Below are 219,357 nucleotides of genomic sequence, written 5' to 3' on the forward strand. Positions count from 1 at the left end.
GGTAAGGTTATATCCTGAGCCCTATGGAATCTCTATACCACTTTGGGGAGATTTGCCGGATCTAATTTTAATACAACTCTATCGTCCATAATTTGTGTGTAGGGAGGATCTGCCGATAATGCGTGTAAATCCCCAACCCTACGGGCCGATGTAAGTGCCACTAACAAAGATGTCTTTAATGTTAGTACTTTATCTGATGTTGTATTTAAAGGGAACCTGTCACCACGTTTTTGGAAGATGGGATAAAAATAGCGTTAAATAGTGGCAGAGGTGGGCGTTACATTAGTGTGTGTGTTATGCGTTTATTACCCACCTAAGTTGCCGAAATAACTTTGCAAAGTCTCCGTTTTCGCCTGTCAATCAGGCTGGTCAGGTCGCATGGGCGTTGTCTTCCCCCAGATTTGGCGTAGTTTTCCGTTGGTGGCGTAGTGGTGTGCGCATGCCCAAAGTCCGGAATCCTCTTCCAGGGGATTTAAAATAGCGCGGTGTTCGTTATTGCATTGGTGATCGGTGGGCGCGGCCATCTTCCTTTGGCCGCGCGTGCGCAGAAGCGGCGCTCTGCTGGCCGCGGCTTCAGGAAAATGGCCGCCGCGATATCCATCTGCGCACGCGCGGCATCCCGCGGCCATTTTCCTGAAGCCGCGGCCAGCAGAGCGCCGCTTCTGCGCACGCGCGGCCAAAGGAAGATGGCCGCGCCCACCGATCACCAATGCAATAACGAACACCGCGCTATTTTAAATCCCCTGGAAGAGGATTCCGGACTTTGGGCATGCGCACACCACTACGCCACCAACGGAAAACTACGCCAAATCTGGGTGAAGACACCACGCCCATGTGACCTGACCAGCCTGATTGACAGGCGAAAACGGAGACTTTGCAAAGTTATTTCGGCAACTTAGGTGGGTAATAAACGCATAACAAACACACTAATGTAATGCCCACCTCTGCCCCTATTTAACGCTATTTTTATCCCATCTTCCAAAAACGTGGTGACAGGTTCCCTTTAAGGGCCCAAGGGGGCTTTCTGTCAAAGCTGTCAATACTAAATTTAGATCCCATGGTGGAGGAGTAGGGGATGGAACAGAGTCAGCTCTACTACAGGTTCGGATAAACCTCATCACCCACCTATTGCTTGCCAAGTCACAATTGAATAAGGCTGCTAAAGCTGAAATGTGTACTTTGAGGGTACTAACAGCTAACCCCAGATCTAAGCCCTTTTGCAGGAACTCCAGTATTGCCACTATCGGGACCTCACCTTCCCGTATTGGCCCTGAGCTGGACAGGAATTTCTTCCATATTCTCTCATAGATCTTGGTCGTTACTGGTTTTCTGCTACAATTAAACCAGCTGAGAACCCTTCTTTTTCTAACAACAACCGTTCAAATACCAGGCTGTCAAATGTAGCCCGGAATTCTGAGGGTGGTTGAAGGGACCTTGTGTTAGAAGGTCCTGGTCTTCCGGGAGTACCCACGGGTCCGTCACTGACATCACTCTCAGCCAGTAAAACCATGGACTTTTCGGCCACAAGGGAGCTATTACAATTACCCTGGCCTTGTCCTCCCTGATCTTCTTCAGAACTGCTGGGATTAGACATATTGATGGGAAGGCATACAAGAGTCCTGACGTCCATTCTATGTTGAAGGCATCTACTGCCAACGGCCTGTCTGCTGGGTTCAGGGAGCAGAACTTTTGAACTTTCTTGTTGGCTTTTGAGGCAAAGAGGTCTACACTGGGTCTTCCCCACAGTTGTATTATCCGATGAAAAACTGACTTTTTTTTTTAGGGACCACTCCCCTCGCCTTAAGTGGTTCCTGCTTAAAAAGTCTGCCTTTATATTGTCCACACCTCGAATATGCAGGGCCGATAATGAGAGGAAATGCCTTTCGGCTAGAGTCATGAGTCTTTTGGTTATGTGCATCAATGACCAAGAACGGGGGCCCCCCTGGTGGTTTATGTATGCGACCGCTGTTCGGTTGTCCAATAGGACTCTCACATGAGGCCCTGTCAAGTGTGGAAGTAACTTCCTCAGCGCTTTCTCGATTGCTAGGAGTTCCCACTCGTTTGAGGATAGATTTTTTTCCTCTTGAGCCCAGGGGTCTTGGACCTATAGTGTGTCTGAGTGACCTCCCCACCCCCATGGACTGGCGTCCGTTGTGATTACTTTGGAGGCTGTGTATGTCCAGGGAACTCCTCTCGGAGATGACTATCTGTAACCACCATCTGAGTGATTGGAGTACAGAGAGCGGGAGAATGAGCTTCTGCTCTAGCTGCCCCTGAAGTTCCAGGTCATTCTGCAGCACACACCATTGCAGTTCTCTTGCATGGAACTGGGCCCATTTTACTGCCAGTATGCAGGAGGTTAGGGACCCTAACACTGACATGGCTCTTCTTAAAGTCATCTCTGTTTTTTTTTAATGTTGTCATAATCATTTGTTTGATTTTTCCCTCTTTTTCCTCTGGGAGGCGACACTCCTGCGCCACCGAGTCTACCGTTATCCCTAGGAAATTCTGGACTATCGCTGGCTCCAGTTTGGATTTCTTGAGGTTCAGTTGCCATCCTAGTGTCCATAGAGTGTCCATCACTATTCTGACCTGCTCCTGACAGTGAGAAAAGTTTTCCCCACTATCAGAAAGTCGTCTAAGTAAGTCTAAGTAAGGTATTATCAGAGTATCTTTCTCTCTGAGATGTGCTGTGACCTCTGCAATCAGTTTTGTAAATACCCGTGGGGCTGTTGCTATCCCAAAGGGCAGAGCCCTGTACTGAAAGTGACGTAGCTGGGACCCCATCTGAACTGCCACTCTGAGGAACTTGCGATCTTGTTGTCTGATTGGGACGTGATAATAAGCGTCCTTTAGGTCTAGGACGGACATGTAACACTGAGGATATAGAAGTTTCACTGCTGATTTTATTGTTTCCATCTTGAAAGATGGAATTATTAGATATTTGTTGAGGCCTTTTAAATGTATTATTGTCCTCCAAGAATTGTCCGTTTTTTTAATGAGAAAAAGGGGGGAATAAAAACCTTCCATCCTTTCCTCTATTGGGACTTCTTCCAAGACGTGTTTGTCTAGGAGTGATATTACTTCCCCTTCCAGACTGTCTTGCTTCTCTTGGGAGGACTGTACTGGGAGTCTGCCTGTATTTTCTTGGAGGCCAGTGGTGGAATTTTAATTTTAGGCCCGATCCTATAATTTGTCTGATCCATGCGCTGGAGGAGATCCTCTCCCAGGCTGGAAGGAAGTGAGAGAGCCTCCCTCCCACCTGAGAAGGACCATCACTGGGAGGGTTTCTTGGTGTCCCTGGCGGACTTGCCAAAATAGAAGCCTTTTCCTCCCCTGGATCACTTGTCAAAGTTGCTCCTGTCTCGGTCTCTGTACTGCTGCCTTCGGAATTTTCGGCCTCTCTGAAAGGAGTGCCGAAAGGGCTGAAATGGCTGTTTCGGAAAATTTTTCTTTTTGTCACCGGCTTTTTTCCAACACCTCATCTAATGCTGGTCCAAACAGGAAGTTCCCTTCACATGGCAAAGAGCAAAGTTTCATCTTTGCCTGTGTATCTCCTGGCCAGCATTTAAGCCATACCGCACGGCGTTCTGTGTTGGCTAAAGCTGCTGACTTTGCTGCCAGCATAGCCGAGTCTGCTGATGCTTCAGCGAGAAATACTGCCGCTGCTCTCATGGCCGGTATTGCCTCTAGGATAGTCTCTCTGGGAACTTTTTGTTCAACCTGATCCTCCAGGTTATCTATCCAGATTTTAAGGGATCTGGCTACACAAGTGGCTGCGATAGCTGGCCTTAGTGCCCCTGTCGAGACCTCCCATGCTGTTTTTAGGCAACTGTCCGTTTTTCTGTCTAGAGGTTCTTTTAGAGAACCTAAATCCTCGAATGGCAAGGAGGATTTTCTGGCAACTTTTGAAATCGCCACATCAATTTTTGGAGCTCTATCCCACAATGAGGACGCCTCCTCCTCAAAAGGATATCTTCTCTTTAGGGAGTTGTCTATCTGGGACTTTTTCTCCGGTTTTTGCCATTCCCTCTTAACCAGTTCCTGTAGCTGTTCATTAATAGGGAATGACCTCCGTTTTTTCTTTTGCAGACCGCTGAACATAAGTTCTTGGGCTGTCTTTTTTGCTTTCTCGTCTACCAGCACCATGATAGAGCGAACAGCTTTTATAAGCTTATCCGTAGCCTCCGCTGGAAATGTATCTTCCTCCTCTGAGCTACTATCTGAGAAATGAGCTGTATCTGAGTCTTCTTCTGACTCCGAAGAATCCCTTTGGGATGCTACTGAGGGTCTGGATCTGTCCCTAGATCTGGTATCTGTGTCGGCTGTCTGTAATGTTTTTACAGACCTACAGACCTCTGATTGGATCAGTGATCTTAGGCTCTCCGTAAAGGAGGGCGTTTCCTCCGCTACAATCCTGACACAGATTTTTATTCCAGGATGGTTTTAACGCTTTTTTGCATAAGGGACATTCCTTGTTTTTAGCCTTTGATTTACACTTCTTGGGGACCTCCTATACTCCACCCCCCCCCCCCACAAATGTATGTAAGAAAGGAGGGGAGATACAGAGATGAGAGAAAAGAGCAGACATTAGAGTGCTGGACTTTCTCGAAGTTCACTCACCATTTAGACGCTTTCAAAGTACGGGTACCGGATCCGGAGGTTGATTAGTTTTCTCCGTGTCTCCCAATGAGACCAGGGACCCCTCCTTGGTATGGCGATCCGTCCGCACGCTGTCCGAGCGGCTTCTGTTGCTGCCATGGCGTATCTGGCTCTTCTCACTTGAGCGAGACCGCCTCTCCTGCACCTCTTGCTGTGGCATTAAATGTTCTGGCGAAAAATTCTCCATCGTACACACTACCACGTAACAAGAGCAGTCACTTTCAACCTGGCCTGGTTAGTTACATAGTTACATAGTTATTAAGGTTGAAGGAAGACTAAGTCCATCTAGTTCAACCCATAGCCTAACCTAACATGCCCTAACTTGTTGATCCAGAGGAAGGCAAAAAAAAACCATGTGGCAAAGAGTAAGCTCCACATTGGGGAAAAAAATTCCTTCCCAACTCCACATTCGGCAATCAGACTAGTTCCCTGTATCAACGCCCTATCAAGGAATCTAGTGTATATACCCTGTAACATTATACTTTTCCAGAAAGGTATCCAGTCCCCTCTTAAATTTAAGTAATGAATCACTCATTACAACATCATACGGCAGAGAGTTCCATAGTCTCACTGCTCTTACAGTAAAGAATCCGCGTCTGTTATTATGCTTAAACCTTCTTTCCTCCAGACGTAGAGGATGTCCCCTTGTCCCTGTCTCAGGTCTATGATTAAAAAGATCATCAGAAAGGTCTTTGTACTGTCCCCTCATATATTTATACATTAAAATAAGATCACCCCTTAGTCTTCGTTTTTCCAAACTAAATAGCCCCAAGTGTAATAACCTATCTTGGTATTGCAGACCCCCCAGTCCCCTAATAACCTTGGTCGCTCTTTTCTGCATCCGATCTAGTTCAGCTATGTCTTTCTTATACACCGGAGACCAGAACTGTACACAGTATTCTAAGTGTGTTCGAACTAGTGACTTGTATAGAGGTAAAATTATGCTCTCCTCATGAGCATCTATGCCTCTTTTAATGCATCCCATTATTTTATTTGCCTTTGTAGCAGCTGCCTGACACTGGCCACTGAATATGAGATTGTCATCCACCCATACACCCAGGTCTTTTTCATTGATGGTTTTGCCCAGAGTTTTAGAATTAAGCACATAGTTATTCATCTTATTACTTCTACCCGTGCATGACCTTACATTTATCCCCATTAAAGCTCATTTGCCATTTATCAGCCCAAGCTTCTAGTTTACATAAATCATCCTGTAATATAAAATTGTCCTCCCCTGTATTGATTACCCTTCAGAGTTTAGTATCATCTGCAAATATTGAAATTCTACTCTGAATGCCCCCTACAAGGTCATTAATAAATATGTTAAAAAGAAGAGGGCCCAGTACTGACCCCTGTGGTACCCCACTGCTAATCGCGACCCAGTCCGAGTGTGCTCCATTAATAACCACCCTTTGTTTCCTATCCCTGATCCAGCTCTCAACCCACATACACATATTTTCCCCTATCCCCATTATTCTCATTTTATGTATCAACCTATTGTGTGGCACCGTATCAAAAGCTTTTGAAAAGTCCATATACACTACATCTACTGGGTTCCCTTGGTCCAGTCCGGAACTTACCTCTTCATAGAAGCTGATCAAATTAGTCTGACATGAACGGTCCCTAGTAAACCCGTGCTGATACTGGGTCATGAGGTTATTCCTCTTCAGATACTCCAGTATAGCATCTCTTAGAAAACCCTCCAGGATTTTACCCACAGTAGAGGTTAAGCTTACTGGCCTATAATTACCGAGTTCAGTTTTTGTCCCCTTTTTGAATATTGGCACCACATTTGCTATACGCCAGTCCTGTGGTACAGACCCTGTTATTATGGAGTCTTTAAATATTATAAATAATGGTCTATCAATGACTGTACTTAATTCCTGCAGTACTCGGGGGTGTATCCCATCCAGGCCCGGAGATTTGTCAATTTTAGGCTACGTTCACATTTGCGTTGTGGGGCGCAGCGTCGGCGACGCAACGCAAAACGCATGCACAACGCAGTGTTTTGTGACGCACGCGTCCAACGTTACAAAAATTGACACTTCACTATTTTTTTTCTTTCAAAAGACGCATGCGTCGAACAACGCAGGACGACACAGGCACTTGCGCCCTATGCGTTTTCTATAGACACTAATGGTTTTTTTGGCGCATTTGCGACGCAAGGGCGACGCATGCGTTTTTTAAAAAAAAATTAGGACGCAGGAAAACTGCAACATGTAGCGTCCCCTGCGCCCTGTCTTGTGCGTCTATATGACGCATGCATCGTAAAACGCTAGAAAACGCATACCGACGCATGTCCATGCGCCCCCCATGTTAAAGATAGGGGCGCATGACGCATGCGTCGGTATGCGTCGACGACGCTGCGCCCAACAACGCAAATGTGAACGTAGCCTTAGTGATTTTTAGACGCCGCTGTACTTCCTGCTGGGTTAAGTAGGTGACATTTAATGGGGAATTTTTGTTATCACTGATCATATTGTCTGCCATGGGATTTTCTTTTGTAAATACTGATGAAAAAAAGTCATTTAGCATATTGGCTTTTTCCTCATCCACCATTTCACCCAGACTATATTTTAGGGGGCCAACGCTTTCATTTTTTAGCTTCTTACTATTTATGTACTTAAAGATTATTTTGGGATTATTTTTACTCTCTCTGGCAATGAGTCTCTCTCTGTCTCAATTTTTACTGCCTTAATTTGCTTTTTACAGAATTGATTTAATTTTCTGTATTTATTTAATGCCTCATCACTACCTACTTCCTTTAATTCTCTAAATGCTTTCTTTTTGTCCTATCCAGGGTGCTAATAAACGTCTCCCATTTTCTTTGCGTATTTTTATGTCTCAGGATATCGTCCCAGTTAATTGCACCAAGATCCTCTCTCATCCGTTGGAAATTTGCCCTCCTGAAGTTTAGTGTCCTTGTAACCCCCCTACTACACATCTTATTAAAGGATACATGAAAACTTATTATTTTGTGATCACTATTCCCCAAGTGACCCCCAACCCTTATATTTGATATGCGGTCTGGCCTGTTGGTTAATATTAGGTCTAGCAGTGCCCCCCTCCTTGTTGGGTCCTGAACCAGTTGTGAAAGGTAATTGTCTCTCATAGTTGTCAAAAACCGATTACCTTTGCTGGAACTGCAGGTTTCTGTTCCCCAATCTATTTCGGGGTAGTTGAAGTCCCCCATAATAATGACTTCTCCTTGAGTCGCAGCTTCATCTATTTGCTTTACGAGGATATTCTCCATTGATTCCATTATTTTTGGAGATTTATAACAAACTCCTATCAGTAATTTATTATTTTTTCCCCTCTTCCTTTATCTCCACCCACAGGGACTCTACATTTTCATTAAATTCAACTATATTACTACGCCGGATGGGTTTTAACCCCTTAGTGACAGAGCCAATTTTTACAATTCTGACCACTGTCACTTTATGAGGTTATAACTCTGGAACGCTTTAACGGATCCAGCGGATTCTGAGACTGTTTTTTCGTGACATATTGTACTTCATGTTAGTGGTAACATTTCTTCAATATTACTTGCGATTATTTATGAAAAAAAACGGAAATATGGCGAAAATTTTTAAAATTTTGCAATTTTCAAAATTTGTATTTTTATGCCCTTAAATATGTCACGAAAAATAGTTAATAAATAACATTTCCCACATGTCTACTTTACATCAGCACAATTTTGGAAACAAAATTTTTTTTTGTTAGGGAGTTATAAGGGTTAAAAGTTGACCAGCAATTTCTCATTTTTACAACACCATTTTTTTTTAGGGACCACATAACATTTTAAGTCATTTTGAGGGGTCTATATGATAGAAAAAAACCGAGTGTGACACCATTCTAAAAACTGCACCCCTCAAGGTGCTCAAAACCACATTCAAGAAGTTAATTAACCCTTTACGTGCTTCACAGGAACTGAACCAATGTGGAAGGAAAAAATTAACATTTAACTTTTTTTTGCAAACATTTTACTTCAGAACCATTTTTTTTTATTTTCACAAGTGTAAAAACAGAAATTTAACCATAAATTTTGTTGTGCAATTTCTCCTGAATACGCCGATACCCCATATGTGGGGGTAAACCACTGTTTGGGCGCACTGCAGAGCTTGGAAGAGAAGGAGTGCCGTTTTACTTTTTCAATGTAGAATTGGCTGGAATTGAGATCGGACGTCATGTCGCGTTTGGAGAGACCCTGATGTGCCTAAACAGTGGAAACCCCCCACAAGTGACACCATTTTGGAAACTAGACCCCTTAAGGAACTTATCTAGATGTGTGGTGAGCACTTTGAACCCCCAAGTGCTTCACGGATGTTTATAACGTAGAGCCGTGAAAATAAAAAATCGCATTTTTTCTACAAAAATGATCTTTTTGTCCTCAAATTTTTATTTTCACAAGGGTAACAGGAGAAATTAGACCACAAACGTTGTTGGGCAATTTCTCCTGAGTACGTCGATACCCCATATGTTGGGGTAAACCACTGTTTGGGCGCACCGCAGAGCTTGGAAGAGAAGGAGTGCCGTTTTACTTTTTCAATGTAGAATTGGCTGGAATTGAGATCGGACACCATGTCGCGTTTGGAGAGCTCCTGATGTGCCTAAACAGTAGAAACCCCCCACAAGTGACCCCATTTTGGAAACTAGACCCCCCAAGGAACTTATCTAGATATGTGGTGGGAACTTTGCATTATAAACTTCTGTGAAGCACTTGTGCATTCAGAGTCGTGAAAATAAAAAATATTTTTTTTTTCCACAAAAAACATTTTTTAGCCCCCAAGTTTTTATTTTCACAAGGGTAACAGGAAAAATTGGACCCCAAAAGTTGTTGTCCAATTTATCCCGAGTACGCTGATGCCCCATATGTGGGGGTAAACCACTGTTTTGGCGCACAGCAGAGCTCAGAAGGGATGGAGCACCATTTGACTTTTTGAGCGCAAAATTGGCTGTCGTTTTTGGAGACCCTCTGATGTACCTAAACAGTGGAAACCCCCCAATTCTAACTCCAACCCTATCCCCAACACACCTCTAACCCTAATCCCAACCCGATCCATAATCCTAATCACAACCCTAATGATAATCACAACCCTAACCCCAAAACAACCCTAATCTCAACCCTAACCTGATCTGGCTGTACATCACTACAATGACACTCTTAGAAGCACCCTAGACCAAGTAGCTCCCTTCACCCTCAGAACCTCCAAACGCAGAGTGAAACAGCCCTGGCTCACATCGCAAACCCGATTTCTCCAGCGATGCTCCAGGTGTGCTGAACGCTTATGGAGGAAAACTCGCACCCCAGAAGACTTCATACACTTCAAATTTATGTTAAGGACCTGGGGTCTAAGGGGTATCGTTTCTCCTTATGGAGAGTGACATACCATCTCTGGCTTGTCAAGGTAAGGAGGCTTATTTGCCGTACAATGCTCCTCTGGGAATTTAAATATGCAAATTGCCTCTTCTGAGAAAAAGAGGACTTAAACTCTACAGCGCCACCTATTGGAAGTAGCGATCCTACAAGTCACAATCAACGAGGGCCAACAGCCCGAAACACCGTGTCTGCGAATTGAGATACTGATTTGGCTTTTATCCTAAGTCATAGTGCACGACTCGTTAAAGGGTTGATTGTGACTTGTAGGATCGCTACTTCCAATAGGTGGCGCTGTAGAGTTTAAGTCCTCTTTTTCTCAGAAGAGGCAATTTGCATGTTAAGGACCTATAACTCTGCCCTTCACCTTGCCAAACAGACCTACTTCACCACTCTGATCTCATCACTATCCAACAACCCCAAGAAACTTTTTGACACCTTTCACTCCCTCCTCAGGCCAAATGCACAAGACCCTATCACAGACATTTGTGCTGATGACCTGGCCTCCCACTTTATAGAGAAAATAGACAATATCCGTCAGGAAATCCGCTCCCAGACTCCAAGTGCAATGACTCCCATTCCTCCCTGCATCTTCCCTGGCTCACTCTCCACATTCGATCCCATCACAGAAGAAGTCTCCAAGCTCCTCTCCTCTTCTCGTCCGACTACATGCACCACCGACCCCATTCCCTCACACCTCCTCTAGTCTCTCTCTCCAGTCGTCACAACTCACCTAACTACAATCTTTAATCTCTCCCTCTCCTCTGGCATTTTCCCCTCCTCCTTCAAACACTATCATTACTCCATTACTAAAAAAACCCACCCTTGACCCATCATGCGCAAACAACTACAGACCGGTCTCCAATCTCCCCTTCATCTCAAAACTCCTGGAGCGCCTAGTCTACTCCCGCCTTACCCGTTACCTCTCCACTCATTCCCTCCTAGACCCTTCACAGTCCGGGTTCCGCCCCCTACATTCAACAGAAACTGCACTCATCAAGGTGACCAATGACCTTCTGACAGCAAAATGTAACGGTGACCACTCTCTGCTCATTCTCCTCGATCTTTCTGCAGCTTTCGACACGGTTGACCACCCTCTCCTACTCTCTAGGCTCCAGTCACTAGGCATTAAGGACACTACTCTCTCCTGGTTCTCTTCCTATCTTTCTGAACGCTCCTTCAGTGTTCTGTTCTCCGGCTCCACTTCATCTCCTCTTCCTTTCACTGTCGGGGTACCTCAGGGCTCAGTCCTTGGCCTGTTGTGAATTCTGTTGTGGGTTCTGCTCTTAGGCTCCCTCCGGTGGTTATAAGTGGTAGTGCTGCTGTTTGTCCTTCACAACAGTCATCAGCTGCTTCCACTTTGGACGGGGCTATTTAGTCTGGCTCTTTCCTTTAGTGAGTGCCAGTTGTCCATTGTTTTCTAGGGATCCTCATCTCTGCTTGGTTTCTCCTTCTGGATTGTCCAAATCATCAAAGATAAGTCCTGGCTCTGTTTTTGCAGTCCACATGCGGTGGACTTAATAGTTCTGTGAATTGCTATGTTTTTTCTTGTCCAGCTTTGTCTGTGTTAAGATTTACTCAGCCAAGTTGGAAGCTCTGGAGTCACAGAGTTACCCTCCATGCCTTTAGTTAGGTGTGGAGATTTTTGTATTCTCTGTGGTGGATTTTGTAGTATTTTTTATACTGACCGCACAGTACTCTTTCCTGTCTTTTCTTTCTAGGTAGCGTGGCCTCCTTTGCTAAATTCTGTTTTCAGTCTGCGTTTGTAATTTCCCTCTCCTCTCACAGTCAATATTTGTGGTGGGCTGCCTTTCCTTTGGAATTTTCTCTGAGGCAAGATAGTATTCCTGTTTCTTTCTTTAGGTGTAATTAGTCCTCCGGCCGTGACGAGGTATCTAGGGAGTGACAGGAACATCCCACGGCTACTTCTAGTTGATGTGTTAAGTTCAGGGTCTGCGGTCAGTATAGAGGCCACCTACTCCAGAGCTCGTCCATGCTGCTCCTAGGCCACCAGTTCATAACAGTACAACTGGCCAACAATGAGTTAACCGCATCTCAAAAGAAGGGAAAGAAAGTGCTGAGCCATTTTTTTTTTCTGTACTCTGTTGTGTTTTTTTTTTCCCTCTTCACTTCTGGGTGTCTCAGGAGTTAGGCGTTGACATGGATGTTCAGGGACTTGCTTCTCGGGTGGATCAACTTGCTGCTAGAGTACAGGGTATTTCTGATTATATCGTGCAGACTCCTGTTTTAGAGCCTAGAATTCCTACCCCCGATCTGTTCTTCGGGGGACAGGTCCAAATTTTTGAGCTTTAAAAATAACTGTAAACTGTTTTTTGCACTTAAGCCCAGTTCCTCTGGTGATCCCATCCAGCAGGTAAAAATTGTCATTTCTCTGTTGCGCGGTGACCCGCAGGATTGGGCATTTTCCCTGGAATCTGGGAATCCGGCCTTGCTTAATGTAGACACCTTTTTTCAGGCGCTTGGGTTATTGTATGATGAACCTAACTCTGTAGAGCATGCTGAGACAACACTTTTGGCCCTGTGTCAAGGTCAAGAAGCGGCAGAGTCATATTGCCAGGAATTCAGAAAATGGTCTGTGCTTACTAAGTGGAATGAGGATGCTTTGGCGGCAATTTTCAGAAAGGGTCTTTCTGAATCTGTTAAAGATGTTATGGTGGGGTTCCCCACGCCTGCAGGTCTGAGTGATTCTATGTCTCTGGCCATTCAAATTGATCGGCGCTTGCGTGAGCGCAGAGTTGTGCACACTATGGCGTTGTCTTCCGAGCGGAGTCCTGAGCCTATGCAGTGTGATAGGATTGTGTCTAGAGCGGAACGCCAAGGATTCAGATGTCAGAATGGGTTGTGCTTTTACTGCGGCGATTCTGCTCATGTTATTTCTGATTGCCCTAAGCGTGCCAAGAGAATCGCTAATTCCGTTACTATCAGTACTGTACAACCTAAATTTCTGTTATCGGTGACCCTGATCTGCTCATTATCGTCATTCTCTGTCATGGCATTTGTGGATTCAGGCGCCGCTTTAAATTTAATGGACTTAGAATTTGCCAGACGTTGTGGTTTTTCCTTACAGCCTTTGCGGAGTCCTATCCCTTTGAGGGGGATTGATGCTACACCATTGGCTAAAAATAAACCTCAGTTTTGGACACAGTTAACCATGTGCATGGCGCCAGCCCATCAGGAAGATTGTCGCTTCCTGGTGTTACATAATTTGCATGATGCTGTTGTGCTGGGGTTTCCATGGTTACAGGTACATAATCCGGTGTTGGATTGGAAATCTATGTCTGTGACTAGTTGGGGTTGTCAGGGGGTTCACGATGACGTTCCTCTGATGTCAGTTTCCTCCTCCCCCTCTTCTGAAATTCCTGAGTTTCTGTCAGATTTCCAGGATGTTTTCGATGAGCCCAAGTCCAGTTCCCTTCCACCGCATAGGGACTGTGATTGTGCTATTGCTTTGATTCCAGGCTGTAAGTTTCCTAAGGGCCGACTTTTCAACCTGTCTGTGCCTGAGCATGCCGCCATGCGGAGCTATGTAAGGGAGTCTTTGGAGAAGGGGCATATTTGGCCATCTTCTTCTCCATTAGGAGCAGGTTTTTTTTTTGTTGCCAAGAAGGATGGCTCCTTGAGACCCTGTATTGATTATCGCCTCTTGAATAAGATCACGGTCAAATTCCAATACCCTTTGCCTTTGCTTTCTGATTTGTTTGCCAGAATTAAGGGGGCTAGTTGGTTTACTAAGATTGACCTTCGAGGGGCATATAATCTGGTTCATATTAAGCAGGGTGACGAATGGAAAACTGCGTTTAATACGCCCGAGGGCCATTTTGAGTATCTTGTGATGCCATTCGGACTCTCTAATGCCCCATCTGTGTTTCAGTCTTTCATGCATGATATTTTTTGGAATTATCTTGATAAATTCATGATTGTATATTTGGATGATATTTTGATTTTTTCAGATGATTGGGAGTCTCATGTGAAACAAGTTAGGATGGTATTTCAGGTCCTTCGTGACAATGCCTTGTTTGTGAAGGGGTTTAAGTGCCTCTTTGGAGTACAGAAGGTTTCTTTTTTGGGCTTCATTTTTTCTCCATCATCTATAGAAATGGATCCGGCTAAGGTTCAGGCCATTCATGATTGGATCCAGCCCACATCCGTGAAGAGCCTTCAGAAATTTTTGGGCTTTGCTAATTTTTATCGCCGTTTCATTGCCAACTTCTCCAGTGTGGTTAAACCCCTGACCGATTTGACGAGGAAGGGCGCTGATGTAGCTAATTGGTCCTCTGAGGCCGTTTCTGCCTTTCAGGAGCTTAAGCGCCGATTTACTTTTGCCCCTGTGTTGCGTCAGCCGGATGTTTCTCTTCCTTTTCAGGTTGAGGTTGACGCTTCTGAGATTGGGGCAGGGGCCGTTTTGTCTCAGAGGAATTCTGATGGTTCCTTGATGAAACCGTGTGCCTTCTTTTCTCGAAAGTTTTCGCCTGCGGAACGCAATTATGATGTTGGCAATCGTGAGTTGTTGGCTATGAAGTGGGCATTTGAGGAGTGGCGACATTGGCTTGAGGGGGCCAAGCACCGTATTGTGGTCTTGACCGATCATAAGAATCTGATTTACCTTGAGTCTGCCAAACGGCTGAATCCTAGACAGGCCCGATGGTCCCTGTTTTTCTCCCGTTTTGATTTTGTTGTCTCGTATCTTCCAGGTTCTAAGAATGTTAAGGCTGATGCCCTCTCTAGGAGTTTCTTGCCTGATTCCCCTGGGATTCTTGAGCCGGTTGGTATTCTTAAGGAGGGGGTGATTCTTTCTGCCATCTCCCCTGATTTGCGACGGGCTCTTCAGGAGTTTCAGGCTGATAAACCTGATCGCTGTCCAGCGGGGAAACTGTTTGTTCCTGACAGATGGACTAGTAAAGTGATTTCTGAGGTTCACTGTTCTGTGTTGGCTGGCCATCCTGGAATTTTTGGTACCAGAGATTTGGTTAGTAGGTCCTTTTGGTGGCCTTCTTTGTCACGGGATGTGCGTTCTTTTGTGCAGTCCTGTGGGACTTGTGCGCGGGCCAAACCTTGCTGCTCCCACGCCAGTGGGTTGCTTTTGCCTTTGCCGGTCCCTGAGAGGCCTTGGACGCATATTTCTATGGATTTTATTTCGGATCTTCCTGTTTCCCAGAGGATGTCTGTTATCTGGGTGGTCTGTGACCGGTTTTCTAAGATGGTTCATTTGGTACCTTTGCCTAAGTTGCCTTCCTCTTCGGAGTTGGTTCCGTTGTTTTTTCAGCATGTGGTTCGTTTGCATGGCATTCCGGAGAATATTGTGTCCGAAAGAGGTTCCCAGTTTGTTTCTAGGTTTTGGCGGTCCTTTTGTGCTAAGCTGGGCATTGATTTGTCTTTTCTTCCGCATTTCATCCTCAGACAAACGGCCAAACCGAGCGAACTAACCAGACTTTGGAAACTTATTTGAGATGCTTTGTGTCTGCCGATCAGGATGATTGGGTGGCTTTCTTGCCATTGGCCGAGTTTGCCCTTAATAATCAGGCTAGTTCTGCTACCTTGGTGTCACCATTCTTTTGTAATTCTGGGTTTCATCCTCGTTTTTCTTCAGGGCAGGTTGAGTCTTCTGATTGTCCTGGGGTGGACTCTGTGGTTGACAGGTTGCAGCAGATTTGGGCTCATGTTGTGGACAATTTGGTGTTGTCTCAGGAGGAGGCTCAGCGTTTTGCCAACCGTCGTCGGCGTGTGGGTTCCCGGCTTCGGGTTGGGGATTTGGTCTGGTTGTCTTCTCGTCATGTTCCTATGAAGGTTTCTTCCCCAAAGTTCAAGCCTCGGTTTATTGGTCCTTATAGGATTTCTGAGATTATCAATCCAGTGTCTTTTCGTTTGGCCCTTCCAGCCTCTTTTTCCATCCATAATGTTTTTCATAGATCTTTGTTGCGGAAATATGTGGTGCCAGTGGTTCCCTCTGTTGATCCTCCTGCCCCGGTGTTGATTGATGGGGAGTTGGAGTATGTTGTGGAGAAGATCTTGGATTCTCGTTTTTCTAGACGGAGGCTTCAGTATCTTGTCAAGTGGAAGGGTTATGGCCAGGAGGATAATTCTTGGGTTGTTGCCTCCGATGTTCATGCTGACGATTTGGTTCGTGCCTTCCATTTGGCTCATCCGGATCGGCCTGGGGGCTCTGGTGAGGGTTCGGTGACCCCTCCTCAAGGGGGGGTACTGTTGTGAATTCTGTTGTGGGTTCTGCTCTTAGGCTCCCTCCGGTGGTTATAAGTGGTAGTGCTGCTGTTTGTCCTTCACAACAGTCATCAGCTGCTTCCACTTTGGACGGGGCTATTTAGTCTGGCTCTTTCCTTTAGTGAGTGCCAGTTGTCCATTGTTTTCTAGGGATCCTCATCTCTGCTTGGTTTCTCCTTCTGGATTGTCCAAATCATCAAAGATAAGTCCTGGCTCTGTTTTTGCAGTCCACATGCGGTGGACTTAATAGTTCTGTGAATTGCTATGTTTTTTCTTGTCCAGCTTTGTCTGTGTTAAGATTTACTCAGCCAAGTTGGAAGCTCTGGAGTCACAGAGTTACCCTCCATGCCTTTAGTTAGGTGTGGAGATTTTTGTATTCTCTGTGGTGGATTTTGTAGTATTTTTTATACTGACCGCACAGTACTCTTTCCTGTCTTTTCTTTCTAGGTAGCGTGGCCTCCTTTGCTAAATTCTGTTTTCAGTCTGCGTTTGTAATTTCCCTCTCCTCTCACAGTCAATATTTGTGGGGGGCTGCCTTTCCTTTGGAATTTTCTCTGAGACAAGATAGTATTCCTGTTTCTTTCTTTAGGTGTAATTAGTCCTCCGGCCGTGACCAGGTGTCTAGGGAGTGACAGGAACATCCCACGGCTACTTCTAGTTGATGTGTTAAGTTCAGGGTCTGCGGTCAGTATAGAGGCCACCTACTCCAGAGCTCGTCCATGCTGCTCCTAGGCCACCAGTTCATAACATTGGCCCCCTTCTCTTCTCCCTCTACACGGCCCCAATTGGACAGACCATCAGCAGATTTGGCTTTCAGTACCATCTTTATGCTGATGACACACAACTATACACGTCAGCCCCTGACCTTACCCCCGCTGTACTACAGAACGCCACTGACTGTCTGTCTGCAGTCTCTAACATCATGTCCGCTCTCTATCTGAAACTCAACCTCTCCAAAACTGAACTTCTTCTGTTCCCGCCTTCTACTAGCCTCCCTAAATCTGACATTTCCCTCTCTGTGGGTGGCACCATAATAACGCCTAGGCAGCAGGCACGCTGTCTGGGTGTTATGTTTGAATCCGATCTCTCCTTCACCTCCCACATACAATCTCTTGCCCGCTCATGCCGCTTACACCTAAAGAACATCTCTAGAATCCGCCCTTTTCTCACGATGGAGACAACAAAAACTCTCACTGTCGCCCTAATCCACTCCCGTCTGGACTACTGCAACTCTCTATTAATTGGCCTCCCCCTCATGCGACTTTCCCCTCTCCAGTCTATCCTTAATGCAGCAGCCAGGGTCGTCCATCTGGCTAATCGTTACTCGGACGTGTCTGCTCTTCGCCAGTCGTTACACTGGCTGCCCATTCATTACAGGATACAATTCAAAGTACTTGTTCTCACCCACAAAGCTCTCCACAGTGCGGCACCCCCTTACATCTCCTCCCTCATTTCTGTCTATCGGCCTAGCCGACCGCTGCGCTCTGCAAACGACTTTCGACTAACCTCTGCACTAATCCGTACCTCCCCCTCCCGACTCCAAAGACTTCTCCCGTGCTGCGCCAATCCTCTGGAATGCTCTATCCCAAGATATTAGGACCATCCACAACTTGCATAGTTTTAGGCGCTTGCTCAAAACTCATTTGTTCAGAGCGGCCTATCACGTTCCCTAATCAGTCATTTTATGTTTGTGTGTGTGTGTAGCCCATTCACTATCTCCATCTACCCCCCGCCCCCTGAAGATTGCTGGACCATCATTGTAAATACATCATTGTAAATACACACCTGTACTTTGTATCCCCCCACCTCATTGTAGATTGTAAGCTCTCACGAGCAGGGTCGTCTTATTTTGTCTTATTTTGCTTTATTACTGTATTGTTAACATTGTTACCTATGACTGTTGTGTTTGAAACTGTTAAACTGTAAAGCGCTGTGGAATATGTTGGCGCTATATAAATAAAGATTATTATTATTATAACCATAACCCTAATCAAAACCCTAAATCCAACACACCCCTAATCCTAATCTCAAACCTAACCTCAAACCTAACCCTAATCACAATACACCCCTAACCCTAATCCCAACCCTAACCTTAACCCTAATCCCAAACGTAACCCTAATGCCAACCCTAACCCTAATACCAACCCTAATCCCAACTCTAACCCTAACTTTAGCCTCAACCCTAGCCCCAACCCTAGTCCTAACTTTAGCCCCAACCCTAACTTTAGCCCCAACCCTAACCCTACTTTTAGCCCCAACCCTAGCCCTAACCCTAACTTTAGCCTTAACCCTAAATTTAGCCCCAACCCTAAATTTAACCCTAACCCTAGCCCTAACTTTAGCCCCAACCCTAACCCTAGCTCTAAGGCTACTTTCACACTTGCGTCATGTGGCATCCGTCGCAATCCGTCGTTTTGGACAAAAAACGGATCCTGCAAATGTGCCCGCAGGATGCCTTTTTTGCCCATAGACTTGTATTGCCGACGGATGGCCACACGTCGCATCCGTCGTGCACTGGATACGTTGTGTTTTGGTGGACCGTCGTCACAAAAAAAACCGTTCAATGTAACCGTTTTTTTTTGTACGTCGCGTCCGCCATTTCCGCTCATGCGTGGCTATAACTCTGCCCCCTCCTCCCCAGGACATAGACTGGGCAGCGGATGCATTGAAAAACTGCATCCGCTGCCCACATTGTGGACAATTTTCACAATGTGCGTCGGTACGTCGGGCCGACGCATTGCAACGGCCCCGTACCGACGCAAGTGTGAAAGAACCCTAACCCTAGCCCTAAATTTAGCTCCAACCCTAACCCTAAATTAGCCCTAACCCTAACTTTAGCCCCAACTCCTCTCTCCTGCCGGCCAGCAGATGGCAGCAGAGAGCGGGCGCACTGCGCATGCGCCCGCCATTTTCTTTCCATAGGAAGAAGCCGGCGGGCAGGAGGGGATGCAGGAGGAGCCAGGGACACCGGTAAGTATAGCAGGGTCCCCGAATCCCCCTATTTCTCTGTCCTCTGATGTGCGATCACATCAGAGGACAGAGAATTACCGATCGCTTTTTCTTTTTTTTGCGACCGCCGGTAAACAGTTTATTACCGGCGATCGCAAAACAGGGGTCGGTAAGAACCGACCTCGATCATGTTCTTTGGGGGTCTCGGCTACCCCCGGCAGCCGAGACCCCAAAGATCCTCCGGGTACAGGCCGGCGGGCGCACTGCGCCCGCCATTTTTTTGCCGGAAGAAGATGGCAGCGCCCATCGGGAGCCACGAGGAGCACCGGGGGAGACAGGTGAGTATCGGGGGGCTATCGGGGACCCCATTTCTCTGTCCTCTGATGTGCAATCACATCGGAGGACAGAGAAATTAAAAGGGAGATCGCGGTTTTTGTTTTTTTTTGCGATCGCCGGTAAACGGTTAATTACCGGCGATCGCAACTCGGGGGTCGGTAAAAAACCCCCGAATCATGTTCTCTGGGGTCTCGGTTGCCGGTTGACCCCAGAGAAAATCCGACTCTGGGGGGCACTATTCACTTTTTCCACAGCGCCGTTAATTAACGGCGCTGTGGTTTAAGTACCCTTAGCGGCCGCCGTTAAAAGGCGTATCGGCAGTCGTTAAGGGGTTAAGGATGATTTTACATACAGACACACCCCACCCCCTCGCTTATCTGTACGGTCATTTCTGAACAGACTATAGCCCTGCAAGTTAACAGCCCAGTCATGGCTCTCATCCAGCCATGTTTCAGATATCTCCACCATGTCATATTTATGCTCCAACAACATTAATTCTAATTCGTCCATTTTGTTGGTGAGGCTTCTGGCATTAGTATACATGCACTTGATGTTCCTCTCTGTACCTCTATTCTTTCTAAAATTATTAACTGTTCTAACCCCACCCCCCATGCCACCGCCACCCCCAACTTCCTTATTTGTGCCCAGGTCTCTATCTGCCCTATCTTCCCCTCCTATAAATTGAATACCCTCCCCCCCAATCCCTAGTTTAAACACTCCTCCAACCTTCTAGCCATTTTCTCCCCCAGCACAGCTGCACCTTCCCCATTGAGGTGCAGCCCATCCCTAGCGTGGAGCCTGTAGCCCACTGAGAAGTCGGCCCAGTTCTGCAGGAACCCAAACCCCTCCTTCCTACACCAATTCTTGAGCCACTTATTAACCTCCCTAATCTCCCATTGCCTCTATGGCGTGGCACGTGGTACAGGCACGATTTCGGAAAATACCACGTTGGAGGTCCTTGCTTTCAGCTTGCAGCCTAATTCCCTGAAATCACCTTTATGGACCTTCCACCTACCTCTAACTTTGTCATTTGTGCCAATGTGCACCATGACCGCTGGGTCCTCACCAGCCCCTCCCAGTAATCTGTCAACCCGATCAGCGATGTGTCGGACTCGAGCGCCAGGTAGGCAGCACACCTTTCGACGATCCCTGTCTTTGTGACAGATTGCCCTATCTGCTCCCCTAATAGAGTCCCCCACTACCAGCACCTGTCTGGCCTGTACTGCTCTCCTATTTCCCTCCTTACTGTAGCAGTCATTCCTCCGGCTTTCAGAGGACATGCCTGGCTGCAGCAGTGCTACCTCTGTACTGGCACCCCCCTCATCTGCCAACTTAGCAAACTTATTGGGGTGTGCCAGATCAGGACTAGCCTCCCTGGCACTCTTCCCTCTACCCCGTTTTCTGAATGTCACCCAGCTAGCTACTTCACTGTCCTGCGGCTCCATCCTACCATCCTCCCCCTCATCTATCCCATTGAGCGTCTGCTCTGTGAGCAGAAGACTCCTCTCCATATTGTCTATGGATTTCAGTGTTGCCAGCTGCACATTTAGATCCAGAATCTGGGTTTCCAAATGCACAACGTGCTCACATCTCGCACAGCAGTATGCACTCTCGACCGGCTGATCAAGGACTGCATACATGTGGCAAGATGTGCACTGGATGGCATTAACAATAGTGCAGCACATTTCCTAATGGGGATTGCACCAGACAGAAGTGTTAAATAAAAATAAATACAAAGTATTAATAAAATACAGACAGCAATTCCTCCCTTGGAAACTCCCTGAATCCAATGTCACTGAATCACAAGTCACACACTTACCTACCGCCGTTCACACTTACGCTCAGGTCACACTCAGCTCGTTCACACTCGCTAAGCTGAAGATTTAAAGATTTATTTTATTCCCCTCAGCAACAATCCACCTTGCTGTTCAATGCTCTACCAAAAAGGACTTGAGTCCCAAACAGCTGCCCCTTATAACCCCTTAATTATGAGCCCCCACCCTAAGTTAACCCCTTGTGAATATAGCTACTCCCAATTCAGCAACTCACACCAATTCACACAGGTATTAAAGGTTTTCCAAATACCTCTTCACTGAATCACAAGTCACACTTACCGCCGTTCACACTTACACTCAGGTCACACTCAGCCTCAGCTCGTTCACACTCGCTAAGCTGAAGATTTTAAGATTTTTTTTTTCTTATTCCCCTCAGCAGTGTCGTAGCTGAAAACAGCTACGACAGCAGCAATCCACCTTGCTGTTCAATGCACTTCCAAAAAGGAAGTGACACAGGGCAGCACTTCTGGTTCATTTAAATAGACTCACTTCCTTCTCTTTTTTTTTTTTTCTTCCTTTTAACCCTCCGTCAGGGGCAACTGATCTGACAGGCGCAGCTCACTTAGTTTCACTTCTCTACTTTCAGTGGTTTGTCTGGGAAACACCCTCCTCCCAGTACCTTCCTAACTTTAAGGGTATGTGCACACGTTGCGGATTTCTTGCAGAAATTTCCTGAAGAAAACCGGAAATTTTCTGCAAGAAATCCGCATTTTTTTTTTTGCGTTTTTTTCGCGTTTTTTTCGCATTCTGCAAGCGTAATTAGCTTGCAGAATGCTAAAGTTTTCCAAGCGATCTGTAGCATCGCTTGGAAAACTGACTGACAAGTTGGTCACACTTGTCAAACATACTGTTTGACAAGTGTGACCAACTTTTTACTATAGATGCAGCTTATGCAGCATCTATAGTAAAAGATAGAATGTTTAAAAATAATAAAAAAATGCTTATACTCACCCAGACATCTCCTCACCGGCGTCCGTTCGTCTTCCTATAGCTGGTCTGTGCGCACAGGACCTAGCGTGACGTCACGGTAGCGGTCACATGACCGCTCACGACCAATCACAGGACAGTGACGTCATCGGCAGGTCCTTCGCCGCACATCAGCTACAGGAACCGAAGCGACAGCATGCAGTGGAGGCGGGAAGACATCGAGGGTGAGTATATCGCTATTTTTTATTTTAATTCTTATTTTTTGACCACTTATATGGTGCCCAGTGCGTGGAGGAGAGTCTCCTCTCCTCCACCCTGGGTACCAACCGCACATAATCTGCTTACTTCCCGCATGGTGTGCACAGCCCCGTGCGGGAAGTAAGCAGATCAATGGACCCCTAGGTGTGCGGAATCCCCTGCAATTCCGCATTTTAATGAACATGTTGCTTTTTTTTTCCGCGATGCGATTTTTTCGCGGAAAAAAAGGCTACATTTGCACAAAAAATGCGGAATACACTCAAAGGGAACCTGTCACCTGAATTTGGCGGGACCAGTTTTGGGTCATATGGGCGGGGTTTTCGTGTGTTTGATTCACTCTTTCCTTACCCGCTGGCTGCATGCTGGCCGCAATATTGGATTGAAGTTCATTCTCTGTCCTCCGGAGTACACGCCTGCGCAAGGCAAACCCCGCCCATATGACCCAAAACTGGTCCCGCCAAATTCAGGTGACAGGTTCCCTTTAAAATAATGGGAGGCATATGTAAGCGTTTTTTTCGCGTTTTTATCACGTTTTTATAGCGAAAAAACGCGAAAAAAACGCGAAAAATACTTAACGTGTGCACATGGCCTAAAGGCTGTGTGAAACCTGAGAAGCCTCTTGTGCTGCAGAGCTGCAGGAGATCAGATATCAGTGTTTTGGCTTCTCCGGCTCATTGCCCCTGAATGCGTCACACCTTTGACGGTTAGAATTTGCTGTTTTTATTCATCCCAATTGTTTTTTTAGCTTGTTTTATGAATAGCTAGTGCTAAATTTGTGGCTTTGTCATAGAAGGTTTTGTTAGAAATAAGATTGTGCTTCTCAGGCACATTGCGCCCGAACACATATTCTCCCTCTTGCTTCAGCTTTTCTTCTGAAATGGCAAGGAGAATATTTGACTTGTCCAATGCCTTTCATGTTGAGCGAGTGCAAAATATTCTTCTTGATGATGAGACAGACCCCTTACAGCTAGAAGATTTAGGGGAAGAAAGTGACATTGATACAGAAGATGATGTGGAAGAATGTCCAGATGTGTCTGATACAGGTCAAGATGGAGAGAGTGAGGAGGATGCTCAAGACATAGAAACATATTACTTTTCTGGTTATTAAACATTTTTTTTCCACCTGATATGTGTATTCTCATTTATTACATTCCTATTAAAGGTAACTGATCACTTTTAGAGCATTGAAATTAAAAAAAAAAGGAAAATATAGCCAATTTTCTAGCCTGTGCCGGACAGGCGCAATGCCCCTCAACTCGTTATGAAACATATTGCCCCTGACGGAGGGTTAATGGATCACCTGGTCGATCCTGCCTTTTACTGGCCGCTCAGCACTTTGTGCTACAATCAGGTGTATGTGCGCACCTGCATGTTATATGCAATCAATCACCTGGCTGATCCTGCCTTTGTAGTGGTCCAGCCTCAGCTGGTTAATAAATGCATTTGCGCTTTCATTCTATGCGCGCCGCTGTTAGCCACGTCCGGTGCGCGCTACTTAATCAACTATTCACCTGGTTGATCCTGCATCTGCCGTCCTGACGCAACACCTGCGCCGCATAACTATGCCAGAGCACGCACCCGGCAACCACTTCCGGTGCGCGCTGCTTTACTGTCCTCCAGGCGCGCATCCGGTCATCACTTCCGGTACGCGCCGCCTTTTTCGGTCCCCCTGCCCCTTAGTCCTGCACAAATGTTCCGAGTGCTGCCGCCAGGTATTGTGCGCATGCGCGTACCCACCATTTCCGGGTACCCGGCTGGGAAGGAGCTTGTAGCGCCGGGAATGTCCACGCCACGGACTCCAGGAGGCAGCGCAGCACTCACCCCCAACGTCCTGATGCTCCCCAATGCTCCTAACACCGCTCCATACCTTTCCTTTGTGCAGCCTCAGGTACCGCCAGGGAGGAGGGAGGGGGAGAACCTGCTTTCTATACTCGACAGGGAGGGCCCCAAACCTCCAAAGAGACTTACCCAGCCTGGGCACCGATGTGCCTTACGGGCTGCATGGCCACCTTTGGTCAACAGGGGGGCACCATAAAAGTGACCCCCGTGGACAGCAGGATTTTAATGTCAACAGGGGGGAAACGCTACCTGCGGCCCCTGAGGATAATCTTTACCCGGGCATTGCCTCACGGGTTATGGCCATGCTTCGCTCAGGGGGGCATGGATATACATGGTCCCCGAGGCGACTACCGGTACCTGGTGACGGAAGCAGCAGACCAGTGTCTGCCCAAATCCTTCCGACCCAGGCGTCCTCTTCTGTCATCAGAAGTCTTCTATTTTGAGGGTTCCCCGTCAAGGACAGGAAACTACCTTATGTGGAGAGAGGAGCCGCCCCTTTTATCTTGAAGGTTTCCTGTCCTTGAAGGGCGGATCCCCTCTCTCGTGGTGCTGTCATGTATGATGGAAAAAAAGTGTTATGGTCAGACAAATCCAAGTTTGAGGAGTTTGGATCACACACAAGAACATTCGTGAGTCGCAGAACAACTGAAAAGATGCTGGAAGAGTGCCTGACGCCAACTGTCGAGCATGGTTGAGGTAATGTGATGGTTTGGGTTTGCATTGGTGCTGGTAAAGTGGGAGATTTGTACAAGGGTAAAAGCGATTTTGATTAAGGCTATCACTCCATTTTGCAACGCCATGCCATACCCTGTGGACAGGGCCTGGCTGGAGCCAATTTCATCCTACAACAGGACAATGACCCAAAGCACACCACCAAATTATGCAAGAACTATTTAGGGAAGAAGCAGGCAACTGGTATTCTATCTGTAATGGAGTGGCCAACGCAGTCACCAGATCTCAACCCCATTGAGCTGTTGTGGGAGCAGCTTGACCGTATGGTACACAAAAAGTGCCCATCAAGCCAAACCAACTTGTGGGAGGGGCTTCTGGAAGCATGGGGTGAAATTTCTCCAGATTACCTCAGCAAATTGACTGCTAGAATGCCAAAGGTCTGCAATGCTGTAATGGCTGCAAAGGGAGCATTCTTTGACGAAAACAAAGGTTGAAGGAGAAAATTATTATTTCAAATAAAAATCTTTTTTTCGAACCTTGTCAATGTCTGGACTAGATTTTCAATTCATTTGGCAACTCATTTGATTAATAAAAGTATGAGTTTTCATGGAAAACACAAAATTGTCAGGGTGACCCTAAACATTTGAACGGTAGTGTACTGAAAAAAACAAAAAAAAAAACGTTCTGCAGACAGGTGCCAACTGCGGCTCCTGGGCTGCAGCATAATCACATGTTTAATGTGCAGTTAATAAATGTGGTTGAGGTTATTCTAAGGAGTATAAAATAAAAAACCTTTTTTAAAATGGTGCCCGTCGCGCCTGCGCAGTAGCAGCTATCGGTGTATATAGAGGTGATCTGATAGCTGCTACTGCGCCGACCTGACGCTGTGTGTAGGCTACTGTTCACAATCCTGCTGACAAGTTCCCTTTAAACCTAGAAGTGCCAAAAATACAGAGCACTAACAACACCTATGGAGAAGCTAATCAAGCGAATGATTCTGGGCAAGAGCCTATACTACAAGATTTTTTTTCTGCTGTAAAATCCTGCAACTCTCATTAGAAACTCTCAACAAACACATGGAAGGGCTTAGAGAGGACATTAGTTTCATCACACAAGACATGCAGGAAATAAACTGCAGAGTCAAGAAGTTAGAGGAAAGAGTGAGTTCTGTTGAAGACCAAATGCCGACTATACATAAAGATCTCAGGAGAGTTCTTCAGAATATCAATGCTCTTCTCATCAAGGCTGATGACCTAGAGAATAGGCTTTGGCAAAACAACATACGTTTAATTGGGGTTCCTGAAAAAGCTTAAGGTCATAATTCAGTAGATATTTTTGACTCTTGGCTGACTACAATGTTCGTCAAGGACACCATCTCAATTTTTTTTAAATTGAAAGAGCTCACAGAGTTCCTACACGTCCTTTGCCACCGAGGGCTTCACCGGGGCCTCATCAAATGACAATTTTAAAGATGGAGACCTTATCCTACGAAAGGCCAGGGACCACTCTTTAACTTACCATTGATTGAAGAAAAATATCCATTTACTCTGACTTATCAACAGAAGTTTAGAAGAGGACCAAGTTCTGGGATATACAAAGGAGGCTCCGTGAGAAGCAAATTTCCTATTCTATTATCTTCCCTGCTCGGCTCATGCACCCCTTCTGAGGAAGAGATTCTCGAAACGCACGTCTAGGGGGACACTGGAGCTACCTGGATCCTGGGTAATCACTCGCACCCTCTAGGTTGTATAAATGCATGTTTGTTTACGTTTCCATGCACTTGCTATTACTTTAATTACCTTGAGCTATGGTGTGCAAAGAAATCCTTTTTGTTTTTAAGATCCTCCTATGAATTGAAAAACTTTTTTCATTTTTTTTTCTTTTAATACTTTTTGTGTGGTTCATTCACTCATGTCCTTTCTTACCTCTAGTTATCTGCACCCTGCACTTTAACCTCCTCATTTAAGCATATTTGCTTTCATATATTTAGGGTTTATCAGTGCAGGCTGTTGTATTTTCTATACACAATTTTGGACATAATTTATCTGCTCAGTGTTGGCTTGTTGCCATTTTCTGTTGTTTGTTTGTATCTTCCTTTTTTAACCCCTTAGTGACAGAGCCAATTTGCAGCTTAATGACCAAGCTAATTTTTACAATTCTGACCACTGTCACTTTATGTGGTTATAACTCTGGATCGCTTTAATGGATCCCGCTGATTATGTCCTTAAATCAGACATATAGGTCACACAAAATACTTAATAAATAACATTTCCCACATGTCTACTTTACATCAGCACTATTTTGGAAACAAATTTGTTTTTTTTTGTGAGGAAGTTATAAGGGTTAAAAATTGAACAGCGATTTCTCATTTTTGCAACAAAATTTTTTTTTTTTAGGGACCACCTCACATTTACAGTCACTTTGAGGGGTGTACAAGACGGAAAATACTCAAAAGTGACACCATTCTAAAACCTGCACCCCTCAAGGTGCTCAAAACCACATTCAAGAAGTTTATTAACCCTGTACGTGCTTCACAGGAACTGAAGCAATGTGAAAGGTAAAAATTAACTTTTTTTTTTTTTTTTTAACAAACATTTTACTTCACAACCATTTTTTTTTTTATTTTCACAAGTGTAAAAAGAGAAAATGAACCACAAAAATTGTTGTGCAATTTTTCCTAAATATGCCGATACCCCATATGTGGGGGGAAACCACTGTTTGGGTGCACAGCAGAGCTCGGAAGAGAAGGAGTGCCGTTTGACTTTTTCAATGCAGAATTGGCTGGAATTGAGATCGGACGCCATGTTGCATTTGGAGAGCCCCTGATGTGCCTAAACACTGGAAACGCTCCACAAGTGACACCATTTTGGAAAGTAGGCCCCTTAAGGAACTTATCTAGATGTGTAGTGAGCACTTTGAACCCCCAAGTGCTTCACAGAAGTTTATAACGTAGAGCCGTGAATATAAAGTCCTATTTTTTCCCCAAAAATGATATTTTCGCCCCCAAATTTTTACTTTCACAAGGGTAACAGGAAAAATTAGACCCCCGTTGTTGTGCAATTTGTCCTGAGTACGCCGATACCCCATATTTGGGGGTAAACCACTGTTTGGGCGCATGGCAGAGCTCGGAAGGGAAAGAGCGCCGTTTGACTTTTTCAATGCAGAATTGGCTGGAATTGTGATCAGACGCCATGTCGCAGGTGGCCCTTATTTAACCCCTTAAGGACCAGGGGTATTTCTGTTTTTGCGTTTCCATTTTTTGCTTCCCTTTTCCCACGGCCATAACTTTTGTATTTTTCCTTCAATATGGCCATGTGAGGGCTTGTTTTTTGCGGGATGAATTGTACTTTTGATTGGCACCATTGATTTTACCAATCGTGTACTGGAAAATGGGAAAAAAATTCCAAATGCGGTGAAATTGCAAAGAAAGTGCTATTCCCCAATTGTGTTTTGGATTTTTTTTTACCATGTTCACTAAATGCTAAAACTGACCTGCCAGTATGATTCTCCAGGTCATTACGAGTTCACAGACACCAAACATGTCTAGGTTCTTTTTTAAGTGGTGAAAAAAAAAAATCTAAACTTTGTAAAAAAAAACAAACAAAAAAAAAAACGTTGCCATTTTCAGAGACCCATAGCGTCTCCTTTTTTCGGGTTTGGTGCCAGGTTATTTTTTGCGGGCCAATCTGATGTTTTTATTGATACCATTTTGGTGTGTTTACGATTTTTTGATCACCCGATATTGCAATGTTGCAGCGACAAAAAAAACGTAATTCTGGAGTTTCAATTTATTTTCTCGCTACACCATTTACCAATTGGATTAATACAGTACAGACCAAAAGTTTGGACACACCTTCTCATTTAAAGAATGTTCTGTATTTTCATGACTATGAAAATTGTACATTCACACTGAAGGCATCAAAACTATGAATTAACACATGTGGACATATATACTTAACAAAAAAGTGTGAAACAACTGAAATTATGTCTTATATTCTAGGTTCTTCAAAGTAGCCACCTTTTGCTTTGATAAGGTTCAAGAGGTAGTCAAAGAGAATGGTCTTCCAACAATCTCGAAGGAGTTCCCAGAGATGCTTAGCACTTGTTGGCCCTTTTGCCTTCACTCTGCGGTCCAGCTCACCAAAAACCATCTCGATTGGGTTCAGGTCTGGCATAGCACCCCATCACTCTCCTTCTTGGTCAAATAGCACTTACACAGCCTGGAGGTGTGTTTGGGGTCATTGTCCTGTTGAAAAATAAATGATGGTCCAACTAAACGCAAACTGGATGGAATAGCATGCCGCTGCAAGATGCTGTGGTAGCCATGCTGGTTCAGTATGCCTTCAATTTTGAATAAATCCCCAACAGTGTCACCAGCAAAGCACCCGCACACCATCACACCTCCTCCTCCATGCTTCACGTTGGGAACCAGGCATGTAGAGTCCATCTGTTCACCTTTTCTGCGTCGCACATAAACACGGTGGTTGGAACCAAAGATCTCAAGTTTGGACCCATCAGATCAAAGCACAGATTTCCACTGGTTTAATGTCCATTCCTTGTGTTCTTTAGCCCAAACAAGTCTCTTCTGCTTGTTGCCTGTCCTTAGCAGTAGTTTCCTAGCAGCTATTTTACCATGAAGGCCTGCTGCACAAAGTCTCCTCTTAACAGTTGTTGTAGAGATGTGTCTGCTGCTAGAACTCTTTGTGGCATTGACCTGGTCTCTAATCTGAGCTGCTGTTAACCTGCGATTTCTGAGGCTGGTGACTCGGATAAACTTATCCTCAGAAGCAGAGGTGACTCTTGGTCTTCCTTTCCTGGTGCGGTCCTCATGTGAGCCAGTTTCTTTGTAGCGCTTGATGGTTTTTGCCACTGCACTTGGGGACACTTTCAAAGTTTTCCCAATTTTTTCGGACTGACTGACCTTCATTTCTTAAAGTAATGATGGCCGCTCATTTTTCTTTACTTAGCTGCTTTTTTCTTGCCATAATACAAATTCTAACAGTCTATTCAGTAGGACTATCAGCTGTGTATCCACCAGACTTCTGCACAACACAGCTGATGGTCCCAACCCCATTTATAAGGCAAGAAATCCCACTTATTAAACCTGACAGGGCACACCTGTGAAGTGAACACCATTCCTGGTGACTACCTCTTGAAGCTCATCAAGAGAATGCCAAGAGTGTGCAAAGCAGTCATCAAAGCAAAAGGTGGCTACTTTGAAGAACCTAGAATATAAGACATATATTCAGTTGTTTCACACTTTTTTGTTAAGTATATAATTCCACGTGTTAATTCATAGTTTTGATGCCTTCAGTGTGAATGTATAATTTTCATAGTCCTGAAAATACAGAAAAATCTTTAAATGAGAAGGTGTGTCCAAACTTTTGGTCTGTACTGTATATTGATAGACCGGGCTATTCTGAACGCCGCAGTACCAAATATGTGTAGGCTTGATTTTTTTAATTGTTTTATTTTGAATGGGGCGAAAGTGGGGTGATTTGAACTTTTATATCTTTTATTGGTCCAAATAACTAAAGCAATTGTTACCATCCACCTCTCGTGTCTCCCCTTTTCCTCAGTTTGTAAGCTTGCGAGCAGGGCCCTCATTCCTACTGGTATCTGTTTTGAACTGTGATTTCTGTTATGATGTAATGTCTATTGTCTGTACAAGTCCCCTCTATAAGTTGTAAAGCGCTGCGGAATATGTTGGCGCTATATAAATAAAAATTATTATTATTATTTTTTAAAATTTTTAAAAACTTTTTTATTTTTTTACTCCATGGGAGACTAGAAGTTGCCATAACCCGATCACCTCTGCTACATATATGCAAACTGATCATTGCCTGTATGTAGCAGAATTACTCCCCTGCCACCACTGTGCAATAGCAATCCGGCAGTGACAACCATAGAGATCTGCAGACCTCTGGTTGTCATGCCAACCCTTTCGTGACCTGTGCTCACATGACGTGGGTCATCGATGGGCAGATTTCTGCCGCTCTTGCTGGAAGAGTGTGTTATATGCCGCTAAGTTTGAGAGCGGCATTTAATGGGTTAACATCCGCGGGAGGATCGCGATTCCTCCCGCAGCTGTTAGGGGCACATGACAACTGATCAGATCAACTGACATGTGCCAGAAAAGGTACAGGCTCATCGCCGAAGCCAGCACCAAACAGGGGGAGGCGTCCAATGACGGATAGATTCGTCATTGGACGTTAAGGGTGAGGCCAGGACATGTTGTACATGCATTTCTCCTTGAAAGCCTGAGAAATATGGTTCGTTCGAGACATTGTTCAGAACAGCGTACTGGAGAGGGTAAAACTTATAAAGAAGTTCAGACAATGATAGGCTGTTCCACTAAAGAGCACTTTTTTATGCATTTGATTAATGTGCCACTAATTTATGATTACATGCCATGATGTTTCGTCTAATATACCATGATAGCATATGTTGAAGCACTTATCTACTAGGACCTAAAGTAGTCCTTGGTTTATACTGTATTTTTTCAATTTCTATACATACGGTATTTTTTTTTTTAAAGTACGAGATATCCTTTTGTTAGGTTTTTCATCTTTCTAGCAGTATATAAAAAAAACTATGTTATAACATCATAGGAATACCTTTTCAGCATCAGGACCCGGCTACTCATGTCTCCCCTCCTTTTCTTCTCTTGCCTTCTGCTGTCTAGTTTATCTGATGAGCAGGTTTTGCCCTTTAGTGATGAGCGAGTGTACTCGTTACTCGGGTTTTCCCGAGCACGCTCGGGTGACCTCCGAATATTTATGACTGCTCGGAGATTTAGTTTTCATCGCGGCAGCTGAATGATTTACAGCTACTAGCCAGGCTGAGTACATGTGGGGATTCCCTAGCAACCAGGCAGCCCCCACATGTACTCAGCCTGGCTAATAGCTGTAAATCATTCAGCTGCCGCGATGAAAACTAAATCACCGAGCAGTCATAAATACTCGGGAGGTCACCCGAGCAAAGAGTACACTCGCTCATCACTAGTGCTGTTCCCTAAACATCTTTAGGTTTATCACAAGGACTTTTTAGGGCTACTTAGGTACAGCCACTGTGGAGCGGGGGCGCCACTTCTCGTTAACAAGTAGTGTGCCAACCTCTGCTGTTAGGCAGGATTAAGGATAGGGGAGACCTAGGACCTAAATAGGGTTTAGATTTGTATTTGTGAGTTGCAGAGAAGAAAGCAACGTACAACACAGAATCCGGGAAGTTGTAGTATTCAGAAGGGCGCATGCAACTTCCGGACTGCACCATGAATGGAAATTGAGCTGGTTTGCTCAATTGCTGGACGTGCGTGTTATATGCCGCTGTTTGAGTTTGCGTATATGTCAACCATATAGAGTCAACCAGTACAATAGGATAAAAAAAATCAGAAATGTTCAACATGCCATGCACACATTTTTCTTTTGGCCGCTAGAAACCACCTTGTAAATAATACATATTAAAAAAGGCATATACATGAGTTTACGGCTTTTTATAAAGTACACAGATCAGTCATTGCAGAAAATATTTCAAGTAACTGGTCTTAACCTGCCTAGAAGACAGAAAATAATGTTTATTATTAAAGGCTTTAAGCACCAACATTAGTCAAGTCTGCCTCGGTGGGTTATGCAAGGATGGCGACTAGTTTGCTAAACATAAAAGCAAAATCAATGAAGTATGCGCCTGCAATGTGCTACAAAGAAAAGCCATGTGCTTAAAACTTAAAAAAAGGACAAAAAAATAAACAAAAAAAATCTCTAAATCATCTCTATATAAATCAATAGTCTAGATGCGTAGGATCAACGTGTAACATGATGTGTCTAAGTGCAGATATATTTTACTATCTTAGACTCTGAGGAACAGAACAGTGATTTAAATCGCATCTCCAGGAAACATTTGGCATTATGTTGTACTTTGTGCAAAAGCATTCTTAACCAAAAGCTGGGAAAATAAGATTATATGGCAGGAAAGTACTGGGAACAGAATGAGTGAACACACTACTCCATGCAGGGGACAATCAGAGGACATATTTGTGGGAAGATGGCACTGTACAGGTTAGGCGAAAAAGAGATAAGCAAATATTTTGCTTATCTCTTTGGGCAGTAATGCAAAGAGAATAAAAACTGTGGAGTCAAGGATAAAAAAAGAAAATCGTCAAACTATAAGGGAGAGGGTGACCATTTCAGAAAAACTCAAAGGCAAACAATGCTGTTTTGACATGCTCAGAACAGAGTCAATCGTCTCCAGAAGTATCCAAGTCATCCCAGTCGGAAACACTGATCCCATCAGATATATGGTCACCTGAGTGCTGCTCTCTCTCCATGTAATTCACGTACAACTCTTGTGTCCAGGCATCTGCATCAATGAGTATAGATCTGGGGAGAGTCAGAGCACAGGCTGCCATGCCCGAAACATCGTCCTCCAAGTGAGGTCCTTCGTTCCATAAGTCTTTTTCTGCATCATAAGTATGGACGTAATCCATGCGATTTCCACGGTTGTGCGACCTTCCTCCTAGAACATAAATTTTATTCTCAAGAACAGCGATTCCAGGCTCCCCATGACCTGCTGGAAGGGGGGTCACCAATGACCAATCGTCAGTCTTTGGACAGTAACAGGCCACCTAAAAACAATGGAAAAGAAACATTCATGTAGAAAAAGTCAAAACATTTTGGCACAAGGCTACGCTAAAATTTTGCAACTTTTACACTATTTTCACCCAGCTAAGAAAACGTGGGGGGACCTAGGCCAGACAAGGCATGGCATGCCCCACTCACTTTATTCATGATGAGCGGGATCAATCGTTGCGACCATTAAAGTACCTGGGGGAGGGGCAGAGGAGGCGGTTGCTATGGGCCCCTAGCTCAGAGGGGCCCATCCGGAGCTACAACTACGCTTGACTGTATGCAGCACGCTGACATAGATGAGCTCTGCAGTAGTGCTGGGAGACATGATCTCCCTGCACTACTACTCTCCAACCTGTAGACCGCAGGTTACTTTATGCCTGCAGTCTATACAATGGCAGGATGATGCACTGGTGTCGGCACTATGATGTCAGCGGGTTGGTCTGCAAGGCCCTTGTCAGGATCCTGGATTAGGCGAGTATTATATTTAGGGCGGTATCACAATAAATATGCATATTGTAGAGGTTTGTACTCACTCCGCTGCGGTTGAGGTAGCAGGAAGCAGTATTGCTGAAATGTCCAGGCAAGTTTATTCAAAGTTCATAAACCGCTCAGGATGGCAAAACAAAACAAAGCCTTTACCGGCACAAAGTGAAAACAAAGTAAAAAGTCCATACAACATACAGCGGGTCCGCCAGCTCAGGATAGTATCTGTGTTAGTCTATGCTAAGGCCTAAAGAACCACAGGAGATTCACACATCTCTCCAGCTCCAGACACTGAATCAAGACACTCGGCCTCCATTTTATATGCCAAAACACGCCCCTGGGGTTGGGATATGTGAGCAGTCATTCCCACCCATCTCTTATGACTGCTCGTAAAACCCGGCCCTGGAATGGCCTGACAACTCTCTCAGCACTATATGTGCTGGAGCATGCTTCCAAGCGCTCATCACCGCAGCCAATAGCTGCGATGACACATATCTCCCCTCAAGGACTCGTCCGGCAGTCATCTTACATAATGCTTTTTTTTACGCATTGAATCGAATCACTGCATGTCAGTTTACGCAGGGTAATCAAACAAATCTGAAAGCTCAGTGGCCATGTGATTTCTATAACTGCCATCCACTTTGATGGAAATTTAAGACGCTGCATTTTTTGCCCCGTGACAATATGCAGCGTCAAATGCTCATCATGGGAACTTAAAGGGGTTTTCCTACAAACAAAAGTTAATTTTAAATCAATAGATCTTGGAATAATAATAATAATTTCCACAATTGGATGTGTTTAAATAAAATGTCCCTGTGCTGAGATAATCTTATACATGTGCCCCTGCTGTGTAATGGCCATGTCTGACCGTACAGGGACATGGTCTGATCACACCACAGCTCCTGGGCAGGGGGAGCAGCAAAAGTATACAGATAGCACAGCACAAGATTGTAGATTATTCTTTCTTTGAGGTAAAACATTGCTTAAAACAGGCATTAAAATGTTTTACCTCACAGAAAGAATCAGCAGTGATCCCATCTTGTAATGTCTGTATATTATTTTGCTTCCTCCCCTGCCCAGGAGCTGTGGTATGATCCATGTCCCTGTACGGTGAGACACGGCCATTACACAGTACACAGCAGGGACACACGTATTAAGATTATCTCAGCACAGGAACATTTTATTTAAACACATCCAATTGTGGAAATTATTATTCCAAGATCTATTGATTAAAATGTACTTTTGTTTGTTGTCCACTATTGTATTGATGGCCTATCATCAGTATGGTCATTAATTTCTGATTAATAAATTAAGGACTGGCATTTTTATTTGCTTGTGTGTTTCAGAGCAGGACACTTACACACCGCAAATACAGAAGATCCATGTCATATAACACTCCGGTCTCATTTCTCTGGGGTCGGTATCTGACCCCATCTCCTATGCTTGTGGCTACCTCAGTTGTGAAAAGTGCACACCCCTTGTCATGCACAATGCACAGCTGTGGGGTCTGGGAAGGGGTGGGGGAAATCGTCTGACACCATTTTATTGCAACCCAATATCCCTACGGTGTTCAGCAATGACAAAAGGTCAAGGCACCGGAGCAGTGGCAACAGTACCAAGGCAGCAGCAGTGACAGTAGGTATGGGCACCAGGGAAGAGCAAGTCTGGCAACCTGACATTGTATTACTAATACCTGGCTACTGACATGTTCTCACCTTTGGTAGACATCACCGCCACAGCTCTGCTGTCACCATTCTACAACGCAATGGTGGCGACATCTTCCGCTGGTGAGAAAATGGCAGCAGCTGGGCATAAATAGTACAAAAGGAGGATGCCCAACGTATTGTCACCGACATTGCTTTCATATCATCAGGCTGCTCTGCTCTGAATACCGACTGAGCTCTGCTATGTTAGCTGCCTCTATGAAGCGCAGGAGACAAGATGACCTTGTCACCAGCTAATGTGCTATGCAAGTTCAATTGGGTTTACAGTGCTCTGAAGCCAGTGACAAAGACCTCACTTCTACAGCACTTTGTAAAGGCGGTTGGCATAGCAGAGCTCAGTCAGTGTTCAGGGCGCACCAGCCAGATGATTTGATGCCTGGGTCCTAGCAGATTCACATCAACTCTGCTGTTCAAGCAGGTGGATGAATGTGCCTGTAATTGGGGTTAATATACCAGCCCTGGTAACGGTATGTGTTCACGGGCCAGTTTACATCCGGATTAGCTGCGGATTGAACGCTGCATACAACTGCAGCGTGCAACCCGCAGTGTCCAGATGTTACAGCATAGTGGAGGAGATTTTATGAAATCCCGTGTCCACTATGCGTGCGAACACACATCCGGCGACCCTGCGTTTACGGACATGCGGCACGTCTTTTTAGAACGCAGCATGTCTGTTTACCCTGCAGCAACGCTCCGTCACCGCAAGTTAAATCACAGGGCCCTATGCATAGGGTGCGGATCAATGAACACATCCGGAATCACACGTTCAGAAGGGGGTTTTCCGCTCCGCCCAAAGCGCCATAAATCCGGACAGTGGACACGCACCCTTACAGAGAAAAATCAGAAATATAAAAACCTATTTAAATGTTGTAATCCCCCATCCCCCAAGGTCTTTTATGATTCTTTGTAAGGCAAAATCTGTAAAATAAGTGGAATAAAAAGCAGGATAAAAGAGAAACTGCCAGTCCAAATAGTTGTTTCTAGCCCCACCTTTCACCCCGCTGCCCTCCCCCTCCAAAATAAAGTTCTTAAATATAGTTTCTACAGAAAGAGGAACACAGTTTAAAATGTATTAGTGGTTCTTTGCCATCCCCCCCCCCCCCAAAAAAAAAGTAAGACATACATTTCCTTTTATGTTCAATACATTTTCCCTTTATATCAGCAGACAAATACGGTGAATAAAAACTACAAAGATTTAGGTCCCACGTATCACAAAAAAGAAGAACAACAGAGACAAGTTATTTCAGTGTCAGATTGAGAAATCATTTTACAGCCCTTAAAGGTGCATGTACAAAAAAATCCCAGATCATGAAAGGGAAAAAAATGGTCCAGTCTCTCACCGGTTAAAGTTTGCCATATTCCGCAACAGTATTTGCAGAGTGTCAGGGCTCATTACTCTGCTAAAACAGATTGTTAGGAAATACTATAGCCAAAAAGTGTTCTTGGCCTGCAACTCTATTTAGGAATGCAGAACATGACAAAGTAACAAACTTGAAGAGCAGGCCTCAGGAAAACACTGCCCACGGCATCATTGCGGCTCTGCCAGCTTGTCCTGACACCCTTCTATTACAGCCAGCATTCACTTTTCAGCTACCTTTGCCACAGATGCTCTTTTGTCAGATCAGACCAGACAGGTTCGCCTTCGCTCCCCCTGAACATCAATAAGCCTTTGCCCCCTGTGAGCCTGTATCTGGTTCATCGGATGGACTTCTTTACTTTGGACCACATTTGGTAAATACTAAGCACTATGTACTTAGAACAGCCCACCAGACCTATCTTTGTAGAGATGCTCTGACCCAGAGTTTTGTCAATCACAAGTTAACCTTTCTTAAAACCGAAATCCTTACACTTGCCCAGTTTTCCTGCTTCTAAAGGTACCTTCACACTAAACGATATCGCTAGCGATCCGTGACGTTGCAGCGTCCTGGCTAGCGATATCGTTTAGTTTGACACGCAGCAGCGATCAGGATCCTGCTGTGATGTCGCTGGTCGTTGAACAAAGTTCAGAACTTTATTTGGTCGTCAGACCGGCGTTTATCGTCGTGTTTGACACCAAAAGCAACGATACCAGCGATGTTTTACACTGGTAACCAGGGTAAACATCGGGTTACTAAGCGCAGGGCCGCGCTTAGTAACCCGATGTTTACCCTGGTTACCAGCGTAAAATGTAAAAAAAACAAACAGCACATACTTACATTCGCGTCCCCCGGCGTCCGCTTCCCACACTGACGTCACCGCTCTGCTGTTAGGGCCGGCGCTCAGTCAGTGCCGGAAGCGGACGCCGGGGGACGCGAATGTAAGTATGTGCTGTTTGTTTTTTTTTACATTTTACGCTGGTAACCAGGGTAAACATCGGGTTACTAAGCGCGGCCCTGCGCTTAGTGACCCGATGTTTACCCTGGTTACCCAGGGACCTCGGCATCATTGGTTGCTGGAGAGCTGTCTGTGTGACAGCTCTCCAGCGACCAAACAGCGATGCTGCAGCGATCGGCATCGTTGTCGCTATCGCTGCAGCGTCGCTTAATGTGAAGGTACCTTAAGGCTACTTTCACACATCAGGTTTTTTGCATCAGGCACAATCCGGCGAATGTTGGAAATAACGGATTCGGCGTAGATTATGAAAAACTGATGCGACGGATCCGTTTTTTCGATGGATCCGACTAACATATCCAGATAATTGGATAAAAAAAAATTTGAAGCATGCTCCGTTTAAAAAAAAACGGAATCTGGCACCGGAATCAGTCATTTTCTTTATCCGGCACCTTCCGGCTCCCATAGGCTTCCATTTAAGCAAACAGCCGGAAGCGCCGGCATTTCCGGCTTTTTCGCCGGAGACAAAAAACTTATGGACGTTTTTTCCAGAAACAGGAAACGGCAGATTTGCGAAAACCGAACGAAAAGCAAAGTCATCCGGCGCAATCCGGCACTAATACAAGTCCAAGGGGAAAAAAACGGATCCAGCGGCAACATTCTCCGGATCCGTTTTTTTTTTTTTTTATTTAGCCGGATTGAGCCTGACAGCGAAAACCTGATGTGTGAAAGTAGCCTAAGAGATCAACTTTTGGAGCTGATTATTCACATCACCCTTTGATACTTTTAAAATGAACCTGTCAGCAAGATTTTGCTATGTAAACTACAGACACTGTCAGGTTGCTGCTGTTAAACTGATTAAAATGATACCTGGGGTGAAGAAATCAGTCTTGTGCTTCCTGTGTAATAAGTGTTAGAAGTTTTCAGTTAAAGATATGCCCGTGCTCCATGGTGGAACTGTAGGCAGAGTCTTATCTTCCTGCTCTAAGCCAGAGAAACCAAACGAAAGAGCTGCCCATAGCCCGACCATCGTCAGAGTGCTGCGGGGTCAAGCTGTCAGATGTCAGCGTGACCCCGATGCTGTGACTGTGACCCGCGGTAAAAAGCTTACCACAGGTCACAGACTTCAGGCTGACGAGAGACTACTACTCCCATTAGCCGACGTTTGCCGTAGTTGAACAGTGATAGCAGGTGCCGTTGATGAGAGTAAACTTTAATAATAATGATAAAAAAAAAATAAAAAATTTAAAATTACATATTCATATAAAAAACACATTATACTCACTTAACACCAAATCCCCGATGCCCATGTCTTCTGTAAACAATCAAAAATAATAAACAACTGTACACTCTTCTGTCCGCTGTAGTCCATGTAATCCAGAGTATCACACAGCGATCTCACTTACATAACAGTCACATCGGGAGACTGCTCTATCCGGCTACACACTGACAGGAGCGTCATTGCTCCTGCAGTGTACAGCACTGAGCTGCCGTGAGAGAGGTCACACAAGTTCATCAGCTGATGAGCTCTGGTTCTCTCACTTACGGCACCAACACTGCCTGAGAACTTTCTCACGCAGCAGTGGTCACATGAATGAACTCCGGGGAACTTTCTCACCACAGCTCAGCATTACACGCTGCAGAAGCGATTACATACTCCTGTCAGTGTGTAGCCGGCTTTCCTGGAGAGCAGTCCTTTAGCAAAGACACACAACCCTGGAGGATCTGCACACCTCCACACACAGACGATGTGTGAGACAAACAGGCCTCATTTTACAATGTGAACCACACAAGTGGTTAGATTGTAAGTGTCACTGAAGACAGAGGCCAAGGTTAGTGATTCTCTGCACGCTGTTATAAAATACATTGGCTTTATACTAAATATCATTAATAAAGCATTAATAAATCATTTAACTATGAATGTTGTAAGGAGGGAGGGGACGCTCAAATTTACCTCCAAGATATCTTGCCGAAAGCCCTCATTGTCATTACTTCCTCCAATGACATACAGTTTATCCAGAAGTGCCACCATGCCATGCCATGCCCGTCGTACTGGCCCATGAGCAACACGTGTCCATTGATCTCTTTCTGGGACATAACAGCAGGTTTCTTTTAAATATGCGTTTTCCCTTCTTCCACAAGCAATGTACATCTTCTCATCCAAGGCACAGCCGGCATGTGCGTGCACCTGCAGTCAGAAGAAGCAAATGTGTGTGTAAAAACCCCATAGAATTGTGTTGTAATAAAAGATATGAGTCTTATCGATCACTTTCTCACCGATGATGAATAGACAATTCTACTGCGGTAAAAATAATCCAAATAACAAACTAACAACAAAATCAATAAATATTTGAAGGAGCGGTGGAGTTTCATTTAACAATGTTCTTTCTTTCTTTAAGTGACCCTATCGCTGCCGTTTTTTTTTTTAACATTTTACATCTCTGGGAGTGAGGAGAATTTTCACATTTTTGACGTGCACATATAAAACCTAATACTCAATAAGAAATGGAGTAAAAACGTCCAAAGCAACATATTTAAAAATACAAAACTTATTAATTTACTCGTACAAAAAAAATCACAAGTCTACATATACGTGCTGTATACACTATATACAAATCAGAAGGTAAAAAGGAGGAGACATGACTGTAGCCGAGTCAGGAAGGGGATAGCAGAATACATCCCCAAAATATAAGCATTGAACAAATATATGGATTACCATGGGTCACAGCCCCTCAAGGACACAAGTCACAATGAGTCAGTGTAATATAACCAGACAAATAACACCCCAAAATCACAATAATCCATGCTTACCCATTTCAATAATCAGGGGAGTATCCCCACCTCACCTGCCGGCCCCGGACACGCGTTTTAGCTTTTTCAACAGGGGTTAATCCTTATGCCAGTCTCTTGTGCTTATATACATATACAACCGGAAGTAGCGCCGACAAACGGCGCATGCGTGCCAGCACCCGGAGCACGTCACCACCAGAGCCGTCATAGCAGAGCGCGCATGTGGGCGGACTGCGCACTCTGCCCATAATGATAGCTATGATGGAAAAGAAGAGCCCTCAGGGTGACAAGCACGCATGCGCTGTCGGCGGCCATTTTAAAGAAGACCAAGAACACGGCCATATCTGCAGAGATGATGGGATTGAATCACTATTAAACCCACAACCCCCCACTAAAAGGGGAAGTGCAACATATATAAGGTGATCAGCATCGTGTTTACAATGGATGACAAGTGACGTATATCATATATTTAGATAAAATTGATGTGACATATATAACAATAAAGTGACAAGTGCAAAAGTGACAATTGATAATTATCCATATATTATATATAGAAAAAAAAAAATAAGTAAAAAAGAAAAAGTAATAATACACATGATTATGAAAATCTTCATATTCATTAAAGCTTCCATGTGTAGGGAGGGTGAGTCCATCATACCCCATATGGCATCTGTGATTGTAGTCATTTAGAGAATAACTAAAAAACGCGCAAAAGGAGACAATTAATATATAATTAAAATAAAAGAATGGAGGATAGACTCAAATAGAGAGAGAAAAGAGACGGAGATATCATATATCAAATTCTAAACCGCATGCATCAGACGAAAGAATGGTGGAAATATATTATAAAAAGGGGGTAATTCACAGGAAAGGGGCAAAGCTCAGCTTTTCGTTGAGTGCCTTGAGAGCAAGGGTATCAAGGATGACAATCCATTTACATTCACATTGTGCCAATGTTTTGGCCATATTGCCACCCCTGATCCCTCCATGAACCCTGTCTATACCTCTCACCTTCAAGCCACAGGGGTCGGATCCATGATGCATCCGAAAGGGTCTTAGTAAAGTCTTCAGACTCCACTACTTCTTTAGCAGCCAAGATATCTCGTACATGTTCGCGTGTCCGAACCTTCAATTCTCTAGTCGTGAGACCAATATAAATCAGGGATCAAGGACATGTGGCATAATATACCACAAATGTTGTACTACATGAGATAAATTCCCGTATGTTAAATTCCCTGCTCCCATCAGATGTCCTAAAGGTCCCACTCCTCAGAATGTTCGGGCACACGACACACGAGCCACAAGGAAAGCATCCCTGTCTAGGGCTGACCACATCAAAAAAATCTTTATTTTTAGCTATGTAGTGGCTTCTCACTAAATTATCTCTTAGATTCTTTCCCCTGCGTTGTACCATCAAGGGGAACTCTGTCAAGTGTGAAGCCAAGACACCATCAGTCTGCAAAATGAGTCTGGTTATATTACACTGACTCATTGTGAGGGCTGTGACCCATGGTAATCCATATATTTGTTCAATGCTTATATTTTGGGGATGTATTCTGTTATCCCCTTCCTGACTCGGCTACAGTCATGTCTCCTCCTTTTTACCTTCTGATTTGTATGTAGTGTATACAGCACGTACAGTATATGTAGACTTATGATTTTTTGTAAGAGTAAATTAATACATTTTGTATTTTTAAATATGTTGCTTTGGACGTTTTTACTCCATTTGTTAGTGAGTATATCTATTCGGAGTTGTCTTGGTGATTTTGCATCCGTGGGGTGCTTCGGGAGGGCTATTTCCATTTTCTCTCAGCCACAGTGTATGTTGGTGCTTGATGATTATGTGAATACGGTACATATAAAACCTAAGTTGCAAAAAAAAAAAAAAAAAAGTTATGTTCAACCTCCGTAATTATAGATCGTCTAAAAGTAGACACCGTGCGCATTGTCATAATGCCATTCAGCATTTAATACATGCAGGCAAAATGTACATTATTGGCTAAAATAGTGACTCAAACAGAATATTCAGATACACCACTCCTCCTGAAAATCTTTATACAATCATCAGAACTGAGGGGGTAGAAAAACAGATGCTAAGTCTGTATTTTCGTGACACGTAGTTTGAAATTCACAGACAAATTTAGCCGAATTTTCTGTTTTTAAACTTTTACTGGCTCCCCCTTAAAACAGATATTCGTTCTACACAAAGGATTTAATAACTACCATTTGAGCGATAGAGACTGCTTCTTTCAATATATTACACACCTGACACCTGTAGGAAAATAAGTGCCAGTCCACGCGAATTGTTTTAGATGTAAAGCAAAAGTCGCACACATCTCCATACTGAATGATCATGCTCAAAAAATACACACATTTTGGTCAGAGGATTACTGTTCTTGCATGAACACCGATGTGTTTCCCAGGATGTTATTTCCTACAGTACATTTACTAGATGTTGTGTATGAGGCGATACTTGGACCATAGTAAAAACATTTTTTTTTTAAAGATTTATACTTTCTGCATAAAACTGAAAACTGATCATCATTAGTGATGAGCGAATATACTCGTTACTCGAGATTTCCCGAGCACGCTCAGGGGTCCTCCGAGTATTTTTTAGTGCTCGGAGATTTAGTTTTTATTACCGCAGCTGAATGATTTACATCTGTTAGCCAGCATAAGTACATGTGGGGGTTGCCTGGTTGCTAGGGAATCCCCACATGTAATCAAGCTGGCTAACAGATGTAAATCATTCAGCTGCGGCAAGAAAAACTAAATCTCCGAGCACTAAAAATACTCGGAGGACCCCTGAGCGTGCTGGGGAAATCTCGAGTAACGAGTATATTCGCTCATCACTAATTATCATGGCTTGGAAGTCAATTGACTCACGAAGTAATAAAGGGAACCTGACAGCAGATACATGCTACACGATCAACATGTACAAGGCACTGAATGTGAGATCGCAGCCATGTATGTTTGCCTTTGAAATGCATGGGGGGGGGAGGGGAGGGGCATTTCAGAGAAAAACATACTTCTATAGCTACCTTGGACAGGCTAGTCCCTTGCGACTTCTTCCCGTCTGCTACCAGTGACGGACAGGTCTCTCCCTATGTACGCATGCAGGGAGAGACTTGTAACTTAAGGGCAGCGAGTGGGGAGAAGCCTCTGGGACCCACTTTTCCGACTAGTGTGACTTGGTCCACGGTGGCCATTATAAAGGGACTTGCATAAAAGATTTTATCCTTTTAATATATTGCAGCCATCATATTATATAGCACTGTGTACTTACTATTGCTCATTTTGCCTTTCTATCCAGTTAATTCTTCTCTTTTCTCTGTTCGATGTAGAAACAGGAAGTCTCTTGTCCCTGCATCTATCATTCCCCTCTTCAACTCCTGACCCAGCTGCTCCCTCCTCCCCCTGCCAGGGACTTTTGCAGTGACTCATGACTTGTGCAGAGAAAATTGACCTCCTGCTTCTACATAGAGCTTAGAAGGATTCATCTAGTCAGTTTTTAATAATTGAATGTATAGACCTAATGGAAAAGAAGAATTACCGTAGCTGGGGAGGAAGGCAAAATAAGCAATTGTAAGTACACAGTGCTATATAATATGTTAATTGCAATATATTAAGAGGATAAAAGTTTTGATGGGAACGCTGTTTTAAGGAATGTTTTTCTCTGAAATGCAACAATGTTACAGTCACACATATGTGGCTGAAATGATGCAGCCAGTGTCTGATCCATGCTGCTCGTGGATCAGGCAGCATGTATCCACAATCAGGTTCCCATTAAAGGAGTTGTTAACTACATGGGCATTGATTGATGAATGTAATTTTTTCACAAAATAAAAAGATATGCAGTATGTAAAACAGGGGGCAGGTCACTGAGGGATTAGTTACCTGTAGTGATGAGTGAATACACTCGTTACTCGAAATTTCCCGAGCATGCTCAGGTGTCCTCCGGAGTATTTTTTAGTGCTCGGAAATTTAGTTTTCAGCGCCGCAGCTGAATGATTTACATCTGTTAGCCAGCATAAGTACATGTGGGGATTCCCTAGCAACCAGGCAACCCCCACATGTACTTCTGCTGGCTAACAGATGTAAATCATTCAGCTGCAGCAATAAAAACTAAATTTCTGAGCACTAAAAAATACTCGGAGGACACCCAAGCAAATCCCGAGTAACGAGTATATTCGCTAATCACTAGTTACCTGCCACAAGCCCATATAGATAAATATGTAAGCAGAGCACCACAAACAGCCCCCCCCACAGTCCGCCCTGAAGCACGAGCATATCACTAACTGAAAATAAAGGGTAAACAACAACAACCACAAGACAGGTTTCATCACCCAGGTATCATTTTAAGGGCTCCTTCTCACTTGTGAAAGACTCGGATGAGTATTGCACGGCAATACCCCGGTGCTGCTGCCGGCACAGAGGAGCGGAGTGTGCGGCTGCATGTATTCCTATACGGCCGCATGCTCCGATCTGAGTGCTGGGTGCAGAGCCGGGTTTTAAACATACGAGACGCATCCGAGTTGCTCGCAAGTGAGAAGGAGCCCTAATCAGTACAACGGCGCCGACCTGACACTGTCTGTAGGTTCCCATTAGGCCACGTTCACACGATCAGTATTTGGTCAGTATTTTACCAAAACCAGGAGTGGGTGATAAATACAGAAGTGGTGACTGTCTGTTCCTCTCCTGGTTTTGGCTTACAAATACTGATGTAAAATATTGGCCAAATGCTGAACGTGGTCTTAGAAAAGGTTTTCCACTACTAATTCCACCCCATTTCATATGTCCTAACTTCACAATTCTCTAATACACCATTACCTGACCTGCTCCTGGAAGCTCATCTCTATGTGGACCATCTAGTTTTCTGTTAGGATTCTGGCTCTACGACCTCCGGTCTGAAGCTGCAATCGAACAGACAGAGTAGCGCGTCATTGGTGGGGGCTGAGCTACCTCTGTGAGTGACAGCAGTCTGAGCATGCATGCTAAGATCAGACTTCACTCTCCTCTTCTGCCTGTATACTGCCGATGTTTCGGAGGCAGCCCAGCCCCCATCAACGACATGCGCCATACAATTCATCTGATTCTGGTATCCAGACGGTAAGTAGCAGAGCCAGAATCACAACGGAAAGCTACATCACCCACATAGAGATGAGCTAACAGGAGCAAGGCAGGCAATAGAAGTATATTAGAAAACCGACAGGAAGCGTTAAGACAAGTAAAATGGGGTCAACTTTAAGGCCTCTTTTATATGTATGTCCCACATACGGTGAGGTCTGATGGGCGTCTCTGGTCTTGATCCAGCACCTCCTCTCTTTTTACAGTCACCGTAGTCCTTCCCTGCTTTATATGAATCAAGCATTCTACGTCATCCACACAGTGTCCCCCAATCGCGCTCCTGCACAGGCGCACCTCTGTCTGTACTGTAGTGTGCATGCGCTGGCATAATTTCAGGATCATCGGCGCTCTTTGGCCTTTCCTGGCGCATGCACATTACAGTACTTTACTCTGCCCTAAGCAACGCAGATAGACGTCTGCGCAGGAGTGGGATAGGGGATTAATATAATGTACTTATCAGAATAGTGCTGATGTCCTCATTTCAGAAGTGCTGTCCCGCTGAATTACGGCAGTATGGTCTTTAAGATTGCCACTGATTGAGGGACATGTGACCAGACCTGTTCATCAGTGGCCTGAAATAACACTGCTGAAGATCAATACTGGGTGCAATATGGAGGCTCTGTATGTTATGCTTAATGTGAACAGGCAGCACATTAAGGTTTACAAGTAAGCTGAAAAAAAATAAATAAAAAAAATAAGATTTCCTTGCCTGTTTCTGAAGCGATGCCACGTATTTCCACGTGTTGGTGCATGGATCATACCTTTCCACCTCCTTAAGCTCTTCGTGGTAATCTCTCCCTGCAATTGCATATATAAATTTCCCCAAAACACAGACTGATAGGTCAGCCCGAGGCTGCTGCATGGACTGGATTTGGAACCAGCGATTGTGCCGCGGATCGTATCTTTGAAAAAAAGATATTTCAGGTTTGCAGAAAAAAAAAAAAAAAAACTCAACATAATATTAGACATTAGAAAAAAGTAGACATGCTACAAATAAAAGTAGAACATTAAAAGAAAAACGTGGCCACTACATGGAGAGGAACGCCTTACAATGAACAACTGAAGCAGAGTACACGCTTCGCTGTGACTGCATTGCTTACATGTACACAGCCAGCCAAAAGAGGTCTGACATTTCATAAAAGAGCAATACAATAAACTCTAGAGTTAAAGGGAACCTGTCATCCCAAAATTTGCCTATAAGCTTCGGCCACCGGCATCAGGGGCTTACCCCACCCGATGTAACCTAAAAGATAAGAAAAACAAGTTAGATTATACTCACCCAGGGGCGGTCCGGTCCGATGGGCGTCACAGGTCCCGCGCCTCCCATCTTCATACGATGACGTCCTCATCTTTGCTTCCTGCGGCGGCTCCGGCATATTTTATCTGCCCTGTTGAGGCCAGAGCAAAGTACTGATGCGCAGGCACCGGGAAAAATCAGAGAGGCCCAGCGCCTGCGCACTGCAGTACTGTGCTGTGCCCTCAACAGGGCAGATAAAATATGCCTGTGCCGGAGCCGCGGCAAGAAGCAAAGGAGAGGACGTCATCATATGAAGATGCGACGCCCATCGGACCGGACCGCAGCGGGTCCGCCCCTGGGTGAGTATAATATAACTTGTTTTTCTTCTCTTTCAGGTTAGGCTACTTTCACACTTCCGTTTTTTTGAATCCGTCACAATGCGTCGGCGCGACGTATCGACGGATGCGTCAAAAATAGTGACGCTAGTGACCGCTAGACGGTTCCGTCGAAAAACTGGATCCCCTGCATCCGTTTTTACCATCCGTTTTTTTTTACGGATCCGTTTTCCATGCCTACAAATGGGAGTCTCCCAAATGTGATTGGCTACTGGAAATTAGGGAAACCAATATATTGACTGGCCGGCTGTCTTTAAGCTGGCAGGAGTCTTGCTGGCACATTTGGAGGTGACGCCCAGGCCAGGTTTATATAGATTTGGGGCCTGTCTGGCCAATTGGCTACAAATTCCTGATTCTGACCATGCTCAGTGTAAAAAAACGGATTCCAGCGCTGGATTCCGTCATACGACGTGTCACGACGGATCCTGCGTCCATAGGCTTCCATTCTAGTCAACGACGTATGCCGCAGGATCATCGCGACACGTTTTCCCGACGCAGACAAAAACTGTTACATTGAACGTTTTTTCCAGAAGACGGTCCGCCAAAACACGACGGATCCGTCGCACGACGGATGCGACGTGTGGCCATCCATCGCAATCCGTCGCTAATACAAGTCTATGGGAAAAAAACGGATCCTGAGGGCACATTTGCAGGGTCCGTTTTTTTCCCAAAACGAAGCATTGCAACGGATCTGAAAAGACGGAAGTGTGAAAGAGGCCTTAGGCTACTTTCACACTAGCGTCGTTTTGCATAAGTCGCAATGCGTCGTTTAGGAGAAAAAAACGCATCCTGCAAAGTTGTCTGCAAGATGCGTTTTTCCCCCATAGACTTATATTAGCGACGCATTGCGACGTATGGCCACACGTCGCATCCGTCATGCGACGGATGCGTCATGTTTTGGCGGACCGCCGGCACAAAAAAAGTTACATGTAACATTTTTTTGTGCGTCGTGTCCGCCATTTCCGACCGCGCATGCGCGGCCGGAATTCCGCCCCCTCCTCCCCGGACATTACAATGGGGCAGCGGATGCGTTGAAAAACTGCATCCGCTGCCCCCGTTGTGCTTTCATTTCACAGCATGCGTTGGTACGTCGGCCCGACGCACTGTGACGGGCCCGTACCGACGCTAGTGTGAAAGTAGCCTTAGGGTACCGTCACACAGTGGCATTTTTATCGCTACGACGGCACGATTCGTGACGTTGTAGCGATATCGTTACGATCTCGCAGTGTCTGACACGCTACTGCGATCAGGCACCCAGCTGAGAATCGTACGTCGTAGCACATCGTTTGAAACTTTCTTTCATCGTTGGATCTCCCGCTGTCATCGCTGGATCGTTGTGTGTGACAGCGATCCAGCGATGCGTTCGCTGGTAACCAGGGTAAACATCGGGTTACTAAGCGCAGGGCCGCGCTTAGTAACCCGATGTTTACCGTGGTTACCAGCGTAAAAGTAAAAAAAACCAAACCGTACATACTCACCATCTGATGCCCGTCAGGTCCCTTGCCGTCTGCTCTCCGCTCTTACTGTCTGCCGGCCGGAAAGTGAGAGCAGATCACAGCGGTGACGTCGCCGCTGCGCTCTGCTCTCACTGTACGGCCGGATCTCAGTGAGAGCAGGAAGCAGACGGCAAGGGACCTGACGGGCATCAGATGGTGAGTATGTACGGTTTGTTTTTTTTTACTTTTACGCTGGTAACCACAGTAAACATCGGGTTACTAAGCGCGGCCCTGCGCTTAGTAACCCGATGTTTACCCTAGTTACCCGGGGACTTCAGCATCGCTCCAGCGCCGTGATTGCAACGTGTGACCGCAGTCTACGACGCTGGAGCGATACTCATACGACGCTGCGACGTCACGAATCGTGCCGTCGTAGCGATGTAAATGGTACTGTGTGACGGTACCCTTACATAGAGGGGTTATCTACAGCATTACAGAATGCTGTAGATAAGCCCCTGATGCTGGTGGCCGAAGCTTATAGGCGAATTTTGGGGTGACAGATTCCCTCTAAAGATTTTAATAAAGAAATGTAATTAAAAGAAGTAGACTCAACACATGTCTTCAGGAGTGCACAGTTCTCCAGTCAACTCACTTCTTTGCTGCTGGAGCTCAGGCACTCCTCAAGTGACAGTTCTGGTGTCAGCAGCATTGCCCTTCTGCAGAGCTGAAGTGCTATTATGACACTTTCAGGTCTGATTGTATGTTTGCTCAAAAGTTTACACAGTTGCCTCTACATGGAAATTTATAGATAAGAGAGTCTTTAAACAAAGGCAGGGCTCAGCACACAGCCTGTGATTTTGGAGGACTGATAACAGTGTTATATCAGGAGCTGACAGGGAGGGGGAGGGAGCTGTACTAACTATCCTATAGAAATTAATAGGCTGAAAAGAGGTGGCTGGGATCTCATGAGTTAACGCATCAGCCTGGAATGCACATACTGGGCCATGCTCTAGTGATCAGTCTCCTTGCCAACAACATGTACACTAATGCAAGTTAAATCATAGTAGGAGAATGACAGCAAACAGAAAAAAAGGAATTTGCAAATTTTCATGCTAACTACACAAATCTCACAACATGAGAACAACTCTTTAAGTATACAGCTAAAGACCATTAACTTAACAACTCTCTTGCTCAATCCTTTTTTACCCTGAGTAGACTGCATAAATTCGGTAGAAGAGTAAATGATAAATGTCATAGATGTGGGGAGGAGGGAGCGGATTTTTGGCATCTCATTTGGGATTGTAGAATTATAAGAAGATATTGGAAGGATGTAATTTTTACACTAGGATACTTGGGATACCTGTTGAATGTAGTGCAGAGCTGTGTGTGTTTGGTGTTGTGGATGAAGAAATGTGGACTCATTATGATAGAATATTTCTCAGAGAGGCTCTGTTTGTGGCTAGGAAAGCGATAGCACTGAGGTGGATAGGGGGGGAAGGTTTTCTTCGACCAATCAGTGGAAAAAATTAGTTAACGATATAATTCCATATGAGAACATATTATACAGGAACAAAGGTTGTCCCCTGAAATTTCAAAGAATTTTGGAAAGGTAGTGCGACTCACCCTAGACACACCTAGCCCCTGGTGCCATGATTTCCTCAACCGCGAGATATAATCCCGGAGGTTTCTCTTTTTCAGTGAGTGAACGTGATGCTTTATGTGGACTCAGGAATATTTGTTTATTATAACCTGAACTGTAACATACTCAGAACTTTGATAAAGAACTTTTTGGTTGATGGTGCAATGCTGCTGAGAATACATTATGTTTAAAGTTCTATTTTACTTATTTTGTTTGTTTATTTTGTCATTGAAAGTATGATTTTAATCACTGATATTGTGGATGATGATTTGATGGATTACTCTGATTTTACACTGCAATGTCACATGCTTGTTATATTTTTTTGTGGAATCTTTCAATAAAGAGAGTTTAAAAAACAAACTCTTGCTACCAATTAGTATCAACAGGTATTGGCAAACTGGCAATGTCAAAGGGAAATTCTCCTTTTACTGTTCTGCTATAAATTGCAGCTATGTCATAAATCGATCAATAAACACATACACATATATTATTAAGCTAGGTCCTGGTAAGGGTATAATAATATGGTTATCTTGTTAATTCTACACACAGTTAATAATATAAGGAGTAACAAAAAATGATTAAAGTTAATGTATATACAGAAAAATACTGATCAAATAAGAGGCCGAACTGAAAAATTGAATATACCCTCACCTCCAGCATCTCGCTTCGGCACGGTACCCTCTCACGTTGTTGTCTCCCCCAATCAAATAGACAAAGTTATTGAATACAGCAATGCCTTGGTTAGACATTCGAGGTGCCTGAGCAGCAGTTAGCGGCTTCCATTCCCCAGTCATCAAAGGATTCCAATATTTGGCTTGATCGCTGAGTACAGTATAGGGGGTAGAATACATGCCTCCGAAGCCCACTACACAGTTGATCTCTGAACGCAGTTGTGTGTGGGGCCCCTGTAGGACTGGTTGCATGATTTCATTCTTGTGATATTCCAATGCATTGGATACCGTCACTTTGAGGGGACATGGTCCCAACTTGTCATGTAACCTTTGTAGGACTGGCAACTCCATCAAGGGAAAACGAACAGTTTCTAATAACTTTGGAGACTCAGACAGGCTCACCTGGTCTGTTTCCACTTGCTCTGCCGTGTAATGATAAAGCAAAGCCCCCTCATACACCTCATTTTCAGAGCCTACCTGAAAACAAATGTAATGCAGTGCATGGGATCAATATGTCAGTACCAGTTGTTCAAGCTATCAATATTGGTTGAATGGGAACCATCATTACTTATACAGCCACCAGTGTTATGCCGGATAGTCACAGGATTTTATAGGTGTCACTTTATGAAAGGTACCCTGAAATAGGAGATGCTCGCACTGATGAGTCTTGTGGGTGGTCCCAGGCTCCTCCAGGGGCATGTAGTTTTGGCTAGGACATGCACAGATAGAGCCGAGGCCAGTGCACCTTTCGATGTCACGGTGGCTGGCTTCTATTCAGATAGCCAAGCTTGGAAAAGCTCAAAGCAAACTCGAGCAATAGACAGGATCCGTCCAGGTCTTCACCAGTAGCACACGCTACTTTAGTATTTTTTGGGTGTTTTATGCTTAAAGTGACTTTGGAAACCTACTATCATCCTGTATAAAACTATGGGGACAATTTATGGGCTGTAGATGTAATGGCAAATTCCCTTTAAATCCTTCATTGGAGGATTCTCCTCTTCTCACTGCTTATAATACGCTTATGCATCAATACCATTAGTGAGGTTATTACTTTGCTCAAACCCAGACATAACTGAAGCCATAGTTACTACTATATGTGCTGCCTACAACTACGTGTAAGTAACTAGCAATAAGATTTGTGCTGGTTCTCATACCTTCTATCACTTCTCGGACAGGAAAAGCAGCAGGAGCCATGTCTGACAGCTTACCTCCAGCCGGTTACTGCTAAGCAGAGAGAACACTTTTTCCAGGGGAAGCTGTCTGTATATTTGAGTACGGGAAAAAGTAATAAAATTTTTCAGCACAAAGGTATCCAGCTCTTCACTAAGTTGGTGTAGGTGGAATAGCTCCGCTAGCATGTACATCTCCACAACATTTTCCTCATCCACCCAGGAGACAAGAAAATCACAGCAAAAGCTGATGACTTCAGGTATCTGAGAAAACAAAAAGCCCAATAATAAATGTATCAGAAAATCTGATAGGCAGGAATCACAAACCTGAGAAGAACATAAACAGCGGCATAATGGTGGATGGAGAGTATTCACAGTCTACATACAGAATGGATCTACATCATGAGGAGGAGACAAGACTGATTTTTTATGAAAAAAATCAAAAACAAATGCAATGTAAATGTGTACAGTTCTTCACTGAATTTTTCATCCAGTGAAACGACAATTGGATTAAGAAAAAAAAACAAACAAAAAACCATGTGCATGTGTCCTTTCCATCTCTTGGTTGAACTTGATGAACATTTTGTCTTCTGGCCTCACAGCTAATGTCAATGTAGACAGCAAAAGACTGCTGATCCCAGTGATTGGCTGCAGTGGTCATGTGCTAAAGATGGGACATAGCCCTGCAAATACATGGGACAAGAGGCGCTAGAGAAGCATGGGATTCAAAAGTAATTGTTATTTTACAGCATTTCCTGCCTTCAAGTCAATTTTACAAAAATAGAAGCCCCCCTAAAATAGTCTTTATTAATTATTAAAATAGTAGAGGTCACAGGAAAACATATATAAATGTAAAATAACCCAGGTAATCGGGTTTAGGGAATGGGCTCTATAGTCCCTAGTTCAACCCTAAAGTATCCCTACCTGTCCGCTGAGGTTGGCACCCTAATGTGAACGATGTGGCGCCCCTGCATAACGTGGATTAACCCTATTGATCTTCATAAGACCCTGTTTCTGAATTGAGCACCTCTTATGAGGACCAATAGGGTCAGCCCAAGTTGAGCGAAGGTGCCACATCGTTCTCATTGGGGTGCCAACCTCAGCAGACAGGAAGAGGTACTTTAGGGTTGAACTAGGGACTATATAGAGCCCATTCCCTAAACCAGATTACCTGGGTTATTTTACATTTATTTATGTTGTTTCGCGACGTCTACTATTTCCTAGAATGTCAATAAAGACTATTTTATAGCGTTTTTTCCAGTTTTGCTTACTTGATAAGAGCCATGCTACTTATCCTCTTGTTTTTCTTTCGACAATTTTTCCTGATCTTGGACAACTCCTTTGATTACCGTATGTGCAGAACTTTAGATATTTACTTTTTTGTGCATCTAAAATGCCCACAGAAGCACTCCTACTTAAGAGTGACGGTTCCTAGACATGCTAGTACATTGGTGTCTCCTGACTTTCTAAACCAGAAGAGGTTGGAGGATACAGGAGAAGTGGATGTGCTTGGTTTCAGGAACTCCTATAGAAGTCACTTGATCTTTTCCAATTTGTGGCTGCATGGCTAATTGCATGGGGGTCAAAGGATACTTTCTCCCAATAGGTGGGTGTCTTATAAAAGGGAACCATTTATGGATGGAATTATTACTCATATTACTTCCTATTTCATGGGAATATCCTTATCTCTTTAAACATTATTTGCTTTTAGCATTTATTTTCTCCAAGACTTCATTCTGGCTTTGTCGACCCCACAATGCTTATTATATACGTTTGATCCCATTTTCCCCCCCAAGTCATAAGGAGGTAAAGAAGCTTATATGTAATATATGGTCCATCATCTATCAGTAAAAACATTTTAAAAATTATTTTCTTATTATTAATTCACAGTAAAGAAAACCTGTTTTTATCTTTGTTACAATTGGTAACAATAATTCCATTTTGCTTTGTGCCCACCTGAAGCTGGCAAGCGGCGGCAAGTATCTCCTGCACATTGTGAATGCCAAGTTCCAGTTCAGAGGTGTATATGAAATCCAGAATCTTGCACATAGCATCATAAGTAATACCATGGATCTGCACCTCATGTTGATCTTTTTCTCTCAAGCCTCCTGCAAACATCCCCCTGTTAAAACACATTACTTCTATATATCAGTATTTGAAACCATCACATCTTACTTTCAAACTACTGTATTTTTGGACTATTAGAAGAGAAAAAGAAAAAACAGCCCAATTTTGAATAGTATTTTATTCATATTTTGGTACATGTGCCTTTTTACCTGCATAATGGAATCACTTTTTCTTTAATGAAAAAAAAAAGTTTCTAAGGTTCTGCTATTTATATTAGACACTAAAAACTGACTTTAGATACACCACAAATGGCATCAATGTGCGATTCATTTTTTTCATGGATCCATTCAATTGAATGAAGATACTGATCTACAAATCAGTCCAAGGTAGGACATCTCTCAGTTTCGTTTTTTTTTTGTCAGTTGATCAGCAAAAAAAAAAACAAAACAAAACAAAAAAACAGATATGGGAGCATATACATAGATGCCAATGGGCACATGTTCTATCCGTGAAAAACACAGATGAGTAAAACAGCAATAGATTGCGGGCCCACGTCAGATGGTTCCTGCAATGTACAGGCAGTTGCCTCTGGCAGAAAAAAAAAAAAACTACATTAGAAACATCACAGAAGACTGTAACTGAGCAATAATTCACAGTACTGCTGTTCTAGACTAAAGCTGGCCATATAATTAGAGATCTGTTGGGTGAATGACCGTTTAGATGACAGCTATCTTCCCTTCCCTGACCTCACCTTCCCTTCCCTGACCTCACCTTCCAGCTATCTTCCCTGACCTCACCTTCCAGCTATCTTCCCTGACCTCACCTTCCAGCTATCTTCCCTGACCTCACCTTCCAGCTATCTTCCCTGACCTCACCTTCCCACACCATCAGCCGAGTGCTCCTGTGTCCTATTTTAGGCTAAGTTCCCAGGATGAGCTTTAGGTGAGTTTTTGATGATGCAAATTTTTTGTATACCGTACATTAAGTAAAATAGGCTACTTGCATTTTTTTCAAAAGTACGCAGCTTAAAAAAACTCACCAAAAGCTCATCATGGGAACACAGCCTTAAGGTACCTTCACACTAAACGACGCTGCAGCGATACAGACAACGATCCCGATCGCTGCAGCGTCGCTGTTTGGTCGCTGGACAGCTGTCACACAGACCGCTCTCCAGCGACCAACGATGCCGAAGTCCCCGGGTAACCAGGGTAAACATCGGGTTGCTAAGCGCAGGGCCGCGCTTAGTAACCCGATGTTTACCCTGGTTACCAGTGTAAAATGTAAAAAAACAAACAGTACATACTCACCTTCGCGTCCCCTTCCCTGCACTGACTGAGCGCCGGCCCTAACAGCAGAGCGGTGACGTCACCGCTGTGCTGTGCTTTCACTTTACGGCCGGCGCTCAGTCAGTGCAGGAAGCGGACGGCGAGGGACGTGACGGACATCAGAGGGTGAGTATGTACTGTTTGTTTTTTTTACTTTTACGATGGTAACCAGGGTAAACATCGGGTTACTAAGCGCGGCCCTGCGCTTAGTAACCCGTTATTTACCCTGGTTACCATTGTAAAACATCGCTGGCATCGTTGCTTTTGCTGTCAAACACGACGATACACGGCGATCTGACGACCAAATAAAGTTCTGAACTTTCCTAAACGACCAGCGATATCACTGCAGGATCCTGATCGCTGCTGCCTGTCAAACTCAACGATATCGCTAGCCAGGACGCTGCAACGTCACGGATCGCTAGCGATATCGTTTAGTGTGAAGGTACCTTTAGAGAGCCTGCTGCTAGAATCGTCTGTCATCGGCTAATCTACTCACCAAACAAAAGGATCAGGCGATTGAATCCCAACCGCCAATGCCTGTAACACCCGACATAATGGGTCAGGGGACAGAGGCCCCCATACATATTACGTGCCAAATATGGAGAGCTCGTTCCAGCTTTATCTAATGTGTATGGGGGCACTGGTAGAAAGACGAGGGGAGGTACACATTAAACTAAACATACCTTAGCTTTTAGATTTGGTGAGAGGGATCATTTTCCTCACATCACAAAGACTTCAGAAATGGTTGTCACCAGCCTAAAACTTTCAGCACTTCTTGCCTGTGGGTTCCAGTTATGGCACTCTCCACAAGCATACTTTTATTTTCCAATTTTGAAGCACTTCTGAAAATATTACAGTATTCAAAAATATTGTGCTTCCAATCATAAAAACAGTGGATTTTAACATCCATCAACCTACAAGGAAAAGTCATTCTATGGAATGAGAAAAACAGCACCTGGCTATCTCCGGCAGTCCCATAGTCAATGTATAGAGCGTTGACATAAATTGCTAGCTGGAACAACCCCTTTAACGCAAGACAAACGCAAAAAACAGACATTGTAGAATAAACTTTACCTAAAATAATCACAAGACGCAGCCAAGAGGATGCGATGAGCCTCCACACATCTTCCTTCCAGCTTGAGGACCACGTCAAATAAGATTCCTCCATTTCGGAGCCCAACAAGACCGTCCAGAAGAGTTTGTGAGTGCTGCGTACTCCTATATATAGTGTTTTGTGGAAGCGGCTGCTCCTTGGACACATGATTAGGTTTCACAACTTCATGATCCTCTGCCATTGTTGCAGTTTGAACTCAAACCTGGAATTTGTGTCAGTATCTCATCCATATGAAACATATAAAACCAGTTCTGTGACCTTAGATTCTGGATATATCTGTATCAGTTTTACTGTAAGAATAAATAAAAGTCATTGTATGCCATGCAGATAATAACCGCCATAAAAGGTTAAAGGGGTTTTCCAGGCTGAAATGAAAAGTCTGCCGTCAGTCTATGTGATTACACAATTGTGACAGTAGGCAATGCGCTCACTGTCATGACTCCCCTGCATTCGCTGTCAAATGACTGCATACTTGCCGACATGTCCCAACTAGAGTCAATGAGCGAAGGGCAGGAGTCTAGTTGGCAAGTGACCGCAAGAATTCAAATTGCATAAAGGCAAATGACCACGCAGCGAATACAGGGGGAATAATGACAGAGTGTGCTTTACAGATGATCATGACATGCCTTGCACTACGTTAACTATGTGTTTTGAAGACAAACATTTTGGTCTGCTACAAATGATGTAGTCTTGTGGTAAGGCAGAAGCCAAATGAGAGTACGATACAATCAGAATTTAATCCAGAAAACGTTTTCATCTATGTTAGATACTTCACAGCACAGCACGCTGTAACAGTTACACTCTGTGGCAGAGCAGGGAGGCTCGATCTCCGTGCTCTGCCACACAGCCGCTATGGGGCCCCTGAGCAGGCGGGAGGGCCCGGTGCCAGCAAAGGGTCCCCAGCACGCCATCGCTAGGTCAACTGTAGCGGATAGATGTCGATACAGCTGACCGCATTGATGAGAGACGGAGCGTTACGCTCTCTCCCATCATCCCCTTCTCAGCGTCTGACGTCACCAATGCTGACACGGGGTCGCGATGACATCACTGCTCGGCGCCTGCGGTCCGGAGACGTGTGGGCGCTCAGGGCATCGAAGGAACGAGGAGCAGAGGTGAGTATTGGATTTATTGTTTTTATGGGGCATTATACTATAGAGTCTGACTGTGAGGGTGAGTGCAGTATACTATAGAGTCTGCCCATGGGACGTGCAGTATACCATAGTCTGCCTGTGCGTGTGTGCATTATACTATAAAGTCTGCTTATGGGAAGTGCAGTATACTATAGAGTCTGCCTGTGCGTGTGTGTGGTGCATTATACTATAAAGTCTGCTTATGGGAAGTGCAGTATACTATAGAGTCTGCCTGTGCGTGTGTGTGGTGCATTATACTATAAAGTCTGCTTAAGGGAAGTGCAGTATACTATAGAGTCTGCCTGTGCGTGTGTGTATGGGTGAATTATACTATATAGTCTGCCCATGGGAAGTGCAACATACTATAGAGCCTTCCTGTGCATGTGTGTATTCATTATACTATACAGTCTGCAAATGGAAAGTGCAGTGTACTATTGAGTCTGCCTGTGCGTGTGCATTATACTATAGAGGCTGCCTATGGGGGGTGCATTATACTATAGAGTCTGCCCATGGGAAGAGCAGTATACTATAGAGTCTGTCCGTGCGTGTGGGGGTGTATTATACTATAAAGTCTGCCTATGGGAAGTGCAGTATACTATACTATAGAGTATGTGTGTGTGCGTGGGGCGGGTCATTATACTATAGAGTCTCCAAATGGGGAGTGCAGTATACTATAGAGTCTGCCTGTGTGTGTGTGTGTTGGGGGGAGGGGGCATTATTCTATAGAGTCTGCCTATGGGGAATGCATTATACTATATATTTTGCCTACGGGGGGGTGCAATATACTATAGAGTCTGCCTATGGGGGGTGCATTATACAATATAGAGTCTGCCTATGGGTTCAAATCCACACAGGGCAATATTACTTTTAGGGGAAAAATGTGTGCACTGCTGTCAAGAGCACTTGCGCACAGCATTACTATATTCTAGAGGGTTGCTTTAGAATTTAGAAGGCACAGAGAACTACACAGCAGGTGCAGTAATAGGGTCACATACGGCAGCAGCGGCTCAGTAGTGGGGTATCAGGGGCAGTAATAAGGACACATACGGCAGCAGCGGCTCAGTATTGGGGTATCAGGTGCAGTAATAAGGACACATACTGCAGCAGCGGCTCAGTATTTGAGTATTAGGTGCAGTAATAGGGACACATACGGCAGCTGCGGCTCAGTATTGGGGTATCAGGTGCAGTAATAGGGACACATACGGCAGCAGCGGCTCAGTATTGGGGTATCAGGTGCAGTAATAGAGACACATATGGCAGCAGCGGCTCAGTATTGGGGTATCAGGTGCAGTAATAGAGACACATACGGCAGCAGCGGCTCAGCATTGGGGTATCAGGTGCAGTAATAGGGACACATACGGCAGCAGAGGCTCAGTATTGGGGTATCAGGGGCAGTAATAGGGACACATACGGCAGCAGCGGCTCAGTATTGGGGTATTAGGTGCAGTAATAGGAACACACACGGCAGCAGCGGCTCAGTATTGGGGTATCAGGGGCAGTAATAGGGACACATATGGAAGCAGCGACTCATTATTGGAGTATCAGGAGCAGTAATAGGGACACATACGGCAGCAGCGGCTCAGTATTGTGGTATCAGGGGCAGTAATAGGGACATATACGGCAGCAGCGGCTCAGCATTGGGGTATCAGGTGCAGTAATAGGGACACATACGGCAGCAGCGGCTCAGTATTGGGGTATCAGGGGCAGTAATAGGGACACATACGGCAGCAGCGGCTCAGTATCGGGGTATCAGGGGCAGTAATAGGGACACATATGGAAGCAGCGACTCATTATTGGAGTATCAGGAGCAGTAATAGGGACACATACGGCAGCAGCGGCTCAGTATCGGGGTATCAGGGGCAGTAATAGGGACACATACGGCAGCAGCGGCTCAGTATCGGGGTATCAGGGGCAGTAATAGGGACACATACGGCAGCAGCGACTCATTATTGGAGTATCAGGAGCAGTAATAGGGTCACATACGGCAGCAGTGGCTTAGTATTGTGGTATCAGGGGCAGTAATAGGGACATATACGGCAGCAGTGGCTCAGTATTGGGGTATCAGGTGCAGTAATAGGGACACATACGGCAGCAGCGGCTCAGTATTGTGGTATCAGGGGCAGTAATAGGGACACATACGGCAGCAGCGGCTCAGTATTGGGGTATCAGGGGCAGTAATAGGGACACATACGGCAGCAGTGGCTCAGTATTGGGGTATCAGGTGCAGTAGTAGGGACACATACGGTAGCAGCGGCTCTGTATTGGGGTATCAGCAGGATGAGGAGTTTGTGCAGGTTGGGAATAGATGGTGATGGGGCTGGAATATGAGAAGTGAAACGTGTCTTTGTTGTATTCTCTGCAGATGAGTCGTTGCTGGAAGAAGTTGTCATGTCGGTCTGGGCCAGATGGAAAAGATGGGAAAAGTGAACGATTCCATCAGAAAGAACGTCAGCAGTAATTTCCATCTGTAACTGTGCTGTGATCTCTTATATGGTCTGTAGGGCTGGTATCTACCACTGACCATATGGCGGTAATATCCATGTTGGTCGTTATATAGAGATTATCTTCAGTAACAGGGCGGTCATCTGCTGAGGTTCTCCTCCAGTATTAGGGGGCATCACCGAGTTGTAATCGTGGTTACCTGGTTAGGGGCCCACTCAGAAGTTCCCCCCCGAACCAGAACCCTAGCTACCTCTGCAGTGCAGACAGAAAGCTCGTCACTGAAGAGGCTGCGGAAGGTGCGGGAGTGAAAGTGAAAGGGCGGAAAGTAAAAGTCTCACTATCTCACCAGTAAATCCATCCCTGGGGACGTGGAGCTTACAGGACACCGTACAGGACCCCATGACACTACTGAGCCCGCAGCACTCACTGGAGTCCTAGCTATAAGGGGCAGTGATGGGGGCTCCAGTGCGGCAGCCATGGTTGTCTCTACCTGCGTCCATATGACCGGCGCTTCCTCCCCCGGCGCCCTCCGCAGCTCCTCTCACCTGGCACCGTGGTGCCGATACCTCAGCGTCACTTCCGCAAACATGGCGTCACCCGGGATACAGACTGCGCAGAGACACACTCACGTAACACTACAGGAATAGCCCGGTGTGTGACCGCCGGTCCGAGCGCTGCCACTCACAAGCCGAGCACAGGAAAGCTGACCAATCGGCGTGCGGGGGCGTGGTCAGCCACTCTCTGGGTGTGGGCGTGTACTAGCCGCTCTTCCCTTTTTACTGAACAAAGTCCCACGCTGCCTTGCGACACTTCCGCTTTGCTTGGAGCTGCGATTCTTACTCAGAAGAGAGCGCCAGAAACCAGAATGGAGGTGACGGCCCCTGACAGTGACTGGCGGAGCGCGGGCTTCAGGCAGAAGCTGGTCAGCCAGATGTAAGTGCACAGCCGGGACACCCTGCACCGGAGCTAGGCCGCAGCCCTCTCCCTGTCTTATTAGCCGGCAACGTGCTGCCCAGCAGTACCGGGAGAGTTCACATTGCTGGTGATTCAGGGAACTATAGCGGTCAGATACGGTCTATGGATATCTGCCCGTCTCTGTGTATGCTGCCATCGTCTACTATCTACCCACCTGGGGGTATGGCTGCACTCTGCGGCGCCCATCTGAGGAGGGGGGTGGTATGGCTGCGCTCTGCGGCGCCCGTCTGAGGAGGGGGGTGGTATGGCTGCGCTCTGCGGCGCCCATCTGAGGAGGGGGAGACTGGTATGGCTGCGCTCTGTGGGGCCCATCTGAGGAGGGGGAGAGTGGTATGGCTGCACTCTGCGGCGCCCATCTGAGGAGGGGGAGAGTGGTATGGCTGCACTCTGCGGCGCCCATCTGAGGAGGGGGAGAGTGGTATGGCTGCACTCTGCGGCGCCCATCTGAGGAGGGGGGTGGTATGGCTGCGCTCTGCGGCGCCCGTCTGAGGAGGGGGGTGGTATGGCTGCGCTCTGCGGCGCCCGTCTGAGGAGGGGGGTGGTATGGCTGCGCTCTGCGGCGCCCGTCTGAGGAGGGGGGTGGTATGGCTGCGCTCTGCGGCGCCCATCTGAGGAGGGGGGTATGGCTGCGCTCTGCGGCGCCCGTCTGAGGAGGGGGTGGTATGGCTGCGCTCTGCGGCGCCCATCTGAGGAGGGGGGTATGGCTGCGCTCTGCGGCGCCCGTCTGAGGAGGGGGGTGGTATGGCTGCGCTCTGCGGCGCCCATCTGAGGAGGGGGGTATGGCTGCGCTCTGCGGCGCCCGTCTGAGGAGGGGGGTATGGCTGCACTCTGCGGCGCCCATCTGAGGAGGGGGGCTGGTATGGCTGCGCTCTGCGGCGCCCGTCTGAGGAGGGGGTATGGCTGCGCAGTGTCTGGTCGGTGACAGTTTTTACCAAGGCAGCTCACCGTAACGTGACCAACAATACCGTCTGACAGCGCACTCAAAAATGGCTCCTTGGACAAAAAAATGTTTTTTTTTTTTTTGTCGCTATACTTTGCTGCGTAATTTTTTTGATTGAGCGTAGAAATTTTAAAGCAAACAAGAAACACATTCCTCCTTCTGCTTCTTCTTGGTGTGCTACTACCTTATACAATATTAATTTTCTGACCCAGTGAGTAGGTATGTGGCTGGCTCCATTGGAATAAGCACTCATTCTCTTCCTTGCAGCGTAAGTTGGAGCTTGATAACCCATCTTTTGTCTCATTTTTAGAAACGTCCCTAGCATTGGTTCCACTACCAAATCGCTATAATGCCAAACATGTAGACTAGAGGGGTCTGGCTAATGTACATTATGCCGCCACACATCATAATTGTCAGAGGAGGACCAATGTGACACTCCCTCATGTAGGTCTCTTCATGGTGTTGCCCATGTTGTCTGTAGACCAGTCTCCATTGTTGCGTCCAATATGAAAGAGAGACTCATCGCTGAGGAGGATAGACCTTGGTTCCAGCCTCCATTGTCATCTTGCTCTGTACTATAATAACGTTTGAGAGTCGAGGCGTGGGGTCAGTGAAGCGCCCATAGCTGGACGTCTGACTCGCAGCCAAATGTTGTGCAAATGCCCTCTGATGGTTTGTGTAGACACTGTTAAATGACTTGGGCCACGTGCACACGTTGAGTATTTGGTCAGTATTTGTAAGCCAAAACCAGGAGTGGAACAATTAGAGGAAAAGTATAATAGAAACATATGCACCACTTCTGGATTTATCACCCACTCCTGGTTTTGGCTTACAGATACTGAGGTAAAAAAATCACCAAATACTCAGCGTGTGCATGTGGCCTTAGGGCTCATTCTCACTTGCGAGAAATACGTCAGTCTCGCAGGTTAAAACCCGGCACTCCAGAGCGGAGTGTGCAGCTCCATGTATTGCTGTGCGGCCGCACGCTCCGCTCTGGAGTGCCGGCGCCAGAGGAAGGTTTTAACCTGCGGGACTTGGACGTATTTCTCCCAAGTGGGAAGGAGCCCTTAGGCTTGGTATCAATGTGATGTCTAATTTCATTGGACCATTTGTACGGCCATTTTTCCCAAGTGTACCAGGATCCGTTTTCAACATGACAACGCCATTCTGAATATTGCTTCTGCTATGAGCTGCCTGTATGGCCTAAACATTCCACCATGGCCTGCGGCGTCTCCAGGCTTGCGTCCAATCGAGCACATCTTGACGTCATTGGTCAGCAATTGTACAGGGAGCTGCCAGCACTGGATTTGGATAATTTGTGTTCCTAACTGCATTCAGTGTGGCAGAACATTCCTCAGAGAACCATTAACCCCTTTCCGACACTGGGCGTAATAGTATGCCGATGCCGGACTCCCCCCTGTTTGGTGCCGGCTCCGGTGCTGAGCCTGCACATTTCTGGGCACATGACAGCTGATCTATACAGCTGACATGTGCCCGCAACAGCCACGGATGGAATCACGATCCACCCACGGCTGTTAACTAGTTATATGTCAATCTCTGAATGTGGCATTTAACTCGAGCTTACCGGAAACTCTCTGCTAATCCTGCCCATCGTTAACCCCGTCACATGATCGCGGGTCAGCAATGGGTCGACATGACAACCAGAAGTCTCCAGCAGACCTCTATGGTTGTCATAGCCAGATTGCCATTAGATCCACCGTGGTCGGCTCTCATAGCAAGTGAGCATTTTTGCTACACACAAGCGATCTGATCATCACCTCTTTGTAGTAGAGGAAATCAATGTACTGCAGCTTCCAGTTTCCCATGGAGACTATTGACGCATGCAAAAAGTAAAAATCAAAAAAATATAAATGTTCAAAATCTCCCCATTCAAAATAAAAGTAAAATATACACATTTGGTTACGTTCAGAATCGAACGTTGCGTTTCCCATAGGTTTACATTGTACTGTAAACGCATGGGAAACTGCTGCGAATCCGCAGCTGCAGAAACGCTGCGGATCCGCAGCAAAATCCGCCTTAAGGTTTTTTCTCTAGTAGCCTTCCACGACAGCCACCAGGAGGTTGTCTCCATACCCTAATGGGGGACAGGAAGCACGAGAGGTTAAAAGCCCCTCCCATTAACCAGTGTCTTTCCTGTCCCCCATGGGGCATGGAGAGGTTTCTGGTGCGCTGCAGCGGCGGCTCTGAGCAGTGTACCTGGTTTTTTTCTTATGATGCCGGGCACTAATGGTCGGGTCCCTCGGGGCTTCCTCCTGCGCTGTGCCTCCCGTCTCCTCCGGATTCTGGGACCGCGTTCCCGGTCCTCCTGCGTCCTCTTGCGGGGACAAAGCTGGCCGGTGTGTGCCCATCCCGGAGGCCTCCCTGAGCTCTCCGGCGTCTCCCCCTCCTGATGCACGCTGTTCGGCGACCCGGAAGTCAGGTGATCCTCCACTTCCGGGTCGGCGCTCCTGCACAGGAGCGATACAGGCCAGATCTGTGGATTACCGAACGGCGTGCGAGGCACGCTGCATCCTCGCACGCCTGCCTGGGACTACGGAGGGGGAGGGGCGGCGAAGTGCCTCGCGCTGGTGCAGGCTTATTTTCTATATAAGCTGCGAAGACGTCTCAGGTAAGCTGCTGTAAGCATGGATTCGTCTTGCCCTGCAGCTGCAGAGCCCAACGCTCCTCAAGCCCTAGTAAGTGTGGCAGAGATGGGTCCCATTCACAGGTAGTTCCTTATACACCTTCTTACACTGCTCTCTCTCTCTTTGCAGGCAGTGAAGTCTGGCCCTAAAAACATTTCCAAGCGCAAATGTGCTACCTGTAATGTAAAAATGCCGCTAGATTGGGAGAAAAAGCTGTGCCAGCCGTGTACAGATAAAATTGTCCGGGCGGAACACCCTTCATTAATTGAGGAGATCCGCTCCCTGGTTAGGCAGGAGGTTCAGTCCTCTCTGGCCACGCACGCCCCTCCTGCACCACCGCCACCATCCTCCCCTGGTCCATCACTCCCCAAAAAGAGGAAAATCCAGGAGTATTCTGAGTCAGTCTGAGGGATCTTATACGTCCTCTTCTGTCAAATGGGAGGATGTGTTACCCCATAAATCTGCGGAAATTAGAAAATATCTTTCTCTATCCCCATGATGGCACCACGGAGAGAGGGGTCCGCCCCCAGGGACAGGAAACCTACAGGTGAAAAAGGGCGTACCTCTCTCCCACATCAGTTGGTTTCCTGTCCCTGACGGGGAACCTACAGCACGTACCTGAAGGATTCTTCGTGGAGTTCCAGGGGCTGATGCAGTCGACTTTCTAACAGGGGGCGCCCTGTTACGGCTGGATCAAGCGGTTTTTTCCTCTCTTTTTTCTCCCTTTCCTGAAGCACCACCACAGGGGTCGGCGGGCCTCATGGGTGAGTGGAGGAAGGCAGTGAAAGGATCCAGTCTGCCTTCCATGAAAAAAAAAAAAAAAAAGAGAGGGGGGGTAAGGAGCAGGTGACGGCGGTCACCGGAGGACTCTTAATGATAATATGGAGGTAGCGGCGGCTATCTTTCCATAAAAGGCCAAGTAAGACGGGCCAGAGGACACCGGCGTAATTACCGGTAAATCGGTGTGGGCGTCGGTAATGGAGCGCTGGTGCGTTCACTGGCGCCATCATCGCGAAAACGCAGCGCTACTGCGCGCGCGCCGGCGTCCCAGTACATTCATTCCCTCATGTGAAGCTGGCAGAGAACCGGAAGTTGGGCAAGGGGGTCCCCTGGTCACTACCAACAGAGAAAATCCTAACGACCGATGCAAGCCCCTGGGGGTGGGGTGCTCACATAGACGGTCAGGTGACACAAGGGAACTGGAACAAAAATCAGGAGCTAACCTCATCAAATATGAAAGAACTGCTAGCGGTAAAACTCGCCCTAATACACTTCCAAAACATCATCCGCTCCCACCACGTAAAAGTCTTTTCGGACAATCAGGTAGTGGTAGCATACCTAAACCACCAAGGGGGCACCAGGTCACAAACACTGATGGAAGAAACCCGGTCTATCTTCTACATTGCAGAACACAATCTGAAGTCCCTAACAGCCCTTTACATAAAGGGTTCAGAAAACCAGACCGCAGACTTCCTCAGCAGAACACGCTTGAGACAGGGGGAGTGGGAGCTGAAACAGTCGGTATTCAACCAAATAGTGAAACGTTGGGGAGAGCCAGAAATAGACCTATTTGCGGACTTTCAGAATCGGAAAGTGAGGAAGTTCTGCTCAATCGACCCCCGGGGAGGGCCAGTAGCTCTGGACGCTCTCACAGTCCCCTGGAACTATCGCCTCTCCTACGCGTTCCCTCCAATATCCCTCATTCCCCTAGTCTTGAGGAAAATTCGGGAGGAGGGAGCAACAGTGATAATCATAGCTCCATTCTGGCCTCGCAGGATATGGTTTTCTTGGCTGAGAAAGATGTCCTTAGACAGTCCGTGGGTTCTACCAGACACGCAAAATCTGTTATCCCAGGGCCCAGTGTGTCACCCCAATGTGAAAAGCCTACATATGACAGCCTGGCTTTTGAAAGGAAGCTATTAAGCAGCAAAGGGTTTTCATCCAACCTGGTGTCCACATTACTACAGAGTAGGAAACCCGTAACCACCAAAATATACGGCAAAGTGTGGAAAAAATTCATGTCTGTATCAGGGGTTGACCCAGGGGGGGAAATCCCAATAGATAAGATTCTCGAATTCCTGCAAAAGGGTTTGGAAAAAGGGCTAGCTACGAGTACTCTAAAAGTTCAGGTAGCAGCCTTGGGAGCACTATATAATTATGATCTAGCCAGAAACCGATGGATCGTGAGATTCATCAAAGCCTCGGGTAGATTAAAACCGGTTCCTTTGCATAATGCCCCTCCATGGGATCTAAACCTTGTTCTAAATGCACTAACCAAATCTCCTTTTGAGCCCTTGGCAGACGCACCCCTAAAGATTCTATCTTTAAAAACAACACTCTTAGTGGCCCTAACCTCAGCCCGTCGCGTTAGTGACATACAAGCATTGTCCGCGGGCCCTCCCTTCACTCAAATTCTTGAGGACAGAGTCATTCTAAAAACGGACCCGGCTTACCTCCCAAAAGTCGCTTCTCAATTTCACAGGACACAAGAGGTCTCCCTGCCCTCATTCTGTCCCAACCCCAAGAATGAGGGAGAAAAAACACTACATACCCTTGATGTTAGGAGGTGCCTACTCCAATACTTGTCAGCCACTAGAGAGTGCAGGAAGGATAGGGCTCTGTTTGTCTGCTTCCAGGGTCCACGGAAGGGACAGAAAGCGTCAAAAGCTACGCTAGCGAGGTGGATAAGAGATGCCATCGCCCTATCCTACTCTTCCAGCGGGACGGCCATCCCGGAGAATATAAAAGCGCACTCGACCAGAGCAGTGGCATCATCCTGGGCGGAAAGAGCGGGCGCTTCAATACAACAGATATGTAGAGCGGCCACTTGGTCTTCCCAGTCTACATTTTTCAGACACTACCGCTTAGACTTGACCTCCTCTGATCTTACCTTTGGTCGAAGGGTTCTAGAGGCAGTGGTCCCTCCCTAAAAAATTACAATCTATGTAAATCTCTCCGTGGTGCCATCATGGGGATAGAGAAAATCGTAGTTACTTACCGATAACGGTATTTCTCTGATCCCATGATGGCACCCGTATATTCCCTCCCTTTTCACACACAGGTGTGCACACTATAATGTATAGTTAGTTACCTTTAGTCACGGTGCATCTGTTAAGTAAAAAATTGTTAAGTTTAATTTGTGTAAATATCAAATTGCAGCTGAAGTTCTGTATAAGGCTCTGTTAACCAACTGATGTGGGAGAGAGGTACGCCCTTTTTCACCTGTAGGTTTCCTGTCCCTGGGGGCGGACCCCTCTCTCCGTGGTGCCATCATGGGATCAGAGAAATACCGTTATCGGTAAGTAACTACGATTTTTTTCCTCTGAATACATTGAGGAATTGGTATCTGCAGTGAGGAACACTATGGGGCTAAAAGAGGAATCAGTTCCTCAGTCTATACAGGACGAACTTTTTGGTATACCTACTGAAAAACATCCTGGGTTTCCCGTCCATAAAAGCATAATAGACATGATCAATAGTGAATGGGAATTGCCGGAGAAACGTCTAACAACTCCTCCAGACTTCAAACATCGGTTTCCTCTTGATGAGGACACAATAAAATGGAACATTCCAAAAATTGATGTTCAGGTGGCTAGAGTGGCTAAAAAAACGGCTTTGCCGTTCGAAGATTCCTCCCAGTTGAAGGACCCCTTAGATAGAAAGATTGAGAGTCTTCTCAAAAAATCCTGGGAGACGTCTACCTCAGCCCTCAGATTCAACATCGCATCCACCTGTGTGGCCCGCTCCCTCTTCCGCTGGATAGAAGAGCTAGAAAACCACATCTCTCAGGGTACCCCGAGAGAAGAGGTTCTGGACTCCCTGCCTATTTTGCACAGAGCGACTGGTTTCCTCGCGGACGCCTCACTAGAATCTATCCGGGTGGCGGCCAGGTCCTTGGTCCAGACAAATTCAGCCAGAAGAGCTCTCTGGTTAAAAATGTGGAGCGGAGATGTCACTTCCAAAATAAAACTATGTTCTATTCCCTTTAAAGGTGACTATGTGTTTGGGCCCTCATTAGATGACATCTTAGAGAAAGCCACAGACAGAAAAAAAACTCTTCCTGAACAGAGGCCTCCCAGGAAGCGTTTTTTTCGAGCCTCCCAGTCCCAGCCCTCCCAAGGTAGAGGAAAAGGGAAAACCGGGAGGTGGAGTTATGCTAAGGGGAAGCCTAAAAACATCCTTATTCCCCAGCAAGCTCAACAAGAAAAGCAATGACTCCGATCCGGTGGGGGGGAGGCTTTCGAACTTCGCTCACAGTTGGCAGAATATCTCCAACAGCCCCTGGGTGGTCAGTGTTATACAACAGGGGCTTCTGATAGAGTTCGATGCACCTCCCCCCAGGATCGTAAGAGTCACCTCCCCGTCATCTCGGGAGACTCAGAAACTGATGATGGCTGGAATTCAGGACTTGCTAGACTCGAGAGCTATCTCCCCGGTCCCGGTGAACGAGCAAGGGAAAGGGCACTATTCCCGTATCTTCATAATAAAAAAGCCTTCCGGGCAATCTCGGATTATAATAAATCTGAAAGCTCTCAGCAAAGTTATAACTTACCGCAAGTTCAACATGGAGTCAGTAAAAACAGCCATCCCTCTAATAGCTCCTCAATCATATATGGCAACAATAGACCTCAAGGATGCCTATTTCCATATTCCAATGCATCCTCATCACAGAAAATATTTAAGATTTGCGGTCCAATTCAATCAAAAAATCTTACATTTCCAATACAATGTTCTCCCCTTCGGGATCTCCTCAGCCCCAAGGGTGTTTTCCAGAGTCATGGCGGAAGCAGTAGCCCATATCAGGAGCCAAGACATCGCTATAGTGCCATACTTGGACGACCTTCTAATAATTGGTCCTTCCGCCGAAATTCTCAATCAGAGAATTTCCAAAACTCTAAACATTTTACAAAATTTGGGTTGGATACCAAATCTAAAAAAGTCTCAGCTGTCGCCATCAAAGGTGAGGAAATTCCTCGGGGTCCTCTTGGATTCAGAGAATCAGAAATCTTTCCTACCAGAGGAACACCGAATAAACCTGATTTCCAAAGTCTCAGACTTCAGAAAACAACGTTCTCTGACTCTACGGACCGCAATGTCTCTCCTGGGGTCGATGACGGCCTGTATACAATCAGTCCGGTGGGCTCAGAGCCACTCAAGAGTACTGCAGGCACACATCTTAGGGAACTGGAACGGGAATCCAAATTCCCTGAACAGGAGAGTGTACACTCCTGGGAAGGTAAAGGTCTCGTTAACCTGGTGGGCGACACAATTAAACCTGCTAAAAGGAGTAGACTGGGTACAAGATCCTCTAATCACGGTGACAACGGATGCCAGTCAGAAAGGTTGGGGAGCAGTTGTGTCGCAGATCCCATTCCAGGGTCACTGGAACCAAAGAGAAAGTTCCAGTTCCTCCAACTCCAGAGAATTGATGGCAGTGGAGAGGGCCCTCCTGGCGGCCAGCAGTCTCATTATAGGTCAACATGTCAGAATTTATTCGGACAATATGACGATTGTTGCGCATCTAAAACACCAGGGAAGTCCAAAGTTCAACCAGCTGAGAGCAATATCAAACAGAATATTTTGCTGGGCAGAGAAACATCTCCTCTCACTATCGGCAATACACCTCAGAGGGTCAGTGAACATTCATGCAGATCTCCTAAGTCGTCACGACTTACATCCAGGAGAGTGGAGCCTGAAGGCGGACATTTTCAGAATGTTGACAGACAGATGGGGACTTCCCGATATAGACCTTCTAGCATCAAGTCACAATGCACAGGTCGAGAACTACTTCTCCCTGAACCCCAAAGACAGGTCTCAAGGAGTAGACGCCTTCGCTCACACATGGAGGTTTCATCTAGCGTACGCATTCCCTCCAATACCGTTACTGGCGAAGACCCTCCGGAAGATCCGGGACGATCAAGTCCAAACTATCTTAGTAGCGCTGACATGGCCGAAAAGAAGCTGGTACCACCTCATAAAGGAACTGAAGGTGGATGGTCCAGTTTTTCTTCAAGCAGAAGATCTTCTCCGCCAGGGCCCCTTTTATCATCCGGAACCACAAAGGTTCAATCTGGCAGCTTGGCTATTGAAGCCCAGGTACTAAGGGCTAAAGGCCTTTCGCAGTCGGTAATTTCTACCCTACAGAAGTCTAGAAAACCTATCACCAACGCCATATATGGAAGAATCTGGAATAAATTCTCATCGTGGTGTAACCCTCATAATCCTGACCCTTTCCATCCTAATATCTCCCAGATATTAGATTTTTTACAAAAAGGTTTGGAGTTAGGGCTGAAGCCAAGTACCTTGAAAGTCCCAAGTGTCAGCCTTGAGCTCTGTCTTCGATCAAGACCTTGCAAATCATCGGTGGATAAAAAGGTTTATGGTCGCAGCATCAAGGCATTGTCCAAGAAAACAAATTTTTGTACCATCATGGGACTTGAACATAGTTCTAAAGGGCCTTATGGCTCCTCCGTTTGAGCCATTGTCATCTTGTTCCTCGCAACTTCTGTCCTGCAAAGCGGCCTTCTTGGTTGCAATTTCTACTGCAAGACGAGTGGGAGAAATACAAGCCCTTTCAGTTAGATAGCCTTATCTTACCATAAGAGATGACTCCATCGTGTTCCGGCCTGATCCATGCTTTCTCCCGAAGGTAGTGTCAGAATTTCATCGATCACAGGATATAGTCCTCCCATCGTTCTGTCACAATCCTTCAAATCCGGAGGAACACAGATTTCATACTTTGGATGTACGACGTATAGTGTTGTACTATTTGGAACATACTAATACGTTCAGGATTGACAAAAATCTCTTCGTTCATCTTTCTGGCAAAAACAAGGGCAAGAAGGTAGCGAAGAGTACCATCGCCAACTGGATAAAGAAAGCCATTACTGAAGCATACCTAACTCAGAATATTGCTATTCCTGCGGGCCTAAAAGCTCATTCCACCAGATCTACGTCTGTCTCTTGGGCTGAAAGGGCTGGTGCTTCAACAGAGCAGATTTGCAGGGCAGCAACATGGTCTTCCTTGCACACTTTTACTAAGCATTACAGATTGGACTTCTGGTCCAACCGGGATCTTGCCTTTGGCCGAAAGGTTCTTCAGGCTGTAGTTCTCCCCCCCCCCCCCCCCCCCAGATACAGAATTGGTTGGCATTCCTCCTGGTGGCTGTCGTGGAAGGCTACTAGAGAAAATAGAATTATTCTTACCGTTAATTCGGTTTCTAGGAGCCTTCCACGACAGCATTAATTCCCTCCCGATGTTCTTAGGATACATTTTTTTCTGAGAACCTAAAAGGTAACCGGTGCTATGGGTTCAGTTGTAAGTCACTGGTTAATGGGAGGTGGGAGGGGCTTTTAACCTCTCGTGCTTCCTGTCCCCCATTAGGGTATGGAGACAACCTCCTGGTGGCTGTCGTGGAAGGCTCCTAGAAACCGAATTAACGGTAAGAATAATTCTATTTTTTTGGTCGCTGCTACATTACAGTAAAATGCAATAACTGGCGATCAAAAGATCGTATATGCACCAAAATGGTATCAATAAAATGTCAGCTCAGCATGCAAAAATACGCTCACCCAGCTCAAGATCTCGTAAAATGGCGCCTTTTTTTTTTTTTAACCAAATTTTGGATTCTTTTTCACCACGTACGGTATTTTTCCGACCATAAGACGCACCTTTTTTCCTCCAAATTTGGGAGGAAAGTGTGGGTGCGTCTTATAGTCAGAATGTAGTGTGGGGGGGGGGGGGCAGTAGTGGGATCGCACTGTGATCCCACTTGCAGGAGGCAGAAAAATGTCCCGGCTGCCTAGAATCCAGTGCTAGGGAAACCACATGGTCCCGATGATTAAAGTGCAGTGAATATTCATTAGCCGCTTCCCCGCCCACTTGTCAGCTGAGCAGTGAGCAGCCATTGAATAGTCCTTCACTGAAGCACACATGGTTTCCTCAGCGCCAGATTCCTGCAGCAGCTGTAGAGATCTGTGTCCGGTGGAGGAGGGGGCAGCAGCAGGGGCCAGGGGAGACAAGATTGCTGCATACCTGCCTGGCTGTGCTGGATTCTGAGGCATAAGGACCTGTGTGATGTCATGAAGAGGGCTTGCTGGAGCATCACATGACGGCACAGTGCCCTCCCTCTTCTGATGTCATCACAGGTCCTTCAGATTCCCCACTAGAATCTGCAAGCTTCCTCTTATGACCTGTGCTGTGAAGAGGCAACAATAGGGAGGGCTCTGTGTGTAGTCATGGGATGCTCCAGCTTTTTACCTCACCACAGTGTGGCTGGCTGCCACAATTAAGAGGTTAGTCTTTACAACACACAATACAGCACTCTGCCACTCCTGTGGTGAACTACAACTCCCAGCATGCCATTGGATCTGCAGTGAGTTATAGTTCTCCCAAAGGGATCTTAAAACAGCACTCCTGTGTTATTTTTCAGTGCTGGAGTGGTGCTTTCAATATAAGCCCTGTGCCCCCATTCTTATACTCACCCTCCAGCGTCTTCATATAGTAATTTACAGACACTACACTGGTCCCGTAGCTCCATCTTCTACCCGCAGCTTCCAACATAATAACATACTATTATATATAATAACACCACATATAATAGTATGTTATTAAATTTTACCAAATTTTTATTTTTTTTTGCTCCAAATATTTTTTTCCCTATTTTCCACCTCTAAAACCTGGGTGCGTCTTGTAGTCCGGTGCATCTTACGGTCCGAAAAATATGGTAAATAAAAGAGAACCTAGACATGTTTGGTGTCTACGAACTCGTAAAGACCAGGAGAATCATAATGGCTGGGCAATTTAAGCATTTAGTGAATATGGTTAAAAAAAAAAAAGCCAAACTGTGGAATTGCACTTTTTTTTTTGCAATTTCACCGCACTTGGAATTTTTTTTCCCATTTTTCAGTACACGATATGTACACAAAGTCGTGAGTTGGTGTGGATATTTCTGCACTTGGCACTTATTCTGGACAATAAATCCAGTTGCTTTGAAAATGTTCTAATTTTTTTTTTTCGTTCCTGTGATTTCCATCATTACACAACTTTTTCTTCTTGGCGTTGCAATTCAGTGCTGAGTAGTGTAGTTTTTCTTTTTGTAGCTACTTCTAATTTTGCCTTACAATTTGTAATGAATCGCGAAAAAACGGACTGAATTGAAAGTCTTCTATGGAAGCCCGTTGGCAAATGCCATACATAGAAGATTAAGGAAGTTAAACACTTTGCATGGGTAGTTTTTTTTTATTTTAATAAATTGACTCTTACAGGGTGTGGAGAAACGTGGTCAGTGGGTGCTCTCGTCCGCTGGCCCGGCTGTCTTTAGCAAGACTGCATGGACCACGGCTCATACCATTGAATGCCCGCTCTATCTCCCCGTGGGCAATACACTACACAGACAACACAGGGTTAAGGTAAAACAGTGTGGCAATACTTTATTGAACCACAACACACAATAGCAAACCGAACAATCCCACCAATTACCCCAAGATGGTTCACATTACAGGGCCTCACCCTTCCGCTGACTCGCCGAGATAATGGTAGATGTTACGTCCGAGCTCCCAGGGTCGCTACTCCATCTGTGGATGCACGCAGAGAGGAGGTAATGACAAGCATAGGGAGATATCCGAGAGCAGTCCTGTGTCCGACAGACCCTTGGCTAAGATCCTGAAGAGTCTTTACAAGGTCCAAAGCCAGTTGACATGATTTCAGAGCTCCCAGGGTCGCTACTTCATCTGTGGATGCACACAAAGAAGAGGTAACGACAAGCATAGGGAGATGACCAAGAACTGTCCATAGAGTCCATACAAGGTCCAAAGCCAGTTGACACGAGAGTCACCACCTGGCTTATCTGACCATGTCCATGGAACCAGGCGACCAGCGGGTCCCAAACCTGGCTTTCTCCAAACATATCCATGGTTCAGAGATGGTTACTGGATCAGATCTGTGTCCTTCCAACCGGAGCCGAAAACCGCTAGGTTGTTTCCTATAGAATCATAGATCAGTGTCCCTTGTGATGGTGCCATGATGAATTGGCTGCAGTCCTTTCTCTTGTCTGTTGGGTGGTTTGCAGAATGTCTGGCTGGTAGCTCTGTGTTACTTCAGTCTCCCAGGATGTGATCTGAGTCTTTTTATACCCAAGGCATGTAAGCTATTAGAATTACCCAGGGTCCTTCAGTCCAACATCAAGTTAAGGTAAACAATGGTGATGGGATCAAGGTAGCACTATTAGCATATCAGCACACATCAATAAACAAAGCTTAACACACTCTATGTACAGTCACTATTACAGACTAAGGCCATGTGCACACGTTAAGTATTTTTTGCTTTTTTTCGCGTTTTTTCGCTATAAAAACGTGATAAAAACGCGGAAAAAACGCTTACATATGCCTCCCATTATTTTAAGTGTATTCCGCATTTTTTGTGCAAATGTAGCCTTTTTTTCCGCGAAAAAAATCGCATCGCGGAAAAAAAAGCAACATGTTCATTAAAATGCGGAATTGCAGGGGATTCCACACACCTAGGAGTCCATTGATCTGCTTACTTCCCGCACGGGGCTGTGCCCACGATGCGGGAAGTAAGCAGATTATGTGCGGTTGGTACCCAGGGTGGAGGAGAGGAGACTCTCCTCCACGCACTGGGCACCATATAATTGGTAAAAAAATAAGAATTAAAATAAAAAACAGTCCTATACTCACCCTCGATGTCTTCCCGCCTCCACTGCATGCTGTCGCTTCGGTTCCTGTAGCTGATGTGCGGCGAAGGACCTTGCCGATGACGTCACTGTCCTGTGATTGGTCGTGAGCGGTCATGTGACCGCTCACGTGACCGTGACATCACGGAAGGTCCTGTGCGCACAGACCAGCTATAGGAAGAGGAACGGACGCCGGTGAGGAGATGTCTGGGTGAGTATAAGCATTTTTTTATTTTTTTTATTATTTTTAAACATTCTATCTTTTACTATAGATGCTGCATAAGCTGCATCTATAGTAAAAAGTTGGTCACACTTGTCAAACGCTATGTTTGACAAGTGTGACCAACCTGTCAGTCAGTTTTCCAAGCGATGCTACAGATCGCTTGGAAAACTTTAGCATTCTGCAAGCTAATTACGCTTGCAGAATGCTAAAAAAACGCGAAAAAAACGGAAAAAAAACGCAAAAAAAAAAAAAATGCGGATTTCTTGCAGAAAATTTCCGGTTTTCTTCAGGAAATTTCTGCAAGAAATCCGCAACATGTGCACATACCCTTACACAGTATGTTAGATAGTATATCAGTTGGCAAGTCTGTCTTCTTGACCCACCAGACATAAACACTTAAATTCACAAGCCAATATACAGATAAAAAGCCAGTTCTTTTGGTTTGCAAAAACATGGTTGTCTGGGAAATTAAGATACAATCTGTTTTCTTCACACATGGTATTCCAGCACCCCCTCACATGTACAGCTACCGGGTGGAATGCATGAACGATTAGCCGGTATCGGGGCTCCTGTCTTGCTCATTAGAGTAAGACCAGTGGCATGATGCTTGTCAATTACGCGCGCATCCTGAGAGATTACCTGTAGTCATGTCATCGGTGTCACTCACCTTCTGATCCGGAAATGAGTTTCACTGGGACACCCATTTAAATCTTTAAGGGACACTAAGTTGATTCAATCAAATTGGCTTCAGCTTAAAACTATGGGACAAATCTCTTCCTTGGTCCTCAAAGGATTTTTAATGTAACAGTGTAGGCCAAAGTATTTTCAAGTTTTAGGATATCTGCACACAAGACTAATCCCCTGTGAAATGTCAATTTTCCCTTCTCATGACTTCCTGGGCTCTCACCAGGGAAACTACTACTCTGCCTTACATAACGCTGTCATACAAGCAATGGGAGCATTGGGGTGGGGTATTTAGTAATAAACTCCCTTTCAACCAGCATAGGATAAACATCTGGCCCCATCCACATCAGATTATCAATGGATTCCCAGTAATTAAGGTAGGACTTACACTATTGTTGTCATAGTGTATATTGGCTTTTACATTATTGCTGTGTACAGCCAGTTCGAAAGCTCGGCCTCCATAAGTTATTGTTTGTGAGCTCTGACTACAAGCTGCATCCTGTGGAGGCTGACAAGATCAGGAAAAGTCAGTGACCTCTAAGATTGGGAATTTAAATGGAACTGTGTGCAAAGCTTGAAAAAATGTTTTCTCGAAAGCTCCTGATTGAAGAACATCAATGTTGCATCTCTAGACCCTGAAAGATTAGTATGCAGAGCAGCACTGGGTGGCTCCTCTACAGCAAAGTGACTGGTACAGTGCTACCGTGTCACTGCCATCAAAATGAGATGACAGAGTATTTCTACCTGGTTGATGTTCACATTCAGAAAATGATTCCTCTAGAAGTACAGATGATTTTTACCTTTTAATGAATGGTTTTACCTTGCCTTCCAGTGAAGAAGCTATGCGCAAAGCTGGAGTAGCTCACAACAAGTCTAGCAAGGATATGGAGAACCATGTTTTCCTGAAAGCCAAGTCCCGGGTAAGTTTCTCCTTGCTTTCACTCGCTATGTAGGAAAATATTCTAACGCACAAACTGTTAAATTTTGCCTTGACTCAGATTGATCTCTTCACTCTGAAGTATTACACCTTTTCTGTGAGGTAAAACATTTGCTTACTGTCTTTACACCTGTTTTACCTCACAGAAAGCAGCTGCTGTCATCCTTTCTGTGCACTCTGTTTTTTGCTTCCACCCCAGGAGCTGGGGTATGATGTCCCTGTACGGTCAGACACTGCCATTGCACAGTACACAGCATGCATATAGCCTGAGATTCCCCTCTGGCTGTATTTACAGCGGTGTAACTTCTGAATAATTGGATGGGTGGGTTTGACCACACCTCATCAAACACATGCCCCATGCATTTTGTCAAAATTGACACCTTGATAAAAAACGCCAAACATTTTTTAACATTTGTAGGTTGTTTTTTTTTCCCCCCAGATAACGTTAGAAAACTCCTTCATGAATCAGGCCCATATGTGGTTTTAAGAAGAGAAAAAAAATGTCCTCAATAATGGACACCTGCTTTTGAGCCAGCACTTTTGGTGGTTCAAGGCTAAGGTCACAATACTGTATTTTTGGTCCGAATGTTGTCTGTGGACAATGTGACCTTCCATGAAGAGCCCTTGGATCAGTATTATTCAATCAGGTTGTTCAAGTAACTTTTATTTATTTTTTTATGGACTAATGTCCTCTTCCATGTTTTGGATGAGACTTGCCTATTTAAGTCTATGGGCGCACAAAAAATAGTACATCCCATACAGATCAACCAAATAATATCAGATTTTTACAGATACATTGCTACTGCTGTATAATAAACGCCATACTGATGACAGTACAGGTGAAAAATTGGATTTTAACTATTGCCTCTCATTGGGGGACACAGGAACCATGGGTGTATGCTGCTGCCACTAGGAGGCTGACACTTTTATTTATTTTTATATGGTTGCATGAACTTAGCATACAAGTGAGCTCATTATGGTCCAACCTTGTGCACATGCCACTGAAAGAAATTCAATAAGATTTTTCACCCATGCATCCCTTGTTCTATCCTAATTTTAATGGGCCCACAGTAGTGAGAAGATTGATCCTGGTGCTGTTTTTTGAGGCTTGTCCAGAAACTGTGGTTAACTAACTAAACAGGAGGCCCCAGATGTGGATCTCTGATTTTGTAATTTTAAATGGGGGAATATTGCTGTAAACACAGACCTGATGTACTGACAAAGACAGATCTTGTAGACTAAAGTCTCTCGTTGCGGCTGATGGTTCCTGCAAAGTTGTTGGTTAATTTTTGTACTTTTAGAGTTTGTGCATACGGCGTAGTTTTCATGTGGGTACGCTCCTTAGACAATGGCAGTATACAACTGAAATGACGCTTCAGGAAAAGCACAGCTGCTATTTAAATGAAGCCTAGTCTGCTACACTCGGGTATCAGGGATTCCGTTGTGGGGTCCACATACCCTCACAATGTAGATTACTTTCACATCAAATCTGTTTCTATTGATCATCCTCAAACAGATGGTGTTCTTTTGTTTTACAACCATAAAACAGTCAGTAAAGGAGAGAGGAAATGTTATATAGCGACAGTATAAACAAAAAAAAAAAAAAAAGGTTTGAGGTTACATTGAACATTCGCTGTGAATTTTTCCTAATTGCCGCTCTTCTTGATTACAGGAGGAGTATCTGTCTTTGGTGGCCAGACTGATCATTCACTTTCGAGATATTCGTAAGTCACTGTCTAGATTGTGATGAAACTATTTTAAATGTTACCAGAAAAGTTCTTAGGCCTCATTCACGTATGTTTTTTATTTTTAATTTTTCGGTGTCTGTATGAAAACATAACTTGATGTGTCAATTTGACCCTCTCTGCATAAATCTACTTCCATGGGTCTGCAAAATGTTTATGCACAGTGACCCGATGCAACTGCAAAGTCATTACAAAAGTGAAAGTGTCACAATATACGCTGTTCAGTCCTATTGAAAAACAATATACCATATATACCCGAGTATAAGCTGATCTCCCCCCTAATTTTGCATCAAAAAACTGGGAAAACTTATTGACTCGAGTATAAGCCTAGGGTGGAAAATGCAGCAGCTACCGGTAAATGTCAAAAAATAAAAAATAAATAAAAGATACCAATAAAAGTAAAATTAATTGAGACATTAGTAGGTTAAGTGTTTTTGAATATTCATATTGAATCAGGAGCCCCATATAATGCTCTATACAGTTCATGATGGGCTCCATAAGATGCTCCATATTAGAATATGCCCCATATAATGCTGCACAAATGCTGATTATGGCCCCATAAGATGCTCCATATAAAAATGTGCTCCATATAAAAATGTGCCCCATATAATGCTCCATACAGTTCATTGTGGCCCCATAGATGCTCCATATAACAATGTGCCACATGTAATGCTGCTGCTGCAATAAAAAAAAAGACATACTCCCCTCTAGTCGCTGCTCCTCAGCGTCCCGTCTCTCCGCACTTAGTGTTCAGGCAGAGGGCAGCGTGCACACTAATACGTCATCGAGCCCTCTGACCTGAGCAGTCACTGCAGAGGACGCGGAAGACGGAGTGGTGGTGGAACGAGGGAAGGTAAATATGAAATGCTCACCTGCTGCGGTCCCTGGCAGCTTCTCCCGGACAGATGGTCTCCGGCACCGGCAGCTTCTTCCTCTTTTCAGCGGTCACTGGTATCGCTCATTACAGTAATGAATATGCGGCTCCACCCCTATGGGAGTGGAGTCCATATTCATTACTTTAATGAGCGGTACCATGTGACCGCTGAACTGGAGAAGCTGCCGGAGCCAGAGACCACGGGACATGCAGGAACCGCGTCAGGAGCGCCAGGAGCAGTTGAGTATATGACCGTCGTCCCTCACCCGCCGACTATGACTCGAGTATAAGCAGAGAGGGGCAGGTTCAGCTCATTATTTATTTATTTTATTTTTGGGGGGGCTGAAAATCTCGGCTTGTATTTGAGTATATACGGTAATTGGCCTGAACTATATACAGGGTATATTTGCACGCCGTGAAAGATAAACAGCTTCTCGTTTTGGATGTGTAGTCATGGTGTCTCTCCAAGTCTTAGGCCATGTTCACACGTTCCTGATTTCCCTGCTGTTTTTCTGCACTAAAAACCGCAGCTCTTGGCAGAAAACGCAGGTGCGGTTTTTGGTGCGTTTTTTGATGCGGTTTTTTATGCAGTTTTCTCTGCAGATTGTCTGTGTTTGACACAAATAAAGCTTTAACTGCAGTGGGGAAAAAAAAAAAAAAAGAAATGTCATTTCCTTGTCCAACCCTTTTCTTCTTCCATCCTCCATTTTGGGACTAAACACCAAAATGAGTGGACGTGTTTTGAATGACAGCGCTCCGCAGAGTGCTGAGCGTAGGCCAGATCACAGCCCGCGGATCCAGCTCTATCCAGCTATTTAAGTGCCACGTATTTAAGGCTACGTTCACATTTGCGTTGTGCGCCGCAGCGTCGGCGACGCAACGCACAACGCAAACAAAAACGCATGCACAACGCTGCGTTTTGCGACGCATGCGTCCTTTTTTTTGGTTGGTTTTGGACGCAGTAAAAATGCAACTTGCTGCGTCCTCTGCGCCCGGACGCGTGCGCCGCAGTGACACATGCGTCGCAAAACGCAAGTGCAACGCATGTCCATGCGCCCCCATGTTAAATATAGGGGCGCATGACGCATGCGGCGACGCTGCGGCGCAGACCGCAAATGTGAACGTAGACTCAGTGCCACGTATTTCAGTGCCACGTATTTCAGTGCCACGTATTTCAGTGCCACGTATTTCAGTGCCACGTATTTCAGTGCCACGTATTTCAGTGCCACGTATTTCAGTGCCACGTATTTCAGTGCCACGTATTTCAGTGCCACGTATTTCAGTGCCACGTATTTCAGTGCCACGTATTTCAGTGCCACGTATTTCAGTGCCACGTATTTCAGTGCCACGTATTTCAGTGCCACGTATTTCAGTGCCACGTATTTCAGTGCCACGTATTTCAGTGCCACGTATCACGTATTTAAGTGCCACGTATTTCAGTTGCACGTATTTTTGCTATTGTAAGGTGGCATTAATCCCGGTTAATAATTGAGGTGTCAATAAGACGCCTATCCATTATTAATGCTATTAAAATGATCAAAAAAAATATAGGGGGACCCCCCCCAAAAAAAAAAAAAAAAATGACATAGGGTCCCCCTATATTTTTAGGCCAGAAAGGCTAGGCAGACTGCTGCGGGTCAATATTTGTGGCCTGGGAAGGGGTTAAAATACCCATGGCTGTTCCCAGGCCATGAATATGAAGCCCACAGCTGTCTGCGTAGCCTTTCTGGCTCAGAAATAAAGGGAGAGCCTCCCCCCCAAAAAAAGTGTTGGGGTCCCCCTATATTTTTAGGCCAGAAAGGCTACGCAGACAGCCGTGGGCTTATATTCATAGCCTAGGTAAGGGGCCATGGATATTTGCCCCCTTCCCCCCCCGGCTACAAATATAAGCCCGCAGCCGCCCCAGAAAAGGCGCATCAAAATGATGTGCCAATTCCGGCACTTAGCCCCTCTCTTCCCACTCCCTGTAGCGGTGGGATATGGGGTAATGAGGGGTTAATGCCACCTTGCTAATGTAAGGTGGCATTAAGCCCGGTTAATAATGGAGAGGCGTCAATAAGACGCCTATCCATTATTAATCCAATGAAAGGGTTAAAAAAAACCACAAACACTAGAAGAAAAATATTTTAATGAAATAAAGACACACACTTTTTGACCATATTTTATTGTACGCTCAATCCGTACTGAAGACCCTCGACCTGAAAAAGACGCAAAATAAAAAAACAAATTCATACTCCCTGGCCCTGTCTGCAGAAATCCATCGAGGGTCCCACGAAGATCTTCCATGGAGAACAGACACATCCAGAGATATGTCTGCTCTCCACGGCTGCAGCAACACACTGACAGGAGCCATAGTTCCTGTCGGTGTGTCACTGCGCATGCGCGAGCGTGTTTACCGGCGGTCATTGACCCCGGCACTCTCGCTTAACGGCAGTGCTGCGTGGGAAAGTTCAACGCAGCTGTACTGCCGTTAACCGAGACGCCGGAGCCATTGAACTCCGGAACAGTACGCGATACACTGCTAGGAGCTTCGCTCCTGGCAGTGTATCGCCGGAGAGCAGCCGATCGGCGTGGGACACTCGTTTTATGGATTCTGCGGACAGGGAGTATGAATTTGATTTTTTATTTTGGGATTTTTTCTAGGGGATCGAGGGCTTCGCCTACCAGTGTGCTGTTGGTGAGTATATACTCTGTGTTATATGTTGTATGTACTGTGTGTCATGTATGTGTATTGTGTGTGTTTTGTGTAACTTTACAACTGTGCTAAGTCGCCGGACACAGGGACAACTCTCCCATCCTAATACCGGATGGGAGTAGTAGTCCCATACGGCGACTTGGCACAATGGTGGCACTAGCGTCGCATGGCCCAAGCACTTCTGCCCACATACTTCCGCCCGCTTCCCCGCACTTCCTGCTGCAGCGGTTTCTCCACCCATAACTGCAATAAAACCCGCAGATATATTTTTGATCTGCGGGTTTGACCTCACAATGGAGGTCTATGGGTGCAGAACCGCTGCAGTTCCGCACAAAGAAGTGACATGGTCCTTCTTTTTTACCGCAGCTATTCAGCGCGGCTTTTTTAGTGAATTTCAGGATCATGTGCACAGCGTTTCCTGTTTTCCATAGGGTTACATTGTACTGTACCCTGCATGGAAAACAGCTGCGGACCCGCAGCGGCAAAATCGCTGCGGTTCCGCGGTAAAAAACTCATTGTGTGAACATGGCCTTACACCTCAACAGGCCCTTGGTTATCCTGTGTAGGTGCAATCCTCTCTACCTCTCCAACTTGGCAACCTGGCCTCCTGATGAGCCATTGATTTGGTGAAACGCGTCGAAGTGTAAGAATTGGAGACACACTATGATTACACATCCAAAACGATAAGTTGTTTATCCTTCACGATGTGCAAATATACCATGTATAGAATACTGCTCAAGCGGTCTAGACTAGTGAATTATCTGTAGCATTTATAGCGGGGAACATTAGGGCAAGTGAGGCTCAGCCACCACTGAGGGAGCGCCAAATCCCGTTACTATAGGATGCCAACCTCCACTTCTAGGCAGGGGTTCGCCTAGCTGAATTTCCAGGGTAAAAATAGTGCGTTTATATTGTGATATGACCTGGGATATTTATTTATTCTAACAAATTGATAAATGATATCAGCATTATAGATTATCTTTATTCTGGCTACCGATAGCATTTGGTTGGTGTCTCTACAATATTAGAGACTGCTATATAGAGTGGAGTCAATACAAGTATCAACCAGATATCTATTAATTGTTTACTAGCACGGTGCCCAGGGTTAAGTGTTAATTTTAAAGTATATTCAATAAATTCATGTTTTTAAAGGGTTGTTTTTTTTTTTTTATGTAAACTGTTGGATTCGCCTCTTTGGGGAAAAAAATAAATAAATAAAAAATTATTTTCTTATATACCTACAAAAAGTACAGGTGTTCCATCAGACTTAATACCGTACACCAGAAGATCTTGTCATTTTTCACTTGTACTTTCCTTACAGTAAACAAGAAGGCTCAGGCATCTGCCAGTGGTAAGATATAATTTTTTTGTGTCTTAGATATATTTAGGTAAATGCTGCAGTTTATAGTTCATTAATGTTTTTACCCTCCAATAGATCCAATGAATGCCTTACAGACATTAACAGGCACAGCTCCTGTAGGTGTACAAGGGATGGCCATGGGGGTCCGTCCGCCTGGTGCTCAAATGGGAGGTATTAGTGGGTTGCCACAAATTGCCCAACAGATGAGTCTTCCTGGTCAGCCACAGCCTGGGACTTCTGGAATGGCACCACATGGTATAACTGGAGTGTCAACTGGAAACCAGCCTAGTAAGTACCTTTTTATAGCTGTATGAATAATGAATTCTGTGATAAATGCTTCCATCCTGCTGTTTTTGGGGTGCAAGCAGTCTCATTTTAGGGTCAATAAAGATGTTGTTCACATCTATGTTGAAGGTTCTGGAGGTACAGACTGAGCTATAATTAAATGCACTGCAATGAAAATAAATCTGTTTGCATTGCTACTTATATAGGACTTTGCACCAGGTCAGAGCTCAGTTATTGCTCTTATTTAAGTAGGATATCTGCGGAGACACCATCACGTGTTTCTCAACGCAAGCAGTGAATAGCCAGGCCTTTCCCCGGGAAGGAACAACCACGGGAAGGGCAGCATCCAATAAAGGAAAACATCCAATACAGGAAAACCACCTATGCCAAGCATGGTATCCATCCACAGACAGCTGTTTCGAAGTGTTTGCCCCTCATCAGTGTGGAGTAGGAATCTGGCTATTAGGAGCAGTGCCTAGTAAAAGGCTGTAAAGGAACAGATGATTTGCCTCGGGGAGACCAAAACATCCAACACCGCGGAGACACCATCACGTGTTTCTCAACGCAGTGATCCAGAACACTGCCCCCATCCCTTATGTTCCTTCCCGGGGAAAGGCCTGGCTATTCACTGCTTGCGTTGAGAAACACGTGATGGTGTCTCCGCAGATATCCTACATGCATTTGCATATTTCCCATAAGGGATGGGGGCAGTGTTCTGGATCACTGCGATGAGAAACACGTGATGGTGTCTCCGCGGTGTTGGATGTTTTGGTCTCCCCGAGGCCAATCATCTGTTTCTTTATTGCTCTTATTTAAGTCTTGTTGCGCCCCTAAGTATTAACTTTTTTTTTTTTTTTTTCTTTATATCTGGCATATGGTTCTAGGGATATGGGCCTCCATTATTTAATGCTAAATTTTGTGGTTTCTATGAATAGGATGTTACTCACACAATAATGATGCAGAACAACCTAAATGCACCCCCAGAGTATCCTCTCCTAATTTTTAAGACAATAAAAATTAGAACAAGCAAAAAGGTTCATATCTATATATGGCGGATTTAGAAACAAAAAACAAAGTACCGTTTACTCGGGAGAAGCAGAAATAAAATGAGAGCAAACACTATTCTCTGTAACATGCCCTTATTGGAATTTGGCGTTTTGTATAGCTACAGTCATGGCCAAAATTTTTGAGAATGACACAAATTATATTTTCACATGATCTGCTGCCCTCTGGTTTTTATTAGTGTTTGTCTGATGTTTATATCACATACAGAAATATAATTACAATCATATTATGAGTACCAATAGGTTATATTGACATTTAGAATGAGTTAATGCAGCAAGTCAATATTTTCAGTGTTGACCCTTCAAGACCTCTGCAATTCTCCCTGGCATGCTCTCAATCAACTTCTGGACCAAATCCTGACTGATAGCAGTCCATTCTTGCATAATCAATGCTTGCATTTTGCCAGAATTTGTTGGTTTTTGTTTGTCCACCCGTCTCTTGATGATTGACCACAAGTTCTCAATGGGATTAAGATCTGGGGAGTTTCCAGGCCATGGACCCAAAATCTCTGTTTTGTTCCATGAGCCATTTAGTTATCACCTCTGCTTTATGGCAATGTGCACCATCATGCTGGAAAAGGCATTGTTGGGCGCCAAACTGCTCTTGGACGGTTGGGAGAAGTTGCTCTTGGAGGACATTCTGCTACCATTCTTTATTCATGGCTGTGTTTTTAGGCAAGACTGTGAGTGAGCCGATTCCCTTGCCTGAGAAGCAACCCCACACATGAATGGTTTCAGGATGCTTTACAGTTGGCATGAGACAAGACTGGTGGTAGCGCTCACCTCTTCTTCTCCCAATAAGCTGTTTTCCAGATGTTCCAAACAATCGAAAAGGGGATTCATCAGAGAAAATGACTTTGCCCCAGTCCTCAGCAGTCTACTCCTTGTACCTTTTGCAGAATATCAGTCGGTCCCTGATGTTTTTTCTGGAGAGAAGTGGCTTCTTTGCTGCCCTCCTTGAAACCAGGCCTTGCTCAAAGAGTCTCCGCCTCACAGTGCGTGCAGAAGCACTCACACCAGCCTGCTGCCATTCCTGAGCAAGCTCGGCACTGCTGGTAGTCCGATCCCGCAGCTGAAACAGTTTTAAGATACGGTCCTGGCCCTTGCTGGTCTTTTTTGGGCGCCCTGGAGCCTTTTTGACAACAATGGAAGCTCTCTCCTTGAAGTTCTTGATGATGCGATAGATTGTTGACTGAGGTGCAATCTTTGTAGCTGCGATACTCTGCCCTGTTAGGCCATTTTTGTGCAGTGCAATGATGGCTGCACGTGTTTCTTTAGAGATAACCATGGTTAACTGAAGAGAAACAATGATACCAAGCACCACCCTCCCTTTAAAGTGTCCAGTGATGTTATTCTTACTTAATCATGACTGATTGATCGCCAGCCCTTTCCTCATCAACACCAACACCTGTGTTAATGGATCGAACACTAAAACGATGTTAGCTGCTCCTTTTAAGGCAGAATTGCAATGATGTTGAAATGTGTTTTGGGGGTTAAAGTTCATTTTCTGGGCAAATATTGACTTTGCAAGTACAGTAATTGCTGTTAAGCTGATCACTCTGACATTCAGGAGTATATGCAAATTGCCATTAGAAAAAATGAAGCAGTAGACTTTGGAAAAATTAATATTTGTCTCATTCTCAAAATTTTTGTCCATGACTGTACAAGATATGACTAATGTTGGGTTTCTTAGGGTACCGTCACACATTGAAATTTTCATCGCTGCGACGGCACGATTCGTGACGTCGCAGCGTCGTATAATCATCGCTCCAGCGTCGTAGACTGCGGTCACACGTTGCAATCACGGCGCTGGAGCGATGCCGAAGTCCCCGGGTAACCAGGGTAAACATCGGGTAACTAAGCGCAGGGCCGCGCTTAGTAACCCGATGTTTACCCTGGTTACCAGCGTAAATGTAAAAAAACAAACAGTACATACTCACCCGTCGGTGTCCTTCAGGTCCCTTGCCGTCTGCTTCCTGCTCTGAGTGCAGTTGTACAGTGAGAGCAGAGCGCAGCACCGCTGTGATCTGCTCTCACTTTCCGGCCGGCACTCAGAGCAGGAAGCAGACGGCAAGGGACCTGAAGGACATCGACGGGTGAGCATGTACGGTTTGTTTTTTTACGTTTACGCTTGTAACCAGGGTAAACATCGGGTTACTAAGCGCGGCCCTGCGCTTAGTTACCCGATGTTTACCCTGGTTACAAGCGAAGACATCGCTGGATCGCTGTCACACACAACGATCCAGCGATGTCAGCGGGTGATCAAGCGACGAAAGAAAGTTCCAAACGATCTGCTACGACGTACGATTCTCAGCAGGGTGTCTGATCGCAGTAGCGTGTCAGACACAGCGATATCGTAACGATATCGCTAGAACGTCACGAATCGTAACGTCGTAGCGATGGAAATTTCAATGTGTGACGGTACCCTTAGTCTTTGTTCACATGTGTTGTCTTAGTTTGCTGTCTGGTCTTAGGAGCAGAAAAACCAACAAACTGACTCATTCTTTGCACGAATGGCACACGAGATTACTTAGCGTTTTTTATAGTTTAGGTTGGTCAGGTTCAGCTGTCATGTCCATCGGGTTGCTCAAGTACTGCATGCTTATTCGTGTTTTATTTTTTTCTTCCTCATTTAACCTCTTGGCAACATATGTAGGTCCTGGTCCGGAACCATGGTCCCTCTCTAGGCTATTAATATCTGCCCTCAGTCACTGTCTTTCCCACTCTGGTGGAGAAAATTGCGCGGGAGCCCACGCTAGTTTTTTCTGTGATTTAACCCTTTATTTTAACACCTAGAGCTCCCAAATTTTGCACACCTTAACATTATTAGTGAGGGATATGTAAAAATCTAAAGGATATGAAATGGTTTACTGTATGTAAATCATGTGTCATATCCTGTCGGGTTTGGTAAGGACTTGGCAAAAGCCAGCAATTGAATTACCGGCTGTCTGTCTGTCTGTCTGTCTGTCTGTCTGTCTGTCTGTCTGTCTGTCTGTCTGTCTGTCTGTCTGTCTGTCTGTCTGTCTGTCTGTCTGTCTGTCTGTCTGTCTGTCTATCCTGTGTAATCCTTATTTTTCTCGCCCCCATAGACTTGCATTGGTGTATTTTTGGAGGAATATGCTGACAATCACAACCTGCTGCGATTTTCTCTGCCCGTTAAATACGGCTGAGAAAGATACGGCTGATAGGAGCTGCCCCATAGAAAACATTGGTCCGTGTGCAATGTGTTGTTTTTGCGCCTCTTCCTCTTCTGGATTTCTCTCTAGTGTGACTCCAGCCTTAAGGTACCGTTACACTAAACGACTTACCAACGATCACGACCAGCGACACGACCTGGCCGTGATCGTTGGTAAGTCGTTGTGTGGTCGCTGGGCAGCTGTCACACAGACAGCTCTCTCCAGCGACCAACGATCAGGGGAACGACTTCGGCATCATTGAAGACAGTTTCAACGATGCCGAAGTCCCCCTGCAGCACCCGGGTAACCAGGGTAAACATTGGGTTACTAAGTGCAGGGCCGCGCATAGTAACCCGATATTTACCCTGGTTACCTTTGTAAAAGTAAAAAAAAACACTACATACTCACATTCTGATGTCTGTCACGTCCCCCGCCGGCGTCCACAGGGTTAAAACTGCTTTCGGCAAGAGCGCTGCTAATATGCACGCGCTGCTTCCGAGAGCTTCCCTGCACTGAATGTGTCAGCGCCGGCAGTAACAGTGGTGACGTCACCGCTGTGCTCTGCTTTACGGCCGGCGCTGACAGTCAGTGCAGGGAAGCTCTCGGCAGCAGCGCTTGCATATTAGCAGCGCTCTTGCCGAAAGCAGTTTTAACCCTGTGGACGCCGGGGGACGTGACAGACATCAGAATGTGAGTATGTACTGTTTTTTTTTTTTTTTTATTTTATTTTACAATGGTAACCAGGGTAAATATCGGTTACTAAGCGCGGCCCTGCGCTTAGTAACCCGATATTTACCCTGGTTACAAGTGAACACATCGCTGGATCGGCGTCACACACGCCGATCCAGCGATGACAGCGGGTGATCAGCGACCAAAAAATGGTCCTGATCATTCCCCAAGGACCAACGATCTCCCAGCAGGGGCCTGATCGTTGGTCGCTGTCACACATAACGAGATCGTTAGCGGGATCGTTGCTACGTCACCAAAAGCGTGACGTTGCAACGATATCATTAACGATATCGTTGTGTGACTCGGCCTTTACAGTAAAGCTGCTTGAGGTCTAAAACGGAAAATGCTCCCCCTAGCGGTAAATATATATTTGTTAGAAAATATATATTTTTCAAATAGAAATGTTTGCAAACATTGCATTAATACATTTTAATTACTATTTTAAGCTTAATTTCACAAAAAAACTACAAGATAACTGGTGGCACCTTCCCTTTAAGGCAAGAGAACAACCTCTTTACACTAACTTGGGTTGGTGGCAAAGCGGTAACCACATGGGCAACATCTCAAACAATTTCGGAGTATAAAGGAATTGCCTCATGCACAGTCAGTTTTGATGAACAATTGAACTCTTCTACTTCCAAGTGAGAAATTTTGCTGAAATATGGCCAATCTGTTTTCTATGGGAGTGGAATCTTTTTCCCTGCAGCAACGCTTTGCCTGCTCCATGTCGTCCAAATACTTGTCGAAATCAAACTCCTCATCCGATAAGGATGAAGAAACTGTGGCAGCAGCAGCACTGGCAGGGCCCGAGTCCTCTTGCTCTTGGCCGTCCTGTAGCCCACTCATCCTAACTGCTACCTCAATCAGAGCTTCTTTTCCTTCAGTAAGCTGTTGATCATCCAGCAATATACGATGATTAGGGTCCACATAAACAGCTGTCAGAAGAATTTTATTTTCTAATAGCAGCGTCTTTCATTGAAGCAGCAATGCCATCTACAATTAAACCTCGTCTTTGGGACAGGCAAAACAACAAGTTCTTCCACTCCTTTATAAAAATGCCAGGAGTTAAATCCTCAGCCTGTAACTTTAGTCATGTAAATGGGTGATGAAGCAATTCCTTCAATTCAGCCACCTGTGTCAATAGACTTTCATGTAGTGTTACCTGAGGGTTGGCGATATCTACAAGGAAGTGTTTCAGCTCAAGTAATCGCTCAATCATTAACCCCTTCCCGACCTTTGACGCATACGCTGCGTCATGAAAGTCTGTGCCTTCCCGACCTATGACGCAGCGTATGCGTCATGGAGGGATCGCGTCCCTGCAGATCGGGTGAAGGGGTTAACTCCCATTTTACCCGATCTGCAGAGACAGGGGGAGTGGTGCTTCAGCCCAGGGGGGGTGGCTTCACCCCCCCGTGGCTACGATCGCTCTGATTGGCAGTTTCACTTTCAACAGCCAATCAGAGCGATTTGTAATATTTCACCTAAAAAACTGGTGAAATATTACAATCCAGCCATGGCCGATGCTGCAATAACATCGGCCATGGCTGGAAAACCTAATATGTCCCCCCCCATACCCACCGATCGCCCCCCCAGTGGTCCGTTATGGGGTCCGGTCCCCTCCGTCCCCCTGCCGGCTCCCCCGTCCTCCTGCCCGCTCTCTCCTTGTTTGAATAAACCCCCCCCCCTGTGGTCCGATCACCCCCCCTGTGCTCCAATCCACCCCCCCACCACCCCTTCATACTTACCGATCCTCCCGGTGTCCGTACGTCTCCTCGCTGGGCGCCGCCATCTTGGAAAATGGCGGGCGCATGCTCAGTGCGCCCGCCGAATCTGCCAGGCGGCAGATTCCTTACAGGTACATTTTGATCGCTGTGGTAGGTTCTATCACAGCGATCAAAATAAAAAAAAATAATAAATACCCCCCCCCCCCTTTATCACCCCCATAGGTAGGGACAATAATAAAATAAAGAAAATATATATATTTTTTTTTTTTCGTTTTCCACTAGGGTTAGGGTTAGAACTAGGGTTAGGGTTAGAACTAGGGGTAGGGTTAGGGTTACGGGTAGGGGTAGGGTTAGGGTTATGGCATGTGCGGATTTGGCTGCGGATCCGCAGCGGATTGGCCGCCGCGAATTCGTTGCAGTTTTCCATCAGGTTTACAGTACCATGTACACCTATGGAAAACCAAATCCACTGTGCCCATGGTGCGGAAAATTCCGTGCAGAAACGCTGCGTTGTATTTTCTGCAGCATGTCAATTTTTTGTGCGGATTCCGCAGCGTTTTACACCTGTTCCTCAATAGGAATCCGCAGGTGAAATCCGCACAAAAAAACACTGGAAATCTGCTGTAAATCTGCAGGTAAAACGCAGTGCCTTTTACCTGCAGATTTTTAAAAAATCGTGCGGAAAAATCTCACACGAATCCGCAACGTGGGCACATAGCCTTAGGGTTAGGGTTGGAATTAGAGTTAGGGTACCGTCTCACAGTGGCACTTTGATCGCTACGACGGTACGATCCGTGACGTTCCAGCGATATCCATACGATATCGCTGTGTCTGACACGCAGCAGCGATCAGGGACCCTGCTGAGAATCGTACGTCGTAGCAGATCGTTTGGAACTTTCTTTCGTCGCTGGATCTCCCGCTGTCATCGCTGGATCGTTGTGACAGCGATCCAGCGATGCGTTCGCTTGTAACCAGGGTAAACATCGGGTTACTAAGCGCAGGGCCGCGCTTAGTAACCCGATGTTTACCGTGGTTACCAGCGTAAAAGTAAAAAAAAAACAAAACGTACATACTCACATTTCGGTGTCCTTCAGGTCCCTTGCCGTCTGCTTCCCGCTCTGTCTGCCGGCCGGAAAGTGAGAGCACAGCAGTGACATCACCGCTGCGCTCTGCTCTCACTGTACGGCGGCACTCAGTCAGAGCGGGAAGCAGACGGCAAGGGACCTGAAAAACACCGAAATGTGAGTATGTACGTTTTTTTTTTTTTACTTTTACGCTGGTAACCACGGTAAACATCGGGTTACTAAGCGCGGCCCTGCGCTTAGTAACCCGATGTTTACCCTGGTTACCCGGGACCTTGGCATCGTTGGTCGCTGGAGAGCGGTCTGTGTGACAGCTCCCCAGCGACCACACAACGACTTTCCAACGATCACGGCCAGGTCGTATCGCTGGTCGTGATCGTTGGTAAATCGTTATGTGAGACGGTACCCTTAGGGTTGGAATTAGGGCTAGGGTTGGAAATAGGGTTAAGATTAGGCTTGTGGTTAGGGTTAAGGATAGGGTTAGGGTTGTGTTGGGGTTACAGTTGTGGGTAGGGTTGGGATTAGGGTTAGGATTAGGGTTAGGGTTGGATTTAGGGTTACGGGTGTGTTGGGGTTAGGGTTGTGGTTAGGGGTGTGTTGGGGTTAGGGTTGTGATTAGGGTTATGGCTACAGTTGGGATTAGGGTTAGGGGTGTGTTGGGGTTAGTGTTGAAGTTAGAATTGAGGGGTTTCCACTTTTTAGGCACATCAGGGGTCTCCAAACGCAACATGGCGCCACCATTGATTCCAGCCAATCTTGCGTTCAAAAAGTCAAATGGTGCGCCCTCCCTTCCAAGCCCCGACGTGCGCCCAAACAGTGGTTTACCCCCACATATGGGATACCAGCGTACTCAGGACAAACTGGGCAACAACTATTGGGGTCCAATTTCTCCTGTTACCCTTGCAAAAATAAAAAATTACTTGCTAGAACATAATTTTTGAGCAAAGAACAATTATTTTTTATTTTCATGGCTCTACGTTATAAACTTATGTGAAGCACTTGGGGATTGAAAGTGCTCACCACACATCTAGATAAGATCCTTTTGGGGTCTAGTTTCCAAAATGGGGTCACTTATGGGGTGTTTCTACTGTTTAGGCACATCAGGGGCTCTGCAAATGCAACGTGACGCCCGCAGACCATTCCATCAAAGTCTGCATTTCAAATGTCACTACTTCCCTTCCAAGCCCTGACGTGCGCCCAAACAGTGGTTTACCCCCACATATGGGGTACCAGCATACTCACAACAAACTGGGCAACAAATATTGGGGTCCAATTTCTCCTGCTACCCTTGTGAAAAAAAAATTGCTTGCTAAAACATCTTTTTTGAGGACAGAAAAATGATTTTTAATTTTCACGGCTCTGCGTTGTAAACTTCTGTGAAGCACTTGGGGGTTGAACGTGCTCACCACACATCTAGATAAGTTCCTTGGGGGGTCTAGTTTCCAAAATGGGGTCACTTGTGGGGGGTTTCTACTGTTTAGGCACATCAGGGGCTCTGCAAACGTAACATGATTCCCGCAGACCATTCCATCAAAGTCTGCATTCCAAATCGTCACTACTTCCCTTCCGAGCCCCGGCATGTGCCCAAACAGTGGTTTACCCCCACATATGGGGTATCAGCGTACTCAGGAGAAACTGCACAACAACTTTTGGGGTCCAATTTCTCCTGTTACCCTTGGGAAAATAAAAAATTGTGGGTTAAAAAATCATTTTTGAGGAAAGAAAAATAATTTTTTATTTTCATGGCTCTGCGTTATAAACTTCTGTGAAGCACTTGGGGTTCAAAGTGCTCACCACACATCTAGATTAGTTCCTTGGGAGGTCTAGTTTCCAAAATGGGGTCACTTGTGCGGGAGCTCCAATGTTTAGGCATACAGGGGCTCTCCAAACGCGACATGGTGTCCGCTAATGATTGAAGCTAATTTTCCATTCAAAAAGCCAAATGGCGTGCCTTCCCTTCCGAGCCCTGCCGTGCGCCCAAACAGTGGTTTACCCCCACATATGGGGTATCATCGTACTCAGGACAAACTGGACAACAACATTTGGGGTCCAATTTCTCCTATTATCCTTGGGAAAATAAAAAACTCCGGGCTAAAAATCATTTTTGAGGAAAGAAAAATAATTTTTTTATTTTCATGGCTCTGCGTTATAAACTTCTGTGAAGCACCTGGGGGTTTTAAGTGCTCACTATGCATCTAGATTAGTTTCTTGGGGGGTCTAGTTTCCAAAATGGGGTCAATTGTAGGGGAGCTCCAATGTTTAGGCACACAGGGGCTCTCCAAACGCGACATGGTGTCCGCTAACTATGGAGATAATTTTTCATTCAAAAAGTCAAATGGCGCTCCTTCCCTTCCGAGCCTTACCATGTGCCCAAACAGTAGTTTACCCCCACATATGAGGTATTGGCGTACTCAGGAGAAATTGCCCAACCAATTTTAGGATCCATTTTATCCTGTTGCCCGTGTGAAAATGAAAAAATTAAGGCTAAAAGAAATTGTGTGAAAAAAAAGTACTTTTTCATTTTTACGGATTAATTTGTGAAGCACCTGGGGGTTTAAAGTGCTCACTATGCTTCTAGATAAGTTCCTTGGGGGGTCTAGTTTCCAAAATGGGGTCACTTGTGGGGGAGCTCCAATGTTTAGGCACACGGGGGCTCTCCAAACGCGACATGGTGTCCGCTAAAGATTGGAGCCAATTTTTCATTCAAAAAGTCAAATGGCGCTCCTTCCCTTCCGAGCCCTGCCATGCGCCCAAACAGTGGTTTACCCCCACATATGAGGTATCAGCGTACTCAGGACAAATTGGACAACAACATTCGTGGTCCAGTTTCTCCTTTTACCCTTGGGAAAATAAAAAAATTGTTGCGAAAAGATCATTTTTGTGACTAAAAAGTTAAATGTTAATTTTTCCCCTCCATGTTGCTTCTGCTGCTGTGAAACACCTGAAGGGTTAATAAACTTCTTGAATGTGGTTTTGAGCACCTTGAGGGGTGCAGTTTTTAGAATGGTGTCACTTTTGGGTATTTTCAGCCATATAGAACCCTCAAACTGACTTCAAATGTGAGGTGGTCCCTAAAAAAAATGGTTTTGTAAATTTTGTTGTAAAAATGAGAAATCACTGGTCAAATTTTAACCCTTATAACTTCCTAGCAAAAAAAAAATTTGTTTCCAAAATTGTGCTGATGTAAAGTAGACATGTGGGAAATGTTATTTATTAACTATTTTGTGTCACATAACTCTCTGGTTTACCAGAATAAAAATTAAAAATGTGAAAATTGCAACATTTTCAAATTTTTCGCCAAATTTCCGTTTTTTTCACAAATAAACTCAGAAATTATCGACCTAAATTTACCACTAACATGAAGCCCAATATGTCACGAAAAAACAATCTCAGAACCGCAAGGATCCGTTCAAGCGTTCCTGAGTTATTACCTCATAAAGGGACACTGGTCAGAATTGCAAAAAATGGCAAGGTCATTAAGGCCAAAATAGGCTGGGTCATGAAGGGGTTAAATGGGTGCTGCCCCACTGAGTGGCTTGAACCACAATTGCTCCTTTTCCAGAACGTCTCCAAGATGGAATCAATTTTAGGGGTTCTGGCAGCAATAGCCAATTTCCTCACTTTGCTAATCAGAGTTCCAGCATGTCCCTCTTGCAGACTCTTATTGCCAGCTGCAGCGTGTGCACAACACAGTGCATGTGATGAATAGGAAAGCGGTGTGAAGCAGCTTCAACAAGATCATCTAATTGTAAATAATCCTTTTGCTGTTCTTGTCTACTATGTAATTGTCTAGGGGTACTTCCGTCTTTCTGTCTGTCTGTCGCGGTTATTCGTTCGCTGATTGGTCTCGGCAGCTGCCTGTCATGGCTGCCGCTACCAATCAGCGACGCTCACAGTCCGGAAGAAAATGGCCGCTCCTTACTCCCCGCACTCACTGCCCGGCGCCCGCGTACACCCCTCCGCTCACCACTCACAGGGTTAATGGCAGCGGTAACGGACCGCGTTATGCCGCGGTGCAATGCAGTCCGTTACCGCTGCTATTAACCGCTACGTCATTTCGCGAGACCACAGCATGGAGCAGTCACTAGAGTGTCGCAAGCGGGAAAGGCCGGTTCTGGATCTGGAGGCTCCGGAAGGTGAGTATATAACTATTTTTTTATTTTATTTCTTTTTTTTTTTTTAACAGGGATATGATGCCCACATTGCTATGTACTGCGTGGGCTGCACAATGTACTGCGTGGGCTGCGCAATACACTACGCATACATATTCTAGAATACCCGATGCGTTAGAGTCGGGCCACCATCTAGTGTAGTAATGTTTGTTCCTCCATTATAGGTACAGGGCTGTGGCCTTCCATCACCATACTGAAATGTTCTTCTAGCTGCTGTTCACCTTCATTATTCTCATTAATCAGTTTAATTGTACTTATGTTTGAAGCATTATCAGTTACAATAGCAAGAACCTGTTCTTTTGTGAGTTCTTAATCTTGCTGAACTTTTTCCACTACGGTCTGGAGAAACTGGCTGCTGTAACGATCGCGCCCTGACTGGGTGGCGCGAGCGAGTTTTGTGGCCCCACTGTGCGACAAACCAGACTACCCTGGAGGGGCATGACTAAGCAGCTATATTGGTGTTCACTGGAGCCTCTAGTGGTGAGGTCAGGCTTGTGCGGCAGGTAACTGCCAGGTACAACTCCAGGGTGGTAAGGAAGGCAACAGACACAAAGAATACAGATACGGGCCTGTTATACAGCCCCCAGGGTGGCAGAGACAGGACAGGACCTGGCAACTGAGAATCAGAAATCTGACTGATAGTTTGTTGCTCAGGCATCTCCCTATGGGTGGAGATGCCTTAAGTACCCGATACCTCTTGGAAATAGGCTGGGGACAAATTAGGAGTGTGCACACTGTCTCTATAAAACTCAGGAAGTGCCAGGCCCACCCTAAGCATACCACCAGGAAGCATGCAGCAAGCAAAGACATGAGGTTCACAGCATGGAGCAGGCTGAGGACAGAACTCACAGCATGGCCCGGAGTGGTGAGGGAGATGGGAAGCCATGCTGTGATGCCAGCAGGTGTGTTACAGCTGCTGTGATGAGCTTTAGTAGATTTTACTGCCAGTGTCTTAGTAATATTTTTTTTTGTTGTCACAAACATATCGAACATTGATAGCAAAATAGTTTACTCTGTGACATGTGCATGCATCCATTTTAAGAAACACAAAGCGTCCCGAGAGTCTTTTTAAGATCTTCCTTTTGGTTAAGGGCTTCAATCACTAATTTTGTAATACTTTCTCTTTCCAGAGAAACACCAAGTTTGGGGGCCATTTCTCCATTAAGAGCTGTAAAAGCTGGTCGTGCAAATAATGATAATGGTACACTGTCCTTCACAACAAGCTCGTTGAGCTGTCTTTTAAACACCTCTCCTGTCGTTATTACAGTAACTTTGTCACTTACAAAATATCTTGTAACTGATGTTTGAGACGCTCTTTCCTCCTCCTTTGTCTGGCTGGAAGTGCCGGGCTCTGGTTTCTTGGTGCTGCTGTGATCTTTTTCAATCATAGCTTTGTAAACTTCTGGGTGGCAGCCGTGTTAATTGTCATTTTTAGATTGGAAGCTCTTGAAGGAGCATTTTTATTACTGCCTGAGTTTGGCATCACAGCATTTGTTTTAACCTGGGTCACTTATACACTGACACACAAAATGTTTTTTTATCTTGAGTCACTGTGAAATGCTCAAATACAGCTGACTTCATAAGTTGCTTCTTAGACATTTTGTAATCATGTAAATTCGCTCTCAAAATATTTTTGTCCTGTTAAAATATATATAATTTTTTTTTTTTTATTGAAATTCTTGCAAGAATAGGGAATCATGCACTGGATAATTTAGGATAGAAATAAAACCATCTTTGCATAAATCAATAGGACCTGTTACTGTATTTCCGAATCTGAGAAGTTAGAAAACAAGTTTTTCCCCTTATGATATGTATAGTGTATACAAGTCATAAGAGCAGCTAATTTCTTCTAACTGGAGCCAAGAGTAAAAAGAAACTAAAACATCAAGCATACAGAGACAACATATACTGGACTATAGATTTAGGCACAGTTTATTGAAAGTTTACATATGCTTTAAGGAGTACTTACCGTATATACTCGAGTATAAGCCGTGATTTTCAGCCCACTTTTTGGGGCTGAAAGTCCCCCTCTCGGCTTATACTCGAGTCATACCCAGGGGTCGGCAGGAGGGGGAGCGGGAGCTGTCTAATAATACTCACCTGCTCCTGGCGTGGTCCCTGCATGTCCCTGGCGCCCCAGCTTGTTGTTGTAGTGAGCGGTCACATGGTACTGCTCATTACAGTAATGAATATGCGGCTCCACCTCCCATAGAGGTGGAGCCACATATTCATCACTGTAATGAGCGGTAACGGTGACCGCTCAATACAGGAACAAGCTGCAGCGCCGGGGAAGCAGGGACTGCACAGTGCCAGGAGCAGGTGAGTATGGGGAGCGCTGCGCGATATTCACCTGCTCCTCGTCCCGGGCGCCGCTCCGTCTTCAGCGTCTTCTGCAGTGACGCTCAGGTCAGAGGGTGCTGTGACGTGGTTAGTGCGTGCCCTCTGCCTGAACGTCAGTGCAGAAGACGCTGAAGATGGAGCGGCGCCGGAACGAGGAGCAGGTGAATATTGAAAGTGCCGGGGGCCTGAGCTACGGAGAGGTAAGTGTATGTATGTATGTATGTATGTATGTACGTATGTATGTTTTTTTACTTCGCAGCAACAGCAAATGGGGCAAGTGTCTGTATGGAACATCTTTTGGGGCCATAACGTTTGTGCAGCTCTGTATGGGGCCATAACATTTGTGCAGCATTATATTGGGCAAATGTGTCTATGGCGCATCTTATGGGGCCATTATTAACCTTTATGCCGGATTATATGGGGCATATTTTAATATGGAGCATCTTATGGGGCCATCATAAACTTTATGGAGCATTACATGGGGCTCCTGATTTAATATGGTTATTCAAAAACACTTAACCTACTGATGTCTCAATTAATTTTACTTTTATTTGTATCTATTTTTACTTTTGACATTTACCGGTAGCTGTTGCTTTTCCCACCCTAGGCTTATACTCGAGTCATTAAGTTTTCCCAGTTTTTTGTGGCAAAATTAGGTATCTTAATCCTGCTTTCCTGTTTACTCCAGAGGTTCTGAAATGAATGCAGGCATTACTTCCAGGTGTTTATTTTTTCCCTTTTATCTGTAGAGGAGGAGCTTCACTACTTATCATGAACATAAACTGCAGCACAGATTCCTCTCAGCTAAAAATCTAGACCTTAGATCAGGATAGGACAGACATTTATAGGACTCTTCATAACTTTCCCAAATTCTGTCGGAAAAAAAAATATATTTCTCACAAACTGCATTGAACTACAGTATCCAATTTATTATATATTTCGGGAGTCGGTCCATTTTATTCTGACTACACCAAAATGGGCTCCGACTCCACAGCCCTGCCAGAACCCACAATTACTGCTTCTCTATGCCAGCATCCTGGGCTTTTCTGATTAGTGGGTCTCCACCATTTAACTGATGTGCCAGGTGGTTACTGTAGTAGTTAACTACCACGGCAAAAATGTAGCTAATGCTTTGTATGTTAACTTTCCCTTACTTGTACATGGTAGACAGTACATGGAAATTTATTTATTCATGTTCTTGTACTTCTAGCTCAGCTTCAGCTCCAGCAAATGGCGCAGCAGCAACAACAACAATTTCAGCAGCAGCAAGTTGCTGCCCTCCAACAGCAGCAACAACATCAACAGCAGCAGCAATTTCAAGTTGCTCAGCAGAGTGTCATGCAACCGCAACAGCAGCAGCAGTTTCAGATGGCTGTGGCTGCTGCCCAACAGCAACAGCAAGCACAACAGCAACAGGCACAACAGCTTCAAGCAGCAGCGCAGCAGCAGCAACATATGTTAAAGCTACAGATACAGCAAAACCAGCAGCAGGTAAGTTAAAAAAAAAAAAGTGTACTTCTATACATAGCCAGAAAAAATGGTTTACGATATGTTTATTAGCTTATGTAAAGTCTGATTTATTCTCACTCCCATGTTTTTATGCTCGTAAGCAATCTAACTCTGGGGAAGCCAGGCATGGCATATTTTGTCTGCCTTTTTTTGGTAAGTGGATAGAAATTTTTAACTGTTCTACCTCCACAGCTTAGGTACCCTTAAAAGTGTATTCAAAATTATATATTGCATAAAAATGCATTTTTTTTTTTTTAACGGTTATTTTTCCTTGTAGCAGTTACAGCAACAGCAAATGACTCAACAAATGGCGGCGCATATCCACCGAATACAGCAGCAGCAACAACAACAGCAGCAGCAGGTCATGCAACAGCCATTACAGCAACAGCAAATGCAACAACAGCAGCCACAGCAAGTGATGCAACTTCAGTTGCAACAGCAGCAGCAAGTGGCACAAAGTCAGCAGCAACTTCTTTCCACTCAGCCCCCGACCCAGTCCCTGATACAGCCTGGTCAGGCTTTGCCAGGACCAATACCGTCACAGGTTATGTCTGTAACAATAACGCCACAGCACCAACAGCAGCAACAACAGCTGAAGATAATCCAGGTATTTATCTTCATTAAGCTATTCTGGATTCCACTTTTATAAACAGTTTGCTTGCAATATAGTTTTTTTTTGTTAGCAAATTAGAGCACATGTGCAAGCTCAGCAGCAAGTCCAGGCACAGCAGCAGGCCCAGCAGCAGACTCAACAGGTACAGCAAGCAGCTCAACAAGCTGCCCAGCAGGTGCAACAGCAGGCAGCTCAGCAGCAAGCAGCTCAGGCTCACATGGCAGCTGCAGGAAACCAGGTAAGTTTCCGCAGCAGGTATACAGTGTTAAATCTGCACGTTTGGTTTCCTAACTGTCAAAGCCATTTAAAGTAGCATTGCAGGTTTAAATTCTTTAATTCCCATCTTAATAATCATCAATTTACCAGTAGATCTTATTAAATCCTCATACACTGTGCGCCTCAGAGGACTACTCGTGTTATCCCATCACTTTTAACTTGCACTGCTCCTTTAGGTGTGGTTTCTGTGTGGTGGGTGCAATAACAATGCCTGCTGGCTTAAAAAAAAAAAAAAGTTATGGTTTATTGCTGCAATAACCCAGATCTGCCATAACAAAATTGTTACACCTCAAATGTGAAATATAGTATATGTATTGCAGATGTAGTAACATTATCTATATTATACATCAACAGGATAATCCAATAATAGGCGATGGCTTGTGCTTGTCAACCATGTCTTGTGTATTGGATTAATGTGTGATCGGAGCCTTGGTGCATCCAGAGCATTTTAGAAGAGTTTTCATTTAAGGCTGGGGTCAGACTTACGAGTGTAATGCGAGAAACTCGCGCTTCAACACCTGGCACTGCCGCTGGCACTCTGGACCAGAGTGGGCGGCTGTATGTATTTCTATGCAGCTGAATGCTCTGGTCCAGAGTGCCGTTGGCAGTGTCAGGTATTGATGCTAGAGACTCGTGCGAGTTTCTCACATTACACTCGCAAGTATGACCCCGGCCTAATACTTTGTTTGGTAATCTGCTGCTTGAACATTTTTTATTTTTTTTTATTTTCTCCTTTTATTGTGGCTGAGTTGACCAGCTTTATACTTGAGCGTTAGGAAATATGCTTATTTATTTCTTGTTTTCTCTGTTCAGTATGTATTTGGGGAAAAGGAATCTTTGAGCCACTCATTCTGTGTGTACATGGGTAAATATGCTTATAAATCTGACTGAACCCTAACATTTGATCATTGACTAGACTTGCACAAGATTTTTTTTTTTATTTTTTTTTTTAGATTATGCAGAATGTTTGTGTATAAGAGCCATTTCTCCTTCGCCTCATTGGGGGACACAGACCATGGGTTGTATGCTGCTACCACTAGGAGGCTGACACTAAGTAATACAAAGAAAGTTAGCTCCTCCTCTGCAGTATACACCCTCGTGCTGGCTCCCAGAGAACCAGTTCTTGCTTAGTGTCAGGAGGGACACGTACGGGTCTGCTATTCAGACCAAAACCCTTTATTTTCTTTTTACATTTCTACAATTTTTACATTTTTGACTTTATTTTTTACAATGGACGAAGGGGCGACGGATCCTTTCAAGGCTCCGATCTCCCCGAACCATCAACAGGGGAGCACTGAGTGTCGCCTCTCTGTATCCTCTCCTGCAACGTGGGATGCCACACTTAAACTGATTCTTGGGGGCGACGGGTCCCTTCAAGGGCACCGATCTCCCCACACCTTCAACGGACAAGCACATGGAGTGTCACCTCCACGTATCCTCTTCCGCAGCCAGGCCTATTGCTGGACATTCTGCCCTGTCCCATCCTAGGTGATTAACCCTTTGGATGTACAGAGGCCCACCTTGTGGTGTCCGAGCAGCCCCCACTGCACCACCACTGTTAAAGCGGATGGTACAAGGAGGCGGACGGTCCCTCTCCACCTCCCTTCTAAAAGGATGGTGGATTGAGGGTTATCTCCCTTACCTCTGCACAGGTGGACCTGCAGCAAGCTGCCTTACCTGCCACCCGGCAGCATCTCTGGTAAGTGCCTTGGCGGTCTGGGGCGGCGCTGGTTAAGTGGGACACATTTTGACTGGGGGGGCACACATTCGGCCCCTTCCTGCATCGGCCAGTGCCGCAAATTTAGTCCCCGGCTTCGGCCCTGTACTAGGCCACAACCCTTACATCCGCCCATGCGAGATGCGAGTATCCCCCCTAGTATCCAAAACTCAAATCACACGGCTTGGCCCGCTCTGCTTTTGAGGCTTCAGGTTCGGCCCTCAATCCATTCTTTGCCGCAGCATGGGTAGCTAAGGCTATGGTTTTCTGGTCTGAGACCTTAGCTAATTCTCTTCGGAACAGTAACCTTCCTCCAGAGGCAGCGCACCTTGCCAACTTAACTTCCTAGGCAGGCGATTACCTGGTACACGGATCCTTGGATGCGGCCAGTTGTATGGCTCAGCAGCCAATGCCATCTCTATCAGAAGGTCATTATGGCTGAGAGTATAAGGTGGACTCTGCATCAAAAAAGTCTCTCACCTCCCTTCCTTATCAAACCGGTTGCTTATTTGGAGAAAAGCTGGGTCAAATAATTTCCGATACTACGGGAGGAAAGAGTAAATTCCTTCCCCAACAGAGACTTAGGCGTCCCTTTTGGAGACAGCAACAAATCCGTTTACATTCTTTTCGTTCCAAGCTGGGCCACTACCACTACTTCGTCCGGTTCAGGACGTTCTCCACAAAGAGATGGAGGAGCTCAGGTCTCGTACAGGCCTAATCAGCATTGGAAGTCCCGACCCAAACAGTCGAGGCCTAAAGTACCTAGGTCCCAGAGATTTTCCTCACGCTGACTATCGGCGTTATCCGGTCGACACCGGCAGGGAAGGTGGCTGCCTACTTCTTTCGTCAGGTCTGGCTTTCCGTCGTCTCCGAGTGGGTCAGAGATCTGGTGTCGTCCGGATACAAAATCAACTTTGCTACGCGCTCTCGTCCTCCCTCTTCAGAGGCAAGTGCAAAGGCTTTCTTACAAGCCATAGACTCATTGCGTCACGATGGCCGTCATTGTCCCCGTCCCAGAAAGCGAAACGTTTCAGGGTTTCTAGTCAAACCTTTTCGTCGTCCCAAAGAAAGACTGAAAGGTGAGACCCATACTAGACCTCTATCTTCTAAACAAGTTTGTCAAGGTCCGTCATTTTCACATAGTATCTCTGCATTCAGTTATCACTTCCCTGGAAGAAGGGGAATTCTTGGCCTCAATTGACATCCGAGATGCTTACTTGCACATTCCAATTTTTCCCCCTCACCAGAGATTCCTGCGCTTTGCCATTTGCGACCAGCATTTCCAATTCGCGCCCTGCCCTTCGGGCCTTGCTACTGCCCCCAGAGTGTTCACAAAGGTCATAGCGGCCATCATGTACATCCTGCACTTTACGACCATGATCGTTCTGCCCTATATGGACGACCTGTTGATCAAAGGTCCATCCTTCCACAACTGCGTGCAGTCCGTTCGCATTACTTGCAATACTTTTTCTTGCCTGGGCTGGCTGATAAACTTAAGCAAATCCTCTCCGGTCCCAGCCCAGCAGATCTCCTTTCTAGGAATGTCCCTGGACTCGTCTCGGGGGTTGGTAATTCTCCCTCCAGACAAAGTCTTAGCCCTTCATCGAGGACCCCTAGCGCTTCCTCAGTCTACCCCTCACTCCATCCGGTTTGCAATGAGGGTACTAGGAAAGATGGTGGCCGCAATGGAAGTGGTCCCCTTTGAGCAATTGCACCTTCGTCCCCTGAAGCATGCCCTTCTGGCAGCTTGGGATAGAAACCATTTCTCCGTCGACCAAAGGTGCCGCTTATCCCTGCAGGTCAGACACTCTCAGGTGGTGGACATTGAACTCTTCCCTCGACCGGGGCAGGTCTTTTCTACCCGGTCAATGGCTAGTGGTGACTTCCGATGCCAGTCTTTCGGGCTGGAGAGCAGTCTTCCGCGACCACACTGCTCAGGGCCGCTGGTCAATTTAGGAATCGAAGCTACCGATCGATGTTATGGAGATCCGTGCTATTCGACTCGCCCTGCAACACTTACATCACCTTCTGGCGGGTCACCCCATCCGTATCCAATCAGACATCATCGATCATCAGGGGGGTACCCGCAGCAGGACGGTCATGTCTGAGGTAACTCACATCCTTCGATGGGCAGAGAACCACTCGGTGGTCTCAGCGTTACACATTCCAGGAGTGGAAACTGGACAGCGGACTTCCTCAGCCGTCAGGGTCTCGCTTCGGGGGAGTGGGAGCTCCATCCGGAAGTCTTCTGTCAGATCTGTCCTCGCTGGGAGATCCAAGATGTGGACATCATGGCCTCTAGACTGAATGCCAAGGTTCCCCAGTTTATAGCGAGGTCTCGAGATGCAAGATCCTTCGGTGTTGACGCTCTGATTCTTTCATGGCGCCAATTCCGCCTTCCTTATATTTTTCCTCCCCTACCGTTACTCCCCAGAGTAATCCGGAAAATCAAGGCAGAAAGAGTACCAGTGATCCTGGTTGCTCCCGTGGTTTGCGGAGTTGGCACGCCTCGTCGCCAACATAACCTGGAGACTGCCGGTTCGGCCAATCTACCACCAGGGCTTGGGGGCCCTGTGTTTAACGATGTGGCCGTTGAATTCTGGGTCTTATCCCAGGCAGGGTTTTCTCAACAGATCATTTCCACCATGGTAACTGCCCGTAAACCCTCATTGGTCCGTATCGATCACCGTACCTGGAAGAAATTTTTTTGCTTGGTGCAAGGATTGTGGTCTTTCTCCTCTCATCTTCTCAGTTCCCACCATTTTAGAGTTCCTACAGGCGGTCTGGACTCCGGGCTGGCACTAGGCTTTCTCGAGGGCCAAATCTTCGCTCTATCGGTCTTATTTCAGAGACTCATCGCGTTAAGACTTTTTTTTTTTTTTTTTTTTTTTTTTTTCTTCAGAGGTTGTCACTCCTCCCTATCGCATGCCTTTAGAGCCTTGGGACCTCAACTCTGTGCTAAGTGCCCTTCAGGAACCGCCCTTTGAACCGCTTCAGGACATTTCGCTGGTCTTTCTGTCCTGGAAGGTTGCCTTTCTTGTGGCGATCACATCGATCAGATGGGTTTCGGAATTAGCCGCCTTATCCTGCCAGGCGCCTTTCCTTAACTTCCATCAGGACAAGGTTGTCCTCAGGCCGTCGCCATTCTTTTTGCCAAAGGTGATTTCATCCTTCCATCTTAACGAGGACATTTGTTTTTCCTTCCTATTTGTCCGGCCCCTATTCACAGAATTGAAAGAGCTCTCCACACTCTGGACCTAGTCAGAGCTCTGCGTAGGTACGTCTCAAGGACGGCATCCTTCAGAAGAACAGATGCTTTGTTCATTCTCCCGGAAGGTCACAGGAAGGGTCTTGCTGCTTCTAAGGCTAGGTTCACATTGCGTTAGCAGCAGCCCTTTCAGCACATACGCTAACCGGCTGCTGTTAACGCAATGCCGATGTTCCATCGCGCTAGCGCAGATAGAGCATCTGCTAGCTCCATCTGCGCTAGCAGTGACTGACCCGGAAACGCTGTAGCCCGTGTCTCGGGTCCATCACTCAATGACGACACATCGCTAGCGCACGCCCATTGTGGGCGTGCGCTAGCGATGTGTCCGACATTGCATTCAATGGCGGCGTTAACGGACTACTTTACACCACGTTATGCCGCGGTGTAACGGCCGTTTAACGGAGTCACTGAACGCAATGTGAACCTAGCCTAAGGCCACAATAGCCAGGTGAATTCGTTCCACCATTCAGGAGTCATACAGTCAGAAGTCAGCCCAGCCCATCCCAACGGGTATCAGAGCGCACTCCACTCGAGCAGTGGGGGCTTCTTAGGCCATTCGGCATCAGGCGACTGCAGAGCTGGTCTGTAAAGCTGCTACTTGGTCCAGTTTACATACCTTCGCAAAGCAGTAGAATATTCACTCTCAGGCTTCAGCAGATGTGAGTCTGGGCAGAAGAATTCTGCAGGCAGCGGTGGAGCACATCTAAGCAGTTGTTGCATGAAGCCTTAGGCTGCTTTCACACATCAGTTTTTTGCCGTCAGGCACAATCCGGCGAATTTTGGGGGGAGAAAAAAGAAATGGATCCGGCAAAAGTTGCTGCTGGATCTGTTTTTCTCAGACTTGTATTAGTTACAGATGGCCTCACAATTCATGCGTTTTTCACCTGATCCGTCAAATTGTTTTTCCGGCGGCCGGAGAAAACTGACTGACATAGTAACGTTTTTGTGTCCGACGTCCATCGTTTGCTATAATGCAGTGTTCCCAACAGGAACAGGTCATGTTTTCAGGATTTCCTTAGTATTGCACAGGTGATGGAATTCTTGCCTGTCCAGGTGATGCAATTATCACCTGTGCAATACTAAGGAAATCCTGAAAACATGACCTGTTGGTGGCTCTTGAGGACCAGAGTTGGGGAACACTGCTATAATGGAACCCTATGGAGCCAGATCCCTCAAATGATGGAATCCGGCGACGGATTCAGTTTGTTTGTTTTTTAACCCCTTAAGCCCCAAGGGTCGTTTGCACGTTAATGACCAGGCCAATTTTTACAATTCTGACTACTGTCCCTAACTACTGTTACGAGGTTATAACTCAGAATCGCCAAGATCCGTTGAAGCGTTCCAGAGATTTTCTCGTGACCTATTCTACTTCATGATAGTGGTAATATTTCTTTGATATTACCTGGGTTTATTTATGAAAAAAAAACAAAAATAAATTTGGTGGAAAGTTTGAAAATTTTGCAATTTTCCAACTTTGAATTTTTATGCCCTTAAATCAGAGATGCGTCACCTAAAATACTTAATAAGTAACATTTCCCACAAGTCTACTTTACATCAGAACAATTTTGGAAACAAAATTTTTTTTTTTTGTTTGGGAGTTATAAGGGTTAAAAGTTGACAGCAATTTCTCGTTTTTACAACAAAATTTGCAAAACCATTTTTTTTTTTTTTTTTTTTTTTTTTTTAGGGATCACCTCACATTTGAAGTCATATTTAGGGGTCTATATAGCAAAAAATACCCAAAAGTGACACCATTCTAAAAACTGCGCCCCTCAAGCTGATCAAAACCACATTCAAGAAGCTTATTAACCCTTCAGGTGCTTCACAGGAGCAGAATCAATGTTGAAGGAAAACATGAAAATTTAACTTTTTAGTCACGAAAACTATTTTTGAGCAACAATTCTTTTTATTTTCCCAAGGGTAAAAGGAGAAATTGGACTGCAAAAGTTGTTGTCCAATTTGTCCTGAGTACGCTGGTACCTCATATGTGAGGGGAAACCACTGGGCGCACGGCTCGGAAGGAAAGGAGCGCCGTTTGAAATTTTTTTTTTTTTTTTCCCCAACCTAAAATTGGCTGGAATTACGATCGGACGCCATGTCACATTTGACGAGCCCCAGATGTGCCTAAACAGTGGAAACCCCCCACAAGTGACCCCATTTTGGAAACTAGACCCCTTAAGGAACTTATCTAGATGTGTAATGAGCACTTTGAACCCCCATGGGCTTCACAGAAGTTTATAATGCCCGGGTGTGAAAATAAAAAATCCTATTTTTATATATTAGTCCCCAATTTTTTAATTTCCCAAGGGTAACAGGAGAAATTGGACCGCAAAAGTTGTTGTCCAATTTGTCCTGAGTACGCTGGTACCCCATATGTTGGAAAAAACTGTTTGGGCACACGTTGGGGCTCGAAAGGGAAGTACTGACGTTTTGGAATGCAGACTTTGATGGAATTGGCTGTGGGCGTCATTTCCGTTTGCAGAGCCCCTGATGTGCCTAAACAGGAAAAAAAAAACCACAAGTGACAACATTTTGGAGAGTAGACCCCCAAAGAACTTGCGTAGATGTGCCTCCTTTGGAATTAATCTGTTTCCTGTAAAGTAAATTAGTAGTGCATGGAGGTGTGGTACAATTTTAAAGCAATCCTTCATACACAGGCCAGGTTTTTCGGGGCAGGTGTCGCATTGATAGATGGTGTCTTTGCGTATTCCTCTTTTGTAGCACTCGGCACCTCTTTTGCGGCTTACCTTTTCTTCCAGTTGGCGGGACCACCCCAGGAAAATGCTGACCTGGTACGATACGTGCACCTTCAGTTCCAGAAGAACTGGGGCCCGCTCCTTCCCTCATGCCAAACATCAGGGCCTTAACCACTACTTCCCGGAAATGAAGGTACGACGTATCGGTGTTGCGTGCACATCGTGACAGCAGGAAAGCGTTAAGCATTGCTATTTGTACAATGTGCACGGACAGCTTTTTGTACCACACCCTGGCCTTTCTCAAAGCACTGTACGGTTGGAGGAGTTGATCAGAGAGATAAACGCCCCCCCCCCCCTTGTTTTTGCTGTACCCCAGTACACAGGTCGGTTTGCTGACCTCTGTAGAGGTACCCCTTGCAGTGCTAAGGGCGCTGCCATCACCGTGTATAGTGGTCAATAGAAGGACATCCCTTTTGTCCTTGTACTTGACCACCAGCAGGTGGTTGCTACATTGGGGTTTGCTCTCACCTTTTCTGAGAGTCTGCCCAAGTAGCGTCTTCGGGAGGCCTCTCTGATTTTTGCGGAAAGTACCGCAGGCTGCGGTACCTCGCACAGAGAGAGATTTGTAGAGTCGGATGATGGTGTAAAAGCTATCGGTATAGAGGTTTTCCAGCAGTGGGTGCACCAAATCCCACACAATTTTCCCACTCACTCCCAGGATAGAAGGACACTCAGGCGGTTCAATCCTGGTGTCCTTCCCTTCGTACAATCTAAAGCTGTAGGTGTACCTTGATATACTCTCACACAGCTTGTAGAGTTTGATTCCGTACCTGGCCCTCTTGCTGGGCAGGTATTGATGGAATCTGAGCTGCCCCTTTAAAATGAATTAAGGACTCATCCACGCAGATGTCCCTTTGAGGCACGTACACTTCAGCAAACTTTTTGTTGAAGTGTTCGATGACCAGCCGAACTTTGAACAGACGGTAAAAGTTGGGGTCATCTCGTGCAGGACACCGTGCATTATCGTTGTAATGCAGGAACTTATGGATGGCCTCAAAATGTGTCCGGGTCATGAACATTCGGAACACTGGAGTGTTATATAAAATATCTACACTCCAATATTGACGAAGTTCAGGCTTCTTCAGGATCCCCGTGTGGACGACCAGGCCCCAAAACTGCATCATTTCAACTGCGTCTACAGGAGACCAGTTACAATATGAAGAACCCGAGTTTTGGTCCAAAAATTGCCGAGCATGCAAATTAGTTTGCTCCACCATGAGGTTAACGAAAGCCTCAGAGAAAGACTTTGAAAAAGTCTAGTTCTGTGAGGCCGTGGTGTCAAACTTGATTCCTGATTCTGCCACAAAATCAGGAATCGGTGGCTCGTAGTTTTCAGGTGGCGAGGTCCATACGGGGTCCGCAGTGGGGTGCGCTGGTTCATCATCGGCAATGGTGGGTGCTTCTTCATCAGTGATGGGCGCTGCCTCATCTTCTGTCCTGCGGCGTCTGCGTGGCGGTTCCGCGGGGCCGGAGAAGAAAGATGAGTGGGAAGAGGATGAGGAAGAATCGGAAAAATAAAGGAAAGTGGGATCCTCTTCCTCGCTATCTGTGTCGGAGGCAAGGAAAGAATATGCCACCTCCACCGAATAGCGCCGTTGGGACGAGCGGGACATTTTTTTTGTAAGTATGGTGCTTGGGTGTACTTTATTGGTAACTATGTGTAAGTGTGGGGGGGATAGTGCTTGGTGCAAACTACTCTGAAAAGAAAAAGCTAAAGGAAAAGCAAGCAAATGGGGGGGGGGGGAAATGTGAAAAAAAGGTGTTGCCAGTCACCGTCCCTAGGATCGAGTACATCGGTACTCGATCCTAGCCTGGGACCTCATTGGCTGAAACAATCTGATTGGCTGAAACAAAGAGAGGCTGTGATTGGCTGTTCAATTCTGAACAGCCAATCGCAGCGATTGAGAGGCCTGGGGGGCGGAGCCAGGCCCTGGGATGCCGACGCCATCTTCCTCCAGGTAAGATGGCGTGGAAATTTAATGCGATCACCGCGACTCAAGTCACGATGTCGCATTAAACAGTATGATGTACTATCCCGTCACTGGGAATTAAGTCCCAGGTCACCTTGACGGGATAGTACGTCATATGAGATTAAGGGGTTAAACTAAGCATTTGTTTTCCATTCTAGGGTGTCTCTCTCCCTCTCCTAGTCGGATCCGGCGAAAACTGATCCGTCGCATCAGTTTCTCACAATTTGCGATGGATCCTTTTTTTTTCTAAATTCGCCAGATTGAGCCTGACGGCAAAAAAACTGATGTGTGAAAGTAGCCTAATTCTTTGTTGTTTACCCAGGCACTGCTTTAGGACGTCCCATGGTCTGTGTCCCCCAATGAGGCGAAGGAGAAACAGAACTTTTTATGTACTCACTGTAAAATCCTTTTCTCCAAGGCACTCATTGTGGGACACGGCACCCACCCTGTTAGCCTGTCGGCTTATATGGATTTTGCCTGTTCTTTTTAAGTTGCCATCTTGTACTCTTCTTTGTTACTATTTGTTCCTATTGCTTTTGCACCGAACTGGTTCTCTGGGAGCCAGCACGAGGGTGTATACTACAGAGGAGGATCTAACTTTTTTGTGTTAACTTAGTGTGAGCCTCCTAGTGGCAGGCAGCATACAACTCATGGTTCTGTGTCCCCCAATGAGTGGCTCGGAGAAAAGGATTTTACGGGGAGTACACAAAAATCCCTGTATTCTATAACACATTTCCGTTTCTAGCACTGATCTACAGAAGCTTTGATTCAAATGTTAGAGACCTGTCTCATCTGGCAGCTTCTCATTTCACCTCTAATGTCCATTCACCCACCAAACGTTGTGAGCATTTAACTTTTTCTGGCAACCATGTTTTTCTTTTGATATTGAAGTCTTTCCCAACCACATAAAACTGATTTTAATGGCTCCTGGAACGTTCTGGTTGTTTCATAAGCTGGCATATACATCCATAATTTATAGCACAACTCCTTCTTTTTTTTTTTTCTGACACTGCTGGAGTGGTGCTTAAAATCCAAGTCCCCCTGTCTGATACTCTCCTTCTGGAGTTTTTATGTTTTCGCTGCCACTCCGTCTCCTGCAATTTGTGACCTGCAAGCTGTTTAAGTTTCATGGAACGAGACGGAGGTCACTAATCATGTAAGTCTGAGAGCCTCATTCTGGCCTCGTTCTGGCTCTCATACACTTACATTGAGAATCTGTGATGAAGCTTCAGCCACTCAGAAGCTTCTTTCATAAGATGGTGCCGTGGGTCCAGATTGGCGCCAAACAACTGAAGATGCCAGTTCTCTCCCCAGTCATATACTATCTCTAACGTTTAAAGTGCCACTCCAGCAGTGGAAAAAACAAAACGCTGGAGTGGTGCTTTAACAGCTTATGTGCCGTAGCGACTGAGTCAATAACAGGTTGTCTTTTGCACACAGGCTATTTCATCACTCAAATTTCATTGATGGGTTTATAGGAAAACCCATGTAGGTTATCCATAGAAACTTGATACATCTATAGTAGCTCATGGTTCGACCGTTGGGACCCCCATATTCTCCATAGAGATTTAAAGTGTGAATGGAGCAGTATTGAGTAGAGCCTTCCTCATAAAGAGGTTTTCCATATTTATACAAAATTCCATAAATCACTAATGTAAACTGTGACAAGGCATTCATGTGATGTCACGACATATAATCATGTGACTGCAGTTATAAAAAAAAATTGGTTATTAGAACTTGTTTTTAAGTTTCCCTTTACCTAGTGGTTGTGCTGAATGGCCGAGAACTGTGCTGGTTGTTTTGGGTTTGCAATATGCTTGTCACACTTTCAGACTAGGGTTTTACCTGTCTAATCTGTACCATTTTTAAAAACTGAATCAAAAAATCACAGCAATGAAAACAATAGACCTAGAAAAAAATCCTTTGTTCCTCATGTCCTGTCTAATAATGCAAAAAAAAAAAAAATCTTTAAACGTCCTCTTCCTCTCCCTCCTGTGTCTGGCTGAAGCTGTGCCCCCCTCTTCCTTGCCAGGTTTCAATTAAGCCACACCCCATTGTCTAATTTCTGCCACTTCAAGTTGTTTAGCACTGAAAATTTAAAAGGAAGAAATCGGCGGAAAATCCTGCAGACTGAAAAGGCAGATTTAACTTTTATTTCTAGACTTGATGGTCCTGTAATGTAGGATGAAAGTCAGTGTAACTCCAGAACTTGGACATTGGACTTAAGAACTGGAATTTATGGAATCTTCTGAACAAACCTTTTACAGGCTGTTATCTTTACATAGTGTTTGGTTGCACTTTTATGTAGCTGGTATAAACGATTAAGTTATGTTATAGAAAGGTGAATGTCAAGGTAAAAAGACTATACAAGTAATCTTGATGATTTCATATTTCTTAATTGATTTCTGGGTCTGATCTGAGTCCGCTATGGTTTGTAAGCTTTTAGTGCAGGTGTTCCATGCTTGGGATGCTGTAGTTTTTTGGGGTGCTTTTGGGCTCCCCCTACCTCTGGCTTTTGCATGCACTCCTCCCCCTCTCACCGCTTGGACTGCATTTCTTGTTTTACTTTTGTCTGTTGTCACTCTGTCCTCCCAAAGATGATCACCGCGGCTATGACTCGAGGTGGGATGGCAGTAAGGTCGCGGTTCCCGCCCACCACTTCATCTGACACGCCTCCAAGCTCCACCCCAATGGGAGGATCGCAGATCCCACAGGTATTGGCTGACTTGTGGGTGCCAGAGGTGTGAGTCTTCCAGTCCCTCTTGATTTTAATCCTGTTTGTGGGGGACGGTTACTTTTTTTTCTGCCCTTTTTCTGTGGGCCGTTGAGTAGTTTCCTCTGTAGCTCTGATGTTTGTGGTTTGGACTGTGGTGCCTAATATTGGTCTTGGCGTATGTGCTAGTGTAACGTGTGCCTGTGAAATAGATTTCATTTCCTTATTCTGTAGAATAGCTAATCAAAATCGATAGACCTTTCCATTAGTGTTCCCTCTACCGTATTTTAGCTGATTGATCCTGACTTTTCCTCCCAATAGTGTTTTTTGCTTTCTTCTGCTTGCTTTACTTCTTATATTGTAGGTTATCGCAGTTGTGCTGTTGTATCAGAACTTCATATTCTAATACACAGAAATGTGTAGATAGCTTTTTAGTCTGAATAGTGTTAATGTTGGGTAGCCTGAAGAGAACTTCTTCTAGTAAATACATCTAAAATGTATTTGGCATCCAACAGACTCCACAAATGAAGCTAAATCCATCCCTTGCCATCCAGTTTTCTTTTAAACAGGTGACTGTATCAAGATCTCTTCCAACACTAAATATCTCTGCAGGTCCAGGAACTAATGTTGCGCACACAAGCTACTACTCTCTTCTTTCATTGATGCTTTTTTTCTGGTGTCCCTTTTTAATTCCAATTGTAATTTCCATTTCAGGTAAATCAAAGTACCATCCCTTTAATGTCGTCACCATCGCCTGTACAGCAGGTACAGACGCCACAGTCCATGCCACCGCCTCCTCAGCCGTCCCCACAACCCTCACAGCCAATGTCTCAGCCCAACTCCAATGTCAGGTGCGCATCTCCTCTTTATGGTTTTCGTACAGCAATGCGTATACCCATAACTCCTTTACATGGCCCCCTTTTTTATGCACTGTCATTGCCTCTGTAACAATTAACAATACTGGCTACACTGTCCATTTTCGAGACCTGCCTATTCCACAGTAAATGAGGACCTAGTGTATAGATGTAATGTTCAGCAGCAGAGAACATTCCAGGCTTTTTTGTTTCCTTTATTTCTGTACAGTTTACATGAGCTGTTGGTTGTGTTCTGACAATGCGGTGTACAGTCATGGCCGAAAGTGTTGGCACCCTTGAAATTGTTCCTTAAATTGAAGTATTTCTCCCACAAAACTATTGCAGTTACACATATTTTGTTATACATATGTTTATTTCCAAATAGAAAAGGAAAAGCCTCACCGTGCAATAAGTTGTTTGGCTGCTCTCATTAGATGGACGTGGATCCAGTAACAGTTGGCCACTGGTAATAAATGCGTTAGGATCTGCCTCCAAAAAGTAAAATTTAAATCTTTATTCCATCCAGATTAAAAATTTGGACATGCATGGCATAGGATAAAAAAAAAAGTTCATACTGGCTGAAGCCCTTAGTAGTAGAATATTCCCTTTTTTTCCCTTGTTCATGTTTATTTCCTTTGTGTGTATTGGAACAGCATAAAATAACTGCGAAAAAATGCAAATTGGGCATAATTTCACACAACCCAAAAAATGGGCTGGACAAAATTGCCACCTTTACAAAATTATGGGTGAACAACTTTGTTTCAAGTATGTGATGCTCGGTAAAACTTACATGTAGCAAGTAACAGGCATGAGCAATATGAAAATCACAGCTGAAACCAGATAAAAAGGGGATAAGCTGACTGAATCTTTGTGTGTCACACTAAGCGTGGGGAACAGAAAGAGGAAAGAACTGTCTGAGGATTTGGGACCCTAAATTGTTGATATTTTTCATCAATCTCGAGGTTACAAGTCCATGTCTAGAGTTCTTGTTCCATTGTCCACAGTGGACATCATAATGAAGTTTACAACCCATATCACAGTAGCTAATCTCCCTGGATTTGGATGGCAGAGAAAATGAGTAGAGATGAGCGCATTTGAGCGGGTTCCTCCTTATTCGGCAAGCTATAGCGCTTACCGAATAAGTTGCAGAGGGCACCCGTATACATGGAGCGAGGTGGCTGATCAGTTGAATGTGTCACAACATATGCATGGAGAGCCTCTGTGTTGGGCTCTCCATGCATGTGTTGTGACTGTGACACAGCTGCGACACGTGCAGCTGTCCAGGTTCCAGGTGTCCAGGTTCCCTCTGCAGCTTATTCGGTAAGCGCTATAGCTTGCTGAATAAGGTGGGACCCGATCAAACTCGCTCATCTCTAAAAAATAAAATGTTGCCACGCAGGATAGTCCATATGGTAGATAAGCAGCCGAAATAACGTTTAAAAAAAACAAAGCAAAAAACCTCAAGCTGTCCTGCAGGCTCGGGGTGCATCAGTGTCAGTGCAAACTCTGACATTTGAATGGAATGAAATACTGTAGTAGGAGACCCAGGAGGACCCCACTGCTGACTGACATAAAAAAGCTAGACTGCAGTTTGCCAAAAATGTATTTAAGCCAAAATCCTTCAGGGAAAGCGTCTTGTAAACGGATGAAACCTAGATAAAGCTTTTTGGTAAAGCACATCATTCTAGTGTTTACCAAAAACTGAATGAGGCCTGCAAAGAAAAGAACACCGTTTCTACAGTCAAATATGTTGGAGGTGCAAAGATGTGACTGCATGCAATGCATTATGAAATCTGAAGATTACCAAAGGATTTTGAGTCTCTATATACTACCCAGTGTCAGAAAGCTGGGTTTGCTTCCTAGGTCATGGGCCTTCCAGCGGGATAATGGCCTCAAACCTACTTCGAGAAGCACCCAGAAATGGATGGAAACAATGCCCTGGAGAATTCTTCAGTGGCTAGCAATGAGTCTGGGTCTAAATCTCATTTAACACCTGTGGAGAGATCTTAAAATTGCTGTTTGGTGAAGACTCCTTTCAAATATGAGACCTGCAGCAGTTTGCAAAAGATTGGTCCAAAATTCCAGATGAGAGGTGTAAGAAGCTTGTTCATGGTTATAGGAAGTGATTGCATTTATTTTTTCCAAAGTGTGTGCAACCAAATATTAAGTTGACGGTGCCAACAATTTTGTTCTGCCCATTTTTGGGGTTGCATTAAATTTTCAAATTTGCCCAGCACCACATGCACTTGCTCACGAGCACAATAAACATGTACCATATATACTCGAGTATAAGCCGACCCCCCCCTAATTTTGCCACAAAAAACTGGGAAAACTTAATGACTCGAGTATAAGCCTAGGGTGGAAAATGCAGCAGCTACTGGTAAATTTCAAAAATAAAAATAGATACCAATAAAAGTTAAAATTAATTGAGACATCAGTAGGTTGTGTTTTTGAATATCCATATTGAATCAGGAGCCCCATATAATGCTCCATATAGTTCATGATGGGCTCCATAAGATGCTCCATATTAAAATATCAAAATATGCCCCATATAATGCTGCACAAATGTGGATTATGGCCCCATAAGATGCTCCATACAGATATTTGCCCCCATATCATGCTGCACATGGCCCCATACAGATATTTGCCCCCATATCATGCTGCACATGGCCACATAAGATGCCCCATACAGATATTTGCCCCCATATCATGCTGCACATGGCCCCATACAGATGCCCCATACAGATATTTGCACCCATGTAATGCTGCACATGGCCACATAAGATGCTCCATACAGATATTTGCCCCATATGCTGTTGCTGCGATTTAAAAAATAAAAAAAAAATTACATACTCACCTCTCCGGCCCCCGGCACTTGCTATAGTCACCTGCTCCCCGTTCCACCGCTGACCGCCGCTGTGTCTTCCCGTCCTCTGCACCGATGTTCAGGAAGAGGGCGGCGTGCACTAATCGCGTCACTGCGGAAGACACAGCGGCGCCGACGGTGGAACGAGGAGCCGGTAAATATCGCGCACTGCCCTCGCCATACTTACCTGCTCCTGGCGCCGTCGCTGCCTGTCTGTTCCCCGGCGCCGCATTTTCTTCCTGTAGTGAGCGGTCACCGTTACCGCTTATTACAGTAATGAATATGCGGCACCTCCCATATGGGAGGTGGAGCCGCATATTCATTACTGTAATAAGCGGTACCATGTGACCGCTCACTACAGGAAGAAACTGCAGCGCCGGGAAGCGGGGACTGCGCCAGGAGCAGGTGAGTATTATTAGACAGCTCCTCCTCCCCTGCCCACCCCTGGGTATGACTCGAGTATAAGCCGAGAGGGGGAACTTTCAGCCCAAAAAAGTGGGCTGAAAATCTCGGCTTATACTCGTGTATATACGGTAATTGCAATAATTTTCTGGAACTATTTCAAGGATAACACTTTCGGCCCTAACTGTATGTGTAGAATTCAGTGAGCTAACATCTGCTCTTTATTCCCATTTCTATGCAGATGTAGGTCCTGATCCATCAAAGCTTTTAGTCCAGTATTCTGGTGTAAAAGCTTTGAAAAGTCGCAGAACTTATGCATCACTCTGATTTTCGCCTCCATTTTGTTATATGTATGTTGAGTGGCGGCATTCGCTATGCCACTAATCTTCAGCAGGGGCTGATGTAAGGTTTTTGGCAAAGCATGGGCACACAGGTGTATGCCACTCGTCCATTCCCGACTCATGAAGAGTCATACACCTCTTCATGAATCGGGAGCGTCTGACTCCAGCATGTACAATGAGTTCTGTAGCTCCTAGTCAGTTATTTTTATTTTTTTTATGTTGCCTATAGTTTGACTATATTTCAAAGGGCCCCACCCCTCCCCCCTTCCCCACTGAGATAGGTAAAACGCAGTTTACACCTACATTAATGCAGCACTGTCAGTACTCCGCAGAACGGATTTTCGATGGATTTGCTTGTGATGAGATGATCTCATATTTGTTGCTTTGGTTTTCCAGCTCAGGTACAGCACCCTCACCAAGCTTCATGCCCAGTCCATCCCCACAGCCCTCTCAAAGCCCAGCTTCTGCCAGAACCCCACAGAATTTCAGTGTGCCTTCTCCAGGGCCCCTCAATACTCCAGGTAAGTGTTGCAATACCTGGATTAACTTTTTTTTTCTTTTTTTATTTCTACAGCCCTTGCTGCTGGCGTATACAGCAACATATTTGTATCTACCTGGACTGTATGCAACCCCTGTAGATATGTCATATGGTGAAGATGCAGCTTTAAGCTCTTTGCTGTGTTTTGGATATATCTAAGCAGGATTGGATGATAAAAAGGGCACTGTATGTCTAAATGGCTTTCACTTTAAAGGGATTCTGTTAGCGCAAAATGACCTGTACAGACACGCTGTTCACTATTGCCATGGCCAACCATGCATCATCTCAGTCTTGGTTTTACAGGAGGGCGAAGATGAGTCAGTGCTTCCCTGACAGCTACATGTTTTCCATCTATCTCCGCTAATCTCAGGCTCTATAAGACAGAGCTGTCAAAATGGAGAAGGAGATGGATGGAAATACAAGTCGGTGGGAAGGTGAACTGTTTGACCTTGCCAAGGGTGCACCAAATACCTGTGCTTGATTTGAGCAGGCATTTTGTGCTGACAAGGGTTGGCGGGGCTGGAAGATGCCTCTTGTGTATCACAGTATGTAACAAACTCCAAAATGATTTAAAGGGAATCTTTCAGTAGAATCAACCCTTCTCAGCAGTCTATATGGGCATGTAGGTCATAGGAAGCTGAATAACGACATGATACCTTTGTCTTATTCGAAAGATTCCATGTAATTTTTTTCCCTCTTTTTATTTTTTTATTTTTAATATAATGTTAATGAGCTTTTTCAGGCCTGTATAATGGACATGGATCTCCCTGAGGATCTGCCTCCAGGGCTTATCTACTATATAATTGTCTAAGGGTCACTTCCGTCTGTCTGTCTGTCACGGAAATCCCAAGTCGCTGATTGGTCGCGGAAAAACGACCACAACCAATCAGCGACGGGCACAATACGGCAGCAAAATGGCCGCTCCCTACTCCCCTCCAGTCAGCCCTCACACAAGGTTAATGGCAGCCTTAACGGACCGCGTTATGCCGCGGTGTAACACTCTCTGTTAACGCTGCTACTAACCCTGTGTGACCAACTTTTTACTATTGATGCTGCCTATGCAGCATCCATAGTAAAAAAGATCTAATGTTAAAAATAATAAAAAATAAAAAATCATTATATATATATACTCGCCTTCGGTCGGCCCCCCACATCCAGCCCAGGCCTTTCCCGCTCCTCGCGACGCTTCAGTGACCAGTCCATGCATTGCAGTCTCGCGAGATGATGACGTAGCGGTCTCGCGAGACCGCTACGTCATCATCTCGCGAGACCGCAATGCACTCTTGGGACCGGAGCGTTGCAAGGAGCATCAGTAAACGCCTGGGCTGGAACCGGGGGGCCGACGGAGGGTGAGTATATAACTATATTTTTTATTTTAATTCTTGTTTTTAACAGGAATATGGTGCCCACTTTGCTATATACTACGTGGGCTCTGTTATGGACTACGTGGGCTCTGTTATGGACTACGTAGGCTGTGTTATGGACTACGTGGGCTGTGTTATGGACTACGTGGGCTGTGTTATGGACTACGTGGGCTGTGTTATGGACTACGTGGGCTGTGTTATGGACTACGTGGGCTGTGTTATGGACTACGTGGGCTGTGTTATGGACTACGTGGGCTGTTATGGACTACGTGGGCTGTTATGGACTACGTGGGCTGTGTTATGGACTGCGTGGGCTGTGTTATGGACTGCGTGGGCTGTGTTATGGACTGCGTGGGCTGTGTTATGGACTGCGTGGGCTGTGTTATGGACTGCGTGGGCTGTGTTGTGGACTACGTGGGCTGTGTTGTGGACTACGTGGGCTGTGTTGTGGACTACGTGGGCTGTGTTGTGGACTACGTGGGCTGTGTTGTGGACTACGTGGGCTGTGTTGTGGACTACGTGGGCTGTGTTGTGGACTACGTGGGCTGTGTTGTGGACTACGTGGGCTGTGTTGTGGACTACGTGGGCTGTGTTGTGGACTACGTGGGCTGTGTTGTGGACTACGTGGGCTGTGTTGTGGACTACGTGGGCTGTGTTGTGGACTACGTGGGCTGTGTTGTGGACTACGTGGGCTGTGTTGTGGACTACGTGGGCTGTGTTGTGGACTACGTGGGCTGTGTTGTGGACTACGTGGGCTGTGTTGTGGACTACGTGGGCTGTGTTGTGGACTACGTGGGCTGTGTTGTGGACTACGTGGGCTGTGTTGTGGACTACGTGGGCTGTGTTGTGGACTACGTGGGCTGTGTTGTGGACTACGTGGGCTGTGTTGTGGACTACGTGGGCTGTGTTGTGGACTACGTGGGCTGTGTTGTGGACTACGTGGGCTGTGTTGTGGACTACGTGGGCTGTGTTGTGGACTACGTGGGCTGTGTTGTGGACTACGTGGGCTGTGTTGTGGACTACGTGGGCTGTGTTGTGGACTACGTGGGCTGTGTTGTGGACTACGTGGGCTGTGTTGTGGACTACGTGGGCTGTGTTGTGGACTACGTGGGCTGTGTTGTGGACTACGTGGGCTGTGTTGTGGACTACGTGGGCTGTGTTGTGGACTACGTGGGCTGTGTTGTGGACTACGTGGGCTGTGTTGTGGACTACGTGGGCTGTGTTGTGGACTACGTGGGCTGTGTTGTGGACTACGTGGGCTGTGTTGTGGACTACGTGGGCTGTGTTGTGGACTACGTGGGCTGTGTTGTGGACTACGTGGGCTGTGTTGTGGACTACGTGGGCTGTGTTGTGGACTACGTGGGCTGTGTTGTGGACTACGTGGGCTGTGTTGTGGACTACGTGGGCTGTGTTGTGGACTACGTGGACTACGTGGGCTGTGCTATATTTCTCTGCTGTATCTGTGCATTATGAATCGTGGTATGTGTTAAAGAGGAGGGCCCACAGACTTTCACCCGGGGCCCTCCAAAACCTGGAGCCGGCCCTGACTTCACTGATTGGTGACGTCCGCCCGCGAATTGGTGCGGAATTTGAACCACACTTCGCTAATTGGTCGCGGCCGGCCGAATCCCGTGTATAAATTGCATTATTCTGAAAACTTCAGAAACTACATACATATTCTAGAATACCTGATGCGTTAGAATCAGGCCACCATCTAGTTTTAAATTAAAAAGGCCTTACCAGTGTGAGACATGTAAATAACACAGAACAGTAGAACTGAACATTGTCTCATAACAAACACATTATCGTCTGCAGCTGTCACAGCTCTGCTGTATTCTTTTGCAATCGTGTGTTCATGTGAGATGGAACCTGAAGATGTCAGAGCAGGCGTTACCAATGACACTGGTAATGCCCCCTGTCATTTATAATGAGCTCTGGATTCTCATGAAGATCAGTGTCTGGCTCAGTCCTGAACAGCTCATTTACATGTAAGAAAAACATGGATTTCTGTTATGAGACATTGGATCACAGATGCCAAGGTTTCATTCTATTCCGCATTCTATCACCTACTTGCCCATATAGACGGCTTTTGTTTTTTCTTATTCTTTAAGACATAACTTTTATTATTTTGGTGGGGTGATGTTCATATATAGAATTTTTTTTTTTTTTTTTTTTTTTTTATATATGATCATTTAGGCAATCCAAACTCTGTAATGAGTCCTGCAAGCACCAGCCAGTCAGATGAACAGCAGTACCTAGAGAAACTGAAACAGCTTTCCAAATATATAGAGCCATTACGGCGTATGATTAACAAGATTGATAAGAATGAAGGTGAGCACCTAAACTTTACAATAGCGCTGTTTGATAAGTACATGTGTACGGAACCTGGTACATTCATTTCAGTGGTTCAAATATTCCTTAATATAATTCACTCTGACCATGTGAACTTTCAGATCGCAAGACAGATCTAAGTAAAATGAAGAGCCTATTGGATATTCTGACTGATCCATCAAAGAGGTACGAGCATGTGGACTTCCAAGAAATACTTTTTCAGGACCTTCATTTTTCTGTATTTTACATTTGTTTTTTCCTAATGAAGGTGCCCCTTGCAGACCTTACAGAAATGTGAAATTGCTCTAGAAAAGCTAAAGAATGACATGATTGTGGTAAGCGATGTCTCCCACTATTCCTTTTTTTGTTTTTGATTTTTAAAATCCTCTTGTAATATTGGTTATCTTGTGACCAAAAGATCAATTAATATAAGAAAAGTGAGTTTTAAAAAGACCTGAATGCATAATCAAATTACTTGCCATGTGCAGTATGAATCAGATCATGACTGCACGATTGCAGCCAGGTATATTTTTCTCTGAAATGCTCCAGCGTTCAAAGGTAGCGAGACCAGACTAGTCCTTTTACGTACTCGTGACTTTTCCCAACTGTTACAGATGATTGACGCGTCTCTCCCTAGGTATACATGGGAGAACCCTGTCAATCTTCAAGAGTGGTACAGGAAGGAGACGAGTAATGTTGTCTCTGGCTATGGTCACTGGCCAACTCTTCAAACTACATTTCTTGTCAGCTTCATTGGATGACGCAGAGAACCGTGGAATAGTCTGCTGCCACCTAGAGACTGACACGATTACATACTAAATTAAAATTTGCTCCTCCCCAGCAGACAGCTCCCTTGCTAGCCTCAGGCTCCCTCAGTTTGGTGTTTTTGTGTAGTGTCCGTTAAAGGCAAGGCCTGTCTTGGACGTTTAATGTCTTTTTTTGGTTGTTTGTTTTGTTTGTTTTTTTGGATAGTCTTCAGTGTGACAGGGTGTAATTGTGCACTCTGTTTTACCCACGCAGTGATGGAGAGTATAAGCTGTAATTGTAGAGTCTGTATGGCCAGACCAGAGTACCTTGTCACTGTTGGTGGTCAGGCACTGGGGTAGTGGTACATAAGCCAGCTAGGTGCTGCCCAACATGGCGCACGTGTTGGAACGCGGTGAAGATTGGATTTTGGGTCTTCAGGACAGGTGAGTGTATCCCTGTTGCGTCTTTGTCTGCTTGTGATCTAGTCCAGTCAGTAGAACTCTGGTTACTGTTGTGGAGCGTTTGCCATTGGTTGCTGTGCTGCCTCGGGAGCTCCAACCATCGCGCTGCGTCGGACACTCCTGCACCAGTATTGCTGGATTCAGCCAAGATCCAAGCGGCCTCACTTTACCTAATTTTCCAGGTCTCCCTCTCAGAGAAGACATCCAAGATCTTTCTCACCTTCTCGGGAAGTACACTCCCCAACGCTCTGACTCTAGTTCCAGCTCAGAGTCTGTGGGTTTATCAGATGGGGACGTTAAGGGAGATGGTGGAAAGCCTGGTGTTGGCTGTTTAGGGGTGATGTCAGATGACCCCCGCCCTCCGCTGAAACGGGTTTCTTTAGGAGAGGTTGGCGTGTGGCTTTCTCTTTCTAACATGAGGATTTTGGGTAAGTCCTACAGAAGGCATGGGAACACCCTGACAGGCATTTTCAGAAACGCAGTCATATGGAGGTGTTATGCCAGTTTCCAGCAGGGTTGGTGGCATCCTGATCCACTGCGTCTGTGGTAGATAAGCCTGTACCTTTCCTATGTAGGACAACTACCTTACCTGTTTCTGAAATGGTGGCTCTTAGACACATTGAGTCTGTGGGCTCTCCAAGTCCACCTTTTTAAAGGAGCAGGCTTTGCCCTTTGCCTTGCTTTCATTGCAACCAGGTTATCCAAGGCAGTTACTGCTTTAGCAAAACATTTGTGGTGCAGTATCCTGGCTGGTTACCAGAAGGTGGAAGTAGCAGATACTGCAGATCAGATCGTGCAGGCAGATATTTATGTTCGGCATCATTAGATGCGGCTGAATGATCTGCCCAGGCAGGAAGCAATTGTGTGGCCATTCGTCCGGTCTTATGGCTCAAAGTATGGAGAGATTTGGTCTAGAAGAAATCTTAGAGGTTTACCCTGCCAGTTGTTGTGCCAGTTCTGTACTAAATTGGACACCCTGCTTCGCCAGGCCCAGCCGTCCATTTCAAAGATTGGGGGCTTTGCAATTTCACCCTTTTCAACAGTTTCCAATTCCAGTGGGTTTTGGGCATCAGGTCAGACCCAGAGTCTTGCAGAGGTCAAGGAGACCATACTTTTAAATCTACTCCTGCCGGGCATTCCCTCTGTTTTGGGTGGGTAGCCCTCTGGTTACAGAGGCTGTAGAGGAGATGACATCTGAAGGGTGGCCCCTCCCACTTGGGGATTCTTCCCTGAGTGAGTGGCTGCCTCCTCCTCTTCAGAGAGGCATGGTTGTGGGTCAGTCAGCGATTTTGAATCAGAAGTCGTCTCTTCTGGGTACAGGATAGTTTGTCGCTTTTCCGTGAGCTAGAGCTAGCGAGAGATATATATTACCCAGTTTTTCAGTTTCGATCAAGCCATGGCATCCCTGCTTCAAGCAGGAGTAATGAGCATTCTACTCAAACCTATTTTGTCATCCCTCAAAAATATGGTTCAGTAAGACTCATTCTGGATCTAAGATTGCTGAACAAATGGGTGCGGCTGTGTCACTTGAGGATGGCGTCGCTGCGGTCAGTTGCAGCTTCCATGGAGGCCGGAGAGTTTCTGTCCCCTATAGGCATCCTGAATGTCTATCTTCATGTATCTTTCTGGCTCATCAGTGATTTATTCACTTTGCAGTCAACTAGGATCACGATAAGTTGAGGGATGAGATTCTTGGGGTAAGTGGTAGCAATGTTCGAGGCAGTCCCGTTTGCACAATTTCATTCAAGGCCCCTACATAACACACTGTTTTGACGTCTGCTAACAATTTCTAGACTGTCCAGTCCTCCTTCCACTTTGCTATTGCCACTCTTAGGTTGTGGTTGACGTAGTCCCTATTAATCCGGGATTGCTCCTTCCATCCCATCCAGTGGCAGGTTCTGACCACAAATGCCTTTTTTATCGGATGGGGAGGGGCCATGTTCCACCACTTGTCAGTTCTAGGATCCTGGAACAGTCACTCCTTCTGATCAATGTATTGGAGCTCAGAGCCATCCGTCTGCCTCTTCTACATCGGCAACACCTGGTACTAGGATTGCCCATTAGGATCCAATCATACAATGCCACAGCTGTGGCCTATATAACTGTCGAGGGATGTGGAGATACTGAAATGGGGCAGAGGACAATGTTCCTCTGATCTTGGCGGTTCATCTACCCGGAGTGGACAACTGGGCGGCAGACTTTAAGCCTCCAGCACATAGAGGCCGTAGAATGGGCTCTTCACCCAAAGGTGTTCACATAGATTTGCCGTCGGTAGGGCACACCAGATGTAGATCTGTTGGCATCCAGATTAAACCACAAGGTACCAAGATTCGTCGCAAGATCTCAGGATTCTCAGGCAGACGCAGTTGAGTCATTAGCAAGTCCTAGTTCTCCCTTTTTTTTTTTTTTTTTTTTTTTTTTTTTTACCCATTTCCTCCTTTGAGAAGTCTCAGCAGAAAACGTAGTCAAGGTAGAGGAGATTCCAGTTATTGCATCAGACTGTCCTTGAAGGGCCTGGTACGCTAATGTGATCAACCTTTTGGCGGTGGTTCTTTGAACTCTTGCTTCACCGTTCAGAGCTTCTGTCTTGGGGTCTGTTCTTCTACCACAATTTAGTTGCTCAATTTAACGCCAGGGCTGTGAAAGTCACGATTCTGAGGTCAGCCGGTTTGTCAGAATCTGTCATCCAAACGATGATTGGGGTGCGGTTTTCCTCCTCGCTGCACATCGATCACCACACTTGGAAAACCTACTTTCGCTGAAGTCAGTCTCTTGGAATTTCTCCAGTGTCACTCTCTGCCTGTACTGCTCGCCTTCTTGCAGTCACGGTTGGAGTCAGGTTTGGTGCCTAGTTCTCTCAAGTGACAGGCATCTGCGTTGGCTTTATTTCAGAGCTATGCCCTCTAGTCCCTCAGGTCAGGACCTTTCTTCAGAGGGTGGTCTAGCGCTTGCTACCCCACCTGCCCGTCCCTCTCCCTTCAAACCGCTTTTCCAGATCCGTGGGACCTTATCCTAGTCTTAGAGGCTCTTCAATCTCTATCTTTTTGAGACCCTCAGATTTCTGCTCTTCATCTTTATAAGGTATCTTTTCTAATGGCCATCACCTCTATCTATCTGAGCTTGCGGCTTTTCCTTGTTGAACTTCTCTTTTTTTTTTTTTTTTTCTCCACCAGGATCAGCGTTTTGCTGTGCACCTTCTCATCCGACTGAGAAGGCTCTGCATAAATTAGGTGTTGTCTGGGGGTATGGTGTTGCTTATCAGCCATTGCCCCATTTTAGAAGTTCTGTTTATCCTTTTTTGTCACAACAGACGGCATCGCAGGGGCCTCGCCGCCTCTTGGGCTACTGTTGCTCATTGGATTAGAACGGCCATCATTCATGACTATAAGGTGTATCTCAAGATGCTTGAGTTTTCCTGGGCAGTTCACCACCATGCATCAGTCCTTCAACTCTGTAAAGCATCTACTTAGCCATTGGTACATGCCTTCTCCAGGTTTTACATCCGAAGAAGCAAAGGTGTGTACACTGTAAGTCTTGGCAGGAAGATTTTGTAGGCCGCAGTTTGTCTTGCTTCGGCCTGAGCAAAAGTGGAGAATCTGGTAGTAACAGTATATTTATTTGTCCCACCCCAGGGACAGCTTTCAGACGTCCCATGGTTCTGTGTCCCCCAATGAAGTGGCTGAGAAACTAAGATTTTTGGTATTGTAAAATCTGTTTGTTTTGTTTTTCTTCAGTAGTCTTCCTTGGGGGACACAGCACCCACCCTCAGTTGCCCGGTTGGGCATGCATTTGTTTCCCTCTCTTGGGGTGTAATTGAATTATTTTTACAATTGCTTTAATGTTTTTTGTTTTTTTTGTTTCTCCTACTGTTTCCTCACTAAACGGAGGGAGCTTGAGACTAGCAGGTGAGGTATAACCTGCTGGGTAGGAGCCAATTTTCATTTAGAATGTAATAAGTGCAAGGTGACAGCAGACTATCCCACAATTCTGTATCCTTGATTGAAGACTACCGAGAAAAGAGATTTTTGTCCTCACCATAAAAAACATAACTTTTCTCTGCAACGCCTGGCTGTTATTGTGTAGTCAGGCTCTGACTCATTCTGCCTGTTTGGGCAGCATGAATCTGCTGACAGGTTCCCTTAAATTTTTAATGATGGTCCACTGAAATTACTGAAATTTAGTCTGGTCTTTTACCTCTAGACAACGCCACCTCCTCCGACTGTTCCTTCCACAAAGCAGCAATATCTGTGTCAACCATTATTGGATGCAGTCCTGGCAAATATTAGATCACCTGTATTTAACCACTCGTTGTACCGGACATTTGTACCAGCAATGACTGCTATCCATGGGCAGCCCATCACGTAAGTTAGTGCACCCCTGACTGACACTACTGAACCAATGACATGCAATGTCTAAGTAGGCAGCAATTGCCTCTACACATTTCTGCTATTTAATCATTATTTTACAATATGTACTCATTACTTGATGTCTTCACAAGATCGTAGGGCAGTTTAATCCAGTTTATATGTTCTAGAAAATGTCTGATGGAGGGATGTTGTCATTTTAGAGCCCAAACAGTCATTCCCCGAAAGAGAAAATATGAAGATGACGAGAGACAAACTATTCCGAATGTTCTCCAGGGGGAGGTTGCAAAACTACACTCTAAATTTTTGATCAACTTAGATCCTTCCCATTGCAGTAATAATGGAACTGTGCATCTCATATGCAAGTTGGGTGAGTTTTGATATCCTAGGACCTGTATTTCTATGTATAGAAACTCTTCTTACTATGTCACAGGCTCTGGATTACATAGGAGCCGCCGGCTCTTCTGACTTGCGAGCTGTAGTAAGTACTTGAATTCACTATGAAATAAAATTTCTGGGGAATTTTATGTTGGATCTTGGCGTTGTGCCATTCCTCCGTTACTTCTGACACCTTATCATAATAATAATAATAATCTTTATATAGCGCCAACATATTCCGCAGCACTTTACAATTAAGCGGGGACTTATACAGACAAATTCAATACAAGTTAAGACAGACAAATTCAATACAAGTTAAGACAATTTAAACAGTGACATTAGGAGTGAGGTCCCTGCTCGCGAGCTTACAATCTACAAGGAAATGGGGGGACACAATAGGTGCAAATCATGGCTAACACCATTTTAGAATGTAAGGAAGGAGTTGTAAAGTCTACAGTAACTTAAAGGTGTAGTAATATTAGCAAATACCTGCAGTAACAAATGTAGTGTAGTTTACTCTGTCGCCTCATTGGGGGACACAGGACCATGGGTGTTATGCTGCTGTCCACTAGGAGGCGACACTATGCATAATCTGAAAAAGATTAACCATGGCTCCTGCTCTGCAGTATACACCCCTGGACGGCGTTGGCCTTCTCCAGTTTTTGCTTAGTGTCGCATAGGAGGCACACCTAAAATTTCGTACTCCCCATGTTTTTCCACAACGGGATTACAGATGAAGAAAAGTGGGTCTCCTGCGAGACTCCCGGCATGGCTCCTTCCTCTGCCCCTATTATAGGGTGCCCGGTTGAAGTCGAGATGGCCCCTTCAGCCCACCCCCCCCCCCCACCACTTACCGCTATCCTGCTTTTCAAATCCGGGAGGTTTCGGTTCCGATCCACTCCCGGACTTCCGCGCCGGCGTGGAGCCCTCTTGGACATCAGCCTAGCCGAGGCCGCCGCCTTGTTTCTGCCCCCCGGCCCGCCCCCCGGCTGACAAATATGACACTTTACAGTGTCATAGAGGGGGCGGATCGAGACTGAAAGGGCGCATTTTTTACACAGCCCTGCCACCCTTTTTTTTTTTTTTTTTTTTTTTTTTATATAACCCCTTCCCGACCTTTGACGCATACGCTGCGTCATGAAAGTCTGTGCCAATCCGACCTGTGACGCAGCGTATGCGTCATGGAATGATCGCGTCCCTGCAGATCGGGTGAAAGGGTTAACTCCTATTTCACCCAATCTGCAGGGAGAGGGGGAGTTGTACTTCAGCCCAGGGGGGGTGGCTTTGCCCCCACGTGGCTGTTTGGCTGTTGAAAGTGCAACAGCCAATCAGAGCAATTTGCAATATTTCACCTATGAAAATGGTGAAATATTGCAATCCAGCCATGGCCGATGCTGCAATAGCATCTGCCATGGCTGGAAATCATGTTCTGCCCCCCCCCCCCCCCCCCCCACCGCCCCCGATCTCCTCCCCAGTCCTTCGTTCTGTCCGGTACCCCCCTCCGTCCCCCTGTCCGCTCCCCCGTGCTCCTGTCCGCTCCCCCCGTCCTCCGATCCCCCACCCTGTGCTCCGATCCACCCCCCCACCACCCCCTCATACTTACCGAGCCTCCCGAAGTCGGTCCGTCTTCTCCCTGGGCGCCGCCATCTTCCAAAATGGCGGGCGCATGCGCAGTGCGCCCGCCGAATCGGCCGGCAGATTCATTACAAAGAACCTACCACAGCGATCAAAATAAAAAAATAATAAATAAACCCCCCCTTTATCACCCCCATAGGTAGGGACAATAATAAAATAAAGAAAATATTTTTTTTTTCTTTTTCCACTAGGGTTAGGGTTAGAACTAGGGTTAGAACTAGGGGTAGGGTTAGGGTTATGGCATGTGCACACAGTGCGGTTTTCGCCGCGGATCCGCAGTGGATTGGCCGCGGATCCGCAGCGGATTGGCCGCTGCGAATTCGTAGCAGTTTTCCATCAGGTTTACAGTACCATGTACACCTATGGAAAACCAAATCCGCTGTGCCCATGGTGCGGAAAATTCCGTGCAGAAACGCTGCGTTGTATTTTCCGCAGCATGTCCATTCTTTGTGAGGATTCCGCAGCGTTTTACACCTGTTCCTCAATAGGAATCCGCAGGTGAAATCCGCACAAAAAAACACTGGAAATCTGCTGTAAATCCGCAGGTAAAACGCAGTGCCTTTTACCTGCAGATTTTTCAAAAATCGTGCGGAAAAATCTCACACGAATCCGCAACGTGGGCACATAGCCTTAGGGTTAGGGTTGGAATTAGGGCTAGGGTTGGAAATAGGGTTAAGATTAAGCTTGTGGTTAGGGTTACGGATAGGGTTAGGGGTGTGTTGGGGTTACAGTTGTGGTTAGGGTTGGGGTTAGGGTTAGGGTTGGGATTAGGGTTAGGATTAGGGTTGGAATTAGGGTTACGGGTGTGTTGGGGTTAGGGTTGTGATTAGGGTTATGGCTACAGTTGGAATTAGGATTAGGGGTGTGTTGGGGTTAGTGTTGAAGTTAGAATTGAGGGGTTTCCACTGTTTGGGCACATCAGGGGTCTCCAAAGGCAACATGGCGCCACCATTGATTCCAGCCAATCTTGCGTTCAAAAAGTCAAATGGTGCTCCCTCCCTTCCAAGCCCCGACGTGCGCCCAAACAGTGGTTTACCCCCACATTTGGGGTACCAGCGTACTCAGGACAAACTGGGCAACAACTGTTGGGGTCCAATTTCTCCTGTTACCCTTGCAAAAATAAAAAATTACTTGCTAAAACATAATTTTGGAGGAAAGAACAATTATTTTTTATTTTCACGGCTCTGCGTTATAAACTTCTGTGACGTACTTGGGGGTTGAAAGTGCTCACCACACATCTAGATAAGTTCCTCCGGGGGTCTAGTTTCCAAAATGGGGTCACTTGTGGGGTGTTTCTACTGTTTAGGCACATCAGGGGCTCTGCAAATGCAACGTGACGCCCGCAGACCATTCCATCAAAGTCTGCATTTCAAATGTCACTACTTCCCTTCCGAGCCCTGACGTGTGCCCAAACAGTGGTTTACCCCCACATATGGGGTACCAGCACACTCACAACAAACTGGGCAACAAATATTGGGGCCCAATTTCTCCTGTTACCCTTGTGAAAATAAAAAAATTGCTTGCTAAAACATCTTTTTTGAGGAAAGAAAAAAGATTTTTTATTTTCAGGGCTCTGCGTTGTAAACTTCTGTGAAGCACTTGGGGGTTGAACGTGCTCACCACACATCTAGATAAGTTCCTTGGGGGGTCTAGTTTCCAAAATGGGGTCACTTGTGGGGGGTTTCTACTGTTTAGGCATATCAGGGGCTCTGCAAACGTAACATGATGCCCGCAGACCATTCCATCAAAGTCGGCATTCCAAAACGTCACTACTTCCCTTCCGAGCCCCGGCATATGCCCAAACAGTGGTTTACCCCCACATATGGGGTATCAGCGTACTCAGGAGAAACTTGGTCAACAACTGTTGGGGTCCAATTTCTCCTGTTACTCTTGCAAAAATAAAAAATTCTGGGCTAAAAAAATATTTTTGAGGAAAGGAAACACACTTATTATTTTCATGGCTCTGCGTTATAAACTTCTGTGAAGCACTTGGGGGTTCAAAGTGCTCACCACACATCTAGATAAGTTCCCTTGGGGGTCTCGTTTCCAAAATGGAGTCACTTGTGGGGAGTTCCTACTGTTTAGGCACATCAGGGGCTCTGCAAACGCAACCTGACGCCCGCAGAGCATTCCATCAAAGTCAGCATTTCAAAACATCACTACTTCCCTTCCGAACCCCGACGTGTGTCAAAACAGTGGTTTACCCCCACATATGGGGTATCAGCGTACTCAGGAGAAACTGGACAACAACTTTTGGGGTCCAATGTCTCCTGTTACCCTTGGGAAAATAAAAAATTGTGGGCTAAAAAATCATTTTTGAGAAAAGAAAAATTATATTTTATTTTCATGGCTCTGCGTTATAAACTTCTGTGAAGCACTTGGGGGTTCAAAGTGCTCACCACACATCTAGATAAGTTCCTTGGGGGGTCTAGTTTCCAAAATGGGGTCACTTGTAGGGGAGCTCCAATGTTTAGGCACACGGGGGCTCTCCAAACGCGACATGGTGTCCGCTAAAGATTGGAGCCAATTTTTCATTCAAAAAGTCAAATGGCGCTCCTTCCCTTCCGAGCCCTGCCGTGCGCCCAAACAGTGGTTTACCCCCACATATGAGGTATCAACGTACTCAGGACAAATTGGACAACAACGTCCGTGGTCCAGTTTCTCCTTTTACCCTTGGGAAAATAAAAAAATTGTTGCTAAAAGATCATTTTTGTGACTAAAAAGTTAAATGTTCATTTTTTACTTCCATGTTGCTTCTGCTGCTGTGAAACACCTGAAGGGTTAATAAACTTCTTGAATGTGGTTTTGAGCACCTTGAGGGGTGCAGTTTTTAGAATGGTGTCACTTTTGGGTATTTTCAGCCATATAGAACCCTCAAAATGACTTCAAATGTGAGGTGGTCCCTAAAAAAAATGGTTTTGTAAATTTTGTTGTAAAAATGAGAAATCACTGGTCAAATTTTAACCCTTATAACTTCCTAGCAAAAAAAAAATTTGTTTCCAAAATTGTGCTGATGTAAAGTAGACATGTGGGAAACGTTATTTATTAACTATTTTGTGTCACATAACTCTCTGGTTTAACAGAATAAAAATTTAAAATGTGAAAATTGCGAAATTTTCGCCAAATTTCCGTTTTTTTTCTCAAATAAACTCAGAAATTATCGACCTAAATTTACCACTAACATGAAGCCCAATATGTCACGAAAAAAACAATCTCAGAATCGCTAGGATCCGTTGAAGCGTTCCTGAGTTACCTCATAAAGGGACACTGGTCAGAATTGCAAAAAACGGCAAGGTCATTAAGGCCAAAATAGGCTGGGTCATGAAGGGGTTAAACTCCGCTCTCCGCCCCCCTTTCTTCTCCTCGGCTGCCATTTCTGCTGCAGGACAAGATTAACCTTGCATCTCCTGGCGTCCAGGCAGTCTCCGGGGGGCACAGGACTATGGAACTTCGGCGCTGGACCTAGGGGCAAACTGGTGGGGTAAGATCACAGCTGGGGTTCTTACTCGGCTGTGATTTCTTCTTCCTATAAGACCCCCTATAGGTTCCTCTGCACAGCCCCTCTCGCGCACTATGCCGGGCTCAAGGTCCAAGAAAACCGGGCAGGACTGCCTTTATGCATTCTGCACAGCCTGCAGAACCACTCTCCCCAGTGGCAGCACGTACCCGCACTGCCGGGACTGTATCCAGACTACTGTCAGAGCCCCAAGAAGCCCCACCAATGCTTTGGTGTCTAATGCCACGCCGGATTGAGCTACTCTAATGTCGCAATCTATGACGCAGTCTATAGATAACCTAACCTCCACTGCAGGGTCATGTCTCGGCTTTGAACATTACCCAGCAAAGGGAGAGCTTGACTCAGGGACATGACGTCCCAGGCACATCCATGTCTAGGTCAGGACATAAGCGGACCCACAGGTCACATTCATCTGCGTCATCCCATAGCACACGGTCATCCCCCTCTAGGGAGACACACCGTAGTTCCAGATCACCTAGACCGTCCCCAAGCAGGGACAGACAATGCAGAACTCCGCAGTGATCCCCGACAAGAGAAGACCTCCGCCCCAGTTCACCCACCAGGGGATGCCTCAGCGATACACAAGATTCGGAAGGCATCTGTGACTCCGACAACGAAACGGGGGGGTCTCTGATCCCAATTCCCCCTAGCAATACAGCGCTAGTTGAGGACGTTATCTCTTCCTTCCATCGGGTGCTGGACATTTCTGATCCGCCCCCGGAGGCCGCAGAACACAAGATTTCCTTTTGAAGGAGTTCTGAATCCACCTAAGGTCTTCTCTAACCACCCAGAGTTTAAGTCGATCCTTAAAATGCAGCTCTCACAGCCTGAGAAGTTCGCTGAATCGCAAATATCTGGAGGCGAGGTACCCCTTCCCGCAGAAGGACACCAAAGAATGGACAGATCCACCCGAAGTGGATCCCCCAGTCGCTAGACTAGCTACAGACCCTCCTTTCACTGCCAGGTAGCTCAACCCTCAGGGATGCAGCAGACCGGCAGGTAGAACGCATGGCTCATTCAATTTTCGAGGCTGCAGGGGCCTCCCTGGCTCCCGCGTTCGCTTCAGTTTGGGCTGCCAAGGCCATCCTGGCTTGGGCCCAAAAATTTACATGCTGGCTTCCAAGCATCCACTCCTGAGCTGTCGGACCAAGCGGTTTAAATAGCAGTTGTAGCAGATTACATGCTTCATGCAGCTCTGGATTCAGCCAGGGGTGTAGTGGAGATGGCATCAAACGCCATCACAATTCGGCGTATCCTCTGGCTGCGCGAATGGAAATCGGACACAGCCTCAAAGAAGTCCCTCACGCACCTCCCGTATCTCAGTGGGCGACTTTTCAGTGAAAAGTTGGACACAATGATATCCAATGCCACCGGGGGTAAGAGTACCTCTCTCCCTCAACTGAAACCTAAACGCACTTACAAGAAGCGTAACCAAACCCGATTCCAATCCTTTCGGAATTCTTCGGGCTGATCCGTCTCGTGTCCAGCTAAAATCTTAACCGTTCCCCACGCAGGGACAACTCAGTCGAGGCAAAGGTCGGACAAGACCTGACAGTCAAAAGCAGGCCAGTCAAAGCCCAAAGGAGGAAAACCTCACACTTTTTCTCCTCATCATGACTCACGGACTCCGGAAGACATCCCACCAGTAGGCAGCCGACTTTTGCTCTTTCATCAAGTCTGGCTGCCTATTACAGAAGACAGGTGGGTCAGGGAACTAGTGTCTTCCGGATACAAAATAGACTTCACCTCCAACCCACCGGACCGATTCTTCCTCTGTCCCCCCCAAAACCGCCAGCCAAGGCTCGTGCCTTCCACCAGGCTTTTTCCTCGCTTCTTCAAGCAGAAGTCGTAGTACCGGTTCCCGCGGCCGAGCGCTTCGGAGGGTTCTACTCTAATCTATTCGTAGTCCCCAAGAAAGGAGGCAGCGTACGGCCCATATTGGACCTAAAACAACTCCACAAATATGTACGGGTTCGTCACTTCCGCATGGAGTCCCTTCGGTCCATCATTGCGTCCATGGAGAAGGGAGAATATCTCGCCTCCATAGACATACAAGATGCATACCTGCATATCCCGATTTGCACCCGCTTATCAGAGATTTCTCAGGTTCGCAATCGACCATGACCACTGCCAGTTCGTGGCTCTCCCGTTCGGACTCGCCACGGCTCCCAGAGTGTTTACCAAGGTCAGGGCAGCCACCATGGATGTCCTGCACTCCAGAGGCATAGTAGTCGTTCCATACCTGGACGATCTCATCAAAGCTTCCACCTTCAAGGACTGCGAGCTCAGTGTCTCAATCACAATCGACACTGAGTCGCATGGGCTGGTTAGACAACCTACAAAAGTCATCGCCAACCCAGAATCAGTGTCTGACCTTCCTGGGAATGCTATACGACACCTCCAGGGGTCTGGTGCTCCTTCCCAAGGACAAGGCACTGGCTCTCCGCCTAGGAGTTCGCACCCTCCTCCGCAACCCCCCCGATCTCTCCGGTTTGCCATGAGTCCTCGGCAGGATGGCAGCAGCAATAGAAGTGGTCCCATTTGCCCAGTTTCACTCAGGCCTCTCCAACTAGCCATTTTCAAGTCCTGGGACAGGAATCCTTTTTCTCTCGACAGGGCGTTCCAGCTAACGTCGTCAACCAGGAGGACCCTGCACTGGTGGCTCAAGCTAACCTCGCTAGTAACGGGGAAATCCTTTCTCACAGGTCAACGGAAGGTCCTGACCACCGATGCGAGCCTGACGGGTTGGGGTGCGGTGCACCTACACCACAGGGCAAGTTGTCACCGGTGGAAGCGACCATGCCCATCAACATCATGGAAATTCGTGCCATCCTCCTGGCATTGAGAGCCTTCCGTCGCTTACTGGCAGCCTCACACATTAGATTACAGTCGGACAATGCCACGGCTGTGCCAGATGTGACCAACCAAGGAGGGACCCGCAGTACCCAGGCGATGCGAGAAGTGACACACATCCTCCACTGGGCGGAAGACACAAGGTCGGTGCTCTCTGCGGTCCACATACCGGGTGTGGACAACTGGGAAGCCGACGTCCTCCGCCTACAAGGAATGGACTCGGGAGAGTGGTCTCTCCATCCCGAAATTTTTCGCCAGATCTGCCATCGCTGGGGGACTCTGGACGTGGACCTAATGGCATCCCACTTCAATGCCAAGGTATCCAACTTCATGGCCAGAACACACGATCCGCAGTCGCTCGGAGCAGATGCCCTGATTCAGGACTGGACTCAGTTCCAGCTTCTGTATATTTTTCCACCTCTCCCCCTGATATCCAGAGCGGTGAGGGAGTTCCAACCATCCTAATTGCACCGGACTGGCCCAGACGTACATGGTACGCCGACATCGTACAACTTACAGCAGACGCCCCCTGGCGTCTCCCCGTCCGCCACGATCTTCTATCACAAGGCCCTTTCTACCACCAGAACTCAGGGGCTCTCAATTTGACGGCGTGGCCCTTGAGACCTGGGTTCTAACCCAGGCAGGGCTCTTGCCGGATGTCATTAGAACCATGATCAGGGCACGGAAGCCAGCCTCTGCCAAGATTTATTACCATACCTGGAAAGCTTTCTTTAACTGGTGCGAATCTTGTGGCCAGACCCCACTCCCTTATTCCCTACCCAAAGTACTTGGTTTTCTCTAATCGGGTCTGGAGGCCAAGCTGTCATTAGGTTCGCTTAAGAGCCAGGTGTCAGCCCTCTCAGTGCTTTTTCAAAGGCGCATTGCTACCAAGCCGCAAGTAAGGACTTTTCTTCAGGGGGTTTCCCGATTGGTTCCCCCCTACAGACGACCACTAGAAACGTGGGACCTCAACCTGGTCCTGACAGCATTGCAGGAACCACCCTTCGAACCCCTTAAGGAGGTCCCGCTCCGCCTTCTCTCCCAGAAGGTGGTTTCCCTGGTGGCAATCACCTTGCTACGCAGGGTGTTTGAACTGACAGCACTCCCCTGCAGACGGCCCTTCCTGGCTTTTCACCAGGACAAGGTAGTTCTTCGTACGGTCCCATCCTTCCTTCCGAAGGTTGTGTCCAACTTCCACCTCAATGAGGAAATTTCACTACCATCCCTTTGTCCGGTTCCGGTTCATAGAGTGGAGAAGGCTCTGCATACGCTTGACCTCGTCAGGGCATTGCGTATATACGTGTCTAGGACTGCGTCCTTCCGGAGGTCTGATTCTCTTTTCCTCCTTCCGGAAGGCGGCCACAAGGGTCTGCCGGCTTCCAAAGCTACCCTTGCCAGGTGGATCAAATCCACCATACAAGAGGCCTACCGCTTTAAGAATTCTCCTCTTCCAGCCGGTATTACAACACACTCTACACGGGCGGTAGGGGCCTCCTGGGCCATTCGGCACAACAAGTGTGTAAGGCGGCCACTTGGACTAGCCTACACACGTTTACTAAACACTACAGGGTTCATACCCAGTCCTCAGCGGATGCGAGTCTGGGTAGATGTGTTCTGCAGGCGGCGGTGCCCTAAGTATAGGGGCCTGTCTGCACAATATTCGTCCATTGCTTCCCACCCAGGGACTGCTTTAGGACGTCCCATGGTCCGGTGTCCCCCAATGAGGCGACAGAGTAAAGGAGATTTTTGTGTAATCACCGTAAAATCTCATTCTCTTAGCCTCTAATTGGGGGACACAGCTCCCACCCTGTTGCCCTTTACGGGCCGTTGTTACTGTTGAGTTCTCATATTGTTCTTTGAGCTCGTACATAGTGGCCTTCTTATAGGCATGGCTATGTTATTGATGTTACATTCCTCCTAATGCTTTTGCACAAAACTGGAGAAGGCTGATGCCGTCCAGGGGTGTATACTGCACAGGAGGAGCCACAGTTAAAGGGAACCTGTCACCACGTTTTTGGAAGATGGGATAAAAATAGCGTTAAATAGGGGCAGAGGTGGGCGTTACATTAGAGTGTTTGTTATGCGTTTATTACCCACCTAAGTTGCCGAAATACCTTTGCAAAGTCTCCGTTTTCGCCTGTCAATCAGGCTAGTCTGGTCAGATGGGCGTTGTCTTCCCCCAGATCTTGTTTAGTTTTCCGTTGGTGGCGTAGTGGTGTGCGCATGCCCAAGGTCCCGAATCCTCTGCCAGGGGATTTCAAAGAGCGCGGTGTCCGTTATTGCATTGGTGATCGGTGGGCGCGGCCATCTTCCTTTGGCCGCGCGTGCGCAGAAGCGGCGCTCTGCTTGCCGCGGCGCTCTGCTGGCCGCGGCTTCAGGAAAATGGCCGCCGCGATATCCATCTGCGCACGCGCGGCATCCCGCGGCCATTTTCCTGATGCCGCGGCCAGCAGAGCGCCGCTTCTGCGCACGCGCGGCCAAAGGAAGATGGCCGCGCCCACCGATCACCAATGCAATAACGGACACCGCGCTCTTTGAAATCCCCTGGCAGAGGATTCGGGACCTTGGGCATGCGCACACCACTACGCCACCAACGGAAAACTACGCAAAATCTGGGGGAAGACAACGCCCATCTGACCAGACTAGCCTGATTGACAGGCGAAAACGGAGACTTTGCAAAGGTATTTCGGCAACTTAGGTGGGTAATAAACGCATAACAAACACACTAATGTAACGCCCACCTCTGCCCCTATTTAACGCTATTTTTATCCCATCTTCCAAAAACATGGTGACAGGTTCCCTTTAATCTTTTTCAGATTATGCATAGTGTCGCCTCCTAGTGGACAGCAGCATAACACCCATGGTCCTGTGTCCCCCCAATTAGAGGCTAGGATTTTACAGTGAGTACACAAAAATCTCCTTTTCTGGATTCGCTGTTTTCCCCATGCAGGGCATTGCAGTAGCTTAGGTCTCCATGGTTAAGACCGCTAACTGTCACTGAGTGGCTGTAACCATGGATACGTGAGCTACTGCAATTCCCTTCGCATGGGGAAAGAAACCTAGCTAATCAGAACTACACCCCTGAAAAAAAACCTTTAAAGTGGGTTCTCTGCAGCAATGTTTTACTGGATTAGTTTTTGGATCTCTGATGTTAGTATTGGGTAGGGGTTAATGTTATACGAGTGATTGCGCGCCCTTTGGGCGCTCACTGTGATTATGAACCACGCAATGGGGTGTACCCACGCACCAGACCACTAGACTGGCGTATGTGCCGACTAATAGCAAACATAAATACCTGGTGTACCTCTCCTGCCACTCGAACCTTGTGTATGAAAAAGCTCTGTAGTTAATACTGTTCGGGTAGAGCTATCCCATAGCCCTATTCCTAAAGGAAATGAACGGGTAGAGCTATCCGATAGCGCTATTCCTCAATGTTCCGGAGCGTAAGCTATTTCACATGGTTGAGTGCACTTGGGATCTGCACCCAAGGCCCTGCCCATGCTCAGTGTTTGGTCCGTAGACCGCGGCTAGGAGTTAGTCCCGTTTTTGTGTACAAAATTTTTTGGCTTTTACATTTGTTACAAAGCTTACTAAAAGACTTCTTTGTACACAGTTGACATTAAACCATTTGTCAACGTTGGGAATAAGTTTACCTTGCTTCTGTGTCTCAAATATTTTGACCCTTATTTGTTGGCTTTTCCTTTCCCTGGAGAAAGCCACGTATAACTGCCCGTGTGAAAACACTGGGAGAGGCAAATAAATTCCTACAATATCCAAGGACTGTTCCTGAGATTTATTGATTGTCATTGCAAAAGCCAACATGACAGGAAACTGACGCAGTCGCATCTGGACTGGCAAGTTTTTATCTTTGAAAATCAGGTCAATTCTTGGTATAAGAACGGTCTGTCCCTTTGCTTTTCCATTTAAAGCAACGGCATGAATAACGTTTGCTTTAAGCTTTTCACATAAAGCCTTGTGCCATTACTAAGGCCACGCTTTAAGATTATGCAGGAGCATAATTACAGCTCCTGGTTTCAGCTTTAGTTTGAGGAGGCTTTCCAGTGAGATTCAAAAAGTTAAGAAACTCTACAGGGTAATCTGTGAGAATCACACTCTCCTCTTCCGCAATTGTCGACGGAGCGATATTCCTCATTCCTCATTCAATGGCAGTAAGAATTCCTTTATAGGCAATTGCTTTTACCATTGCATCAGTAATTTCAATTGAGTCGCCAAAAATAGCTGTAATTAAATCACCCTCTTCAATAAAAGAATTGGGGATTTCAATTGTCTTCTGGTAGACCATATATATTTGACAACTCTCCATTGTCAAGTTTTAGTAACCATGAGTTGTACTCCACTTCGTCCCGAGACGTTCTCATATTGGCAATTGTACTTGAGGAATAAATAGGGGTTGTATTGAACTACCCATCTATTGTCGATTTTCTTGCGTTCCTTGTCTGGTTTTCCCAGTATTGCGTCGACGGTACTGTGGGTAACCATCAACATTGGGGTTTGTCTCTCTATTTAAATTCCTTTGGGAATTTTTTTGCGCATTGACCGTCTCATGCATATTGCACCAGGTTGATCTTCGCCACATTGGCCATGAATCATGGGCTAAATCACTTCCTCATGCAGTTTTTGGATTTGCTGTCTCATTTGGGATTTCAGCAGAGACCAATTCATCGATTATTTCTTTGTCCCTCGGTTTATCTTCCTCCGAGGATTTAGAGCATGTGAGCGTGTGGTAGTCCACTCTTTTGAAATTCTATTACATGCACATAGGCAACTACACGGCCAAAAATGTTTTTTCGAAATCTCGTTAAGCACGGCTTGGAGTTTGATTTTAAATACTCGTGCAACCAAATCTGGTCTGAACTCTGGCCTTTTCCATGGTTCTAAGTTTTCAGTAATTTCTTTCCACTTTGGGTTACAGGTCATCGTAACAAAAAGATCTGGCTTTCTGAATTTTTGGACAATTGTCATGGCGTCTTGGTAATTTTTGCTGCATAGCTCATGGGCTTCCAATGAGACTGTAAAATTACTGGTGTCCCAGCTTTTAGCCCTTAGTGTAACGCAGCATTATGGATGTGATCCATAACGCCGGCATAACTGACGCGTAATGCCTTTTGATTTTGTTTTATATATTCGACCCAATCTGATTCAATTTTGACTTAATTGTCAACGATAAATTGTTGCGTCAACTTCCCAGCCTTTAACCCCTTCATGACCTTGGGATTTTCCATTTTTACGTGTTCGTTTTTCGCTCCCCTCCTTCCCAGAGCCGTAACTTTTTTTTTTATTTTTGCGTCAATTTGGCCATGTGAGGGCTTATTTTTTGCGGGACGAGTTGTACTTTTGAGCGACATTATTGGTTTTACCATGTCGTGTACTAGAAAACGGGAAAATAATTCCAAGTGCGGCAAAATTGCGAAAATAGTGCAATCCCACACTTGTTTTTTGCTTGGCTTTTTTGCTAGGTTCACTAAATGATAAAACTGACCTGCCATTATAATTCTTCAGGTCAGTACGAGTTCATGGACACCTAACATGACTAGGTTATTTTTTTTTATCTAAGTGGTGAAAAAAAAAAAATTCCAAACTTTGCTAAAAAAAAAAAAATTTGCGCCATATTCCGATACTCGTAGCGTCTCCATTTTTCATGATCTGGGGTCGGTTGAGGGCTTATTTTTTGCGTGCCGAGCTGGCGTTTTTAATGATAGTATTTTGGTGCAGATACGTTCTTTTGATCGCCCGTTATTGCATTTTAATGCAATGTCGCGGCGACCAAAAAACGTAATTCTGCCGTTTCAAATTTTTTTCTCGCTGCGCCGTTTAGTGATCAGGTTAATGCTTTTTTTTATTGATCGGGCGATTCTGAACGCGGCGATACCAAATGTGTAGTTTTGATATATATTTTTTTTATTTATTTTGATGGGGGTGATTTAAACTTTTATGTATTTTTTTTTTCACATTTTTTTTTTTTTACTTTAGCCATGCTTCAATAGCCTCCATAGGAGGCTAGAAGCAGGCACAACGCGATCGGCTCTGCTACATAGCCGCGATCTGATGTTCGCTGCTATGTAGAAAAAATGCAGATGTGCTGTGAGCGCCGACCACAGGGTGGCGCTCACAGCTGCCGGGGATCAGTAACCATAGAGGTCTCAAGGACCTCTATGGTTAATATTCAGAAGCATCGCCGACCTCCGATCATGTGACTGGGGTCGGCGATGCGCTCATTTCCGGCCACCCGGCCGGAAGCAGTAGTTAAATGCCGCTGTCTGCGTTTGACAGCGGCATTTAACTAGTTAATAGGCGCGGGCCGATCGCGATTCTGCCCGCGTCTATTACGGGCACATGTCAGCTGTTAAAAACAGCTGACATGTCCCGGCTTCGGTGCGGGCTCACCGCCGGAGCCCGCATCAGAGCGGGCCTTCTGACCTCGGACGTACTATCCCGTCCGAGGTCAGAAAGGGGTTAAAGGAACCTGTCACCCCCCCCCCAGGCGTTTGAAACTAAAAGAGCCACCTTGTGCAGCAGTAATGCCGCACTCTGACAAGGTGGCTCTTTTAGTTCTGGGTGCTGCAACTGCAGAAATAATGCGTTTTGTAATTTGTCAGAAAATACCTTTCTTCAGTCAAGGAGGCCGGCCTTTCCCCCCTGCTGCAGACGCCACACAGTCGTCACTCGTGTCTTCTTGGCTAATGTTTATCTGTTTTTTTTATATCTAATATGTATGTATAATTTTGTTTAATTCAGATGATAAAAACCTTCCCAGTGTGCCTCCGCTTCTGCTCAGTGTTCCAGCAGACTATCCTGAGCAGAGTCCATTGTGGATGGACAATCCACGGCAATATGGTACGTCAATAACTATTCCGAATAATGCTAATGCTTCTGTATTTATTTCATAGGATATACAAGAGATGCTACACACAGACTTAACTACTATATTACTGGTGTCCTATTTTGACCCTTTCATGGCTAATGTCTTCTACCCCCTCCCCCCCCCCCCCCCCTTCTTCAAAGAGCCATGACCTCTCATTTTACCATATAATGTACACCAAATAAATCAAAATGCGTCCAAAATTTTTTTTTCTTGTTTTTACCTGTAAGACTTTAATTGCACTGCTATCCTCAGAAAATGACGTGTGTATGTATGTATGTATGCATGTGTATATATGTGTGTGTGTGTGTGTGTGTGTGTGTGTGTGTGTGTGTGTGTGTGTGTGTGTATATATATATATGTATATATATATATATATATATATATATATATATATATATATATATATATATATATATCTATATATCTATATCAGTCTAAAAGTTTGGACACACCTTCTCATTTAAAGATTTTTTTTTTTTTGTATTTTCATGACTGAAAATGGTAAATTCACACTGAAGGCATCAAAACTATGAATTAACACATGTGGAATTATATACTTAACAACAAAGTGTGAAACAACTGAAAATATGTCTTATATTCTAGGTTCTTCAAAGTAGCCACCTTTTGCTTTGACTGCTTTGCACACTCTTGGCATTCTCTTGATGAGCTTCAAGAGGCAGTCACCGGGAATGGTCTTCCACCAGCCTTTAAGAAGTTCCCAGAGATGCTTAGCACTTGTTGGCCCTTTTGCCTTCACTCTGTGGTCCAGCTCACCCCAAACATCTCAATTGGGTTCAGATCTGGTGACTGTGGAGGCCAGGTCATCTGGCATAGCACCCAATCACTCTCCTTCTTGGTCAAATAGCCCTTACACAGCCTGGAGGTGTGTTTGGGGTCATTGTCCAGTTGAAAAATAAATGATGGTCCAACTAAACGCAAACCGGATGGAATAGCATGCCACTGCAAGATGCTGTGGTAGCCATGCTGGTTCAGTATACCTTCAGTTTTGAATATTTCCCCAACAGTGTCACCAGCAAAGCACCCCCACACCATCAAACCTCCTCCTCCATGCTTCATGGTGGGAACCAGGCATGTAGAGTCCATCGGTTCACCTTTTCTGCGTCGCACAAAGACACTGGTTGGAACCAAAGATCTCAAATTTGGACTCATCAGACCAAAGCACAGATTTCCACTGGTCTAATGTCCATTCCTTGTGTTCTTTAGACCAAATAAGTCTCTTCTGCTTGTTGCCTGTCCTTAGCAGTGGTTTCCTGGCAGCTATTTTACCATGAAGGCCTGCTGCACAAAGTCTCCTCTTAACAGTTGATGTAGAGATGTGTCTGCTGCTAGAACTTTGTGGCATTGACCTGGTCTCTAATCTGAGCTGCTGTTAACCTGCGATTTCTGAGGCTGGTGACTCGGATAAACTTATCCTCAGAAGCAGAGGTGACTCTTGGCCTTCCTTTCCTGGGGCGGTCCTCATGTGAGTCAGTTTCTTTGTAGCGCTGGATGGTTTTTGCAACTGCACTTGGGGACATTTTCAAATTGACTACCTGGCTCGCTCTGTCTTCCAGGCAACAGGAGCCTCTCTTTCCATCCTTTGCCGCTTCTTGGGTGGCTAAGGATATGGTCGCTTGGGCTGAGGTTCTTATCACGACCATCCAAGACAGTAATCTCCCTCCAGAGGCGATCAACCTGGCCAACCAGATAGCCCAAGCTGGGGACTTCGTAATTAATGCCTCAATAGACGCGGCCAATTGCGCTGCACAGGCGGCCGCAAATGCAATTTCCATCAGAAGAGCCCTGTGGCTCAGATTGGCTAGCAGATTCTGCTTCCAAGCGTTCATTGACATCTCTACCCTACCAAGCTGGTCTCCTATTTGGAGAAAAATTAGACCAAATGATCTCGGACGCTACCGGGGGAAAAGTAAATTTCACCCCGAACAAAAGCCTACCCGGCCGTTTCGGTATCAGCAACAATCTCAATTCCGGCCTTTTCGCAACAATTCCAATTGGTCACCTACATCCTTCTCCCCCACATCAGGACGAGGTCTGCGCGGTGACAGAGGCCCCCAGGTCTCATACAGACCTAACCGGAACTGGAAACCCAGACCACGGTCATCTGGGTCTAAGGGATCCAGATCCTCTAGATCCTTCACTCAATGACTCGTTGCAACATCCGGAGGACATCAACAAAGTAGGAGGTCGCCTACTTTCGTTCCGTCAAGCCTGGCTCTCAGTCGTCTCCGACGAATGGGTCAGGGAACTGGTGTCCTCCGGATACAAAATAGAATTTTCTTCCTCCCCCCCCCCCCCCGACACGCTTTTTCCAGTCGTGTCCTCCCAAACTAAGGACAACGGCTTTTCTCCAGGCCATACGGGCACTACAAAAGGATGGATTCATCATTCGGTTCCCCAAGACCAAAGATTCAAAGGGTTACACTCGAACCTATTCGTGGTCCCAAAAAAGGACGGATTGTTGCGTCCGATTCTAGATCTAAAAATTCTGAAATTTGTCAAAATTCGGCACTTCAGAATGGAATCTCTCCGCTCTGTAGTCGCGTCCATGGAAAAAGAGTTCCTAGCATCCATAGACATCAAAGATGCTTACCTCCACATCCCAATTTTTCCTCATCAACAGTTCCTTCGCTTCGCATTTCGCGAGGAACACTTCCAGTTTGTGGCCTTACCTTTCGGACTCGCCACCGCTCCCAGAGTTTTCACAAAGGTCATGGCGGCTGCCATGGCCATTCTTCATTCCAGGGGAGTGGTGGTACTTCCGTACCTAGACGACCTACTGATAAAAGGCCCATCATACCCAGCCTGCGAAGAGTCCGTCGAACTCATGGTGGATACGCTTTCTCGCCTGAGTTGGAAGATAAACTTCGAAAAATCTCTCTGATCCCGGCTCAACAGATCTCATTTCTTGGAATGACACTGGACACTTCCCGAGGTCTGGTCATTCTCCCTCCAGACAAGGCCTTGGCCTTGCAGCGGAGAGCTCTGAGTCTTTCCTGTCCGGTCTCCCACTCCATTCGTTTCAGCATGCGCATTCTCGGGCTGATGGTAGCAGCCATGGAAGCGGTTCCGTTCGCGCAATTTCATCTCCATCCCCTACAACATGCGCTGCTGTCGGCGTGGAACGGGAACCCGCCCTCTCTCGACCGCCTTTTCAGTCTGTCCCTACAGGTCAGACAGACCCTCAGGTGGTGGACGCTGAAGTCCTCCCTGAACCAAGGAAAGTCCTTCCTACCAGAGCGTTGGCTGGTGGTGACCACCGATGCCAGCCTCCTGGGCTGGGGTGCAGTTTTCAAACACCACACGGCACATGGTCATTGGTCCACTCGGGAGTCGCGTCTCCCCATCAATATCATGGAAATTCGAGCGATCAGACTAGCTTTGCTCAGTTTTCACCATCTCCTTGCAGGTCACCCATACCAGGTGTGGAGAATTGGGCGGCGGACTTCCTCAGTCGCCAGGGTCTCGCCTCGGGCGAGTGGTCACTCCACCCGGAAGTTTTCCAACAGATCGCTGGGGGACCCCGGACGTGGACCTCATGGCCTCCAGGCTAAACAACAAGGTCCCACAGTTCATTGCCCGATCTCTCGACCCACATGCCATCGGAGCAGATGCCTTGGTCCTGCCGTGGCGTCAATTCCGCCTCCCGTACATTTTTTTCCTCCTCTTCCCCTGCTACCGAGGGTCATCAAGTATATCAGGGCAGAGGGGGTACCAGTGATCCTCGTGGCGCCAGACTGGCCGCGCCGAGCATGGTACGCGGAACTGGTTCAGCTGGTCGCCGACGTTCCCTGGCATCTTCCAGATCGCAGGGATCTTCTCTCACAGGGCCCGGTTTACCACCAGAACTCAGGGGCCCTGTCTTTGATGGCCTGGCCGTTGAATCCTGGATTCTAGGCCAAGTGGGTTTCACTCCCAAGGTGTCCTTCACCATGATCAGGGCTAGGAAACCCGTGTCCATGCGCAGTTACCACCGTACCTGGCGAATCTTCTTCGCATGGTGCGACGCACATGGACGATCTCCTCTGGCATTTTCCATCCCTTCCATATTGGAATTTCTCCAATCAGGACTAGAGTCGGGTCTCGCACTTAGCTCTCTCAAGGGACAGGTGTCAGCACTGTCGGTCCTGTTCCAACGAAAAATTGCCGATAGATTACGGGTTAAGGCGTTCTTTCAGGGAGTTTCCCGTGTGGCGCCTCCCTACAAAATGCCTTTGGATCCGTGGGATCTTAATTTGGTCCTTGGAGCCCTTCAGGAGGCCCCCTTCGAACCACTGCAGGACGTCTCTCTGACCTTCCTTTCCTGGAAGGTAGTTTTCCTAGTGGATATTACATCCATCAGATGTGTTTCGGAGTTGGCGGCACTTTCCTGCCGACCACCGTTTCTGATTTTTCATCCGGACAAAGCAGTCGTGATGACTTCTCCTTCTTTTCTGCCCAAGGTCATTTCCTCTTTTCACCTCAACGAGGAGATTATTCTGCCTTCGTTCTGTCCGGCACCAGTCCATCGCATTGAGAAAGCTCTGCACACTCTCGATGTGGTGAGGGCCCTTCGACGGTACGTCTCCCGGACGGCTCCCTTCCGCAAGTCTGATGTCCTATTCGTACTTCCAGAGGGACCAAGGAAGGGTTCTCCCGCTTCCAAGGCTACTCTAGCCAAATGGCTATTCAGGAATCCTATCGTGTCAAGAAGGTTCCTATCCCAGCAGGGATTAAGGCCCATTCTACTCGGTCGGTGGGCGCCTCTTGGGCCATTCGGCACCAGGCGTCAGCACAACAGGTCTGCAAAGCTGCGACATGGTGCAGCTTGCATATTTTTATGAAACATTACCACATTCATTCTCTATCTTCTGCAGATGCTGCCCTTGGCAGGCGCATTCTGCAATCGGCGGTACCTTATCTGTAAGCCAGCGGTACATGGGGTATTAGCTATGTTGCTCCCCACCCAGGGACTGCTTTAGGACGTCCCATGGTCCTGTGTCCCCCAATGAGGCGTAGGAGAAAAGGAGATTTTTGTGTACTCACCGTAAGGCTACGTTCACATTTGCGTTTTGCGCCGCATGCGTCCTTTTTTTCATTGATTTTGGACGCAGCAAAAATGCAACTTGCTGCGTCCTCTGCGCCCGGACGCGGGCGCCGCAGGGACGCATGCGGCGCAAAACGCAAGTGCGACGCATGTCCATGCACCCCCATGTTAAATATAGGGGCGCATGATGCATGCGGCGGCGCCCGACGCTGCGGCGCCGACCGCAAATGTGAACGTAGCCTAAAATCTTTTTCTCCGAGCCAATCATTGGGGGACACAGCACCCACCCTGTTAGCCTTTTGGCTTGTTGTTACTACTTTTGGTTTTGACATAGTTTTATTGTCTTTCGTTTAATACTCCTACTGCTTTGCTACCGAACTGGTTGAATCCTAACCAGTGAAGGGGTGTATACTGCAGAGGAGGAGCCAATCTTTCTGTGTTAACTTAGTGTCCTCCTAGTGGCAGCAGCATAACACCCATGGTCCTGTGTCCCCCAATGATTGGCTTGGAGAAAACAGATTTTATGGGGAGTACTAAAAAATCTCCTTCTCCCACCCAGGGACTGCTTTAGGATGTCCTATGGACCTGTGTCCCCCAATGAGGCGAAGGAGAAACAGGGATTTTTGTGTACTCACCGTAAAATCCTTTTCTCCAAGCTACTCATTGGGGGACACAGCACCCACCCTATTAGCCTGATGCCTTCTGTTTGTTATTTGGTTTGACAGTTTGTATTCTGTTTGATAGTTATAAGCTCCTACTGCTTTGGCACTGAACTGGTTCGATTACAGCCAGCACGAGGGTGTATACTGCAGAGGAGGAGCTAATTTTGTTCAAGTTTTAAGTCCTCCTAGTGGCAGGCAGCATAACACCCATGGTCCTGTGTCCCCCAATGAGTGGCTCGGAGAAAAGTATTTTACGGTGAGTACACAAAAATCCCTGTTTTGCAGGTTCATAGCATCTTGAACCTGCCCAGCGCCTTCACTTAGAGCCTCATGTTGATGGCTGCCGGGAGTAATAAAATTAACTTCTTAACAGCAGCGGGGTTCTAAATTTGGGTGCAGTACAGGTTCAGAACTCCATTAACCTGCAGATTAAACCCATATAGCGTTTTTTCATGTAACTGGGTTCCTATATATTAAAAAACAAATAACATTCCCATCAAAGTGTTTTATTTTCCTAATATATTGCAGTCATTGTTATAGCACTGAGCACTTACAATTGCTCATTTTGACTTTCTACCCAGATAATCTCTCTTCTCTGCTCTTTGTAGAAACAAGAAGTCTCTTTTCCCTGCATTTTTCATCCCCCTTTTCAACTCCTGACGCAGCTGCTCCCTCCTCTCCCAATCCATGGACTTTTGAAGTGACTAGTGACTTGTGTAGCTGAATCCTAGAAACAGGAGGGCAATTTTCTCTAGTCAGTTATCGAGTGATTTTTCTGTTTTCCATTAGGTCTAACTGTGTAGAAAGGCAAAATGAGCAATGGCAAGTACACAGGGCTGTATAATATGATGATTGCAATATATTAAGAGGATAATAACTTTGATGGGGGTTCTTCTATTTTTGTCATTGTATTTCAGCACAAAAAGTTGCACTCTTCTCAAAATGGCAAAATTTCAATCGGCTTGGCTTCATGTGAGGATTAAGATGGGTTGCCATGGAACTCCCAACCCCCCCAAATCATGTCTTGAGGGGGGGTGGGGGGGTCTGATGGGACTGCTATTTTTGTGCCATTTACAGTAGTATTTAAACTGTTAACAGCTGCAGTTACAAGAAAGTGCTGTGCTGGCAGTTTAGCACAGCTGGCATCCCCTGGGTATGGTGTGGGCTTTTCAGAGCCTACTTGGTACTATTATTCCGCATGTGACGTACCATTACGTCACACATCTGGAGTGGTTCAACTGGAACAGGTAGATGTTGGGTAACAGAAAAGGTACTGTACAATAGAACTACAGCTGATGTTGGCCATTTGACCAAAATTGTATATGTAGAATTGATATTTGAGACCACTTTTAAAAGCTATATCTGATAGTAATGAGATTTACTGGGATTGCTGGTTGTAGATAACCCTTTTAATCCCCAGATTTGTTAATAAGGGCCTCATATAGATTTCATATTTGTGTTGATCCAGTTATTCGAACTGTGACTAACTCCACAATTACTTTTTGTTTTAAAATTTTCAGAAGCAAACCCATTCCTGCAATCTGTATACCGCTGCATGACATCCAAACTTCTCCAGCTACCTGACAAACACTCCCTAACGGCCCTGCTGACAACCTGGGCACAGAGCATTCGGCAAGCCTGCCTTGCGGTGGCATAGATGCAGCAATAAAAAGTTGTGGACTGTCTTCATACTCCTGCAAATGTTACCCGATTTGTCATCGGTTAAAGAAGTTCTATAAGAGGAGTGCTTTGTCTTTCTAAATTACAGCTCTGTCACACCATTAATGTAGGCATACTCCTTGCTGTGGTGAACATCTAGCATAATCTAATGGCAGAGCATGTGGTCTAGTATGTATAAGAATGATTGATTGTTGCCATCTGGCATATTTTGTACATATGTCTTTGCATTTTGTTCTTATTATAATAAAATTAAAGATTCCCTCCTTTTTATATTTTCCTTTTTGTTTTGTTTCCTTTTTGTGGGGGCAAAAAGTCTTCATATCATCATACACATTTTTTTTTCCCCCTCTACATTGATGTGAGATGAATGACAAAATGTAGAAAAGAGGATTCTTGGTACTTGCTATAAAATCTTTCTCGTAGTCTTCATTGGGGAACAATAAGCATAGGTGTATACTGTTGTTACCATGGGGGTTGACACTAAGGCTGGGGTCACACTTGTGAGTGTGATGCGAGAAACTAGCACGAGTCTCTCGCATCAATACTCGGGACCAGAGTGTGCGGCTGCATAGAAATACATGCAGTCGCACGCTCTGGTCTGAGTAGCAGTGCCGGGTATTGATACGAGATACTCATGCGAGTCCCCGGCCTAAGAATTATACTTAAGGAAAAAAGTAGTTTCCTTCCATGCAGACTGCACCCACCTGCTTTCTTAGGAGAAGCTGTATAAGAATGATATAGTAGAATAGAGTAAGAAGTCATAGTCCACAGCAACAATGGAAATAAATCAACCCAAAAAAAGCCATAAGGGAGGCTGTGTCCACCAATAAAGGCTACAAGAAAGTAATTTCACAGTAGGTACCAAAAATCCTCTTTTTACCCTTTGCCATGACAGCACCCACTGGAGAGATAGGGATCCGCCCCAAGGAACAGGAAACCTACAGAGACATAAAAGGGGGCGGTCCCCCTCTCCTCAGTTTAGGTTTCCTGTTCCCAGGGGACAGGATTTCTGAAGACTACAGAAGATCATACCTGGGCTAGGAGCATCCGCCTGTGCGGTTTCTGTGGGAACGGCAGGGGATGCAGTCCAGATGCAGCGTCGGGGGAGACTCCGTTAGACGGCTCCCCCCTCGTCTGTCCGGCATGTGGGACGGCTGAGTCCGGGGGACGCCGCCGATTCCATACAGCAACGCTGCAGAGGTGCGGCCTTGAAGAGGCTCCAGACGCAGACCGGCAAGTAAAGGGTCCGGGATCTGCGGCACAGCTGCAGCGGCAGCCGGTACACCGCTCCATAGCGCAGGCCAGGATAAGATGGCGGCCGCATATGCGTGGAGCGGTGTAAGAATCCCCAGAATGACCCGGAGGTAGAGGAACACTTCCGGGTCACTCACACAGCGGTGGGGGAAAGCGCGGTTTCGCGCATGCGCAGTACACCGCTGTGAGAAAAAAAAAAAGTTTTACTGACCGGATCTGGTATGAAAAGGGGGAAGTTGCAAACGCACAGGCGATGCAACATGTCGTCCCCAGGCAAGACAGTGGACCCAGCAGGTGAACCAGCCAGCAGAAGGTCCTCAGATGCCAGCCACAGGAGTGAGACCAAGGATTCAAGATCCAGAAAGTCGCAGCCTCCTATTTCGGTACCGTACAGCTTCACTGGGTGAGTGTAATTTCCCCTCTGCCTATAAAGCTGACACCCTTTTCCACAAATGTCTTCTTCTCCCAGGCAAAAAAGAGACAGAAATCTAAGCACAAACAGTGTGCATTATGTGACGAGCCTCTCCCAGATTCCCACCCCAAAAAACTCTGCAATCAATGTATGGCAGAAACAATGCAGAGTCCATCTATGTCGGTCACAGATATACGGGCCATAATTAGAGAGGAATTACAGGCCATCTCACAAGCCAGTACCCCCCCTAAAAAATCTGGGAAAGAAAAGGCTATATCCAGCTCTGAGTCCGAGGAGGAAGGCGTTATCCACTCAGACTCCTCGCAGGCATCATCCTCTTCCTCAACTCATTCCGACATTGAGGGTCGAGCTTGTTTTCCCCTGGATGGGGTGGACAACCTAGTAAAATCCATCAGGAATACTATAGGTTGTGAGGATGCAAAAGACGACCAAACTGCACAAGACATCATGTTTGCAGGGTTGGCAGAGAGGAAGAGAAGAGCATTCCCAGTAATTCCTGCGGTTAAGGCACTGATAAAGAGGGAATGGGAGAAACGGGACCAGAAAGGTTTTCTCCCGTCAGCCTCCAAAAGGAAGTACCCCTTTAATGATGAGGAGTTAATTTCATGGACTAAAATCCCTAAGGTGGACGCTGCAGTCGCCTCCACCTCAAAACAGTCAGCTCTACCAGTCGAGGATGCGGGCCTACTTTCTGATCCTCTAGATCGGAAGGCAGAATCGTCACTAAAACGATCATGGGAGGCTTCCACGGGCATATTTAAACCATCAATTGCCAGTACATGCACTGCTAGATCCATGCTTGTTTGGATTGATCAGCTGGATCAACAGATCGAACAGGGGGTCTCCAGACAAAAATTGCGGGATGCGATACCACTAATTAGAGGTGCAGCAGCATTCATGGCCGATGCTTCAGCTGACTCTCTTCGCCTTGCAGCAAGATCAGCCGGTCTGATTAATAATGCCAGACGTGCGTTATGGATGAAGAGCTGGAAGGGGGATACGCAGTCAAAGGCTAAGATCTGTGCTATTCCGTGTGAGGGTGAGTTTTTGTTTGGGAAAGCATTAGACGAGATCCTCAAAAAAGCTAAAGAGAGGAAAAAAGCCTTCCCTGACCCCTCAATTCCTTTCTATAGGAAGACCTTTAGGAAGAGGCCGTTCGGGAAAAGAACACAAACCGAAAGATCGTCACGATGGGCCACAAGAGAGGGAAAACAGGGTGGCACTATGTTTAAAGGCCCCCCCTTCCGTAGAGACAATAAATTCTGAAACACCAGACACCCCAGTAGGGGGTAGGTTAAAATTTTTCTTTCCCCAATGGCGAAAAATTACGTCAAGTTCCTGGGTGCTAAATATTATTAAGGAAGGAATGAAAATAGAATTCCTCCAAATTCCCCATGATTCCTTTATTTTAACAGCCCTTTCCTCACCAGTGCAACAGAAGGCCCTTGAACTGGAAATTAGAAGTCTTATAGTTAAAAATGTTTTAGTTAGGGTGCCTAAGGGACAAGAGGGTAAAGGGTTCTACTCTCCGTTATTTTTAATCCCTAAACCCGATGGTTCATTTCGAACAATTATAAATCTTAAAAAACTCTACGTTTATTAAAAATTATACGTTTAAAATGGAGTCTATTAGATCGGCCATTAAACTCCTTTTCCCAAATTGTAGAATGGGCGGCATTGATTTAAAAGATGCCTACTACCATCTCCCTATCCATAGTAGGTATCAAAAATACTTAAGAGTGGCAGTAACTCTTGAAGGGGGAGATTCATCACTTCCAGTATACAGCCATGCCCTTCGGTCTCTCCACGGCACCCAGGATCTTCACGAAGGTAATGTTAGAAGTAATGGCCTACCTTCGCCAGAGAGACACATTAATCATTCCCTACTTAGATGATTTTTTAGTTGTAGGAAATTCGTCCCTTCAGTGTGCGGAACGATTAGCTGACACTGTCTCGTCCTTAGAAAGCCTGGGCTGGATCGTCAACTATAAAAAATCCAGACTCGTCCCACTCTCTCTTCAGACATTTTTGGGGTTTAATCTAGATTCCATAAAGCAAAAATGTCTACTTCCCCAAGAAAAAATATCTCTTATAGAGGGTAAAGTAGTGGCGGCCATTCACAAACCTCAAATGTCCCTGAGAGCAGGAATGTCCTTGCTAGGATCCCTCTCCTCCTGTACTCCAGCCGTTCAGTGGGCACAACTTCATACCCGAACATTACAACATCAGATACTTCGGGAACAGAGAAAATTTCTGGGGCACCTTGAATCGAAAATAACTCTATCCGAGAAAGTCTTATCCTCCTTGGAATGGTGGTTAGATAAAGACAACCTAACGGGGGGTGTCCCTTGGGTAATATCTCCATCCCACACTACGGACGCTAGTCCCCACGGGTGGGGCGCACACATGGGAGATAGATTCTGCCAGGGAACCTGGGATAAGAATGAGGATTTATATTCATCAAACCTAAAAGAATTGAATGCGGTAAACTATGCACTGCGTCAATTTCTCCCACAGCTACGAGGAAGCCACGTCAGAATCTGTTCAGACAACACTACGACAGTGGCGTATTTAAACAAACAAGGCGGCACAAGATCAGACGCTCTAATGTCTTCCGCAAACAGTATCTTAATCCTGGCCGAAAAGCATCTGTTGTCCCTCTCGGCAGTCCACATCAAAGGAGAGGACAATCAACAAGCGGACTTTCTAAGTCGACACACTCTTCATCAAGGAGAATGGTGTCTCAATCCTCACATTTTCCACAAGATAACATTATGGGGCAAAATAGACCTGTTCGCTACAAAACAAAACAAACAAGTCCAGAAATTCGCATCTCGGTCCCGTGCAGATCACCCGGACATTCTAGATGCTCTTCAAACACCCTGGCAATTCAAGCTAGCGTACGCTTTCCCTCCGATAATTCTGCTTCCACAAGTAATACGGAAGATCAGGGAAGAGCAGGCCAGGATAATACGGATAGCGCCATTCTGGCCCAAGAGACCATGGTTCTCGTGCCTGCGGTCAATGTCGGTGACGGATCCTTGGGTCCTTCCCTCAATCCCAAACCTTCTCTCTCAGGGACCTTTCTTCCACCCTCAGGTGGACAGCCTCCACCTGACGGCCTGGAATTTGAAAGGCAGATATTAAATTCCAGGGGGTTTTCAAAAGGCCTAATTGATACACTCCTGCTTAGCAGGAAACCATCTACGACAAAAATTTACACCAAAGTATGGAAGAAGTTTCTTCAGTTCCATACTAGTTCAAACCCCTCTGAAGTCCCAATAAAATCTATACTAGAATTTCTACAGAAAGGGAAAGAGTTAGGTCTGTCAGTTAACACACTAAAGGTCCAGGTGTCCGCTCTGGGTGCCCTCTATGGCCATAATATTGCTGGTAATAAATGGGTATCCCGCTTCATCACGGCCTGTGAACGAGTTACTCCTGTCCACATACCTAGGGTAGCTCCTTGGGATCTAAATCTAGTCTTAGACTCTCTAACAGAATCTCCGTTTGAGCCTATAGACACAGCATCTTTAAAACACTTGTCGTTAAAAACAGCCTTCTTAGTAGCCTTAACATCGGCTAGAAGAGTCAGCGACATTCAGGCCTTGTCGATAGATCAACCTTACCTTCTCACATTTCATGACAGACTAATCTTAAAACCGGACCCCTTATACCTTCCTAAGGTAGCAGGGCAGTTCCACAGGTCACAAGAGATACATCTTCCTACTTTCTTTAAAGACCCCTCTACTCCTGAAGAACAAAAATTCCATACTCTAGACGTCAGGAGAGTAGTTTTGCAATATATTGAGAAAACTAGTAGTTGGAGGCAGAGTAGGGCTCTGTTCATATCCTTTCAGGGCAAAAAGAAAGGATATGGAGTCACAAGAGCAACATTATCCAGGTGGATAAGAGACGCTATCCGGTTGGCCTATTCCATGAAAAATGAAGAACCTCCGGAGGGTATCAAAGCACATTCCACCAGAGCCATGGCTTCTTCCTGGGCCGAAAAAGGGAACGTGCCAATCGAGGATATATGTAAGGCTGCAACTTGGTTGGCTCCTTCCACTTTCTATAATCACTACAGGCTTGACCTGTCTTCCGACTCTGACCTACACTTTGGCAGGACTATCCTCAGCACGGTGGTCCCCCCCCCTAGGTGTTGGTCTCTGGAAATCTCTCCAGTGGGTGCTGTCATGGCGAAGGGTAAATAGCCGGATTACTTACGGTAATGCTCTTTTAATGAGTCCATGACAGCACCCAGTCACATCCCTCCCTAATAAAAGCCAATGTAATTACTTCTATGAAGTTTATATTCTGATAAAACATTGTGATGGTTGACTAACACTGGCGGTCCTCCTGGTACTCTGAAATTAAACTGAGGAGGAGAGGGGGACCGCCCCCTTTTATGTCTCTGTAGGTTTCCTGTTCCTTGGGGCGGATCCCTATCTCTCCAGTGGGTGCTGTCATGGACTCATTAAAAGAGCATTACCGTAAGTAATCCGGCTATTCTCTGTCAAGTTATTGGGTGACACAGAAACCAGTGGGTCAGCTGAAAGCAGTCCCATGGGTGGGAAACCGAAAACAACAAGATAGTAGAGTAGATCCCTCATGTCATAACCTGGGTGATTGCCTCTTGCAACACCTTTCTAAAGCCCCTTTCACACATCAGTTTTTTGCTATCAGTTGCAATCTGTCGAATTTTTGAAAAAAACTAATCCGGTGACTGATGCCGCCGGACCCGTGTTTTTTTGTTTTTTTTTTCTCAGACTTGTTTTAGCAACGGATGGCATCACGTTTCATCCGTCGTTCTCCAGATCCATCAAATTTTGTCTGGCGGCCAGAGACAATGGAGAAAGTAACATTTTTTTGTGCACGTTGAAAAATCGGACCGCGACGGATCCGTTGCCATCTGTCGTTTTTTTTAGAATGGAAGCCTATGGGTGCCGGAACCATCAAATGATGGAATCCGGTGACGGATTCTGTTTTTTTTTTTTAACTGAGCATGTTCCGAATCCATCGCATCAGTTTTTCACAATCTGTGACGGATCCGTCGAGCCAACGGATTGTGACTGACTGCAGGAACCTGATGTGTGAAAGGGGCCTAACCAGACTTGCGTCAGCTGACTTAAAGGTAAGTTTAAGAACATGTGAATGGAGGATCAGGTCAAAGATTTAGAGCAGCAGAACAGAAGCCTAATGGCGAACTGTCCAGGAGGTCCTCACTGCTTGAATGGAGTAGACCTTAACCACATCAGGGGCACTCTGATCTTAACCGGATACACTTCCAGAATGTCGGAAGGTATCCAGCAAGCGATGAAAGCCTTGGAGCTGGATAAGCCGTGCTGAGATTCTTCCGGCAAGATTAACACTCTGAAGGAGTCAGTCACTCACACGTAGTGGTGTGCTTCTCTGACCACATCCTAATTGAGTAAAGATTTAAAAAGACAGATGAGTCAGACGGAAAGAAGGGATGTAGAATGATCTGATAAAGGTTGGCGGTTTCATTAAGGAGAGGGAAGGTACTGCGCAAAGACCACTTAATGCTGGGGAGATGCGAGGAACAGAGAGCTGCAGGAAAGATCCCTCAGCTGGAAACTGCTCTAATGGAAGCAATCGCTACCAGCAATGCAATCTACCAAATGTCCTGGACCGACTCAAGGGATCGCCCTTTAAGTCATCAAGACTAGGATGAGATGCCATGGATTTAAGGGGGTGTGATAAGCATACCTGAGTAAAGTGAGACCTGATTAGGAACCTGGAAGTCAGATGTTTATGAAAGGATGTGGGCATGGTAGAAACCTTTCCCTAGAGTGAACAAAGCCAGGCTGGATGCAAGATCTGGCTGTGAGAAATTGGATGGACCTAGAAGACAATAGCAACAACATGGTTGGATACAAACCAACACAAAAATGTCTTCCAAATACAAAGATGGGAATGTGACCAGGAGGAGGGCATCCATGATCTAATCCTGGAACGATCAGAGAAAACTGAAGACTTCAGAACTGCTTAACAGCTATGCGGTTTAAATGAGCAACCACAAATGAGGTCCCCACCTAGAAGATGGGACCCAGGAAAGTAGCAAGAATGATTACTTCTTGTTTTCTAGCTTCTAGGTCCATCTCTGGCCATGTGGATGATGGCTACACATTTCGGCTTGATCTTTGCTTTATAAAAAAAAAAAAAAATTTGGTTCAGTCTGAATGGAATGAGGTTGCAGTCTGGAGGAAGATAACCAGGAGAAAAGACTGGATAGCCGTTAATGGCTAAGGAAATCCACAGCCTAGTGCTCCCCGCATTTGAGGACCGCTGTGATTGTTGGAATTCTTTTTGCAGAGACAGGAATTCGAGAGATTTCTGCCATGCTTGACAACTTGTGTTTATTCAGTCGCCATGACAGCACAATGAGAGAGGGGAATCCGCCCTTCAGGGACAGGAAACCTCAGACATAAAAGGGCGGCCCCTCACTCCCCCGCCAGTTGGTTTCCTGTCCCTGACGGGGAACCTCTTCAGACAGACCCGATGAAGAGGGTTGAAGATTAATGAAGATGTCCCACTTCTGACAGGCCGACGCAGGTAGCGGGGGTCCCCTACCTCGGCCTGGTCAGGTTGTGGAAGCACCACACGGCAGGGGTACTGTCGGTGACAGCAGTGAGAAGCGGCCCCTGGTGGTGGCCGACTTCTATTGTGGGCCGCGCGCGCGTACCTGGTGAGTATTCGGGGTCTGCTTGTGGGGGCGCGTCTCCTGATGCGTCCGGGACTCTGTGCACTGCCCGGGGTGGGCGCGTTGATGCCGGGCGGTGCTGCGTCTCTCTACACGTGTCGGCCGGCTTCGCCGTAGTCGCAGCCGGAAGTGACGTTTCCGGATGTTGCGGCGCGGCTTGGTGACGCGGTGGGGCATGTGCAGTAGCGCCACCCTGGTCAATGGCGGCGCCCTGTAGTCCGGGTGGTGCTGGATCTCGGCGTTGAACGGGGGTGCGGCCCTGGGGAGCGGGCCCTATCAGCGGATAGTACGGACCGCACCACAGGGAGTTCCTGCTGTCCCCCCATCAGGGGGGTGGTACCATGGGGGTATAATAAGGAGGCTAATAGCGGCTGCAGACTGCTCCTGATCCCTTATTATAATGCATTCGTCAGAGGGAGCTTCGCAGAGAAATCTACAGCAGCAGCAGCAACAATTGCAACAGTTGGAAGAGCCTCAGGTCAGTTCCCAGCGGCGGTCTAGTGGCAGTAGTCGCGCTGGTGGAGCCAGGGCAGCTCAGAAATCAACCAGATCCTCAGGCTGTAAAGAGACTCCGGCCAAGAAGGACCCCCCGATCACGGTACCATTCGCTGCAGGGATGGGTAAGTGAGCTACGTGAAAGCATGCTTCCTGATTGCTGTCCCTCCTTGTATTCCCTCTCTCCTTGTTAGGGGAGAAAATGTGACTCCAAGTCCAAACATAGGGAGTGTGCCGTGTGTACAGAGCCGCTTCCGGATGGACATAAAAAGAAGCTGTGCAAAGCCTGCATACAGCGTTTAATCGAGGAGGAGGCCCCTGATCTATCGTCTACTCTTAGAGACATGGTTAGACAGGAGGTCAGAGATTCCATGATGTCCAGGTCTCACAAGACAGTTGCCAAAAAGAGGAAGGAAATTTCATCCCCGGTGTCAGGTGTGGATTCGGAGTCGGGCGGTGTGAGTTCGGATTCTATTCCGTCATCATCATCCTCAGAGGATATGGAGTCCAGCCGAGCCTGTCTGTCTCTAGATAGGGTTAATCACCTAGTGAAAGCTGTCAACAACACCATGGGGATTGAAGAGACCCAGTCAGAATGTTCTATTCAGGACATCATGTTCAAGGGCATTGACCGTAAAACCCGTAGGGTTTTTCCGGTAGTAGAAAAAATCAAGTCATTGATTACGAAGGAATGGAAGAAGCCCGAGAGGAAGGGGTCACTTCCACCAGCTTTTAAAAGGAGGTATCCTTTCGAGGAAGAGGCTTCGTCTTCTTGGGACAAGGTCCCGAAACTGGATGCAGCAGTGGCCAAAGCATGCAGGAAATCTTCTCTCCCGTTTGAAGACTTGGGTAACCTGAAGGACCCACTTGATAGGAAGGCTGATGTGTTCCTTAAAGGGACTTGGGAGACAGCTGCGGGATCCCTGAGGCCGGCAATTGCGGCCACTTGCACAGCCCGATCATTGATGGTGTGGCTAGGGCACCTGGAGGACCAACTTAAGGATAAGGTTCCTAGAAGTGAGATCCTATCGTCTATGTCTGTAATTCAAGATGCTGCAGCCTTCCTTTCTGATGCGTCAGCGGATTCTGTCAGGCTGGCCGCAAGATCCTCAGCTTTATCCAATGCAGCCCGCAGGGCACTCTGGTTGAAATGTTGGCCAGGAGATTTGCAGGCCAGATCAAAATTGTGGCATCCCCTGTGAAGGGGTTCATTTGTTTGGTCCAGTGCTAGATGAGCTGCTTGAAAAAGCAGGGGACAGTAAAAAACGGTTCCCTCTATTGAGAAAACCCTTTTATAGGCGGGATTACTACAGAGGAGGATCTTATCGCCGAAGATTTGATAGAGATCCGAATAGAGATTCGACCAGATATAATAGCAGCAGACGAAGAGGTAGAGGATATATGTTCAACTCCTCTCGAGACTCTAAAAAACCCCAATGACTGGCGGGCCAGGTGGGGGGTAGGCTTTTGGCCTTCTACCCAGCCTGGTTGAGGATTACCAATAGTCCGTGGATTCTTAGTATCATTAAGGAGGGCCTAAAGTTCCAGTTCCATCATATACCTCAGGACAAATTTAAATTAACTGCTATCCGTTCTTCTCCCGCAGAACAATTGGCATTGGAGTCAGAGGTTCATGATCTCCAAAATAAGGGGGTGTCGATTAAAGTACCCACGAAAGAACAAGGTAAGGGGTTTTATTCCCCTTTATTCCTGATAAAGAAGCCTGATGGGTCATATCGTACCATCATCAATCTTAAAGGCCTGAATGAATTCTTGCTGATCCCATCCTTTAAAATGGAATCTGTGAAAACCGCAATAAAACTTCTTTTTCACGGTTGCTTCATGGTCGTCTTAGATCTGAAAGACGCCTATTACCATGTCCCAATACATGTGAATCATCAGCGCTTTCTCAGGGTGGCGGTTTCTCTTGCTGGCACAGTGGAGCACTTTCAGTATCAGGCACTCCCTTTTGGTGTTGCGGTTGCACCTCGAGTTTTCACTAAGATCATGGTAGAAGTTATGGCACACCTTCACGAACAAAACATACTAATAATCCCCTACCTAGATGATTTGTTAATTGTGGGACGTTCAGAGTCACACTGTAAAGACCAGTTGAATAAGGTGATGGCGGCACTACATAACTTAGGATGGGTAGTTAATCTCAAGAAATCGCGTCTTCAACCATTAACATCTCAGGAATTTTTGGGTCTTATTATAGATTCGAGTCAGCAGGAATGCCGCCTGCCGGACTCAAAGGTGAATGGTATTCACCGGCTGGTCACCACGGCGATCAATAATCCCGTAGTCTCCTTAAGAGAAGCAATGTCACTTTTGGGTTCTCTTACTTCTTGTTTTCCAGCAGTGCTCTGGGCACAGTTTCACTCCAGGTCCTTGCAGTGGGAGGTTCTGCATAATTTTCGAAGGCTGGACGGTAACCTCGATAGCAAATTTTCTCTATCTATTGAAACCACTGATTCACTAATTTGGTGGATGCACATTCCGAATCTCCATAGAGGGGTACCCTGGTCAAATCCAATATCGCGTGTGATTACAACTGATGCCAGCCCTACGGGTTGGGGGGCTCATTGGGAAGATGATTGCATTCCGGGGTTATGGTTCCAGTCTGAACAGAACACATCCTCTAATTTTAAGGAATTATTGGCGCTAGAACGGGCTTTGGAAGGTTTCCTTGTACATCTACAGGGTAGACATGTCAGACTACTCTCTGACAACCAGGTGACTGTCGCCTATATTAACCACCAAGGTGGTACGCGATCTAGGTTGTTAATGGACGTTGCGAATCGTATCTTTCAGATGGCCGAGAACCACCTACTCTCCCTTACGGCTCTTCATATAAAGGGAAAACTAAATACCATGGCCGATTATTTAAGCCGCAACGAACTCAAACAAGGGGACTGGTCTCTAAAACTGACTGTCTTCAATCAGATCATACGGTTGTGGGGCTGTCCAGAGATAGATCTCTTTGCCAGTCGAGGAAACAGAAAACTACATCAATTCTGTTCCCTAAGTCCAAGGGACATCCCGTATGCAGTCGACGCTCTCTCAATTTCTTGGAACTTCAGTCTCGCCTATGCCTTTCCTCCTCTAAATCTAATTCCTATAGTTCTGAGGAAAATTCGGGAAGACAGGGCTCGAGTGATACTGATAGCCCCGTTCTGGCCCAAGAGGTCGTGGTTCCCATGGCTGAGAGACATGTCCATTTCCCAGCCATGGATCCTCCCAGAATTACCAGACCTCTCCGAGGGTCCAATCTTGCATCCACGAGTAGCCAACTTACACCTAACAGCGTGAAATTTGAGAGGTCACTACTAAAAGGGAAGGGATTTTCTCAAAATCTTATAAAAACACTGCTTAAAAGTAGGAAAACCTCCACCACAAACATCTATGTCAGGGTTTGGAGAAAATTCCTATCGAGTTCTGGGGCACAAATTGATCAAAGACCTGATGTTACTCAAATCTTAGAATTTTTACAGAAGGGCCTAGAGATGGGCTTAGCCACCAGCACTCTGAGTTCAGGTTTCAGCTCTGGGGGCGCTATATAATGCTAACTTAGCCAGTAATCACTGGATATCTAGATTCTTTAAGGCGGTTACCAGATCCAGGCCAGTTATTAAACAAAAAATAGTCCCATGGGACCTAAATCTTGTGCTCTCTGCCCTAACACAAGCCCCGTTCGAGCCTATTGATAATGTTCCAATCAAGATCTTATCAGTTAAAAAGGCCCTCTTAAGGCCCCGTTACACATAGCGAGATCGCTGCTGAGTCACAAGTTTTGTGACGCAACAGCGACCTCAGTAGCGATCTCGCTATGTGTGAATCGTACCAGCGACCCGGCCCCTGCTGTGAGATCGCTGGTCGTGTTGGAATGGCCTGGGCCGTTTTTTGGTCGTTGAGGTCCCGCTGACATCGCTGAATCGGTGTGTGTGACACCGATCCAGCGATGTCTTCACTGGTAACCAGGGTAAACATCGGGTTACTAAGCGCAGGGCCGCGCTTAGTAACCCGATGTTTACCCTGGTTACCAGCGTAAATATAAAAAAAAAACAAACAGTACATACTCACCATCTGATGTCCGTCAGGTCCCTTGCCGTCTGCTTCCCACACTGACTGAGCGCCGCAAAGTGAAAGTGAAAGTACAGCACAGCGGTGACGTCACCGCTGCGCTCTGCTCTCACTGTACGGCGGCACTCAGTCAGAGCAGGAAGCAGACGGCAAGGGACCTGACGGACATCAGATGGTGAGTATGTACTGTTTGTTTTTTTTTGGTAACCAGGGTAAACATCGGGTTACTAAGCGCGGCCCTGCGCTTAGTAACCCGATGTTTACCCTGGTTACCCGGGTGCTGCAGGGGACTTCGGCATCGTTGAAGACAGTTTCAACGATGCCGAAGTCGTTCCCCTGATCGTTGGTCGCTGGAGAGAGCTGTCTGTGTGACAGCTCCCCAGCGACCACACAGCGACTTACCAACGATCACGGCCAGGTCGTATCGCTGGTCGTGATCGTTGGTAAATCGCTATGTGTGACGGGGCCTTTAGTTGCCCTCACATCCGCGAGGAGGGTTAGTGATCTACAAGCATTGTCTAGACAACCTCCATATATGCAGTTCAGGGAAGATAGAGTGGACATGAGACTTGATCCCCTTTATCTTCCAAAGGTTGCTTCAAAATTTCATAGGTCCCAGGAGGTGGTCCTACCTTCATTCTGTTCTAATCCCTCTAATGAAAAGGAATATAAATTTCATTGTTTGGACGTACGCAGGTGTCTCCTTAAGTACATTTCAGTAACAGACACTTGGAAAAAAGATCACTCCTTATTTTTATCCTACCAGGGGGTTAGGAAAGGGCTTAGAGTATCAAAAAATACACTAGCTAGATGGATTAGGGAGGCAATATCTCTCGCTTATACCGCAGGTGGCGTGGAAGTTCCGGATGGTATAAAGGCTCATTCCACTCGTGCGGTAGCCACGTCCTGGGCTGAGAGAGCAGAAGTGTCGATTGAAGACATTTGTAAGGCGGCTACATGGTCTTCTCCGTCTACCTTTCTTAAGCACTATAGATTAGATCTAGGTGGCTCCTCCGACCTCACGTTTGGAAGAAGGGTGCTGGAGGCAATAATCCCTCCCTAGTTACTTTTCACTTCTCTGAAAGTCTCTCGTTGTGCTGTCATGGCGACTGAATAAATACGTACGCTACTTACCTGGTAGCAGTGTTTTTTTTCAGGAGCCATGACAGCACCCTTATATTCCCTACCCTCTTTTATCTATTGGGATCGACACCTCCTTTAGTATAATTCCTAAGTTTATGCACGTGGTGAATTGTACCATATTTTAATATTGTTTATGTGCTACTAACCTAGAAGGTCCTTTCGTTCTCTGTAAACCAACTGGTGGGGGAGTGAGGGGCCGCCCTTTTATGTCTGAGGTTTCCTGTCCCTGAAGGGCGGATTCCTCTCTCTCGTTGTGCTGTCATGGCTCCTGAAAAAACACTGCTACCAGGTAAGTAGCGTACGTATTTCGCATTTATGATTTGTTATAACGCTACAGCAGGTGCAGTCAAACTGGATCAAGATTGGTCTTGCCAATGGTGAAGGGATAGAATGACCCTGCGCTTCCGGATGTTGATTCAAAGAGTCCCTGTACAGTTGACTTCCAGTGTGTGATAATTTACTAATGAATAGGAAGAAAAAAAAACATTAAATATGAAGGCAGGGAAGAGGCTTACCATCAGACCAAAAACTACCTGATGGGTGGGAGGAGAACCTGACAATCCAGGGAGAATATGGTCTTATCCCAATGAAAGAGGGCAATCTCCAGGGGCATGGTATGGAAACTGAGCAGAGTTGTCTTGATCGTAATAACAATCTGCCCAGGATGCTTATGCAGAAGTAGGGAAAATGGTGAGGGCTGTCTCAAGAAATGAATGCCCATCTGGAGAACAGACCTCTTGGAAATGAGGATGGAGATCAGCATCTTGAATGTCCACAGAGGATAGAATTTTCTAAATTCCTTGAAGGCTTCAATAGAAAAAGAGACTCTGCTGAAGGTTAAGTCTGTTCAGTCCATCCTTGACTTGAAGCTGTTGAACAGTCGTCCTTCATTGGCACGACGAAGAGGTTTGAAAAAAAAAAAAATCTGTTACGTGCTCTTGTAGTGGAATCAGAACAATAATGCCTGATAGAAGTGAAGAGATGGCCTGGGCAAAGAAAAACAAAGCTGAGAAAGACTATGGAGGACAAGATTAGGAAAAAATTTCATGGAGAGTCCCATCATGTATCCGGTCATGCTGGTATACACTAGGATACTTCCTCTGCATCCCTTACCCCCCGCCTTAATGTAAGGTAGCACGAATATGCATATGTGGGGAGAGGTAAAGACCTCTCGGATTCAAGCGTCATGACTTTGGAAGCTGTGTGTCCTGGAAGAGGAGAAAACTGCCATCCACCCCAGAGAGTTCCCAGGTGCTGGTGCTCTTTGTAATGCCAAATTAAAAAAAAAAAAAAAACTTGTTGCTTCTGTAACTGCAGTTGTCCGACTGGCTCTGTGGATGTTAAGAGTGACTAGTCTGCAGTGAAGTCTCCAGCTCTTGGGCGGAGGCATCTCTTGGTGAATGGAAAAGTAGGTGAAAGAAAAAAACTGATGCGATCTTCATTTGCTAGCAGGGCGTATAAACTAGCCCGTGAAAGCGGAAGACTATTGTGACGTTTGAAATGGTTTTTGTGAATTTTGGTCACAAAAGGGCAAGAGTGTTGAAAGGAAAGCTAATAAGCCAAAAACAAATGATATTTTTGTTGTTGCTGTTGACAGGTCTTCACAATGGTGAATGAGGCCTGAAAAAGACAGTAGTCAGCGGTAAACAAGACTAAGTAGAAATATCTACCCCGATGGCCAATCTGCTCTGTGAGGTCACACAACATACTGGTAGTTCTCACAAAGTTTGAATATAATCAAAAAGTTAATTTATTTCAGTTCTTCAATACAAAAAGTGAAACTCATAATCATTACAAACAGTGATCTATTTCAAGTGTTTATTTCTGTTTACATTGATTATGGCTTACAGCCAATTAAAACTCAAGTCTTTATCTCAGTAAATTCAAATAATTAAAAAATCCTGCAAAGGCTTCCTAAGCATTAAAAAAGATCTTAGTCTGTTTCAGTAGGTTCCTCAATCATGGGGAAGACTGCTGACTTGACAGATGTTCTGAAGGCAGCCATTGACACATTCCACAAAGGGTAAGCCACAAAATAGGGATTTTTGTGTTCTCGCCGTAAAATCCTTTTTCCAGGACGTCATCCTGACAGCACCCTGGAGGACGTCCTCCTCCCCTTGCTGGGACAGGAAACACACGAGTTTAAAAGGTCATGTCCCACCCTTAATCCTCAGTGTTTTTCCTGTCCCTGCAAGGAAAGGACGCACGAGTGAAAGCTGCAAGCTTACCGGAGCTCAGGGGGATCGTGCGGCTTGCCAATATCCTTCCCCCTGTCAAGAGGCTCAGAGCAGACACCCTCCGGTGGGGGGTCCCTCTGCTCCAAAGACCAGGAGTGGACGAGGCTCCTGGTGGCAGCCGCTCCTCCCGGTGCGAGGCTCTCGGCTGCGGATGCCATCTACGCTGTGCGGCTTCCAGGGAGCAGCGTGGTGTCCAGTACGGCGTCTCCAGACGGAAGTGCTCGGAGACGCGTCACTTCCGGTTTTCGGCATCCGTTACCGTCACTTCCGGTAACGCTGCTGGTGAAGGGGAAAAGCGTGCGTTCTAGTGTGGACCGCATAACGGCTGAAGCGCTCCTGTTTCGGCGCTACAAGCTGCGGGGACCTGCTACACTCGTCATGGAAGCAAGTATGCCGGTCGAGGAGGTGGTAAGTGCGCATAGCGCAGACCCCTATCCGCACGTAGGAGCAGGCTTACCCCAGCGCTTATCCCTATCTTATGTCATTTAAGGATAAGGGAACCGCTGCTGGCCCCTCTGGTTCCTCTGGTCAAGTTAAGAGATCTGGCAAGGCCTCGGGGAAATCTGCTAGATGCCCTATCTGTAATGCGAAGCTCCCGGATTCCCATGGGAAAACCTTGTGTGCAGACTGTACGTCTAAGGTCGTGAGGGACGAACAACCTGCATTACTATCTGACATGAGATCCCTTATACGTGAAGAGGTGCAGGTTTCTTTGTCCAGTATGGTGCGGAAATCCAGTCCTATTCCCAGCCGCAAGAGGGCCAGATGGGAACGAGAACCAGAGTTTACTTCTGAGGACAAGTCTGACTCAGAAGACTTCGTCTCAGAAGAAGAGGGCGAGCTTCCGTCAGGAAGCCAGGACCACCAAAGAAAGTATCTCTTCCAGACAGAAGAGACAAATGATCTCGTGCAGGCAGTACGATGCACCATGCAGATAGAAGAGACACCTAAACCACAATCCAGGCAGGACCTGATGTTCGGGGGACTTATGTCACGTCAGCAGACTGTATTCCCGGTTAGCGAACATATTAAGGCCATGATACTGGAGGAGTGGAAAGAAGCGGAACGCCGGCTGGTGTTATCCAAAGACTTCAAAGCTCGTCTACCGTTTGAACCTGAGGACGTAAAACTGTGGGAAGAAATTCCTAAGGTTGACGTCCCGGTGACGAAAGTGGCTCCAAAGATGGCCATACCATTCGAGGACTCTTCAAGCCTGCGGGATCCCATGGATAGAAAGACTGACATTCTTTTGAAAAGAGCCTGGGAATCTTCTGCGGCTCTAATAAAAACCAACATAGCAGCTACTTCGGTAGCTCGGTCTATGTACCTTTGGATGGGTCAATTAGAAGAGCACCTGTCCAATAACACTCCGATCTGAGATCCTAAAGTCCATCCCTATTATGAGGTCCGCCACGGCCTTTCTATCCGATATGACTGCTGAGTCGGTCAGATTCTCGGCTAGAAGTGGTTCTCTATCCAACGCGGCTAGGAGGGCGGTCTGGCTAAGATCCTGGTCTGGGGATAGTTCTTCTAAATCGAAGCTATGTTCAATTCCCTTCTCCGGAGCACGGGTTTTCGGGCCCCCTCTAGATACTATCCTAGAGTCAGCTTCCGATAAGAAGGGGTTTCCGGAGGAGAAAACTAGGAAACCTCAGTCCTTTCGGAGGGGATTCCCCTTCCGAAGACAGTCTGACGCTAGAGGAGGTAGATCCCATAGAGCTTTGCTCTCCTCCGCCAGACATATTTATCGCACCTACGGTTATAATGCGAGACTCCCCAATGATGACAGACCTAAAGGACATGCTCTCCTCAGAGGTCATAGTGCCAGTACCACCTCTGGAAGTAAGCCAGGGTCATTACTCCTCCCTTTTCTCCATAGCAAAACCATCCGGCGAATCTCGCACTATAATAAATCTGAAGCCTCTGAATGCCTGGGTAAGGTACAAGAGGTTCCGTATGGAATCTATTCGTTCGGCAATTCTTCTCATAGATCAGAATGCCGTGATGTGCACTCTCGACCTGAAGAGTGCCTACTATCAGGTCCCAGTCCACCCCTCGTCTCAGAAGCTTCTGAGGTTTGCGGTAGTTCTGCCATCCGGGACCTGTTACTACCAGTTCCAGTGCCTTCCGTTCAGCCTTGCCTCAGCTCCTCGTATCTTTACAAAGCTGGTATCGGAGATCGTCGCTTTCTTAAGAAATCAGGGGATCATAATAGTCCCATATCTCGACGACTTCCTCCTGGTAGCAAGAACGCCAGAGATTCTATCAGACCATAGGAACCGAACCATTTCGGTGATGGAAGAGTTAGGATGGGTCATAAATTGGAGAAAATCCGACCTAACCCCAGAACACAGGAAAACCTTTCTGGGAGTGTATCTGGACTCGACAAACAGAATATCCCTCCTACCCGAGTCCAAGCTGGAAGCAATACAGTCCCAAATTCAGCTCCTTTTAAGACACGGGGGGTCAATAAGAGTGGCCATGAGAGTCCTCGGCCTAATGACGGCCTGCATTCCATGTGTAAGATGGGCTCCGTTCCATTCAAGACCACTGCAGAAACTAATCCTTTCCAAATGGGACAAACGCCTAGCTTCTCTGGACAGTACTTTGAGGCTATCTCCTCTGGTAAGAAGGTCTCTCCTTTGGTGGACAGAACCGGAAAACCTAAGGAAAGGAGTGTTATGGTCTGCCGAGCCCCACGTAGTAGTCACTACAGATGCCGGCGCCTGGGGCTGGGGAGCTCACTTAGAAGACAGGTTCCTTCAGGGAAGATGGCCGGAGGAGGTCATCCACAGCTCCTCCAACTTCAAAGAGCTGTACGCTGTTTGGGAAGCTTTGAGAAGGAACCGCCATGTCCTAAGGAATCGCCATGTCAGAGTAATGTCCGACAATGTGACAACAGTATCTTTCCTGAAGCATCAGGGAGGCGCAAGACACCATCCGCTTCAGGAATTGGCAGAGCGCATATTTCATTGGGCAGAAAGATCAGTCCTATCCATTTCAGCGATTCACCTGGAAGGCTCCCAGAATGTCATAGCAGACTACCTCAGCAGGAAAAAAGTGTTTCCAACAGAATGGGAACTCAACCAGGACATCTTCCAGGAGTTATGTCTGCGCTGGGGAACTCCTCGCATAGACCTATTCGCAAGCAGGAGAAATTCGAAGGTCTCAAGATTCTTCTCGCTGAATCCTCGGGATCTTCCGGAAGGGATAGACGCTCTGAGCCAGGTCTGGACGGAACCTCTATCTTATGCATTCCCTCCTCTGGCATTAGTCCCGGCTGTTCTCAGAAAGATCAAACAGGATCAAGCTTGTGTCATATTGATTGTTCCATACGGGCCAAGAAGGAGCTGGTTCTCCCTGCTACTGGAGCTGGCGATTGCGAATCCAGTAGAGCTACCTCTCAGAGCGGATGTTATCCACCAAGGTCCGGTACTTCACCCAAACCCAGAGAAGCTCCGTCTCTCAGCATGGATCCTGAAGGGCTCATCTTGAAGGCAAAAGGTCTATCGAGTCGTGTGATAACTACTATCAAATCCAGTAGGAAGTCGGTTACATCTGCAATTTACCTGAAGATTTGGAAGCAATTCTGTCTGGAAGGTGGCAGGTCTGAGGTCACGGCAGGCACTCCCGACTTACCCAGAATCCTGGATTTCCTTCAGGCTGGGTTTGACAAAGGTCTCAAACCTAGCACCTTGAAGGTGCAGATCTCAGCACTTAGCTCCTTTCTTGACTATCCCCTAGCTTCTCACCCATGGATAGTTAGATTTATTAGAGCCACTCAGAGGTTGCGCCCTACCATTAGACATTTATCACCTTCCTGGGACCTTAATCTGGTCCTCAGGTTCCTCTGTAAGGACCTCTATGCTTCTACCGATATGCCCATTTCGGTCCTCACGCGTAAAACGGCATTTCTAGTGGCAATCACCACGGCTAAAAGGGTGGGGGAAATTCAGGCCCTGTCTATTAGGGACCCGTACCTCCAGATTAGAGACAATTGCATAATTCTTAAATTGGACCCCTCATTTATCCCAAAAGTAGGAACAATTAAAAATAGAAATCAAGAAATTGTGTTGCCATCCTTCTGCGATAACCCCACTAATGCTAAAGAAAGGGCCTTACATTCTCTGGATGTCAGGCAGGCAGTCTTAAACTACCTGGCAGCCACCAGCTCTTGGCGTATTGATCCGAATTTATTCATTCTGTATGGGGGAAAAAATAAGGGTAAGAAGGCCTCTAAGGCCTCTATCGTACGGTGGATCACGTCTGTGATCTCTGAGGCCTACATGTCACAGGGGGTCCCTCCTCCAGAGGGTCTCCATGTACATTCTACTCGAGGGATAGCTACTTCTTGGGCAGAGAGGGCAGGTGCCTCTCTAGAACAGATTTGTAAAGCCGCGACATGGGCTAGTGCCAACACCTTTTGTAAACATTATAAACTTGATGTTCTGTCTGGTCAACATACTGCTTTTGGGAGGAAGGTTCTCCAAGCGGTAATCCCACCCTGAGGAGGTGCTTTGGTACTCTCCAGGGTGCTGTCAGGATGACGTCCTGGAAAATAGGTATTAAGCTTACCGTTAATGATGTTTCCAGGAGTCCATCCTGACAGCACTGGTAGTTCCCTCCCTCTAATATTTATATCATGTTTGCTAAAAACCTGGCATGAATGTAACATGTTCCTAACGTATGATGTAATATGTCTGGATTCAATGTAATATGTTTGATGTCATCATTAAACTTGTTTCTCTGCATATCCTTGTAGCGGTTCTTGTTACAACACTGAGGATTAAGGGTGGGACATGGCCTTTTAAACTCGTGTGTTTCCTGTCCCAGCAAGGGGAGGAGGACGTCCTCCAGGGTGCTGTCAGGATGGACTCCTGGAAACATCATTAACGGTAAGCTTAATACCTATTTTTTCTCAGTCGCCCATGACAGCACTACCAGAGAGGGGATCCGCCCTTCATGGACAGGAAGCCTACAGGATAAAAGGGCGGTACCTCTCCCCTGCATCAGTTTGGTTTCCTGTCCCTGACGGGGAACCTTCTAGGACGGTACCTGCTAAAGAAGCCGGAATCTGAAGACCGACCGAGGAATCCGGAGCTGGCCGGTCCGAGTTTTGGCAGCGGGGAGGACCCTGCCACGGCTGGTGCGGTGTCCGAGGCCGCCACTGCTACAACCGATGGGTCCGGAGCGTGAGCGGAGGGAAGCGCAGACGCCACTCCGGATAGGAGTTAGGGGCTTCTGACATTCTGCCGCGCAGAGGACACCTGCATCCCAAGATGGCGCCGCACCAGAGGTGGTGAGAGGGACTTCCGGTTCGGGGGCGGTGCAGTGAATGAGGTGCACCAAGATGGCGCTGCCCCGGGACCGGAATTCTTCATTTCCGGGTCCCTGCAGAGCACGCATGCGCAGTAGAGCTTTAAAAAAAACAAACAAAAAAAAAACCGCTTCCTCAGTAATGCAGCCGCAGGGGGAGGGGCTGATAAGCGCCAAGCTTTAAAAAGAGGGTGGATTTGGAAGCTCCTTGCTGCATGCCGTCCCAAGGTAGTACCATGAAAGACATCGATCAGCAGCTCCAGCCGCCGCCACAGCAGCAGCGACTCCTCCTCCTCTTCTTCGGATAATGAGTGGAGGTCGTCATTGCTTCCCCCTAGATGAGGTTGACGCCCTTGTAAAGGCAGTAAGATCGACTATGGGGGTATTGGACCCTCGTCCTGACAAAACAGTACAGGATATTATGTTTGGAGGACTATGCCAAAAAAAGCGTAAAGTTTTCCCCTTAATGAAAACATACAAGCGTTAATTAAAAAGGCGTGGGAAAAACCAGAGAGGAAGAAAGCATTGGTTCCCTCTATAAAAAGGAAATATCCCTTTGAAGAGGAGGCTTCTACTTCATGGGATAAAGCCCCCAAACTCGACGTTGCGGTAGCTAAGGCCTAAAAAAAAATTTGCATTACCATTTGAGGATATGGGAACCCTGAAAGATCCTCTTCATAAAAGAGCAGATAATTTTCTTAAAGGGGCCTGGGAGTCGGCAGGGGGATGTTTAAGACCAGCCATAGCAGATGCTTGCACGTCACGATCCTTAATGATCTGGGTTGATAACTTAGAAAAACAGCTAAGGGATGGGGTGCCCAGAAATAAAGTATTAGAGTCTATCCCTATGATTAGCCGCAGCATTTTTGTCAGATTCATCGGCCGACTCAATTAAATTAGCGTCTAAATCTGCAGCTCTTTCGAATGCAGCGCGTAGAATCTTATGGCTAAAGAGTTGGCCAGGTGATTTACAAACTAACAAAAACTTTGTTCAATCCCATGTGAGGGAAAGTTTCTTTTTGGAGAGACTCTGGACGATATCCTGCAGAAAGCAGGTGACAATAGGAAAGGGTTCCCCAACCTGGCCCCAACGTTCACTATGCGGCCCTTTCGGAATAGGAAATGTTTTGGGAAAAGACCACCAAGGGAACAAAACCTATGGGATGATGGGAAAAGACAGGGGATTCCTGTTCGGTAATTCCTCAAGAGATAGAAACCCCCCCCCCCAAGTGACTTCTCCCCCAGGGTGGGAGGGAGATTGTCTCAATCCCTCCCGGCCTGGGAGAAAATTTCAACCAGCCCTTGGATACTAAATTTAATAGGAGCTTCGAATAGAATTTTGATCCCTACCCCCCCCCCCCCCCCCGAAACTATGTGATAATAACGCTGAGGTCCTCTCCTCAACAAGAAGCTCTAGAACTAGAAATCTTAAAACTGATAGACAAAGCTGTCATCCAGGAAGTCCCCCCTCTGGAGAGAGGAAAGGGATTTTACTCCCCATTATTCCTGGTTCCCAAGCCGGACGGGACCTTCCGGACTATAATAAATTTACGAAAGTTAAATACTTATGTAAAGAACCAGAGATTCAAAATGGAGTCAATAAAGTCAACAATAAAAAACTTGTTTCCAAACTGTTTTATGATAGTTCTAGATCTCAGTGACGCATATTATCACGTCCCCATCCACAAGAACTCTCAAAAATTCCTCAGACTGGCAGTAGTCATAAAAGGACAGATAAGGGAATACCAATACAGAGCTCTTCCCTTTGGCATATCAATTGCACCCCGCATCTTCACCAAATTGATAGCAGAGATGATGGCACATCTGAGAGAGGAAGACATCTTGATTGTTCCATATTTGGACGACATTCTGATTGAGAGCAACTCTGCCATCAGCAATGCGACAGAGTGATAGTCACTCTGAAAAAATTAGGCTGGTTGGTGAACCTTCAAAAGTCAAAACTAGAACCAACCAGGGTTCAGGAATTTTTGGGTCTCACTTTGGACTCAACTTCTCAAGAATGTCGCCTCCCAGTCCAGAAAAGACAAAAGATAATACATCTAGTGTCGGAAGCTTGCTCAAACCCATCCATGTCTCTGAGAAAGGCGATGTCGTTACTGGGGTCCCTCTCTGCTTGCCTTCCAGCAGTTCAGTGGGCACAGCTCCACACGAGACCTCTCCAGTGGGACATTTTAAGGAACCAGAATTTGCTAAGGGGACGATTAGAAGGTCGCATGACTCTGTTTGCCTACTATTCATTCCCTAGCTTGGTGGTTAAATCCCAGCAACCTATCGAAAGGGATTCCCTGGGTGATAGGTGTCTCAGGTAGTTACCACAGACTCCAGTCCCACAGGGTGGGGGGCCCATCTGGACAACAGAGTCGCTCAGGGGGTATGGACAAGTCAGGACCTCTGGGCTTCCTCAAACCAAAAGGAACTGAGGGCAGTGAGTCATGCATTACTATTCTTCTTAGACAAATTACAAGGGCATCAAGTCCGAATATTTTCAGACAACAGAGTAGTAGTAGCCTACTTAAACCACCAGGGGGGACCAGGTCTCAAACATTAATGAAAACCACCTCCGAAATTTTCAGCTTGGTACAGAACAACTTTCTATCCCTATCGGCCCTACATATAAAAGGTATAGAGAACCAGAAAGCGGATTTCCTGAGTCGTACCCAACTAAAGCAAGGGGAATGGTCTCTAAATCAGGACATCTTCAACAAAATTACAGATCTGTGGGGAATCCCTGTAATAGACCTCTTTGCAAACATACACAACAGGAAGGTGGAAACCTTTTGCTCCCTAGATCCCAGGGGGAACCCTCAGGCTGTAGATGCATTCACCATTCCCTGGACACAGACTCTTGCATATGCATTTCCTCCCACTATCCTCATTCCAGCAGTTCTGCGAAAAATCAGACAGGACAGATCCAGACTCATCCTAATAGCCCCCTTCTGGTCCAAAAGGGCCTGGTTCTCCTGGCTGAGGATGCTATCGATCACCGATCCCTGGGTTCTTCTGGATCTTCCGGACCTCCTGTCACAGGGACCGATGTTCCACCCTCAGTCAGAGAATCTCCACCTGACAGTGTGGAATTTGAGAGGTCACTATTGAAGGAAAGAGGTTTTTCTGACAAGCTAGTTTCTACACTAATGAAAAGTAGAAAACCTGTGACCACAAAAATATATGGCAAAACCTGGAAAAAAAATTTACCCTCCGGGGTAAGGTTGCAAGACGGGGTCCCAGTTGCTGAAATATTAGAATTTCTACAAAAGGGGTTAGACCTAGGCCTTTCAGTAAGTACCTTTTAAAAGTGCAGATAGCAGCTCTAGGAGCATTGTACTGTGAAAACATAGCGGCCAACCCTTGGGTAATACGGTTTGTCAGAGCAGCCGCAAGGTCTAAACCTGTAATTATACATAGATTACCAACCTGGGATGTGAACCTAGTCTTGTCAGCTTTAACAGAATCCCTGTTTGAGCCTATAGAATCAATACCCCTTAGGATTCTATCACTTAAAACGGCCCTCCTGATAGCCCTGACATCGGCTCGCAGAATAAGTGATCTCCAAGCCTTGTCTGCAAACCCTCCCTTTACACAAATCCTGGATGATAAGATTGTACTAAAAACAGACCCTGCCTATCTACCAAAAATTGCATCCACATTCCATAGGTCTCAGGAAATAATCCTTCCTTCCTTCTGTCCAGACCCTAGAAAGAAGAAAAATTCCACACACTAGATGTGAGAAGGTGTCTAGTTCAATATATTAAATCCACCCAGCACCATAGGAAGGAAGGGTCTCTTTTTATCTGCTTCCAGGGTCCCAGGAAAGGACTCTGGGCCTCTAAAGGCACTATAGCACGTTGGATAACAGATGCGATAGCATTGGCGTACTTGTCCACCGGGAACGCAGTTCCAGAGGGTCTGAAGGCCCACTCTACAAGGGCTATGGCGACCTCCTGGGCCGAAAGGTCGGAGGTACCATTAGATCAAATTTGTAAGGCGGCCACCTGGTCATCACCTTCAACCTTTTTTAGACACTACCGCTTAGACCTAGCCTCTTCATCTGACTTAACCTTCTGCAGGCTGTGGTCCCTCGCTAAGCAATAATCTCTGCAATTCTCTCTGGTAGTGCTGTCATGGGCGACTGAGAAAAGCGTAGTTACTCACCGATAACTGTGTTTCTCAGAGCCCATGACAGCACCTGCTTATTCCCCCCCCCCCCCAATCACGTGTGCGGTGAGCACATTCTTTTGTATAAAATGTGTTTTTTCTATATAGACACGGTGTTCACTTGTTAAGCAATATGATAAAGTTGTATATTTTTTTTGTTGTGACTAACCTGGAGGACCTCCGATGCTCTGTAAACAAAACTGATGCAGGGGAGAGGTACCGCCCTTTTATCCTGTAGGTTTCCTGTCCCTGAAGGGTGGATCCCCTCTCTGGTAGTGCTGTCATGGGCTCTGAGAAACACCGTTATCGGTGAGTAACTACGCTTTTCCGAGCCATTCATTGGGGGACACAGACGGTGGGTGTATGCTGCTGCCGCTAGGAGGCTGACACTAAGTGATACAAAGAAAGTTAGCTCCTCCCCTGCAGTATACCCCCTCCTGCTGGCTCTCAGCTAACCAGTTCGGTGCAAAAGCAGTAGGAGATTAATAAACAATATATGAGCGTATAACATGTCACATTATATATGAGAGTATAGCATGTTAAATTATAAAACAAGCACAAGCTGTGTCCCCCAATGAATGGCTCGGAGAAAAGGATTTTACGGTGAGTACACTAAAATCCCTATTTCCCCTACGCCTCATTGGGGGACACAGACCGTGGGACGTCCCAAAGCAGTCCCTGGGTGGGGATAACATCAGATCAGGCCCTGTGTAACCGCTACTTACAAGTGTGACACCGCGGCATGCAGAGTCCGCCTGTCCAGACGCACATCTGTGGAAGTCTGGAAATTCTAGTGCTTCAAGAATGCATGCGGACTGGACGACCTCGCAAGCTTTCAGGCGTGCTGTGCCGACGCCTGGTGCCTACAATCCAAGAAACCTCGATAGACAGGCTGACGTATAACACAGAAGGGCTCCTGGATGGTGTAACAAATCCACCAAGCTAACATGGCCGATGAAACGGCTAAATCCTTCCTGTAACCATCAGGTAGTCGTCCTCTTACAGTGAGGTAGCCCAAATCAAGTGTCCAACCTTCGGAAGGACGCCATCCTTGAGACGTATCTACTCAGAGCACTCACCACATTCAGAATATGGGGAACCCATTCCGTTATGAGGACTGGTGCCGAAAGAGATGAGGGAAGAACGATGCCCTCATAACTGTGGGAATACAATACCACCTTGGTAAAAAGGGATGGGGATTGACTGTAGACAACCTTGCCTTGATGGTAATAAGGGAAAAAGGTCTGAAAGAACAGAGCGGCTAGCTCCAAAGACTTGTCAGGATAATAATAATAATCTTTATTTTTTATATAGCGCTAACATATTCCGCAGCGCTTTACAGTTTGCACACATTATCATCACTGTCCCCGTTGGGGCTCACAATCTAAATTCCCTATCAGTATGTCTTTGGAATGTGGGAGGAAACCGGAGTACCCGGAGGAAACCCACGCAAACACAGAGAGAACATACAAACTCTTTGCAGATGTTGTTCTTGGTGGGGTTTGAACCCAGGACTCCAGCGCTGCAAGGCTGCTGTGCTATCCACTGCGCCACCGTGCTGCCCGATTAAGGTCAATCAGAACAATGGTACCTACAGTAGTAAAAGGCAGTTTGTCCCACCATGTCAGCTTTAAATACTTGATGCAGTGTATATAAAAAAAAAAAAAAAAAGTCTGCACATGTCCTGGCAGGTATGTGGGTATTGTGATGTTAAAGGATGAGGAGATCGCAGAGAAAAAAGGGGCGACCTTCCCTGATAGTAAAGTCTGTTCAGATCAAAAGGAAAAACCAGAAAAAACGTACTATCCTTAAAACGATATTTTATTAAATTGTCTAAAATCCCAATATATAAGACTCAAATGTATGCAATCAACATCAGCCAACTGGGTTGGGTAAGCTAGAAAAATAGGGAGAAAATAGCAGATAAGCCTGACAGTCCCTGTAGGTGGCCCTAAAGTGTCTTAAACCTACCTACCAGCGGAGGTTGGCACCCTAGATTTCGATATGGCGCCCCCGCTCACCGTCGACTGTCCCTTCTTACCCTAGTAGGGTCCTACTTGCTACCCACACCCAGGTACCCACAGACATACACACACAAATTGACCAATAGGTCACACTAACCAAAAAACGTGAAAAAAGAAAAAAGTGAACGAAAAATTCTAAAAACACTGCAGACATAGCTGCATAAATGCACTAAATAGCATGTACCCCACAGTTACCTCAAAAAAATTTTTTTTTGAAAAAATATATAAATAGTGCAGAGCTATGGGGTACAGCAGGGCACAGTTGGAGTGTGCTCAGTTAAATATTCGGAGGTCATGAGTAGTGAAGCCTCTAATAGATGTAACAATAGGTCACTGTCTTTGTTAGTGATTGATGACCCAAAAATCATAGACAGACCAATAAAGCTAATGTACAGAGTGGATCCCTAGGCAAGATAGCACCCCTCCGAAAAGGTTAGCAGATATATGAGTACACTCATTGGATGTAAGTATGTTGTTGGGTGATATAGATATTACACCCTAAGTTGTCCAAAAATAAACAAAACAAAATATTCAACAAAAACCAAAAAACAAAATAAACCCAAATGAAAAAATTATCTGCCTTATAGGGTATCACATATAGTGTTTCTTATTTAGTTTGAGGGCTAATGCACATCAGTATACAGAAAGGACTGAGAACCATCCTTCATTACTCTCTCTATATTAGATAATCTGGTAAACTTTTATTGCTATGAGTAGCATATTAGTCTGCACTCTAGATGCCATCCGAGTTCCGCATCTTATACCATAGAAAAAATCAGCAAAAATATAAAACAAAATCAGAAAAAAGAAAGAAACACAAAACAAATTGGTATCACATATAGTGTCTCTCAATTGCGTTAAATTAGTGCATCTACAAGCCCAAAATATCTGAGGCCAATCCCTTATAGGGTATCACATATAGTATTTCTCATTTGGTTTAAGGGCTAAAGCACATCAGAGTACAGAAACAGCTGAGAGCCATCCCTCATTACCCTCTCTATAATGGATAATCTGATACACTTTTATTGCTGTCAGTAGCACATTAGTCTGCACTCTAGATGCCATACGAGTTCCGCATCTCATACCAAAGAAAAAATTAGCAAAATATTAAACAAAAATCAGAAGAAAGAAAGAAACACAAAATAAATTGGTATCACATAAAGTGTCTCTCAATAGCGTTAGATTAGTGCATCTATAAGCCCAAAATGTCTGAGGCCAATCCCTCATTGCTGTCCTATAAGCAAGTACTATACTTGGTCTGTCTTGACAGAGAAACATAAAGAAAAAAACTTATCCGAGTAGGTGACATATTCAGTCCCATCTCGCCATCCCTACGCGTTTCACCCCTTCCCAGTTTAGGGGCTCATCAGGGGATAAATTCGGGTATAGCAGCAATGGCTTCAGAAGTCTAGCAACAATGGCTAGACACATGGATTACACGTGTCTAGCCATTGTTGCTAGACTTCTGAAGCCATTGCTGCTATACCCGAATTTATCCCCTGATGAGCCCCTAAACTGGGAAGGGGTGAAACGCGTAGGGATGGCGAGATGGGACTGAATATGTCACCTACTCAGATAAGTTTTTTTCTTTATGTTTCTCTGTCAAGACAGACCAAGTATAGTACTTGCTTATAGGACAGCAATGAGGGATTGGCCTCAGACATTTTGGGCTTATAGATGCACTAATCTAACGCTATTGAGAGACACTTTATGTGATACCAATTTATTTTGTGTTTCTTTCTTCTGATTTTTGTTTAATATTTTGCTAATTTTTTCTTTGGTATGAGATGCGGAACTCGTATGGCATCTAGAGTGCAGACTAATGTGCTACTGACAGCAATAAAAGTGTATCAGATTATCCATTATAGAGAGGGTAATGAGGGATGGCTCTCAGCTGTTTCTGTACTCTGATGTGCTTTAGCCCTTAAACCAAATGAGAAATACTATATGTGATACCCTATAAGGGATTGGCCTCAGATATTTTGGGCTTGTAGATGCACTAATTTAACGCAATTGAGAGACACTATATGTGATACCAATTTGTTTTGTGTTTCTTTCTTTTTTCTGATTTTGTTTTATATTTTTGCTGATTTTTTCTATGGTATAAGATGCGGAACTCAGATGGCATCTAGAGTGCAGACTAATATGCTACTCATAGCAATAAAAGTTTACCAGATTATCTAATATAGAGAGAGTAATGAAGGATGGTTCTCAGTCCTTTCTGTATACTGATGTGCATTAGCCCTCAAACTAAATAAGAAACACTATATGTGATACCCTATAAGGCAGATAATTTTTTCATTTGGGTTTATTTTGTTTTTTGGTTTTTGTTGAATATTTTGTTTTGTTTATTTTTGGACAACTTAGGGTGTAATATCTATATCACCCAACAACATACTTACATCCAATGAGTGTACTCATATATCTGCTAACCTTTTCGGAGGGGTGCTATCTTGCCTAGGGATCCACTCTGTACATTAGCTTTATTGGTCTGTCTATGATTTTTGGGTCATCAATCACTAACAAAGACAGTGACCTATTGTTACATCTATTAGAGGCTTCACTACTCATGACCTCCGAATATTTAACTGAGCACACTCCAACTGTGCCCTGCTGTACCCCATAGCTCTGCACTATTTATATATTTTTTCAAAAAAAATTTTTTGAGGTAACTGTGGGGTACATGCTATTTAGTGCATTTATGCAGCTATGTCTGCAGTGTTTTTAGAATTTTTCGTTCACTTTTTTCTTTTTTCACTTTTTCACGTTTTTTGGTTAGTGTGACCTATTGGTCAATTTGTGTGTGTATGTCTGTGGGTACCTGGGTGTGGGTAGCAAGTAGGACCCTACTAGGGTAAGAAGGGACAGTCGACGGTGAGCGGGGGCGCCATATCGAAATCTAGGGTGCCAACCTCCGCTGGTAGGTAGGTTTAAGACACTTTAGGGCCACCTACAGGGACTGTGTCAGGCTTATCTGCTATTTTCTCCCTATTTTTCTAGCTTACCCAACCCAGTTGGCTGATGTTGATTGCATACATTTGAGTCTTATATATTGGGATTTTAGACAATTTAATAAAATATCGTTTTAAGGATAGTACGTTTTTTCTGGTTTTTCAATTTAATATATCCTTTCAATATTCTAGTCGGTTTTCTTCAGATCAAAAGGAGTCTACTGTAAGACTCCCAGGATCATTAAGGTCCCAAAGATCTAACGGTATGTGATAGGGAAGAACCACATGTGAAGACTCCCTGCGAGGAAGTCCATATTTGCAGTTTTGTTGCAATAAGATGGAAAAAATACTAGTTCCACAAATGAGAAAAACCTGACATGGTCAGTGCGGATCTCCCAGGATCCCTGGGGCCCTTCCTGCTTCTGAAAGGATCTCGGAAGTAGTGGAAGAGGGGTGAAGGAGACTGGTACCATGGAAGGACCAGAGCATGCACTGCGATGGCTTTTGGACTTGGAGGCCGAACCATGAACTTAGAGTACATTGGCGTTCAGTCTGGACGCCATCCGACCTACATCTGGAGTGCTCCAGAGAACACAGATCTGATGGAGGACTTCCGTGTGAAGTTTCCACTCACATGAGGTGGGACCCTGACAGTGTCCGCCGCCCTGAGTTCTACTCCTGAGATGTGTAGTGCCAAGATCACCAAATGATAGATTGTGGCCCAACAGACAATGTGAGGTACCTCGGCCATGACGCCTGAGCGTGGGTACCTGCTAGATGATTGACGTATGGGACAGACATGGGATTGTCCTATTGAAACGGATAGGGTGACCCGCCAGAAGGCAGTGGACCTGCCGTAGAACTAGCCGTATCATTCGGATACCGAGAACAATGATCAGGAGAAGAGGACTGGCATCGGTAGTCACTAATAACCATTGAACCGAGAGCAAGGATCTCCCCTGGATGAGGAAGGAGCTCAGAGATTACCCTCTGAAAGCCTGATTGACCTGCAGAAACGAGAGGCGCGAAGGAAAACGCTTCCATTGTTGTCACCGATTTTCCTCAGAACACTCCTAGCAAATCGAATGGAATGAGGGGATGAGTGAACAAGTGCGCAAGCTCCCTGTTGAAGGGCCACGACCTTGTCTCAAGGGAGAATCACCAACATTCTGGAAGATTCCAGGATCATCCTCAAAAAAAAGAGGATATCTGCTGGGCTGTAAATGAGGAAAAAACTTGTCTAAGTTTAGCTGCCAGCCCAGGAGAGAGAGGGTATAGCAAGAAATATAGACGACTCAGCGCAGGGCTGGAAGAGCAGCTAGAAAGTCGACCAGATAGGGCAGGACGACCACGCCTCTAGGGTGCAAGAGGAACGTGACAGCCGCCATAACCCAACCCCTGTGAACACTCTGGGTGCGGTAGCAAGGCCGAAGGACAAGGTCGTGATTTGAAAATGTTGTTCGCAAAAGGGAAAGCGAAGGAATTTTTTAAGAGGGGAAAACAGGAATGTGAAGGTAAGCATCCCGAATGTCGGTGGATGCCAGAAACTCCACCTTTTTCCATTGAAGTAATGGCTGAGCGGAGGAACTCCATCCGAAGAAGGGTGACCTTGTCAGCTTGGTAGAAGTTTGAGGTTCAGGGTCAGTCTTTCTCTTCAGTCCCCATTTTGGAACCTTAGATCTAGAACATCCTGGACAACTGATCCACTTCTGATCAAGTCTATAGGAAATCAAAATAGTTAAGGTCTCTGACCAAGACACCATTGCTCTAGCAACACATGCGGCAGCTAAGGGAGAGTAGAGCGCTGAACTGAAGGCCGCAAGATGGAACGAACTAGATTTGCTATCTGACAGTCCGTTGTATTTTTAATTGATGACCCATCGGGTAGGGATACTGGTAGGTATACCACAGGAGATTCTACCCGGTTAATATGCCAAGTGGCAGAATGCGCCGCTGCATGCAGAAGGTTAGGAAAAACCGTCTCTTACTATCGCCGCTCTCTTTTGATGGTGCAGAGATAAAATGATAAACCCTCGATCCACCATCCTCTTAACAGGGAAGTGGAGAGGGATCGTCCGCCTTCTTGCATCATCTGCTTAACAGTGGAGATGCCAAGGGTGTGTTTGGACGCCAAAAAAGGGAGCCGCTGTACATCCACAGAGTTAAGATCCCTCGGCGGACAGGGCTGGTTGTCCAGCGTTAGGCCTGGCTGTAGAAGAGGATACATGAAGGCGACACTCCATGTGCTCGTTTATCGATGGTGTGGGGAGATCGGTGCCCTTTAAGAGGACCCGTCGCCTTTAAGAATCAGAACAAGCATGGCATCTCGCGTCTTAGGTGGGTATACGAGGAGTGGACACCCGCATGTTTGCATATTGGCTGAAAAAAGGATACCGCGCTTGCAGAGGTTTCTGTCCAGTGGATCGCTTTTCCAGACGCTCCCTGTCTAGGTGAATGGCAAATGCTCTGCTGTTTTGTTACGGTTTAAAGAATTGTGATGAATAAATAAATGCTCACACGAAAATTGAATAAACTAAAATGAATTTACTTAATAAAAGATAATAAATATAAACTGATGACGACCTTTGACACTCTCACTGCAGGAATGAATGTCGCATGGATTTATGTCTTTTTATATTAACTAAGGAACTTGCCCCTCAGACCATGTGGGGTCATCACAACAGAACCAACCCCAATTAGAGGACACTAAAACATTCCTTATCTAAGAACTGACCCAATATTTATGGACATAACTGTTTATCACGCATGGTAATTCTGCTTCATGTCACCTATCTTATCCATGGTTTTTTCTTTTTTTTTTTTTCTTTTCTTTTCCTGTGCTATGTTGTGCATAAATATGTGATTCTTCAGAATTTCTTTTAGTCTTTGCCTGATAAAGAGACCTGTGTAGTCTCCAAAGCTTGCAATTTGTTACCTTTTGAAGGCTAACTGAAAAGATGGTATCAACCACTGAGGACTCTCAATTCTAAATATTTTTTTAAATATAAACAGTCACTCAAAATAGCAAATAATCAACAAAGTCATACATTACATAGGAGTCAATCAGCCTGGTCTCTGTGTCCTCTCCCTTTCAGGGTATGTGCACACGTCAGGATTTATTGCAGAAATTTTCCTGACAAAAATCCGGAAATTTCTGCCAGAAATCCGCATGCGTTTTTTGCGCGGTTTTTTGCGTGTTTTTGACGCTTTTTTTTGCGGAAAATTTGCGGATTTTTTGCGTTTTTCTCCTGACACTCCAAAATCATGGGAAATCCGCAAAAAGAATGAACAAGTGCGGATTGCATTTTTTTTGCGGAAAAAACGCAACATCTGCACAAAAAATGCGGAATGCATTCTAAATGATAGGATGCATAATGTAAGCGTTTTTTGTGCAGAATTATAGCGTTTTTATCGGGGAAATCCGCAAAAAAAAGCTAAAATTCCTGAAGAAATCCTGACGTGTGCACATACCCTCAGGCCATGTGCACACGTTCCGTATTTTTTGTGGGGTTTTTTGCATTTTTTCGCTATAAAAACGCGAAAAAAACACAACGCTTACATATGCCTCCCATTATTTACAGTGTATTCCGCATTTCTTGTGCAAATGTTGCATTTTTTTCCGCGAAAAAATCGCATCGCGGAAGAAAAAGCAACATGTTCATTAAATTTGCGGAATTGCGGGGGTTCCGCACACCTAGGAATGCATTGATCTGCTTACTTTCCGCATGTGGCTGTGCCCACCATGCGGGAAGTAAGCAGATCATGTGCGGTTGGTACCCAGGGTGGAGGAGAGGAGACTCTCCTCCACGGACTGGGCACCATATAATTGGTAAAAAAAAAAAAGAATTAAAATAAAAAAGTCATATACTCACCTTCGATGGCCCCCAGAGTCTTCCCGCCTCTCATCGGTGCATGCTGCCGCTTCCGTTCCTATAGATGGTGTGTGTGAAGGACCTGCGATGACGTCGCGGTCACATGACGTCTTCGAAGGTCCTGCACACACCATCTATAGGAACGGACGCCGCTGAGGAGATCGGCTGTCTGCAGAAGGTGAGTATAACCATTTTTTTTATTTTTTTTATTATTTTTAACATTCTATCTTTTACTATTGATGCTGCATCTATAGTAAAAAGTTGGTCACACTTGTCAAACACTATGTTTGACAAGTGTGACCAGGGCCGCCATTAGGGCATGACTGGCGTATGGGGCCCGGTGGGCAAAGGGGGCCCGCATCGGGCCCCGTCTAATCTGCTCACCGGGCCCCCCTGCAGGCGCTGCCGCACACTATTGACGTGCGGGCCCGTGCCCGCACGTCAATAGTTAACAGCCGCCGCCAGCCAGTCGGGGGCTGGCAGCTGACTTGAGCGGCCGCAGTGCGCAGTCGCACTTCGCCGGCGTCTGACGTCATTGTCAGACGCCGGCGAGTGCGTCCTTCACCTGCGTGGAGGAAGTGGGCTTCCCCGCCGCAGGAGCATGGCAAGGTAAGAACTCTTTTCTTTCTTTTTTTTTTTTTTTTTTGAGCGGCGATCCGGAGGGGTGGGAGGGCCCGGGGCAGAAAGCTGGACACAGAGGCATTATGCTGGACACAGGGGCCCGGGGCAGAAAGCTGGACACGGGCATTATGCTGGACACAGCCAGGGCCCGGGGCAGAAAGCTGGACACAGGGGCCCGGGGCAGAAAGCTGGACACAGGGGCATTATGCTGGACACAGGGGCCCGGGGCAGAAAGCAGGACACAGGGGCATTATGCTGGACACAGGGGCCCGGGGCAGAAAGCTGGACACAGGGGCATTATGCTGGACACAGGGGCCAGGGGCAGAAAGCTGGACACAGAGGCATTATGCTGGACACAGGGGCCCGGGGCAGAAAGCTGGACACAGGCATTATGCTGGACACAGGGGCCCGGGGCAGAAAGCTGGACACAGAGGCATTATGCTGGACACAGGGGCCCGGGGCAGAAAGCTGGACACAGCCAGGGCCCGGGGCAGAAAGCTGGACACAGGGGCATTATCAAACACCCGAAAACCCCGCCCATATGACCCAAAACTGGTCCCGCCAAATTCAGGTGACAGGTTCCCTTTAATGTAAACCCATCGTGTGTGTTGTGTGTTGACCAAGATGGCTACCGAGAGTTGCAGAAGTGGTAAAGTCTTTCAGAGAGCGAGAGGCGCCAATTTGGGGGGCCGAGCCACACACCCTATGTGGGCGGAGCCTCGTGACTTCCATGAATAGGCCTAAGCCAGGGCCTACATTTCTGTAGCCTGTGTGAGCAATACCAGCATTGCTGAGGGAAGCGATCGCTCCCGTGCCAGGGAAGAAGCGCCAGAAAAGGTGGGCGGAGCCGCCTTAGTGCGCCATAGTGCGGGCGTGGCTTCTGAGATGCGGCCTACACATCGTCCGAAGCCGGGGGCTAAATTTTTGCAGCCAGCTGGAGTGGTACCTCAGGGAGGTGGGCCACAGGGAAGCTGAGGCTGCCTGTCATGTGAATTTCCCACTGCAGAGGCCCATCGCTGACTGGATCCACTCACCATTGATGCATGTCCCTGCATGGAGCCGCCACGATGACTGGGTTTCAGCACCGAAGAAAGCGCGCGCACTCGATTGTTCTGCTGCAGGTGCAGGGACAGAGGGATAAACCTCAATCCACCATCCCTTTGTTAGGAAGGTGGAGAGGAACCGTCCGCCTCCTTGTGCCATCTGCTTTAACCATGGTGGGACAGTGGGGGCTGCTCGGACGCCATAGCGAGGGGCCTCTGTGCATCCATGGAGTTCAAGCACTTGGGTGGACAGGGCCAGTTGTCCGGCATTAGGCCTGGCTCCAGGAGAGGATACATGAAGGTGCAGCGCCCCAGAGTCCTGGTTATTGCAGTACTGATGCTCCGCCGCTAAGGGGGGCTATGGTACGTCTGATGGCACTGAAGGAGTTCACCTGACCAGGTATCACAGACACCAATACACTTCACAGTCTGGCTTCCAGGGGGAGCTAAGGGCGCTATGTATTAGGCCACTCCTCACAGTCTGGTAAAACTGGGGGTTAGAGAGAAGCTGACTGGGAATCGAACAGGCAACATCCTGTGGCAGAGGGTGTTGCGGGGAGAGACTCAGGGGGGTCCTTGTCAGGGGTGGGATCCTGACAGAGGCCTAGCGAACAGAGAACGTTACGGGACCGCGCCTGCACGAGATAGCGGCGGTGCCCTAAGAAAGGACAAGAAGCGAGGTTTATTGTGCTGAGTGAGAAACGAGATCAACGCAACAAGAACACCAGTAGGAGTCGTGCTGTAAGACGAGGCAACATCCTACTGAGGCATGTAGCCGGTGGCTGGAACGCCGAGGAAGTATAGAGCTCCAGGCCTAACTTCAAACCTACGGCAGGACAGTCAGTTATAGGCGGGCTGTCTCACTCAATTCACCTAAGAAGACATAGGGGGCAACAACTGGAGAGGGGCGACACTAGGGTCCCGGGAGAGCTCCGAGCCCTACCCGTCATATGGGTGCGTCCTATCCATATGATCTGGGGGACGAAGCAGAACATCATAATCGAGTTGTGAGGGAACTTCAGAAACAGACACAACAGTTGTGGGGACTATCCCGTAAGCACAGCAGGGGAGGACCACAACACACAAGCGCTAGAAGGTAGGCACAGATTTCCACCTGCAAAGGGAACTCTGGAGGTGCCATCGGACCGGCCGGACTTGCGCAGCCCGGTTAACCGTATTCCGGACTGAGGATCCTGGGGCCTTCAGTAAAGAGGTAAAGAGACTGCAACCTGGTGTCCTCGTTATTTACTGCGACCCGTGCAGCGCCCCAGAGTCCTGGTCGTTGCAGTAACGTCGCTCTGCCGCTAAGGGGGGGCGATGTTGCGTCTGATTGTACTAAAGGAGTTCACCTGACCAGGTAACACTCACACTACACTTCACACTCCGGCCACCAGGGGGAGTGGTTCTATTTAGTAGGCCACTCCTCACACTCTGGTAAAACTGGGGGTTGGACAGGGAGAAGTAACTGGGAAGAGCTAGAGAGAGGACCTGTCAGGGATGGGATCCTGGCAGACTCCTAAGAGAACAACGCAACAAGTGAGCAACGGGAATACAGCAAAGAGGCAATAGGCCCAGAAGGAGTTGTGCTGAAAGATCGAGGCAACATCCTTCTGAGGCGCAAACAGTCGGTGGCCGGAACGCCGAGAAAGTAAGAGACTTTAAGCATTACTTCAAACCACGGCAGGACAGCCAATTATAGGTTGGCTGTCTCACTTAAACACCTAAGCAGACAACGGAGGCAGCTGTGGGAGAGGGGCGACTCTAGAGTCCCGGAAGAACTCCAGGCCTACCCCGTCATACGGGTGCGTCCTGCCATATCATCTGGGGGGACGGAGAGAGAACGAACATCGGAGGCAGACAGAATCAGTTGTGAGGACTGTCCCGGGGTGCTCAGCAGGGAAGGACTACAACACATAGGCGCTAGCAGGTAGACGCTGATCCTCACCTGTCAAGGGAACTTCTAATGTGCCTTTGGACCGGCCGGTCTCAGACAGCCCGGTTAACAGTGCTCTGGATTGGCTAACTTGAAGCCTTCAGTAAAGAGGTAAAGAGACTGCAACCTGGTGTCCTCGTTATTTACTGCGACCTGCACCACATCATAACATCATCACTATACCTCCACCTTTATTGTACGCCCCTCAGCAGGGTCACGGACCGGGTCTAGCCACCGTGACAACCCCAGAACAGAGACTCAGAAGCCCGGTACCGGGTACCCCTCGGCCCTGTGGCAGTGGGGGCGCTACAACTTGGCGTCACGAACAGGATCTACTTAAGCCTGAAGAATCAGGTCATGTGTGCCTTGGAACTGTGATTTATTGTGCTTGGACTGTGACTTATTGCAAAGACTGTGCATTGGTATTGCCGCCAAGAGTTCCCGCCACAATTCGCCATCGCTGCGCACGGAGGGAGGAGCCTTTGCTTCGCGGGCGGAACCGGTCAAAAAGAAGCGCGGAACGAGAAAGCGCGGTAAGGTGCCAACCCCGGAAGAGGAACTCCGACCTCCAGCAGGTTAGTGGGAGGAAGGGGCAGCCATGTCTGAGTCAGGGGAAGCGGAGACGGCGGTCGCAGCCGTGAATGCAGAGGCACCTCCGGTCCCCGTAGCGGACATAGCCGCGGCCCTAATACCACCACTGGTGGCCACGGAGCCCGCTGCCCCCATCAGCCAGTCGGATACTGTCGCTACCACAAAGGCCATAATGCCCTTCTCTATGCCGTACCTGCCCGGAGCGGCCTGGCTCCCGCGATACTCCGGGGAGTCGCACACATTAAATGATTTTAAAGAGGGAATCTGCAGCCTGCTCAAGTTCTATCCCCTGACGGAGCCTCAGAAGGTTCATATGATAATCGGCCAACTCTTCGGGGCGACTCTGAGAGAAGTGAAGTCCTGGCCCGCTGCGGATAAGGGAACTGCACAGCAGGTTTTTGCAAAGCTTAAAGCCACCTTCGATACCCGCACTGCTACAGAAATTAAACTGACTTTCTATGGATGCAAACAGAGACCGCAGGATAGCTTACGGGACTATCCCCTTAATCTCCAGGAGGCGCTGCGGGCTATTAAGCAGAGTGATCCCGACAGCATGCAGGATGAGGATAAACTCCTGAAGGAGCGGTTCATTGAGGGGCTCCTGTGCAGTCACCAACGGGGCCAATTGCACTTCCTGGCCATGCAAAATCCAGACTTGACTTTTGCGCAATTCAAGGATAAAGCTATCCAGGCGTTGCAGGAGCGACAGCCCAGCCATGCAGCACCTCCCAGGCGTCCCGCTCTCACTTACCACCAGGAGGTGGCGTCGGATGCCCCAGTCGCCGCCGAGGCCGATGCCCAGAGCCTAGAGGACGACTCCCCTGCAGGACTCCGCCTCCAGATGCAGGAGCTGACCAAGAGCGTTGCTGCCCTGGCCCGGACGGTGCAGTCCCAACAGGAGGCCCCCAAGGAGAAGATCCAGCTGGCCTCCAGACCAGAGGATGTCCCTTGAATGCGACAGAGGAGGACTCCGCCGACCAGAGGCCGGGACGACGATCGCTTTCATCGGGACGGACGACCCATCTGCCGCCGCTGTCAGGTGGGCCACCTTGCAAGGTACTGTCCTTTAAACGAGCAACCCCTGGGGCAAAGGGCCAACCCCCAGGAGTAGGACAGTCAGGCCCGCAGCATTGGAGAGCCAAATACATTGGAGGGCGACCAGTTCTTCCTGTAGTGTTTGACGGTATCCCCATGAACGCTTTGCTGGACACCGGTTCTCAGGTGACGACTATGCCTTACGTGCTTTATAAACGGTATTGGGAGGACACCGATATTACTCGTGGCCCCGATGACGATTTCACCATAATAGCCAGTAATGGTCAGCCGTTGCCACAAGTGGGGTATAAAGAGGTCACCATCAAGGTGGGGCGGGTGGAATTGAAAGCCCAAGGGATTGTGATTGTTGATATTGATCGACGAGAATGTAATCCCATGATGACTATCGGTACTAATGTTATAGAAAATTGTCTTGCAGAAGTTATTGTTTTGTTGCAACAGGTAGCAGAAACCGCTGGCCACAGTGAACAACGCGCCCTGCAAAAAGAAATCAGAGCTCTGATGCAGAGACAGCAGGTAGAGCTGACTGGTGGTGAGATTGGTCGTGTCACTGTGAGTGATTCAAACCCCATCGCGATACCCCCCAGGAGTGAGATGGTAATATGGTGTCGGGCAGCCATAGGCCTCAGGGGTAAGGACTACCAGGCCTTGGTAGAACCCGTATATTCAGACAATAGGCCTACTATCCTGACAGCCCGGGGGGTGGTCGACATCCGCCAGGGGAGGGTGCCCGTACGTGTCCTCAATTGTGGGGAGGAAGAGGTCCACCTCACCAAGTATGCCACGCTCGCCAAACTGTTCGCTGTCAATAATAGTGTGATACAGACACCTGAACCCTTGGTCCCGTCAAACGTGGCGGAGGACAACGGTTCTGCAGGGCACTCGAAAGATTGGTGTCGGGAATTGCATGTGGGCACTGACTCTACCCCATCCCATCAGAAACAGGGGGCCTACAGGGTGGTTCACGAGTACGAGCAGGTATTCAGCAAACACCCCTTAGATTTTGGACAGGTGAAAGGGATCCAACATCACATCCCACAGATCACTGACCCATAAAAGAGAGATATCGCCCTGTACCCCCAGCTCATTACCAGTGTGCCAAGGACATGTTGCGAGAAATGAAGGAGGCTGGGGTGGTGAGAGACAGTTGTAGCCCCTGGGCAGCTCCATTAGTCCTTGTTAAAAAAAAAGATGGTACAATGAGGATGTGTGTTGATTACAGGCAGTTGAATCGCATTACACATAAGGACGCATACCCACTGCCCAGGATAGAGGAGTCTCTGGCTGCCTTAAAATCTGCTAACTACTTCTCTACCTTAGATCTCACCAGTGGGTACTGGCAGGTTCCCGTGGCGGAGGCGGACAAAGAGAAGACGGCCTTCACGACACCGATGGGTCTCTGCGAATTTAACTACATGCCCTTCGGATTGTGCAATGCCCCGGGGACGTTCCAGAGGATGATGGAGTGCTGCCTGGGGCACAAGAACTTTGAAACCGTACTGCTGTATTTGGATGATGTCATTGTCTTCTCTAAGACCTACGAAGACCATCTGAAGCACCTGGCTGAGGTGTTTGAAGCCCTGTCCAACTTTGGCTTAAAGGTGAAACCGTCCAAATGTCATCTGCTGAAACCTAAAGTGCAGTACCTGGGCCATGTGGTGAGCGCTGAAGGAGTGGCCCCAGACCCCGACAAGGTCACGGTGATCCAGGACTGGCCAAAGCCCGGCAACCTCCACGAAGTCCGGCAGTTCCTCGGGCTGGTAGGCTTTTACCGGAGGTTCATTAAGGACTTCACCAAGAAGGCCGCGCCCTTGCAAGACCTGTTGGTGGGCCAATCGAAGAAGACCAAGGGGAAGAACATCCCATTTGATTGGAACGAGGGGCTGGAGGGATCCTTCACTTGCTTAAAGTCGGCACTGACGGGAGAAGAGGTACTGGCCTACCCCGAATACGACCAACCGTTTGTGCTGTACACGGATGCCAGCAATGTAGGATTGGGGGCCGTGCTGTCCCAGGTCCAGAAAGGCCAGGAGAGGGTAATCGCTTACGCCAGCAGGAAGCTTCGTCCCACGGAAAGGAACCCTGACAACTACAGTTCCTTTAAGCTGGAATTCCTTGCCATCGTCTGGGCAGTGACAGAGGGGTTCAAACACTACCTGCCCTCGGCGAAATTCACCGTCTTCACAGATAACAATCCGCTAACGCATCTGGATACCGCCAAACTCGGGGCCTTGGAACAGCGGTGGATGGCCCGACTGTCCAACTACGACTTCACCATCAAGTACCGGGCAGGACGCAAGAATGCAAATGCCGATGCCCTGTCCCGAATGCCCAATTTGCCAGAAACGGGAGAAGACCCGGAGGCACTTGAAGAGGTGGAGCTGCCTGCATTCCATCGCCCCAAAGCCACTCAGAACTCCCATCATGTGAAGAACAGGCACAAGAACCAACCGGATGCCATGCTGAATCCCCTGCCCCACCACGGATGGGCGGAGACCCAGGATGGTGACCCCGCGGTCCGTCGGGTGAAAGAGCTCTTGACGCGGGCAGGGTTGCATCCCGGCCCAGATGATCCACAGGAGACCCAACAGCTGTGGAAGGGGAGAAGTAAACTGTTTATCCATGATGGCAAGCTGTGCCGGAGAAGCATCGACCCACGTACTCACGAATTGGTATGGCAGATAGTAGTGCCAAGGCGAGATGCGCCCATGGTTCTGGGAGCCTACCACGATGGAGCCGGACACTTCGGATGGAAGAAGCTGGAGAGGCTACTCCGAGGGAGGTTCTATTGGATTGGCATGAAGAGAGCCATTGAGAAGTGGTGTCGAGAGTGCGGTCCATGTAGCCTACGCAGGAGGGACCGTGGCAGCCAACGGGCTCCCTTGCAGCCTATCATCACCAAGCGGCCGCTCGAACTGGTCGCGCTGGATCATGTGAAGCTGACACCTAGCCGGTCAGGCTATGTCTACGATCTTACCATCGTGGATCACTACTCCAGATTTTTGGTGGTTGTGCCTGTCAAGGACTTAACGGCCAGGATGGCCGCCAAGGCTTTCCAGCAGTACTTTTGTAGGCCTCATGGCTACCCGGAGAAGGTACTGACCGATCAGGGACCAGCATTCGAAGCGGAAGTGTTCCAAGAGTTCTACCAATTGTACGGGTGTAAGAAGATCAGAACCACACTGTACCATCCCCAAACCAATGGGATGTGCGAAAAGATGAACCAGGTGGTGATCGACTTACTAAAGACCTTGCCCGTAGAGGAACGGAGCCTGTGGCCAACGAAGTTGCCTGACTTGGTGGACATATATAATCACATCCCAGTAAATTCCACCAACTGCACTCCAGCGTACCTGATGCGAGGAAGGTCTAGCAAGTTACCCGTTGATCTGGACATGGGGGTCCTAACCCCCGAAGATACCTCGCCGGATGCCGATTGGGATACCGAGAGGCGGCAAAGGTACCGCAGGGTACAGGAGTGCGTGGAAAGAAGCCTTGCTCAGGCCAGGCAAAAACAGGAAAGGGACTACAACTAGCATGCCCCTGCAATTCCCTTGCCACCTGGTGAGCACGTACTCAAACGAAAGAGGAGGCTACACAAACTCGACGACCAATGGGAAGCGGAACCGTATACTGTCCTGCCATCCGATTTCGACAACACGAAGGTTTGCCTCATCAGCAAGGATGGAGGGGAACCTCAACGGTGATATCCAGGGACCACCTTAAAGCCTGCCCTGATAAGCTGAGAGGAAGGGAAATGGATCTAGGAACCTCCCCACCTGTAGAAAAGGAGGAGATGATCCACACTGTCCTTGGTGATTTTCCCCAGTCCTGGACTCAGATAAATCAGGCCATCGTGGTACCTGTTCTAACGTTCCACCAGCCGAACCCACCAGAACCAATGGTGGTACCAGATCATTCGGCCCCGCAACCTCAACAAGCCCTACCTGAAGATGCCGTGCCGATCGTTGAACTAGCAAATCCTCCCTCTGCTATCGGCGAACCTGCCGTACCCACTGTTGGTAGCAGCAGCCCTGAGAGCTCCAGCCTGCCAGTGCTACCCAGACTCACTAGAAGTGTAGCTAGAAGGCAGTGCACTACACCAGCGGTAGCAAGCATAGTGGGCCCTGTTAGGCCAGCAGCAACCCCTACGCTGCGAAGGTCGACACGCAGCACCAAGAATCAAACTCCCCTCCGCTACAAAACTTGGAGGTATTAGTGAGGGCTGCTATTTAGTTGAAAATGTTTGTGTGCATATCTTTTGTTACAGGTTTTAAAATGGACAACTGAGTAATGGACAGTGATTGCTCCAAAAACTTCTAGAAGGGGACCCCTTTGTTTACCCGGGGTCCCCGCTGTTTCAACCACTGAACTGAGAGTCATAAACTGTGCATGACCTAACCTTTGCAACGTTCAAGAATCCTCACCTCCCATAAAGGGAAGCACTGTTATGTTTAATTGTTTATGATATTTCAGAATTTTGTGTGTTTTCTGTTAACATGTATTGTTGTTCTGATTTCCCCAGTCCGGAGTACTGGATTTAACCGGGGGGGAGTGCAGCGCCCCAGAGTCCTGGTCGTTGCAGTAACATCGCTCTGCCGCTAAGGGGGGCGATGTTGCGTCTGATTGCACTAAAGGAGTTCACCTGACCAGGTAACACTCACACTACACTTCACACTCCGGCCACCAGGGGGAGTGGTTCTATTTAGTAGGCCACTCCTCACACTCTGGTAAAACTGGGGGTTGGACAGGAAGACAGGGAGAAGTAACTGGGAAGAGCTAGAGAGAGGACCTGTCAGGGATGGGATCCTGGCAGACTCCTAAGAGAACAACGCAACAAGTGAGCAACGGGAATACAGCAAAGAGGCAATAGGACCAGAAGGAGTCGTGCTGAAAGATCGAGGCAACATCCTTCTGAGGCGCAAACAGTCGGTGGCCGGAACGCCGAGAAAGTAAGAGACTTTAAGCATTACTTCAAACCACGGCAGGACAGCCAATTATAGGTTGGCTGTCTCACTTAAATACCTAAGCAGACAACGGAGGCAGCTGTGGGAGAGGGGCGACTCTAGAGTCCCGGAAGAACTCCAGGCCTACCCCGTCATACGGGTGCGTCCTGCCATATCATCTGGGGGACGGAGAGAGAACAAACATCGGAGGCAGACAGAATCAGTTGTGAGGACTATCCCGGGGTGCTCAGCAGGGAAGGACTACAACACATAGGCGCTAGCAGGTAGACGCTGATCCTCACCTTATAAATCCAACCAAAAAGAAAGTCAGACCGCACCCAATACCAACTTTGTCTTCATGGACATCAGAGCGCACGTCCACACCAGGGGGTCCTCCTGGTCATAGTCCACAATAAGTATATAAGCAAAGGACAGCGCCACATCCGGGAGTGTCAGGCAATAACACACTTTATTCTGCCTCCTGCGGCAACGTTTCGGTCCGAGGACCTTTGTCAAGCACAGTACAGTCACCTCTTAACCACCATTATATACCATTAAGACCACCCCCATAGTTAACACAGAACCAATGGCAGTGTCATGATCACATAGAAAAAAACATCAGTATAACAAATTACATAGAAACGCATAAAAACACAATTATACACTACCCAGTACATATAGTATTCGTCCCCTAGTGTAAACACACCCCCTGATCGCTCTTATGATAACATACCAGTCCCCAAACGTAGTCTCTGCAGCCCTGGCTATCCGGATGTAAACACACTGTGTCACCCTATCAGAACCGTGCTTCAGCCGTTGCCATAGTGCAGTGGGCGTGTGCAGGGCCAGTGCGGCCCAATCAGACACCAGTGCCGGTCACATGTGACCGCACTGAGTCATACAGGCAGCGTCCACTGTCACCCTCCTCCACAAGCACCAGCAACGCTGCGCACGCCTGGGCAAAGGATCCTCCCACCGAACTCCCACATCATCCCCATGGAAACAAATTACAACAGTTCACAATGCTCTATAAGAGCGCCGGTCCGGATACAGTTCAATACAACTATGGAGACACATTACAGCATTCCATAGTGTTTAGTACGCCGGTCCAAATACAGTTCATTATAATCATAAAAGCCAGTATTTATCCAGATGCGATGTTCCACTTTCTTCCTTCAGAGCACAAGTTCGATTCCAAAAAATGGACGGTCCACAACATCATTGTCCCAGTGCGCATATATTTATAGTCTTATCCTTACAAAGAAAGCCAGCACGCATTCTTTCAGGGCTCCACTTCTCCACTCAAGTGGATAATGTTGTGTCCATAGTTTCACAATTTTGACTTCACATAGCCATGTTGAAAAAGAGCATCGGGGATATCCATTATTACCCAGATCCAGTAACATTCTGATAGAAACCAATGCATAAATTCAATTTGATTGGTATTATAAAGCATCCCCCTGTTCCTTGGATATCACACCAACCCTGCAAAGATACATAAAAAACATACAGGGGGAAAACAAATCCAATCGTACAGTGTGTAAATTAATACCAAATTGGCGCAAAAGCAAAACCTTACATATATCAAATTGAATATATGAACATCTATCCATCTCACCAACATATATCTCTAGATGCAATTATATTATAAACTAAACATACGCTAATAGGGCTCAACAGCTAACAGCATTTAGAGTATCCATCATGTGTATCATAATTCATAATTTTCTTTAAGGGAGAAATAAATGGCTCAAAAGCTCCCATATAATAGGGGAATTAGGGATAATCAAAATTACACCACCGTACATGGGTACTACATCAAATCACATCATAAATTTAAAATCATGGTTAAAAGCAATACACCGGCGAGGATCCACAACCAACCCACTTAAACGCTTATAGGAGACAATTCTGTGGATATTCTATATTCATACCCCTTGGAAAGAGCGTGTCCAGGTCAAAAATCCATTGGAGTTCCCTTTTCTTCAAAATAGAGACCCGGTCTCCGCCCCGTCTCAACACAGGGACGTCATCTATTACTCTATATCTCAGTTGATTAACCGAGTGTTTCATCTCATATCGTCTCCGTATCTCATATTTCTTACCCGTGTGGGGGTGATAAAATACCGCCCCCTTCACCATGTTATTACAGCACGCACAATTAAGACATGGAAAGTTCCCCATGTTATTACAAAAGGATCTACAGACTACTCTGAGTCGCCCGAGTTTGGGGAACTTTCCATGTCTTAATTGTGCGTGCTGTAATAACATGGTGAAGGGGGCGGTATTTTATCACCCCCACACGGGTAAGAAATATGAGATACGGAGACGATATACGTGTAAAAGTAGCTTTGTGATCTATGTCCTTAGCTGTCCTTGTGGTCTCTACTATGTGGGAGAGACCACAATGGAGGTTAGGGCCAGGATCAGCAAGCATAAGAGCACAATTAGGACTAAACGCATTGAACTTCCAGTACCCAGACACTTCCATGAGATGAAACACTCGGTTAATCAACTGAGATATAGAGTAATAGATGACGTCCCTGTGTTGAGACGGGGCGGAGACCGGGTCTCTATTTTGAAGAAAAGGGAACTCCAATGGATTTTTGACCTGGACACGCTCTTTCCAAGGGGTATGAATATAGAATATCCACAGAATTGTCTCCTATAAGCGTTTAAGTGGGTTGGTTGTGGATCCTCGCCGGTGTATTGCTTTTAACCATGATTTTAAATTTATGATGTGATTTGATGTAGTACCCATGTACGGTGGTGTAATTTTGATTATCCCTAATTCCCCTATTATATGGGAGCTTTTGAGCCATTTATTTCTCCCTTAAAGAAAATTATGAATTATGATACACATGATGGATACTCTAAATGCTGTTAGCTGTTGAGCCCTATTAGCGTATGTTTAGTTTATAATATAATTGCATCTAGAGATATATGTTGGTGAGATGGATAGATGTTCATATATTCAATTTGATATATGTAAGGTTTTGCTTTTGCGCCAATTTGGTATTAATTTACACACTGTACGATTGGATTTGTTTTCCCCCTGTATGTTTTTTATGTATCTTTGCAGGGTTGGTGTGATATCCAAGGAACAGGGGGATGCTTTATAATACCAATCAAATTGAATTTATGCATTGGTTTCTATCAGAATGTTACTGGATCTGGGTAATAATGGATATCCCCGATGCTCTTTTTCAACATGGCTATGTGAAGTCAAAATTGTGAAACTATGGACACAACATTATCCACTTGAGTGGAGAAGTGGAGCCCTGAAAGAATGCGTGCTGGCTTTCTTTGTAAGGATAAGACTATAAATATATGCGCACTGGGACAATGATGTTGTGGACCGTCCATTTTTTGGAATCGAACTTGTGCTCTGAAGGAAGAAAGTGGAACATCGCATCTGGATAAATACTGGCTTTTATGATTATAATGAACTGTATTTGGACCGGCGTACTAAACACTATGGAATGCTGTAATGTGTCTCCATAGTTGTATTGAACTGTATCCGGACCGGCGCTCTTATAGAGCATTGTGAACTGTTGTAATTTGTTTCCATGGGGATGATGTGGGAGTTCGGTGGGAGGATCCTTTGCCCAGGCGTGCGCAGCGTTGCTGGTGCTTGTGGAGGAGGGTGACAGTGGACGCTGCCTGTATGACTCAGTGCGGTCACATGTGACCGGCACTGGTGTCTGATTGGGCCGCACTGGCCCTGCACACGCCCACTGCACTATGGCAACGGCTGAAGCACGGTTCTGATAGGGTGACACAGTGTGTTTACATCCGGATAGCCAGGGCTGCAGAGACTACGTTTGGGGACTGGTATGTTATCATAAGAGCGATCAGGGGGTGTGTTTACACTAGGGGACGAATACTATATGTACTGGGTAGTGTATAATTGTGTTTTTATGCGTTTCTATGTAATTTGTTATACTGATGTTTTTTTCTATGTGATCATGACACTGCCATTGGTTCTGTGTTAACTATGGGGGTGGTCTTAATGGTATATAATGGTGGTTAAGAGGTGACTGTACTGTGCTTGACAAAGGTCCTCGGACCGAAACGTTGCCGCAGGAGGCAGAATAAAGTGTGTTATTGCCTGACACTCCCGGATGTGGCGCTGTCCTTTGCTTATATACTTATTGCTGATCCTCACCTGTCAAGGGAACTTCTAATGTGCCTTTGGACCGGCCGGTCTCAGACAGCCCGGTTAACAGTGCTCTGGATTGGCTAACTTGAAGCCTTCAGTAAAGAGGTAAAGAGACTGCAACCTGGTGTCCTCGTTATTTACTGCGACCTGCACCACATCATAACATCATCACTATACCTCCACCTTTATTGTACGCCCCTCAGCAGGGTCACGGACCGGGTCTAGCCACCGTGACAACCCCAGAACAGATACTCAGAGGCCCGGTACCGGGTACCCCTCGGCCCTGCGGCAGTGGGGGCGCTACACCCGCATCAATACAGCATCACCACCCACACCTTTCATTGGGCGCCCCTCAGCAGGGTCACGGACCGGGTCTAGCCACCGTGACAACCCCAGAGCAGAGACTCAGAGGCCCGGTACCGGGTACCCCTCGGCCGTGCGGCAGTGGGGGCGCTACAACTTGTCGTCACGAACAGGATCTACTTAAGCCTGAAGAATCAGGTCATGTGTGCCTTGGAACTGTGATTTGTTGTGCTTGGACTGTGACTTATTGCCAGTATACTGCCACTTGCCGCCAAAAATTCCCGCCAAAACCGCCGCCATTATAGCACTCCAAGAAGCGCAGAAGAAGGAGAAGGGCGTGGAGTGGGCGTACCTGAGCTGGAGAGTACGAAAGGCAATGGCCGCCCAATCTGAATATTTCTGTGTCCTGGGGACGTGCCCGTCATCATGGGAGATCCGCCTCCTGATCCTCTATGGCGGGCGGAGACCGAAGAAACGAAACTATGACTCAGATGGGGTGGGACTAGAGACCAGAGAAGGCCTGCAAAAGAGGATGGCCCCGCATCGATCCCCGTCACCGGAGAATTATGCCGATATGCCCCTGCTGGAGGATTTGGACCCGTGGGACCTGTCGATGGGGCATCCTTTGCCTGCGCGGTCCCCAACCTGTGTGCCTCCCTCAGAAGAGTGGAGTGGCACCAGAGGAGTTACCCCAAGTGGGGGTACTGAGTGCCACGACCCCCAGGGAGGCCGCCTCACCTCTGCACCAGACCCGGCCGCCGCTGCGACCACTGGTGCCCCAGCGTTCCCGCAGCCTGGCCCCAAAGTACCGGGGGGGCCAGACCTGGGGCCCTTCCCTTGGGGAGAATACAGGAACCACCTGGTTGCGGAGTTCCAGCGGGAAGTGGAGCGGGAGGCGCGTGGTGAGTTGCTGGAGGGCTCCCTGCCGAAATGGGGCGTCGTAATCGTCTACCAGCCGCAGAAAGGGAAGGGCTTCGTGCAGGAGATTGGAACAGCCCTGAGGGTCCGCATCACCCGGGACAAAGTGGAGCCCTGCCTGTGTGGAGACGGCGCCAAGTCCCTACTGAAGCTGGGGGATGTGGTGACGTACCGCCGGCGTCTAAAGGGAAGCAGCTGGTGGGCCCGGGATATGCAGCGCTGTACGGCCGTTCTGGCGGTACCCCAAACCGAGGGGGAGGAGCTTGCCGCTGAAGCCGCTGCTGCAGCCTCTGCCGCCACCAGCATCATCCATCGACCCACGCAGACACTTATCGCAGCGCACGACCTGGTCGTGCAGAAGACCCGAACCCACGGGGTACACCTGGCATCGGGAGTAGACTTGGAGTCCGGCCTGCCTGGGCCGCAGAGGGCCACCTGCCAGGTAAAACCTCGGTGGGGGGCAGCCAGGAGCTGAGTAAGCAAGAATGCTTCATCACATGTAAATAGTTAACTGTTTGTCTTTTGCTGTTTTGCTGCTATAACCCGATCAGGGTAACTCTTAAAGGGATCCCTTTGTTTACCCGGGATCCCTTCCTCTGCTTTTGATTTTGTTTCCTGTTTTATCATTGTTGAAAGAACTGCTGGATCATGAACACTGCATGATTACAAACTCTCTGTAAATAGTTTGCACCTTCTTAAAGGTGCCCTCTACTGGTTTTACAAAGAAAAGGACTCTTTGCGAAGAAACTGTTCCTGGAAACAGCATCGGAGTCCTTACTGCATACGGACTTGCAGCTTGAGAAGTTGCACTACCTCATAGAGACTTGGTCCCTTCTTAAAAGGGACGTTCATCGATAGCACTTAGAGAATGATGATACTTTAACAGAAGAAGTAATAATGCTGACATGTAACAGTTATATGTAGTTAGCTAGTTAATTGTAAGGAATGTTTAATAATGTGTTAGAGAATGAGGACAGGAAGTGAACCCGTACGGGGTTAGTCGGTGAGTCCTCCTAGGAGCCATACAGAGATGGCTCGGTGATCCTGAACTGAGAAATGGATGATACGTTCTATACTGTGTATAGTAGCAGAAAGGCAGTAGGCCCGGGCAGAAAGGGGCGGTCCTGCAACAGAACGAGAGGCAGTAGGCCTGGGGCAGATAGACAGGCGGTCCTGCAGATGTAAAGATGGAAAATGAAGAAAAGTTGATTAGCCTTATAGTGTTTTATAAGAAGGTCTTTAGTGGATTCAGCGTGTACGTCCTTAAAGGCAACGTTAAATTAATGTTCAAAAATTTGCACTTAGTAGAATACCCGGTTGGGTAGGAAAAGTTATTTATAGTACGTTATTTAAAGTATTTAACCATGTTTGCAACGTTCAAGTGTCCTCACCTCCCATAAAGGGAAGCTCTGTTCAAATTTGCTTATTGTTATTGCATTTCAAAATTGTATGTCTTCTTGCTGACATGTATTGTTGTTTTCTTCCCAGTCCAGGAGTACTGGATTTAACCGGGGGGGAGTGCAGCGCCCCAGAGTCCTGGTCGTTGCAGTACTGATGCTCCGCCGCTAAGGGGGGCTATGGTACGTCTGATGGCACTGAAGGAGTTCACCTGACCAGGTATCACAGACACCAATACACTTCACAGTCTGGCCTCCAGGGGGAGCTAAGGGCGCTATGTATTAGGCCACTCCTCACAGTCTGGTAAAACTGGGGGTTAGATAGGAAGTTAGAGAGGAGCTGACTGGGAATCGAACAGGCAACATCCTGTGGCAGAGGGTGTTGCGGGGAGAGACTCAGGGGGGTCCTTGTCGGGTGGGATCCTGACAGAGGCCTAGCGAACAGAGAGAACGTTACGGGACCGCGCCTGCACGAGATAGCGGCGGTGCCCTAAGAAAGGACAAGAAGCGAGGTTTATTGTGCTGAGAAACGAGATCAACGCAACAAGGAGAACACCAGTAGGAGTCGTGCTGTAAGACGAGGCAACATCCTACTGAGGCGCGTAGCCGGTGGCCGGAACGCCGAGGAAGTATAGAGCTCCAGGCCTAACTTCAAACCTACGGCAGGACAGTCAGTTATAGGCGGGCTGTCTCACTCAATTCACCTATGAAGACATAGGGGGCAACAACTGGAGAGGGGCGACACTAGGGTCCCGGGAGAGCTCCGAGCCTACCCGTCATACGGGTGCGTCCTATCCATATGATCTGGGGGACGAAGCAGAACATCATAATCGAGTTGTGAGGGAACTTCAGAAACAGACACAACAGTTGTGGGGACTATCCTGTAAGCACAGCAGGGGAGGACCACAACACACAAGCGCTAGAAGGTAGGCACAGATTTCCACCTGCAAAGGGAACTCTGGAGGTGCCATCGGACTGGCCGGACTTGCGCAGCCCGGTTAACCGTATTCCGGACTGAGGATCCTGGGGCCTTCAGTAAAGAGGTAAAGAGACTGCAACCTGGTGTCTTCGTTATTTACTGCGACCCGCATCAATACAGCATCACCACCCACACCTTTCATTGGGCGCCCCTCAGCAGGGTCACGGACCGGGTCTAGCCACCATGACAACCCCAGAGCAGAGACTCAGAGGCCCGGTACCGGGTACCCCTCGGCCCTGCGGCAGTGGGGGCGCTACAACTGCGACACTCCATGTGGTCGCCTGCTGTTAGTGTGGGGAGATCGGGACTCGAAGGAACCGTTGCCCCTGAAGTGAGCTCAGGCATGGCTTCCCACGTCGCAGGAGAGGGTACGGGGAGGAACTCTCCGCATTCTCGCCTGTTGATGATTTGGGGGAGATCGGAACCTTGAAAGGATCCGTCGCCCTCTTCACTCCGTTAATTAAAAAATATAAATTTACAGAAAATAAAAAAATTAAATAAAAACGTTGGGGTCTGAACCAGACCCAAGTGCCTCCTACAGACACTAAGCAAGAACTGGTTTGCAGTGTACACCCTCCTGCTGGCTCTCAGCTGAGGAGATCACTTTCTTTGTATCACTTGGTGTCAGCTGTTGTGAACTCTGTGTTCAGGCTCCCTCTTGTGGTCACTGGTGGTATGGTGTGACTTTTGCTTTGGGCTCCCCCTGGTGGCTTTGCCTGTTATCCTGCTGGTCTCTGGCTATCAGCTGGTTCGTTATCCTCTGGGAGGTTCCTATATAGCTCTGTTTTGCTTTCACTTGTTGCCGGCTGTCGATGTAATCAGTGCTACTCAGATTCCTTCTGACTACCTTGCTCCCAGTCCATCCAGGATAAGCTAAGTTTTGTTTGCTCATTTTTTTTTTTTTATAAATCAGATTTATTGGTGCAAATGAACAATACATAAATGAAACAATGTTGAGACACATTTGGTACAGCCAATAGAATACAACCTACAATTCAAACAGGAAAATAAAGTCCCAACAGTTTCCAGGTGTTATCGGCCAATGCCGATGATATCACTTTCAATTTGGCAATAATGATTTACATTATAGAAGCATGTAAACAACATCGAGGAAAATCATGCATTACTAACTATAATGAGATGTTTATTTTAGTAGAGAATATCGCTAACTAGAAAAGACAGTTAGAAAGAGGAAAAGTTAAAGAAAAGAAGAAAAGAGAGAGGGGAAAAAAAAAAAAAAAGGGGGGGGGGGAAACAGGAATGTGGGTAGAAATGGGAGGGTACGGGGAGTGCGGCACCCCCCCCGGGCGGGACCCAATCCCCATGTAACGGTGAAAAAGTCAAAATATCGCTGACCTTTGCTTTAAGTCATAATAGCAGGTTAGAGCAAATGGGCCGCATCCATTTTTAAAAAAAAAAAAAAACGCATCCGGAGCGGTTTCAGATGTAAATTAGGATCTGGACAGCCACACGTCCAGCTCTGGAGTCTCCCTAAATACAATCCATGAAGCCCAAATGTTATAAAATTTCTCAGAATCACCAGTGGATTGGCTTATCAACTGTTCCATTCTATATATGTTGTTTAGTTCCGCAACAAAATCGGAGCCTGAGGGGTAGCGATCCTGCTTCCAATATCGGGGAATCAAGTTCCTGACAGCTGCAAGAAAATGTCTGAGAAGACTCCTCTTAAACCCAGAGATCGATAGGTCACATAGAGAAAGAAGGGCTAGTTCCACCGTGGGCTGTATTTTGCGGATGGATAATTTATTATAAAGATTGAAAACTAACATCCAAAATTTCTTTATGGGCGGACATTCCCACCAAATATGAACGTATGTCCCCTTCTCTGTTGTACATCTCCAACAGATATCAGGGATCACCGGGAACATAGCATGAACCTGGGAAGGGCATCTATACCACCTCGACAGAATTTTATAGCTCCTCTCCTGTGACACAGCAGACAACGAGGTCCTAAAAGTAAACAATAAAATCTTGTCCCTCTCCTCTTGAGACAGAGATATTCCCAAATCACTCTCCCATCTCGAAAAAAACGTTGGAAAATCATGAGTTGGGGTTTGACTCTCTTGAAAGAGGTTATATAATAAGGAGACCTTGCGGACCGGGGGCTCCCCGGCGAGACAAATTTTCTCAAAAGGGGTCAGCATCCCCATGGACTTGTTGAGTTTAAATGTCGTGCTTATGAAGCTTTTTAACTGCTCATAAAAAAACCAAGAGCCCCCGGGAGGTTCCCCCCCCTGGTATATTTCCTGTAGGGGCTTAATGCCCGTCTGGTTTATGAAGTCAAATATAATGGGTTTTGAAGCCCTATCTTTGCTTAAGAATGTTTCCCTACGGAGTCCCGCAGGGAAGTGAGGGTTATCGTATATTGGGGTTAGTGGTCCCGGAGCTGTAGAGGTTATTAAGTTCCTGCTACTCTGCCGGACAAGTAGGAGCATGTTCCTAGTCATGAAGGGAAGGCCAGACCCCCCTCCCGCGTTCCATAATATCGTCTGAGGATCCCCGCCAACCAGATCACCCTCCACACCAACCCACTTCTTATTATTTCTGCTGTGATATAGGTCTAAAATGCAGGTGCCTACTGAGGCTCGGCTATAGACTAGGAAATCCGGTAAGCCAATTCCCCCCATTTTCTTTGATCTGCTTAAAACAAAATATGATATTCGAGATCTGGTGTGGGACCAGACCAGTCGAATAACCGCTTTCTTAAGCCGCGAGAAGAAGGAGGCAGGAAGATATAACGGGATTGTCTGGAAATAATATAAAAGACGTGGCAATAAGTCCATTTTGATTACGTTAACTCTACCAAACCAGGACAGTTGAAGTTTATGCCATCTCTCCAGGTCCAACTCTGCTTTTTGTAACGCCGTTTTGAAGTTTGCGTCATATAATCCGGAGGTTTTGGCTGTTATTTTAACCCCTAAATACGAAAGCATATCGAAGCGCCACCCAAACGGGAAGGAGGAGCGAAGCTGGCCCACCTCAGACAGTGGTAAAGATATATTTAAGGCCATAGATTTGTGGGAATTGATTTTAAAGTTACTTAAATGGCCAAATTTCGTTAATTCTGATATGATATTGGGCATACTAATTATAGGGGAAGTGATATATAAAAGAATATCGTCGGCAAAAAGCGCCAACTTGTGTTCCTCTGATCTAAGCTTAACTCCTCTGATAGAGGGGTTGTTGCGTATGGCGGTGGCTAGATATTCCATCGACAGGATGTATAAGAGAGGGGAAAGCGGGCACCCCTGCCTCGTGCCATTCCTGATTTCAAACGCGTCAGAAAGGGCACCGTTAATTTTCACCTGGGCGCTAGGAGAAGCATATAAGGCCTTAATTCTATGTAACATGGTTTCACCCAAGCCAATCCCCCCCAGGGCCTGGAATAGAAACTCCCAGTGCAACCTGTCGAAGGCCTTTTCGGCATCAATCGACAGGATGCACATAGGATCCGCCCCCTCCCGCCCCGCCCCGTCTATTAAAGAAATGGTCCGTATGGTGTTATCCCGCGCCTCCCTTCCCTGGACAAAACCCACCTGATCCTGATTTATCACAGCAGGAAGGAGAGGACTCAGTCTATTTGCGATCATTTTTGCGTAGATTTTTACGTCTAAATTTATTAGGGAAATAGGGCGATAATTATTACATAGCGAGGGATCTTTATCCGGTTTTGGTAAGACCGTGATATGGGCTGCTAAAGCCTGAGGGGGAAAGGAGCCGCCGGAGGAGACAGAATTACACATTTCAAGAAAGATCGGGCTCAATGGTATAGAGAATGATTTATAAAAACCCGCTGAGTATCCATCTGGACCTGGACTTTTCCCCTGTTTCAAATCTTTGATAGTTTCCAATACCTCCTCCAATGTAAACTCCCTTTCTAGATCTAGAACTTTATCTTCCGATAAGGAGGGTATATTATTTTGATGTAGATATGTATTAATTTTGTTACGGAGTGAGGATATAGACATATCCTTATAGTGGCCATCTATGTTATATAAATTCTTATAGTAATCACTGAAGCTCGAAATGATGTCCCTGGTACTGTGCACTTTTTCCCCCCTCCCGTTTTTAATAAAGGGAATAAATGTATTTTGACCGCGTGGATTAATATATCTTGCCAGAATCTTACCACTTTTGTTTCCAAATTGGTAAAAGCGATTTCGGAGCCTTTCCCTAATGTAACGTGATTTTTGATCCAATAAGGCGAGTAACTTTTGCCTGGCTGTAGACAGGTGTGCGAACGTAACATCATTAAGATCTCTTTTATGTTGCGTTTCCAATTTGTGAATTTGGTCTGTTAGTTTGATTATTTCCTCAACCCTTTCCCTCTTCAGGCGCGCACCATGCGAGATGAGGACACCTCGTATCACACTTTTTAAAGCCTCCCATTTCATAGGAGGAGATGTGGTATCCCCCCCATGATCTATTACAAAATTAGAGATCGTTTTTATTACGTCAGCTTTGCATAGTACGTCCTGAAGTAGGTTCTCATTTAGGCGCCATGAAAATCCCGATTTTATGTTAGTATGAAGCAGAATTGAGAGATCGATTGGGGCATGGTCCGACCACAGAATCGAACCCAACTCCGCCTCCACTGGAAGGTCTAACAAGTTGTGGGAGATAAAAAAATAATCAATCCTACTGTAAGTATTGTGTACTTGCGAAAAAAAGCTATAGTCCCTCGTGCCAGGATGAAGTACCCTCCAAATGTCTACTAGTCTCATGTCACTCATTTGTTTCCGGATCCGAGCAATAGAAGAAAGTGAGTATGAAGTCTTACCCGAGGAGACGTCTACCACTGGGTTCATGGGAATGTTGAAGTCGCCCCCCAGAATCACAGGAGAGGAGCCAGCAAACTCCCCGAGGCGCCTCCCACACTCCGCACCGAAACTCTGCTGACCTTGATTTGGAAAATAAACATTAGCCAAGACCAATTGACGTGCATCACAGGAAATTTTTAGAAACACATATCTACCATCTGGGTCTATTAAGGAGCTCAGCACTTCAGGTATAAAATTTTTATGAAAAGCTATCGAAACCCCCTTAGATTTGGCATGCGGATTGGAACTGTGGTACCACTTGGGATAATATTTTGAAATACATAAAGGGACAACCCCTGTTTTAAAATGGGTCTCCTGGAGCATTAAAACCGAAACTTGCTGTCTGTGGCTTGTGTACAGGACCTGCCTCCGTTTTTCAGGAACATTTAGCCCCTTTACATTAAAGGAGCAAAACTTTATTTTACCCATAGTCCGAAGGTTTCATGATGCATCCAATTTTTGACGATCCACCCGAGAGAGGCACCCGCACTGGTAAGAGGCTTTTAGGAAGGAGAAGAAAGGGGAAGAGTGCAGAGTAGAAGAAGAGAAAAACAAAGAATAATCGAAACACATCCGTAGTTACACTAGAGCTAATGCTCTGTAATACTTGCAACGTTAAGACGTGTTCTGGTAGCATACTACCCGAGAACCCAGCCAAAGGGAAGGAAGCCCAAAGAGGAGCCATGAACCCCCCCCCCCCAGCCCAAGAAAACATGAAAAATAACAATTGGACACATGTCAATGCTACTAGTGATATATGTTGTATATGAAAACAAGGTAATTAATTAACTGTGCAGAAACCAGAGCATGAGGTCGAGGCTGTTTGGTATGTTATGGAAAACATTGGTATAAACCTGTTTATGCAGGCGAATCTCCCATAAAAATAAAGAGGAGGAAGAGGGAAGGGAAAGGAGAGCAAAGAAGAAAAAGAGAGAAAAAAAAAAAAAAAAAAAGGGGGGGGGGGGGGGGGGGGGTAAAAAAAAAGGGGGGGGGGGTGAAGGGGGGAGGGAAGAAAGAAGACCTGGGGAAGGGGGTGGGAGGGGGTTTAGAGGGAGAACTCCTGCTACAAGCCTATGACTCCCATGGACCGCAACATCCGCACCTAAAAAAAAAAAATTTTTTGAGAACATAAGAATGAAATGCTAACAAGACATAACTATGCAATGATTGCCGGACAACCAGGTCTAGCATAACAGAGAAAAAAGGAGAAACCAGACTATAAAATCCGTCGTGTGAAGCCCACTCTATCGATAGGCAGAGCCCACCCCTCAGGACATGTAAGCAAAAGTAGGAGGTTCTCAAGGTGGATCAGGTGAGACACGCTTGTTGTCTCATTTTTTGGCTTGCTGAACCTTGAGCCATTTTGGTGGAGCTTCTGGAAGCATTGGGCTCACGGGCCATTCAGGAAGATTTACCATAGGAAGTTCGAAGGTGCCCAGAAAAGTAGATAAATCACATAGTCTTCGAAAAGAAGCCGTCTTGCCTCCCTTAAAAGCCGTCAATTGGAAAGGAAACCCCCATCTGTATGGGATGTCTTTTTTTTTCAGTTCGGCTAATAATGGCTTCAGGGCTCTGCGCAATAGTAAAGTGCGTCTGGATAGGTCTGAAAGAATTAGAATTTGATGGTCTTCAAATCGGACAACTTCTTTTTTCCTAGCAGCCAACATTATGGCTTCTTTAATTCTGTAATAGTGGATTCTGCATATAACATCGCGTGGTCTTGTGTCAGAGGTGGGTTTGGGACCCAGGGCGCGATGAATCCTATCAAACTCAATAGAATTGCCCTCTTTATCGTCCAGCAAGTCTAAGAAGATATTTTGGACTGTGCGATCTAGATCAGAGAAGCCAATAGATTCCGGTAGACCTCGTATACGGATGTTATTTCGCCTGTTGCGATTTTCGAGATCCTCCATGCCAGATGATATATCCTCTAGCTTGAGAGTATGATCTATTAGGATGTCTCTGTGGGCTTGCATTTCTCTGAAAATATTTTCTTGAGTTTTTTCCACATCTTCTATTCGTGTAGTAAATTATTTCTGCAAGTTGTGAATTTCTTGCTTATATGAATTTTCGAGCCTGCAAGCAAATACCTCGAGATCTTTTTTTGTGGGTAAAGCTTTGATGTACTTGCTTAATTCTATGATGTTCATTTCCTCCGAATCTGTGTTGTCTTCCTCGAAGCCATCATTCGACGAACCACGTGCACCCAATGACTCCCCTGATGGGGAATTGTTGCGATTAGCAGTAGATGTCATTGTGGACCTTGTGTTTCTGGTCTGGGGATTCGAATTTAAATAGCGTTTCATATCTTCAAAGGTAGTTTCCCCAGCCGAATTTGCTTTCTGTTCAGGGATCTTTCTGTTTTTTCCCATAGATGTCTGTAATAGATGTCCGTAATAAGAACCATGTGTCTAGAATGTTGATGGGATATGGGGGGGGGGGGGGGGGCGGTCACTCCATAGAGCCTAGTCCCCCATCAGCAAGCCCACCCCGGGCCGAGTTCTCGATATTCAGTGGGGCCGTAGGAAAGACCCTGTAAGCCCAATCCTAGTACCCAAAGCTATTGGATATAATGAAAATCTGGCGTTATTCCAGGTTGTGCCACAAGATGTCAGCAGAGACCCTTAGTAACTGTTCGTGTGTCTTTATGTTAAATCATGCAGGCTGATATCCACTGAAAAATCCAGGAAGTATATTGGGAAATGGCACACTGAATATCAAAAAGTTCAGTAAGGTCTCCTAATTGTGTCACAGGGGTATAGCCCAGATGTCAACACAGCCAGATCTAAAGCACAGTGCCAGGCTGTCCCCTCAGTGCAACCCCCAGCTAAGTTGATCTGTGAGATTTGTTCTAGGATTATGGGTATGGGGCAGCAGGGAATGAGGCACAGGAGTGAACCGTGAAGGGGGAGCAATCCTGGCTCGTGTACAGCCTGCAGAGCTCCCACCCCCCCGTGATCTGTGGAGAGTCTAAGATGGCGCCGGGCTTGGCGGGAAATCCCCTGGACCTTCACCCCACTCCCAGGGGCACGCAACTCCACCGACACAGCCGGGAAAAACGCAGGACGCCACTAGGGATGAGAGTTCCATCCAGCGGTCAAGCCGTCAGGTGCGTCCCTCGTCTCCTCCACTAAGCGCCGCAGGCAGGGAGCGGCAGCCGGGGTCCGGTAACCACAGCCCAGCGCGCCGCGCTAGATGCCCGGCCACAGGGGACACCAGTGTAAGCAGGCGGCAGCCGTGTAAGTGGTGAGCTGGGGCATGGGAGGAAGGGCCGGTGAGGAGCTGTTCATACCTTCCCGGAGCAGTGGAGTCCTTGGCGCTCACAGTCTGTTAGTCGCCCAAGATGGCGGCGCCTCCCTCGCCTCACCCCCTTTCCTCCGGGGTCTGTCGGACTCACGCTGGGGCGAGATATGTAATTCCCCCAAGAATGTCCACGAGGTCGGGCAAAATGTCTCCAGCCGTTCCTGGAGCTCTGGCTTTTACCGTTGGGGCCGGTATTTTTGTAAGAAAACCTGAGCCAGGCAGGAGCTCCCACAGTGTGCGACCTTTCTCCTTCACAGTCAGGCCACGCCCCGCTTGTTTGCTCATTTTTTGATCAGCAGTGTTTATCATGTTTTCTGTTCCAGCTTGCTAAAATGTAATTCCCTCGCTTGCTGGTTGCTCTAGTGGGCTGAGTTTCTCCCCACACACCGTTAGTTGGTGTGTGGGTTCTTGAAATCTCAGGATGGATATTTTGTAAGGGTTTTTTATTGATCGCATAGACCCCTGCTCTATTTTCTGCTTTCTAGTACTAGTGGGCCTCTTTTGCTGAATCTGATTTCATCCCTATGTATGTGCCTTCTTCTTACTTCACCGTTAATATTTGTTGGGGGCTTCTTTATCTTTGGGGATTATTTCTCTGGAGGCAAGCGAGGTCTTTCTTTCTCTTTAGGGGTAGCTAGTTCCTCAGGCTGGCTCGAAACGTCTAGGAATTTTTTAGGCACGTTCACCGGCTACCTCTGTCATGAATCCCCAATGGCTAGGGATAGCACAGGATTAGCAAAGTATAATAAATATCGGACGAGCTCTAGGGTGATGGAACCTGGGCTGACCGCTGCCCTACGCCTGACAAACGCAACTAGAGATAGCCAGGGAGCGTGCCTACGTTGGTTCTAGACGCCACGCACCAGCCTAAGAGCTAACTAGTACTGCAGAGGAAACAAAGACCTCACTTGCCTCCAGAGGAATTAACCCCAAAGATATAGTTGCCCCCCACATGTATTGACGGTGAAATGAGAGGAAGGCACACACATAGAGATGATGTATATAGCTTTAGCAAATAGAGGCCCGCTGAAAACTAGAAAGCAGAATGACACAAAAGGGGACTGAGCGGTCAGCAAAAAACCCTAATCAAAAAAACCATCCTGAGATTACAAGAACCCATGTGCCAACTCATGGCACATGGGGAGAACCTCAGTCCACTAGAGCAACCAGCTAACAAAGAGACATTCTAAGCAAGCTGGACAAAAAAACAAACAACTGAAAATCAGCACTTAGCTTATCCTGAAAGATCTGGGAGCAGGTAGGCAGGAACCAAACAGAGCACATCTGAACACATTGATAGCCGGCAAGGGAAATGACAGAAAGGCCAGGTAAAATAGGAAACACCCAGCCTCTGATGGACAGATGGAAACCAAAGGCCGCAACCCACCAAAGTCACCCAGTACCAGCAGTAACCACCAGAGGGAGCCCGCAAACAGAATCCACAACAGTACCCCCCCCTTGAGGAGGGGTCACCGAACCCTCACGAGAACCCCCAGGGCGATCAGGGTGAGCTCTATGGAAGGCGCGGACCAAATCAGTAGCATGAACATCGGAGGCGACCACCCAGGAATTGTCCTCCTGACCATAACCCTTCCACTTAACCAAATACTGGAGTTTGCGTCTGGAAACACGAGAATCCAAGATCTTTTCAACAACATACTCCAATTCTCCCTCCACCAGCACCGGAGCAGGAGGCTCGACCGAAGGAACAACAGGCACCTCATATCTCCGCAACAACGACCGATGGAACACATTATGAATAGCGAACGATGCTGGGAGATCCAAACGGAAAGATACAGGGTTAAGAATCTCCGAGATCCTATAAGGACCGATGAACCGAGGCTTGAACTTAGGAGAAGAGACCTTCATAGGGACAAAACGAGAAGACAACCACACCAAGTCCCCAACAAAAAGTCGGGGGCCCACGCGGCAACGGCGATTAGCAAACTGCTGAGTCTTCTCCTGAGATAACTTCAAATTGTCCACCACCTGATTCCAAATGTGATGTAGCCTGTCCACCACCACGTCCACTCCAGGACAATCCGAAGACTCCACCTGACCAGAGGAAAAACGAGGATGAAACCCCGAATTACAAAAAAAAGGAGAGACCAACGTGGCCGAACTAGCCCGATTATTAAGAGCAAATTCGGCCAGTGGCAAAAAAGCAACCCAGTCATCCTGATCAGCAGAAACAAAACACCTCAAATAAGTTTCCAAGGTCTGATTAGTTCGCTCCGTCTGGCCATTCGTCTGAGGATGGAATGCAGACGAGAAAGACAAATCAATGCCCATCTTGGCACAAAACGTCCGCCAAAATCTAGACACAAACTGGGATCCCCTGTCAGAAACGATATTCTCCGGAATCCCATGCAAACGAACCACGTTCTGAAAAAACAAAGGAACCAACTCAGAGGAGGAGGGCAACTTAGGCAAGGGCACCAAATGAACCATCTTAGAAAAGCGGTCACACACAACCCAGATAACGGACATTTTCTGTGAAACCGGGAGATCAGAAATAAAATCCATGGAAATGTGCGTCCAAGGCCTCTTCGGGATGGGCAAGGATAACAACAACCCACTAGCCCGTGAACAGCAAGGCTTAGCTCGAGCACACACTTCACAAGACTGCACAAAGGTACGCACATCCCTAGACAAGGAAGGCCACCAAAAAGACCTGGCCACCAAGTCTCTTGTACCAAATATTCCAGGATGACCAGCCAACACAGAAGAATGGACCTCGGAGATGACTCTACTGGTCCAATCATCCGGAACAAACAGTCTTTCTGGTGGATATCGATCCGGTTTATCCACCTGAAACTCCTGCAATGCGCGTCGCAAGTCTGGGGATACGGCGGACAATATTACCCCATCCCTAAGGATACCAGCAGGCCCAGTGTCTCCAGGAGAGTCAGGCACAAAACTCCTGGAAAGAGCATCTGCCTTCACATTCTTTGAACCTGGCAGGTATGAAACCACGAAATTGAAACGAGAAAAAAATAACGACCAACGAGCCTGTCTAGGATTCAAACGCCTGGCAGACTCAAGGTAAATGAGATTCTTGTGATCAGTCAAGACCACCACGCGATGTTTAGCACCCTCAAGCCAATGACGCCACTCCTCAAATGCCCACTTCATGGCCAAAAGCTCCCGATTACCCACATCATAATTGCGCTCGGCGGGCGAGAATTTTCTAGAGAAGAAAGCACATGGCTTCATCACCGAGCCATTAGAACTTCTCTGTGACAAAACCGCCCCCGCTCCAATCTCGGAAGCATCAACCTCCACCTGGAAAGGAAGTGAAACATCTGGTTGACACAACACAGGAGCAGAAGAAAACCGGCGCTTAAGTTCCCGAAAGGCCTCCACGGCCGTAGGAGACCAATCAGCAACATCAGCACCCTTTTTAGTCAAATCAGTCAAAGGTTTAACAATACTGGAAAAATTAGCAATGAACCGACGATAAAAATTAGCAAACCCCAAGAACTTCTGAAGGCTCTTAACAGATGTAGGTTGTGTCCAGTCACAAATAGCCTGAACCTTAACGGGATCCATCTCAATAGTAGAAGGAGAAAAAATGTACCCCAAAAAAGAAATCTTCTGGACTCCGAAGAGACACTTTGAGCCCTTCACAAACAGAAAATTGGCCCGCAAAACCTGAAACACCTTCCTGACCTGTTGAACATGAGACTCCCAGTCATCAGAAAACACCAAAATATCATCCAAATACACAATCATAAACTTATCCAGATATTCACGGAAAATATTGTGCATAAAGGACTGAAAGACTGACGGAGCATTGGAGAGTCCAAAAGGCATTACCAAATACTCAAAATGGCCCTCAGGCGTATTAAATGCGGTTTTCCACTCATCACCCTGTTTTATCCGCACCAGATTATACGCACCACGAAGATCTATTTTAGTGAACCACCTAGCCCCCTTAATGCGAGCAAACAAATCAGTAAATAATGGCAATGGATACTGGTATTTGACTGTAATCTTATTCAGAAGGCGATAATCTATACAAGGCCTCAGGGAACCATCTTTTTTTGCCACGAAAAAAAACCCTGCTCCCAGAGGGGACGAAGATGGACGAATATGTCCCTTTTCCAAGGACTCCTTAATATAATTCCGCATAGCAGTATGCTCTGGCAGTGACAGATTAAATAAACGACCCTTAGGGAACTTACTGCCAGGAATCAATTCTATAGCACAGTCACACTCTCTATGGGGAGGGAGCGAATTGAGCTTAGGCTCCTCAAAAACATCCCTATAATCCGACAAAAACGCAGGGATCTCCGAAGGAGTAGATGAAGCGATAGAAATCGGAGGTGCATCATCATGAACCCCCTGACATCCCCAGCTTAGCACAGACATTGTTTTCCAGTCCAGGACAGGATTATGAGTTTGTAACCATGGCAGACCAAGCACTAGTACATCATGTAAATTATACAGTACAAGGAAGCGAATCACCTCCTGATGAACGGGAGTCATGCGCATGGTCACTTGTGTCCAATACTGCGGTTTATTCATAGCCAATGGTGTAGAATCAATTCCTTTCAGAGGAATAGGAACTTCCAGAGGCTCTAGACTAAAACCGCAGCGTTTAGCAAATGACCAATCCATAAGACTCAGGGCAGCGCCTGAATCCACATAGGCATCGACGGAAATGGAAGACAGTGAAAAAATCAGAGTCACAGACAAAATGAACTTAGACTGCAGAGTATCAATGGCAAAAGATTTATCAACCCTTTTTGTGCGTTTAGAGCATGCTGATATAACATGAGCTGAATCACCACAATAAAAACACAAACCATTTTTCCGCCTATAATTTTGCCGTTCACTTCTGGACTGAATTCTATCACATTGCATAGTCTCAGGTGCCTGTTCAGAAGACACCGCCAACTGGTGCACGGGTTTGCGCTCCCGTAAACGCCGATCAATCTGAATGGCCATAGCCATAGACTCATTCAGACCTGTAGGCGCAGGGAACCCCACCATAATATCCTTAATGGCCTCAGAAAGACCATTTCTGAAGTTTGCAGCCAGGGCGCACTCATTCCACTGAGTAAGCACCGACCATTTCCGAAATTTCTGACAATATATTTCCGCTTCATCATGCCCCTGAGAGAGGGCTAATAAAGCCTTTTCAGCCTGAATCTCTAGGTTAGGTTCCTCATAGAGCAATCCCAATGCCAGAAAAAACGCATCCACACTGAGCAATGCAGGATCTCCTGGTGCCAATGCAAATGCCCAATTCTGAGGGTCGCCCCGTAGGAACGATATAACAATCTTGACCTGTTGAGCAGGGTCTCCAGAGGAGCGAGATTTCAAAGAGAGAAACAATTTACAATTGTTCCTGAAATTCAGGAAGGTAGATCTATCTCCAGAAAAACACTCTGGAATAGGAATTCTAGGTTCAGACATGGGAGTGTGAACAACGAAATCCTGTATGTTTTGAACCTTTGCCGCGAGATTACTCAGGCTGGAAGCCAAACTCTGGACATCCATGATAAACAGCTAAGATCAGAGCCATTCAAGGGTTAAGAGGAGGTAAGAAGCAGCTAGACAGCAATAAAGGGCTAGGCAGCAAAACTCTGAAGGAAAAAAAAAAAAAAAAATTCCCTTGAACACTTCTATATCTCCTGCTTCAGCCCAAACAATTAACACTTTGTGGGCCGGCTATACTGTCATGAATCCCCAATGGCTAGGGATAGCACAGGATTAGCAAAGTATAATAAATATCGGACGAGCTCTAGGGTGATGGAACCTGGGCTGACCGCTGCCCTACGCCTGACAAACGCAACTAGAGATAGCCAGGGAGCGTGCCTACGTTGGTTCTAGACGCCACGCACCAGCCTAAGAGCTAACTAGTACTGCAGAGGAAACAAAGACCTCACTTGCCTCCAGAGGAATTAACCCCAAAGATATAGTTGCCCCCCACATGTATTGACGGTGAAATGAGAGGAAGGCACACACATAGAGATGATGTATATAGCTTTAGCAAATAGAGGCCCGCTGAAAACTAGAAAGCAGAATGACACAAAAGGGGACTGAGCGGTCAGCAAAAAACCCTAATCAAAAAAACCATCCTGAGATTACAAGAACCCATGTGCCAACTCATGGCACATGGGGAGAACCTCAGTCCACTAGAGCAACCAGCTAACAAAGAGACATTCTAAGCAAGCTGGACAAAAAAACAAACAACTGAAAATCAGCACTTAGCTTATCCTGAAAGATCTGGGAGCAGGTAGGCAGGAACCAAACAGAGCACATCTGAACACATTGATAGCCGGCACGGGAAATGACAGAAAGGCCAGGTAAAATAGGAAACACCCAGCCTCTGATGGACAGATGGAAACCAAAGGCCGCAACCCACCAAAGTCACCCAGTACCAGCAGTAACCACCAGAGGGAGCCCGCAAACAGAATCCACAACATACCTCTAGTTGTTTTGGATAGGTTCAGATTTGCGATCAGTCCAGTTACCATCTCCCTAGAGCTCGTCCTTAGTTTAATCACTTGCTGATCTATTTGTGATCCTCAGCCACTAGGGATCATAACAGTCAGCCTCCTGGTGGCAGCAGCATACACCCACGGGCTGCGTCCCCCAATGAGGCGCAGGAGAAAGGTCATTGCTTAAGAAGCTGGCTGTTCAGAGTGCTCTATCCAAGCATATTAATAGAAAGTTGAGTGGAAGGAAAGTGTGGTAGAAAAAGGTGCACAAGCAACCGGGATAATAGCAGCCTTGAAAGGATTGTTAAGAAAAGGTCATTAAAAAATTTGGGAGATTCACAAGGAGTGGACTGCTGCTGGAGTCATTGCTTCGAGAGCCACCACACACAGACGTATTCAGGACATGAGCTACAAGTGTCACATTCCTTGTGTCAAGCCACTCATGACCAATAGACAACACTAGACGCGTCTTACCTGGGCCAAGGAGAAAAAGAACTGGACTGTTGCTCAGTGGTCCAAGGTGGTGTTTTCAGAAGAAAGTAAATGTTGCATTTCATTTGGAAATCAAGGTCCCAGAGTCTGGAGGAAGAGTGGAGAGGCACACTTTCTGCTGCTTGAGGTCTAGTGTGAAGTTTCCACAATCAGTGATGGTTTGGGGAGCCATGTCATCTGCTGGTGTAGGTCCACTGTGTTTTATCAAGACCAAAGTCAGCGCAGCCGTCTACCAGAAAATTTTAGAGCACTTTATGCTTCTCTCTGCAGACAAGCTTTTCGGAGATGGAAATTTCATTCTCTAGCAGGATTTGGCACCTGTCCACACTGCCAAAAGTACCAATACCTGGTTTAAACACAACAGTATCACTGTGCTTGATTGGCCAGCAAACTCGCCTGACCTTAACCCCATAGAGAATCTATGGGGGAAGTGTTGTCCAGAGGAAGATGAGACACAAGACCCAACAATGCAGACAAGCTGAAGGCTGTTATCAAAGCAACCTGGGATTCCATAACACCTCAGCAGTGCCACAGGCTGATTGCCTCCATGCCATGCCGCATTGATGCAGTAATTTATGCAAAAGGAGCCTGACAAAGTATTGAGTGCATTTACTGAACATACATTTCAGTAGGCGAACATTTCAGATTTTAAAATGATTTTTCAAGCTAGTGTATTATAAGTATTTTAGTTCACTGAGATAATGACTTTTGGGTTTTCATTGGCTGTAAGGGTATGTTCCCACTGTCAGGAACC

General features: G+C 46.5%; 2 protein-coding genes across 8 annotated transcripts; one reads left to right on the forward strand and one right to left on the reverse strand.

The window, feature by feature from the left end:
* Positions 1 to 32,630: 32,630 nt before the first annotated feature.
* On the reverse strand, positions 32,631 to 61,480 carry KLHL22 (kelch like family member 22). 4 transcript variants are annotated; one of them, XM_077293557.1, is made up of 8 exons: positions 61,321 to 61,480; positions 57,164 to 57,493; positions 54,654 to 54,819; positions 52,737 to 52,961; positions 51,509 to 52,005; positions 46,860 to 47,052; positions 40,188 to 40,421; positions 32,631 to 33,712 (listed from the first exon to the last, which is right to left on the reverse strand). In XM_077293557.1, the coding sequence occupies exons 2-8, from the start codon at positions 57,382 to 57,384 to the stop codon at positions 33,326 to 33,328; spliced, it is 1,923 nt and encodes a 640-aa protein (XP_077149672.1). In that variant the 5' UTR covers positions 57,385 to 57,493; positions 61,321 to 61,480; the 3' UTR covers positions 32,631 to 33,325. The 4 variants fall into 4 exon arrangements, with proteins under 4 accessions (XP_077149672.1, XP_077149664.1, XP_077149679.1 ...); XM_077293549.1 differs by having other exon boundaries at positions 61,266 to 61,439; XM_077293564.1 differs by having other exon boundaries at positions 61,122 to 61,430.
* On the forward strand, positions 61,432 to 151,135 carry MED15 (mediator complex subunit 15). Of its 4 annotated transcripts, XM_077293524.1 has the most exons (18): positions 61,432 to 61,708; positions 77,766 to 77,853; positions 79,543 to 79,594; positions 84,506 to 84,535; positions 84,620 to 84,832; positions 100,327 to 100,607; positions 100,903 to 101,232; positions 101,309 to 101,476; positions 113,823 to 113,939; positions 114,653 to 114,789; positions 118,798 to 118,922; positions 122,500 to 122,634; positions 122,757 to 122,820; positions 122,903 to 122,969; positions 128,043 to 128,203; positions 128,410 to 128,576; positions 143,346 to 143,444; positions 150,699 to 151,135. In XM_077293524.1, exons 1-18 carry the CDS (start codon positions 61,641 to 61,643, stop codon positions 150,833 to 150,835), a joined length of 2,439 nt encoding a protein of 812 aa, XP_077149639.1. In that variant the 5' UTR covers positions 61,432 to 61,640; the 3' UTR covers positions 150,836 to 151,135. The 4 variants fall into 4 exon arrangements, with proteins under 4 accessions (XP_077149639.1, XP_077149629.1, XP_077149646.1 ...); XM_077293514.1 differs by lacking the exon at positions 113,823 to 113,939 and having other exon boundaries at positions 61,495 to 61,708; XM_077293531.1 differs by lacking the exons at positions 84,506 to 84,535; positions 84,620 to 84,832 and having other exon boundaries at positions 61,541 to 61,708.
* The last annotated feature ends 68,222 nt before the right edge of the window (positions 151,136 to 219,357 follow it).

The sequence above is a fragment of the Ranitomeya variabilis genome, chromosome 1, assembly GCF_051348905.1.
Source record: "Ranitomeya variabilis isolate aRanVar5 chromosome 1, aRanVar5.hap1, whole genome shotgun sequence".
NCBI lineage: Eukaryota > Metazoa > Chordata > Amphibia > Anura > Dendrobatidae > Ranitomeya > Ranitomeya variabilis.

Bases quoted from the DNA above. Each gene is read 5' to 3' on its own strand.
- KLHL22 (XM_077293557.1), bottom strand. From the start codon at position 57,384: ATGGCAGAGGATCATGAAGTTGTGAAACCTAATCATGTGTCCAAGGAG. The intron at 54,820-57,163 runs GTAAAGTTTATT...GTGTTTTAACAG, and splicing joins GCGTCTTGTGATTATTTTAG to GGGGATGTTTGCAGGAGGCT. The intron at 52,962-54,653 runs GTGGGCACAAAG...TTGTTTTCTCAG, and splicing joins CCGCCGCTTGCCAGCTTCAG to ATACCTGAAGTCATCAGCTT.
- MED15 (XM_077293524.1), top strand. From the start codon at position 61,641: ATGGAGGTGACGGCCCCTGACAGTGACTGGCGGAGCGCGGGCTTCAGG. The intron at 84,833-100,326 runs GTAAGTACCTTT...TTGTACTTCTAG, and splicing joins GTCAACTGGAAACCAGCCTA to CTCAGCTTCAGCTCCAGCAA. The intron at 128,577-143,345 runs GTGAGTTTTGAT...TGTTTAATTCAG, and splicing joins GCATCTCATATGCAAGTTGG to ATGATAAAAACCTTCCCAGT.